Source organism: Musa acuminata, chromosome BXJ2-3 (genome assembly GCF_036884655.1).
Source record: "Musa acuminata AAA Group cultivar baxijiao chromosome BXJ2-3, Cavendish_Baxijiao_AAA, whole genome shotgun sequence".
NCBI classification, from domain to species: Eukaryota; Viridiplantae; Streptophyta; class Magnoliopsida; order Zingiberales; family Musaceae; genus Musa; species Musa acuminata.
In genome coordinates, this window is record NC_088340.1 from 34,263,500 (window position 1) to 34,534,571 (window position 271,072).

A 271,072-nucleotide genomic window follows, 5' to 3' on the forward strand; every position below is an offset into this window, starting at 1 on the left:
ATGATGAGATTTATCGATTGTCATTAGAAATCCGATTGGGTTCAGTCCAATCGTTCGATCGTGTTTAGTTTGAGTTGATTTCCAAGCCATGAGTAGTATACTACTCCGATTGAGTTCATGTCTTCTTTCGTCTCCTTTTTTTTTTTTTTTTTTGCTTCTATCAATTTTTTTCTTATTATAAACATAGTCACATAGGCTCTCACTTTCCTCGAAATAGGCTTATATACTCTCTTGTGATGATTTAATTTTTCTCTTCTATCGACTATAGGAGACTCGTCGATTGTCTCTTCTCTTATCAGTCGTTTGTATTTCTTTTTCAAATTATTCAATTGTATCACTGACAAATACTTGTCTCTCTATTTAATTTTTACTATATTTTTGTTCAATCTTTTTTTACGACCTTATATTTGTATAATTTTACATACTATTATTATCTCCTCATTTAATTCTTTTTACCCTAGTTTTGCGTAGCACTATCGTCTTTCAATTTAATTATAAATCTTAATTTGCATAACATTATTCATGAACTATTAAGCACTATAATTATCATAATATTGTTATTAACCTATTAAAGAGTATAATTGGTTTTGTTGAGATTACGACTCCATCCCGATGATTTACAATATTATCAAATATATTCTATAATTTTTTTTGTGTAGTGATCAAAATATTATATCAAGTTAATTTTTTTTATCACCAATTGATTGATGTTATTAGTAAACTATTATAAATACCTATTTTGATTCTGGTATGATATATCAAATGTTTTATACATTTTAATTTTATATGCCTCGGTATATTTTAATAACATTATAATATTTTATTGAGATATTAAAAATATTATAATGTTATTGAAAAATATTACGAGTGATACCAAATTTTTAAGTTTATAGTTAGTTTGCTTCATAAATAATATTTTCCAATATGTTTTATATTGTTTTATCATGTTGGCCAAAACACTAACTATTTTTAGAGTTATGATTGATTACATGTAATCAGAATTTAATTTGCATCTGTTCTTAACATTGGTTCCGTATGTTTGATGTTTTTATATTGGATGAGATAATCATTTTGATATTATTAGTGGGTGAGTAGTTAAACATGACATGAAACATGTCATTAAATTAATAATATCTCCATTTCTCCTCTACCTTTCCTATGCCTTGTTCCAAATATTATTGGATTAGGTAATCTTCATGTATAGAGATATCATCAACACTTATTATGTCATCCTAAAAGCTACTTATTCCAATGCAATATTTCTTTGCACTGTTATCATACATACTAGATTTTGGATCATCTCTTTTTGCTATATCTTATTCAATATATATATATATATATATATATATATATATATATATATATATATATATATATATATATATATATATATATATATATATATATATATATATATATATATATATATATATATATATGATTCTTCATCAAGTTTAACTAATTTGCATATCTTATAATAATACAAAAAATATTATCAACAAATAGGGATGTCGATTTTCAAGATATAGAGCCAAACAAATTTAAAAGGATCATAGATTTTATGTGTTTAGAAGTCATTGACACTTTATGGTGTTTGACTTCAAGAAATAAGTTTTTTATTTAAGATACTCTAAAAGTACAATGTGATATTCAATATGGCAATAAGTATCATGTAATTGTCAAGTTTATATTTTTTTTGTTTATACCATAATCTAAATTTATTGTTTTAGCAATAACAAAAAAAAACATTTCATTAATATGATTATGGATAAATTCATATTTGTAGCTTAATCCAAAACAATTTTAATGCTTCTCGATTATATAGCATCCATAATAAACTTTAGGAAAGATTTTTATATTCAAAAAATATCTATATTATGATCACTAATGATATCCACAGATTCAAGTATCCTAATACTGCTTCATAATTCAAATAGGAATCACTCCCAATAAATTCAAATTTTCAAATATAAAGTTGCAATGCAAATGTGAATGATTTTTTTACACCTTCAACTCTTGTAGCTATCGATAAAGCTATATAATACTTATCTAATAAGTGTGCTACTTCTAAATCAAAGACAAGTTTTATATTATTCCCAAAAATTCTAATACATCCATCAAAAACTCAAAAAATTCGTCAAAAGCAATTTTCAGATGTTGTCACAAATTGAATAGTTATGTTATAGTCTTAAAGCTTGAGTTCCATTAAAAATGAAATTAAATCTATAAATGACTCTACAAAATCACTTAGAACTTATTAAGTGTTATCTCACGAATTATATATGTCTTTTTACAAAAAAACACAATACCAAATCTTTTCTAGATATATATATTTAATAATCATTTTCAGCATGTAATCTTGATATAGTATGCATTGATCTTTGATATATATCAATCTCTACTAATATTCTAGACAAATTATACTAATATTCATTGCAAACTTTATTATTAAAAAACTTTCAATTCCCACTTGTGCATATCATCCATCTACACTTTAACTATACACCAAATATATATCTTATAACTACTTTTGATAATATATTTCGTATCAAAACCTCTTTAAATCATATATTCTTTTAGAGCTTGTTTAAATTTCTCCCCATCATTAAATGCCAATACTTAGGAATGCAAACATTAGTCTCCAATCAAATCTTGTTCCTCTGTACAATAACAATTAAGTTTATGAAAATATCATAAATATATTGTTTATGTAACGAATTAATATATATTATTGGTTAAAAATTCTTCATCCTCTAGAGAACAAAACCTTTTAATATCAAATAATCATCTCTCTTAAGACTAATATTCTCTCTTCATCGTTCTTGACTCTTCAACGTGGTTGTCATACATATCCTTACGTAGATAGACAACTTTACCAACAATATGATGGGCTTGAAAGCATAAAAATATGTAATATGTTATATTAAAAATACGTAAATAATCTTTATGTCAGGATTAAAATCAAATAATTAAAAATAAATAAAATAAAAATTGTTTGAAAAATAATTTTATCTAATTGAATTCTAAAGAATTTTGAAAAGTATTTTATACATGGCCATGATTTTTTAAAATAAGTTAATAAGTCCAATAAACATAATAATACTATATTAAGTCCAACTATCAATGCGAGTCATAGCGGTTGTATTTCATCAATGTCATACTCCCTTCTATATACCACAACATTGTTAGTCTTTCCTAATATAGTCCTGACTCCTGTAATTTGTCTTGTCAAGACAATCTTGTTATTACATTCAACCATAATATACATAAATATAAATGTTAATAGGATACCGGAAATAAATAACTTTAATTAAATAAGAATAATATCAATAATAGCATCCACATAAACATGCATCACCATATCTTTTATGACTTGCTCACAAGTCCCATATTTGAATATTTTACACTATAAGGCTTTTGTCAATGGATCAACAATCATCATAGTGGTGCTCAAGTTCTCAATTGACACTTGTTGTTTCTGGACTATTTCTCTAATCATCAAGTGCTTTATCTCAATGTGCTTGGAACCACTAGAGTACTTGTCATTCTTAGAGAAGAAAACTGTTACGATGTTATCACAAAATATCTTCAGCAGCCTGACAATTGAGTCGACCACATCAAGTCCCGAGATAAAATTTCGCAGCCATAAAGCTTGACTTGTGGCCTCAAAGCATGCCACAAATTCAACTTCCATTGTTAATGACGCAATAAGCGATTGCTTTGCACTTTTCCAAGAAATTGCCCTACTAGCTAATATAAATACAAATCCTGAAGTGAACTTCCTACTATCGAGGAAATTTACAAAATCAGCATCTGAATATCTTGCTATTTCAAGCCGATCTGATCTCCTATATGTAAGCATAAAATCTTTCATCCTTTATAGATATCTCATTATTTTCTTTGTAGCTTTCCAATGTTCCATTACTATGTTGCTTTGGTATTTTTCGAGTATTGCAATTGCAAAATTGATATATGGTCTTGTACAGGTTTGAACATATTATTAATAGACTTCCAACTATGCACCTATAAGGAATATTCTTCATTTGATTTTTTTCTAAGTCATTTCTTGGACACTAGTTTGATTAATTTTTTCACCTTTAGTAATAGGTATATCATTGGCCCGAGCAAAGCTGCATATTAAATCTCTCTAAGATACGATCAATATATCATTTTTGAGACAATCATAATAATCCTTGAGATCTATTTCTGAATATCTCAATGCAAATAACATAGGATGCCTCATTAATATCAACCATTTTAAAGTTCTTGTTAAGAAATATCTTGAATTCGTGTAATAAACTAAGATCACTACTGCCAAGTAAAATATCATCCATATATAAGAACAATATAATAAACTTGCTCCTACTTACCTTAAGATATATACACTGATCAACAGTGTTTTCCTTAAATCCAAATGAAGTAATGGTATTATGAAACTTTATGTACCATTGTCTAGAAGCTTATTTAAGGCCATAAATGAATTTCTTAAGTTTATAAGCCCAATCTTCTTTTTCTTTTTCTATGAATCCTTTAGATTGTTCTATATAGATTTTCTTATCCATATCCTCGTTCAGAAATATTATTTTCACATCCATCTGATGTAACTCAAGATCATAATAAGCTACTAATGTCATGACGATTCTCAATGAGTCATTTTTAGAAAATGAAGAAAAAGTCTCATTATAGTCGATGCCTTCTTTTTGAGAAAAACCTTTGGCCACAAGTCTAACTTTATATCATTCGATATTGTCCGTTGAGTCGCGTTTTGTGTTAAAGACCCATTTACAACCGACTCTTTTACAATTATTGGGCAATTAACGAGATCTCAAATACTATTCTGGATTATTGATTTTAACTCTTCTTTCATTGCATCATACTATTTTTCAGAATCGTTACTTTCTGTGGCTTGTGGAAACGATAATGAGTCTCTTTTTATTCCTATTTCATAATCTGATTCTCGTAGATATACCACATAATCATCAGAATGACATGTTTCCTTTTCCTTTGAGATCTTCTTAAATCTACCAATTGTGATTGTTCTGCAAGATCATCAATGACGACATCAACATCATTTGAGAGTTTTTCAATGTTATTTTGTTATTTACCCTCATCAATACTCTCATTGATTTGAGGAACAATAATCTCTCGAATAGGAGATGATATGAGAGAATTAACCAGAATCTCATCAATATCAAAATTAATCCTTCGAGATTTTTCACTCCCATTATTTTCATAATTTTCTAGGAATTTTACATTACCAAATTCTACTATCCTTGGTTATGACAATAAAATTTGTATCCCTTGGATTTTTCTGGATAACTAATAAAATATCCTAAAATAGTTCTTGGATCCAATTCTTTTCATGTGGATTGAATACTCTTATCTCTGTAGGATATCCCCAAATATGTAAATATCTCATATTGGCCTTTCTACTAGTCCATAACTGAAATGTAGTTGATGGAACTGACTTACTAGGAACCCTATTTAAGATATACATATCTGTCCTAGGAGCTTCACCCCACATCAACTCAAGTATAGAGGAATAACTTATCATGCTCCTAATGATATCCATAAGAGTATGATTTCTCCTTTTAGTAATATCGTTCTATTGCGGTACAGGTAATGCATATTGAGCACAAATACCCCATTGTTCTAGGAATCTAGCAAAAGGACCAATATTCTGACCAGATCCATTATATCTACCATAAAATTTACCACCCGTGTCAGATCTGATAATTTTAACTTTTATATCTAATTGTCTCTCGCCCTCATTTATGTATACAAGAGTATCAATGACTTGAGACTTTTCATGTATTAGATAGACATAGCCATATCTGGATAGATCATATATAAATGTGATAAAATATATTTCTCCATTAAAACAAGGAATATGGAGTGGTCCGCAAATCAGTATGAATAATCCCAATGAGTTCTTTACTTCTTGTGGCATTTTTCTTTATATGTTTAGTTTACTTTCCGTTAATGCAATCTATACAAACATCAAAATCAATGAAGTCTAAATGTTCTAAAATATTATCCTTCACTAATCTTTCAATTTTTTCCTTTGAGATATGCAACAATCGTATAGTTTCAATCCAACAATTGATTGAAGGGTCATTAATGTCTTTGTAAACTTCCAAATTAATTCTATACAAACCATCACATAGAATTCCAGAACTAACTTTTATTGAATAATAAAATATGTTGAGTTTGCTACTACCAAAAGAAAAATAATATCTTAACTTATCAATTCTAGAAAGAGAAACTAAATTTCTAGAAATTGTAGAAACATAGCATGTGTCAATAAGATTCATAAGGTGACCCGTCTCTAAGCATAGACGATAAGTTCCCACTGATATCACTTTCGCTTTAAGACGATTTCCCATAATGATGAATATTTCATATTCTTTTGGTTTCCGAATTGAAAGAAATCCCTACATGTTATTGGTAACATGAGTTGAAACACCAGAATCAATCCACCAAGTGTTAGAAGGAACTTCTATAATGTTTGATTCGAAACATACAAAGGTCGAGTTAATACCTTTCTTTTCGAACCAAATCTTACGTTTGATGCCGTCCTTCTTCACATATCTTTTTTTGCCACAAAAGAAGTACTTTACAGTCTTTTCATTACTCTGTTTAATATTTTCAAACCCGACAAATTTCTTTGATGGATAATGCTTTAATTTTCTTTTCTTATTATCAGCTTCTTGAGTAGTAGTCATGACATTATATAAACTTTTTTGCCTTAATCTTAATTCTTCCTGAACATATATACTAGTTAACTCATTCAAGTCTCACTTATCCTTATTTGTATTGTAGTGAATCTTGAATGGTCCAAACTGAGAAAGAAGAGAATTGATAATAAACTACATGAGGAAAGACTCATCAACATTCATGCCTAATGTTTTAAGTTTTACAGCTTTGTCCGCTATATTGAGGATGTGATCCTGAATTTCTCGAGTACCATAATACTGAACCATGGTCGGTTCTTTCATTAATATGTTAGCCAATGACTTATTAACAGATTTAAATCTGTCTTAAATAACCTTTAAATATTCTTATTTGCTAATTGTAATTGGTAATGAAGTCTTTATGTTATTTACAATTGTCATTCTTATGAACATTAAACTAAGCCTATTAGATCTTTCCCGAGCTTTCTTTTCATTAACTTGTTCTACAGTACTTTTATCAATCAACTCTGTAAGCTTTTCAACAAGCAATGCTAAATCAAGATCTAATACACCTAGTGTAAATTTCACATTCTCTAACCATTCTGAATAATTTGATCCAGAGATACTAGAAGCATAAGAATGTATGAGCGAAAGTACCACTAAAAAAATATAGAATAACATTAATACTTTGAGTTTGTCAAAAAATTGATGAACTATTGATATAATCTATACTACACCTTCGGGTGAAATATTGATATATCTAGTATTCACTCACGAATATTTATGGAGGACTGATACCATCCTTATGGAATAATGTTGTTACCTTTTGGTATACAATTATAAACTGCAAGGATATCCAAAACAGTATCATCTTACCCCATCACATAATTATTTGAATTAGATTCTCCTTTGCGATTATCTAAATATCCTAATTACCTGTGACATTGTGAATATTATTTTCTTAATATCATTTAGGACTAATTCTTTAATATTATGTTATAAATCATTAGTCTAGGTCACTTTGGTGACTACAAGATCAATACAATAATATAAAATAAAATTTAAAATATCTTATAAATGATAAAACTTTTATTGTAATTCATATCACAAAAGTCTATCATCCAAGACCACTTGACAACTACAGGTCAGATAAAACTTAGGGAGATGGATTACAAATAATATTCATCAAATTTCTTTAATTTATGATAAGCTGTTCAATAATAGAATAACAGCCATAATAATTATTAAACATTAATGCTATATAGTTCAATAATAAAATAATAACCATAATAATTATTGAATATTAATGCTAAATAATTCAATAATAAAATAATAACCATAATAATTATTAAACATTAATGCTAAGTAGTTCAATAATAGAATAATAATCATAATAATTATTGAACCTAAAAGAAAACTCATATAATAATTATGATAACATATAAATCATACGTTAATGTGAAAGGTAAATATTACTTCACAATTTTAAATATATACATGTGAATAAGTAAATAAAATTTCAAGAATAATAATTAGATTTTGATTTTATTTACCACATATATAATCAATAATTCATATGAGAAAACTATAAAACTAAACCATAATTTATATATATATATATATATATATATATATATAATATCAGAATTAAATCTAATTAAATGATAAAAAAATAATCATGATTAAATTGAATCATAATTATAATAAATCATATTTATCAATTTTATAATTGAGAACATAAACTAAATTTCTCAAATTCATAATGATAAAACTGTAAATATTTCGTAGGATATAAATCGAAAATATACGATTTATGAAGGGCAAAACTATAATTTGATAGAAATTACACATGAGGGTAAAACTATAAATATATTGACAGAACATAAACTGGAATTACGATATTTACAAGGGGCAGAACTATAATTTTGTAAAACCCTAGCCTCGAGGTTAAAATCATAATTATGCTAAAAAAATCCTAATTTGCCTTGTCGTCGTCATTTGCGCGTGCGGCCGCTGCGGTGGTTCCAACCTGCGCCGCAGCTGCGTGCGCGTGCGGCACTACTGCTGCTCGTGCGCGGTCGTTGTGGCCTTTCCTGCTTGCGCACGACTGTTGCCAGTGCGTGACCGCTATGACAGTACCTACTAGCGCGTGACCGCTACCGCCGCGAGGCTGCCTCTGCCCATGCGTGGCCACTGTCGCTGCGGTAGTTCCTGCTCGCGCGCGGTCACTGCCACTTGGGCGCGACACCTACCCACGCGAGGTTACCGCATGGGTGTGACCCACCAACGCACGGCTGCCGTTGGGGCTCTTTGCTTGCGTTCGGCCGCCACATGGACGGGTTCTACCCACATGCGATATAAAAAATGCGAAATAACATTTATGTCAGGTTTGAAATCAAATACTTAGATCTAGTTTAATGATGCGTACCTTTTGATGTCATATATTTAGAGATTTCTATTTGATCTGCAAGGCACTCCTCCTCTCTTCTTATCCTTTCACAGGACCAACTAAGATTGATGGTTTGGAGAGAGCATTGATATTAGGAGAGAGCAGAGGGTCTAAAATAAGATATTAGGAGATTTTCTCCCATCAAGATTATCTCATAAGGAATCTGTAAATGAACTTCTATTCTATTGGCTAAAATATTTCGATGGAACCCAATTAATTATATTATATATTTTATCCAATTATTTGATCAATATCTAATTCAACTTCATTTTCAAATGAATATGGACACAATTTTCTGTATTTTTTGCATTGATATACAAAAAAAAAATGATAAAGAGATCATGATATAAATTATTGGATTTTTTTTTCAATACATACAATGTCAACAAATGGATATAAACATAATTTGCATTGAAGTATTTGATACGAGTAATAAAAATCCAGTTACGGTATTTTGGAACCTCATTATAGTGTTTTAGTTCGTATACAGATAATAATCCAACAATGTTCAGAAATACTGAAATTGATTTTTTATGACTATAACAATGCTTTGTTCATATATAAAAGCAGTATCTGAACAGAAAAAACATTGTAAAAGTTTGTAATATAAATTCTTGTCATTATTTTCGTTACATATAATGTCAATAAATGAATATGAATATAATTTGTATCGAGGTGTTCGATACAAATCATAAAAAAAATAAGTTATAGTGTTTTCATTCATATATAGAAAACATTATATTTGAATAGAAAAATATTATAAAGGGATCATAAAATACTTATATTTCTTTTCATTGTGTATAATATCAATAAATGGATATGAACATAATTTACATTGATGTGTTCATACAAGTCATAAAAGTTAATTATTATATTTTGGAACGTCGTTATAGTATTTTCGTTCATAGGCAAAAAAAAAAAAAAAAAAACAAGATTATATTTGAACAAAAAACAAAAAAACACTGTAAATGGGTTATCAACCCATTTTTTTATTGTTTCCAATTCATACAATGTCAATGTCACTGAATTTTAGTTTAAAATAGGTGCAATGCATATATTAATATGTACTTTCATATACAAAACTTTGTTAGATGAAAAAATCATGATGAAAACATGGTAGAAGTTGGAATGCACTTATATGTTTTGTATGCTAAGTTTTATGTACGAGACAAGTCCTTAAATACACAATGAGGACTCTCTTAGGATGGGAGAGGAAAGGGGAATAACAAATAAGCAAAAAAATAAAAAAAAAACTATAAAGACCAATAAAAACACTATATTGATTATTAGCACAATTTATGAGTAGAGAGGGGAAGGGAGATTGTAACATGCTTAGATCATTGCGTACTTTGGATCGATCTATAAAGTGTGAGCGAAAATAATACTATTGGGGTTGGTGAGGGATATGATATTGTTTGAGAAAAACAAACATAGAAAATCTCTTTTGATAAAAAAACTTAAAAAAAATATTTTTTTAGAAAATCACCCTCAACACGTACCGTATCGTTCTCATGAAAATGAGATTTTTTTATTGACAATCACTTTTTGTTATTTATAATTATATTTATTTTTTTTAATATTCCTAAGATATGCCTTTATAAGATTAATATAAATACCTTAACTTATCACTTAATTCCAAGAAACTCATTTGACACAAAGTCTTTTTTTTTCCCTTTCTTATTCTTAGTATCTTTCATCGTTAATGAAATAAAATAAAAAAAAGATAATCAAATGGGATAAGTGAATCAAATGAGAAATAGTTTTTTATGCTTGTTATATCGATTTAATATTTTTATGGTTTAAGATGCCAAGTCATTGGTTCAAAAAATGATACTTCAAGCATTTTTATAATAGTCTAAAATATATTGGGTCACTTTGCACAAATCATAAGATGTCATATTTCAAATATATGATTGCTAATTGATGGGTTGTAGGAAATAATAATATAATTGAGAATTAGATCTGAAGATATAAGAGAAAGAGATGAAAAAATAATTTTTTACGTCTATTAAATTGGATAACATATTTGGAAAGATACTTAGGTTTTTCTATAATAGCTCCAAAAATATCATTTTGCATCAACCCACAAGATGCAATGTTCTGAGATGATAATTGAGGAATGTAAAAAAAAAAATATTAATAAAATATATTTAATAAAATAAAAATATTTTTATTTTTAAAGATGATTGTATGAGATAAAAGGGATTGTCCCAAAAATAGATTACCAATAATAATCTCCTTTAAAAAAATTATATTAACATTTCATAAATATTTAATATTGAGCTAATTATAAATTATCTATTATAGTTAACTACTTTTAACATCCCGATTGCATTAGCATTATGTTAACGGTTAAATATCATTTGCATCAATCCACAATGCAATGTTCTGAGATGATAATTGAGGGATGTCAAAAGATAATAATATGATTATTAATAAAAATATTTTTAATAAAATATTTTTTTATTTTTATATGATTGTATGAGATAAAAGGGATTATCTTTTGACATATTATTATCCCTTGTAATTAGCTAGGTTAAAAAGTTTATATTAATATTTTTAATTTTATAAATTATTTTTTAATTATATATAAAAAAATTAATATTTTATTTTTGTAAGTATAGAAATTTTAATATAATTTTCAAAAAAATAAAAATCGGAATAATAAAAATAGCTAATGAGGTAATACGTAAGAATCTGCATTCGTACCACAGCAGAGCGTCTACGAAAGCCACGAGAAGAACGTTCGGGGTAGAACTTTCTGGTAACCACGAAACGCTCGACTCAGCTTACCGACCCTGCAAACACAACTCGTGCTGCGTATGTGTAGGCTCTACGCGTACATTTAGCTGTATCACCAGAGACGAAGACGTCCGCTCTGTGGCCAACCGGCCGGTGGAGTGCCTCTGGTTCCGTTGCCATGGATTTCTTCAAATCCGTCTTCTCCGCCGATCCGACCTCCCCCCGGCAGAAGAATTCTCCGCCGGAATCCCCCCACCACTCACCGGACGGCGATGAACGAGGCAGCTTCGGCGAGACTGGCGGTTGGAGCTTTGGAGGGTTCGTGAAGACCTTCGCCACCAAGTCCGAATCGGTGATCCGGACCTACCGCCGGGACCTCGAGGAGTTCGGATCCGGCATCAAGAGGGAGACGGCGTTCCTCGGGGATGCCACCGCCCGCGCGGTCCTCGACCTCCCGGGCTCCCTCGATGCGGGTGCCTCCGTCGCTCAGGAGTCCCTGGAGTCCGTCGGCCGGATCGTCGACGACATCGGCGGTTCGGTGTGGCGGGGCACGGCCGAGATCATCTCCCGGGGTAAGGAAGCGATCATGTCGATGGAGGCCGAGGACAGTAGAACCGACCAGTACCCGTTCGATCAGGGGCCCCAGAATGGGTCTCCTTCTTCGAGAAGGTACAACCGGTTCGAGGCGCAGCTGCTTGCGATCCAGTTCGATGTGAATACGTTCTCGGAGGAGCCGGAGGATGCCCAGGATTTCAAAAATTGGAGATTAGGATTTGATTTGGCCGAGAAAGAGGATGAAATTGAGAGGCTGTGCTATGAGAATGGGTCGTTGGAGGGATTTCTTGAGAAGCTGGTGCCTCGATTGGTGGATTACGAGACATTCTGGTGCCGGTATTACTATCGTGTCCATAAGCTCAAGCAAGCGGAGGATGCAAGGGCAAAGCTAGTGAAAAGGGTGATTTCAGGGGAAGAAGAGGAGGATTTGAGTTGGGAGGTAGACGATGAGGAAGAGGATGAAGAAGTTGAGAAGGATGACAAGAAAGAAGAAATTTTGACAGAGAATAAAGAAGTACAGGAAGAAGGAAAAAAGGATGAGATTGCCAAGGTGGTGCAGAAGGAAGACATGAATTTTGAGTCTGTCATCATGGAGAAACATGCTGAGGTTTCTCAGGTCGAGAATTTGGAAACTTCGACAGCTAACATTGACGAGGGAGTGAGTACCGATCCAGGAAAGGCAGAAAATCCTGAAATTATTTGCAAGGAGGAGATGAACTCAAAGTCGGATGATGAAACAGATGGTAAGACAGTGCAAAAAGGGAAGACGGATGATGTAGGGTTGTGCAAGGATAGCAGCTCTTCAATTGTCTCAAGCCAGCATTCTGTGCAGGAGGAAGATGATCTCGAGTGGGATGAAATCGAGGATCTTGATGAACATGATGAGAAAAAATCTGGTGACAAGAGTGTAAACCCTCTTCGGGAGGATTTGCGCAAGAGACTCAGTGTCGTTGAGGATGACGAGGATCTTAGTTGGGATATTGAAGATGATGATGTGTCTACAAAATCTTGATCGAAAGGTATAACAATGTCAAACAAGTATCGTTTTTCTTCATTTATTTGTGAGCTGCTTGGCTGGTAATGGTTGCTCATGTCATGCTGTAAAATTAAATGTGATTGAACTTTTTGAATCTGTTAACATACTTATCTCTGCTGATCTTTTGCATATGCAAATTTGGAGCTGCTGGCCATGACATTGTTGGCCTTTTTTCTTTTATATTTTTGTCTATTTGTGTGTTTCAAAAGGCAAAAATACTGAATTACTTAATGTTGCCCTTCTCATGATATCTCTGGTTTCATATATGTTGGCTGCACTACTTTTTTTAATACAATAAAGTAGTAAGAATAAAGAAATTGAAATAGGGACGCATCAAAAGTTTCTTTTTGGGGGGTATTTACTACTTAATGAATAGTACCGTATATCTCTAAATTAAAGCAAAATTGCATCTGGGTGGAAAAAGTTGTCAGATTTCAAAAGTTTCTCGATGATCTTTATTTGAAATCAATTTGAAAGTAAGGAAACTGTAGGGAATTTCTTACATATATATTTCTAGAGGGAAAATGTGTCCTTGAGAGGAAAATGGCTTTTAAAATGTATGGGTTATGTAGACCATGAAGGTGCTGACTCTGTAGCTCCCTTATACTGACTTTTATTGCACCTGCCAAATTTAGTAGGTTAGTGCCAAACAGCTGCAAACTAAAAATCTTAGTAAATCTTGATTCAGTTCTTACCTTGGTTTTGAATTAATTTCAACTGTTCTCGTAAAAACTTAAAAACCATGTGTTAAAGTATTGTGTACCCAATTTGTGCTATTTATGAGCTAACATAGTATGATACTTTTGTAAACTATTACATGCTAGATGTGTCTGATCGGATGATTGAACAGGCATGTCTCAGTGCACTTATGCTTTGCTATGTTTGATAGACAAGGCATCGACCACGCAATCTTTGATTTGATATTTGTAGCCATGTTATGTGCTGGTTATTAAAAGAAAGAAATCTAATCTTGAACCCACTGATCAATTGCACATGAGATTTGTAGTCTAGCACCATTTTGGTTGGCATGTGTTTGACAATTCTTGGACATTGTTATCAGGTTGTCTACCGAGTAGTGAATTGGTGCTACAAACTGTATTTTCAACTATGCTATTGTTTCATCATATATCACTGATCAAGGATATGGAATTAAAGCAATGTTGTCGATCAGTGGTTACCCATGTTGCATGTCAGGTCTTGTAGGATCAGTATGTTGCTCTGATTGATTTATTGTGTCTATATGTTTGTTCTTACCCGAAACTTTTTTCTCCACAAAGAAGTATTTGTATTGACTTTTTCATTTTTCACAAACATTTAAAGCATATTTATATATTTTCATCATGATTAATGAAAAAGTCAACACCTTAGAAGCGCACCGTAAATGTGCCTTTACCTTGACAATGCATGATGCTGAGTAAAGGCTCTTGTTCCTCAGCAACCTCAGTTCCTGGAAAACAAGAACAATCTACATCAGGTTTTGGTATGTTGCTTTTCATCCTATTTTCTTCAAAGAGCTTGTGGATGCTCAGATTCTGACTATCGATAAATTGTATGTTTCACCATTTTCATCATATTTTGGCTGCTTAATAGTTAAAAATTAAAACCGTTTCTTTTTGGTGCCATCTTGCCTGATAAATTAATGCTTCACCATTTACAGCATCTTCTAGGAACATTACAATTTATCTGATCTGTATGCACTGTGAGGTGTCATCTAGGACCAACGAACTAAATCTCGCTCCAATGCAGGTCTTAGGAATCTAGAAACTGGTACAGTAACGGTATGTGATATATCAGACAGTATATACTGATTTTTTATTAAATAAATTAATAAATATAAAAATGAAGTATTGTGTAGATATCAAGCTACATAATTCAATACCAGTACTTAGTTGGATAGGTAAATACTAGTCTGTATCGACCGATCTAGTTACTTTTTTAAACCTTGTCTTAGACATAATAAAAATAAGATGGAATTAATACAGATTTATGGGTCTAAATTAGACATCAAAATTGCATATGTTTAGCAGATTGTATGTTAATGCTTACTTTGAACAAAGCTCTAGTTTTCTAGATTTTATGCTCTTGAATCCAAATGAAACCAAGCATGTCAGCTTGCATACCGTGTATATTCTGAGGTGTTACAATTTTTTAGTTATTAAAGAGTTCTGAATGCCATTTCCGAGTGCAATAGTTGAAGACACAACTTTGAGAAAGAAAACTGCAAATAGTGTTCATTCTTTTCTATAATAAGTTAATTAGGTAGTTAAGCCAAGTTATGTAGTACGGCAAAAACCTGTGATCTTACTAATCAAGTCTTGTTTTTTAGCTTCAGATGTGAAGTACAATGAAGCCTAGTAGATGGCCAGTTTCTGGGGAACCAAGTCCGAAGATAAGAACAGGAACTCCACTTCAAAACCAGAGAAGAAAAAGGACACTTCGCCTTTGTAGTTGCCAGTGAATGCTTTTTTGTGGTTTAGGTGGCAACGCATGTCACATATGTTTCTGTATCTATTTGTATCACTTGTCTGATGAGTAAGCTTAAGCTTATGACACAATTGTTAATTACCAACTGTTGTCCAAACGTTTCAACAGTATTATTTTTATTTAATGTTTAACTAATCTTTTATCAAAGATGAATAAAATACTGACTGTCTTTTAGGAACCCAATTTAATATAATTTAATGTTTCATCAGTCTCTCACTCAATTACTTGTTCCTCTGTATTATCTATTTTTTCTTTTATTTTTTGATGTTTTTTTATAAGATGTATTTAGAAATAGCTAACATTGTTGTTGGTCTAGAAAGCTTGTAGTGAAGCTTTAAATGAATTGAATTGTAAGCTTTAAATGAATTGAATCGTACGGTATAAATCAAGGTCTGTCGTACCGAAGCATACCGCTCGTACCGAATGGTACGTACCGATCCAACAGGTTATCGATACGTGGATCATCCGATATCGCTACAGTGCTACAGTACTATACTGTAGCATTGCTACAATATGAAAAAGTATAAAATTATTCGGTACACTAGGGTGTATCACTCGGTACGCTCTGATGTATCGCTTGAGACACTGGTACCGTACCATACCGAGCCCGGGTCGAAACGTCGATACAGTATGATACGATGAACTTTGGTATAAATGATATATGTCAAATTGCTAGTTGTGAATTATACATATATATATATATATATATATACATGTATATATATACATGTATATATATATTTTTATATATATACATGTATATATATACATGTATATATATATATATATATATATGTATATATATATACATGTATATAAGACGAGTAATTGGGTATCCAAATTTACTAAAATGTATGAATATAGTAAGTAGTAAGCATTGGAGAGAAACACGGCCTTCTTAGCTTTGATATGAACGGTTATGAAGTTTATAGTAAATATTTTTTTTAGTTAATGAAATAAACACCACGAAAAATATTTTAGGATATTTGAAAACTATAAAGATATATTGTGTACAGAAAAGCTTATTTTAAAAATATTTTGTATAATAAATAATTTTATTTGAAATTTTGCCATGAATCATATGCTTCAACAGGATTTGGTAGGAATTTATATATATACATATATGTATATATTCTGACAAAAAGATATTTTGGATATTCGAAAAAGATACGGATGCTTTAAAAGAAACACGCAAATGTAGGAATCGCCAATTTATATATTTTTATGTTTAATCAATGATTTTATTTTATTTTATTTTATTTTATTTTTATAAATTATTAATTTTGTGAACTGATCAGTTAGTCCTCTGTGGAGTGCTCAGACTTGACCGGACCGATCCGATTTCAATACGTACGCACGCAACAAGGTTGCGCCATGTTGGAGGCACGTGACAGAGGGTGCTCCGCACGTGCCGAGTGGGCTCGGTTTCCCTTTCGGCCTGTGGGGGTGGGTGGGGGCTCACCCCTGTGGCCTAGCCTTTTGACGCGGCATCGAGAGAAGCGCCAGGGAGACGCATCGAAGAAAGGCGAAGCCCTTCTTTCTCCTCCTCTCTCCTCTTCCCTTCCCTTTCCCCAGTTCTCTTTCCCTTTCTTCTCTTCTCGTGGTGGAGATCTGGAGGAGAAAGTTTACTCGCCTGATTCTTGTTCTCGATCGTGTGGGTTCGATAATGGAGCAGCTCGTCAATTTCATCATCCGCCCCCCAAGGTTCTGAGTCGATTCAATTAATTGTCCTTCTTTTTGGGTTTCTTTGTGCCTTTTGTACCTTTTGCATCGATATAATAGGCTTTTTTTTGGGTAATTTTTCGTCGAGGGCTTCGTGTCTTTCGGAATATAATTTGGTTTGATAACGTTGACATGGGAAGCGATATATCACGAGAGTCGCGCTGATGAGAATATTTCCTGCTGCAATAACGATTACGGTTCATCGAAATGCGCAGAATCGAGTTGCTGCCAATCTGTTCGTCGTCTAAATTGACCGAATCTTGGCCCGGGTTGACGGAAACGCGCATGACCCCTTTACGCTTCTTGGCCCAATTATTTCATTACATCGATCTCGGGGCGCGTGTTCTTGTTCTGCTGCAGTTGATCTTTGATGATGCGGTCATTGTCGAGTTGTTTCTCCACCGCGTTCTTCTTTGTTGCGCATTTTGTAATTATTGATCGAGATTGCAGCGGTATTCCGACAGCTTATTTTGACTTTTGTAAATATTGCTATTATTTCTATCATGAAAGAAGAATCATCCATAGACCCAATCATTTGGTTTCATACCTCCATATAGTTCCACGACTCCTAGGTCAGCTTCCTCATTAGAAATGATTGAGGAATTGTTTAGAGGTCCCATATAGAGATAAGTATCTATCTCAATGGATCTTGGTTTTGATGATAATTATAAGCCATACCGAGTTCTGCAGTTCATTTGACTGGATTTAAGGGCAGCTGATAGATTCTTGCAGCATAAATGTGACAAGCAGAGGAGTTAGCATAGAAGGTATGCTTAAGAAAAGATATTAGAAGAGATTCTGAGAGAGAGGAGAAAGAGGTGGTCTCATCCTTTCCCTTAATACTCCACACATCCATCTAGTTTAGCCAAGTGCACCTTTTTGTAGATACTAGATAGGTCGTCTACAGTTGTATTCCTAATCTGATTGGGGACACCTTGCATATGAAACTACAGAATCTAAAACGACCAGTATGGAGTTTCGATTATTAGACTAAATGTGGGCAAATGCAGATTGCTAAAAGGAACAAATCAGTAACTCAAAGTCCCTCTCGTGGTCTCGTGGATGCTGAATTGCAACCAGTTTGACTTTTTTTAATATATGAATATGATTGATTTGTAACTGAGCAATTGTAGTAAAAGATGTAGGTGATCTCATATGTTAAACCTCAATCCGACAGGTTCAAACCGGAATGAGGAGATTTGAGTGTGAAGTATTTGAAGACAATCTTGGGATATGTCTTTGTAAAAACATATGGAATGAAGGGCAAGTTGCACATATTGCCGGGTGTCTCATGGCTTAGGCTATCTTTTCACAGGATGAGCCTTGGCACCACAATGAGCCTTCTCATGTGTAATCTGGATGACTAGAGTTGTAGGTCACAGCAACATCTTTGCTATATTTATCAGCAAGGAATCAAATATCGTTATTACCTGGTACATACCACTTTTTATAGACCTGTCACCTGATGACCAGATAGGTTGTTACTAATTGGTATTTAGGTTTTTATTATTTTTGCTCGGACTAGCCAGTTATTCTGGTTCGCATAACAATGGTTGGTTGTACCTGGTTCAATTCAGTTTTTTGACAATTCCAATCAAGTAGCTGTACCAAAGTGGCCAAGGCTCTGATTGTTGGTTTTCTCAATTGGACTGGCCTATCTAACTTTGCTAACTATTCTCTATGCTTATAAAATTAAGATGCACACAATGTTCCTCTGAAATTTCGCATGGGCAGGAGTCATGTGAACTGGACCGTCATTGTAAATGAAGCTATACTTATAACTTACTTGGTCCTTGAACTGATAATGGTCTTTAGTTGGTCAGCATCACAAGCAACATGTCATAGGGTTACCAGCAATTTAGCTTATAAAATGTGAGACTTTTCTTGTTGTCTTATGCATATTCTGATATATAGCTACTTATTTATGCTTTTTTTTAAATTTAATCTCTCGCTCAAAGGTATGACATGTATGTTATACGTTTCAGAGCTGATTACAGTCCACAAGATGATTTGTTGGAGCAGGAGTTTATGCTGAAGGGACGATGGTTTCAGAGGAAGGACTTGGAGGTAACAATATTTGATGACTTTTCTGAGCTTTGTTACTGACGTACACCGCTAAGAACTTCTTTAGCATGTGACCTGTTTGCACCTGCGGCTGCTTGTTGGTTGAAACATCATGATGTCCATGAAGCTTCTCTTGTAGCTGCTCTCCACTATTGCATTATAAAAGCTATCCAATTATTCCTTATTTTTCCATGTTACATTGTGAGAAAAATACAGAGTGATGTTATATTCTTTAGAAAGAAAAGAACTGAACTTGGTTCTTACCAGTATGAAGAACTGGTCGGGGAAATAAACCTTTGTCTGACGATGATATGTACTCTTTAGCGGTCTTCTAAAATCTGCCACTATATGTATCTTGTTAGATACTTGGTCCATTATAAATATAAGTTGCCCAGGAGCAATGATAAAATAGCACGTAATGAACAGTAGTATTAGGAAGCATAAATATATCAAAAGCATCATGCAAGAAATAAAAACAAGTTTGAGTGCAGTTCTTATTGTTTGGTTTCAAATGACAAGTATTACCAAGAGGTTCTTAATCGAGGTTCAAGGTCTTCTATCGGAGCTGGTGCTTGGAGCAACTTGACTTTCTTTTTGTCTAGTTTTACAATTATCAGCATGGTTGGATGCTGCTCATTAAACTATCTTGAATTCTAAATTGTTCTGATATCTCTGAATTCAAAACTTTTCATAATTCATTTAATCCTTACAAGAAACCAATGAGCCATCTAAGCAGAAACCAACAGCAATGATGCTATTATATCTATTTTGCTCATCAATCCAAGTCTTCACTAATAAAAACAATGATATCATGAATACTGTGGAGATAAATGGTCAGGCTCAAAGTTTCAAACAGAGGCTGGACTAGTATGCACTAATCGGTATTCTCGATCCTGATCAGGGATCGACAGTGGATCATTTAGGTTGGTACATTGCCTTTTTCTTTGGTGAGGGCAGGTGCAGGCACATTTATTCTTGTTGGCTAAACAAATACCTAGTTTTAGTGGGTTTGTAATTTTTTTAATCTCAGTGGCAGGTTTGGTAAGTCAGTGTGTGCTTGCATTTGTTTGTTTTTTTACCTTGTTTATGTTAACATGGATATTAGAATATTTCATTTCAGGTCATAAATGGTCGAGGAAAGAAACTTCAGTGCAGTCACTATGTACCCCTTGTGATTCCAGAAGGAAAAGTTTTACCTTGTGTTATATACTGTCATGGAAATAGGTAACAAAGAAATTGCAGATTTGTTCTGGATATCTTGTCAGGGTGTCTGCACTACATTCATCTATTATCCTATTTGTGTAGCAACATGGTTAGAATTTAAATTGATTTATCCATTCTGCTATATTTTGTTATGCGGAATATATTTATTTTGGACAATTTCTTTAATGCAACTTATAGTTATATGAACCTTGAAAGCAGCAACATGAAATGTAGGTGCCATAATGACAAGCATTATTTAGCTTAATGGTGGTTCCTATGTGAACTTTTTAATCATTCAGTTTTTCTAAATTGCTTATTCTTCTCTATCACTAGTCATTGCATATAATCTCAAGCGACAAAATAGAAAAATATAAGATCTAGAAACTGCTTATGGCTAATGCTAATTTGTGATATTATTTTAAAATTGAAGTTTTACGTATGTAGCTTAGAGCAATGTTTGCCTCACCGGTTTGAACTGATGTATCAACTGGCCGACGTTATGGTATGTACCACTGTGTACTGGTGTATCATATGTCGACACAACAAAGTGTGTTGATGGCATAGGAAAATGACAAATAAAAATTTCTGAAAAATAAAAAAAATTAGATTGGGGTTTTTAAGTTGGAAATAAATATAAATTTAGTAAAAATAATTTAAATTAAGAAAGAATAGTGATACATATCTTTTATGAACTTTGAAGAGCAAATCATAGGTGTTAATCCTATTAGTTGTTCCTCTTAACTTTGTGGAGTTTAAGAGAATAATCTAAAGTTAAAGAGTCTTTCCTTTAACTTTGGTGTTAATCCTCTTTAATTAGCCTCCCAAGCATGATCTAATCTATAAATCACAGCCTTGTGGAGTTTAAAAGAGTGCAATTAAGAGAATGAGAGAAATATGTGGTGAGAAAGTGATTGGGAGAGTAGATGAGTTAGAGAGATTGAAAGGGGAGGGAATGAAGGGGTGGAAAGGGTTTAAAAACCTTTTCTATTGATTCAAACGATCAAATGAATCATTTGAATCAAATCAATCCTGGCCTTTGATTGTATCGATCGAAATTTGACCTTTCTGACCGGTACAGACCCTGTATTGGGTGATACGGGGTCATATAATACAGACCACCCGATACAAGGTGGTTCACATACCGATCCCCTATCGGATAGGTATGTACTGCCCGTACCAAGCGGTATATTGTGGCATGGTAGACCTTGGCTTAGCATACCTAGCCAAGAAGAATGGGCCAATTCGAAGTAGGTAAGAATAAGGAGACATAGGTAGTACCATAGACTGGTACAAACCCCGTATCGGGCGATACAGGGTCATATAATACAGACCACCTGATACAAGATGGTTCACATACTGGTCCCCTATCGGATACGTATATACCGCCCGTACCAAGCGGTATGCTGTGGCACAGTAGACCTTGGCTTAAGAGTACCTAGCCAAGAAGAATGGGCCAATTCGAAGTAGGTAAGAGTAAGGAGACATAGGTAGTACCATAGTAGTTGTACAGAATGCTACATAAGCCCTCAATTGATGGTGTCTATGGTTCTTCATAGAGGCAAATGGAGGAGGGATATGTGGTTTCTTAGTAGGAATCAGAGACATGGAATATATTGTTTGACTAGTGCCACTAGTCATAGTTTGATACTTTGATTTTATATGTTTTACATTATAACTGCTTGAAGGAGTTCTGGACTTATTTTGATGAAGTTTAAAATTACAACAGCCGAAGATTGCTCGATTATAAAAAAATGAATGAAAGAAAAAAAGTGGTGCTGATAGAATTTGTAATACTAGTTAGTATTCTAATATTATATTTGAAAACCAGTAATTAAAATCTTGTAATTTGACGAGAGATCCGAAGATATTTTTTATATAAATACTTCAAATATTTTGGTTGAATTTTTGGGAGATCAATCCTTTTTTTTAATTTTTTACAAAATTTGAGGGCTTCATCGTAAGTGATTAGACATCATAGAGTTATGTCCATTGTCTTAAGTTGTACCTGTATTGTGCTAGTATTCTAGCAGCTACATTGTAGCATATATTTGGCAAGGTGCTTATGCATAAATGAGAAACTAAGATGGTTACTGCATATATGTGCCTAAGAAGTATTATGCAGATCTCAATTACAAGTGCAACATCTCTTGCTCAGAGGCTGTTAAGTTTTCTGTAAGTAGTTAAAATAAAATTGCCTAGTTGTTTGGAGCTTTTGTGGACTATTCAAGGTTCCAAAGTTGGTTTGTATTAATACTGGGCCTTAGGTGGATCATTTTGGTACTTCTACCGTTGGGCGAGTGTTTACACCCTCATGTTGACTAGTACAAAGTGACCAGACCTAACAAAATTATAATTTTAATGGATTTTGATGTAAATAAAAAAACATATTTTGGACCAAATATATATTGAACAATGAATCGAAATATATTTTAATTTTTAAACATTCATTACAAATCGTATGTGAAGAAAAGATGTATAAATTTCAAAACATGATGCATTATGGATGTATTATTTGATAAGAAATTTCATATATTATGCCTACTGCCATCAAATTATCACCTTGAGACCATGAGAGGCAGTTCAAGGACCTTAGTGTGATTCTGTTATATATTAATATTTTAGTTTTAGGAGTGTGATTCAGTCATATATTATGCCTACTGCCATCAAATTTCATGTATTATTTGATAAGAAATTTCATATATTATGCCTACTGCTATCAAATTATCTCCTTGAGACCATGAGAGGCAGTTCAAGGACCTTAGTGTGATTCAGTTATATATTAATATTTTAGTTTTAGGAGTGTGCTTGCAACCGATTCAATGGAATCTGATATAGGTACAATGCGCTAATGTGTTTTTATTATGTTTCTTGTTACGGAATGTTAAATGTTAGTATTTTACTGTAGATACCACTATAATACAATTGCCAAAAAGTTTTTGGTAACTTATGAATTTCTAAAATGCTCTACTGACATGTTACAACTCTCATGTAACAGTGGTTGCAGGGCTGATGCTAGCGAAGCCGCTATTGTTTTGCTGCCCTCAAACATTACTGTGTTTACACTTGACTTTTCGGGGTCTGGACTCTCTGAAGGAGAACATGTCACTCTAGGATGGAATGAAGTAAGTGCTTACTTGATTAACTGAGAAAAAAAGTTTATTGTACAATAATATGTTGCTATTTACTAGGTTTTTGAGGCCTTCACCTTCTCCATTTTTAGTTGATTGGTTTTCCCCTTGAAACATAAGATAGCCACCTGATTTGGGTCTCTGATAGCTCAACAGGAATATTCTATTTACAAGACTATGATATAAATGGTTTTATAAGTCGGTTAAATGGTTTTATACAAATGTAAAAAAGCAATATCATTAGTTAGATTAAGAGCATGTAAATCTTTTTCTATAGTTTCTAATAATTTCTTCTTTTGTATGTCTCTACCTTTCGTCGCTTTCATTGTCTCACCTCTTTAAACTACAATATGTATAGGTTTTCTTAATATGTATTCATACCATTTTAAATTGATTATCCATCATTCTATCATCCGTGGAGCTACACATAATTGTTTATGAATGAGAGGATTTCTTTTTCTATATTTCCTAATAATTCTATACATCCACCTTAACATTCTCATCCCAGTGATAAAAACTTTGTATATTTGTTGCTTTTTAATTGGCTAGCACTCACATTCATGAAGCATTGTAACCTAAGCATTATCTTAAATTTTTGAATCTGATGATGGTTTATAAATCAGGTCAAAATAGAAAAGATTAAAAATGGAGAACAAGAAACAATGCGTTAAGCTATAAGAACAATCAAAATTTCATTACGTATTGGCTTGTAATTAGGTCAATAAGGCTTTAAGAGTGTTAACTCATGATCTGGTCCAAAATTATAATATTGTGTGTTTTTAGATCGGATGAATTCATTACTAGTAGATATCAATATTAATTATTAATAATCGTATGCATTGTTTCTTGGAGTTGAGAGATGTGATCATGGATGGTGTCTGTCACGGAAAGCAAAACTGAACGAAAGGGAGGGATTGTTCCTAAATGAATGTGGGAGGTCAAAGATTAGGTTCAACAATGGCTCTTATGAGCAGAGGGATCCTAAGTATGAGGCCAATCCAAACTGGTTTTTGGTTTGATTGCTCATTTAGAAATCAGTGGATAGTAAAGTTATGGTGGATTTTAGCTGATATTATTTTAAGCCAGTAGAACATTTTTGTGTCGGCTTCAGATAAAAGAATAGCACAATGCACGAGACTATTGCAAATCTGGGTCCACGGAGGGTCAATATAATTTTTTGCAGTTCCAATAACCAAAGTCAGGATATCTTGACTTTTTTTTTGTGGTATTTGCCAATTTTATATCAACTTTGTAAGTTGATTTGGCAAACTATGCATGATACAAGAGGCTGCTTGCCACTGTGTTTTCTGTGTTGCATTTCGTTTTAAGTGGGTTGATGTGCTTTTTTATCCATAAGATTGTTTTGTGCCAGAATCACAAATCTTGTTGCAGTTGCTCTGCAAAGGTTGCCTTTAGGCCTCTGTAATGGACATTCTTTAATGTTATGTATATTATAAAAGTATGCAGGAGCCGCCACCTCGAAGGAAGTGATGCAGATACCTTGAACATGAGCCTCAGTCTAGAAAAAGTTTCATATTACCTTTATCTCTTTTCAGCCATTTGATTAGGCTGTGATAGTCTCCTTGATTTTAATTGATGTGAGGTCACATGGGTGTGTTCATTAATCACACCTGATGATAATGTTGTTTGGTTATTCCAGAAAGATGATCTTACAGCCGTGGTTGATTATTTGAGGACCGATGGAAATGTCTCTTGCATTGGTTTATGGGGACGCTCAATGGGTGCTGTGACCAGGTATTCTTTCTGGGCTTTGGGGCATTATATTGAATTTAATCATTTATAGTTTTTGGTTATTGGGCACAACATACTGTTAATATGGAATACTTAATTAACTGCATTTTCATTTTTCAGGAAAGGATTTTGCAACTATTGACTTATCACATCTTTTTCTTTTTTGTTGTCAATATATAATTTTTTCCATAACCAGACACACAGATTGAATTTCTGGAAGCTTACATGTCATGCCACTAATTTCATGTGTGTGATATAGTTTTGAGTGTTTTTTTTCATAAACTTATCATCAATTATTGTGGGTTCCCAAAGCCCAACTTTTACTATTTGCAGCCAGTGACTGTTGTACCAACTACCAACAGAAATTTTTTATGCATATCCTGAATACTCTGAATTCTACCAACTTGTAAAATATTGGCTGGATACATTGGCTGTTTCCAGAAATTCGTGCTCGATGCATTACTTGTATGCCGAGTCTGATTTCTGAATTCTGTATTATCTTGAGTTTGGCCAGAAACATGCATTTGCAACTAATTTGCTTGCATTCATTGTTTGAGAACCAGTCAAATTCTTTTTACTTTTAAGTTTGGCTATATTTTTTGTTTTCTCTGCTCTTGGAGGGTGAGGGAGGTGAACAAAGAAGAGAGTAACTCTGAATTTTTCAAGCTGCTAGCAACAATGAATGACGTTTGCGAATAAGCTCTATTACTTCTTAAAGAATTGGCATGCAGATCAAAGTATTGATGCCTTTTGGTGTCTTTTTCATCCAGGAAACGAAAAGAAACCCAGTGACCTGTCACATAGTGTGTAACATAGTATTTATAGTTCCACACATTGTCATAGACTAATCTAAGGGCTTCAATTATAAAGCACAATAGTCCCGGAGATCTTCTTAAAGAGAAAGAGTGGTGTGCTCATGCACACCAATTTGGGAATGTAAGGACGTGCCAGATGGTCTTGGTTAAGGGTTCAAATTTTGTGTGGTCTAAGGAGTCTTTTGCCCCCTATTTTTTTCATGTTTAGGCTGATCTTTTTCCAGTGTAAGCTAGCACAGGGGACATGCAAGTAGTATCTTGCCAAGTGGTACTGTGCCTACAACGATATAGTAGCCCTCATGATGTCTGCATTTTAAACCTTGGTCTTGAATAATACTGTGGCTCTCATGGTAACTTTCTACACAAACAACTCAAATGCATCAGCATTTGGAATGTAAATTCTCATAATTAACCCATTATAAATTTTTTTATGCCAACCTGGACAGTCAACAATTTACATACCAACATCATTTATAGTGACTAATTAACAAATTGATGATTAGTAGTTATGCCAGTTAATTTTTGTGCTTCTACGTTATCATTGCATTTGATATCAATCATATCACATTTAGTTTAAGGAACTGTTATAGGTTTTTTGTCTTTTTGTTAATACTTACTGAAGATTAAATACTTGTTTCTACAGCTTGATGTATGGAGCTGAAGATCCATCCATTGCGGGAATGGTGCTTGATAGCCCATTTTCTAATTTGGTGGACCTAATGATGGAACTTGTTGATACATACAAGTATCCATTACCAAAATTTACTGTAAGTTTTGTTTACATGTGATCTTAATATTGTACATAAAGGATCTATTCTTCTAAAATTTGAATATGAAATTCTGTTTTTGAGATAAGGTTTGTTCCAAGGTATATAGTTTTGAATAATACTATCCGTACCAGGCGGTACATATCGGTCTGTCAGTTGATCGGTACACGGACCGTCCGTTACCGGACGGAATATATATATATATATATATATATATATATATATATATATATATATATATATATATATATATATATATATATATATAAGGTGACGTCGCGTCGCCTCGACGACGTCTCCCCACGTGGGAGATTGAAAAGGTGACGTCGCCTTTTATAAAAAAAAATATATATAAATAAATAAATAAATAAATATATATATATATATATATATAAAATCTTTTAATAATAAATATATATTTATTAATTTATATATATAAACGAGGCGATGTCATTGAGGAGAAGAGAGAGCCAACGTCGCCGAATTATATATATATATATATATATATACACCGAGCGGTATACCGCTCGGTATACAGTATCGTATCGTATCGATCGAATATCGAAACTCCAGTACGGTACGATTTTTCAATCCTTGATTTGTTCCATATATAAATTGATTGTACTTTTGGTTTCTTAAATGAATTTTATTTTAAATATTTTGTGTACATGGTTTATCAATCATACATGCGAAAATGTGTGCTACTAAATGTTAGATTATTTTGGTGGTATAGGATATAAGGAATTTGGTGAAGATCCATGTTTATGGTTAACAAATCATTATTTTTGCCAACAACTTTTTATAGTAATCCTTCCTTCCACAGGTTATTTATCCTTGTAATATTAACCTACAGAGCTATTTGTTTTATAGGGCTATTAGTGTAAAAGTTTAAAGTAAGAGGGACTTGCATGTCATTTTGATTAATCTACAAGGTTATATGCTATGGTTGCTCAAGTAGTATTGGATAAAATATTTTGATGAAAGGAATATCTAGTAGTTGGTTTTCTTGGTAACATGTATGGTTTGTAACTAATGGACAATATAGGGCATAAACTCCACATGTGACATATGTGCAGTTCGAGAAATAATGGAAATATAGGACAACACAACATTGACATGACAATTATTTGACTATTGTTTCCCTAGATATTGCTTTTATTTCTAGATGAAGCTAAATATGAAAGGTTGAATTTGTAGTGGCATCGGTAAGCTAAATAAAGGAAATACTGAAATAATATTGACAACCTTTCTTTAGTGCGGGACCTTTATGTAAGATGCTCATGCATTACCTTAATCAGTAAATATTGGTCAAGAACTTCATCTGTAATTTCTCTCAAAATTTCTTGTTATGCTTTGATGCTGAATTATTTTCTTCTGGGATACAACTTTTGGTAGATGCATACATGGCCTTATCTATGAAAGATGGAACTGCAGAACCTTTTTTATGCCTTTGCATTTATATTATTGCTTTGCATTCTCTTCTGTTGTTTGGTATGTATTTTTTGTTTATACCTGCATGCAATTCATTTGCTTGTGCAACACATCCCTGTAGGTAAAGCTTGCAATTCAGCATATGCGCAAGATTATCAAGAAGAAAGCGAACTTTGATATCATGGATCTTGATACCATTCAGGTAAATTTCACAGAGATGAAAAGCCACCTTGTAAGGTAGATAAATTGATCATATTGTCTTGGAAACTCGTGTTCTGAATAGTTATTTGCAGCCAAATTTGTGGTAACATATCAGAAAAGACCTTTCATATTCTTCACGAGCATATGATAATTGTTTCAGTTTTCTTTTATTCCATTTTATGATTAGTGATGTTCATGTAAGATAAGTTTCACAACAGTATTCCAGTTAGTGGTAGCACATAAGGTGTTTCAAAAGATAGTGGTACCAGGATGAATTTGAACATGGGCAGTAGCATGATATGTGTGAAGCAACACAAAACTGTCAGTTATTGTTGCTAGACTATCACATTGGCTATAAACAGCCTTAATACACATGGCCTGCATATGCAATCTGGTATTCCAATTCCCTGCATTTTGAGTTATGTAGGTTCTTGGTGTAGAATAGATAAATGGTGGTCCTGACAGACATATATGAATTAGTAACGGAGAGAAAGAGATCTAAAGAGGGAACAAGGATTCCTCTGGGGTCTTTTTGTGGTTCTGTTTTCTGTGGGCCAAGGCCCTGCACAATCTACAGTCAGACTTGTGCTCAAGTGGAATCAAACATTTGACGAGAGTCACGAGACGAAAGGGCAATTTTTCTTATCAACCAAACAACCAGGCAATGACTTTTCTAGGGTTATTAAGTTACTAATTCATGTATTTCTTTTCATTTATATCATAAGTTTGGGATTGAATAGGATAGGTGTTGCTCAATATGTAAATCCTGTCCCAAATCCTAGTCTGGGTTTTTATTTCTTAACCTTAATTTGATCTGTAATTTGTGATGCTCTAGTGCTGCGCAGAATTAGGTAGAACTCAAGTTAGTTTGCTTGGAATTTACTCATGGTTGGTCTTTTCTTGATTCGCTTATTTTCACTTTAACATATTGTTTTTCTATTCTCTGTTTATGTTTTATACTAGACCCAAAATGCAGGCCATTTGTGCATCCCTGCATTAGCAGAAGCCCTGTACTCTGGGCTGCCCTGTCTGAGAAGAATCTGCAGACTGCCAATGTTCTAGCCGAATGGGCAATAGGAAACCACTGGTTGCTTATGCAGTGTACATCTTGCTGAAAGACAGTATCATCTACTGGAACTACTTGTTAACAAGTTGACAAATGTATGAAAACTCAAAAAAGGTCCACTCTGTTGGGATATTCCTCAAAGACTAAGCCAAAATGAGGGGTATTCTTTCCATCAAAAGAACATCTCCAGTTCCTCCCTAACCAAGTGACAATCATAAGAGGCTGAATTAGCAAGATTCATTAATGAATGGCTGACCAAAAGAGAGAGCAATTTGAAACAACCTAGTACTAAACTTGCAATTTTAGCTCATAAAGAAAGACATTTAACTATCACAAGAGTCAAAAGTGATAGATTATATGTCCGGGCAAACCTCTCTTTGTCAATCAGGTCACCCGTTTCTGATTTCCCCTGGAGTCCGGGCTTACATTCATTTTACTTAAAAAAGAGGAAAAATGGGGCCTGGGTGGCTTATCAATTGATTATTGCTGAACTGAATAGTTAAAATAGCTTTCATCATCTCCAACTAAACATCTTAATTCGTTTACCGGTAACATATATTTTTGGAATTGCATTATGCTAGTTTCCTTTGTTTTCGTTATATTGGCTTATGCTCTATATGGAATCAATTATTCCTCTGATCTTATAGGTGGCGAAACGTTGTTTTGTGCCGGTCTTGCTGGGACATGCCATTGATGATGATTTTATACGTCCACACCATTCAGATGATATATATAGTTCCTATGTTGTAAGTCCCTTTCTTGCATTTTCTTCTTTCTCTGCTATTTTCACTCTTTTGTTTGTTTTTCTTCTTCCTGTGGCTGTTACTGGGATCCTTGGAGGCAATTGCACTTCAACATTCGTAATCATATTTTCCTTCTTATTTTGGTTGGAGTCAGCATGCTTGGCTTGCCAACATTGCTGATGATTAACTTGAAATCATTTAACTTAAACAATGACAGCATACTGGAGAATTTGTACGATCTATGTGAAGAAAGGGCCTTTTGTTTTTGCAAGATAGATAATTTAATGTAGCAATCTTCAAATGGTTGTCGTTTATGGTTTTTTTTTATGGTTAAGGTTCTACAGGATGAGTTTACATCAAGATACTATCTTTGATTTAGGTGTAAATTCATATTTGCCTTCTTGTTCGCATGGAATTTCACAAGAAACTGAAAAAAATTGCAAATATCACAGACTCCCTTTTAAAGTTTACATATACTTTAGTATTTTTCTACATGTACTTGTTGGGAAGGTACTAATGTGGAGTTCATGAAGATGGCTGCAAATGCTATTTTTTAGATGAGTTAACACGAATATATATCTGAAAACCTAAACTTCTTTTTCATTTCATCCTTTTCCTTCCTACTTTCATGCTTCAACTAATACTTCATAGAGATTCTTTATGAAGATACTCCTATCTTTATTGTTTCTTTTACTATTTTTGTTTACACAAGTGCAATTATATATCTGTTTTAGAGACGACTGTACCCCACAGATTTTTTTTAAGTGATGGATCTTGCCTCCTGTTATTCTTGACCGCACTATATTGGTTGACTAATAAATTTCTGAGGTAATTTCGCAAGTTCGTGGGTTCCACCGCATTGTCTGTGGGAGACCACTTCACCCAGTAAAGTTTCTGGGATGATTTAATAAACCAAAATAGCAATTTTCTGTTCTTCTAGGTTAGTTTAGCACAATATATTTGTGCATGAATATATGTGTGCCGCATATATTTTGTCTGTGGTTCTTTTTCCATTTTGATTTCAAGATGTAGTAATGAAGCATGGAAGTGCAGAAAACATTACTTTTTTGGTATATCTGAGAAGCTCTAGCTTGCTATCTCTTCTCCTTTTTTTTTTGTATATCTGATGAAAATAGACCACATTACTTTCTTATGTGGCTTCGTGTAATCTGAAACTTGCAGGGAGACAAAAACATCATCAAATTTGATGGAGATCACAATTCCCCACGCCCTCAATTTTACTTTGATTCAATAACTATATTCTTCCACAATGTATTAGACCCTCCAAAGTCTGTCTCTGATGAGCTTTATTTTCACAGAATGCATGACTTTTTTGGTCAGGTAAGTCATAGCTCAGAGTTACATTTTTGTAGTTTGGTATTCTTTATGGAGTTGGTTTGACCTCTGTGATGATTCCATCTCTAGGATAATTGGGATAACGTGCATGAATATGAGAATCAAAATTCTGTTGAACCACCTCAAGGCAAGTCTCATTAGCCTTATGAGCCATCAATGAGGAACATGTTTTCTAAAGTAATTACATATGTTTTTATGATTTTATTTGTTTGATACTATAGTGTTCATTTTGATCTTTTTGTTTATGCACTAGAACTTGCACCTAGCGGCACGGAAGATGCTATTGCTCAATTGCGTTCGCGGAGACCTATGAGTCGGACAGAGGTATGGTTTTAAACAGTTCCATGATATATTGTATTTTGCAAGCATCTTTAAGATGTGTGTAATATGCTTGTGAATATTATGCTTAACAAGAGTTAAATTATCCTCCTTCAGAATAGTCATAATATAGTCTGCTTTGTATGATTTTATGATTAATTGCATTTGCTGGGGAGAACAGCTATACTATTGCCTTTACCTTTTATTATCAGTTCTCATGGAAGCTTATTGAAAACCATATTAACTGAGAAACTTTTGATTAAGATTTTATTGCATTTTAAGATCAACTAGGGATGCTTATTGATAACTAGTTCTTAATAAAATGGTAATTTGGCAGGTTCCTTATTAATTTCCTAAATGATTTAATATTCATTTATCATATTTTAGATGCAATGAACATTTGCAGTGTGTGCCCAAGAAAAATTTAGTTTAAAATTTGTCCAAGTAGTTCAACAATAACATGGTTATTAACTCAATACTGCAACACAAGAGAGATGGGATTAGATACATATTTTTATGTTCTTCACATGTTAATTTCTAAATTTTCGCTCCAACATGAATTCAGAATCTACGCCAGCCAACAACTCCACAACAATGCTTTAGTTCCTCCCTAGCTCTTTTTTATAGTCAACTATGAGATGTTGTCATATTTCTCCAATGTGCTACTGTTTTTCTTAACATATTAGTTTGACCAGTTGTATCATAGCATCTAAATCTCATTGCCATCCTTCTCTTTTTCTTGCAAATAATTACTTGTGCCATGTAATACTCTCTTCATGTGACTGAGATCAAGTGCCACATCTTACTCCCTCATGGGCCTTTTCATTTTTTGTGCTTTCAGGTGCTTAACCAGTTTTGTACATTGCAAGCTTTTCTTGTTCATTTTAAGCTCATATATGCATCTGCGGATCCTTTTGCAGGTTCCTCGTGATATTTCCTCCCAAGAGAAACAACATGAAGATGAGGTATAAACTAGTTCATGCTTTTTCCAAGCTGTTTGTAGGATGATTTAAAATCCTGGGGGTCCATGGCCCAACCAGTGAGGGTCTGATTCGTACTGGCATACCAACACATGTAACCTAGTACATGCCGTGGTATCCAGGAGGAGGACAGGTGGAGAGGAGACAAAGTGGAGTAGGAGAAGAGTAGTAGTACTGAGAGGATGGGTGGATGGTGGCAGATGATGAGCATCACAAGGCACAAGAAAGATAGAGAGAGAGAGGGGGGAGAGGAAGAGATAAAGAGGCCAAGTGATTTAAGTTCAACTCTAAATTTTAAAAAAAGAACTGTACTGGACTGGACCACAAAGGGTTGGTTGGTCCTTGTCCCATTTCACCATCGGACCAGTACATATTGCCCAGTATGGGCTGGTCCTGGCAGTATTTTGAACCTTGGTTCATAATAGATTTCTACTCTGCCCATGACTATTTATGGTTATCAACTTTGGCTTAATATTTTCTTAAATTATTGCTTTTTTCCTATTTGCAGATTATCCATTTACATGTGATGGAATGTCATACTATTTTATGATTTCAGTATTTAATTTTCTAGTAAGCTGCACTAAAGTTATCTTATAGGGTAAATGTGGGCCAACATATCTTCTTGCATTCCACAAGTAAAATGGCCAGATTTAGTGGTTTTGCTCAAAGCGACCAGGAACATGTTAATACAGTTCAATATATGATTCTTCAAGGATCAGGAGAGAGATGGAAGTAGTTTTAGTGTTTGCCACTAGCATAACTATCAGTTGAGGATAGAAACAATCACAACCATTAGGACAATAAGCTTTGACAGTTGTCTTTGATTTTTTGTCAATTATAAGGTAGTCAGTTTTAAACTAAGTAGACAACTGCAAGTTCCAGTGATTTTGCTTGGCACATTGATTCTTCAACTTTGGAGGTTTTCAACTTTATAGAAGCATTCAACCTTTTCCTAGCTGGTGCTTAGTTAGTGTCAGTCTATGGTTAATATATACATTACAGATCTAGAATAGAAGTGAATACTAAGCAGGTTGAAGGGGGGAGTGAGTAATACGAGCAAATGTCTTTCCAATGGCCCAATTATTCTTGTTGGAGCTCAAATGTTGGTACCAAGCAAGTAGGAAGGTGGCAATTGCAGAAGAAGGACCTGATTTGTCTGATGATGCTTATCTCCTTCTGACTTGGTAAGCATCTCAGCAAGTATGAATTAAGTAACCATTACCGGTTGCTGTAGTATCTTTAAGAATGTCATTCTTCAAATATTTTGGTCCTACTTTTAATTTTCAGAAGAAATGTTCTTTGGGTTGTCGGTAGATAAAGAAATTCATTGAATTAGCAAAAAGAAGATAATCTAATGTGTGACAAGGGCTAAAGTTCATGAACTAACCTTCCATGGTGTTTATCTATTCTTTCTCGGTCCCATTTTCATTTTCTGGTGCAACTTCCCAATGGACTTTTTTTGTGTCTTATGATGCACTTTTTTATCGCAGAACTATTACATGATGTTATTAAACAAGTTAATTAACCAAAATATTGAGATAGCATGTTGTGTCGGTAGGGAAATCTTGGAGGGAACATCACATGCGCAGCGGAAGAACATAAAAACAAAATCCCTAAATTTCTCATCTATGTGTTCGTTGTCGTGCGAATATTGGTGCACAAAAATCACGAAACTTAAAGTTGCGTATATTAAAGATTGTATTACCTAGGGATTTCGTATATCCTTGAATCCCTGCAAATCTGTAGGAGAGGGTGAAGGAGGTCAAGCGTCCTCCTCTCTAGCGGTGATCTACACAGCAGGGCTACGACGATATTCCTCAAAACTCCAAGCCTGTTGTATAAGGAGGAGAAGGGGAGGAGAATAGGAGATGACAACTAAAGAGGCTCTAGCCCATGAATCATTGGTTCCCTCCTATTTATAGAGGTCCCCTGTCAACATAACCCTAAATCCTGCTCTATTGGGTATTGAATCTCCTTTCAACTACCTAAGTCTGTTAGATTAGTGGATCTCTATCCAATAATCTCTCATTGGCTTTTACCGGATCTCATCCATAGGATCTAATAATTCATGGGCTTATTAGATATCCAATAAGATAGGGGTTTCGGCGGATATCTCATATCCGAACCTCTACTCATCACAACGCCTACCATATATGTACCCTCTAGGCCTATTATCGAGCTGGCGCAATCCCCAGACGATACAGGAGAATCCAATCCATTGGACCTGTCTGTCCTCAGTTACTGTATACCTATAGTCTCTCATCCATCTAATATCCTAGAGACCGTATATCGGGCATGGTGCTGTTAGACCCATACAATTTCTACTCGAGTCTCGCTTTAATCGGATTTTCCTGAAGAACTCTTTCTCTCTCAATCCGAATGACTCTGGTTAGGGATTTGTCTAAGTAAGAACACATGAGATATTCCTCTTATAACACCGAGAGGGGATGATCCTCTATCGATACTCAATAGTCCTCATAAGGTTGGATATCACTTTCGATGATCGACTATGCTAAATCTGAAATCTCCAGACCTATAAGTCCGGTATCAAAGAGTGGAGTACTCATATAGGACATCCTTGGTATCTTAAGTCTAAGGACTAGATACACCACTAGGATTACGAAATCGTTGTCTGATAATAAAGCATCATTAACTATCCAACATTCCATAAGCGGATCAATTAGTGAACTCATTCTCTAATGAGCACTTGTACTATATCCCTAGTGTCTCCACACGAGCAGCTATGAGACCAGCTGCATCCATCACATGGACGGGTATACAACACATCAGTCTGTTTGGTTATCTCGATGTCCCTCTCGAGAAACCTATGACCGTGATTATTTAGGATCTGTGTTAAAAGCGAATCGATCTCATTATCGTGATCTCATCACGATTCGATTCTTATTGCACAGATCCATAGACATCACAATATATTCAAGCAAAGTGATAAAATGTCAAATAATAATAATAAGCAAAAAAACTGCGTGTCAAGTCACACGTGTCATCACTCATGTGATTGGCTTGCAGGGCACCTATGACTAGCAGTGTCATGAGTCAATACAACATTGTTGTCATGGCTGAAATACCTGTGATATGCATTCTGTGCCCCATTTTTGTATTGGACCAGCACAGCATGGCAAAACTGGCATGTGTTACGGCATGAGATTTGCAACCTTGCAACAGTGTCATAATTATCAACACTCAACAATCACTCAAAGGAGTGTTACATTTGATAACTCTTGTTAGCAGTAATGCATGGGGAATATATAGGTTTTTGTGTTGCATCAGTAGTTTAATTAGCCATTTTTATTAATAGAAAAGTGCAAAACAATATGTAAATGAGCTGTCCAAACTCCCTGGCTTCTGTAATTTTAGACAGTTTTACATCGAATAACTACGATAATAATTACGTAGATATAAGTGGTCAGATGTAGCTCAAGGGACCAGTCCTACCTAGAGAGAAGAAATAAAATTGCATTTCTTATTATATATAGTTTCATTGCCTAATAAGAAATGATACTGAAGGTTTCATTCCTTGAGGTAGGACCAGTCCTACCTCAAGGAAAGAGGGTCATCGTCTGCAAATAGATTTTCTTTACTGAAGGTTTGATTTTAAAAAAAATATCATTAGCATTTGCAAAATATCATTAGCATTATTAGGTTGTTGGTCCACTCATTATCATATCATGTGGTACTTTCTATGCCAGAAATATTTTGCCATGGCACAAAAGTGTCATGATACTATAAGTAGCATACCAGTGTTTGCTTGATACATGTCGCATTGTTGGTGCAGCACCGGTGTTTCCTGATACGTGTTGCATTGTCAGTTCATACTATCTCATGCCATTGTGTCTGATCCTGAAAGTTCAAAAGTTGAGTGCCCAAAGCAAGGTTTTTGAAATCTGAGCATACTAGCTTGTGGAGTTGGTTAACTTTACCTGGGTCTATATTTTTTTGGTTTCAGGTGTACTGTCTGTCAAAATTGCTGATATATGAGGAAAAATTGCAGTTTAGGCATTTTTACTGCATAAATTCAGAACCTAATGATTCTCTTTTGGTTTTATACTGCAGGAACATGGAAGCACATGTAATGTTGGTCCATCATCTACACTATATCCTGAAGATTTTTCTAGTGGTGACTCGTATGGTTGGCTTACCCCACAAACAAAAGAAAATTTTCTGGAGTTTCTTCCACTCGAAAGTCTACCAGATGTGCCATGCAGCATTGAAGATGAAGAAAGGGTATGTCTCGGATAGCATTAGCTGGGCAGCATCAGTTTCAAGTTATCTGCTGCATTACAAGTTACTTCTGATGCAACTATTGATAATATTTTTCTTGATAAGATTGGGTCAATTTTTTCTCTTTTTCCTATGTGCCTAACACTTGGCAGACAAAAATAAAATGCTTTTAGTCTCACTGACCACCTGCTGATGGACCATATTGAAAATACTGTATGGTCGGATAGGAATATAATATCCTTCAAATGAAATGTAATCAGCTGCTAATTGAGGATACATAAGTCATGCAACAATAGAACTCTGGTTATTTTAATTTGCCTGCTTTATTCATTCATAGTTGATATGTTTTCTTTTTTGTTATGCTTCGTTCTGGGTTTTATGGAAATAACCTCTTTAAATATTTAAAGGTAAGGCTGCATACATTGAGCCTCTCCAGACTCCTTATTGACGGGAGCCTCGTGCACTGGGTGCATCCTTTTTTTTTTTTCCGGTTTTGAGATTTCAATTTTGATTGAGTTTATAATTAAAGTGGCCATGGATTTTGGACCAAAATATTAAAATTGAGTAGCTGGCGGGAATGGATATTATTGTGAAATTCTTGGTGGCCATGACTTTAGACTGCACCAAGGATTCCAATCTGGGGAAGTTTCCAATGGTGGTGCCCAAGTGTGATAATTGTGCATCTTGTTCATATATATTTCTCTGGTAGGAAGACCATTGCTTATGCCAGGTTACTGTCCTGGTTTTTGGCGGATTGAAAATTCAAGTATCATCTAATTTACTCCTTTCTGAGTTTCTTCGGTTCATTTTTTTGGGTCCTTTTTCTGTGACTTGCTTATTGTAGATGTGCTGATGAATGGCAATGATCATTCAGATGGGAAGGTGGAAAAAAGAAGGGTTTTTCTTTTTGGTGGTGTTGGTGGGGTTTCATAAATGTATTGTCATTGGCACTATCCATACTGAGTTCTGCTGGACTACTTTTTCCGCTGGGATAATAACCTTGTTTTTTTTCCTTTTCTGATACAGATGATCATGGAAGCAATGATAGAATCACTCAAGGATCTGGAGATGAGGCACCAGCAAGATACTCACTCCGCTGTAGATAGTGCGACATCCAAATCAGCAGATGACTTGGAAGCTTTCACTGGAGAGTCCGGCGGTCCAAATGACACAGCTGAAAGATCGACATCATCGAGCACAAGTTGTAACTCAACTGTGGATCCAAACCTCAATCAGTCGCAAGATGTTGAAGCAGCTTGCAAGAATTCTGCCGGTTGTGTTACATTGGGTGATGATTGTGGTGAAGTCAACAGAAGCACCTCAGCACAGGATGCTGATGCTGATGCTTCAGCTGGCACACGAGCCACACTTGTTGTTCAGAAGAACCCGACGAGCCACATCATGGAGGGGTTATCACGGAGGTGGGGTCTGAACTTCTTTAAGAACAATCAATAGGGTCGGAAGGCAATGTTCCAAAAAATTTGATATGTATCTGATCGGTAGTTGTTTCTGTGATGTGATGTATACGACGTAAATATGTACCCTTCGCGACCAGGTGTCCTATTCTGATCCCCTCCACACATTAATTCATTGGTTGTAAAAAAGAATGGAATCTAACCAACAATAATTTTTCAGGAGAGCCGCTATTTAATGGCTGTGAATATGGACTACTAGGGCATGCATTGCAGCTTTCCATGTACTTGTGAAATTATGGTTGGTTTTTTTCCCAACAAGGTTGCCTCCATCATGTCTTTGATAGTTTGCATGCATTCTAACGTGATTTGCAAAAGGAAGGACTTTCTTTGCAAAGTTTTAGTTGTGCAATATTTGCAATGTTTTTTCTTCCAAGGTATTCATGATGAGTCATGTAACATTCTTGTCGGAGCAATCGATCGTGTTATTATTATTGCTCTATTAATTATTATTGCTCTATTAATTTTGATATGCGGGTTTGTCAAATTTTGATTGTGTTTGTGATTTCGACTCAGTTGCACGTTTTTATTTTTTATTTTAGCTTCTAACAAGTAATGTATTTTCTGAAACTAATTTCTTTTAGTCACGTTTAACTGTGTACGAGGTGTTCTTATATTGCCTCGATATTGAAACCTGACAACCATCAAAACGTTGGAATTATTCCGAGTTGCTTTCAGTATGGATGATCAACGACGTTATTGATCATACGGGTGGGTGGTTATAGACTGATACGACTAAACATGCCCGCACCCTATTTTCGATTGCCTCAAACATGTTTAAGTCTTCATATTAATGAAAATGTTGCAGATCACCAACTGCAGTTGCGTACAATGGTCTTCAGGGGCGAGCGAGTCTTATTTATGAACGAGTCCAAAAGTTCTATGGTGCCTTTTAATGCAAAATTACTTCCGTCGTTTAGATATCCAAAGACCGTAATGGTGCAGGAAGAAAACGGAATATGTTATCACACATGGATCACAAAAGGAGAGAAACAAAGGATCACGGCCACATCGATACATGTCGATTCCACCATTTCAGTTTCGATATAATACCTTGCGGAAGAAAACCTCGGCTCGGTTGTCCTGTGAAAAGGAGAAACAAAGGATCACGGCCACATTGACAAACGTCGATTCCACCATTTCAGTTTCGATATAATACATTGCGGAAGAAAACCTCGGCTCGGTTCTCCTGTGAACACAAAATCTGTCGATAGAAAATATCGCTGTCGCAAGTCATTGATCGTTAGTCAAAACCAAGGTTCGCAATATCGTACAGTACCGATATTTCGACCTGGGCTCGGTACCGGTACGGTACGGTATACCGAGCGATATACCTAGGTGTATCGAGTACTGTAGCACTGCTACAATGTTATATTGCACTCGGACCGGTAACAAACGGTCCGCGTACCGATATCCTGTCGGACCGGTACGTACCGTCCATACCGGGCGGTACGATTCGGTACGGCAGACTCGACTCAAAATAATATCTGAACAGAAAATATCATATCTGGGGCTTGACACGCCTTCCATTCGCATCACTGCCATCGAGGGCATCATTCGTGTCTGCACTCGAAACCGCTGAATTTTCTCCTTTCCCGGCAACATACTGTAACAGCTCTTTTAGAAGTGATGGACAACTGACCTTCAAGTATTTGAATCCTTCAGATTGCACCACCGCCGCAAAATTCATTAGAAAAAAAAAAAATCTGTTAAGAGGTAGAGCGACACGAGTTACCTTTAAAGCATTATCTGGGATTTGCTTTGTATGAGAAAAAGGACATCCAGTGCACGGATCTCTTGCCGATCATGGGCTCAAGGAAAGTTGAGACATGGAGTCTTATCCTTACAAACAAAGAGGTCATTTTCATGAACAACAATCATATCCTTACCATGACATGTGAAACACAAACCTTTGATATTTGTTTTAAATGGATGTTAATGCTATTGAATTTATGGCAATTCCTTTCATCGATAGACAACATTGATGAAGTGTCATATTCCACTTGATGTATTAGAAATATCAAGTAAATTGTGATCCCATCTATCTTACAGACTATACACAAGTTTATTTTTACACGAAAGAACTGGAAGGTCTGAAAGCTATAATTGCATAATGAGAACAAGATATCAGTCAAAGGACAATATGATAAGAATCAAATACATCCAGATTACCTAAAATATACATGAGAAATAACCCATCAACTTTGCTAGCAGGGTACCGCCCTGTGCTTTGGAAAGAGATAATTACATTAGATCTTGTCAAAATTGCTTGAACTAAAATTGATTGCAACAAAAGATCAGGTCAGTGACAAATGTTCCAAGACCGGCAAAGTAATAGACAGAAATGAATGTTTATTCACAAAGAATTCTGCGGATACAAGGGTTTCATTTCAACTACAAAGGAAGAGCACAATGGTCTGATTAAGTGCCACACCATATGTTAAGGCAAAAATCAGAATAACTCGGCATTCAAAGCCTATTTACGCAGTTCATTGCATTCCTTGCTGACAGAGAAACAGCACCATGAACAGGCAGCTGATAATTTTGTAAATTCTGTAACTATGTACTGAAGATGTAACTATGAATGCATTTAACAGTGAAATTACCTCTTGGGATAGAATACTAAGTGTACCTCTCAAGTTCTGCGGTAATGCAACAAATTTGAGACAAACAGATTCAAGATGAAAACAATGGTGCTGCTCAGCCAATGCTAGAATGGTGGCCACTGTATTTATAGCAACATCCTCACACAGCTTGACTTCACAAAGTACTTCAAGCCTGTCCAACGCATAGCGGTCAGTAGCAGCAAGCAAATGTTGAGCCATTAGAGTTGAAGCGCACTTTGCATCCCAACCAGTAATCCTTTCCATGTCACATACGGAATCCCAGTATATAAAATGGAGTAGAGCCTGAAAATAAGAACAAGCAAGTTTTGTTTATGTTGTTGGAAAGAGTCCATTTATATGACTAGAAGATGATAAAATGTGCAAGTACCATTGTGCTAAAAAACATAGAATATGGTATAAAGAAGTAATAGATTCCACATACTCCTTTATATATATAATAGTGATAGGACTCAAACATATACCATTGACTATTAACCACTATTTTTATGTCTTACAAAATTGAATTACATGTAGCAAAACCTCAGGCATGCACAAGGGAAAAAAAAAATTAAAACAAACCCTATCATGAAATGATGAGGCCCAAGATTGCAAGCAATTTCATAATATAAAAACATGTACAACCTCCATTCTTCATCATCATTGCCTAATATAAGATTTCAGTGTTATTGATTCAAATACACTGCAGATGAAATATAGGAAACACCAATGGTCTATAACAATAATTATGTCATTGTCAGAGGTAATCATGCTAAGTTGATTAAATTTCAGTCACTGATTGAACTGAACATAGCTTGTGACCAATATTTCTGTTGTTCTTTAAGTCACAAGTGTTCTATCCAGCCAATATCAGCCTAAAGAAACAATTAACTTCAGAGAAACTATGTAACATATAGGGTGTTAATTTCATTTTACACTTGCTTTTGGGAAGATATGTTATCAAAAGTAAGCTCCACAAACCCCATCCAGAAGCACCTGGGCACTAGAAATTCTTAATTCACAAATCATCTAAAGGAATCTTTTTGTGTTCAGTTTTCCATATTAATGAGAATGTGTTGAAGGGTAGTTATAATATAGCACAATGTCAACTTTAATTAAACCTCATTAAATGAATATAAACAGAAACGAAACTGCAGAGTCCATAGTGATAGTGGTACAGAAGAAAATATCAAAATCAGTAGATAAAATACGATCCTACCCATGGTATGCAGTACCGAATGGTACCGCCCGGTATGGGCGGTATGTACCGGTCCGACGGCATATCGATACGTGGACCGCCTAGTACCACTACAGTATTACAGTATTATATTATAGTAGTACTATAGTGATGCAGCGACGTACTGTAGCAGTAATAAAAAATATATAAAATTGTTCGGTATACCGGTATCGTACCGAACCAATCTCGAAACACCGGTACGGTACGGTATTGCATACCTTGATCCTACCATATCCTGCATTAATCTTTTGAAAAAACATGTTACGAAGAGAGGCACAATACACCACTGAGAGGACTCAACCATGTGATATGGATATATAGTTTATTATATTTGACAAATTAAATCATCAAGCTCTCAGTTATTGCATTAATTGGTCATAATTTTTTATCTTGGGCAAAGTGAAGTCTATCTGTGCATCCTCAAAATGTTAATCTACATGTCAAGACAAATTAATTCATGCCTTATCAGAGAGTGACCCATCATTTTTTATGTAGCAACTATAGATCAAATTTAACCCCGGACATCAAGTTCTGATGCCACTAGCATATAATAATTCTATCAAAAATTAAACATCCTATGAGCAAACAAAATTTGGCAACGACCTCGGAAATCAGAAGTTATACCCTTGTCGCTCAAGGTAACTTTTGAAGAAAGGGGCTTGCCACAAAAGCCCAAGAGACAACTGGCATGTCTGCAATGAAGTAAACTGGCATTACCGTGTATGAAGGTTAAAGACATGCAACAATATAGCATATACTACACCATTAACTCAAGGACTAGAAAGAGCTTAGAGTTAAAAATCAGGAAAGAAACAATATTGACATCTTAAACAAAGAGAAAAGGAAAACCATTTGGCAAAAAGTCAGACTAGCCTTTAACATACAAATTAATTGGTGAAAGAGGGAATCCAAACCACTAACTGAGAGACCATGAAAACAAATAATGAATATGAACTAGAAAGACTAGATTACCTTGAAAACTGAAGGTTCCATATCTTCAACCTTTATGCAATGCATGTTTACATCTTTCATTGGACCAAAAAGTTGAGCCCTGAACACAGGTGATCGAGCTGCAAGTACCAATTTATGAGCATTGAAAACCTCACCATCAACTTCAAAACTTATATCCGTCCCCTTTTCACTCTTTAGAAGCTGCCCAAAATGCTGAGCTATGTCAGAGGGTGGCACTGCTATGGTGCAAATGTTGGGTCCTTCTGTGTATGATCTAACAACACCAACACTACAATTAACCAAGAGACAATCATCTTTAAGATAATCTGATGTCTCTAAAGCTGTTCTTCTGTAAAAACGCTTCTACCCCCTGCATCATTTGCAACAAATGTAATATCCTTGTCAATGGTCATTCATAGTATGCATTACTTGCAACATCTTTTAATGTATAAAAAACACATAATATTAGGTTCCATAACAAGCACTTAATAATGCATCATTAGTTATATGAAACAACAAAGAGGAACAGACAATAAAACCAACGCTATTCATGCTTTACATTAGTTTTATTATTCAAACTATTAGTAAAATTATTATTATTTATTTTATGTTGCTACATTACTGCAACAATAATTTGCATTTTGATGACATCCAGCCTCTGAAACATAATGCATAACCACAGTAATCACTGATGACTCGTAAAAAGACTAATCAAAAGAACACTCCTTGGTGCAAACCGATCATGTCGTTTTTCTTAAAAGATGTCACTGAGATCCGAAATAAAGCTCAAAAACAACCAAATGGAAAGAAAAGATCATCAAATTGAAAGCATCGGATGCAACTAAACAGGGGATCCAACAAGAAAACAGTTATCTAAATTCTAAAGCAACTCACCAAATGCTGCCGCGGTGCTTAACATTGTAAGGGCCGCTCCCGAGCATCCTACCAAAGTGGCTGTGAACCTTGTGCTGCTCTGTCCCGCTCTGATCCAGCAGCGTCAACTCGAAAAGCGCCCTCACGTCGGCCCCCTCGCTCGCGAGGGCGATGAACAGCGACACGTACGCCGCGCCGTCCTCCGCGCTCTTCCCATCGGGATAGAAGTAGATGGCCCAGTCGTACCCCCTCACTGTGAACGTGTCCGACACAGTGTACTTTCCGACACCCATCCCCTTGAGCAACGAGTACCCCGAGATCCTGAAGTGGTGGGAGCCGTTCACCGTCTCGGTGACGGACGTCGACGCCGTCTCCGTCGGCGGATGAGGAGGGGCCGAGGGGTGCGAAGACGACGAGAAGTAGGTCGGCCGCGCGGACGTGCCTCCTCTGCCAACCCTACCGCTACCCATCTCGCCAGGCTTAGATCGACACAATCGGCGTCGGATCGACGACGAAGAAGGAAACGCCTGAGGTCTAACGACTTGGGTTTTTCCGTGATAAATCGATCGATTGCGAAACAGCAGCAGAGTTCGATCAGGTCGACAAGAACGGAACGCAGAGCGATTCTTATCTGCCCCGAACACTGCACTCGTCGAATCTACCCTCGCAGTGATTGCATATAAAACATGGGCCCACATGAGACTCTTTGCGGGCCACAGCTGCTGTTTGCGGCAAGTTTGTCGGGTTATCAGAAACCAAGTAGGAAAGATACATGTTGGGGGTTCGGTAAGGAGGGTAAATGACAGCGGTCCGGTTTTCTTTCGGGCTAAGTGAGGGACCGGTTTATCCGAGCCAAATTTGTTTTCCATTAAGATTAAGCATATTCCAATAATCACACTATCAATCTTTTTAGTGTCTGATGCTACCAAATTTGTTTAAGTTACTTATATTCAGGAAATAATTTATCCCAAAAAAAAACTCATAATCACTTTTCACTACAAAATACCTTTATATTAAAAATTACCCAATGAGGTCTTTGTTCTATGAATGGATAGGTTGCACATAGTTTTTCTTTTTTTTGGTTAAATTGAACCGGTCCGGTTCGAATAAATATACTTAGTATATATATATATATATATATATATATATATATATATATATATATATATATATAAGCTTCCACCAAGAGATATCGAATTTTTACGAATTATAATTCAGTTTATTTTTTAGTGTAATGCTCAACTTTTAGTAAAATAGTTCAAATTATTATAATTCATTTTACCATAACATGATTGAAACCGGGATTTTTGTATATGTTTTGAACTTTTATAATTATAGTAGAACATTATTGTAATAAGGATTATATGATTTTTTTTGTTTTTATGATGAATTTAAAAATAATTAATTATAAAAAATAATATATTTTGTATTAAGAAATACATTCATTAATAGGTTAACTTCCAATGCCAACTTAAATTTTCACAACTCCATTCAAAAAGGTTCTAACAATGATTTTAATATATTTTTATGATCTTAAGATGATTAATTATTAAATTTGATATATATTTTTAATATGTTTCATTAATGAATGTATTTAGATTTATTTTTAAGTGTAACTTTTTCTTTTGAGAAATAATAAGTAATGAAGATGGGATTTAAATTCAAAATATTATAATAAATTATCAAGATCTTTATCAGTTAACTAAAATTTTAAATTCTCAATCTTTTGTAAGATTCCTAATATTTCATCACCAGAGATTAACTTTAATCAAACAAATTAAAATATTCTAATCAAACAAATTTAACATGAGTTTTTTTGTTTTAGAGTGTAACATGGTTTCCTTAGGTAAATTCTAAAAATAAGTTGAATGTACTGAATTCTTTTATTTTCTGATAAATTTAAATATTTTTCTATCAAAATTGATATATTTTTTATATGATGGTGGGAACATAGTGTTTTTCAACTTATTTTTAAGTGTAATATGAGTTTCCTTGAGTAAATGGATGATTAACCCAAATCGGTGTATCGACTTGAACGATTAAAAGAAGATAAAAAAAAATTATTCAGATTAGAGATAAAAATAAAAGTCTCTAAAAAATAACATCATCCAATAAATTTTCAATAGAAGAGTGTTTTCCAAGTATAAAAAAATATGAAGGTTTTTCATTAAATTATCTTTATTCTAATGAATATTATTTGGATCATTAGTGAGCACTTAGTTGTTTTCGCCATTTTAATACCCAAAAAAGAAAAACCAAATCCTCTATATTTGGAAGTAATAGCAGAATCCTTATTTTTGATTAAATTTATATCTATTGAGATTTAAGAATCATTATATTTGCTCTACAATAGAATTAAATTTATTTTCTATTCAAACGTGATGTTATAATTTATAATATAATTGAATCTCAATAATATATTAAAAGGTATGAATAATGGTTTACAATATCATACTAACCTGATAAAAGACCCGTAAAAGTGATACGTCTATACACCTTTGTGTCAATATGTACAGTATCCAATTGATCGATATATCGATATAATATATTATTCAGAACTTTAGTATGAATAACTAAGTATGACAATAACTTATAGTTTAAATTTAATCACCTACTAGAGTGAAAAAAGATAAAAATTAATATTAATGTATTTATATTTATAAGATGATGACGGAGTGATATTAATTCATTGAGACTATAAGCAAATGTTAGATTTCGATGATTGGATTGATAGTAATATTCGAGGATTAATTTTTTTTTGAAGGATAAAATACTTATGATCTGAAGTTATGACAGATACTTTACTAATGTAATATCAATCTCATGAATGATTTTTCTAAAATATATATATTTTAAATTTTAGTTTTTTAAATAATATTTTTAATTTTAAAATACATAAAGTATCTCTCAAAAGCATTTTAGTCAAGTTTTCTCATCCTTTTTTTATCCGTCTTCAACTATTATAATTTGGCTCATTTACAGTATTTTATTAAGGTATGGAAACATCATAAATGTGATATTATGTTATATTTCATTTATTATCATTGTTTATATATCATTATAATATCATATTTTTAGGTTTATAGTTAGTTTGATTAAGATTAAAAATTTATTTAATTTTTATAATGTTTTTGAGTGGATATTTTTATTGTGATAATCAAAACATTATAATACGTCAAAAATACTATAATTGATGATAAATTTTTTAAGGTAAATATTAAATATTTTTGAAATTAAATATACTGTTAAAAAACAAAAAATAGGAATAGGGATTAAAAACATCCAGAATATAAATATATTTTTAAATTCACACCGATAATATTATTAATTTTAATGCTTATTAATTGAAGGAGTTTTCACTAACAATCGAATGTGAGAGAGATCACATAATAAATTTAATAAGCCAAAAATATTATAATAGACGAGAAAATTTTTGAAGGAAAGTTTGAGTATTTTTAAAATTAAATATATTGTTAAAAAATAAAAAAAGGAATACCGATTAAAAATATCTAAAATATAAATATTATTAAAAAAGTAATCCCAATAATATTATTAATTTTAACGTGTATTAATTAAAGAAGTTTTCACTAACAATCGAATAGGAGAGAGATTACATAATAAATTTAATACACAATGTTAGAGAATTAAATAATTATTTTCAAAAACATGGAATCACATTTCACCTTAACGCGTTTGGGTGGTTTTGCGTCTCAAACACCCAATTCGTTGCTTCAACCGAACACAATCGGCGAGGAAGGCTCACCGGTGGAACGGCTATATAAACCAACAGCGTTACATTTCCCTTTGTGAGGCATTTCTATCATTGGCCGAAGAAGAAGCATCAAATAAAAAAAGAGGGAAAAAAAATCACCGAGGAGGTGGGGAATCGCGGCGTCTTTTTCTACCAGTAGTGTGATCCACCGACTAAAAAAAGGGCAAGGGGGGAAAGAGGAAGGGGGGATGGAATTGGTCGGTTAGACGCCGAAGAAGAAGGGGGAGGCGAGCGAGGGGGCAGTAGATCTGGCAAACGTTGGGGGGTTGAGGGCGCGGAAGGCCGGGAGCTCGATGGAGGGCGAGGACGCCGAGGAGTGCCGGCCGTGGCGCCGGCGGCTGTCGTCGATGGCCGTCTCCTGGTCCGCCCTCTTCCGGGTCTCCTTCCTCTTCCTCCTCGCCGCTGCCATCGTCACCGCCTTCATCACTCTTCCCGTCGAAAAGGTAAATCGAGGGGTTTCGCGTTGTCTAATCGTCACAATCTGCGATGTCTTAGGCGGCATCACATTGTCGTGGTTTGTTAGCGTGTGATGATGGTTCCGTTCGTGGAATGCGATGAGGATACGAAGCATGATCTGGTTAAACGATTACATGTGGCGAAGTTGTTCCTAGATCCATCTGTCACTGTTCTTTCTTCCTCGCGGAAAATTTATTTGGGTTATCTGTGTTTTTAATGATCAGTATTAGAAATAATAAGGATGGGTTTCTTCTCCTACATTAGTTGTTAAAGCTTATGTCCGTACCCAATCTTCCCAAAAAGACTTGTCTCGATGGATTGATCAGCATTTAGTACACATGCTTGCATAATGTATCTGTAGCTAGATCGGCCGGTGATTTATATGCTTGTCGATGTAACCAGATTTTACAAGATAAACTGGGGTATAGGGTCAGCAGAGTCTGATTTTGAGGCCCTGAATGACCCATGACAGCATAAATAAACAGAAATGTAAATCTTAGCATGATTGTCACACTACCTAAACCTGACTCAGCTAGACCACCCAATTGCTCCAAGGTTTTATCATTTCACTTCTTCGATGTGATAATTTCTGATCTTAATTGATGAGCTGAATTAGACATCAAATATTTTAATCAAACTGTGGAACCTTAAGGTTTTATGATGAATAACTACGTAAGGTTCTCTCAATTAAAAATTTGTATGATTGTCCATTTCCTCCTTCTATTGCTAACTAGAGAAAGTCTTCCAAATCAATAATGACAATCTTTTTGCTCTACAAATCTCTGACTATGTTGTTGATGTTTCAGTTTTCAGTTGTACTGTGCATACCACCATTGCCATCTTTATCTGGATCTTCCAGTACTCCATCCATTTGAGAAAGTTTCTACCTAGACAAAGTTACATGTGCTTGTATTTGGGTTTGTCTAGCTCATCTGCTATTTAATCAGCCATGACCTGCATTGCAATTCTTCAAACACCTTTACATTATTTTTTTGCCAAGTAAGAATCTGGTCCTGTTTCGCATTTTAGCCTGTATGCTATGAACATGTGGCTACTTTTTTGTTTCATCAATTTAACTCTCAGGAAACTCAAAATACTTGATTAACTTCCTCAAAACAGGAAAAAGTGTAATCTTCCCACTAACTTTCACGCAAACTGGATATTTTGTTGGTTTGAGGATTTAATGCATTCGTGAGCAATATTGCTGTAAAGGTTAATTGATGTTTATATTAACTTCCTCAAAACAGGAAAAAGTTTAATCTTCCCACTAATTTTCACTCAAACTGGATATTTTGTTGGCTTAAGGATTTAATGCATTCATGAGCAATATTGCTGTAAAGGTTGATTGATGTTTAGAACTTTTAGTGACAGTGGTACGAATGCCTTGTGTTTATAGCTTTTAGTGACAGTGGTGTAAATGCCTTGTGTGCTTGAATCCACTTATAAGATACACTGTCGATTAAAGGTTATTTACTTTTGTGAAATGCTTATACCACTTCTGTTGTCAAAGGCCTCGTTGATTGATGATCATCACTTTTGGTGATAATGGTGTTGATGCCTTTTATGCTACCGTAGTGATAGGTACCTTACACTCTTGATTGAGGACTACTCATTTCCTCCCAAATACTTAGATTTTTTAAACCCTATACTTATTTTTACTCTTGAGATTGCTGAACTGTTTGTTATAACTGACTTCTATGAAATGTACAGTTTGATGCACTTGCTTATGCTATTTTCGCAGAAGAAAAGACCATTGAGTTATCATATTTCCGCTGCTATTATAATATACTACATTCATTGGGTTTTACTACCCTCCAGATATAAAAGGAGATTGTTATCTAACCTGTGATTCAAATTTTCTTAGTTATTTTTTTTCAAAAAAATTGTTGATTATATGGCCGGTTGACTGTTTCTTATATTAATATATACAAATGTTAAACTGCAAACTGATTATGTTATTTAGAAATCTATCTTCACAAGAAATGTGGTTGATAATGATGGTTGTGTTCACACTTCAATGACAATACCTTATGAACAAGTACTTGATTTATTTTCCTTTGTCTTCTGTTTTGCATTAATGTCAGTGTTCTGGTCTGTGTAACTGTTAAAATGGTTAAGTTTTCTGTTTACATCAGCTTTTGAACTTTTGATGACTGAGCCTTGTGAAATATGCTTGCTGACAGATTCTGAAGGATTTTTTAGTCTGGGTCAAGCAGAATCTTGGTCCATGGGGTCCTCTAGTGCTGTAAGTGACAATAGGTGTCTATTAATAGATCTCTGCTAGCCTTCTTTTTCTCTGTATGCTGTTATGGTACTCTTTACTAGATATTTTTTAATGTTCACTACAACAAGTTCTTGTGCAATTATAATTTGTGATGACGTGTTCTTTCTCTGTCAATTTTATTGTTTAGTTCATTGTTGAGCAATTTTATTATTGTAGTACCACCAATTTTCTTTTTTTTCCTTTTATTTTTTTAATTTGGGATCAATATTTTAGTGTGCAACGGTGTTGTTGCCTAGTAACACTAATTTGCTTAGAGTTCATCTCTCATGAAGTTAGTTTCAGTCTGTATAAAACAAATAACTTTTAACTACTTGCTGTTGCTAGTAAAATTCTTTTAGATGGTAGCTTGATGTCATCATGGAACATTTCTATTCCTCTTGGTTTGGTAGATGGATTTTAATGTTTTGATGAAATGTAATATGCTATATCTCCTGTTGTTTGTTCCCCTCATTTGTGTGTTTTTTAAGTTTGAAATAGGCTAAGCATTTGATAAAAGTTAAGCTCTTATGGCCTAGGTTTAAGAGTACATATTGATATCTTATATGAAACATCGAAGAAAAGATAATTGTTTGAACAGTTTAAACAATATGTGATTACCATTTATCTAACTTAAGAGAAACACACGTATACTTTTCATAATAACAATCATTTCTAAATATACTTCACATTCATACAAAAAAGTAAGCAATTTGTTGACGTTCATGATTAGTGGAAGCAAGGTTTGTCGTACCGGACTGTACCGCCCGGTACGGGCGGTACGTACCGGTCTGACAGGTCAGCGGTACGCGGACCGCTCCGTACAGTAACACTGTAGCAGTGTACAGTGATCGGTACACGTGAGTGTACCGCTCGGTACACCTGGGTGTACCGAGCGGTATACCGTACCGTACCGGTACCGAGCCCGGGTCGAAACGCCGGTACGGTACGGTACGGCGAACCTTGAGTGGAAGAAGTATCTGTGTACACATGTTTCGTACATTAATATAAATTAATGCAGATGATACATGTGTGTAACATAAGTTTCCAAGAATTTGACAACATAAGTTTCCATGAAGTTTTCATTTGATGTTAAACAATATCTGACACGGATGTGGCACAACAAACATTTTATAGTGTTATATCTCCTCTCTCTAACTTGTTCTTTCTAAAGGCAGACTTACCCTCCTAGTTTAGTTCACCATCCATCTTTGTTATTGGTTTCCATGTTGCACTAATTTTTGCCCCTCCAACATGTGGACATTCGTATTACTGTTGACCTCTCTACTGATAATCATTGCAGCCAATTTATTATTCTGGTCACTGAGAATGTCACGTCTCATATTTCCATGGAAGTAGCTTTCCAGATTGTGCATTGATAGCTAGAAATTTAGTGCTGGCGAACTTTATGCATCAGGCTCTCGACATTGTGGTGTCTAGGAAGGGTCAAAGTTGCCTTTACTCTACAAGTAGGTAGCACTACTGTCCCAAATATTTATAGGCCTGCAAGCCTGCTGCACCCTGCGGATGCTAGCAGCTGTCTGTTGCATTTCTGGCTGGCTGGATAGCGATTATTGTCAATAAAGGATCCCGTGTCTTCTATGCTTAAAAATTAAAATGAATATAAGCATGCATGTGTACAAGGTAAAAAGTTTGCAATTAGTCAGAAAAGAATGATGGCCTTTTTCTTTTCTAGTGTATTGCCCTTCACATGATGCAGATCGATGAATTAAGCTTGTTGATTCTAAGGTTGCCTTTCTCGAGTATTACATCTTGATAAATACTGTCAGTCCTGAGTATTATTTTTTCCCATATTCCTTATCTGCTTGATGTTAATCTTGTTTCTTTCTTTAATTAGGGCTGTTGCTTATATTCCTTTGACAGTGTTAGCTGTTCCAGCATCAGTACTTACGGTAAGTATGGAATACTCCTTATCTTGATAAAATGTTTAACTAGTGTCATTACATATTTCCAATTTTTTCATCCATATTCACAATATATGTTTCTCATCAATTAACTGTCTTTGCTAAAGATGATTTATCTTTCTTGAGTGGCTTCTATCTCTCTCCTCTCTGTCCTATTTCTACATGATATAGCTGATTTATTACATTTCTAGTTTCCTTTGAGGTCAAATTTACATGTTTTCATTTGACAAAGATTCAAAAGGATAGGGTTCATAGATTGCAACTCTCTCACAAATTCATAATACATTTCGTTTCCAGTCGTTATGCTTTGGCAATGGTTAACTAGTAAATGAGCAATTTTCATTGTTTATATTTCTCATGTCTTCTTGTTGTCTAATCGCCTACTTGGATCATTGATGTAATTTAAAAGATCATCTATACTCTTTCGGCATCGTTGTATGATATATTAAGTGATGATGATAAATGAACACTTTTAAGTTCTGCCATGAGTCTTGAGTTGATTTGGTTTGGATACCTAGTGTTATATTATGGTTCGAACATATGAAAGTTAAATGTGTGTTATGCTTGTCTCTCTTTCTTCTTTTGGTTCAGCAGTTAATACAATTTTGCTTTGCCAGCTTGGTGGTGGATATCTTTTTGGGTTGCCCATAGGGTTTGTGGCTGACTCTATTGGAGCAACAATTGGTGCAACAGCTGCATTTCTTCTTGGTAGAACGGTAAAAATAAATAAATTTAGACCTTATCAGTGACAGTTGCCTGTTTATTCTTTATTCCATCTATTAAGTGCATCGTTATTTCACTCAAGTTGTTGTATTCTAATAAAGTGATGGTTTAAATTTGATAATAAAAAAGGCCGACAAATACTTTCCTCTTCAACTTCCCTACAAACTTTGAGTTGCAGAATCTTGTTTAACATGTAATGCAATAAGAAAGATTTAAATGAGCTGATGCTCTTATGAGTGAGGATTTAATTACGACAGTGTGTTCCCAAGATAGCAAATATCAAGTTGGTTTGTGTCTGTGCCCTTGAAAAATTGGATGTTACATGATGATCTAAAGGCTATTTAAGTATCTTACTAGTTGTTGTTTACTTGTTTATGATCATGCAACTAGAGGACAAACATCTAAATTTACTGTAGACATAAAAAATAATCTAGAAGACATGGTGACTAAATGAAAAGTCTACTTAAAACTTAAAAGTTCTTCCATCAGCATTTTTTAACTATTTGAGCTGCATGAGTGAAATAATAACCCAACATTGTACCTATATTCTTTCTCATTCTACCTTTGTTCTTGATCATACTAAATAGAGTGAGCTTAATAGGGTACCTAAATCTATGACACCTAGGACATCGTTGTGTATGATATGTTGATTTCATCATCCTTCTCAGTTGTTCCTATTCCCATTGTTTATTTCTGACAATTATCTATAGGTAGAGCTTAACATCTTATGGGCTTCTACATTATTGTACTTTATAATTCTATTTCATGGTTTTGTCGGTAACTTTGCAACTATGCTTATAATATACTGATTTTACTTATCTGATTATACCTTGGAGGCTTGGAACATGTTGGAATCGAAAATTTATTGTGATGCTGTGTCTCTACAAATTTATGACTATACAGCATAAATATATCCTTTTATTTTGTTCTCTTGCAGATAGGGAGGCCTTATGTTATTTCCAAGTTGAAGGATTATCCTAAGTTTCAGGCAGTTGCTATTGCAATTCAGAGATCTGGTTTTAAGGTCCAAAGCTTTTTTCTCTGAGCAATCATATTTCTACTTAACTTTGAGTGAAGCATGTGATTGAAAATCTTTAACTAAGATGGAAGGCACAAAAAGAACTCCATAGTTTGTTTATTTTTGCCATAAAATGTTACTATTGAATCTATGGTTGCTTCACCAATGATTGTAAATGATTCGTTCGTACTTCTTCTGATATGCGTAGATTATCTAGGTTTGCACTTTTGTCTATATTTATCCAGATAACAAAATTTTAGTCTACAAAGTATCAAAGAATTGCTTATTAATCTACTTGTACATATTTGCGGCCTACTAGCAATTTGTCCAGCTTCTGATATGTTATGGCCGTAGGGAAATGATGTGTCACTGCATATGCAGCTATATGCATGTGTGCCAATTCATCCCATACATAGTGGATTTTCATGGTCTCTATATGCATAAAGCCCACATGTGCATTGGATGCTACTTATAATCATTATCACAATGGTAAAAAAAGAGGTGTTAATGAGTGAAGTGGTGGAGGTGGGACGTATAGGCAGGAGACACTTTGTTGATTCATCAGCAAGGTGCTATAAAGAAGGTGATCTCCAGTTCGTCTCTATGACTCACCTTTACCTTCTCTGTTCTTTCTCTCATCTTGTCTTTGATGCTCTTTGTTGACCAACACTTTGCATTTCTTTTCCTGTCTCTTCTATTCGGTTATAGACTAAATCTTCATCTTCAGAATATTTTGTTTTCAACTTTATTATAGTTTTTGACAATCATCTTTCTGTGTCTCTTTTTTCCTTTATATTGCCTAAATCAGGGTTTGTCTTTTTGTAGCATGAAATCAGCCAATTTCTTCTGATTGGCACTACAATCCTCGATCTAATGTTGGTTTACACCTATAATTCTCTACTTTGGTGTATGATGTTCTTTATTTACATATCCATAGAAACATGATTATGGCCAGAAGTTGTCCTGAGTTTTGTTTGGTCATATTTGGATCTCCAATCAATAAAGCAAATAGATGTACTCTTCTAAAAAAGGATTAGTTTATTAGTTGGGCTCAGGACATGCTTTAAAGTTTAAATCTGGACTGGGTTTGCACACCTGCTATCAATATCTATCTGAATATGAATTTTGACTAGAGTGATTCACAATGGTGAATGTGTGATGGGACTTATGGTGGTATTCTTGAATTAGATAACCTTAGATATATACTGGTCTTAATTGTGAATTTATTTTTAATATCTGCAATAGTTTTGGATCAAATGTCTTCATATAAATATTTCAGATTCAGAAATGCCAACTTTTACTTGATGATTTTATAATTTCCAAGGGCTAAGATGGGTTAAGTACTTCTAAGCAGGGTCTCCCGTACCGAACCATACCGCCCGGTACGGGCGGTATGTACCGGTCCGACAGATTGTCGGTACGCGGACCGCCTGTTATGCGGTCCTAATGCACTGTAGCAGTGGTACAGTATGCGGCACACCTGGATGTACCATTCGGTATACCGTACCGTACCGGTATCGAGCTCAGGTTAAAATACCGGTACGGTACGGTATTGCAAACCTTGCTTCTAAGTGTCTAAGGTCTTGTTTTCTTGAGACGATTATGTTGTCTGCTATTGGTAGAATCTGCTTGCAAAATACTTTGTCAGTTTGTTCTATCATGCTGCCATAAGTTGACATTGTTGAGTGCAACATTGGTGGAAAAATATTTCAGAGAACAGAAAAGGTAAACTTTGATTGTTTGATGGAATCAGTAACTGACATGTTTCTTGTAGTACATGTAGAAACTGCTGTATCAGATTTTCTGGGAATAACTTTTCTGTAGATTGAGTTTACTCATCCAAGAGTTGACATTAGTTTTTTGTTGTCTTTCTGCAGATTGTATTGCTGCTAAGGCTTGTACCTTTACTTCCATTTAACATGCTAAACTACCTCTTATCTGTTACTCCTGTTAGCATTGGAGAATATATGATTGCATCATGGCTTGGGATGATGGTATGCTTCCTAGGGACTTCTCTTCCTGGTTTTAGCTTTGTACTCTTTCAAGCTTTTTAAACATCAATTATTGGTATTAAACAGGAAACCCCAGGTCATATGCATTGTTTATGAGATTCTTAACCATGTATATTCTCTTACATGTTTATCTCTCTTTTTTTTTTCCTTTAGGAAGAGTGGTTATACAAGTTCCTTGGTACAATGATTTTCCTATCTAATAGAAGTTTGTGGATTTATCATGTGCTATGATGTTCTGCAATAAGCAACAAGTTTAGTTGTCATTCCTGAGCTCCACTTGAATGATGTAGAAGCATCCGAGTCTTCAAAGTTTTGGTTGTGTTTATATGCCTTATATCATCATTAACAACCTGGTTCTTCAAATCTATATGCTATTTCGTCATTTTCATAACTGGCTTTATTGTTTCCCACTGTGATATTATGATGCATAGGCAAGAGGTCTTCGAAATCCATGAAACTGACTGAACATTCTGAGTTTTCTTAAATATGTTCAATACAATGAACCTTCAATTTGTACAACCATCATTGATTTGGCACTACTGACTCCCAAGAAGAGTGTGAACTTACAAATATGATTTGCTTCTTTCATTTGGTCCTATATTAAGTTTTCTTTAAACATCTTTAAATTGCATATTTGGATTAGTGACTTAAAGTTAGTGGCACTTATCATTTTTTTGGCTCATCTTCATCATTATGCAATACCATGCCACACATGCTAAAAATACTGTGGCCGCATCTCTTTGTTCCTTCTTTTCTCTTTTGATTCACACATTTTTTTTCCATTTAAATGAGGTATATCTTTAAATTGGTCTTATTGTGTTTATTAGAAGATCCTGAAGGTTGTTCAGGCAATCAAAGGAAGTTAGGTTCAATATTTACATGTGTTTTCTGTTTGGTTCTCAGAAGCACTGTCAAAGTGTCAATGGCTCAGAAAAAAAATAATCATTACTAAGTTCTTGAACATGTAGTAACATGGAATGGTGATCTAAAATCTAAGTGGTTTTCCTTTGCAGCCGATAACTTTTGCACTGGTATATGTTGGAACAACCTTGAAAGATCTTTCTGATGTGACACATGGATGGAGTGAGGTTTCAACTACTCGTTGGGTAAGCATTAACTGCTTTATAGTGCCATCATATCTGTTGTCCATCTCTTTCTGTTGATCAGCATGGACAAAAATATTCTTATCGGTAATATAGTTCATTTGTTTGGTTAGAGTCATAAAAACTAAGACAAAAGTATTCTTATTGGTAATATAGTTCATTTGTTAGGTTAGAGTCATAAAAAGTAACCATTGACTTGTTTTATTCCTCAATTTCTGACCTCATGTAATTTTTACATGTTTGTGTGCCTTATTAAAAGCGACAATGTCTAGTTGGGTTGTTGTTTACCAAAAGCATCACTGCTAGACCCTGTGTCTTTTGCTCCACTGTTCTCGTGTGGAGAGGACCAAGGGAAAAAGCCATGAAAAGTGGTCCAACAATTCTCTTTATCAGTAGAGTCCCACTTATATCTTTAGCTAGTTGACCTTAATTAGGTTGGGTCAGTGAATTAAGAATATAGCTCATTCAGAGATGTTTAAACTTCAAAGATCGAAGCCTCTTTCAAGGTCTGATAAAGGATGCTGTTCTGAAGTCTGAACATATTGTTTATAGTATCTTTTCTTTATTTTCCTTGTTTTCTTCTCTCAATGATCACCGCAGAAGACCTCTCACCTAAATCAAATCTGTTGAGTAGAACTGGAAAGTATTTTGCTTGGTGAAAGTAATCATACTGAAGGTACCTTAATCCAGTAATGGATTTTACTTTTCAAGACTTCTTTGGGTCTATTATTAAGAGATGATATTTATTCTTTCCTTTATTCACTGTAGATTATGTTAAGCTGTTATTTTATGATGAATATGTGAAATAATATTTCATCTACCATGAAGAAGACCAATACGGGTAATTGCAGGTGCCAAATGCCTATATGAATGGTACTTATTGCTATAATAGGGTGACAGTTTATGCAACCTTACTCTAGGTCCAGACAGATTCTAGTTAAGCCTTTAGGAAAGATCATCCAATCAAATTTAATCTTTCTTAAAAATAATAATCTTTCTTTAATGTCTTTTTCACTCTATCTGATGATGAATTTGATTATAAAATCCTAATAAAATTGTGAAAAATACCTATTACAAACTTGTCTTGATCAAGCTAATGTAAGCTGAGCAAATATCTTGAAGTGATCAAACATGTACAATACACCTGAGCATTGGTATACACATTAGTGGCACACTACACAATGTGCAGGGGTTGGCATGATATATGCCTTTGACATTTGTTGTGCCAACTTTATTTACAATATAGGTTAGCTAGTCGCTTCTTTCAAGAAACAAAGCTGAGTGATATAGGACTATGGAGTTGGTGTCTGGTTTGTGGTCTTCTCAGCTAATTCTTTCAAGTGATCACTCGATTGACATGACATTTGAGCAATTGCGTTGTGTTCTACTTAGGCCTCCAAGAAACTCCAAATTTGTCAATAATTTTCTAAATCCTTTCCCATCAAACCCTTGGCTTTCCTTCCTCTCAGCTGCTACTCGACTTTCTTGTCCCTGTATCAACATACCAACTTTGTTAACAACTTAATTGATTCTTTAAATTCACCAAGGGCATTAGGTCTGTATCTTTCTTGGATATGACTAGGCCCCTTCCCTTCCTCTATGGCCTTCCAAATTTCCTCCAGAATCTGTTATAGCTGACTATATCCTCTTCCATAATTCATACTGATGTTTGAACTGGGACCCATTTAACACTTTTGATCAACTATGTTGATTTTGTAAATCCACCAGTAGCATGCCATCAGATATGCAACCAATAAAGCATGGACGTGGATGACATGGAATCTTTGAACAGCAGGAGACAACATTGCCTGGACATTGTAAAAAAATATGTATCTTCTATATATTGTAGTATTTTATATGCAAAAGTATATTATGCAGAATTTAGATAATTTATGATCGTTGTTAATGCATTACCCATCCACAGAACCACATACATAATTTTAAAGATATTATTCACATTGTAGGGAGATTATTCACATCATAACAAGGATTCTTGTGACATATACGCTGTTAGGAAGGTAAGGGCATATATGCCACACTGAGCAGCATGGTGGCATTGATACATGGCTAGGCCAAAATTTAACTTATTAGCAATGAACACTGGCCACACCATCCGTGATACTCATTTGTGCCTGCCCACAGAGTGGCACGTTGACTGGCATTCAACATAGAACTCAATAATTAATTATATTAATTTCACAGCATGCCCCATGTATTTAACATGGTACCACATATTTAAGATTTCATTCTTCCTTTCTTAGTAAGAACATGCTTGTGATCTTTGTCTATAATGAAGATTCTATTGCTGTTGTAAATGGACTTTTATGCCTTCACCTATTATTCTGAGTTGACAAATACCATTCAGTGTTTCAAGACATTTATTGAGGCTTTTGTTGGCATTGTATATTCACCTTTTCCGTATTTTAAATGGATGCAGGTACTAATTATATCTGGATTTGCGGTATCTGGTAAGAAGTCTATCATGTGTACTGGTTCTTCCCTCCTGCATTTGTCTTTGTTAGTTCTAGGTTAACTGCCTGTCATAGTAAAAAGGGAAAAAAATATACACAAGAATATGGTGCCTGCAACATATCAAAAGAGGTGGTCTGATGCCAGAAAGAAAAAGTTCCTTCACTATTTTATGTTGTAATGTCTTGAAATATTTTTGGACTAAGAATGACACTTGCAAGTTGTGACATTAACTCAGTCAATCAGGAATAAGAACCTCATGGGGTGACCCTATAGAATTTCCTGGAAATTAATTAAAGTGCCTGACTAGTTATTACTGGATCTAAACTCGTATATTGCGTTGTTAGCTTTAGACTAACATTCAGTTAACGAACTGGACCATTCAGGGATCTGATTTTTTATTATTTGGTCGGACCAGCTAGTCCAGTCCTGGTTTAATTACTATGTTAAAGGCCTTTCTTATCGAACCAAATCTATATTGATTATTCTAGCTTTTGGTTGACTGGAAGTTTTTGAAGAAATTCCTGTGCAAAGTACTGGAGACATCATAAACATCTTGCAAATCTTAATGATCTTCTTGATAATTTTTTTTTCATATTTATAGAGATAAGAGTTGGCCATTGATCAATCTTCTATTGTACCTCTGCATAATGATATTGTTGTGCAGGAGATTCTAGATAAATAGAATTTTGCCTTACGAAGAATTATGATCAAGTTGCATGAGAATAGAACTTGGAAGAGAGAATAGAAAGGAACCAATGGCACAAATCTAATTTTGTAATTTTAAAGCATATCATAATTTGTTGAATTCATGTATTCAAATCTTAAGATATGGCATCAGTATACCTTTGTTTCTATTATTTTTATGCAGCTATGCTGATGGTGTGCGTTACAAGAGTGGCAAAGGCATCTTTAGACAAGGCGTTGGCTGAGAATACTGAGGTGGAGAACATCCTAGTGACACCACCATTACCAGTTCTGTTCGGTCCTCCCTCTGACCTACACCAACCTCTTGTAATCAAGATTGACCCTTCGAGCGACCATCACGAGAAGTAGACTTTTTTGTTTCCTCCCATGTAAATTCTTTTTGCCTGCCAATTTCTTCAGTAATCGTCTTGGAAAAAGCTTGTCTCGAAAACAAAAAAACATTTGGATAAAGCAGCATTTACCTAAATACGTGGAAGTTGACAAATAGATACAAAAAAATTAGTTGAAATGTTGATTCTTAGTGGAAGTTCATATTGTCCCCAAACTTTTCCTACTAAAAACAGAATTTGATCAATATTGGTTGATATTTATATTCTTGTGATGCACTTTTAGCTGATGAAACGATGACAGAGTGCTGCGAAGTTCTACGAGACTATTACCAACTCAAGGTTGATGGCTTAGTAGTAGCTGATATCAAGAAGCTCACGCCTGCACAAAAGAGGCAAGGCACATCTGTTAACTAAGCAGAGGTATGGCACAAAAATGGTGGTTCTTTTACCGGCTAAATTGGATATTTTCATTTGCTTTGAAATGTATCATCTTGTTGACTGACAAGATTCAAAGAAACACAATATTTTTCTTCTGTTTTGTGGGTGTATTAAAAATTAAAAGAGGAGGCGGAGGGTTTCATCTTATCAAAATCCACCCATTGCAGAAGGAATTGATGAGTTTGACTTGGGATGCTCTGTGATGAATTTATCTTGGATTTATTTTTTTTCAGTAAATTGCCTTAAATCTGTGCCTATTAGAAAAACCACATAAAGAAAAGCTGAGGGGAGGGTAAAGCGTCACATCCCGCGGATGTTGGAGTGTTGTCGCTGCCTTGGATAAGAGCTTCTCGAGCATTCCTCCAACTTCCAGTATTAAACATAAAAAGGAAGTGGATTTACATATGTACCCTTTGGAAATAACAATTTAATACATAAATTTAGACTTAAGTGTTAAATATTTCAAATATACCACAATGCCCCCAGTAGCATCATCTAGTCATTAAAGTTAATTAGAATAATGTTTCATCGGAATATGAATATTAAGCTTAAATTTACAGAGAGAAAAGTGAAACTACTAGCTTTGGAAGAATATATGTAATATATACATATATAATGTCAATAAAAATATATAAAATTGCATTTATTAGCCTTTCATATATGACATTGTGATTAATCTTATTTACTTAATTACCACTTTGATTTTAATTAAAATTATAAATGATAATAATTATTTTTAAAATATTAAATAACAAAAATATATTAGATTTATTTGAACTTTAAATTATATATAGTCAATTCTATAGCATATGTAATGTGCAAAAGATGTTTATTTTTAGACTTTATTCCGTAAACGTATGCAATCCGACTGAATCAGCCGTAGAGTTTCAGGAGTGACCGGTCTCTATACACGTAGCCGATTGTGGGCCCCAGGCTTTTGGGTCCATCGCAGGTGACATCACCCGAGAAAATCTCGAACGGTTGATTCGGCCATGGGCGAGGTTCACTGTGTGTTACAACCGATATCCACTGAAATCGATAAACCCGAATTTTCCACCCGTCTCGTGATTGGTTTTGTCTGTGGAGCCCTTTAGATGTGGGGCCTTCGCTTGTGGGCGATACAGCTGAATCACACGCCACGGATGTTTCTCTCTCCGGGACTCGTTTCGGATGCATTTGTGAACAGGGAAGGCCAGGAGCAGTCAAGTTAAAAGGCCAAAGGGTGAGCGGTTGATGGCGACGGCCTACGGCGGCTCCTAGCGGCACGCGTGAGATGGATGGATGGATGGATAGATAGATGGATAGCTAGGAAGAATCGATGACGACGACAACGATTGGGAAGTGGGCGAGGACGGGGAGGAGGAGAATAAGAGCAGGCGACGCCGGCGGCGGAGGAGGAGTAGGAGACGATGATGATGTCGTCGTCGCAGCGACACGCGTACAGCTACGGGGACGCCCTTTACTGGGACGCCCGCTACCTGGCCGACGGCAGCGCCTCCTTCGACTGGTACCAGCGCTATTCCGCCCTCCGCCCCTTCGTCAGGAAGTACGTCCCCGTCTCCGCCCGCGTCCTCATGGTCGGCTGCGGCAACGCTGGTCCCTTCCTCTTCCCTCCTCCTTTCCCCTTTTCCCCTGTCCTATAACCCATTCATTCGTCACCTCAAGAAATCAAGAACATGTAGCCAAAGAACCACGTCTCGCTCAAGATCATAATTTTGTGGGCCTCTTTTAGCGTTTTCCTCATAGGTTCGGACTTTTGGTTGCTTTGAGATAGGATTCTTGATGTTTCTTCTTATTGACTTGCATGCCTTGGGATCGATGTTGAACAGTTAGTGCTGAGCTATGAATTCCTGTTGGGATTGATGGAATATTCGTGAACTTATTTGTCCTTGGTCTTACATGAACTTTTTTGCTTGTAGGTGGCAATTTCCAGCATGACATGTAAACTTGATCTCATTTCTTGTTTTTTTTTCCTTCCAAAAAAGTGATATTTTAGTTACACCCCTTAGTACTCTTGGCTGGTATAAAGTGTTTGATCAATAGGTTTTTTTAGTTAGGAGGACTTCAAACTTATGGGAAAGGAAATAAGAAGATATCTTTTTAAAGCTTAGTATGTTATTTAGATTCGAGCTGCTATATTGCTTATTCATGATGGTTGAACTAATTGCTGCCAAATAACCATGAGGCTCTTTTTGGCAGCCAAATCAAAGCTAAAAACCTTAGCTTCTCAAAATCTCTTCTGGATCCATCATGTTTCCTATATACTCAAGAAATCTATAGTCCAACTTTGATTTCTGGAATATAATTCTTTTCACCTGAATGGAACAATTAGAATGCAAGGAGACATGGATTGAATACATACATATATATGTATGGTCACTGGGTCCCTAATTTAGTTCTTGTTGGAACTTAGAAACTTTGTTGCTACCCTATTTTAAGCAAATTAGTCAACCTATATATGTATATTTGGTGCATATGATGAGGTTTCATTTATTCATGACGTAGATTGGATATGCATCCAAATCTAACAAGGTTTCATAGTTATCGAGTGGTTGAAAGTAGGGTACAATGGTGAAATTTAGGAGCTTAGAATTGAATGGTATTTGACATTTAAAGTGGATGAGAAAGGGTAGATTGTCAATTGTTTCAGATGTCTTTTTCTTACAAAGCAAAGTACAAATATCTTAACCGCTGCATATAATTATGAAAATTCTCATGTGAAAATCACCACTACTAGATGTAGCATTCTATACATTTGGAGAGACAAACTTTGCATGTGATCCACCATGTTTGCATCCTTGTTGTTGCTTAGATCTACCTGCTTTCTATGTTTATTCAATGAATAATTTCTTTATGTCTCACTTGACAAATTAAGATAATTTCATTGCTTGTTTATCTTTGATACTTACTATGGATTACTATTGCTGTCAAGTTGATTTGGTTTATCGAACTGATCTCACAGTTTTGTCGGAGGATATGGTGAAGGATGGTTACATAGACATCATGAACATTGACATTTCATCAATTGTGATAGACATGATGAGAACAAAATATGCGCATATTCCACAACTACGATGTATCCTAATTGTAGTAATTAATATTCATTATTTTGAGTATGGCAGCAACTAATTTTAAATAAGCAGTGGGAACTACTTTTGACATCCTTATGATCAATAGACATGCAAATGGATGTAAGGGACATGAGCTTTTTTGATGATGAATCATTTGACTGTGTTTTTGATAAAGGTACTGAACTACCTTTTAAATCATATATAATTGCAAGTTAGATTTAAATAAATTACACAAATTTTCTTTTTAATGGTTGTTGTTTCAGTCACTCATCGCAATATTGATTTTGTTTAGGGACTTTGGATTCTTTAATGGTAAGTGCTCTATAGTAATTTTGTTTATCAAAACATCAAGGAGCAGTTATGCTTTAGCTTAACTGTAATTTTGTTTGGATCTTAGTGTGGCATGGATGCTCAACTCAGTGCTTCTCAGATGCTAGAAGAAGTGAACAGGTTTTGGTCTCTAGCAGTTGTCTCCTTTTTCTGCAGTCATCTAAAATGTCAAGTATATGTTCAAGGTTATGCTTGTATATTTATATTCTTTGACATTTCTTATTTCCTTGAAGTTAGGCTTCTCAGACCTGGAGGGATCTATATGTTGGTAAATACCTGTTCTTGAGTAAATCTTGCGATGTTAGTCCAATGAATGTTGTGTGATTCCATCATATCACATGTCTGAAAGAATTTTCTAATCTTGGCAGATAACTTATGGTGATCCATCTGTTCGCATTCCTCATTTGAACCAACCAGGATGCAATTGGAAGATTATTCTGTATATTATACGTAAGTGTGGATGTCTTCTTCTGATGTTTTGTGTTTGCATTATTCTTTCTGCTTTTTCAATTATACCATCAGACAAGTGATCAGTCATGTCTGGCTTCTGGTTATGCATGTAGTTTGGTTTGTTAATAGGGCTATGAAATGGAATAATTCACTAGTTCTTCCCTCGGGATTGGGATAATTGAATGATCAAATTTTCATTTAAGGATATCTTTTGATCCTTGTTGTGTTATTACGTGGAGAATTTTTAAAGAATCTTGTGAGCTACAGAACATTTGACATTGAATTTCAGAAATTTTAATGTTTCATATGAACTTTCTCTAGTCTTAGAATTTTTAAATATATGGCTTCTGTCTGAGGATGTGGAACATTCATTTTTTTTATTTATTTAGAGCAGAAAATGTTTTAGTTAAATTTGAAAGTTTTGGTTTTTTTAATAAAAAATTTATTATTAGCTTTATAGATTGATTATAATGGAAATATATAGTAAATATCCTAAACCACTTTGCTTAGACCTAGTTAATATGAAAATCAAGGTTTGTCATATCGCGGCGTCCCATTCGGTACGGGCGGTATGTATCGGTCTGACAGGGGATTGATATAGGTAATGCATTGATATGTCCTCATATACTATGTGTCGATATGGCTCAGTACAACTTGGTATATATCATACCGAAAGTTGGTCGGTACATCGGTATGGACCGGTAAGATGAACCATGATGAAAATTATGTTATCTTTGAATATATGACTCTAGTAAATTCATATGTGCCAAGGTCCTCACATACCAAATGCATCATGTTTAATAACTTTAATATATATATTTTTGATCTATTTTTTCCAGCAAAAATTGTTCATTTTACTATTTGAATTTTATAATTAAATTGTGTTAAGAAATACCTACACGTAGTAGTTTGAGGTGGAATATAGATTGTATCCATTCACCTGCATTTCCATAAGTGATGTCTATCAGATAGTATATGGACATGTACTAATTACTTTGTGTGTTGATAGTTAATTTTGTAGAGAACACCAGACTCTTTTAGCTTCACCTTAGTAGCAGCACTCATGAGCTCAGTACTTTTTTTCGTTGTGGTGCAGTTTCACTTTCACCTTATATACATGAAATTTACCTCCGGTATCAGAGTGAGTTTTTTGTTGTAGGAAGTGAGATGCCCATGCCTACATATTTTTGGTTATTGAAATTGCTTGCATGGCTATCTGAATGGCTAATGTATGGTCTGTGTTTTATATATTTGTAGAGTTCTTAACTGCTTCAAGTATCCTGCACTTCACCATATGATCTTTAGTGATGCATACATTTGTTTTCGGATTTCAACATATTCCATATTGTAATTGCACTTCATGTTTTAAGTTGTTTCTACTCTGATGAACGTTGAAAAGTGAAAACATGTTGAACTGTGAGAACTCATTTTACTTAATGAAACAGCACACGGGTAAAGAACTTCTTTTGCTCATATACTAAGATTTGTCATATGCATCAGCATAGACTAACTACCCAAATTCAAGATTCAGGTGCTTTTAGTTGACATTTTTCTGAACATTAGGTAGCGAAAATTGCATGCAAGGATTTGTGCCAAAACTTCATCATTATTGCTTATGCCGTCACTGCCCTTTTTCAGCCAGGCCAGGATTCCAAAGCCCCAGAGGGGATAGTCGACCAAGGTCAATCATGGAACCTGTCCCACTTACTGAGAGCGGCCAGCTTCCGGCTGGTTTTGTTCTCGAAGATCCAGACTCGCACTACATATATGTGTGTAAGAAGATGCATTAAAGAGTTGATGCCTCACTACTGCCTTGATATTGTTTTGAGATGCTCAACTTTACTTGTAGCTAGCTATATTCCCAAACTGCTGCTGTTGAGAAAAACAAGGCAACAATCTCGGTGATAGTGATCTCTGCCTCTGCAGTGTTGCTCTTCTTACTTCTTAGAAAGGAAAGGTAGGCCTTGTTTATGTTGCCACTTGTATCAAAAGCTTTGCAAGGACTACAGGCCAAAATGTAAAGGCTAGGCAAGTGAGATGCATCTGTCATTTTGCCACCATCATATTGATAGAACACTGTCATGCATGTTCTTTTACCATTTGGTAAGAAGGCTTGATTGGTTTTATTTGGCAAGTGAAAATGAGGTTGAATCTCAATCTTATATTGGTCTGGCTAATGTATCGGATTGGTATGATACTGATATATGGGTATAATTCGATATTTACCCGATAAAATAATAAGATAATGTCAGATTATATGGTCTAATATGATCGGTAAATACTACGTGGTAGATCGATATTCTGTTTTCATGGCTTCAAAGTTTAGTATCATTATGCTTCCATTTTCCATGATGATTACCAAACTGGTGTCCCCATTAACTTAAAATTTCGTGTGAAAATTTGATTCATCTCAGTGTTCGAGTCATAGAAATGAGTGATCAGAGATCAAAGTTATTCCTCTCTTGCTTTTGAGATGATGAGAGAGAATTGAGATCACTTTGGTGAACAGTTATTCCTCTCTAAATATGTGGCTGAATTCAGTAAATGAATTATTTGCAGTTATCGCAAGCTTTACTCCGCGCTTATATATATATATATATCTTTCGGGGGTAGAAAAGGAAAATAATATAATAATATATACGGAAAATAAAAAAGAAGCAGGTCATTAATTGCGTCCTATTCGTTGATTGATCAGCCGGCAAAAGGGCGAAAGGCCCCAATCAGCAGCCCTCGGATCTCCCCAGCAGGCTCTCATCCTCCCCCTTCCGCTCGCTCCTAGCCCTCCCCCACCCCCTTCTTCCTCCTCCGCAGCCGTCGGATCCCCTCCCCTTCCCTCCCACCATCCCTTTCTCGAACACAATTAGGACGTGTTCGTTGGTACGGCCTTCCCTCGTACTTGTTCCTCTTTTTCGTCCTCCTCCCCCGCCGCCGCCACCGCCGTCGCTGCCCGATCCTCTCAACGATGATGAGCAGTGGCGAGCTGCAGATCAAGGTGGCCCAGGCGGTGCACGTGCTCAACCACGATTGCGAGTCCTGCAACCGGGTGGCCGCCAACCAGTGGCTAGTACAGTTCCAGCAGTCCGACGCCGCCTGGGAGGTCGCCACCGCGCTCCTGACCTCCTCCGACTACCGTCTTCGCATCGTCCCCCTCGACTTCGAGGTCGAGTTTTTCGCCGCCCAGATCCTCCGGCGCAAGGTAACCGCATCGTCTGAACCGCGCCTTTTCCTCCGACCGAGAATGCGCTCCTGATGTCGGTGTCTTTGTGGCTCAGATCCAGAACGAAGGGTACTATCTGCAGCTGGCGGCGAAGGACGCTTTGCTCAATGCCCTTCTCCGCGCTGCGCAACGCTTCTGCTTAGGCCCCCCACAGGTACAATATCTATATGGTGCAGTCTGCTGTCTCTTATTCGTCCATAGAGAACAAGACCTGCGTTCCACTGCTTAATCTGTCTTCTTGCACCTCAACCCTCGCAGAAAGGCCATCTTTTTCGGTGTATCTAACTGTTTGTTAATTAGCTTCTGAGTTAGGGCTTTGGCTTCGGACATGCAAATCTGAATGACCGGATATTGAAGTTTTATGGATCCATAATATGGTCTTTAGCTCGAAATATGTATACATATATATATATACATATATATATATATACATATATATATATATATACATATATACATATACTCATACGTTCTTGTGCCGTGGTATTGACTAAGCTTTTGTTCTGTCTGCTCTTGATGATTGCAGCTCCTAACCCAGATATGTCTTGCACTCTCTGCACTCATCCTACGAGCTGTCGAGCACAGGAAGCCCATCGAGCAGCTCTTCTCCAGCTTGCACCAACTGCAGAGCCAAGAGAATGGGAACCTTGCGGTGCTGGAGATGCTAACTGTCCTACCTGAAGAAGTGGCAGAGGACCAAAACAGGGACCACAACATCGATGCAGCAAGAAGAAGCCAGTTCACACGAGAGGTTTGATGAGTTCTGTCAGTAAGTTGGAGGTTGCAGCAATTTACATCATGGCTTCATGTTGTCGATGTGGTCTCGCTTGTGGTGCAGCTCCTTTCTCATACTCCCACCGTTCTTCAGTTCCTTCTGCTTCAATCGGAACAAAGACTTGATGATGAAATTAAGCATCGTGAGACAAATAGGAGGATCTTGAGATGCTTGCTAAGCTGGGTAAGTGTGCATGCTTTTTCGTGGTTCTTTTTTTGTTGCAACGAAGGTTCTTGTGGAATGACCGTGAATGAAGTTAAAATTGGGGCAATCACTGGTTTAAGCTACTAGAGACCTTAGTAAACCCTAGTTTTAAATATTGTAATCAGAACTCTACTCAGCTTCACATTGAAAATAGCAGATTTGGAAGAGTTATTTAAGATGGAAGCCCTTAAGATGGCTGAGTATGGACATACAAAAGGATATATTCTGATTTGCTCTTGTGCTATAGCTTCTCATTTTGTCACGAAGCCACTTAATCGCAGTATGAATTTGCTTTTATGATTTGAGCTGCTTGTGTTTTACGGTTGAGGTCATTATTTTTTTGTGCTCTTCCTTATTTGAATCCATATATTCATCAATGTGTGCCTCATCTGGTCTGTTCATTCATTCAAGACCTGATTTGTCTTTGTATATTTTCTTGTCAAAGAGGCAACCTAAGCTTCTTCATGTTGTTATCTTGCAAATTGTTGCTCTAACAAGGATTTTATCGACAGGTGCGCGTGGGATGCTTTTCAGAGATTCCACCTCCTTCCCTACCTACACACCCGCTTCTTAGCTTTGTCTTTAACTCGTTGCAGGTAAAATTACTTAATTACTTGTTTCTGTATTATACTAGTATCGTACTTATTCACTCAATTCTTTATTTGTATGTTTGGACAAAGGTTTCATCCTCATTTGATGTGGCTGTTGAAGTTCTCATTGAGCTTGTTAGTCGGTATGAGGTATGTTTTTCGACATTTTATGATTCCATTATTAAATAATATTTTTTTTTCTTAATTGTAGATTATATACATTTACTAGTAGTAGTTCTAATGTTATTTCTTAATGTATTTGTTATGTCATAGACCAATTCATATATATACTTCTGCTCTATGAATTTAATGATAAAACATTATCATCGGGAAGGAAGTCCATAAATGGCATTGTCAGTGTAGCATAGTAAATTATTTTATAATCAAATTAGACTGACAAATTAATGATATTATGTTATTTTAGATTGTAAGCATGTTTGTACACCATGCCATCCTATAAGAAATTTCATCAGGATCATTTTTTAATAATTTAAACAAAATTTCATGCAAATATAGAACAACAATGCATACCTTGTTTGCAGTAAATAGTATTTACTGGTGAACTTGTGATTTGGCAAAAGCTCTGGATATCCTTGTATTCAAGAGAATATATAATACAGACATGATATCAATTCATTTTTGGTTCTTATTCTCATTTGTTTTCATTGTTATTTGTACAACAATACAATTTGAACTGTCCCGATAGTACTCAAGAACTGTCCACCTTGTGAATGTTTACTAGAGGGGAAATTGCTGGGATTGTTGGTATCATGTAGGATACACATGGCTAGCTTTTACAGTAGGAACTTCACACGTGACTTGTGATCTCATTTCCAAATTGGTAATTTTATGTGCTCCTTTATCTGAGTGTTAGTGTCTGACCTGACTTAACTTTTTACAACTTGTGTTCACTGTCACAGGGTTTACCACAGGTTCTATTAACTAAAATACAGTATCTGAAAGAAGTACTTCTCATACCAGCTCTGGTTAACAAAGATGAAAAAATAATTGGTGGCCTTGCATGCTTGATGTCAGAAATCGGACAAGCTGTAAGTCTTCTCTTTGTAAATTGTAATGGTATGTCAAATATTGTTATTATGTCACTACACCCTCAAGGTTTGTTTGATTGGGAGTAATGGTAGTATCTGAACTTGGATTTTGCCAGGACTGGCGACAGAGAATTGTGGATTGGCCTTATTATTATTTTCTTCTTGAAATAGAAAATTGACCATAAAAAATGAAAATGGATTGGAATAAATTACAACCAGTTGGACATTGGCCAGGTCTTGTCAATTGGCTGAATCGAACTGGAAATTTGTTAGAATGAAGAAGACTTGATTGGAACTGACAATAATCAGCTGGAACCATCCTATTCTTGCTGGAGCCAGCTACAATAACCAGATCAGCTGGTAATTGCCATGAAACATTGGAACCATTTGGATTTATAAGATCTAGCTAAGGCTTAGTTGGAATCATTGGTTTCTAAATTCAACCAATATATAAAAAAGGTGGGTTTTGGAACAGAACATGCTAGTTTGTCGTGCATGGGAATTGGATGATCTGACAAACATGGTTGACATTATTTACTTTCTCATTGGTCCATAAGGAGTTATAATTAATTCTATTGTATCAGCCACCATACATATGTTTGGTGATATTTGTTTTATGTATCAGGCACCAGCTCTGATTGCACAAGCAAGCACTGAAGCATTGGCTCTTGCAGATGCTCTTTTGAGGTGACATCATAATCTATTACTCAGCTGTTTGCAATGTTATCTCTGTACTCCTTATATGAAATTGGCTTGCCTGCCCGAGATCTTGAATGTGTCTCTTAACTGCAGGTGCTATACTTTGTTTCCTTTGACCAGCAATCCTCCATGCTAATACTTTCTTATTTGCAACAGTTGTGTCAGTTTTCCTAGTGATGATTGGGAGATTGCAGATTCGACCTTGCAATTCTGGTAATTACATAACATTAATCTCTGTGTTATCTGCACAAGATGTGCATTACAGCAATTCTATTCCTAGTTCTATTAGCTTTGATCGATAATGATTTATGGTTCTGTCATTCTGTACTGTTCTGTTATTATAAAGCATCCATGTCAATAAAAGAAATTCTGAGTACAATAATCTGAATTAACCCACAACTCAAGAGATTTTATGTTATGTAAATAGGCGGAAGAAAAGAACAGAGGTGAGAGCTAGTGAGAGGGAGGGGAGAATGGGAGGGAGAGCGGTGGATTTGTTTTGTGTGTCTCCTTGTGTACTCTTTGTTATTTTTTTCCAGATCAATACAGAGAATGGTGCTATATGCACCTAAAGGAACAAAGTGGTAACTGACATGCCTTGGATTCGTCATGCAGGTTCAAGAATTAGCATGGGTATGGCATATGTTGCTTTAATCCTTGTCATTGACCTTTTTTTGGGATGGTCATACCCTTATATGTAGACCTTGAAAAGCTAACCTAATTGAAACTAGTTCATTTTTTTTCCTTTAATATGCTTGACAAGATTGTCTTTTCAGTGTACCTCAAATCATATATGATTTGGTCAAATAAGTTCCAACTCTGAAGTCAAATATATCATAAGTTTTAACTAAAGTTGTACCTCAAACATATAAAATATTGATGTACTTTATTTTTTGAAAAATAAAATTGGTCAAGTTGAACAAATTTAAACACTTATAAGGCATGGATCTTGTCCCAAAGACCCAATTCCTGATCAACAATATAGTGTTTTTTAATATTATGGTAATGAGAACACTTAAGAATTCATTACTGGGTTTAATTTTATTGATTTCAGTTAGAAAGCACTCAATGGACTATCTAGTAGTTCAATTCAAGGATTTTAATTTTGAATAATATCGCATGTACCGGGTGATACATACCGGTCCATTAGCAGACTGGTACGCGGAACGCCTGCTATCAGGCGGTACCGTCGATTGGGGCTTCTTCTACCCCGTTACCACTCTAAATTGGCTGGAGACGGTTGATTTCGACCGTCGTCGCCCGCTACCAGGTGGTATTAGCCGAGGGAGAGCCGAGGGAGAAGAAAGAAGAGGGGGAAGAAGAGGGAGAAGAGAAGGGAGAACCTGGAGATCCAACGTCGCTCTCCCGTGATGATCCCGATCCGTTGTCGCTCTCCCTTGTCGGACGTTGTAGATGAGATGTCGCATTCTCCTCATCTGAGGCAACGTGGCCTCGGCATCGTCGATGACTTCTCATTCGCACGGGGAGAAGAAGCCTTGGTGACGTAGCGAGGAGAAGAAACGTCGCCTCGACGAGGCGACGTTTCTTCTCCCCGTGCGGGTAGAAGAAACGAGGCGGCAACGTCACCTCCTCGCCCTTTTTTGCGCGGGGAGAAGGAAAACTCAGTTTCTTCTCCCCATGCGGGCAGAAAAAGGCGACGCCGCCGCCTTTATATATATATATATATATATATATATATATATATATATAACACCCCGGTGTACTGCTTGGTACTTTGTACCATACCGTATGGAGCTACGCTCGAAACTCCGGTACGGTATGAAATTACGATCCTTTGTTCAATCTTCTCCTTGATCAGTATTTTGGTTCCCAAACTTGCTAAAGTGTGCTTTGCTTTGTTTTTGATAATTGAATTCCCAGCTGCATTCAATTCTTGTGATCATGTGACAAAGACACTAGCTTAAACACCTAGGCAGTCACCAAGGTGATAAAATTTATACAAAAGGTTTAAAGAGGATCCTTTTCTGTTTTATTTTGATTTACATTTAAGGATTTGTAGGAAGATAAAAATGAAGTCCTCTTAGCTCAAACAATAGAGCAAACATCTTTTGCATGGTCATAAATATGAGTTAAAATTTTGAGGCTGCAAATGTAGATATCTTCAAATTCGTCAGAATCCAGATGTACAGGGTTCATCATAAAGATTAGTTTTAAAGGTGAATATTTTGTAGGATTAAGTGAAATATTGTCAAAGTAATTGTCTCATCACCAATACATTTACAAGGTACAAGCTAATTATTACTTACAAGCTGCTATTAGAATAAAAAGAAGATGGCTTATTGCTCAGCAACTTTTTTCTTGGGAATTTAACTTCTGTGAAACATTTACAAAAAGAAGAAAATATTATTCCTCGGATTTTGGAGAACTGATCATTGAGGGAGGGTTTGTTGGTATAAGTCAATGTTGTATAGTTACGACTTCTGTCATTTTCTAATTATCTTTGCTTATCAAATATACTTGAAAGAACAGAGGTCCATGCTTAGATTATACAGGTCTTAAAGGTATTTACAATAAACTAGTAGATGTATCAGCTTTATGAGGTTCATGCAGACTCCCTTTTGCTGAAAGGGATGGTCTGTAGACCTTGGGTTTGAGATGGTCTGTAGACTTTAATGTATCATCTCGTCATACCTTTATCCTGTAGTGGGACCACCATCCTTATGGATATGGCTTGTTGGTAGGATGCATTATAATGAATTTTGCAGTACAAGATAATTATTGACTGATAAGGTTCAGCGATCATTTGTCTCTTTTTATTCCAGGTGCAGTTTAGCAAATTATCTTATGGGTCTGGATTTTCAAAACACAAATAGGAAAATTGTGGGAGAATTGTTTGTCCCTGTATTCTCAGCATTACTGGATGCCCTTTTACTGCGTGTTCAGGTGGTAGCCTGTTTTCTTGTCCTGCTTTTTCTATACTCCTGCACATATTGAAATATAGTTCTGGTCAACTTTTACATTCCCTTGTATTTCTTTTTTACTTATTTGTTTTTTTTGGAATGGTATTGTTGCCTATGCTTTATGGTGCTCTGAATAATAATGAGATAAAAATAGCATTACGCTTTGCCAATGTTCTTGTACCACATAATGCATGTTATTTTTGTCTTTGAATTTTCCCTGGTATTGAAACTATATAGATATATTAGCATAGGATGCAACCATAGACTGTAGTGCCATGTAATTTTTTTTGTCCGTCATGATCGATAATGGATTGGTGGCCTTCATTGTACTTGGGTAGCTTGACTGAAATGAATATCTTCTAGCAACATGGTATTAGTGGTGATTAAAGTAAGTGAGCTCCCATATTAACTCCTTATGAGATATATAATGCTGAAATCATTGACTGATGATATGTATTATGTACATATTGAAAGAAACATTTGAATTTGCAGATGTTGTTGTCAATATTGGACCAATATTTAACTTATGTGACAATGATACAATTCGCACAAAAACACAAGAAGAAATTCTTGGCCTGGTACATGTCTCAGTAATCTACTAGATTGGTATGGTACTGTCAAGGTTCCAAATAACGATCCAAATCCCTGGCCAGACCATTATATGTCCAGGTATGCAGGCATGTTGAAACATGGTACACCTCATACTGATTGTTATGGACCAAAGAGAAAGAGGGGGAGAAGAAGGGATGAGGAGGAAGAAGAAGAGGAGGAAGATATGGCAGTGTGTATAGGCAGGAGGAGGGGGCGGCACGCTGGGGGGAGGAGATGGCGGGCAATGCGTTGGTGATCATGCAGTTTTGGCATGGGCGTGGAGGTAGAGGGAAAGAGAAGGAGAAAGGGAGAAAGACAAAGGAAGACAGAGATAGAAGAGAATAAAAGTAGATAAGACAGCTGCACAACTATCATAAATTAAATAAGAAGATATTGATACTGGTTGGTACCCTCTGGTATTGGTCTCTTTAATTCCCAGTAAGCTTGGTATGGTGTGCTTACCGGGTGGTACAACTTATACTGGGGATGGGGTAACCGAGTGATTTTGCATGGTCCATGTCCTAATCCCTCATCGAACAGGCAAAACCTAGATCATATTGGGTGTATGTCTAGTTTTTTTAAACTTTGTTGCCAGTACACTGAACGCTATAGACGTTTTACCACCCATTGAAAAGAAAAATAATATGAAGATGAATGGTACTGTATTGGTATCAAGTTATATGTTTCAGTGCCAGTACTTGATCAGATCGAAAATGCAGTTCCATACTAGTTTATTCAATATTTGAAACCTTATGTGGTAATGCTTCATCTTTGTATGTTGTGTTATTGATTTATTGTCGTCATTGAACCAATGAGTTGAATAGTCCCTCTCACACAGCTTGTAAATTGTAATTTCTTCCTTTCCTATATTCTGCCCAGGATTAGGAGAATTCTAGTAGTTCCTAACTGCATGAGTTCAAGCAAGTCTCTTGCTTGGTTCCTCTAGCAGGAAACTTCGCACGAGCTCAGAGGATTACTGTCAAGTTGAATTGTCTGAAGCAAGGTTTCGCTAAGTCTTTCAGAGTGTGAACTTTTGAGCAACCTGATATCCAGAGGAAACTTAAATAATGGGTGGTAGTGTGTTTCATCTCACAATATTAGTGGTGATGCTATACATAGACTAGAATTTAGGGCAACTATGAAATATGTCAAGGAGTTGGATGATTGAATCATGCCTTGATTTACCATTGTGAAAATGCAAGTAGCATAAGAATCTACATACATCTGAAAACTGCAATTGAGATATGAAGTTGGATGATCTCACTTGGAGGCAGCGTTTGCTGTACTGCCTGAAGCAGTATGGTACGGGCAGCACATACCGGTCCGGGCGTGGGCCGATACACGGACCACCCCGTTTTGGGTGGTCGAGTTATATAAATAAAAAATTCAAAGAAATGGTGGGGCCCTGTCCAAATCAGCATTAAAAAAAAGAAAAAAGAACAGATTAGGGCTTGTGAACATGAGCCCTCTTCTCACGTAAGATGCCGCTGCCTTGTCGTTGCTGCTTTGACGCTTCCTCGCCGCTACCACTGCTGTCGCTGCTCTTTTCCTCTTCTTTCTTCTTCTTCCTCCGCTTCTTCCTCTTCTTCCTTCCTTCCTTCCTCCTTATTCCTCCACCGCCCCTTCCGCCGAAATGGGTTTGGTACCCGAAAAGGCAAACCTTGCTTGGAGGTACCTCAAGTAAAATGCCTATAAGAGTTTCAGTTATAGTTATTGATGTTTGCAACTTATAAAGGCTGGTTAACCATCCTTACATTTTTACATTCCTTTTCAACTGTCTTCCAAAAAGCAGGACAAAAATTGCATCATGCAAGTTATTTGTACTTGCACTTTGTAGATGTTTCCTCCAAGTTAGCATCATGTAGACATATGTTTTCTTAATGATCTACCGTTACTTGAATGAGATTTTTTTTCTGATAATGTGCAACTGAACAAGAAAAACAGTTTAATGTGGTAAACTGAACGTCCCCATCAAAAGTTAAAAACATTTAATTATTCATGACAATCTCTTTACTTGCCGTTGGACTTTGCTAATTTTTATGTATGATAATTTGATAATTTAAATTGATAATTACTTTGAATACGTTAGCATTTCCTGGGTAGGTGCATGACCTTCAAGCCAAGGTAAATGGTTTAGACACACTTGGAAGTCTGAACAATTCTATTCATATTAGTTTAACAATGCTGCAGTACAATATTGAGTATTTAGTTTTAGCTGCAGTAAAGAAACTGATGAGGTAGTTTAACAATTTTCTTTTGAATGTTGTTGATTGTGAATTTGTTACCTTTTCACAAGGTTGTTGATGCCGGATCCGATGGCAGTGAAGGACTTGACATACCAGATGGATTGACACACTTTAGATCGAACCTAGAGGAGCTTTTTGTTGATATCTGTCAACTTCTGGGGTCTGGTGCATTTGTTCAGAAGGTACTATTTATTTATTACCTTAGACTGTTTGATTGGTTACATGCGTTCTAGTCATAGTGGTTACTTTTTCATGTAATGTTATTATGCAATTATGTTTTTTTTGTGAGACCAATTGGAATTGCTAGATAATTTGGCTACGACTTTCTTAATTTTGATTTTTTTCCTTACATTTCATTATGATTTAGAACACTACAGAAGGTAATGATTGTAATTTCATAGGGAGGCAGGCACGGGGTAGGCGTGATGGGTGTCAAGGGCTTGCTACTCAATTAGGACAACTATAAGTTTTTCTTTTATATGGACTTGACCAGACTGCCTGAAATGCATTGGATCCATGTCTTAGTTCATGCCTGGACTAGTAAATACGGTCGGCACACGTTGGATCCGTGTATTGGTTCATGCCTGGACTAGTAAATATGGTCGGCACAGGATGGACCGGGTGAAGAAGGTATCAGATAATTAATGTACTACAAATGGTTAACTAAAAATCTGAGTTTATTAAATTTAATAAAGTTAACAACACAAACAAAGTATGTTTCACTACACATTGTCTGAACCAAGGTTCTCGATTTTGCTCGGACTGGTACATAGATCGCTGGTGGTCCAGTCCAACCCATTAGAACAATAGAAAGACTTAAATCTTCAATTACGACTTGTGAGCTTGAGTCACTTTTCTCTCGGGGAGCATGACCAGCCGCTACCATCCATTGTTGTTTGCCGCCATCTACCTCCTCAGTACACTTCCTCATCCTCTTATCCTTTTTCTCCTCTTCCTCCACCACTCATCTTCTTCCTTCTTCCTTGCTCTTCCTCCACCACCTCCTCTTCTTCCTTCCTCTTCCTCAGTGATTTAAAAAGGCGCTCGGGCGCTCACCTAGGCGCTCGGGCGAGGTGAGGCGAGGCCCGAGCGCCTCGCTTCACTTCCAGGCGGCGCGCTTCAAAGAGGCGCCGCTTGGGCGCTCGCTCGAGCCCAGGCGCTGGGCGCTTTGGGCGAGCGCCTGGGTTAAACCAGGCGATCGAACCAGGATTTTAGGTCTGGTTCGATCTCCGGTGGTTAGTTGGTTCAATCGAACCAACTAAAATTGATATCAGCTGTCGTTGCCCAACCCTAACCCTGCTCGTTGTCGCTGCCGCTCCCGCTCCCGCTGCTCGCCGTTGTCGCTGCTTGCAACCGCTGTCGCTCCTGTTGCTCGCCGATCCTGCTCCCGCTGCCCACTGCTCGCTGTTGCTGCTGTCGCTACTAGCCGCTGCTGCTGCCGCTCCTGCTCCCGCTGTCGCTGCCTTCTTACACTCCCACTGCAGCTGCCTCCTTACACTCCCGCTGCCGCTGCCTCCTTACACTCCCACTGCCGCTACCTCCTTACACTCCCGCTGTCGCTGCCTCCTTACACTCTCGCTGCCGTTGCCGCTTCCTCTTTTCTCAGTCAGCACTCCCTTACACTCTTCCTTCTTCTCCTTCTGTATACTGTTAATATTGTTAGGTTTATTTGAAATTATTAATTTTCAATACTGTTAATAGATTAATAATATATTATTCTTAATTTAATAGTATATTTTTATTTAAAATTTTAAATAATTATATTTATTAATTATATTATATATTTTTATATTTTAGTGCCTCGCTTCGCTCGGGCGAGCGCCTAGCGCCTTGGGCGTTTTAGGACCTTAGCGCCTTTTGACGCCTAGCGCTTTTTAAATCTCTGCTCTTCCTCTACCTCCTCGTCATCTTCCTTACTCCTCCACTGCCTTCTCGTTTCTTCCTCATCCTTCCCCCTCCCTTTTCTTAATCCTTCCTCCTCTTCCTTCACTGCGCCTTCGTCTTCTCCTCCTCCTCCGTCTTGGAAACTGGTCCTGCCAAGGGCCCATACGGATCTGGTATGTGATGCAACATTCCTTCTTTGAAACATAAATGAGTTTCACCAGAGCTGACTTCATTATTTCTAAAATGAACCATGCCATTTCCACTAGCCTCTCCATTTAAATCCCCCCAACTTCAGCTTTGAATTTGTGCCCATCTGATCCACTTATATAATCTTCGAATTTTTGCAGCTGCTACGAAGGAGATCTGAGCAGCTCTGATACGCACTGACAAATGAAGCTCTTCTCTCCTTTTTTTGTTCTTTTCATGATTTACTCTGTCAGCATGCTGAAATCATGGTTTGCTCGTTTCAACATTGCTTACTAAATTCTCTGACCAGCCAGTGTAGTTTATAAATATTGAGATTTAATTCCTTGAAGGTAGTCATGTGTATTTATTATATTAGTTCAGCTTATTCCTGTATCTAAAATATCACTTTTTTGTGCCTTTTGGGGTCCTATTTTTGATGTTTGAGTCCACAATTTATTTTGTTGTAGCTTTTATCTGTTGGATGGAATTCTGCGGATTCATTTGTCCCTTGGGTAGAGTTGGAAGCTAGAATGTTCGCCCTAAATATGGTATGCAATCTTTTTTAATCAAATGGTTTCACTCAATGATCAACAAATATGATGTCGGTTTTTTGACTTTTTGTTATGTATATTGAATAGATATACCTTGCTTGCTGCCTCTATCCATGGCCTTTATTCTAGCAACAGCTTTCTATGTCGTTCAAGTTAAAATTGATTTGAACAGTAGAGCAGAACTGCAAACTTTGCAATAACAGTTTTTAAAAATCTATCTTCTCACTAGCTTAAGTGATTATGATAATTTGCTAACTAATTTTTTAGGGTGTTCATGTGTGACCTTGAAGTATGTGCTATCATGAGTCACATGAAAGTGATTCTTCAGGAATTCAACGGGCCACAAAACAATTTTCATACCTCTACAATCCTGAGGCATGTATCATGTGATATTAGTTTTATACAAAGATGGCTTGTTCTTGATGACTATGATGGTCATGTTGCAAATATGCTGGCTCTATAAGTGAATGGACCACTTATATGGACCTCTTTTGCCTTTCTGACCGGTGACTATTGTCATGATATGTAACATGTTGTAAATGTTTGATATGAATCCTTTGTCATAAACAGTTCCATCATAAGTGGTACTCATATTAGACCTTGTTTACCAACTTTCTCTATAGTAGAAAGAATAAACGACACAATTAAGTTCATTGTATTTATTCAAACAATTTTAGGTGAACAATGGAATATGCTTAAGTAGGCGATCTTAGATAAACAATTCTCTTGGGGATGCCTTTAATTTGATTTGTCTGATTTAAATGATGAGAAGTAGATATATTTAATTCTTAACCACTATTTAAATTATGTAACAGTGTGTGTCATTGTCATTTGGAAGCCATGTTAGAAAAATTTCACCATCATGTGTCAGGTTGCAGAAACAGTTATGCAATGTTCATATCCATTTGACTTCTCGGTGGTTATGCGGCTGGTGACAGCTCTATCGACTAGATCACCTGATGAGTGCAGTGGCTTCTTGGTCTTTGTAAGATCAATCTTGCGATGCTTCTCTAAAATTCTGCTTTGAATCTTTGCCACAGTCCCTGTATTCTCATGTATTCAGTGAATAACAAATGCTCAATATTTGAGACGACAACTGACATATCTGGTACCTAGGTAGGTGTACAAATCTGTAGCCGAGGTGGTTGGCTCGTATTCCAAGTGGATATGTTCTCCCCCAAGTAATATTAGACCATTGTTGTGAGTATCTTGCACAATAACCATTTGGGAATAAAACCATGTGAGATTGGAGATTTTCTTCTAGTTTCTTTTGAATCACATGATTACATTCATCTTCTGTGCTAATAATTCTTTTCAGTTTATTTTGTGCCACGGGGATCACAGAATCAATATCTTCAAATGCTTGCTCCTCAGCATTGCGTAAACTTTGTGAAGATGCTTTAGCAATAATTCATGACCCACAGAATCTAGAAATCCTGATCTGGATAGGAGAGGTAATAGTCCTGCTTATCCCACTGAAATCATTACTGCATAAGGCATGGTGGGTATTGTGAAACCTGCATAGACCAATTGAGTGTTTTAAATTGGAGCAAATGGTTATGGTGTTGCTTTTTCTTATATGTTCTCAGGTAACTATAGATATATACTTCTGTCCACATAACTAGTTATGTGCAACGAGATTTTGCAAAGCATTGATTTTGAAAATTTTGTGTAGATAGTAATGTAATGCTTCTTGTTCTTCACCTTATTGTGCAAAAGTGAAAAATGAAAAGTTTTTACTGAGGTATTATTCAATTCTAAGCGCTTCTAAATACCTTCTGCAATTCTCTATCCACATAAGGAAACACATTAGGTTAAGAATACCTTACCCTACTGTAGAACTCGCCCATTAGGCTGATATGGTGGATCCAACTAGTTGATGGTATCTCATGAACTTGTAATAAGAATTCACGAGGCAAATGGGATCATTGAATTGGAAAGGTATGCTTTGTTTAGGATTTTCTAATTCTATCATTTCTCTTCTTGTCGTTTTTCTACTTTTCAAATTTAATGAACAGAACTGATGCTGATCTTCCAGAACTTGAATTCAATGTTCACAATTGACTTCAGTTTGAAATCCTTAGTAGTGAAGGATTTGCTGATTTGAAGAAGTCTTTATTTGATGAAAAGATCAATGTGTTACGTCCAAATTATAAGAACCTGTGAGTGGATCCAAAATGTTCATTGTTTATTTGGATTTTTGCGAACATTTTCATTTAGAGTTAGAACTTAACAATCTATAATGAAAGAAGCAAACAAAGAATCAGACCATTGAGAGAAATTCATCTTCAGATTTGTCTAAAGAAGCATATATTAAAATTTTTGAAATTGACTGATTATGATCTCTGCTGACCAATTTAAATATTTAATTTGATTAAAATCTACACAAGCCGAAATCAATGAGCTTGATTTTTGGACAAGTGATCTGGAGACCAGATCAAGTTGAATCAGATGGCCCAATCAGTTCTGGGCAATCCTGACCCTTTTTCTTTTGGTGCCTAAGTTGTATGCACAGGCTGTTGAGAAGTAAGAGCTGACGCATGAATGCACGAGTACCCTCAGACTTGTTTTCTTAGTTCCAAACCTACTGCTGACAGAGCCCATTCAACAATGTGCTCTATTTGACGCTGGTGATGACTCCAAAATATGTTATCGCTAATTCTGCTGTTTGTTTTACTTCATTACCATTTTGACTTTTTTGGACAAATAAAACTCTGTTCATGAAAAAAAAGGACAAATATTGACCTCGTTATGCCAATCGAAAATGACTTATAGTGCAAAAACCCTTTGGAATACCAAGCATCATATTACCTTTGCATTTTGGAAAAATTGCACATATAATCATATATCTTTTTGGAACAGCTATAATTAATTCTTTAGTTTACAATTTATTGACTTTTTTTAAAAATATTATATTAAATGACATACAAGATACTCACACATGGACTTGAATCTGAAGCCCATTACTTGTGCAACAATGCACTAACCAATCGGATGTGAGAATTATTATTACCAATTGGTGCAAAAGACTAACTTGATGGGTTATTAAGTTCGTTACAGCTACCTTAGCGGACCATGAAGATTTTGTTTTCTTTTCTTGTTTCTATGTTACGTATGTCTCTTGTCAAAATCATGTCAGATGAACATTTGATAATGCAAATATGGTAGTTATAATTTATGCATATTGAATCTTGGGAAAGCAACAAATGCTTACCAGATGATTAGTTTAATCTAATCACTTGTGAACTTGGCCAAGATCTAGCACTGCTATAATTAATTTACATGCATCTTCTCATGTGAGAGGAAAGCATACTCAGTTCTTGGTTGGTTAACCTTTATATCCAACCACCTAACTACTTGTGAAATAATAAAAGAAGAGGTTGAAAGTGATTAAGAGAATGGGAAGTCAATTGACTCCTTGTTTGCCTGATCTGATGATGCATGATATTCTCTGTTACTTTTTTTTGCCTTTACAAGTATCATCATGCTGCAATACATTGCTGATATTGAACTGGATTAAAGCTAAAAATCAATCTCAGGATTTTCTGTAACCTATTTTCTTCACCAGAAAAAGGAAATTAGATCTTACATTTTGGTATAATTCTGTTGGTTGTGTAGAGGTGGAATAATTTGATGACCATTACACAAAGAAACTATTTTCAGATTGTGCACTTAATATATAAGGTGGAATTTTGGTGCATAGCAGTTCAGCTATTATACATAGCTTATCTGAATGATAAATTAAATATTTAAGGCAGTTTCATGTTTAAAATAGCAGAAATCAGTAAAATTAGATTTTGTTCATGCAATGAGTTGAAATATAAAGTGTATCTTTTTAGACTCATAATTATGCCCTTAGGAAGGGTCCTTTTGATGGTAGTTTTGAAAGGACATACTGGACATTTCAACTTTTGCAGTACAAATTTAATATTTTCAATGTTTGCTGAAACACAAATCTAATTAATATTATAGAAATTAAGAAAATGAGAGCAAGTAATTTTACCTGACATAATTGACTAAGGAAATTTGTCGCCATCATCTGAACATTTTTCATGGAGATAAGTTCAGCTATATAGTAAATCCATGGAGGAGTATGATTTCACCACTTGCTCTGAACCGAGTCTTAACCTAAAGACTGATGCCACAATCTTGACATATTTTAGCAAATTTTTTAATCGGCAACAAAATCTAGAACGCCAGTGCAGTGGTGGAACAATCATCCAAGTGCACCTGTAAATATTTAGCGGTGTGAATGTGAGTGTATTGGTTGGGGTGGGGAAGGATTCGGTCTTTTTAAAGTGTTGCCATTATAGTTCAATGAGAGTTTAGTATGCTTATGAACATTTATATTTCTCTATTATTTTTTCAATTGTAATGTACTCCATTTTTCTATAGGGCTTGGAGAAATGGAATCTTACATTAGAAGAAGAGGAGGAAGTTGTTACTGCAATAACTCTTACTCTTAATTCAATTCCCAACAAGGAGCTGAAGAAGAATTCGTTATCGAGGTTGCTCTCCCCTAGCTATGGAGCCATTGAGAAACTGGTATGTTTGCCCTTGCTTAAAGAATGACTTACTCGTTCCAGGCATTTCTCCACCCTTTATTTTGTTAAAAGTTTTACATCCATAATTAGGTTCCAAATATTCATTTGTTGTATTTTAGATTAACTTGTTTGTGATGCTACTTTGGTGCAGTATTTCAATTTATCAGAACTTGGTTTACAAGTACGTATAATTTTTATAGTTGTGTGCAATCACATGTTTACTTTTTTTTGGAAATTGTTCATCTTCATTTTGATTTGGTTTGACTTGAGTGAAGATTGATACTTCCAATCTTGAAAAAAAAAACAATAGAGCTAGTGCTAAAAGACTGCTATAATACAAAGTCTACTTGAATATAGGAATATTAAAACATGTTGTCTGCAAAAACTTTTTCAATTTGACTGGTAAACATGTATCTAGTAGTTTTTCTAAAAATATTTGCTGAGAAATGAAAATTTTCCACTAGCAAAGATGACTTGTATGTTCATAAATAAGAATGAGCTATATAGAGGTTTTAGTTTGTATAAGTTCTAAGATACTCATTGGACAAGTGCTAATATAGAACAGTGAGTATTCCTTTTATATGTGCATATGAATATATGCATGATATATTCAATTATATCATGCATGATCACATTGCACCACTACATGTGGTATCAGATAAGTAAATTTCCACTTTCTTACATAAACCTAAATCAAGATATATGAAAGAAACATCCATAGGACACTTGGCCAATCAATGTCTCAAATGGAATATCTAAAGACTTATGCTAAGAGAAAGAAGGGTCTCAAGTGTAGTGTTGACATGGGGCACTTAGGTACTCGCCTAGGCACTAGGGCAAGGTGAGGCCCGAAAATGTTTTGGGTGAGGTGTTTTGATTGGGCACTGCCTAAGTGCATGCTTGGGATCAGACACTCACTAGGCCCAAAAATGCCACTTGGGCTTGAGTTGAAACCATGGTCTGCAGTACCGGACTGTACCGCCCGGTACGGGCGGTACGTACCGGTCCGACAAGCGTCAGGTACGCGGACCGCCTGTTACCGGTCCGACACTGGAGCAGAACTGTAGCAGTGCTGTAGCTGCTCGGTATACCGTACCGTACCGGTACCGAGCCCAGGTCGAAACTCCGGTACGGTATGGTATTGCGGACCTTGGTTGAAACTAAACTAATTGGTTCAGTTCAACCAAGCCAAATACCAGGTGCCCTCGTGAGCCCTAATCCCACCATCAACAGCATCGCCTCTCGTGGATGCAACCCCGTACACCCTTCCTGCTGGCGATGCCTCCCCATCCCGTCACATGCAAAGACTCCCCTCCCCCCAAACACCCCATTGTGTGTGATAGCACCCCTCGGTGCCACATCCTATTCATGATAGGATCTTCTCTCTGCCTTTGGACTCAACCAGACTCCATTGCTCTTCTCCACTACTGCACCTCTCCTCTCAGTCACCTCTACACATTGCTGGTATACCTTGCTCTTTATCTTGTTCTTGTCATTAATTCTTATTAATAATAGTTGAGTCTTATTAATAATAGGTAACCTTGGTAATATAGTAATGTTAACTTTTGTCAGTAATAATTTATAAATTGTGTTGATTAGTAGGCTTTCATTGCAATTTTAGGATCTTGAATCATGACAATCATAGTTAATGCCAAGGTATGCAATACCGTACCATACCGGTGTTTCGAGGTTGGCTCGGTACGGTACGGTACCGGCATATCGAGCCGTACACTAAGGCTTATCGAACGATTTTAAATATTTTTTTCTCTTACTGTAGCACAGTCCATCCGGTAGCGGGCGGTCCGCGTATCGGTATGCCGTCGGACCGGTACATACCGCTCGTACCGGGATGTACTATTCGAAATTACATATCATGGTTAATGCCTCCCATTTTATTTTATTTTAATGATTGCTTTTATCATTATTTTTTAATGCTTTTATTAGTTATATATATTTTTTATAATATTATATTCGCAAGCGCCTTACTTTGCGTAGCTTCAAGCGCTTTGGAACCTTAGCGCTTAGTGACTTTGATGACACCAGTCAAGTGAAATCTGGTGTCTAGCAGATCTTCCAGGAAAGCCACACTATATATGACAAAAAAAATGAAGCAAGGCTCCCACATACCTGGTAACAATCACCAGATTGTTCTTTCTATGCACCATTATGCCCCACTGGGGATGAAAAGAGACTTGATATAGACTAAATATTAGAAAATTCATATCCATATCCACTTTTCATCAATGTACGTGAATCTAAATATTAGAAAATTGATATAGACTAAATATTAGAAAATTCAGCATTCATATTTCTTGAAAAAGAAGACAGATACAATATGTAATTTTCACAATTTTGTGTATTGGGACTGTACCGGTCAGGAGTGGTCCATACAGATGTACCGAGTGTTGGTGTGTCGATACGTATCGAGTTTCAAAAAAATAGAAATACTAAAAGAACAAAAAAAAACTGCTTGGTGCATAACTTGTACCATCATATACCACATGGTATTATTCCTGTATTGACTGATATTGGCCCTATGCTGGGTGTACTAAGTGTACCGCCCACTTTACCTTGTTCCATATATTGGTAAATGTCATCCGTACTGAACCTTGCATATACGATATACTACAGACGTCATTTTGGATATAAGATGGATTTTAATGTAACTATAACATGAATCAAGTATATTATCATCAATGTTTAAGATATTAACTCAAATCTTTATAATTGTTTTTCTTTGTATAAAAGCATCAAAGCTAATATGAAAGTTTTGTAGAAAAAAGGTAATAACTCTCTTACTTAAGTTAATATGGATAGATCTTACACTTTGAGATGTACTCAGATATCCAATTACTGATAGAAATCAACCCATCTTAGATAGTAAAATTTGGATGCAAATACAAAATTTGATGGACAATAGTTATAGAACATTATCCAGCTCCACTTGAATTGGATGGATGAGCTGATCCAAATTTAACCTTGATGCACATCATCATCTTTAATTTCATGTTTTAATTATTTTGCTTTTGCAATCACAATGACCTTAGAAAGCTAGCTTACCTTTATGATAGATGGGTTGACCATTGAGAATGTTTTCTTGCTTATGAGACTTGTGCTGTATTTTATTGAAATAAATAAACCTATGCATGAGCTCATTTGAGAATTAATGTAATAAAAGCTCATTTGAGACTTCATATGGAATCTCTTTCTTGAACAGTTTGTGGAGTCAATTAGTTTTGCATATGCCATATGAGGGTTGAACCTACATTTAAACAAATACTGATTGAAATGTTTGGTTTAAGTATTCACTGACAAGTTACTAGATGAATAAATGTAGGATAATCATGCTAAGTTGGGATGGCAAAAAATATTAGATTCTTAATCATCATTTCTAACAAGTTTTAATTTGCAGTTGTCCACTAATAAGCCTTTTCATATTTGTAATCCTGCATAAACTTCTCAATCTTGGCCTCATTCGTTTGAACCATAGAAGCAACCTCTCCAAATGCAGGTGGTAAGGCTTTGTATATTCGCATGTAGGGCAGGTCCTTGTGCATCTACCTTCCCCAGGCCCTGCTTCACGTGGTGGGTTGCCACATAGTCGATTCTGGACTGCAGACAATGACTTGTTGTTGCTATGGATTTGTTTTAGAGCAAAATTGTCAAGGTCTAGCAAGGTTCTTTTGAAGAAGCCAGTGGACTTTGTATGTTGCTTTCCCTTATAAAAGGTTGAGGAGAGTTGCAGAAAGCTAGGATGGTTCATCTTGCTTTTAAATTCATTAAACAAATCCTTGAATCTATCTAGTCTTGTTTTTATCTGAGTTTGACAACCCCTACTCATTTGAGCACCTGCAGCTTTGACAAGTTTGTTATATTTCTTTATCAGATAGATGCAGATCGTGAAGAACCTCTGAAGCGAAACCCTTCTGCTTACACACAGACTTTAAGCTCTGCTGTCAGGGGGTTATACAGGTTGGTTTCAATAAAGTTGTTATACTGTATGTTGCCTACATAGAGATATCCAAGCTATTTGCTGTTTCTTAAAGGCAAGGATATCCTACAAATTTAGGTGTATTATTGACACAGACATGCTTAGAAGTCGTTGCCTCAAGACATTATCATATTCTTTGCCATATGAGATGCCAGCTAAAATTTGGTCTGATCACCAAGTTTATCATGGGGGCAACATCAATTTGACTAAGAACAATTAAGCTTTTACAGTTTACTAATAAGTTCTCAAGTCATTACCTTCTGATTTTACTTGTTGCAAACTTCTTATGCTCTTTCATTTCTTTCTCTGCTAATACTGTTGCTACACAATTTGACTTCACGGTTGGCAAATACTTAGTTCTGTTATCTGCATACTTTTTGTAAAATTGTTTATTGGACTCATTTGGTATTGGTGTGTAGAAAAGCCTACGAAGCTTAATCTTACATTTTGTGCTTTGTTTATAATGTTTTCAGCATCCACTTAGACAAAACTAAGTCCATCTAACTCTTTTCAGGATTGGGTCTGTACTTCGCCATCTACTGGCTCCTCCCGCTGTCCATCTAGTGATTCCTCGCGCTGTTAATCATGTTGAGGATGACACAGTTTTGGTCCTTGAATTCTTTTGGCCACTTCTTGAGAAACTTTTTAGGTCATCTCACATGGAAAATGCTAGTCTATCTGCGGCAGCATGTCGGTCGCTTTCTGTAGCTGTGCATTCTTCAGGTACTTGTGTTGATTTCTCAAAAATGTTTAAGCAGAAGACTTTCAGATTGTCATGATATCCTGATAACATTTGCAGGAGAACATTTTCTGATATTGCTGCCTAAGGTTCTAGACTGCTTGTCTACGAATTTTTTATTATTCCAAAGTCATGAATGCTACATAAGAACAGGTGTGCATATATTTTCAACTTTTTTCCATTATTGAAAAAAAGCAAGAAATTTCAAATTCTTTTGGAGTATATCCATCCACAAGAGTTCTTTTGTAGTGAGAGTAACAAAAATCAACCACGTTCTGGTTGCAGGAGTTTGGTTCCTTCTTATATAATGAATATTTTAATTGTTATTTGATGTATGCATAATTTGCTTTTATGTTGTTAAAGTGGTAATTACTTTACCTTTTAAAACTTAGTGAAAGGTGGTCCTCAGTATTCATTGTATACTCTGTTTTGCATGAGACAATATTACCTTTTTCAGATGTGATGCGTTACCTGACATCTTCTAACTTTTGCTATGGAAAACTTTTCTTCTTTATTAAAATTAATATTTAAAAGCATATTTTTTTGCTTCTTTCCATCAAGGAATTAATGGAACAGCTTCTGTTCCGTAATACTCACTGATTGCCTTGTTGATTCTTCCTCTGAAACTGGAATTGTAGGAGGCCATAGTCTGTCCTCCATTTTCCAATTCTCTGATTCCTTGTTAAGTTCTTGTGGTTCTTTGGATGAGTGCCTTTTCTATCGTCTCAAAGTCAAGCTTGTCCCCACCTCTCCAGAAAAATGTATGGATGAGATAATTTATAATAGATCAAGACTGGTGACATAGGTGTACAAATGGAAATACTGTAAGGTGCAATGAACACCAAAGGTGTTTGATTTCATTAATTTCCATTTTGCCCCATACAGATCTGGTCTAGTGTTAAGATCTACAAAAGGACTCCTGAATATCTATTTGACTTTTTAACAAAAGTTAGATATATATAGTGATGCTTATGAATGTCTTTTTTTCCATGTGATTACCTTAACCAATTTCATATGTCCTGGTCTAGTTCACGCTTAAATGTCTGTTTTTTCCCAAATTGTAAAAATATTTAAAATGATATATCCCTTAAGTGTAACATTTCATATCTGTCTCTATGGTGCTAGTCGATTGATTCTTTATCTCTAACTTCCATTTCTCTGTTTTTCCATTAAAAACTTTATCAGCGGCTGTTGTTGTTGAAGAATTTGGCCACATCGAAGAATATGGAACTTTATGCATTAGCACATTTAATAGATTTGCCTCAGCAGCATCAATAACTGCTCTTAATTCTTCTTACATATGTGACCAAGAACCTGATTTGGTGGAAGCCTACAATAATTTCACATCAACATTCGTACGCTGCTGTCCCAAGGTCTTTATTCTCTCACTTACTTTCTAGCTTATTATAGCTTATGCACCTTTTGGTATCTCAAAATGTTAAAGAGCAAAAGGCAACTAAATAATTATGTTTTATGCATTCCATCAGGATGTTCTTGCTGCATCTAGTTCACTTCTTGAATTGTCATTCCAAAAAGCTGCAATTTGTTGTACTGCAATGCATCGTGGAGCTGCACTTGCAGCAATGTCATATATGTCCTGTAAGTATTTATCTCTTACATGCAAATTATAAGTGTCATATCTTTTGCCTGTCCCATTCAAACACTAGCATGGTAAGCATTTTGTAGAGGGTGTGTCAATGCATGGTACAATCTGACATTCTGCAAGCATGAACGTGTCATGCTGTCATCTATGGCTTGTAGTTCTCTTCATGCTAGCTCAACTTAAGGTTATAGCAATTTTTACGTGCATATTCAGACCCCCACTTTGTAATGAAACATGCATCTCAGTTTGTCTTTTTGTTTTGATGCAGCTTCCTAAAATATTACATGGTTGCAGGTTTCCTAGAGGTCAGCCTAGTCTCCGTGTTGGAATCTTTGGCTTGTATAACTGAAGGATCATTAAGTGCGGTGGTAATTCGTATTTTAGCACAAAATGGTGAAGGACTGGTGTCTAGTGTTGTTTATGCTCTTCTTGGTGTGTCAGCAATGTCAAGGGTAAATGTGCAGATCTCCTTCTAGTTTCACAAGGGCATAAGCTGTCTGTTGGATTAGTTATTGCAATTATTTTTCTAGTAATTTTTTGTATAGTTCGCTTTATCGGTATGTACTAGTGCACCGACCAGCCATCGGTAGGGTACATACCAAACTATATCGACGCACCAACACATGGTACGGTGGGGCATACCGACAAACCAGTATGTACCGCCCGAACTGATCTCCTATCAGATTGGTATGTACCACCCATACTGAGCGGCATGCCACAGTACAGCAAACTTTGATTTTCTGATAATCTACATATTTTCTTAGAAACACATGTGAAATTATGAGGATGTGTTATAGATGCTTCATATCCTGTTTGGGTTCTGACAAAATTGTATTGTTTTTGTTCGAGATTTAAGAAAGAGTGTCAGTGTCGTAAATGAATAACTCTAGTCACTAATATTGCTCTTGAAAATTTATAAATATCTTTATCATACTGGTTCCTCAAACATCAGCAGTTCTTGTAAATGCACTCTATTATGGAAGTCAATTTGCAATTTAACCCTGCCTGTTGAAGGCACATACAAAATAACTTTGGTGGAGATTACATATTCTTTAAAATTCAGCAAGCAAAGTAGCAGATGAAGATAAAATTGGATCAAACTTTCTTCTGCCTATTTGTAGTGAAACATGCTCAGAAATGTCATCCCAGACAACCATTATCTTTTATGGTCCTAGATCTTGTGATTGTTGCTTCCTGTTTTCTCATGGGAAATACATTTTTGCTGCATATCTGTTTGCACTAAAAAACAGTTGGCTATGTTTTTGAATTATGATAATATTTGTATCTCAATGGAAATTATATTTTGTACACTTCTTTCGAGTATGACTAAAAATTTCTTGTGCTATTACTAATTTGAGCAATCAGTTAATATCTTTCACACTTTTTCAGGTACACAAGTCTGCAACAATCTTGCAACAATTAGCAGCATTGTGCAGCCTTTGTGGAAGGACTGCATGGCAATCGGTTCTTTGTTGGGCTTCCCTATGTAGATGGTTGCAGTCAACGGTAATCCTCTCACTCATTTTATTGTGTATTTTTGAAGGGAGGTTGGGGGATTGCCATTTTGACAGATTTTCCCGATGGTTTTAGTAAAGCAACAAAAGTGCGACCATAATTATGGGCAGTGATTTAAAAAGCGCTAGGCGCCAAAAGGCGCCAAGGTCCAAAAACGCCCGAGGCGCTAGGCGCTCGCCCGAGCGAAGCGAGGCGCTAAAATATAAAAATATATAATATAATTAATAAATATAATTATTTAAATTTTTAAATAAAAATATGCTATTAAATTAAGAAAATCTAAGATACAAAATCACAATGTCACATTAACAAAAAGTTTCAAAATTCAAAACATTAAAATTTTACATCAAAGTCATTCATCATAATCAATATTATCGTCATTTTCACATAAATCATCTTCATTGATTTCGTCTTCTTCCTCTTGTTCTTCGATTCCTTCCTCTTCGTCAAGATATGTTTCATTCTCTGTGTCTTCAACAATAGCAGGAGCCGAGCTTGATGCTTTTGCACTCATTTTTCTCTTTGACATCTGTCTTGTATATGTTTGTAATTCTCCAACACCTGAAGCTCTTGCCACATCTCCCCACGTCAATCTATCATCTTCAAATACAAGCTCGTCTTCAGCATCTTGCAAGTTAGCACCCATTTCTTCTACTAACCACTCATTTGAATCATCAATATCTTGCAATGAGATTGAATCAAATCTATTTTTCAAATCATGACGAGTCTTCAAAACTTGATTATACTTTATGTAAACAAGATCGTGCAATCGTTGATGTTCTAACCGATTTCTTCTCTTCGAGTGAATCTGTCATGTCATATAATTTAAAAATATATTAATACATATATCTAAATAAATAAATAAATTAAAATAAAAATATTTAGTAATACTTACATGCTCAAAGACACTCCAGTTTCGCTCACAACCCGAAGCACTACATGTCAAACTAAGTACTTTGATAGCAAATTTCTGTAAGTTCGGGGTGGAATTTCCAAATAGACTCCACCATTTAGCTGCAAAATTTATGTTATTATTAGCAATAACATAGTAACATAATATATATGAAATTAATTATATCAAATTATTAATACCTGGAGAGGTAGTTGTCCTGGATCGAACGGCAATTGGAATTCCAAAAAGACCTTCAGCATTTTTATATAAAGATAATTCATGAATAATCTTATCTTGAACCTCAATGCTGGGAACTAATCTTACAACACATTGATATAACCCACCCAAAACTTCTGTATCAAATCCAACAGATTTAATCTTATAAAAGAATTCAGGGTTCAAATAATATCCTGCTGCATGTAAGGGACGATGAAGTTGACAATTCCATCTTTCGTCAATGATTGTAAAAATTTTCTCATATTTTTCTTCATTTTCATTAAAAGATTTTTTAATCGTCTCCTTTGCTCTATCCATAGCCTCATAAATATATCCCATTGCAGGCTTATTTTCATTATCCATCAACCGAAGGACTCGAACAAGAGGGCCCATTACCTTTAATATATAAACTACATGATTCCAAAAGGATGGCATTAAGATGATATCAGCAGCCCTCTTGCCTTTTGCTTCTTTTGCCCATTTACTTGTTACCCATTTCTCAGAGGTAAACATATTTCTCAGAGTATGTTTTTGACGATGCACGCTCTGTAATGTCAAGAATGAAGTAGCAAATCGGGTAACACCATGTCTCACTAATTCTTTATTCCCTGTAAATTCTCTCATCATATTCAAAGCCCCAATGTGATTATAAAGAAATCCAACAACAAAAATTGCCCTTTCTAAGGTTTTCTTGATTTCTAAGATCTTTCCAATATCTTCCAACATTAAATCAATACAATGTGCTGCACATGGAGTCCAATACAAGTGTTGTCTTTTTTATTCAAGCAATTTACCTGAGACAAAGAATAACAAAAATGATAAGACTTAAGAGTTTAACACACTTAATTGAAGATAAAATAATTAACAAAATCAAAAGATGAATATTACCAGTTAAAACATAGTTGTTTCCATTGTCGGTTATGATTTGAACGATATTTTGTTCTCCAATTTCTTCCACGAATTTGTCAAGTAAATCATATATCTTGTCTCCAGATTTTACAAAAGATGAAGCATCTATTGACTTTACAAACATAGTCCCTAAAGAACAATTAACCATAAAATTAATTATACTCCTGCGTCTCCTGTCAGTCCAAACATCTGACATAATAGAGCAACCATGAGTTGCCCATGATTCTTTATGACCCTTTAGTAAGTCATTTGTATAATTCAACTCTTTTTGCAGCAATGGAACTCGCATCTCATAATAACTTGGAGGTTTTAATCCTGCACCATATCTTCCAATAGCTTCAATCATATCCTTAAAACTGTCTAAACGAGTTGTACTAAGGGGAAGACCAGCTTGATAGAAGAAGCGAGCAATGTGCTGAATTGTTCTTCCTCTTATTTCTTTATCGCAAGCATCACTTATATTTGTTTGTCTCAATTTTGAGCCTCCTGCTTGCCCTTGTTGTTTCTGGGATCCTTGAAGCATATATAGATCCATCGGTCCTTTTCTACCTTTCTTAGTACTCATAACTTCTTTTCCCTTTTTGTCGTATACTCTTTTTTCACTTGGGTTAATACTCGCAGAATAATCTTCTTCTTCTTCCCTGAGATGTTCAACATTGTCTTCTGGTAAATTCCCATAAGATTCAGCAACTCTTCTTTTACCTCGGGTGGACATTTTTTGCAAGCTGCTGCATTCTTGAAATTTCCTACTATATGTTGTTTTGCACGAAAAATACCACCTCTGGTAGTCTTATCGCAGAATATGCAAGTCACTGCATTAGGATCTTTCGGATCCTTCAAATAATTATACTTCCATGCAGGATCTTTTTTTGATACTATTGGAGACTCTATTGAGTTGCTCTCTACACTTGCCATTTTTGTTGGAACCTAACAATAATTTCAAATAAATAAAAATTAATAACATTAAAATCAAAATAATATATTATTAATCTATTAACAAAAAATTAATCATTTCAAAATTCAATATTAAGAGTATACTGAGTTGGAGAAACGAGGAAGCAGCTCGAGCGGCAGCGTCGGCGAGCGGCGGCAGCAGTAGGCAGCAGCAGCGGCGAGCGGCGGCAGCGGGAAAGAGAAAGGGAGCTGAAGGCGCGAGCAGGGGGAGGCCTCGAGGGAGGCGCGAGCAGCGGGAAGGCTCGCAGGAGGCGAGAGGGCTCGCGGGAGGCGCGAGCAGCGACAGCGGCAGCGAGCGACGAGATCGCGATCAGGATCGAGAGCGGCAGCGGCAGCAGGTTAGTGTTGGGTTAGGGTTAGGGTTAGGGTTGGGGTTATATCGGTTTAGTTGGTTCGATTGAACCAACTAACAACCGAACTAGGATCGAACCAGACCTAAAATTCTGGTTCGGTCGCCTTGGTTTACCCAGGCGCTCGCCCGAAGCGCCCAGCGCCTGGGCTCGGGCGAGCGCCCAGGCGGCGCCTGTTTGAAGCGCGCCGCCTGGGACATTAGCGAGGCGCTCGGGCCTCGCCTCGCCTCGCCCGAGCGCCTTTTGCAATCACTGATTATGGGTTAAAAGAGCAAGGAACACTATTTTGGAAATATCCTATTTTGTTGGAAACAGAAGTCTCCGACCATGTGGTAGATTCCTTTAGCTTCTGACTGTGTAGTTATGAATTTAGCCTGCCTCGTGGATACCTGTTGGTTTTCTTGAATTATAGTGTTCAATATATCCTCTACTTATTTTGTATGCTACATCAAGAAGAACATAGAATAAGAAATTGTCGTGTCCCAATCATTTGTGGTTAATTATTTGGATCTTTTCTTGTCATTTAGTTTTCCTGAATCCATACAAGTTAAGCTAAGAGCAATTAAATCATTTCTTCTGATCTGTAATATAGTTTTCTAGATTTTCCCCTTATTCCTTACAGCACCGATGATAATAAAGTCACCGCATCTAGTAAGTCTGTCTCCTTACAGCTTCGATGATAATAAATTACCCATATTCAGAGCCATAAATCCTAGTTTGGCTTACAATAGTCATATAAAATTTTCTTTTAATCTAAGAGACACAACGGTCACATATAATTCTTGATGCCTTTTTTCCTTGCTTTGGTTCCATCATCAATTTCTTTCTAATTCTTCCTCTTCCATTGAATGACAGATGTAAAATTTTTACTTGTAAGAACTTTTTGTTCATGAAGACCTAGAACCTTTCCTTCCAAGAACGTTCAGGAATTTTAACTATATTATTGGTTGGTTGTAGGGTGTCGATTTTTTGAACTTGTTTGCAATGCACCTTATGCTTTCATATTACTCTAGTACATCACAAGTGAAAAAAAAATCTAGTTACATTTTAAGTTTTTAAATATATTGTTATTGCTAGGTTGATCTGTCTAATTACATTTTCAATTATTGTTGTTCTCTTGAGGAACAATTAATCTAGTTACTTCTAAGACAGCTTTTTACACACATTGTATATCTGAATAGGTATTCACATGTATATTAATGTGTATCAATGAATACATACCCTAAGTGAATGATATCCATACTTAGCTCCATATATGTTTAGCAAAACATATATGGAGCTAAATCTCAACATGTGGATGCCCTATGTAATGACTTGTGGAGGAAAGTTTAATACAATTTGAAATTTTATCATCACAGTGTGGGCCTTGAATTCTGGGCAACAGTTGTTGCAGTTGACCCCAGTACTGATAGCTTTGGTAATAAAGGGAAAGTACATAGCCATGCTTCCCTTTCTTTCACAGGCTTGTGGATTGTTGCTCTGCACATACAAACCATACACAAATTGTTTAGCAAAACAGTAATATTGCTTTGTTTGAGAAAGGGATCCTCTAGGAAAATTGTTATCATTTCTTATTTTATCAAATATTTTGTTGTTTATGGTGATTATTGTATCTGGTGCCAATCTTGTATTCTACTTGTGTAGGGTTGTGTGTATTTCATTACATGCTTTGATATTGCTGAACAGCTTTTTCAATGTTACTAGGTGCAATCTCTGCCGTTGGAGTATCTGAAGCAAGGGGAACCAGAAACTATAATTCCTTTGTGGCTGAAGGCCCTAGCTAGTGCAGCTTCAGATTATGTAGAGAGCAAAACTTGTGACACTGGTAGAGGTGATAACGGGCACATGCTGGGTAAAGGGGGAAGAACCCTCAAGCGCATCATTAGAGATTTTGCTGATACACATCGCAATTTTCCAAATCCCACATGATTCACTATTTGATAATACTCTTCTAATGCTCTTTCTTCCCCTTTCCGACTGATGAAATGGGAACTGTAAATTGGAGGGTCAGAACCAGGCCAGTTTTGATATTTGGCAGCTGAGTTCATTGGGCTTTGTTTAATCAGATTGTGTAGACAGAACTAGAGCACCCAAAATTTTGTTGTGGCAGCTCATGTTGCCAGAAGGGAAGTCTGAACAATTGTGAATCTGAGTGCAATTATGCCATCTGGGATTTTATAATTGTGCAGTATTGCGCCAGAGTTGGCTATCCGAGCCTGATTGTGGAATAACGATGAAGAATAGGAGAGTTGATACTGTGGTGTTCTGAAACTGGCAATTGTGCAATAATCTTTAGGATAATTCATTTGATTTGTCAACATACTATGAAGTAGGATGTCATCTTACAGAGTATGCTTATATCTCCTCTAGTTCTTTGGACTGCTCATCTTACAGTTGCTTTGAGGAGAAACACCCCGCAAATAGGAAATAGATTTGGCTAGCAAAGAGTAAATTGGGTGAGGTGCCCTCTAATTGTTTGTGCAATGTATCGATATTTTCCTCAAATAATTGTCAATTTGCCGAAATTTCTTGATCATTTGGCCCCCTTGTTCATCTTCAACATAAGGTTGCTTGCAATTTTTTCCATTCAAATACACCATGGATTATTACTACCATCATGAGAAGAATTTGGATGTCGTCATACATCACAGGACCTGATGGTTAGCATGCTTATCTTCTTTAAGAACATAATGCTGGTGTTTTGCATTGTTTTGATACCGACATCTGATTTATTTTTTTACTGAGATGTGTAACGTGATTCATGCAGGTTCTTTGGACGGCCGGAAAGTGACTAGAAATCATTCTGCAGAGCACAAAAACGTCAATGTCTGTGTTGAATTACTAGAAGATATGCTTGATTTAAAGGGACTGTTAATTATTCTCAATAATCAGGTAAGAGATGTCGTTGTGCCTCACCTGAGCTTTTGACTCAGAGATAGCAAGTGGATCAGCAACTTGTTCTTCCAATACAAATCTGAATAATTTCAGTGGAAATTGGCACGGAATGGATAAATGATTTGCGAACGGTGCATTCGTAAATTGACTGAGAACAAAGCAAATTATGTTCTACGTAATTTTTTGAGAAACACGTGTATATAGATTTATATATATACACACATGTATGTATGTGTGTACTGTGGATGTATAATCATATCTCACCTCGCCATTCTAATGAGTTGCGCGCATAGTATAATAGCATTGTGTGGGTTTTCATGCGTCAGATCTGATTTTTTTACAGTATAATAATGGCCACAAAGAGACCAAAAGAAGGGAAAGCATCTGCTGCTTTCAACTGTATGCTTCTCTCTTATTGGCCACCTACACGTACTCCTCTCTCTCTCTCTCTCTTACTCGGTTGGTGATGCGAACTGCGATGCGTTGCTGCACATGCCGCCCGCTCACCTTTAAAGCTGCTCATCATGCCTGCTTTTTCCTGCATATAAAATAGTAGCTTGATTCTTTTCCCCCCCTCGGTCCCTCGCTAGGAGAGAGAGCGAGAGAGATGGGGACGTACGAGCTCATCAGGGGCGACGACAAGGCGGCGGCGGCTGCGGAGGAGGAGCAAAACGAGCACGTCCTCGCCGTCGACCACGCGCTGCCGTACCCAAAGGACCTCGAAATCGGCGGAAAGAGGGCCTCCGCTCCCCGGAGCGGGGACCGGCACCGCCTCGTCTCTCTCGACGTCTTCCGGGGACTCACCGTCGCGGTACGCCCATTCCGCATTGCTTGCTTACGTCGTCGCCGGTTCACTTTCCCCTTCCGTTTCTATGCCCTAATAATCGCTCGATTCCCCACTTCTTCTGTTAGGATATTTGTGTCTCCGATCATGCCACGGATTGCAGCGATTGCATTCTTTCTTTCTCAATACTTCTGAAACCATCCATGGCGTCGATATCCATCTTGGCATCGAAGATACCCATTCGATCCCTTAGATGTGTTCTCCTGCTGCCTCTCGCGTGCCGCTCAGTGCTTCTGGTCGGCGCAGAGTCTGTGGCGAACGCACCAAACAGCGATTGCATTCATTCTTTCTCAACACTTCTGAAAACATCCATGGCTTCGATATCCATCTTGGCATCGAAGATACCCATTCGATCCCTTAGCTGTGTTCTCCTTCTGCCTCTCGCTTGCCGCTCAGTGCTTCTGGTCGGCGCAGAGTCTGGCGAACACGCCAAGCAACGAGTCCCTCTCTCTCTCTCTCTCTCTCTCCTCTCTCCCCCTGTGCCGAAGCTTCATGTAGCAAACAGGAGGGGGAGAAGAGAGCGGATGTCAGAGGCGTTCCTGCATCGAATTGTGCGACTATTTTGTTTGCATTTCACTGTAGGCGATCCGCCGACACACAGCTAGCTCATCTTGTGGATCTTGTCCAACTATCCTTGTAGCTGCGACCATCCAATCCCTACACATCAGACATTGCTCACACTAGTCTTAGAATATGTCCGGCACAGTCGGACGCGCTGCGGCCCCGCCATGGCTGAAGGGGATCCCGCAAGGCCGTCCTCCCGCAGCAGAGCACGTGAAAAGGCGGACCCACCGGTTGAACAATGGTCGGCTTAGGTCAAAGTTGCAGCCTTTACGATTACCCACTCTATTCTCGTAGTAGCCCCTCGAGTTTAGTGCTGCGAGCACTGCGTTTAATCTGTATGTGTTACAGTAGTGTTGCTAATTGTTGCCTGCACTGCTTCTACCTTTTAGCATTTGAAGGCCTTTGTGCGTATGGGACATTAGGTTGAGGTTGGTGCTCTCCTACCCAACGCTTTTTCTTAGGGCACATGGTTCTGCCGTAGAGTTTGGGTAGGGTAGGTGTCCGTGGACCTCTGCTCCACTGGGGCAAGTGCCTTTGTCTCTGCAGAGCTGACAAAGGTTGTGGACCTGATCTTAATCCATTTCTCTTTCTAAGTGGAAGCATTTTGTCAACAGCATCCAGTGGAAATGCCTCGACTGGTTGGGGGTAGCACCATTGAGCCTTGAATGAAGCGACCCAACGTACTCCTTCACCCTTTTATCTGGAGTTGGGACCGGACGGTGTTACCACCAGAAGCAGGATTTTTCTTGGAGGCTGACGTACCTTCCATCTCTGTGCTTCGTGTCGCATAATCCAAAAGCCCACGGAATTGCCTCCGGTGAAGGCAATTGGGAATGGTTAGGGTTTCGACTTGTGGCAGTGATCTCTGGTCTTACAACAATCTAGTTTTGACACCTCGGTTTGGTGGATTCAGATTCATTTCTGATTTTTTTCATGTCCTCCTACGATAAAATAATCAGAAAAGAGTAATAGGAAGAAGTAATCTTAGAACATAAATTAAAATTGTTTGATTTAATTAAGGATATTGTTTTGTACAGGGATCGATGTAGCCGATCCTAGCACATTATAATTTGTTGTTGTGTAAGTCATGTTGTCAATTAAATCTAGAGTCTGTCTTGCCCCTCTCAAGAATTTGTTTCGGGCAAGCAAAAAGATGATGGACATGAAACGTTTTTCTGGATCAGGAACAAAGAAAGAGAAAAAGTATCAGTCAATTTAAATTTTGCTTCTTATCTGCAAGAAACTGAGCCTTTGATCTTTGTTCAGTTGGAGTTTAGGGAAACCAATGCAGGCTCATGGACAATGCTCCTGGAATTTGTTTCAAACAAGATTTATTTATAGGGGAAGAAAGTATTTGATGAACTAAGATGATTGAGGTTATTTGCAGGATGTCTCGCATTGAATGATCATGTTTCAATTTTAACAATTGATTAAGGCTGCTAAAAAACACATGCACAGAGTGGTTTTATCTTCCAAGCGAAGGCAGTAAGAGTCAAAATGGATGAGAAAGACAATTTGTAGAATGCACTTCTTTTTTATGCTTGGAATTGTTAATTTCCAACAATATGATCTCATCAATCAATTCAATAGTAGCAGTAACACTGGAAAGCTCAGAAAGCAATATTTCCATATTGTTGAACGTGTTCTTGTGCTCTTGAACATCATATAAGATATTATTCTGTGTTTTCACATCCCATGATATGATTCCTTCTTCTTTGAACTCGTGGTATGATTAGTGGTCAAATGTGGGTTCTTGACTCCAGAAAATTTTATGAATGTCACTTGTTGCAGCTCATGATCTTCGTAGACGACGCCGGAACATATCTTCCTGCTATCAACCATTCTCCTTGGGATGGTGTCAACCTTGCTGATTTTGTTATGCCATTTTTCTTGTTTATAGTTGGAGTTGCGCTTGCACTTACGTATAAGGTGAGTGTACTGTCTTGACAATACATCTTCTCTTGACGTTGGAATTTCTCATTTTTATTGAACATAAAAGTATCTTAAGGATCGTAGCATACATCGATTAATTACATTAAAGATGCTAATAACACCTTGCTTTGCTACCAGAGAGTCTCAAACAAAGCAATGGCAACCAAGAAAGCAGTCCTTCGAGCAGCGAAGCTCTTCGTTGTAGGCCTTGTTATTCAAGGTATGCAACCCTGTTTTATACTAAATGTATTGATTAATTGCAAATATTAAAGGAATTTTGGCTACTTTATCCTCAGAATTATATTTCTATTACAGGTGGTTATTTCCATGGCCTTCACAATTTAACTTATGGAGTTGATATTTTGAGTATAAGATGGACCGGCATACTACAGGTAAAGTTTTATTGTTTACCAATCCTCCAAATATATATATAGGATAAGCAATCCTACCTGCATGGTGAAGAAATATAGGTTACCAATCCCCCAGATAAAGCAATAAAACTACCAGCCACCAATCTGAAATAATACTTACCAGCTAAGAAGACTAGAAATTTAATCCACAAGATGGCAAAAAATCAAAAATACTTTTTTATCTTATAAATGTTTGGTATTCTTTCTGAGTTACTATGTCTTTCTAATGGTAATTTAATCAATTAAACTTTTATTTTCCTTTCAGAGAATTGCAATTGCCTACTTGTTGGCTGCAATATGTGAAATCTGGCTTAAAAGTGATGATGATGTTGATTCTGGTCACTCCTTGGCCAGGCGATACCGATCTCAATTGTAAGTATGACTGCAAACTTTTTGGCAATTATCAAGAATTGTTTGATCAATCCCTCTTGGATACCTCTCCAGTCATTGAATCACGGTGACTATATCGGCATTGGTGCTTTACAAAAGTTAAATGCTCAAGTAAAAATTTGAAAATGAAAGGAGCTGACCAATAAACATGGAGATGTACAAATGCATTAAAGAAATATAGATAGCTAAAAGAAATTTTTGTTACCAGCAACCTCTAACTGCTTTCTTTGACGCAAATTGCTTGCTTTTGTATAGGTTGGTGGCTTTGATCCTTACAACCATTTACATGATTCTTCTATATGGTCTATATGTTCCTGACTGGGAATACCAGATACCAGTGGCAGGATCCGGGCCCAAGTCCTTTTCAGTGAGTCCATTGCCTTTCATCACACTCCACTTGGTTAATACTTGGAACTTCTTAACATTTACTACATCGATATCAAATATTAGGTCGAATGTGGAGTGAGGGGTGACACAGGACCTGCCTGCAATGCTGTGGGAATGATCGATCGCCGAATCTTTGGCGTCCGACATCTTCATAGACGTCCTGTCTATGAGAGGACAAAGGTTTCACATCTATCGTTTCTGTTTCGTCAATACCCTCTTTTTCCCTCTATAACTATTTCTAGTTCCTTGCTATTACTTCAGCAATGCAGCATAGATTCACCAGCTAGTGGCCCACTTCCACCTGATGCTCCCTCATGGTGTCAAGCTCCTTTTGATCCTGAAGGACTACTTAGGTAAGCCATCGTTATCCTTCTCTGTATCATTCTCCAGTCCTCCATTTCATGGTACTAAAATAAACTATAAGTTCATGCTGCATGCAGTTCTGTAATGGCAATTGTGACTTGCTTGATCGGGTTGCAGTTCGGGCACGTTATAGTGCACTTTAAGGTACCGGTATTCCCTTAATTGCCCTACATCGAGTACATGTTTAATTCTTGAATCAACTGCAGGATCACAAGGATCGAATCGTGCAGTGGATGATACCTTCCTTCTGTCTTTTAGCATTGGCCTTTTCATTAGACTGCTTTGGTATCCACCAAACTGCCTTTCTTTGTTCAAGTCACTTTGATTAGACTTGTTCCTTAAACTTCCATCTCGGTTGGACCCTTTCGTTCTTTCAGGAGTGCATATGAACAAGGCTTTGTACACCTTAAGTTATACTTGCGCCACTGCTGGGACTGCTGGGATGCTCTTCACTGGAGTATATGTGCTGGTTAGCTATCTAAAACTCTTCTCTAAATGAACAAAATAAATGGTAGTGCCCCAACTATTTAGGATCGATTCATGATGATGCTTGATATCTGCAGGTTGATGTCTATGGCTATAGGAGGCCAACACTGGCAATGGAATGGTTGGGTATGCATGCTCTTATGATCTACGTTCTAATAGGCTGCAACGTATTTCCAGTATTCATCCAAGGATTCTACTGGAGGGAGCCTCAGAACAATCTTGTGAGTAAACCTAGCCTAGCAAAATCTTCCCTGAGTGTTAAACTTATGATTCAATCTGATTTCTTGGTGCCGTGGGCTATGAGCAGCTGAGGGTCATTGGAATTGGTTCTTGAACCAGAACCTGAGCAATAATATAGCAGGAGATCAGATGGCTGCCAGAGTCTGAGGTGGAGGGGATCATGGTATGTCGCATGTAGTCCTCTTCACCAAAATAAAGCTCTTCAGTTTATTGCCATTTACCAGTTCCTAATGCTTGGAGAGAGGATCTCTGCTGTGCTGGTGAGACCAAAATATTCTTTCTTGAGCCTGTGAAATGGTGCTTCAAAGGTTAAATTGCAGATCACAAGTTACACCATTTTTGGCTCCTATTAGTTTCTACCTAAAGCAGGCTCCTGCAATGGGCTTCTATTTTCAGTTGCCTGTAAAGTACTCTATATAATGCTTGTAAATCAAACTACTTATGAAACTTCCACTGCTTCCATTTCACCACTCCCTCCTACCCCATTCCCTAATGATAGCAAGAACAAAGCAATTCCAACAATTGCAGAGGTTTTCAGAAGTTTCATGTGCATGTTTGGAGTTAATGTCATGATCGATCATCAGACTAATTGATTGGATTTATATATATGTGATATGGAGTTGCCAACAAGATAATGGTTTCCACCCATATTCCAAATGCAACAGAGAGATCAAAGCCCTTTCTTAACAGTCTTCCAATATATATATATATATATATATATATATATATATATATATATATATATAAGCACAATCTTTTGACCTCATGACTCAGACAAGCAGTCAAGTATTATGTCAGTTGAGCTCAGAACACAAATCTAAATGCAACAGAGAGATCAAAGCAGGGTAAACATTATCCTTTCTTAACATTCTTCCTATATACACACACATATATATAGGACTCAGACAAGCATTCAAGTATTATGTCAGTTGAGCTCAGAACACACAAATCTAAATGCAACAGAGAGATCAGAGCAAGGTAAACATTATCCTTTCTTAACATTCTCCCTATATACACACACATATATATATAGGACTCAGACAAGCATTCAAGTATTATGTCAGTTGAGCTCAGAACACAAAATTCTAAACCAGTGTGCCAAATCTTTCTATTTAAGATCATGTTTGTTGATTCTACTGTTTTAGTAAGCTTTTGACCTTATGACTGTGTAATGACATGAGCCTTCCACCCTAGATAGTAAGCTTTTGACCTTATGACTCAAGGTTAGCAGCAGCCTTGAGCAGTTTAACAACTGATACCCTGTTTCTAGGACTATTTGTGCTAAGTTTCAGTAAAGAGTATTTATCAAAACAAAATCTAACACAAAAGAGAGCAACGATCAATTTCAATCTGATGTACCTCTTCATGCAACTTAATGAAGACACGCAATGGCCCAAAAGGAGGGAGGAAGTCTGTATCAGCTACCAGATGCAGCATATGCAAGGCTTTTGATGTTAGGGTGCAATAAGTGCCTTACAAGTTCACAAATGCTGTTGCAAGTCAACACCATAAATTCAATTCTCATTAGAAGTTGTAAACTACTAGGGAAGGAATAATCTCAAAATGAGAAGGCCTAAGATATGCATGTAGCTCCACGACTGATGTCACATGCCAAAATTAGGTCACATGCTCAGCAAAACAACCAAGCCAGCAATGATGTTCTATCACTAGCTTCATGAACGAAGTTTGAGTAAGGATTTGGGTAGCACCTGTGGTACTGCCACAAGCTTCTGCAGTTGCAAGACAACACAGGCAGCTCACTTGCTACACTTTGACATGGCAATTCCATCTTCATCTTCATCTTCATCTTCATCTTCATCTTCATTGTGGTAGCACGTCTGATACCTATGATAGGATTGACTTGTCTAGATGTGTATCAGACATCAATTGGAAGGTAAGTAAATTTCAAGAACATATGCACTAGCACTAAGATAGTGGAACTGCATAAACAAGTATAAACTAAGATTTGTCTTTCACAAAAAATAAAATTAAATTAAACTTTTTGGCTACTAACTGATCAGGTGTTTCAGTAAACTCAGCTTTTCATGCCGATTAGAACTACTCACATCAGAATCCATGAAACCCAAAATTCAGTAACTAACAAGAAAATCCATCTGGCTATGGAAGCAGGTGGATTTTCTTGTGAGTTACTAAATTTTGTTAAAACCATCAATTGTTTCAAGAACTTGCTCGACAATAAGCCAATTCTCGCGACAGTCCTATTAACTTGTAGGACAGGCAGAAGAGTATGCCTGTAAATAATTCATGAACTAGATCAGGTGGATATAACACAATTTTGAAACTAAGCAGTAATCTGAGACATTCTATTAAGAGAAAGAGCAAAATATTTGCTTCTCTACTGCTTCATATAACATAAATGAATTCATCTGCTTCCCATCTTGAGATGCCAAAACTGGAAACGACTACATGAAAAGTCTGAGAAGTTTTCTGAAAAGTATATTTCTCTATGAAGCTTGATTTCGAAACTAATCAGTAATCTGAGACATTCTATTGAGAGACAGAACAAAATATTTGCTTCTCTACTGCTTCATATAACATAAATGAATTCATCTGCTTCCCGTCTTGAGAAACCAAAACTGCAAATGACGACATGAAAAGTCTGAGAAGTTATCTGAAAAGCATATTTCTCTATGAAGCTTGGCTTTCATCTGCAGCTGCTTCAAATGTTTCTCCAGGGACCAGGACAGGGACATCATCATCATCATTGTCCTGTTTAGCAGCAGTAGCTGTGCTGGGTGACTGTTTCTGTAAGTGTTCCGCAAGTCTCTTCAAGTTCTCCAAATTATCAGGCCCTGATATAGAAAGGTAATGTATATCATCATAAAATCATATATTATGAAAAAATCAGAGAAAGACAATATTTAAAAATCAAAGAGGAGGCTTTCTATAGGCTATTCACCAGTACCATATAAACAAATAGAAACAAAGTTAAAAGGTAAGAATTTAAGGAAACCTACACATCATTAGCGTTCAAAATTCGGAAAGCACTGGCAAGTCAACATGAAATAAAATGACAAAGTGAGATAAAACATGAAAGCTGTTTCAGCATGACCATTACTTATGAAAGTTATCAACTTCAAAATGGCAAGGTGTAATTAAGAACTTTAGTAATGATACATAGGTAGTAATGGAAACAAAACATGATATCCCTACTGTAAGAACATTTCACAACCAAAAGGCTAGTTAGATTAGTCGTAAAAATACCTAGTTGGTTAATGATGCCAGGTAGCATATCTTCAAATTCTGTCACCAAATAATCACGTGTGAGTTGTATTAACTGGTGAAAATATTCAGAAGAGACAAAAATTCCATAAAATAAAATAAAAAAGTACCATCTCCATGATATCAATCAAAATCAGAATACTGTGTGGATAGTCATTTAGTTACTTACTCTTTGTCTGAGGAGACCCGCTAACAACCCATGTATTGGCTGCAATAGAAGCTTGCACTGAGAGAAAGAAGCGGAGAAATCAGTAGGCCATTTAGCAATAATTCAGATTTTTTTTAATGCATACAACATGCATTTACCCTTAGGATTAACAAACTGAATAACAAGATCATCCTTGAAAATGTTGACTTCTTCTATGGCAGGTATGACATTGACGCCTATTCTTTTCAATGTGCTTTGAAGCCTCTTGTCATCTGTTGTTGTAGTTTTGTGAACTGCCTTCTTCTTCCTGACCAATATACACAAAAGAATCGGCATTTTAGCCTCTATTACTAACTCTGCACAACCAACTAGTCAAGGTAATATTATTCCAAGTCAGGTGACAAAACAATGCACCTGCGCATGCTGCCCTTTCCACCGGTGCGAACAGCACCAGCCATCTTCATGAGCTTATCTACATTCATCTGCACAAGAAAGGAACATCATGTGACTATGGAATTAGAAGGTGCCTTTGTCAACAATAACTAAAGTTTATTCTGATTAAGTTTTTCAGTTCTCAAAACCAGTAAATAAAAAAGAATTACTCAAAGCAATTCAAAGTTTGAACCACAAACAAAGTTGTAAGAATTCAACAATACAAAGGTAAAACATGCAATCACAACCATCAACTCCTGTCTGGACAAAGATTAAACTGGAGCAAATATTGGGTTTCAACCTACATTTTCGAAGGATAGACCAATCCATCCATGTACTAACCAAGATGTCATTTGAGCTCTTCAGTTTGAAGTTTTAACATTTTATATAGTTTATAAAATATGTTCCAAAACTTTTTTGCAAGGGACTAGAGTTTTCAAAGCTTTCAATGACTACGAAAATGGAGCAACTGATAAAAAGTTCAGGCAAGGTCCAGAGTTAAGTCCATCCGCAAAGTCCAGAACCTACAAAACAGAATCTACATCCACATTGGAGAAGACAGCATATCGGCAATAATGCAGTTGACATCTGCAAACTTTCTACTAATCACATTTCACCAATTGCAGATGAGGTCCACAAGTGCCACACCAGGACAGATCTTAATCAGGAAGGCTGAAAATTTCAAGTGACTAACTCTAGAAACCCTCTGCGCCAAGGGCTAGAGCATAATGTTCAGCCATAGAAGGATAAAAAAATAGAGATATTGCCAACTAGGATCATCCAAGGGTGTCAATACGCAGACTTCGTGTGAACTTTTTTTATTACAAAAGCATCCATACCATCTCCATTCGCTTCAACTTTGTTACAGAAGATAAAGATAGAGAAAGATGCTGATGACTCTGTTATTCTTGATATACTATGAGCACTTGGAAGTTGAGCATTTGCATATCTACCACAAGAACATAACTTTGACAGCCCATCGATGCACCAATCCACCTGAAGTTGAAAGGCATCTTTTTCATGCTAACATTTTCACGGTGGGACAGTAATCCACTGTGCAATGGTCGTTAAATCATGAATTCGCTGAATGCATGCTTGAACATGCAAACTTGTGCCAGCACGCAAAATCATCTCTAATATTATGCTTCATAAGCAACGAATCACTAGAGATTAAACAAAACAAACAGCTACAGGTATAGATTATTTCGAGCTCAATGATGATCCACGAAAATAGTATAGCCACTATTATACAAGATCAAAAAGATCATTAAATCGGCCTAAACCATCAAAGATTCGGCATCTCGAGTAAAACGCAAGCTCAGATGCAGGGCATAACTGAGAATCAAACATGGACATACAAAAATCAAAATGGATCTCCAGTCTTAAAGGATATGTAACCTTAAAAGAAAGAAAACATCCAAAACCAGATTTCCCGAATGGAAATAGACACATACCCTAAAACCTAGTCGATGAAGGTTTTATTAAACCCTACGGAGCAGAGATCAAATTAGCGAGATTAAGCGACGATGAGAAAAGACAGGCATTACCGTTTGCAACGGAGTGACGCGATTACCCGCAGAAAGACGATGATGATGATGATGAGGAGAAGGAGGAGGAGGAGGGAGGAGGGAGGTCGCCGTCACGGAGCAGATATTTATTGGGGGAATGATGGATGTAAAGAGGTTTAAGAATGACGCCGGTGATCGATTGCCTTTCCTTTGCGTTGGGAGGGTTATTTTAGGGTTTTCGGAGATCTGCTCTTGCCAAATTATGGAATGGCGTGTTTGCCCTTAAACACAGTTGTTGATTTTTGCATATACGTCCCTCCAATATGCACTAAAAAATTAAGATGCACCACTTTTAATTTTGTTTAAATCAGCTATTTTGAGTTAGAAGTCTTTATAATTAATATTTTAAATTATTCCAAAGGTTCTCATCATTAATTATAAAAAAGTTTTTAGAGGATATTGATATTGTTTAGAGTTTTAACTAGCAATTATATGTAGAAAATTAACCAAAAACATATATGCAAGTTTTAGGTTTTATAGGAACATATTCATGTATATATACATATATATATAATAAATTAAATTTATAAGGAGAAATTAGAAAGAAAAAAAAACACTAAATATGAAAGGATGGATATAAAGTTGTCTTCTATTTTGGCCCATTAGATAGATTTGGTCTTTGAAGCATTAAATTTCAATTTGAACTCAGATTTAGCTAAGTTTGAGGGGGCATATTTTAGTTGACTCAAATATGTAATTCTTAATGGTACAATGAATTATTAACTATGAAAACATTATTATTATTTTGGAAGATAAACACTGTTTTGAGTTAATTCATATATTGGTTTAGACCTTCTTGTACATTCTTTTTCTCACATATCTTGAAAGTTCCCCTTTCAATCTGTTCAATGTTAAAAATGAAAAAACAAGCATAGATCACACACTTTATATGCTGAAAAATATGTAGTAATTTATAAAGTGTTGAATTCTTAATTTTCAAGAAATTATAATCAATCTTTTCTTTTGGACAAATCAGATATGAGTTAGTACTTAATTTTACAATTACATAAATCTTGATTCAACACCAAATCCTGTTGATTTTTAATGAATTTGCAGAATACTGAAACCAGAAATAGGTAATAGGTATATATTTCCAAGTAATCAAAAAACTTGTTGATCATCATATGACAAGCACATATTTCACACAAATCTAACACATTTGGTGCACAGAGTAGCTCAGTCTAAATCACTACAATGTTGTAAAGGTTTCAAGATTGGTCATTATAGGCCATTCCCCAACCTGTCACACACAACAGGAAACATTGACCAGCAATCCAGAACTACAAGCTCTGAATAGGAGATTAACAATATACTGTTTAATTTGATAAGACAGCAAGTTAGGTAATATATAAGAACATTTACTTACAACTTTGGTAGATCATTTTCTGAGACAAATCTCAGAAACTACACCTTACACCCTTCTGAGACAAATCTCTGATACTAGACCTTACACCAGACACATTATACACAAAACTCAGGCATTTACAGGGTTCGAGACTATCCTAGAGACATAATAAGAAAGAGACACATTTATCAAGGGTGGAGATTTACAATGGGATAGCGGGGTCGGATTATAGTTGCGCGAAGGTCAAGCAAAAGCAGGGACGATGCATTGTGATTCGGAGTTGCTACAAGCAAAGCCTTCAATTCTTACTTTAGGTGAAGAACCACAGGTCGGAGATCCTCTTTCCACTCTGCCTGCCTGCTTCATGCTGGGGGAGATTCCTTTGGGAGAATCTAGGAACGGGCTTTGTTTGCCAAATTCTGAATCATGGACTACTGGATTGTTAGTGCGAGCCGGTGGTGACCCGCAGAAAAAGCCCACCTGGCTGCTGGAGTCTGAATCACCTTCGGAGGCATCCTGACATACAAGGAACTTGTGACTATGACCACACGAGAGGATTAACGAAGAACCAATTTTATATGAGTGTCTATTCATATAGCAAATATAGACATTACCTTACTCAGGAGAAGGTCAAGAATTTCAGAGGCACAATCCACTCTATGAATCGGCAGAAGGCTGATAGAAAATGATAATTAAAATAAGTCACAGAATAATGCAAATAATTATGAGTATAAAGAATCAGCTAGCAGGAGATAATAACTGCAAAAGAAAGGCTCACAGTACAAGGGACAGTACATGGGAAACTGCTCCTGGCATCAATCACACTGTGGATCTTATAATTATTTTCATAAAAAAATAAACATTCTTAGGTATATGAAACTCATCTCTGACACAAGAAAGAAGCAAATGCAAGAGCCATCAACATGAGTAGGGCTTGCAATAAGTCTTACAGAAATAGCTTTAACTATTTTTAAAAAATATATTAAAGCTAATATAATATGTTGAACTCCAGAGGGGTAAGACAATAAACTCAAAGAGACAACTAACAGAAAGCATACAACTCAAAAGGAAATCACTTTTTGGATGTCAATAGCAAACTGAAATGTCCCTTGGGGCAAAAGCAAACGAGAAATTTGACAAACTTGATAATAAAAGCAACTCATCTAAAAAATTAAAAGAACTCACCCCTTTGGCTTGCCATTGATTCTATTTAGACTGTGCATGAAATAAGGAATCCTGGTAGCTCTACGAGGTTGAGGACAAATGACTTCAGCTCTTGGACATGGCTGGTCATCAACTTGCCAAAATATTGATTTCCTATCATACATAGAATCTTGATATATTTGATCTGTAGAATTAAGTCTCACATGGAAGTTCTCCGTTTTGGCAGGCTCCTGGATTATCAAAAGAAAAAGAAAAAAAAGCTTCTTCTGTTAGCGGAACCATTACAATATGCTGCAAAGGATAAATAAATTAAGCAAAATGATAGGGATCCAGCGACCAATGTTACTTTCAAAGAAATTTTCAGAGTCTATCATCAATGGAGTATATGTTCTTCTCAATGTGAAAAAGAAAAAAAAGTGTTTTCCTAGGTACATCTTACTTGGAAACCCTCCATTTGACAAAAGAATTCACATAACGTGAACGACATGATGCACGACTGTGATACCAATTACAATTAAGTGAAGGGGATGAAGGAGATTGAAGACCGCGGTAGAAGATAGAGCTTAGAAGCTGGATGAATCTTTTGAGTAAATGGACAAAGACAAGCGATAGAGAGAGTAAATGACAAGGGATTAAAAGACTTTGGTATAAAAGGCCAAGGCTAGAAGTAAATGAGACAGTAAAGATGGAAAAGAGGAATAACCAAAGCCACACAACCTTAAAAAACACTATTTTAAGTAGTGGAAAAATCAACATTTCATGTTACAAGACTCATGATTGAACCATTGTTTAAAATGTACTTTACTTGAGACCTAAGATAACTAAAAAAAAAGTTACGAATCTAAACTACTAAAAAAAGAATAAACTAAAATGTCATCAAGAAATTCTTCTTTAAACAATACCTAAAAATCTGTCAAAAAATATTTAAATATAAAATATACATTTGGAGCCTTAACTTTGAAATCTAGCCAAACTACGATCAACCTCAAAGTCATGAATGATTAATCACTTTTGTTGCACATCCAATTGATGAACGATCTCCAGATCGGATAAATGGTTTTCATAGTAGCTTGATCTGATGAAATTAATATTGCAAGATGGCCAATTATCGTAGACATCCGAGGCATCCTGCTCTGAGCCTCTGATACCAAACAAATGCGAGTGCACAGCTCTGATACCAACTAAAATAGGCATGATAGAACAAATATCTAAAACGAAGATTTTCACAGAATCATTTACTTATAAATCCCCTTAGTCGAATCACGAGGTAAAAAGCATACGTATCAGAACCATCGCAAGATTGCAGCTTGCAATAAAATTCAGGACACTTGTCATCTTTGTTTGGAAGGAGATAGGGTAAAAATCTTTTCACAAAAAAATGTTAACCTGCAACCAAATGTAACAAAACCTTTCGCATAAGCTTCTGCAAGAAAAGCCGGGAAGGAATTCTTTATATTCAAACTTCTTACTCATCCAAACTTAAAAGACAAAATATATTTTTGCCGACTAAATCCGGCAATTTTTTTCAGTTCGAATCAAGCATTTGGAACAACAATCTTTTGCGGATTTAGATTTGTGCTACAGAAAAAATTAAACCAGTCGAAACATGAAAAACAAACGAGGAATACCTTTTTCTCTTCTATAATGAGAGGCAAAAATGCACTTGCGACCCGAAATTAAAGAAGAGAGCAGATGATGCGAGAAATTAGCAAGCCAATGTTCGAAACTTTTCGCAATACTGACGTTTACAGCGCAATCCGACCCCATAATTCCAACAAAACTGTCTCAAAAACTAAGGAATAACACCACACCAAGCCAAGTCCCACAAACACGGAAGAAAGAAACGATTATGAAGCGAAACCGCGACGCAACCCATCCAAACCAAAGAGAAATCTAAAACCCGCCCTCTCAAAAAAAGGAACAGAAATCGGCGATTCACCATACCATCTCGAAATGAAGGGATCCGACCGGGCAGCTCGAGATCACGTCCGAGTCGCCAGATGTAGCTTCGTTAACACGACCGGTGAGTTCCCCTCACGATCGGAGCGACGGAGGCAGGGGAGCACCAGATCCCGCCGCTATATACTGCCGCGGAAGAGGAGGATCACGGCGACAAAGGCGTGAACAGAGAGAGAGAGAGAGAGAGAGAGAGAGATCCTTAAAGCCTTCCCTCTCTCCCTCTGCCTCTCTCCCTCTCTTCCGCGGCCTTTTAAGGCGGAGCGGAAGAGAAGGGGGGCGGTGTTGAAGTGAAGCCGAGTCACCGCGGTAAATCCACCACCCCTGCCACATCCGGGGGTTGCGCATGTCCGTGAACCTTCATCCCACTAATTTTTATCCTTTTCTCTATACAATAATATATATATAAACTATTAAATCAGCAATTTTATTTTTTATCCCTTAAAATTTGAATATATATATATATATATATATATAATCCCCACAAACCAATGAATTTACATTTACACCTTTATATTTGATATTTCAAACTCTCTATAATTTTAGCATATTGTGAAAATAGATTAAAACGTGCATAATTTGAGAGATATTTTAGGTATTTGGTATTTTTATATACGTAAAAGTTCAACTTCAAATAGCTATTGTTAACCATAGCTAAAAGTTATTAACTTGAAAATTTTAGGATAGATGTTCATGAGAGAGATGCAAATGAAGGTTTTTAATATTTCAAGAGGCGCATATGCAACGTTAAAATTTGTAATGAGGTTCTTTATAAACTTGAGGGTAGATACGTAAAGAACTATTATTACAATTATTACCCTAATGGATCTTGGATTCATTGTAATGTCGTGATAAGCCTTGTGTCTAAACCTTGGATTTCGCTTAATACTAACAATAAACAAAAAAAAAAAAGATCACAGATATCTTTTTTTTTATTTATGGTTATATTTTCACACACAATGAAATTGATCTATTCTAATTAAGGTGAAATATATAAAAAGAAAAAAGTAGCTGACAATAAATGCACCTATGGATCTTACCTATGATTAGGTTATCAATGCAAAGGACATTCCAAATAAATTCATATATATATATATATATATATAGTAAACAAGTGTAGTAAATTCAAACCCAAATTGCTGCCAAACTAATGATGGCATGAAACAAATATGAAATTAGAGATAGATGATAATGACTAAGAGCTCTAGATACAGCAAAATTATCTAATAGGCTCTTATTTAGATTAATTATAAATTATCTCTATAATTAATTTTGTTTAGTATTTCAATATTTATAATTTCAAAAATTATAAAGATATTTTTATATAATTAAAAATAAAAATATTAAAACAATCAAATAAATATTATAAGGATGTGAATATAATCTTTTTAAATATAAAGATCGAAATACTAAACATAATTAATTACAAAATATAATCTATAATTAAAATATTACCAATATGCATAAACTATCATGAGCATATAAGCATAGGTAAAATGAGACAATTCGTACAAATCGTCAACGGAAAAAGAAATACTATTTTACCATTGACATCATGAATTGAGATCGAAGTCATCTAACAGATACAATGAAATTTCTTTCCCTTCAATCATTCTACAGGAATTTATTTGGTTGATCGAGTGAACTATTCCACACTAAATGGACAAATAAAAACCAATACCTAAAACTCTACACTAAATGGAAGATCAAAACTGTCAAGCAAACAAAAAAATTACCATAGCATCTCGATTGAACCAGTAGAAAAGGAGCAGAATTTAGCATCCTTAATAGTAATCCACTCGTGAGAGGAAAAACTTGAGATACAGATTCAAATTACTAAGTGAGAAAAGGTGTCTGCATCACAAGCGTTGTATATTGGCCTTACTAATCGCTAAAATTAAGACTCGCACGACATCCCTCTGATTTCAAGCTTCTCCGAATCTGCCAAAGGAAAGGAAGAAGAGCATATACCGAGCTCAGTCACCCTTCCGCCGGAAAGAGCAGCCTTCGGTGAGCTTTGCGCGCCCGCCGGTCGGCTGGCACAACACGGTCTGGCAGTTTCCACAAACCACGACAGTCTGGGAGTGGCTAAACACCGTAGTACTGCAACATCAATCCCGGCAACGACATATTCAACAACCAGTCAGATATAGAAACGCATTACGGATACGAGATCAAAGCTGAACGCACGGCAAAACTTACATGTTGAAGCATCCTTGGCACTTGACATCCTTCAATAAAAGGAATTCAAATCAGAAACCCCTATTAGAATCAAGAAATTGAACGAGGTGGGGGAGGAACTGAAGTCCACAAGAAACGAATTAGGGATCACCATGAAGAAGGAGTTGGGAGATTGAACGAGACGCTTGAGCTTGTGCCTCCTTTTCTCGAGCTCCGCGGGGGGGTTGAGGAGGTCGACATCGTTTGGCAAAACCTAATCATGAACGAAGGAACAAACAGATCAACACTGATGCAGGCGTTTAAGCCACTAAAGTAGGCGAAGAACAAAGCAAATCCACCGATTTTCCGGAGATCAGCATCGAGGAGGCGAAGCCGACATCGGCCAACTTACCATCTTGTCGAAGCCTTGGGCGGCGGCGGCGACGTAAACACCAGGAACCCTAGACGCGACTACGGACTCGGAGCTCGCGAGGACCAAAACGACGGTTCAAAGCGACCTTTTATAGCGACGATGATCAAGCGTCAGCCGTCGGATCGAGGTACGTTTGATCTGAAGCGTCAATTGGGCTTTACTAAGGGAAAGGAGAAGGAAATGGGCCGAGCCCAAATGTGCGGAATGTGGCCCATTGGTCTCTGACACGTGCGACATGGGTCGTTGCACACGCGTGAGGTAAAAGAGCTCGCAAGATTGTAAGCCTACGAGACTTTCGACTATAAGTTTAGAATTAGAACATCTTTAGAGAAGTCGGTTTTATAATATTCGTTATATAATTATTGATTATAAAAGTTTAAGTATTTTAACAAAAGAATATTTTGTTTAAATGTTCAGTTGACGTATTGGTGTATCCGAATTGATCGAGTCTTGTCTGCGGAATCTCGATTGTCTAAAAATAAGAGGCATGTCCTGGAAATATCATGTCGAAAGAATTATTTTATCCAACAAAACATATTTAACATTTTATCCAAGGTGGACACATTAAACATCGGATATTTTTAATATCCATCGTAAAATGCTATTGTGGAGTGGAATTTGGAGCACTGTACATTATTAACCAAATCTAAATCCACATGGAGTAAAATTCCAACCAAATCCAAGTAATCTTTCCACAGTCCATGTCCGATAATTTTGATATCCTCAAAGCTGGCTGGAAAACCAAATACCCTCCTCGTTTTGATGACGAAGCTGGTGAAGCTGCCATGCATTCCTGGATCTTCCTTGATCTGGTGTTGGTTTCACGCCCAAGCACAAAGTCAAAAGAGCATGAATACCAACAGTTGTTGACTCACCAAATCAAGACTTTATTGCTACTGCGCAAGGGAACTCATGCCCTATGACAACAAATATGCCCTTCAACAATGGGGAAAGGCAAAACTGAACCAAAGATTACATACCAAACAAAACATGTGTATCTGATCTCGGTGTTCTTAGATCCACTCACTTCCCACATATATGTACAGTATAGACCATATTTACAGATTAATAGATTTCAATTGTGCCACTCAGAGTAGGTCGGCCATCTATGTGAGGATATAAATAAACTGGCCTGTCAGCAGTATCTACATTCTACAGATGAGCTTCCTTTGCAAGTTAAAATGATCAGTAGGTGATGGCATAGTCTTGTGTCAAGGTGGGGTAATATAGGTGTCAGGGTCTTGGAAATGGCCTTCCACCAGGATTATGAAGGCCAAGACTGTGATGTGGAGTATTAATCCATGATCCCCTCCTCAATGAGGAGGCACCGACTGCCTCATGACCACCTGAGTTGTGAAGCTGAGTTTGTGCATAGGCACGAGTATCTTCAGCACTGGCCATTTCCACACCATCAAAATTCCTTGTTTGAATATACTGTTCCGAGTTCAGCACTTCCAATGGAGAGCACACTGATCTGTTGGAGAAAACACTGAAGAGGTTTCCATCAGCATTTTTGCCAACAGCAACACTGTGACTACTGCTGGATGTTGCAACTCCAGACCAATTGTGGTAAGCCTCTTGATTCTCATCAGGAAACCAATTGTAACCTATAGAACCACTATTGCCCGAAGAATACATGGCAGAAAAACCATGTTGGTCAGCTGGTGGAAACTGCCTTTTGCTAGCATATCTGCCAGCAGTGTATGCACTTTCGTTCACAGTCTGATGCATGTGAGGTCCTTTCTCCCAAACTTCTCTCTGCTGCTGTATCTGTGCTGGCCCTACGAAAAGGCTAGCAAACTGACCAGAATCTGTAAGACGATCATTGGGCATCAGAAAATGCAATGCAGGTTGCCTCACACTATTCATGTGTTGATGTGTATAAGATGATAGCATTCCTGATCCCTCTGGACATGTGGGAGGTACACCGGTACAATCTTGGTTTGCAGGTGAATAAAAGATTGATTCTCTGATAAAAGCTGATGCAACAGTCTTTCCAGCTTCCAGTTGGGGAACATCTCTCTTCAGATCAATAATGTGAGCCGCATGTTCTTCATTGACTTGTTTATGTCTCACAGGTATCATCTGATCAGCAGACAAGTATCCATGAACTTGTGAAGTGTTGCAGTAATAGTCAGCAAGGCTTCTTGGCTGCCACATACTTTTCACAGATGCAAGAGAACCCTCCAGTTTAATATTTTCACTCTGGCAATATAAAGATTCAGAAAGAGGTAAAACACAATCTTCTTGTTTTAGTGTATCTTCACCTACTGCTTCATCATTGGCAACCATAAAACAAGTCTTCTGATTAGGGTCAATGGAAGGAATATTTTCCAGCTGATGGTCATTAATGGCCTCATATCTGGGGTCAACATCTTCATTTTTTTCACCTTCACCATCTGGAGCATGCTCATGCTCATGAAGATCTCCACTGTATGAAGATTCTTGATTCGAGCTCTCCAAATTTTCTGTCTTCTCATCCTGACCAATTAAGCAATCATATAACAGTTACATGCAACTACAAGTACTTTCTGTTACATGTGCAAGAACATGCACAGGCAGAAAGAAGCATCTGGCTTTAAACTGATGCATACATGTGTCTCAATAATATCTTTATAGCATAAAAACTACATATGGATCATAAAATGACACCCATGAGCAAAATTAAGTCCTCCCCACATCAGCTTCTCTACAAGGTATCAGCTTCTCTACAAGGTCCAGCAAGAGTCTAAAGTCCTACTACTAATAAAAGTGAATTAATGTCTGCATAAATATTTATGTCCTTTCTACTAGCAGAATATAAACCAAACAGTGATGTCCGTTCTACAGCATGGCACACTGTCTTACATACTGCTACATCCAAGTCCATCAGCAGGATGCACCAGTGGACATATTATAGAATGGGCCCCAGCTGACTGCTAAAGAAAATCATATTGTTACGTTACCCAGGAGAGAGAGGTTGCAAGTTTGATATCTCAATATGATAATATGATAGGTACAGCTTTAAGAACATTGGGGATTTTGTTACTGTAAGGGGTTAAACTGTAACTGACATTTGATATCCAAAGAAAATGATTTGCTATGAGCTGTATTATCTCAGAGAAAAAATTATTTCAAATTCTAAAGAAACCTTGGGCATACCTTATGCAGTATCAGCTTCCTCTTCATTGCAAGTTCCTGTTCCAAAAATTTCCAACATTGCTCTCTATGCAACTTCCTTCCCTTGTGTACCCCAAAAGCTGCAGGGAGATCCTTCCTTGCAATTTGCAACCTGTTTGTGCAAGGGTTAGGTTTGGAAATTTCAACTTCTCAGAAAAAAGTTGACTGCTAATTGGTCCAGGTAAAACTAACCATTGTTCATGCAATCTCTTCTTTTCTTCCTCCTCATATGTTACATAAGAATGTGCATGAAAGCTATTTATGTCACCAAGCACATGACTAAGAGACTTGGATTGGATACCATCACCAGAATGCTTTAAATTCTTAACCAGCTGGAACTGAGACCTAGTTATCTGAAATATTCAGTGAGAGAAAGTCATCACATAGTGTAGCAATTTTACAAAACTGCTTCACTTACAAATATAAAGAAGGCAATTTCCTTATAGTTCCATATCAAAAACTGTCGTTTGCTACAAATCCTTAATTTTAGTAGAATACAACAAAATATTAACTAACAAAATCATAAGTTGTAAGATAGAAATAGTGTGGATAAGTAATGGCTTCCGAAAACTCTACCCAAGTCAGTGTCAGGCACAAAAGGAGCATTTCCACTTTGTTTTAGATGTAGATCAGCACTTATGAGTAGCCTTTGTGAAGAGGCCTGGTCATGTACATAATCAGACAAATGAACAAATGTTTGTCTCGTTGGAGAGCATTGTCAACAACTTCTTGGCCTATGTGCCCTGTGCACACTTTCTTACATCAACCAATGCCAAAACAACTCACTGAATAACTGCCATTCCACTCTATGGAATTATACCAATTTTTAATAAATAGTTTGTAACACTAAAAGCTATCAAAGTCCATTCTGTGTAGATTGGTAGCTTCAGGTCAACAGAAACTCTGCTTCAGGTAAAAGGGACAACAATTGGAACATCAAGAGATTTGCTCATGCATCACTGATTTCATCTCTACTGAGCTAACACTCGAAAACACAGTTCTGGCAGGAAATGAGATCAAACATAGTCAATTAACTTTCTACTGAACTTCCACTCAATAAGACATTCGAGTTAACATACCTTTATACATGACATAAATTTAATTGTATCACTGTTGTGGACGCTGTTATTATTTGACATTTCCCCCTTTGAACAATTAGGAACCTTAGCCCTTTCTGCACAAATTGCTAAGTTTTCTTGCTTGTTCTTGGTAAATTCTTCACTGCAAATAGAAAGCCGCTCATCATAAATGTGTAAAAGGATAAGTAATGAAATGCCAAAACAATCTTAACTATACATAGTTTGATACAATCTGAATCACTAATCAACTGGCAAAGGTAAGTAAAAAATTATTTTGATACAATCTGAAACACTAAACCAACATTTCAAATGGTAATTTTCAAGCTTAGAACTTCATTCAATCATCAAACTACCAGATTCAACCTTTAAATTAAACAGTGCAATTTATGAGGCTAAAAGCATAAAACTGCATTCTCAGAATCTCAGCTACACAGATATTGTCAAAACTGCAGGCAAATCCCCTGGTATGTATTCTTAATATTCTTAACGAGAACAGAATATTTTGAAAGTATCAAATTCTAAGTCACTGCTAAGGCAAACAAGTGTTGCACTGAAAATATCTCAGATAAGAACAATTAGCTTATTATTATAACAGGTCTCCAAGAATCAGAATTTTCTTTATTCCCATCAATCATATTCAATAACCAAAATTTTCTCGCAAAGAATGGAAATATATGTACATTTAGAGCAGTGATTTCAATAGGCGCTCGGGCGAGGCGAGTCGAGGCCCGAGCGCCTCGCTTCACTTCCAGGCGGCGCGCTTCAAAGAGGCTAGCGCCCAAGGCACCGGGCGTCGGGCGCTTCGAGCAAGCGCCTGGGTTAAACCAGGCGATCGAACCAACGTTTTAGGTCTGGTTCGATCTCCGGTGCTTTAGTTGGTTCGATCGAACCAACTAAAGCACTGATATCAGCTGCTGCTGCCCAACCCTAACCCTGCTCGCGTTCACGCTACCGCTACTGCTGCTCGCTGTCGTCGTTCCCACTGCCGCTGCTCGCCGCTCCCGCTCCCGCTGTCACCGCTCGTGCTACCGCTCCCGCTGTCGTTGCCACTGTCACCGCTCGCCGCTCTCGCTGCTCACTTTTACCGTTGTCGCTGCACCCTCGGTCTTCCCTTACACTCATCTTCCTTCTCTTTCGAAAGTATACTGTTAACAATATACTAGTAACCAAGGTTCGCCGTACCGTACCGTACCGGCGTTTCGACCCGGGCTCGGTACCGGTACGGTACGGTATACCGCTCGGTACACCCAGGTGTACCGACCGGTACACTCACGTGTACCGAGCACTGTACACTGCTACAGTGCTACTGTACACTGCTACAGTGTCGGTACAGTACGGAGTGGTCCGCGTACCGCTGGCCTATCGGACCGGTATGTACCGCCCGTACCGGGCGGTACAGTCCGGTACAGCAAACCTTGCTAGTAACAGTAATGTATTTGTATTTATTAGATTAATAATATATTATTTTGATTTTAATATTATTAAATAATTATATTTATTAATTATATTATATATTTTAATATTTTAGCGCCTCGTTTCGTTCGGGTGAGTGCCTATCGCTTTTTAAATCACTGATTTAGAGTGTGTTTTGTTGCTTGTGGTTCCTTTTACCTGCATCCCATGATCAAGCTTGCATCACATATGCACGTGTACTTATTTGTAAATACTAGTATTGTTTCATTGCCTATAAATTCTGGCCACGTTACATTTGCAAATGCAGTATTTACAATTTAAATCCAACTAAACGGTACTAGATTTTCTGAAGATGGTTTTTCAGATTCTGATTACTGGTTGGAATAATAGATTTAGGTGCAGTTACAGGCATCCCAACAAATGTATTTCACCAGCTGCCAATAATAAGATGCCTGCAGCACCAGTTAGAGACAACCAAACATGATGTGATCAAAATGGAAAAAGCAACCCCATTCTCCCTGCAAATTGATGACTTTGGTTATCACATTTCCAGCACTCGAAGAACTATGAACGGAGTAGTTTTCTACAAACTATCTTCTGAAATAAGTCTGAATATCTCCTATACTAAACTCCTGCAACTGGCCACACAAAAAGCCCTATCCAGACCCCCATGGCCACATTTTTCTATTAGAACAGCAAGCTTCTTGGCATATATGAATTAAGCATATAATAATATCCCTACCATCGATGAATGAGACTCCCTGGTATCTTAAATCTGTTCTCACAGATATCAGGTATTTTGTTTATCTTGTTAAGATTGATTACTTACCAAGAGCATCTAAACAGGATGCCCAGAAGCTTGCAAATTTTGTAGATCTAACTGTAACCCCTCTTTCTGAGAGGCAGCTGGTTTTGCAGCTGCTCAGTTTGTTTTTTAATACTAATTGAATGAAGTTATTAATTTGTCATTTCAAAAATTATATATCCCTACCATCAGTTACACTCATACTTCAGAGTTCTAAAACCTTAGAACAAAGCTGGAAAGCTAGAAAGTATCATCCTTCCAAGCTGAACCTCAAGTCAAATGCTATTTACAACATCAGACCTCCGATAATTATAACATTAACAACTTGAAACAAGACTATATGCAAAAACTATCATTCAAAGGTAGAGGTGCATTATCATGAATCTTAACAATGACACCATAGAAAGCCTATTGGCTCGTGACCAAAGGCCCACATATAACACGTATAACTACACAACATCAGAACTTTCAATATGACCTAAAAGACAAAACAGCAGGCAGTAATGAAGCACAAATAGAGAAATAACTTGTGATTTCGATCAAGTGGTAGCAGGTACCTCCAAAGATTTTCTGGATCCTTGCAGCTCAACCATCTCTCTCTCCAATTTTTCAAAACCTCAAGCATGCTGCCAACAAAAACTTATCATTCGGCAGTCTGACTACTAAAAAGCAGCAGTAGTTGGAATGTGAAAGAATAACATTTTCAGAGGCTCTTTATGCTGGACATACCCACTATGGTACTTATTTATCTCATGATAATATGCTCTCTTATTGAACTTAAATTGCTTCTCCAGATGTAGAACGTTATCTGGATGAAGATTACCAGCACAAAGTGAAGAAGACCTGCATAAGTGCAACATGTAGATTTCATAAGATCATTATATTGGAATTTTTACTGACACGTAGTGAATATCTCCTGGCTACATGGGGAAAATATGTCAGTGATAGAAGAAATATATAACAAAAAAAAAACAGGAACATGTTTCTGTGCACAAACAAAAGAGAATTAAACCAGAACATATTATTCACATCCTACAAGTCCTTGCCCGACATCTCTTGACCTGCTTTCGTTGTCAATTAATATCATTGTCAAGTAGAAACATCTCCCAAACTAGAGCCTTCAAATTCCAGCCTCCATAGAACTGTTAACACGCACATTCCTCTTTCCAAATCTTATTTAAATGTAAATCTTCCCACAATATGCAACTAATACTACTACAAAATGAGTGAGACTGACTTCTGGGTTAGTTTAATGTTCCTTTTTTCATAAAGGTATCAAAATTGTCTTCTCAATCTTCCGCATCAGTGAATTGCAACTGAAAGCAATCTAAGGCTTTCACTCTCTTAAACCCAAAAAGCTTTAGCAATCCGAAGACATATCCTTGCAATGCTATACCTTCATGCCTTGGGGAAAAAGAGACAAATTCATCCACTTATCCAAAAAAGATATCATGTTTCTCAAGGCACACACATAAAGCATTCAATTTAATTTCAACTTAGTACAGTTAACATAATTGTGATCACTCAAAAACTCATCTCACAAACCTTAAGATTTGGATTTCCAGACCATTGGTGTTTCTATTTTAGTTTTTGTTCTAGATGTGTAAGCCATTAAAAAACTTGCTTGGTGATCAGAAGGGACAAAGCACTCAGAGATATAAATGTTATATTGCACTATATATGCAAGCCCTGTACGGCCATTGCATAAAAGAAAACAAAGCACAACCTCCAGCAACAACCTATGTAAATATGTAACTACAATTTAAAACGACACTTGTTCATGGGTCACAAATGTGTAATTCCAACATAACATTCAATTCACATCCTGACTAACTGAGATCATAATAAAATTGTGTGTATCCTTAAGCGTACTTTCTTCCTTCACAGAGACATGCTAGGATGTAAAAGGAAGACATATGGTACTACAACAAAAAAATCATCATAAACTGATAAGCCACGGTGACACAACTTAGCAATATCTGGTGCTCTTTTCATTCTTACAGAACTAGATACCTACATAACAAGCAGAATCTCCACGTGAAAATGAAACCAAACTTACTAAACTTATCAAAATAAAATATATGAAAACCACTTAGTCATCTGTGACATCATTTCAAAAAAATCAAAGAACATGAAGATCAAATGATAGATGTAATATCATTGTTTATATATCATAACCACTGACCACAATTAGAATACATCAGCAAAAAAATTACACCTTTTTGTAATACAAAATTTTTGGCACTGTGCAGTCCTATTTATTTGCTCCAGTTTCACTCTAGTACAATGTCTAAGCTTGTAGATCACCACAAATTATTAACTAAAATTCCAAACAGTAGATACACACATGCACAAGCACATAGACAAAAGATAAATAGATAAACCTAGGCAGCCAAAAGCTGGTTATTCAGCTACATAAAAGATTTATCACATGCCAAGTTTGAATTTTCCCATAAGCAGATAAAGTTAGTCAAACTAGAAATCCAATTTAATAACCATAAAATACTTGAGTTATAGATTGACCCAAACGAACTAAAGATGAATATTGACCGACTACAAAAACTTACCATTTTAAGTAAGGATTTCCAAAATGATGGTTTTCTCCCTTAAGCAATGAATGAACAACATGTTCAGTGTCTGTCTCACTAGGAAGAAACTGTGAGAGAAGCTTTCTCTCTGGTTCTGAAAGACATGTTGCCCAAACCTGACAAGACATTGGAGGAGAACAATTATCGACAGGCATATACAATCAAAATGTCACAATACCTGCTGAATGGACTAGTAAATGGATATATACAATGACAACAACAAGCATACCTCATAAGTAAGCACCTCAGACAAATTGTCCAAGTCAAAAATCTCATAAGGAACAGAGACAACATCAGCTATGCCAGAATGTGATCGAGTAAAGGAATCAACAAAAGGAGCCATATAGTTCCATGTTAATCCAACTTGTGCCTTCTTTGCTACAACTCTCTTTTGACGAACATCCCATTCCAGATCTACTTGGGATCTCAAACATAAATCATATGGGCCCAGCTTTCTTTTCTTTTTTCCACTGTATTGTTTATGAGAGTTAGAATTTGTTTGCTGCTTCCTTCTTTGACCAGCTGCCATTCTGCAGGTCATCTGCACAAGATCATACGAGTGCCTCTTTCAATTTGAAATTATTCTTGAGCACCAGTCAAATCTATTTTCTCAATCCATGTGGATAAGTACCTTGATTAGAAAGCATGGGAAAATAATTTCATGGTTGCTTGAATCATTAAAAACAAACAAGAGCTTGCAATTATCAATAAAAAGACTCACCTACTTATTCAAAGCAATCATGACTGGAATTGTGACATTCACTCCTGCTTGTCAAGAACAAGAGAAAGTAAATGAAGACTCCATAGATTTTCATAACAGATATTAGTTTGATTTATGTCTATAAGCCTTCATGCAAAACCATTTTTCACTCATTTCCATGGTTATTCCCTCCTACAAGGTTAGCACAATTAGCAGCAAATTAAACAAGAATTCCATCCAACCATAACAAGAGGGGGAACATGACTAATTGTTTTCAATTAACATAGCAACTAATGATGATTGGTCTCTATTTCAAATTACCATCGATTGAGCGTTAAATGGAAATCATATAAGACCTAGAGAAGAGAATATGTGTTGAAACTTAGGACTGTCTCTTGAAAAGGAGGGGGGGAAGTGAAGCATCACAAAGAAGCTAGGATAGCACTTCTTTTATTGAAGTGACGGCCCACCAAATCATTAAAAAAATTGCAGCCACAAAGAAGTGATCACATTTCCTGGCCAGCTACAACTAAAAGGACCAATATGGAGAGAGTAATCAGAAAGCACAGTATCTCCTGCCAGTATATATATATGATTCTCAGTATCTACCTTTTCTTTTTAGCATATATGTACCATAGGATGTGGTTCTCTTGAACTAATTATCAAATAAAAAATTCAGCACCCTCCATCTTTCAATTGGTAGGTATTTCAAGTTAAAGATCCAAAGTTGACGTTATACACAGTATGCCAACCTAGGCGCGGCCACACCATGAAAGCACATTGTCGAAACAATCAATAGATATCGAGTCCAAGCTTTAGAAATCAATTATAGCATCCTTTCTTCGTGATATATCGCAAGAAAAGATCGAGCTTTCTATTCCAGCAACTAGCAGTCACCACCAGAGCCGCTGACCTTCCATTACTCGGTTAATAATCATCAAAGTTTTTTCTTGTCTTGTTGACCCAACTAAACCTACAACTAACCACCACGCCAAGACACGAAAGCCAGATCAAAACAACAGACCGAAGTGCTAATTTCGACAAACAAGAAACAAACCAAAGCCACGGGTGAGACCAATACCAAGAAGCGGTACGGAAGGGCGGATTCCAAGAACAAAGACACCCAAGAAAGCAAAGAATAAAGCCCTAGGATCGGTCAGAAGAGAGGGAGAGGCGGAGGCGAACAAGAATCGAGAGGTACCGATCCGCATCGCCGAGGGGTAGAACCGCCGATAGGGTTTGCTCGAGAGGGAATTAGGGAGGTGGGAAGGGGGCATTTATAGAGGGCGAAGGAGGAAGGCGATGGTCACCGTGGTTTCTCGGGCCTCGGAGGCGTTGGTTCGTAAAGCCCGGGTGCGGGGCCCGACGGGGCTGTGGGACCATGTCGCGGGGCCCACCGCTCTCGCGCGCTCACACCTGTGGACAAAGGAAATTACGCGGGCGTCGAATCCTCCGTCCGCGCCTCGGCGCAAAGCGATCTCGTCCGTTCGTCATGGGCGGCGCGAGTCGGGGGCCACAGGTGACCGCATGCGGGTCTATGCGCAACGCAGTGGGGATTACGAGGCGAGGATTGGGGTTGTTATCGTACGGACGATGAGTTGGAATCTGATGACGACCGCGCATGATTCGGGTGGATCTGAGCCGTCCGATCGGATCGTTGATGGTGTTATTATTATTATTGTTACTTGTCCGTACTGTGTCTCAGGTTGGGGTTGTAGCTTGCGCTTCTCAATTATTTATTATAATATTTGTGCGGATATGGGATGAGTATTATTCATTAAATAAAACCTCACATGTGGATCTTAGTCAGCCAAATATCAATAAATAAAATAATAAGATTTATCACGTCAATATGAAATCAAAATAATAAATACTTTTTAAAAAAATAAATCTTCATATTAGGATAATTTTATATAATTTTTTTTTTTAATAGTATTTTTTTATTTATAGTACGTAGAACATTCTTTATTTACTAAAAAGATATTATCCTTAACATTTGTTGTATTGGTCACAGTTTTATTGTCTCCTCCCTTCATCATTGCTCGTCGCTTCCACCTATTGTGATAGTCCCACAAAACTATGTTGCAGCTACACCTTTGTCACTGTGAGGCTCTCGTCCTCGTCTTCGTTGCCTCCACCTCATAGTGAGTCTTCATCACCTCCATATGCCCCCTTTGCCCTTTTGCATGGCTATCATCTTTGTCCACAAAGGTCTTTCCCATGTAAGGCTCTAGTACCACCCTCATGAAGCCTTCGTCCTCAATGTCACCTATGTCACCCCTCCATCGAGTTTGAATAGACTCATGAATATAGTATCGAACCATTACAACTCTAAATCAATGCACTGTTGATTGAGGCTACCCACGACATGAGTCAAGGACCCAAGGGTGTCACTTATCTTAGGAGAGCCATGACATTGAGAAACTTATCATTGTCGGAAAGGAACTTGCAAACACCTTCGAGGCAAAAAACCATCAATATGAAGCAAGACAACCATGATATGATTGGCTAGTAGATATATATGATAAGGTGGAATGACAACTCACAACAAGCGAGATCGATGCGACAATCGACATAGTAATGATAGATGGGACGAAGACCACCCGTTAAAAAATAACAAGCACTCTGTCTCCGTAAGATTAAACTAAAAAGAATGCACCAAGTAAAATAAAGATGAAAAGTTGAAGCATTTATTTTAGGAATTTACTTTATTATAAAGAGTCATACAGTTTCTCATATATTAAATTTTATTAGGCATATTCCTATGTAAATCTTGTAAGAAACATCCAAGGCGGAATTCCAAATAAAAACTCCATACCACCACTCAAGAAACCTCATCAAACACACCCCTGCAAACATCCGACTTAAAGATTCTAATCGGAAAACCACGCCAATGCTAAAGTTATGAGAACCCTATGCAGACCCCTCGAATCAAACTATCCGAGAGGTTGACTCGACAGTCTTCACACCAAAGAACCACAGCGACAACCCGAGGTTGGGAGCACAGGTCGAGTCAATTTCATCACACCCAGTTTAATTTACATCAGAATTCTCTAAGTTCCAAAGCATTGTACGAAAAACATAACAAGTAGAACCATTGAGATGTATTCTGAAAGAAGAAAGGCCATTCAGATTGCATTTCCTGAAAGTAAAAGGATCCAAATCAATTGTCTCTTGCTACGTAAAGACACTGCATTTCCACCAGATTTCTTAGGCAAGTCGTTCACATCTGACATAAGTTTACAAAAAGAATGAGATCACCAATCAAGGTACCAAACGGATCAACAAAATTATAATATTCCAACAGCTTGATCAGATGAAAAGTTCTACTCCATTGCTTACAAGTTACAACATATATTATGTATCAAGTATGTCATGCTACAAGAGAGGATAATGCCACAGCTTGGTGACACAACAGAAGTTTACACATTTGAGCAACTATGAGCAACAAAGTTGAAGCATCGGTAGATTGAAGAAGCTCATAACCACGAACAGAAGCTGCTTCTACCAAGGCTTCAGATCACCTACTGGACCAGCAGTCCAGTTCAGAATTTTCTGACCTGGTTTCAAGTAAACATTCTTGTCGTGTGGCAACTTGCGAGCCAACCCATTCAATATCTGATGGAAAGCATCGCCAGGCTGGGCCGGTTGAGGGAACAGCATCGCCTGCTTCATTGAAGGGTTTGCGAGTAATCTCTGTTTTCTTAAGATTACCTCTATCGGTATTGATGTGAGGATTGTGTCCAACTTTGGCACATCCTCCTCAGCCACAAATACACCGATCTCCTCCCATGGTATTGCATCTGCAAATGGAAGCACTATATCATCTGCTATGACAACAGGGATGCAGCCAAACACCACCGCTTCTACCAATCTAGGACTCCATGGAGCCCAACCCAAGGGGCACAGGCAGAAAACTGCCCGCTGCATATCTTCATAATAAGTAGTAGGGTGGTCGGTAGAGATGTCAAAAAGAGGGTTGTTCTTAAAATTCTCCCACACCGATGCCCTTGCACCTCTGCATATCAGAAATCATCAAGACTCATTAAATTTCAGCCGTCTGAAAATTTTGTTCAGTCAACATTCAGATTGAATCGCACTGGAGATTTCTGAGTACAAGAAATCTAAGCTTCCTGATATTATGGAATCTTACCTTGCATAGTATCCACCCTCTGGATCGTTCCCTACATCATAAAATAAACCACGGAAATAAACAAAAATAGAGCGAGGAGTATCTGGAGGAATCAAATGAGTCTGCATTTTCTGGGGGGGTGCATATGGAGGAATGGTGATGGAACCGTCCTTCAAGCAAACATGATTTCTCTGCCCAAAGGTTTGAACCAGCGTGGCACGCTTAAGCATGTGCAGGATTCCACGTTCAATTGCTTTTTCTTCCTATGGCATCATAAAATAGTCATTACAAGAGGAAACAAAGAAAGTAGGTAAAAACAGAAGAAACAAATACATCACAAAAAGGAGGCAGAAATTGCTTGACCATTAATGAATGCTCACCTGATAGTGAAAGCATGCTCCAAAATCATGTGGGACAACAAAGAAGTGATCAGCTCCTTCGGTTCTGTTCCAATAGGGCCAATTTGTGGATATCAACTCTATTGCGCTTCTCATCATCCGTGGTGATTTGAAGGGTAAGGGAAGCCCACTGGGAGTCAGGTCACAGGTGGTATACACAGGTGTATAGAACCAATCAGCTTCTTCAGGATTAAAAGTTCGAACAGGACTTGAGAGCAAGAACCAATGCATGTATATCTCTGCAGCAAACATGTGATTGAGGCATCTGGGATCCTTTTGGAGGATCTTTTTGTTGTATTTGCTAGGCAGCTCATACACAAACACCTTCAACCTTCCAACAGGGTCATCTTCCAGAACATCACCAGCACTCCCTATCATAAAAGTCTCATTGAACAGATGTCAAAGATCTTTTCAGAAACTTCAAAGAAAGATGATGGCCAAAATGAGACAAGTGATAAAAGGAATTGAATACAAGGTGCTAAAATACGTGTATGGCCCATGAAATGTATCCATTAAGAAACAATAGTAGTTCTTGTGCGGGGCCTAGTACTCCAGTGGTTGGACGAGTTCTGAGCACTGCTGACCAAGTAACAGATTATACAGGTTCAAAAACATGTTACAAGCTGATATCCTTGACATGTAATTTGGTAAGCGAGTCATCCTCCAATTGGAACATTGACACTCCAGCATAATCCAAAATATAAGCACACATTATCTTGGCAAAGATTTCATGTTTATAATAGTAGAGGACATCAATCAACATAGACACAACATTTTTAGCCTTCTCATGGTGAACAAATTAGGTTTTCATCTCAAGGCCCATCATGATATCAGCCCGCTAGTTTTATTTTCATCCTCAACTTTTAACATGATAGCTGAAATGTTGCCCAACTGCCTGAGATATCAAGGATTGCTAGACCAACCATATCGAGGTGAATCTACTAGTACATGGCGCCAAATAGGCAACCAGTGTGGTTCTCATACCATGCCAAAGGTGTGCTAACACACCCTTGGCGACTTGATAGGCATGCATAGGCAGCATGACACCTGTGGGATGCTATGCTGTCCAATATATACTGACCCATTCAAAACTAGTACCATACACGAGACAACAATCATTGATCAAGATAGTTGAAGATCTAAAATATCCATCAGCCTTCCTGGGAGAAAATGATAGTACAAAATTTGAACTTTTTTTTTTCAGACTTGACAATTTTGGGCAAACCAAGTATACATTATTTTCGATGGAACACTCAAATGTATAGTGTCCTGACACCACTTCTAGATTGTCCTAAGACACTGCAAAACTACCAAAATAGTAACATTTCAGAGGGGTAATCTCACTGCTAATTTTTCAAAATCTTTAAACCACATTCAGATGAAATAGAAACAGAACACATCAATGGGACATTGCTGTCGAGAACAATAACAGAAACCAGTTATAATAACTAAGATCCTTTCCCAGAACTACAAACTATATATCAAGGCAAATCTTAAATAATCTGTAAGTTCAGTTATTTGAAGTCCCAATGTACACATTTATGTCCCCGGTTGACAGGTTTGGACATTTGATTCAGTCAGCAATGAGTACTGAAGACTACAAGCTTTCTTTTTTCACTCAAAAAGTGATAGATAAGAGTCAATTTACCGTTTGATGATACAACCTTGCAGATATTAATACTGAAAAACTATTCCAAAAGAGAAAAACATGGTGAACCTCAACCGGATGCTTGTTTAGTGCACATATGTTAAATGTAAGCAAACAGAAAGAAAGCAAAATGATTCTCTAACCTCCAATCTACACAATCAATAAATTCTCGATTGCAACATTCTCAACCTTCATTCCATTAATTTTTTTCAGTATATGATGTGAAGCCCGTAACATGAACCTAAACTAAGAAAATTCACATTGACAAAGCAGACCATAAAAACCTAAGAAAAAATCGACCTAAAATCTTCATAAAACTGAAGACTGTCTCACTTTTTGCCAAACATGTAGCAAGCTTCCTGTACCTAGACATCATCAACAATAACGAGAAAACTCCATGATCTAACAAATTTGAAGCGTGAAATAGCTCCAAAACGCCATTCTAAAACTGCAGATCAAGCAAAAGTAGTCATATTCGTTCCAATATTTCTATTTCCAGACCCAAAGCCAAACATCACCATGAATCGATCATGTGACAGGCAAAGGAATCAACTTTCTTGACAATCAGCATAGGCAAAGCCGATCCAGATTCCAAAGAAGGAATCTAGCCACGACCTTCAGCCCAATCGATCAACGACCGATCCAGATCCGGTTCCAAATAAGAGCAAAGGAAAAGCGAATACCACAAAAATAACCCTAAAGAATTCCAAAACCTACGAAAAAGAAGAAACTTGTCAACACAACTCACCAGAAATCCTCTCCGTCCGATGATTCAGTTCCTGCGCCTGGCCAGCGATCCCCCCGAAGACAGAGTGGAGGATCAGAAGCGTGAGAACCCAAATCCGACTCCCCATGGCCTGCCACAATCCCCCTCAATTCTCTCCAACCACAGAAAAGGTCGAAGAAATCAAAGAAAAGGTGCGACCTTTATGCGTGATGAGGGGAAGATTCCCCTATCGAAGGTGGTGGGAAGGGTCCCAAAGGGCCAGTCTCGGGGAGGAGAAAGGGAGACTGACCGAAGGTGAGTCGTGAGTAAAAGACAGCGAGAGAGCGAGAGAGAGAGAGAGAGAGAGAGAGAGATGATGAGTTGGGTGGGTTCCAAAGTGGACTTTTGCTTGAAGAGAGGGGGAAGTTTGACTTGGTTTGGTTGCCTGACGGTGGCTTGGTTTGGTTGCCTGACGGTGACTTGGGTTTGCTTGGCATCTTCGAGAGAGAGTGTTTGTGTGTGTTTTATTTGCTTTTATATTTAAATAAATAAAAATAAATAAATATCATTATCTAATTTTTTTGATTTGGATTAAAGATTAAAATAATAATAATCGAAATCCACCAAAGATACAGAGTTGTAAGAAAGAATAAGAGCTTTGTATTTAAATCACTCTATAGGTCTTTAAGGTTTACAATAAATCTAATAAATTATTTAAGATATAAAGATACTCCTACGTAAGACGTTATAGAAATAATTTGGATGATAAAAAAAGGATGATTATAGAAATAATTTTTCTATTGTGCAAATAAGAATGGTTTCTTGGGCTCATGTGCTAGAGGAGGATTAGAAGAGAAGCCTTTTGTTTCGCTTGGCTTGTGAAACAGGTAATGTGGAGAACACTTCTAAGGCTTGTGTTTGATGGGAAGTCAACCTCCAAACTCACTTGGTTCATGCCAACCAAGTATAGGATTTTATCAAGAAGTATCAATTGTTTGTTCTAATTATTGATTCTTGAATCGTTCACATTTAGTATATTAAGATCTATGGATGTTAGGGGTGTTAGGAACGAGTAGATCTATGGATGTTAGGGGTGTTAGGAATGAGTCGGTGTTAAGAGGAGAGGGGGGGAGGATGAATTAGAACAACGGATAAAAATATCGATTTTAAAAATATTTAATACGATAAAAATCAATCTCGGACAGAAGCTCGTATATTAACTTTGAAAGCATATTCGTAAGCGTAATGGAAGTAAAGCAAGTAACATTATGTAGTGAAGGTAAATAGCAAAACAGAAATGTAAATCGTTTTATAGTGATTCGATCGTCGTGACCTACGTATACTCTACCGATTCCTCTTCCGTCAAGGCAACCGACATCCACTAACGATCTTCTTTCAATTGGGTGAAGATCAACTATCATTTTACACCTCCTTTTTATAGGTTTAGGAGACAACCTTTACACCCATCTTTTATAAAGTTTTCCTCACACATCTCCCTTAAAACTCTCTCTAAGCTTTAGGAGGAGGAAACTCAACTTTCTAGTAGGGTTTACAATTTTATGAACCGAAGCTTTCTACCGACACGTTGACCGATCATTCGGCCTAACGTCCAATCTTCTGACATATTTGTTCCGGCCTAACATCTAATTCCTTCTGCTTTAATCGATTTATCTTTTCTGATCGAAGCTAGTCCTGCGTCACTTAAATGCACATTACATCATAAACACTATCAATTGGTTTCATCATCAAAATCCGAGATTTAACAATCTCTCCCTTTTTAACGATCACAACCAATTGATGACGGAGTTCACCTTAACTCCCCTTATCAATATGTCATATTGATAGAACTCTTGGATTCAAAAAGCCAAATAACATGTCATCATAAAATCATGCATAATATCATCATAAAATCAATAAAAATGAGAAGTGCAACTTTCAAGATTTAGAGATATAAGCCTAGGAGTTTAATAAATTTCCCATCACTTTAGAAGTGTAATTTTTACTTCCTTTTATAACGTTCAAGTTAGCAATTCTAGCAAGTTTTACGTAATGCAAACTAGCAAATTTTACTTTTTTTTTGCGCACGCTAGCAAAATTTTCTCTTTTGGGATGTGCATATTGCAATTCTTTCTCCCCCTTTGTCATTGGCAAAAAGATGAGAACAACAATACAATGGTGCAATTTAGTTTCCTTTACATTAATTTTTAAATCATCACAAGGATAAATAACACATGAATGTCAAAAGACCATATATCATTTTTGATATGTTTCTTCTATTGTAAATAAAAAACACATGATAGGAAATAATCTTGATTCAAAAAGAATGCTCGAAGTCATAAAAACCAATAAGTCAAGATCATGATCCGAAAAATGTATAAGTAGAATTTATGCATTTGGGAGATTTAACATGTCTAAGTTTACCATTTAAGCTAGCAAATTTGGTTCTCTAAAGATGCTATCTATTTTCTTCCCCTCTTTTGTCATTGTAAACAAGAAGGAAGAAGAGAAGCCATATCGGTGTAAATGTTCAAGTCATCACAAAAAAAAGATTAATTTGGTGATGAGATATACAATTTATGAATACAAAGGAATATCATTAATAAATCATGACATAAAAAATATTAATATGAAAGATCAATTCATGAGTGATTCATCTTGACAAATCTCCTTTTTAGTAAATAACGAATAGAATCATAGGAGATCAAATAAGATATCTTGATTCAAATAAATATTAAATTATTAATGTCAAGAATCAAGATTCATTTCAATAAATCTTTTCTTAGACAAGTAAATCATACGTGAATAAAAAAAAATATTTTATATAAAATACATCTCAAGTCACAAACATCGATAAATGATTCGATTGGATATATCATCATCAAAATCACTTTTCAAAAAATTTAATGAAAACAACGTAGATAGATTCTTATAAGATTAAAGATAGCTCAAGTTCTTTTAGTTCCAAATTTTGTGATTGATTTCATGTTGAAGTCTTTGGCCATACATCATTATTTATAATAAAAAATCAATATGAAAATCATAAAAATCATCAAGCTCAATAAATTATAAATGACCTAAAAATCATCGGTACTTCAAATCACTATACATAATTATAAAATTATCAAGCATGATACCATTAAACATGAAACATTTTTAATCAATATCATTTTGTTTGTTGTAATAATATATTTTTCTTTTTAAGTAAATCTAACTTTTCATGCTTAGCGCTAGGAATTACATACAATTTTCACGTTTAAATTTTATTTTTTTTCAAAATCACTTAGAAAGAGAAGCATGATATTTTTTTATTTTTTATAACTAATTTAAAAACAACTCTTGAAAAAGGATCAAGTAATTTCAAAATTAAGTAAAGGAGTTTCGTTGAGTTGTTTACCTCAGAGTCACCAAAGCGAAGTTCATCACTTCGTCTTCATCGGTTTGCTCCTCGTTTTCAGATGTACTCGATTCATCCTTTGACAACTTCTTCAGTTTTATGTACTCATCTTTGGAGTGACCCGGCTTCTTGCGCAAGTAGTTGTGTTCTTTTTAAGTTTGTTTTTATTTTTTGATTTTTGTTTCATGAACTTTTTAAGTTTTATTATGAGAAGTTTAAGTTCATCATTACTTGAGCTTTTGTTTGAGTGATCTTCTATTATTCGAAGTGTCAAATCCTTTCTATTCTTTGGAAGACAATTTGCATATTTATTATGTACCATACATCTCATTTCGTAGGTCATCAACGACCCAATAAGTTCTTCAATCGGAAAATAGTTCAAATCCTTAGCCTCTTGAATGAATGTTAGGGTCTCAACTCATTGGAAGGAATCTCAATATTTTATTAATGAGTTTAAAATTAAAAAAATATTTGTCAAGTACTTTTAGACTATTGACGGCATCTGTAAAACGGGTGTACATGTCTCCAATAGTCTCACTTGGTTTCATTCGAAACAACTCAAAATCATGCATCAAAATATTTATTTTAGAGTCTTTAACTCTACTAGTACCTTCGTATGTGATTTCGAGTGTGTGCTAAATGTCAAAAGTCGTTTCGCAAGTAGAAACCTGATTGAATTTAGTTTTATCCAAAGCGCAAAATAGAGCGTTCATAACTATAGCATTTAAAGAAAATATTTTCTTCTCCAAATCATTCAATTCTTTCATTAGAGTAGAAGACTTTTTAAAACCATTTTAAAAAATATTTCATAAATTCAAATCGATAGAAAGCAAGAAAACTGTCATTCGAGTTTTCCTAAGTGTAGTCCATCCCATTGAACATAAGAGGACGAACGATAGAAAAGTCATATTGAAAGCCAAAAATAGCCATTTCTCTTAGGTATTAAACCAAATGAGAAATAACTTAGCTTTGATACCAACTGTTAGGAAAAAGTTAGCCCTAGGGGGGGGGGGAAGGGGCTTATTAATCCAGAGGATAAAAACGTCGATTTTGAAAATATTTCATACGATAAAAACCGATCTCGAACAAATGCCCATATAGAAAATACTTAACTTTGAAAGCGTATTCGTAAGCATAGTGGAAGTAAAGCAACTAAGCAGTTTGCAGTGAAGGTAAATAGAAAAATAGAAATGCAAACTGTTTTATAGTGGTTCGGTCATCGTGACCTATATCCACTCCACCGATTCTTCTTCCGTCGAGGTTACCGGCATCCACTAATGATTTTGTTTCAATCAGGTGAAGATCAACTACTCTTTTATACATTTTCTTTTTCATAGGTTTAGGATACAACCTTTACACCCCTCTTTTACAAAGTTTCCCATCACACACCTCCCTTAGAACTCTCTCTAAGCTTTAGGAGGAAGGAACTCAATTTTTTAGTAGGGTTTACAATTTTAGCATTATAGAGTTTTGCTCAATTTACTTACTACTCCATGCAGAAATAGTTGGGTATTTATAGACCCCAAATGACTTCAAAACTTGGATTTAAAATTCAAATCCCTGAGATTTTGGGGTACGGGCGGTAACACCGCCTATATTAGGTGGTACCATCGCCTGTAGTCTGACACTAGATGGTATCACCGCCCAATTTGATAATACTACCTCTTGACAAGGGTGGTACTACTGCCTGATAGTCTCTCGGAGACTGTGTTTGGGCGATACCACCGCTCAACAGTCTCGGAGACTATGCCATAACGGTTCCACCTATGGGGTCACTGTTTGGGTCCAATTGACCCAACACAACCCAAAGTTGGTCTAATTATATTCTAAACTGACTCAATTAGACTCTAAACTAACTCGATCCAGACATAATCGATTACAAGTGAATCCTATATTGTCCGGTATGTCGTTGGTTCTTCCGGCGCTTCGTTTGAATTTTCGACGTATTGCCCAATCAACATGTTGTCTTCTTATAACATCTAATTTTCTTGACGCAATGTCCGATCTTCTTGGCCTGATGCTCGAATTCACAGACCGAAGCCTTCTGCCGACACGTTGACTGATCATTCGGTCTGACGTCCAATCTTCTGACGTGTTTGTTCTGGCCCAACGTTCGATTCTTTCTGCTTTAATCAATTTATCTTTTCTGGTCGAAGTTAGTTCTGCATCACTTAAACACACATTAAATCATAAACACTATCAATTAGTTTCATCGTCAAAATCTAAGATTTAAACTTTTTTTATATGTCTCTTTTCTTGTAATTTCATGGATATGCCATTGTGAATAAGACTATTAAAATTCCATGAGAAATATTTGGATTCCTTCCCAGGATTTGGCATCCTGCATGATGTACTTACTACTCCCCACAATCTTCTCACTATATTGATGCATTGATGAAACACTCAATGATCTTCACAAAATTTTGAAGTATAATTTAAACAATCAAACGTGTAAGTTTAGTTGTTTTAGATAAGGTTCTGTCCAGTATGATATTATATGAATGGGACAATACTTATTAGTTCGAAGTTTACCTGATATTTTCCTCATAAAAGAAATACATCTTATACTAGATAGTTTTTTAATTATTAATTTTAGATTTTTTTTTCGTATGTACCAATGTAGCAACATTTTATACACCTACTAGTTTGAGTTGTACAGTACATATATACAAAATTATGAATCTTAATTTCAGAAAAAAGATATTTGTATGAGAAATCAATTTATGAAATACTTGAATGTCATAAGCAACATATATCATAGTGTTGAGTTATCTTGTGATACATGAATGTACCCTCTTATAATCTATTTATGAATATTAATATATCTTTCATCTTAAGCATATTTTCATCTCACTCGTGCACATTTTTCTTTTGATGATCCAAAGGGTTGTAACAGAAACTGATTTATTCAGATTAAATAATACTAAAACAGATTTATAACATCACAGGGCATTTGGTCTAGTGGTATGATTCTCGCTTAGGGTGCGAGAGGTCCCGAGTTCAATTCTCGGAATGCCCCAAAAGTGTTCTTTTTTTTTTATTTTCCCAATCGAATCCAACTTTGGAATTAGAGTCAAATCAAATAGTTAAAACTCATCGAAAAGGAAACAATAATTTTTCGGGTTATAAACAGGATGGACTCTCAAGTTTCAGATGACACAGGAATTTACATTAAGTGTGTTTCTCGGCTCCATATTGCTAATAAGACAATGTGTTTAACTCAGTTCCGTTCATTTTAAGCGACTGATGTCTACGTAGGCATCGCCATCTCTGCCACTGTAACCATCAACTGGGTACTGATGTCTCACCCTTTTCGGAGGATTTCTTCCTTTTCCTTTCGGTCTTGGGTTCTTTGTCTCTCAATTCTTGAGAAAATGACCTCAGCAAGCTTGTCAAATGGTCATTCCTATGTGCTGAACATGTGAGATTCGATTAGAGTAGTTGCGGAGAGCAAAATTGATGCGATTAACATTACAAAGTCAATAAATATTTATGCAGTTCAGCTGGTCATTTTTTGTTAAACAGCATTGCATAAACAACATGAAGAATTTATTAGAAAGGAATTCCAGAAAAGGTACAGCCGATTGCTATGAGAAATCCAGATCATGTACTCCACAAGAACTCCTAAAATTTCTTGGAAGAAAAGGTCTCAAATATGATGTTAAAAGAATTACCTGATAGTGTAACATCTTTCACATTCACAGATTTGCGACCAGCATGATATGCAAACAGCTCTACATCTTTTGCCAACTGTTCTGTATTTACAGAAATAAACAAGTAATCATATTAATTAATTTGTTGCAACCAATTTTTTTCTACAATAATATGCAATGCCTCCATAACTTATGCACCTTCATGAAGATTACTTGATTGATTCTGTTGTTTATTTCCTACTTAATTGGATATAATCCGGTAGTTTGCAGGTGCAAATTACTCCAAAAAAGAGAGATATGTCACATCTGATTTGTAAAAACTAGGAACAGAGATAGAATGGCTTGACATTTAACTCCTATAGTTAACTATCTGAAGAAGAGAAGGAAAAATTCTGTAATAGGGGAGACACCCCACGGCTCATGATTTGAATGCATGACTAAGCCAATTAACTTTCATTTGGCTAAGCCCAACTCGATGCTTCATCAAAGATCCAAAGTGTATTTGTAGTACAGCAGGCCCTACTGTCTAAGAACCATGAACATATTGGCACAACAATCAAGTCAGATTTTGTCATGCACTAAAGAAGTTGAAAAATAAATCCTCATGACCATACTATTAGTATTCTATGCTATGACTTTTTGCTGTTAATCATTTTATTTAATATTTTTTTTGTGAAGGCAGAACTGTAAATGCGCATTTGACTGTACACAAGATTTGTAACGAGGTATTATAAAAATGATTATATATGCAACTTGATATATGGAGTTGTGTTTTTGGCATTTTTATTTCTTGTTTGAAAATAACAGATTCATCTGAAAATTTATGGAAGCCAGATGCCCATTTCTGGAACAATTTTTATCATTTTAAGGGGTAAACCAAAACTACCTAGTTGTCAGGGATGTTTATGAACTTTGTCATGAGGTATTATAAGAATGATTATATATGCAAACTTGATATATGGAGTTGTGTTTTTGGCATTTTTATTTCTTGTTTGAGAATAACAGAGTTATCTGAAAATTTATGAAAGCCAGATGCCCATTTCTGGAGCAATTTTTATCATTTTAAGGGGTAAACCAAAACTACCTACTTTTTGGGGATGTTTATGAACTTTTTTCTTTGCTATAGCACTTAATCATCATATGTAAAAAAGCCCAAATTCTTCAGATCAAACTCCCAGCTACTGTGATTTTCTTTTGCTGACATAATTCACTTGGATATAAGAAATGTACCACTGTGAAGTCAATATAAATAATCCCTCTTAACAGTAAACTATGCTAGATTTACCAACTTTTCAAAGGAAAACTTGGATATAAGAACCCCTAAAACAGGATTGAAGATAGAACAAAAGGACTCATCACAGACGATACAGTTGTTGGAAAAACAAACTGAAATCATTGTTTTTTTCTGCTCAACAGAACTTTTTGAGATCAATCGTACCCCATGAACTCAAATTACCGAAATGGTAAAACCTAGTGAGTTACCACAGGATTTGATATTGCAAAACCAAAAATGGACGAACTATGCTTTAGTCTGATACTAACTCGGAATACATCTACGAGATTATGGATTTGTATCCTATTTGAATCCAATTCAGAGAAACATTGTGAAATAAATCGAATTCAAAAAGGTAATTACGACACAGAGTAATATTTCGCTTATGATAGATAAGGGATCAAGTTAGGGTTTTAGCGTCCACCCGTAAATTTGAAAGCTAGGTCAGCGATGCACGCAACCACCGGTTCCGCGACCTGCATTCCGAGCTTCTTAGCTGCGCAATCATGACGAGTAATGAGATAGGTAGACGGAGACCGATGAGAAGAGAACAGAAGAAAATGCAGCGGAGAAAGGGACAAACCCTCGGCGTCGGCAATAGAGATAACGGAGAGGCGGAATCGATCCCTCAAAAGCTCGGTCCTCTCCTCTTCCGTCTCCATCTTCTCAAAGCAGCCGTCGCCAGCGCCGCCGACGCCACCCGCGTCCATCGCCACCGACGTGCGAAGGCGTCCGATGACGGCCTTCGTTTGGCGCGGGAGATCGCGACGATTAGAACTTAGTGGTAGATTTTAATTATATATATATATATATTCGACGGTGTAGATTGAATCGGAGAGGCAGCACGAATCATTGATGCTAATGGCCAGTGAACGGGATTGAACCAGGTTCGGATTGGGTCAGGTTGGAGTCGGTTTGAGCGTAGCAAGACTACATTGGATTGGCTCAACTCGAGAATTTTATTTTTTCAAAAAATAAAATTAAATTACTCTAAAAGTACTAATACAAGTCTTAGCTCATCCCTTTAGTTTTAGAATCTTTTTGCCATAGAATTTTTTTATTAATTTCTCAATCATCTGAGTATGTAATGGGTAGCAAAACACATTGATTTTATAAGAGTAATTCTACCAGGAAAATTATTTCTTCAAAGCATATTCTATAACAAATTTATAGTATTTGTTATCTGACTATTTTAGATATCTTATATTTATGTGTGCTTCTTCCATCCAAATGAATTAATGCTAAATTGTGTGATAATATTTTGTATGTCATTTAATATAGTAAATGAAGATTAATATTTTTATATAGAAAACACGTACTCATAGGACGAAAACGTGAAACACATGCAATTTAAGGCGTCTTCCTCGATCTCTAAAACGTGGAAAATGTGCCGGTTTTTCAACCTAACCAGCCAACCCACCGCCTGTGACTATTTTCCTTTTGTTCCACATGCATGTCAGAAGGATATATATATATATATATATATGTTTCACGTTTTCGTCCTATATATATATATATATATATATATATATATATATATATATATATATATGCGAACGGACTTCCTGCCGTTAGATTTTGGTAGTACACGAAGCTTGATGAAACTGACCTCATATCGGACGGCTCCAGAACTCGGACGCGATTGATCTCAAAAGCCGCGACGCGTCCCAACGTCGTCCATGTCGCTCTTTAAGATGCGTTTCCTTGTTACTGGTCATAAGAAGATGCGTATAGGAATTTTCAACCGTTAGATTCAACAACCACACGATTCTTGATGCAACCGGCGGGGCGCCCGAGGGGATAGTATCGTTCTTGGAACTATATGCATGTTTAGAGACACCCTCAAGTCTACCCGCATGATGATTGGATATGCTGACGTGAGAGCTCACTACAGAGGCCATTTGTTGCGTTCGGTTCCCATCAGGTAGAAACTTGAGTAACGTTTAAACAGGTAGAAAGCCATTGCTCCGAAGCGATATGGATAGATCTTTCTTCCTTCCCACGCCGCCCTCGTTTCCCATTTCATCTCTTCTTGCGGAAGAGAGCTCCGCTCCCCCTCCTCTCTCTGTTAGATCGTCGCTCCTTGTCAGCTCCAAATCGGAGGTATTTTTCTTCCACCGGCTTGTCTCTTGTAGGCTTCATCTGGATGTTTTGGCTGAAACATTTGCAGCCCTAGGTGACGGATCCTTCTTCTCATCGAGGGTTGTTGGATTGTTGTTTTGCGATTCCACCTCTTTGTATTCCTGATTTGGCTGTTCTTGGAGATCTAGATTTTCATTTGATTGTGGTCCTTTAACTACTATTAACGCATGAGACGATAATATGGAGCTGAAATCGTTGCCGTGCACATCATTGCTGCGAAAATCTTCCTTTTGGATGGTGTATTTTATTTAGTAAGTTGAAATCTCTGGTTGGACTGCGAGTTTGGAGGTTTAGGTGCGGTGTGCTAACGCAATATCAAGATCAATCAGAAATCAGTGAAGTGGATACCATTTTTGGTCTTTTGTTTGGGTTAAATTGCAGCCTTTCAGTGACAACATCCTTCTAGGACAGCTGAACGGATTTCTCTAGACTTTCGATAAAGAAATTATAATTTTTAAGATGTCTGGAAGAAAAGAATCGCCCCTTTCTAATTCCGGACCTTAATTTATCTTAGAAATAGACGGCTAACAGTGTTCCTGGTTCGTATTTGTTATAAATCAAATGATGTAATATCTTACAAGCTTTTCATCGACGACTGTGAAAACTGATTTATTCATTTTATCTTAATCCGTTACTGCTTTTCTGGAAAGTTTGCCTTTAGAAGTGCTTTATGATATCTATATGACCCTAAGTAAAATATCAAGATACTATTTCAATACTCCTAGGTATCTTTGTGGATGAGAAGACTGGAATGTTAATCGAGTCTCATTTTTGTATACATCCATCGGTCTTTAACTTGCTAGCGGGTGTGATCTATTCTAGACTCAAGATTATTTTTCCTATTGGCATGTTACCACAGATACACTGGTTCAAGGTTGTCAAGTGTTTTTTGTTTTATTCTAAAGCTTTTCATTGTTGATTCTTAACCTTGACTTCTCTTGTAGCACTTTAGCAACTATGCCGTCATTTATCTTATTTGCTGAGACAGGGGTACAACAATATTTATGCCTGACAATTTGTTGCTGCCTGCAGGTGTTGCAAGTGTCTAAGTGTGGTTGTCTTTTGTTATAAGAAGAGATGGCTGATTCTTTGGTCCATTCGGCAATTCTTCCTTCTGCTGTCATGACCAGGAGCCAAAGTCAGCTTCGAGGCTCTGGAAAGGCTAAAAGGGGTGCGAAAATGGTCCGATCGATGCGGATGCATCCCTTAAGACTGCAAAGCTTTGCAGGCTTGCGAGCAGCAGACAATTTGGATTTCTCATCAAGATGCCAGCAGGATTTCCATTCAGTGGTTTCAAGATATATATCCAATCCACGAGGGAAAGCCACTAGAGGAGTCCCTAAAGCTATGTTCGAGCGCTTCACAGAGAAGGCAATTAAAGTTATCATGCTTGCTCAAGAAGAGGCAAGGCGTCTAGGCCACAACTTTGTTGGGACAGAACAGATTTTGTTGGGCCTTATTGGCGAAGGGACTGGTATTGCTGCAAAAGTTTTGAAATCAATGGGAATCAATCTCAAAGATGCTAGGGTGGAAGTGGAAAAGATTATTGGAAGGGGAAGTGGATTTGTTGCTGTTGAGATACCCTTTACACCACGTGCAAAGCGTGTTTTAGAACTCTCTTTAGAGGAAGCCCGTCAGCTTGGTACTTCACTAAGACCTTCCTCCATTGAGTTTTGTTCTAAACCTAACTTTTTTAGGTCTTTCTTCTTTTAAATTGAAACTTTCTTTTGTTGTAAGAGTTATGCTAATGATCATCTACTTGGTATTTTGCTAACATCTATTCTATACATTCTAATTGTTTCTGTTTTCCCATCACGTGGATATCATAGTCATGTGTTGACCAGCATTTTGGAGCCCTTCTGTTGTCACATACTTTGAACATGTTGTAACTTCAAAAAGTAGAATATTTGCTGCAAAATATTATTGATTTAAAAAAATGTAGCTTAAAATGCCAACAAGACAACATAAATTGAGAGGCTGTTGTCGCATGAACTCCTCTTTCCCCTCCCATCCGAACTCACAATTAAAATAAAAAAAAAGGGGCTTAACTTTTTGGGCTACTCTATAGGAACTGAGACAATGGAATTCCAAACAGCCAACTGAAGCTAAGCACTTAGATTGGACCAAACAGGACTTTTGATGTGATTCAATTCCACTTTTTGATATTATGCTAGTGAGATTTCCTAAATGTCACTATTGAGCTCACTTGCACTGGCTATCATAGTTACACTAGTGATTGGGAGATTGGTGAGTTGAGTCTGTATTTAAACACCAAACAGTGTCCTCAACATTATGAACTTTTAGTGATGTAGCAGATTTTGTCTTGTGTACTTATCCGTATTTGTGTAAAGATGCTGAGAATCTCGATATTCCAACATTTACAAGGACAGCATGACCTGTCCCATTGTTATGCTTGCTAAAAGCTATTGAAGTATTGTGATCTGTAGATTTAGCAGCCCTGAAGTCTGGTTACACACGATTCAACATCCCCTTACTGGTCACTTTTGGTCTCGTGAAGATTGATGGCTCTCATGCCTTCCGAATCTTGTCAGTGTTACTTGACTACAAAGTGCACATGACTGATGGATGGACAATCAACAAGCATGAGTTACATGATTGCATGTCTTCCTATTTTCCTTCTTGTGTTAAGTTTGATCAGCGATAATTTTTTCCAAATTTTCAGGTCATAACTATATAGGATCTGAGCACTTGCTTCTTGGGCTTCTACGTGAGGGTGAAGGTGTAGCTGCTCGTGTGCTTGAGAGTCTTGGAGCTGATCCAAGCAACATACGCACTCAGGCAAATATTTTTATAGACTTTGTTATGTATTGCAGTGAATTTTAGCAATGATGTGACTTTTGAGCTTCATTATGGAGTAGGTTATTCGAATGGTTGGTGAAAGCACTGAAGCTGTTGGTGCTGGGGTAGGGGGAGGAAGCAGTGGAAACAAAATGCCCACACTTGAGGAGTATGGAACTAATCTGACAAAGTTGGCAGAGGAGGTAATATATTCCTATCTTTCACTCTGGAGCACACTGTTTAGTTCCTATAAACAACTCATATCTGAGAAATATAATTACTACACAGGGGAAGCTAGATCCTGTAGTTGGCAGGCAGCCGCAGATTGAACGTGTTACACAAATTTTGGGAAGGCGTACAAAGAACAATCCCTGCCTTATTGGGGAACCTGGTGTTGGTAAGACAGCCATCGCCGAAGGACTTGCTCAACGTATCGCCAATGGGGATGTTCCAGAAACAATTGAAGGAAAGAAGGTTTGATGAGCTTTCTTCATCACATTTGTTATTTGAATTCACCTGTGCATCTAGTTTATATCAGCAGGTTATATGTTGTCTCTCTTTGCATGCCTTTTATAAGCACTGTCATGATTTTTCTTTTTGTTCTGTTTATCAACTTGTCAATTTTTTTTTCTGCTCTCCAGTCTAACATTTTCTTTGTTTTTTTTTATAATAATTGTTAGTGAAGAAGCTATGCAGCGCCTGCCTCTATAATTTAGAACAACATGGATCTTCTCCCACTATTGAGCCTTTTTCTCCATGATTCTGTCTTCTGTAAATTTAAGGCTATATAACTCACATGTTGCTACCTAGGTGATTACCCTTGATATGGGGCTTCTTGTTGCTGGTACTAAATACCGTGGAGAGTTTGAAGAAAGGTTAAAGAAGCTGATGGAGGAAATTAAACAAAGTGATGAAATAATACTCTTCATTGATGAAGTGCACACATTAATTGGAGCAGGAGCAGCAGAGGGTGCAATAGATGCTGCCAATATCTTAAAACCAGCTCTTGCAAGAGGTGAATTGCAGGTATTTAGTTTATGAATTTATTTTGGTTTATCTTTGTTCATCAATCACGATCTAATCTCCATGTGTTGTGAATTGGTTGTGTTTGCTACAAATCGTCTTGTGTTATCTTGAAAACTCGAAATAGTTGTAATTTGTGGTGGTAACTTCCTATGCATGCAATTTGTTTCAGTGTATTGGAGCAACAACACTTGATGAGTACAGAAAACACATCGAGAAGGATCCTGCTTTGGAAAGACGTTTTCAACCCGTAAGAGTCCCAGAACCAACAGTGGATGAAACAATACAGATTCTTAGAGGGCTTCGTGAAAGATATGAGATTCACCACAAACTCCGTTACACCGATGAGGCTTTAGTTGCTGCTGCTCAGTTGTCCTATCAGTACATTAGGTCTGCGATCTAATTCTTTTACTTACCAAAACTAACATGCATTCTCTACTTGTTATAACCAAAAGTATATTCTATAATTTATTCTCTTATTATTCTTCTTTCTTCTCCCTTTCTTTCTCGAAATAAGACCTAGGGTACAGTTACCTGTGCTCTACTTTTGTCTTTTCTTCAGTTTTACTCCAGTAGTTTTGTCATATTCCTTTATTTTATTTTTTTGCTAAATCTTCTTGGTCTTATATTGGTGGAAGTTCTAATTGGGAGTATTGAAGATTAAAATCCAATAAGCATAAGATTTTGAAAAGAAAAAAAATGAAAAAATGACAGGAATTCAAAATTATGTAAAAAATGTCTTGCCTTTATATCTTGACGAATGCAAGATATTTATTAGAGCATCAGCATTACATGTTTCCATTGTTTGCTCAAGTCATCATGCTCTATCATTTTTCATGTGGTACAGCATTCAAGGTTGATCTGGCGTAAACTAAGTTTGTGCTGTTTCAATATTTGTTTTCTTCAGTTGTGAGGTTCATCTGGTTCCTATGGAGTGCTTGTTATGCTACGATTGGCATGTAGTTTACTAGTGTAAAGTTGTACAGTGAAGATCAGGAACATTGTCTCTGTTGAGACATCATGGTTGGTTAGTCTATTGTTGCACAAAGTGATAGGTCTCAGGGTCGAGTCCACATATTGGCATTATGCATGCCATTTAATGTAATGAAAATGTATTTCAATTTGAAGAAAAAACATAAGGAACATTTGATGAAGGATTGCAACAGTTGAATATGAGTGTCCAAATAGTAATAGGTCTTAGATTGATTTAAAAGCAAGCAGGGGCATGGTTGAAAATCTATGTATGAATTATAATGGTACAATAGCACCGCACCCAAGTGATGGATGACAGTTCTGAATGAGTGCTGAAAAAACGAAGTCTGCTAGTATTGTTCTTTTTTCCCCTTGTGTTGGAGGACTAAGATTCCATGATGGACAATGTGGAGAAGCATCTTCTCTTCTAAAAAGTTGTTTCTTTTCTAGTGGTCAGAGGGCAGCTTTGGGGTTGATTGAATTGACTCTCTGATTTGTTGATTTACATCAAACCATTTCCATAAGTTTTTGTGAAATTGATTGCAGAAACAATGAAGACAACAATTTGTCACATTTGGAAATGCTCCTGAAATACATAACATCTTCTGATAACTGAAATGCAAGAATACCAGGGAAGATCATAGGTGACATGGAAAGAAACATGCTTTTACATCGAAGAACATTTTGATAACATAACTGAAATTTAGTGGATGATGGGTTCTAAAGAGTAAAGAGATGAATTATGTACTGTAGTGAAGAATGTATTTGTGAAACATAAGCTCCAATTTTAGCTTACTGAAAAATGCTCAGTTGCAATGATTTCAATATGCATCAATGTCGGTTGTAGTTGAGCTGGGTTGGGGCTTACCCTGCACGGTGCCATCTATGAAGAGTCTGCCGGTGATTATGCATGGGAAGGGAGCAACCTTGTCTTTTTAGAGTGAGCTATGCTGGTATTTCACTAGTCTATCACTAATCTATGAGATAAATATGATATGATCTCTGAGAGACAATGTTATCTTTCATCTTGTCAATATGAGTACTTGCATGGTTAATCAATTTGTTAGTATAGTTATGCATGGGAAAAGATACAAGCATATCTTTTTCCCGGGTCAACATCCTACCAAGGTTATTATACTTTAAAATATCATACCCAAGGAATTTTGTACGAGAATGGGGAAGACTATCTAAAGCTTCTTTCTTGTTAAGAGAATTCTAGTGGGTAGTTTCACCTATGAGATTAATATGATGTGATCTCTGAGGCAATATTATCTTTCATCTTGTCAATATGAGTACTTCCATGGTTAATCAATTTGTTAGTATAGTTATGCATGGGAAAAGATAAAAGCTTATCTTTTTCCTGGGTAAACTTCCTACCAGGGTTGTTATACTTCAAAATGATCATCCTCGAGGAATTTTATACGAAGATTGGGAGGACTATATTCTATCTTCTTGTTAAGAGAATTCTAGTGGGTAGTTTCACCAATCAGAGCTTCAGCAGTAATGACATTTAATGCCATGGCTTGCCAAGACCATCAAATAAGGACTGTATCGGTGAAACATCATCGTCATGACACAGCATTGCCATCAAGTTTTGAGCCTCTGCCATGTTGTTCATCAAAGTTGCCGCTGGAACAATGCCAGTGGCTGTCATCGTTGTCATGCCTTTCTCTTTACTACTCTGATATTTATTCTTGATGCTTACTTTGCCTATGCTGAGTTTTTTAATATGTAAAATATATTCATCTTCATTTAATGAGAAAGAGACTCTTCTAGAAGATCAAAACCCCTCTGCTTTCTGGGGCTTCATATGCTACCAACAATGCAACAGTTAAAAGTTATTCTTGTACACATTTCTTATACATTCTGTTCTTTTGTAGTGACCGTTTCCTGCCTGATAAGGCAATTGACTTGATCGATGAAGCTGGTTCTCGTGTTAGGCTTCGCCATGCACAGGTAAGGTCTTGTATTGTCTGACACTGTGTTTTGTGATACGTGTTTAACTAAAACGTGTCTTGACAGCTTCCTGAGGAAGCCAGAGAACTTGACAAAGAACTCAGGCAGATTACAAAAGAGAAAAACGAGGCAGTCCGCGGCCAAGATTTTGAAAAGGTATTCATATATATTAACTGACTCTCAAGTATCTTGATTTGGCTGTGCTACGAATTACTACTTGTAAATTGAAGTGTAATTGTTCAATGACCTTCTAAATGATGTTATATTTTACACTTCTGTTGTTTTGGGATGGTGTCTTAGGAGCTTGATTGATAACCAAAACGTAATGTTGTTTTTCCGATCTTTTTTGTACATCCTCTGGCTTTTCCTAGATTTGTGAGACTAAAATGGCTATTTAATTGAACTTTTTTTTAAAACAGGCAGGGGAGCTGCGTGATCGGGAAATGGAGCTTAAGGCTCAGATTTCAGCCCTAATTGACAAGGGCAAAGAGAGGAGCAAAGCAGAGAGCGAGGCTGGTGATGCAGGCCCTGTTGTAAACGAAGCAGACATACAACACATTGTATCTTCATGGACTGGAATACCTGTAGAAAAAGTCTCAAGTGATGAGTCTGATCGACTCCTCAAGATGGAAGAAACTCTCCACAAGCGTGTTATTGGCCAGGATGAGGCTGTCAAAGCAATAAGTCGTGCCATTCGTCGAGCTCGTGTTGGTCTCAAGAATCCCAACCGCCCAATTGCCAGCTTCATATTTTCTGGTCCAACCGGTGTTGGAAAATCAGAATTGGCAAAGGCACTCGCTTCGTATTATTTTGGCTCCGAGGAAGCCATGATCCGACTTGACATGAGTGAGTTTATGGAGAGGCACACTGTTTCCAAACTCATCGGTTCACCACCTGGTTATGTTGGTTACACCGAGGGCGGCCAGCTTACTGAAGCAGTTCGTCGTCGCCCTTATACTGTTGTCCTCTTTGATGAGATAGAGAAAGCACACCCTGATGTTTTCAACATGATGCTCCAGATTTTGGAAGATGGGAGATTGACAGACAGCAAGGGGCGAACAGTAGACTTTAAGAACACCCTCCTGATCATGACCTCCAACGTTGGAAGCAGTGTGATCGAGAAGGGAGGTCGTAGGATTGGTTTTGATCTCGACTATGATGAGAAGGATAGCAGCTATAACAGAATCAAGAGCCTTGTCACAGAGGAGCTGAAGCAGTACTTCCGGCCAGAGTTCCTGAATAGGTTGGATGAGATGATCGTCTTCCGACAGCTGACAAAGCTGGAGGTCAAGGAGATTGCTGATATAATGCTTAAAGAGGTATTTGACAGGCTAAAAGTGAAGGATATAGAACTTCAAGTGACAGAGAGGTTTAAGGATAGGGTGGTGGACGAAGGTTACAACCCAAGTTACGGAGCTAGGCCCCTTAGAAGGGCCATAATGAGGCTGTTGGAGGACAGCTTGGCCGAGAAAATGCTGGCCGGGGAGATTAAGGAGGGTGACTCGGCCATTGTAGATGTCGACACCGAAGGGAATGTTACCGTTCTCAATGGTGGGAGCGGTGTGCCTGAATCAATACCCCCAGCTATTCCTGTATAGAAGCCATATCCTTTGTGTTTGCTGTGATGTAATGGTGAATCGTAGGGGCCGGCGAAGAGCATCTGTGGCTTGCAGCCCCATTCATATCGTAGGGCATTAGCAGGAGAAATTTGTTGCGGGAACACCAGATTGGTTGTCTTAAGCAGATGAAGAACAAGGAGTGAAGTGAAACTGAATATTTTCCTGGTGAAAACTGCTGGTAACACTTATGATCCATGCATGTTGTCATTTATGTTGGATTTGGTGACATTCTCTGGAGATGAGACATGCCGATTTGCTATATGAATTACCATTGACTAATTGCGATTCCCTGGTGGTTCAATTTCTAGTTAAACTAGCTTGTGTACCGTATCATGAAACTTTGAGCACGTGGCTGTTGCTGCTACACGCACATGGAGTCTGAATCATTTTCCTTTTCGAAAGTGTATTAAACATCATACTACTGCTTCATAAAGTAACATAACCGTTAATCTCTCACAGCTGCATGATGACATCTTTTGAAGGCATCTGTGAATCACACGGAAATAATCTCTCTACTTTTAAAGGTAATATTCCATCAATGTTTCAGATCTCTCTCTCTCTCTCTCTCTCTCTCTCTCTCTTTTATCCATCCGTCTTTTGATTCCCCTAAATAATATGGTTTTATCAAATTAAATTGTAAGCAATTCATTATAAGCATGAGTGACATGATAATCGTGTGTGTTAGTGGTCGAGGGTGGGACAGAGACAATGATGAAAAATGGTGATATGATAATCATGTGTTAGTGGTCGAGGGTGGGACAAAGACGATGATGGAAAAAGATGACATTACAATCGTGTGTCAGTGGGAGTCGGACAAAGACGATGATGAAAAATGGTGATATGATAATCGTGTGTCAGTAGTCAGGGGTTATTGGAGGACGGAATAGTAGCAATGATGTTGGAAGCCATGGGTGGTCGGAGGTGGGACAAAGACGATGAGGAAAAAAGATGACATGAGAATTGTGTGTCAGTGATCGGGGAGGGGATAGAGACGATGATGAAAAAGGGTGACATGATAATCGTGTGTCAATAGTTAGGGGTCGTTGGAGGATGGGATAGTAGTAATGATGTTGGAAGCTATGAGGAAATAGGAAGTTACGAATGAGGTAACTATGTTACGAGCGATGGTGTATCATTGGTCAAGGCCGGGTGGTGGCGAAGGGATAATTTCGTCAAAGTGATACAAACGGAACACATTAGGGGGGCATCATCTCTTAAAAGTCCAATAGCAAGGGTTTTTAGGTAAAATATCCTTAGAAAATAGGATCAAAATAGTAGATAGAATATGATGTATTGAGATGGTTATTATGACTTATACTAATAAAATACTACCATGGCATCATTGAGCAACACTTGTATCCGCTTTGGATGGAGAAGAATTCATATCGCCAGGAAAGAGAACCACCACTCAGCATCGCAAGTGGCCTTCATGACATATATGCTGCTGCCTCATGAAATCATTGTCTGAACACATCTCGTGCCTCCTTTTCACCCTTCTTCAAGCTTTCCCTGTCCTACTTTTCCGAGTAGAGAAAGAGATTGGGAGTCCACAGCATGGGATATGGAAGCAGCCAAGCCACGGCGATGTCAAGCTCCTTTAATGGCGACGATGAGAGGGGGAAAGAGGTCTCGTTGGCTTGCGGTTGTCTCTTCCGGTGCCATCGGCTGTCGCCTTGCAATCACATGCAAGCACTGATAGATGACTCGGTGGGGCCAGAGGTGCTTCCATTGCCTCCTCCTCAGCCCTGTGTGCGTTTGTCCATTGTCTGAGCGTGGGATTGATGAGGACGATGATGATAGCGCCATGACGCCATGGTTAGTAAGGCTTTGTCCAATTATCTTGAACTCAGGACCTTATAAAGATTTGATGAAATGTTTTACTAATTAAGTAGATTAATATCTTAGGTAACGTTTCCGACCCTAAGTAAGTACACTAATATTTAAATATTATATTTATCGGATGAACACAAAACAAAAATAGATTTTGATCTTCTGATGATATAACAAAATTATTGGTTTTGTAGGATGAGATTTTGAATCTCCAAAGATGAGTCAAGTGTAATATTTCAAGTGATGTTTCGAACCCTAGATAAATATCAGACTAATATCCTAAGGTTTCAAACTCTCAAAGATAATTTACATACATAAACACTTAGGTTGAGGTTATTAAGATACATACATCATCGTGCGACTAATATTTCATATATAAAAAAATAAATAGGATGAAATATTGAAGGCTCGGCCAAAGAATCGAATTATAAGCACACTTTCAAAAGTTACATTGAGATCCCTATATTTACGAAAATGAAACATTTAGATCCCGATTAAAAAATAATAATTTTATATGATTAAAAATCAAGAAAGAGAGAGATATTTTGTTGGAGCAACGAGGTTAAATATTTTACTTTCGTAAGTCACTTAAGGATCTCAACGTAACTTTTGAATCGAACTACTAAAAATAACTAATTATATAAGATAATATGTAATTAACCCAATAACAACTAATAAAAGTTAAAGCGAAGAAGATAGATGTCCAGCAGAGCGACTTTGCTCATTCGATGTCCCATCCCATGAATGGTGTCCTCCCATAAGCTCCTTTGGAAGAAGAACAACTGCTGCATGCGTTCATCGTACGGCTTAGAGAGACAGACGCCAACAAGAGAAGCAGATTTAATTGCTCCGAGGGCGAAGTCACAGCAGATGTGGCTCTCCACCTGAACAGCGAAAAGCCTCGAACACTTACCTACGTAATGATGAAGACGACGACGACGACGACGACGTAGTAGCAGAAGTACGTGATGTTGCGGAATTAGTAAAGACTAAGCCCTTAGTGAGCTCTGATCCTAACGAGAGGTTGATGTGCAGATGTATGTATGAAGTTCGAGTCCAGTGATTTCAACTGAACTTATTTTCATTTGTGTTGAGGTTGGAAGACTGGGAAAACTTTAAAGATAAATAATAGATACAAACTCTAAAACACCCATATAAGATTTATATATTGAATAATTAAAGTTTACATATTTTCTTTCGATCGAATTCAATTAGTTATATTATATATCTTATTCAATCATAAAGAGTCATAAAAATCTAACACTTTGAGCAATAATAAAAAGAAAAGTTGATTAGTACGGATTGAGATTATTCCAAATACCACAAAAAGATCTAAATGTTAGTTTTTTAAGGAGTTATTAACCCTTTTGGATTTTTAATGGCCCAAACATCTACACATGAATCCTGCTACAAAGGAAATGCCAAACAAAAACAATTAAATGATCCAAAACGATCAGAAATAAAGTCTTAAAACCAAAATGAAAGAAGAAAAAAAAAACAAAATGAAAGAAATATGGGAAGAAAGAAAAATAGTGAGGAAAGTTATTGGAGTTTGCCTCTCTCTCTCTCTAGGCTTGGCAATGTTTATAGCCTGAGAACATGCATGTTGGGCACCAAAGAACGAATTGGTTTTGTCTCCACTTGATCTCAACATCAGCCCCATCCCCATCATAGGCTCAATGCGTTAAACAGAGAAAATTCATTTTCTTCTACTTTTTCTCTCTTCTCTTTATTTGTTTTTCTTTATTGAGAAAGAGATGAGGAAAATATTATACTATGTGGCCTTTTTAATTGAATAAGATATAGTTAGATTATGTGATCTATTTAATTAGATAAGATATCTTATAATATTAATTAAATTCTAATTATGATTATCAATCAATAAACATTAAATTTATTCATGATAAAATTTCTTACGAGATGACGTTTACATCTCTCACATATAAATAGATATGATCTCATAGGGACTATATACGATACGACACGATTGAGATTATATATTTATTATCATCTTTATTTAATTTTTATTCGATTGTTTATAGTAATCCTATGAATGATACTAAGAGATAAGAAAGACTGAGTCTACTTCTTTTTGGAAATTGATGTTACTGCATTCTACGGATCGAAATGCAAAGTGTATTCTAAAAATCAAATAAAAGCAGCGACGCTATTGCCATGGGCAATGATAGGACCAACAACATTGCTGGGCTGTTGTTGGTGGTGTAGCAAGCGAAGGAGTCGCTGGACGTCACAAGGTTGATGTGGATATGGGTGGCAACGACGACAGATGATGCAAGCGGGTAGCAACCCATTTAGGCATCGCTATGGTAGCCGCACCCGATGGTCACGCATGTTTGGGCGTTGGATAGCGATGCCGATAACTGTCGATGCAACGAGGCACCCCAATGGTATGGTATGCTATTATTGTCGACCATGAAATGGTGGCTGCAAGCATCGTAACATAGAAGAAGAAGTAAGGGGTCACGGGGGATGGGCTGTATGCGATTTTGACCTAATTGGTCAAAATCAAAATGTTGACCAGATGTAGTCAACTTAGTCAAAACCTACCCAATCTACCTTATTTTAAAACCTGTTGCACTTAGTTATTGATCCGATTCAAATATTGACCTTTTTAGTCAAACTTTGATTTTGATTGAGCCCCAGTTTTGTTAGATCCTTTAATGTTTATCTAACTTGATTTTGAATGCATTTTGATTGTTAGACTAGATTTAGATTCGGTATTTAGATTGAATTTGGAAAAAGTAAAAAATTGATAGTCAAATTTTTATCAATTTTTTACTTTGATCAATTTTAATTTTAACTAATTTAATTGGACTGATGTTTAGCCCAAATCTATTAGCCTATTTTAGATAGCTTAATTAAATAAGATTGGTTGGTCTAATTTAGTGTTTCATATAAAAATTTAAAAATAAAGAATATAAATTATTAATTTTATTTTATGTTTTTCTCCTATAAAACATTAGTAATTTTTTATTATTTGTGATATTTAAATTTAAATTATTATTTTTTGATATTTGGTTAGTTATTCACATGTATATATTTAAAAATTATGAAATAATAATTATTTGTTAATAATTTATTATCATCTTTTAATAAAATTATAATTTATATTCTATTATGATTATGATTATCATATGAACTTTTTATACTAATTAATGACCAATAATTACTATAATTATTATTTTATTATGATTAAATTATTTTTTTATATATAAATTAGATTAATAAAAAATTAGTGAATATTATTCGTAACTTATATAACTAAGTTTTATTTAACTAGTTGTTGCCATAGTCGCATAAGACGGTAGACTTATGAAATGTAAGTTACAATAAATATTTTATTATTTATAAGATAATTTAAATTATATTTTATATTATTGTATTGATCTTATAGTCATCAAAGTGACTTGGACTAATAACTTATAAATAATATTTATAATAGCACATATGAGATTTAGATAATCTTAAAAAAAATCTACTTCAAATAATTATGTGATGGGATATGATATACTATTTTGAATATCCTTGTAGTATAGGATTGTATACCTAAATGTGACAATATTATTCCATAAGTATGATATTGATTCTCCATAAATAATTTTAAGTGAATATTAGATATATTAATATTTCACCCAAAAGGTGAAATACGGGTAATATAGTTTTCGATTTTTGTCTTGCGGTAGACCACTTTGCATGCATTCTTATGCTTCTAATTTTCTTATACTCTGGGTCAAACTATTCATAATATTTAGAGTATATATTAGTCACACTAGGTATATTAGATCTTCTCCTAGTTTGTTAAAAGGCTCACAATCTTAATTGATAAAAGTATTATGGAATAGATTAATAAAATGAATACTTCTAAAAAATCCAACATACTTAGTTTGGTGTTTATATGAATGACAATTGCAAATAGCATTAAGATTTTATTACAATATTCAATTAGTGCACATGAATATTTGAGGGCTATTAAAAACTTATTTAAATCTACTAACAAGTCATCGATTGATATATTAATGAAAAAAATGACTATGACTTAATATGATAACACTCGAGGTATTCAAAATCATATCGTTAACATGGTTGAAAAGATTATGAAATTTAAAATATTAGGTATGAATATGGATGAGTCTTTTCCCATTCAGTTCATTCTTAATTCTGTTCTCTCTTAGTTTGGCCCATTCAAAATTTACTATAATATAAATAAGAATAAATAAGACTTAAATAACCTGACTAATACGTATATTCAAGAAAAATTAATATTAATGTAGGAAAGATCTCATAATGTTTTTATTTTTACTAATGAGCTAGTAACAAGAAAATAAGATTAAGGCATCGTACATGCTATGTTTCTACTATCTCTAAAAATTTAGTTTCTTTATCTAAAATTTATGAGTTAAGATATTATCCTTCTCTTAGTGATGGTGAATATAATATATTTTATGATTCAATAAAAGTTGATTTAAGACTTTTATGTGATAGTTTATATAAAATTAATTTTAATCCTAAGTTTGCAAAGATATTGATGACCCTACAATAATGTAAAATGCAATATCTTGTGGCATAAGTGTTTAGGATATATCTCCAAAGAAAAAATTAAAAGATTAGTAAAGAATAATATTTTGAAATATTTAAGTTTCATTGATGTTGATGTTTGCATAGATTATATTAAAGGAAAATAAACTAAGCACATAGAAAAAAATATCATAAAAAATAAAAGAACTCTTTGATATTATTCGTACCAACATATGTGAACTATTTTATTTTTCTTATTTCGAGAGATATTTCATTACAATTATAGATGACCTATCAACTATGTGAATCTAATATATGAAAAATCTTATGTTAGTTAACACTCTTGATATGTACATTGTTGAATCTCAGATTTTGATAATGAAATCAATTGATGAACGATCTAATTAGCATTTGAGTGATGTATGACTAACTCGATCATAGAAAGACAATTCGATTAAAGTTGGAAGATTCAGACATTGAGTCAAAGTGGATCATGTCAGAAGATTGGACGTCGGGCTAGAGGACTGGTTGACGTGCTGGAAGGACTTCGTGCAATGAGTTTGGGCATCGGGTCAGAAAGATCATACATTGCGCCAAGAAGATCGGATGTTGTGGGAGGTCAACATATCGATGGATTAGGCAATACATCGAAGGAGAGGATGATGCACTGAAGAATTGAACGAAACGTCAAATGAACCAATTGCTAGTCATAAGTGTCATACAAGCTAATCACGTGAGTAATGACACGTGTGACATGATACATATTCTCTTTGCTTATTATATTTTGATATATTTATCACTTTATATTGCTTATTGCATATATGCATATATTTTGTGATGTTCGTGGATTTGTACAACGAGAATCGGATCGTGATGAGATCATGATAATGAAACTGATTCACCTTTAAACACAGACATCGAGATAACCAGATAGAGTAGTATGATGTATACCCATCCATATGATAGAGGATGCTGGTCTCATAGCTGCTCGTGTGAGGACACTAAGGATACAATGCAGATTCTTATTGGAGAATGAGTTCAATGATTGATCTGCTCATGGAATATTGGATGGTTGATGATGCCTTATTATCATACAATAATTTTGTAGTCATAGTAGTATATCTGGTCATTATACTTGAGACACCAAAGATGTCCTGTATAAGTACTCTACTATTTGATATCAAACTTATAAATTTGGAAGTTCCAAATCTAGTACAACCAGTTATTGGGAGAGACAACCAACCTTACGAGGGCTATTGAGTGTTGATAGAGGATCATCCACTCTCGATATCATGAGAGAAATATCCCATGTATTCTTGCTCAAACAAATCCTTAGCCAAGGTCATTCGGATTGAGAGAGAAAGAGTTCTCTAGGAAAATCCGATTAGAGCGAGACTCGAGGAGAAATCATATGAGCCTGAAAACACCATACCCGCTATATGGTCTCTATGATATTAGATGAATGAGAGGCTATAGGTACATAGTAATTGAGGACAGATATGTCCAAATAATTGAATTCCCTGTATCGTATGGGGACTACGGCGTAGTGGCCTAGTACGTTCGTAATCGATGAGTCGAATGAATTTTTATGGAGATAATAATTTATTGAGCCAAAAAGAATTTTGATATGTATGACTCACGACCAGCCAAAAAGAGTTCAGATATGAAATATCCGCTAGAGCCCCTATCTTATTGGATATCCAATAAGCCCCTAAATTATTAGATCTCATGGATGAGATCCAATAAGATATAATAAAAGATTATTGGGTAGAGACCTACTAATCTAAGATGCTTGGGTAATTGGATGGAGATCTAGTACCCAATAGAGCAAGATCCATTAGGGTTAACTATGTACCTCTATAAATAGGAGAGAACTAAAGGCCCATTAGCTGGGGCTTCTTAGTAGTAACCATATCCTATTCTCCTCTCTCCTTCGCCTCCTCAGATAGTAGGCTTGAAGATTTGAGGAGCATCGTCGCAGCCCTGTTGTGTGGATCACCGCTAGAGAGGAGGACGCTTGACCTCCTTCATCAACTCCTATTGATACGCAGGGATTCAGGGATATATGATCTCCTTAGATAACATAACTATCTCACGCGTGATTTTCAGTTTCACGGATTTTACACACCAATCTTCGCATAACGATAAACACCTTTTGGGAAATTTAATATTTTTATTTTTTGTTCTTTCACTACACATGTGATATCGCCCATAGATTTCCCAACACCAATGACATGCAAGACAATATAGTATTCGAGTTTGTAATTAATTGTGTCTAGATCAAAGTAGTTTAGGTCTTAATTATCATAGTTATGTCATAGATTGAGTTAGTTTTAGGTGTAACCCTATTAACTCAATTGAGTCTGATTTGGGGCTGAGTTTGGCCCATTGAGATGCTCATTCAATGACTCAAAAGTTAGGTTAGGCAGTGGCATCGCCAGAACAAGCGGTAGAACTATTAAGTTGGAAAAGTATGAAATATACTTATTCCGGAAGACCCGACGATGGTATTATAAGTGTTAGGTGGTGGTATCACCCAATGTCAATCTAGCAGGCAATAGTACCACCAATACCCTTGAAATTGGGGATGAGATATTTTTTTCTCTATTTTTAAAATCATTCAGGGCCTATAAATGTCACATTATTTCCTACTTGTGAAAATAAGAAAAGAGAATGAAAACTTGTGGGTCAGAGCATAAAAACTCTATTAGAAAGTTGAGTGCTTCCTTCATGAGCTTAGAGGTTGAGGGTTATATAGGTTCTCTCCTGAGCCTGTGAAAAGGAGAAAGAGTTGTAAGAGGGTAGTTGATCTTTACTTGTTGAAAGAAGATCGGTAGTGAACACCGATGCCCTTACGGAAGAGGAATCGAGAGTGGACGTAGGTCGTGATGATCGAACCACTGTAAACTTGGTTTGCATTTTTGTTTATGCTTTTTATTCTCATTGCTTATTGATTTACTTGCTCACTACTTTTATGCACGTTGTAAGTTAAACATCTTTCCGATACGGGTTTGATCAAACAAAATTTTTCAAACTGATATTTTTACAAAAGCACTAATTCACCCACCCCCTCCTCTTAGTATCGAAATGATCGTAACATACATAAGTGACATTGATGGACAATTAGATAGAAATATTAAAATTATCAGATCTAACAAAGATGATATATTTTATAGTAGATATGATAAGTCAGGTGGGAATCCTGATCCTCTTGCGATATACTTAGAAAAGTGGGATATTTATGCTATGTCTTACAATAGAATGACATTCCTAAAATGTAAAATTATACTCTTATGGGTATGATAAGTTATTCTTGTGTACTTCAGTTGATGTTGGATGAATTTCTTACGATAGTTATCTGTATCTTAAGTAGAATTCTTATTAAATTAGTTTTATTAATTATATTTGAGTTATAGATTAGTAGAAAATTCGTTTTGAGATATATAAATATTGAGGTTGTTTTGCAAAGATAAGTCTTTAATCTACATGAAAAAAATTAGATTCAAAAATTATTTTTATTATTTTATTAATGATCCAAAAAATTCGAGGGATATAAATTTTATTACCCTAATTATAGTCTGAGAATAGTATAATTTAGTAATATAGGATTCTTAGACTTGGTAAAATTAATGGAAGTGAAAAATCTTGAAAAATTAATTTTGGTATAAATGAGGTATATAAGTCGATGGTCCTTTATCATTTCATATTTGAGAGGTCGTTATTCTTCAAATCACTGAACAATGAAATCCCATGCGAGGTCACTAATATTGATTTTATAGAATGAACACAAACGATAATTTTATAAACCTAGTGAAGAGCTTTGACGCAGCTGCCGTATGTATAAAGCAAAGATGCCATCTCCCTTCCTTCGTGGATCTGCATAATTTTCCAAAGTTACTTGTTTATACTATTTGGTGTGTACAATGTGCAAATCTAAAGTGCATATGACAACTTGCCTCAAAAGATGTGCATCTGACAACATAAAAATAGGAACAAAATTCCAAAGTATTGTTATTATTCTATAAGACTTAGTTATTTGTAATGATTACGTAATATATCTATAAGAATAAGATTGTCATATAGATTAAAAAAAATATTTTATCATTTTCACAAATCAATGATCGTAAAAGATGGTATAATATAATGAAAGAAGAGTCAAAATGGATAAAATAGAATGATACTTCGGAACTCATTGAATTACCCAATAATTATAAAAGAGTCAATTGTAAATAAATTTTTAAGATAAAATATGACTTAAAGGCTAATATCAAATGATATATAAAAAAATTTATGATAAAATATTTTTTTCAAAAAAAGATATCGATTATAATAAAACATTTTCTTCAATTTTTAGGACTCGTTGAGAAATGTCATAACATTAATAGTTTATTATGATCTTGAGTTATATTAAATGGATATAAAAATAATATTTATGAATAAAGATCTAAATAAAATATATATATATATAATAATATAAAAGATTCGTAGAGAAGAAAAAGAAAAATTGAACCAATAGACTTAGAATATCCATTTATGATCTTAAACAAGCATTCAAACAATAATATATAAGGTTTTACAATATCATTACTTCATTCAAATTTAAAAAAATATATTATTGATTAGTATATAAATACAAAGGTCAATGAGAACAAGTTTATCATATTGATCGTATATTTAGATGTTATTTTGCTTACTAGTAGTGATATTGATTTATTGCATAAAAATAAGATATTTCTCATTAAAAAATTTAAAATGATTGATATGAATGAGTAACTTATATTATTTGCTTTAAGATATTCAAGGATAACTCTTAAGGATTGCTTAGATTATCTAAAAAAAATATATTAACTGAGTGGATGAAGTGACTTATATTATTGGAATTAAGATATTTAAGAATAATTCTCAAAGATTACTAGGACTCTCTTAGAAATTATACATTGATCGAGTCTTAAAGATATTTAATATATATCTTTATTCAACTAATGATACATCTATTATCAAAGATGAAAATTTTAATGAAAGTTAATATATTAAGAATGACAGAAAAAAATCAGATAAATTTTTTTTTATGCATACGTAGTTGGAAGTCTATTATATGTTCAAACATGTATAACATCATATATTAGTTTTGTAATTAGAATATTTGGTAAATAATAAAATAACCCAAAAATGAAATATTGAAAAGTTAAAAAATAGTAATGAGATATCTATAAGGGACTAAAGACCATAAAATGACAACATAGTCTGTAAATTATCTTGATGGTATCAAGTCTACTTTAAAAAAGTACAAAGTTATTATTTTTTACATCATGAACATGATTATAAAATTTTATCTCATAACTTGGTATGGTTAACTTAATTATCATAAAAGATATTTTATGATAATACTAAGTAATTCTTTTTTCTAAAAATAAAAAGTATATAATGGTTCCAAATATACTGAGATAAAATACTTGGTGGTCAAAGAAAGAATTTAGAAACAATAAATATTAAGTGAGAACCTAAGCACCACTTTGATAATTATTGATATATTTATTAAAATTTTATAGTATAAAATATTTAAAAATGTATGTTCTCAAAATAGGGCTTATGATCAACTAATAAAAAAAATATGATGATGTATATTTAAGTAAATATTATAATTAATATTTACTATAATTTAAATAAATATATTTATTTTTGTTATCCTATTTAAGTTTATGTATATACATATTATAGTTGCATATAATAATAGAATTATATTGAAAAGATAAATTATATTAGTCATTATGGACTATATTAAAAATAATTATAATATTATGGTCTATAAAAGAGAATATGATATTGATAATATACGGTTACTATTACTCATATTAGTAGTCAGAATTAATAAAGTATTATTATATTTTTTAGACTTATTAACTTGTTTTAAAATTCATCATCAAGCGTAAAATGGTTTTCAAATTTTTTAGAATCTAATTTGGTAAAATTATTTTTAAATAAAATTTTTTATTTTATTTTATTTGTTTTAAATTTAATTTTAATTTTTTCTATCTTACGTGAATGAGAATATTAAATTATATGGTTCTATTATTTAATTGGTTGAAATATACTATGGCTATGATTGAATTCTAATTATAGTTATTAGTTAATAGAAAGGAAGTCTAATGATTCCTGAAAACATGATCTTAATGGAAGGGACTCCCTTATTCTAGACCCTTTGATTTGACTATAAATAAATAGGATCTCTCGATGGCTCTATATGATACAACATAATACGATTGAAAATATATATTTATTCTCGTCTTCTTTTAATCTATATTATATCACTGTTAATGATGAAAAGAGAAAAAAAAAGTTAGAATCTAGTTTTCTATCAATATTGTTACGTTATTTAGATACATTTTATGTATGAAATAAAGATATTCTAAATAATATATATATATATATATTAATTTTGATATATTATTATTTAATTTTAGATTTTAATATTAAAATTATTTTGTATAAATAATATAATTATGATTTTATGCTGCAAGAAAAGACATGCAGCATGGACCCTAAAAAAAAATAAATTGCATAGTGAAGAAAACCGTCTCCATCGCACGTTTTCCTCGCGTCTTCCTCATGGGTGAAAGCCCCACACCACCACTTGGAAGTCATGTAACATGTGTCACATCGGCTTTCCCTTCTTTCACTACTTGAATTATTTGTGTTTTAGGAAAGCCCACCACACCACTATCTTGCTTGACTTAATCTCATCAATAAAAAAATTCAAGATTTTATTATGACTTTAGGGGAAAAAAATCATAGAGGTAATACATAGAGATATTCTTTTATATGAAATATCTCGGTAATAGAAGTCTTTTTTTTATTTTTAAAATAAAACAAAATCATATTTATTATAAATAATTATATTCATCAGCATATAAGATTACTTTTTTCACAACTTAGATGAAAATAATTCTCTTTAAATCCTCCTATTAGTTTAGTAAGACTAAACCACTAATTCGAATTAATAGACTCATTTGACTCCTTCACATGCCATGCTCAATTTGAATCAATTGATTAATTATACTATACATAGTTTGATTCTTTTCGATTCTTAACTATGTGGGATTAACATTAGCGAGTCTTTGAATTTTTATCTCACACACTATTTATGTTTTCCACACACTAATTCTTTTAACCATATAAAAACCCGTTTATTGACCTCCAAAAAGATTTCGTGGGAAGTGAGGAATAAGCTATTTATTACGACCTCACACTCGGCGCACCAATTTGCATTCTCATCATCCATTGAGCATCCACGTGCACCGGCACGTGTATGGTGAGAGGATGAAATCGATTTGAAAAACTAATTATATATATATATATATATAATTAGTTTTTAATTTTAATTATATTTATCAAGTGGTTCTACAAATTCGACTAATTATTCTCCTATTCTACAAATTCGGAATCGCATATGAAATGGGCCACACAACCCACAATTAATCACACCTTTTCCTCGTGCTCCATCCAATTTCTTCCACGTTGTTCATGTTTTTTTTTTCTTTTTCTATTCAAGCATTAAGGTGGAGAATATATATATTTCGATCTCAAAATTATAATTATCTGATAAACTCGTTACCAAATAAGAGTATTAATATTTTTAAATTGTATTATATTAATATTAACATATTTAAGTATCAAAAAAAAAATCTAACCTATTGTGATTCCAACATAACTTTTTAAGAACTAAATTGAATTAGTTTTAATGTTGATATAATTGTGATATTTATTTCACAGTATAATTAATTATACATGTTCAATAAAAAATTGTGAAGATGCAAAAAAAAAAAAAAAAGTATCTTAAAAAATACTATAATTAAGATAAATAGACTCAAAACCCAATAAAAATCAACTCATATAAAAAAATTAAATGTATATATGTATTAGTTTAGAAACAAAAATAAATAAAGAGACTTTCAACTGAGGAATTGAACTCGAGTATTTCGAGAATTATAACAAAAAAAGTAATAATCCCCATTGGAAAAATATGAAAAAGATTATACCTCCCGAAAAAGCCAAAAAAAAAAGATAGGGTTTCTCAATAATTCACCTTTTTTCATTAAATGATATTTAGTGTGTGTGTATATATATATATATATATATATATATATATATATATATATATATATATATATAATAATAATAATAATAATAATAATAATAATAATAATTTTGCATGCATTTTATTGTGATTGATGTCGTGAGCAAGGCGGGTGAAAAAAACATGCACATTGTACAAGATATTATGGAGATCAGAAAATAGTCCTATCATTGTCCAACAAGAGACAATAATCATGATGAAAAAATATATATACATATATATATTATTATTTTTCCTTTATAAATATTAGTAGACGACTCCGAGAAAATGATTATGGAAAATAGGAATAAACATAATATACTAAACCCAACCATGGGAGTGTGTATAGAGCTTATAAATGAGGGGATACGAGTCTCGGTCATCTTTTGCCACAAGCTTCGAACTAAGCCGGTAAGCTCACCGCCCGGTCTAAACCTTCTCCTCCGCCATGAACCCCCCCTCCTCCTCCTCCTCCTCCTTCCCTTCTTCTTCTTCTGCCTGCCCGCTTTGTCCTACTGCTTCCACTTGGATTTAGATCGGTCGATCGATTAGATTGGATAGAGATAAGGAGAGGGAAGATGCTATGGTCCGAGCTGGAGATCTCCTCCGGCAACACGAGGAGTTCTCCGGTGTCTTGGTCGCAGTCTCTGCCTGCTTCGATAATACCAGGAGTTCTCCTCCATCAAAGTTGAGTTCCATGGCTGAAGAGCCGTCTGGAGCCATGGCCCCGGAAGCGGAGGAGGAGGAGGAGGAGGGGAGGGACGAGGGAGATGTCCCCGGTAGCTCCTCGAGGGAGTGGCTCCAATTAGGCCTCGGCAACCCGCCGCCGCCGCCCCACGTCCGAAGGCAGCGGGTTCCGAAGGAGCTGGAGTTGTTCAGGGACAGGCCTTCGTCTTCGTCACCGTCGGTCGCGGCGACACAGCATACGACGACGATGACGACCATGCCGGAGGCTGGCACTGGCATAAGGGTGGTTGTTCCGGCGAGACAAGCCGGGGTTTGGCTCGCACTCGAGGCTGCTGCAGACCAGTGAGTGAACCAAGGACAGTAGCAATTTTTCTTCCTGCTGTTTTCATCAGGCCAACATCTAACTCATCTCTTGGCACATAACATTCATGCAGAGGAGGAGGAGGAGGAGGAGAGGCTTTGTTGCCTCAGATTCCAAGGAACTACCTGAGGATAAAGTACTCGTAGCTACTATTTTGAGCCATCTCTATTGGATCTTCTTGATACCTCATTGGCTTTACACTCCCTCTAATTGCTGCTTACAGGGATGGGAGTTTGACAATTAGATTGCTAATGAAGTACTTGATGAACAAGCTGGGCTTGGAGGATGAATCAGAGGTAGGTAAAACTATAAACTCACCTTCATCTTGTTTCTATGTTTATTTGGATAGATCCTTAAGCTCCTTCTCCTGTGGCTTTCCATGGCTGGTGCTGTGATATTGGTGAAAGAAACATGGGAACTAAAAGGGACACTTGAGAATGTGGGCTTCCAACTTGCATAATAACTTGAATTTAGGTGAGATGTTAGTGTCTGAGTGGCACATCATCTCTCACCATGATTAGGGCTTCCTGAGAGAATTCGACTGTGGTACTGCTGCCTGAGTATGGTGGGTGGTGAAGTGGTGGGTGCATGATGGGCCTTTCAGGGAGGAGATGAACACACAAACATACACATACATATGCTTCAACCTTTGTTGTGGTAGGTTAATGCTATTGGAAAGATTACAAGCCAAGAAAGAGAGTCTGATAGGTTTACATGGAGTAAGACAACCACATGAGACTTGGCATGTTAGGCTTCTTGTGTGCATGGAAGAATGACTCCTCAAAACCATGGATTTTGTTTTAAGACACTGATGGAGAAGTGTGTGAGAGAGAAACCACCCGACATACCAATGTAGTCATTGGCCACCTAACTTTGGTGACAGCTATGCATTTCCAGCCACCGATACCATGCAACTCTCTTTTCGTGATGAGCTTCAGATCTTGTTTTATCTTCAATTCACCAGCCATTGCAGAATATTTTATGTTTTATCCATGCGCATATATGTGTGTATGTATGTATATATATACATATATGTATGTATATATATGTATGTATATATACATGTATATATATAATGTATATATATGTATGTATATACAAGAAGAGTTGTTTATATTCATTTCTTTTCATAAAAGGAATTGCCAGCTTACTACCTTACCAAGGATTTGGATAAAAAAAGATCTTTCAACTTGAACAAGAGAAAATAAATAATAAAGTTAGATATATCATATATATTTTTTTTATAAATTATTATAAGTAATTTATCACAATTGATTCTAAGACCAGCAGAATTTGTGGAAGCAGATATATATCTGCCATTGTAATCCAATATCCTTAATTTCTCTCTCAATCTTTCATTTTTAAATGCTGATTTTTTCTGATTCGATCCATATATTTAATTTTAGTGTTTAGATTATTTTCCAGAAAATAAATTGTACTCATTTCAAATAGTATTGATGGAGAAATATAGTGAGGACAGGGGATTGTGTCTCATAGATGTTGTGGAAACTTGCAGATATGTGGTGAAACTAGTGATGCATGGAGAGGTAATGTGAGGACTAAGAAAATTGTGTTCAAAATAGTTGACAGATATATGTTTATCTTAATTTTACTAAGAATATTATCTTAAATAACAATTAACATTAGGTCTCATCAGAATGCACCATAGTCTAATGTAATATAAATAATAAAATAAATACATTTGAATTATGATCAAATGATGATAAATACATTTAAACTATTTGTGTTAATATTCATACTTGAAACATAATGAGCTTATATTCAATGCCTCATGAGAAATGAAATTTGCCATATTGTTTCTGTGTAGGGCTTTCTTTCATATGCAAGGAAATTTTCTCATGCAAATAAAATAAATCTTATCTTGTACTATCTACATATAATTCCCTTAAAACTCCTCTATATATAACTATGCATACAACATGAGAAATGATGTCTTCACCAAATCTCAACATTCAGCTTATTGGAGTCTAAAATCATCATTTAATTTGATTGATGAAAAATAAGTGCAAACTGCATATTCCTTCTTCCTAAATAAGATCATGACATGAACTGTCTTGTGTTTAAGAAGTCATTGCCAAGCCAATTAAGTCACTATGTTTTCTGCTGTTAAGAGCTGTGCGCAATCAAAGCTGTATTATATGTACTGTTTCATGCGTCATCTAAGGACATGAATGCAGTGATGTATTGTGGTAGGGGATTCAATGAAACAGTAGTGGGAATGGCTCATTCAGAGACATTGCCATGATCGACGTCCCTCTACTGCAATCCAACATGACCCTACCTTACAGTTTCAGGGTTAGAAATGGTGTTGGAAGAAGCTTCAATAGCTCAAGTGATGCACTTTGTGACAGTTTGTAGAGACCCACACGATCACTAGTCATTCACAACACTCCAAAAACATGCAACTCATAGGGTTATGAGACATGATTGGGACAAGATTTTTCATCATGAGACTTGACACAGATGGTACAGTTCTATTGTACAATCTATCATCAGCATAAAGGGAAATAGAAAATATTCTAGTAATTAAGAATGATTTGAAGAATATTTCTCTAATCTCAAATCATTATGCTATTGATGCTCTATTCATAGAGTTGCAAACAGATTCTGTAGCTCTCTTCAATTGGACACACATATCAAACATTGATGCTAAAACTTGAACCAGGTGGAGATCACATGCAGAGATCAAGTGATGCTTCCCTTGTGGACATTGGAGTATGTTAGAGATAACATATGGTTCTCCGGCGACGTAGCTCCGATGATACTCCCTGACACGCCGAGCATCAACCATCTCATGACATTGCACTACAGGAGAGGAAAAAAGGATGGCCAAGTGCATGAACCTCCATGCCGATGAACCTCATCCCATTGACTCGAGGTCTGATCTTCCAGGTCGCAGAGGAGAAATCCTAGTGCATCGACTTCTATTCTTTCTCATTCTAATCCATTCAGGAACAGCCAAAAACAGATGACATCAAGAAGTATAATTAATTCCTTTTCTTTCTCCTTTGCTGAATTGCTGCTATCTGACAAATTCCAGTTCCTGCTGCAATATTTCTTCATCAGCAGTGTCGCATCAATTCTTTCCACTGACTTGAACTTTACTTTCTTCATTTAAACCTGGAACAAAGAAATACAGCAAGAATTGACATGTAAATGTAATCTGGTTGTAATTGTTTGAATGGGTGATGAGAGCTACTAAATACAAACTCCTTTTTGCTGCACTCTGATATGGAAGAACGCAATGCATAACAAATAGTCGGAATGAGAGACAGCCATTGCTGGTGCCAGGAATATAAAGTGTGAAACTTGTGGACTGAGAGCTGAAACAAGCACAAAAGCAAGTATCACAAACATAAGGTTGATCAGTAACCTGTAGACACAGAAAGAATGGACAGATAAAGAGAACCACTTCAGTAGCACAGAGCAATGTTATTAAAGAAAAATATGGTTGAGGAAAATGCAAATAGAAAATAGGAAAAAATAAGTATAATTATGCTACAAATGTAGCAGCAAATATGTCTCAGCTAAACAAGAATCAATTGGTCTCTTCATAAAAATTGCAAAGAGAAGTATAATAATGGTCCAAAATTGCCTTCAAGATTTTTTGCTGCCCATAAAAGGGGATCCAATAATAGCATAGTTCATGAAGACAACCAGCAACCGTAAGCACTTCCATCAATATACACACATGATCTTTACATAATTTTAGTTTAACAAAAAGCTGGAAGATCAGTATAATTATGCTACAAATGTATAATGTTATGCTACAAATGTATGTAGCACAGAGCAATGTTATTAAAGAAAAATATGGTTGAGGAAAATGCAAATAGAAAATAGGAAAAAAGAAGTATAATTTTGCTACAAATGTAGCAGCAGATATGTCTCAGCTAAACAAGAATCAATTGGTCTCTTCATAAAAATTGCAAAGAGAAGTATAATAACGGTACAAAATTGACTTCAAGATTTTTTGCTGCCCATAAAAGGGGATCCAACAATAGCATAGTTCATGAAGACAACCAGCAACCGTAAGCATTTCCATCAATATACACACATGATCTTTACATAATTTCAGTTTAACAAAAAGCTGGAAGATCAGTTTTCTTTACTAATCCATTCTTATCTGAAATCAATATATCAAAAAAGATTCAGAAACAGCACATCGGTAGACAACTGAGCATTTGTGATACCATAGCTGATGACAGTAGAAGTCTCGTGTATTTTCAGAAGAAACAATAGAGTTCTCATTAAAAGAAAATGACATCAAAGAATTACGTATTCCAGATAAAAATCTATGCCATAAATTTCAGATTCCAGAGCAAATCAATAACAAATGCGTGTAACAATACGGGCCTATTTAAAATTTGGGTCCCATCTTGTGTTTCAATAAGCAGTAGTAGTTCCCAGATTACAATAGGGATCCCATAAGCATGGGCCATCCAATTCAATTTTCACATCTTACTGGAAGCTCGCCACAGTATACATTGTTCATCCTCTATTTCGTGCCAACTATGCCACAACATCCCATACCCATGCACATCATTTGCTAAAAATCTGTATACACAATGCCCAAAGCCAGTTCCTCGCCAACCATGTTGTGATGGAGCCATATGAGCAATACATTCCAACCACGTAGACTAAAATTGAAACGTCAAGGTGTCACAGAGATCCAACCAGGCACCGATCAACCAAAATTGAAAATTTCCTAGTATTGCGTTCAGTTGCCATTCATAATATTTTATGCTCAGACCTGTGCAAGCAACCATTGCGACATTCACGCGGTTAGAAAATGAGTAAATGCGACTTCTAATGAATTTATTAGCAAAAGATTCAAATGCCATATCTTCCCACTAAGTCATTTCCATATATATGCATACATGCAGGACAAGCATTAATTGTTTCCAAATTTCTTTTTTATTAATTGAAGAGTTCATCATATCTTTTCTATCAATAATTTGTAAATTTGTATCACCTCTGACCTCGTATAGCACCTCAGTTTGAGCGATTTACATCTTTCTCATTGGACATTTGCTGGAACACTTAAGCAAACATCCCATCATATTCTCAAGCTATAGTACTTCCAGCCCACAACAGATGCATTCATATCTTATTTCATCTTTCTAATACTATACCTCAATCATCTTAAGACCACCATAAAACTAATCCACAGTTTCAAACATGGCCAATCCTACTGCAGGTAAGTTGCGTATATGTAACTTCTTGGACCCCAAAGTGATAGGAGCCTCATGCATTGCTTTCGTCCTTTTCCTAAAGAGAAGTTCCCTGCTTTAGCTACCTAATATCTTGCCTCCCGAGAATTATGTTGTTTCATACTCATGTCAAAATATGCCACCAAGGCAAAACTCAACGAGTGGAGTTATAGCGCACATAAATGTTCATTCTATGTAGTGGTATGCATGGTATGTAGTGGCATATTGTTGTGTAATAGCACAAAAGGGAAGGAAATATGCAAACCTGAATCGTGTCAGTGCTTTGTCAGACCATTGCTGGAATCATGTTAGCTCACCATATTGTTATCAAACTCTGTTAGGAAAGACCATTTCACTTCTTAGTAGCACAGTGTACTCGCAAATATTTCCATTGTTTTGTTAAATAAAGCTAAAATGCCTAGTTCTCAAAAGAAGCAAGACTCAAAGCTAAAATGCCTAGTTCTCAAAAGAAGCAAGACTAAAGCCCTTATCAGTTAAGCATGTCGGTAAGTGTCACAATGATCAAAATGAGGGGAACATAATAAAGGACAACTAAAAAAGTAAAATAACAACTTATTTAAGGGTAAAGAGAAAAGTTGAACATTCAAATTCTATATTTGAAGGCCATAACAACTTATATTTTCCTTAACAGCATGAAGAAGCGGATGCATGTGCAGATGCTTCACATTTTTGGTGGGATCAAAACTTAATCGTAGCAAAATATAACAACATGCAGGACTTTTTCAATACATCGAACATGTCTCACCTCAATGTACACTAGGGAACTCAAGTGCGAGATAATGGTCACCGACACAAAGCATGAGAAGTGGAAATATGTTGAGTGATTTAAACAAGCTTATGGAGACAAAAGTGTGAGAAACATAAAAAAATCATCCCATTGTGTTCAATGAGTTGAATAAAGAACATTTTAAATTTGAAGATGCACCAGAGAATGAGTAACATAAAACCAAGCATCTATTTATCATACTTAATCATCTCTGTCTCAAAAAGAGCATGAGAAGTGGAAATATGTTGAGTGATTTAAACAAGCTTATGGCGACAAAAGTGTAAGAAACATTAAAAAAATCATCCCATTGTGTTCAATGAGTTGAATAAAGAACATTTTAAATTTGAAGATGCACCAGAGAATGAGTAACATAAAACCAAGCATCTATTTATCATACTTAATCATCTCTATGTCTCGAAGAAATTTAGAAGTATAAACTACCATCCACACCATTAATCCTAAAAACATAACAAAATATAAAAGATGAGTGCTGTAAACAATGATCAATACATGCAACCAATATGACGTGGATCAAATCGAATTCCAAACAGGTCTGGTTAACCTCAGACTACAATTTTCAAAACCGTAGTTTCACATTTATATCTGGATTTTGACAACACTTTCATGAATTTCCATCTAAAGTGCTACTGATCACAACTACTGACAAGTTCACCAAAGTTAAGCTGGATCACAAGACTGTATAAAGGGAAAACAGATACCAAAATCTACAACATCTGGGAGAATTACATCTAACAAAAAAAAGGGGAAAAAGCATAACGATACTGTGTGTATACCAAATTAACTTGAGACTAATCCCTATAGAGAACAGAGGCAGCCCAACCAACCATTTCAGGCAAGTAATTCCATCCTTCCCAGCAAAAAGCCACAACTTTGTTTGTAGTTAACCACACTCTTCATGCAAGGACTCTTGCGGCAATCCCTTCTTGAGCTTTTGAATGGCACAGTACATCTTCCTCCTCGACCCAATGGCGTTGATCCCCATGTCCTTCAAATCTTCCATCGTGAGCAAAGGAAGCACCTCATCGTCCACTTCATGGATCTCAAACAATGGAGCGTAGCGATCCAACCCCAGCCGGCTCAGCCACGTTCGAACTCCTCCATCCTCGAGCAATCCACACCGTCCATTCTGATCGTTCCAATCCCCACCGTCGTTCTCTGATGGCGCATCTCCTTCCGGGGCGTCTCCATCATGTCCCATATCCTCGGTCTCCGGAACCCTAACCCTAAATGCCGCCGCCGCCTCTCTTCTATCGGATGGACTCTCGGAATCCTCCGCCCGGAGATCATCAAACTCCCTGCAACCTCCCTCTCCGGCGTCCTCCCCGCCGCTCGATTTCAAGTCGGCAGCGGTGGCGTCGATTCCCTCATCGACCTTGGAGGAGGTCCAGCTCGACCTCGCCCGCCTGCCCGCGGCCCCGCCGGCGCCGCTCCTCCGGGCCTTCGCGTCGCGGTACCGCCTTACCCCGACGGAAAGAGGCTCGAGGTTCTCGTCGACGGGGAGGAGCACCCCGTTGCCCGCGGCGGAAGACGGCGGTGCCTGGTAAAAGCCCGGAGACTCCCTGGAGCCGTCGGGGACGGGAGTGATGACGGGACGTGCCTTGGAGACATGAGGGTGGCGGGGATGATCTCTCCCAGCAGCGGCGGAGTGCTTCCAGTGCTTGCTCCGGCGGACGAATGGTTCGTGCGGAATGGCCGCCGGCTGTTCACCGATGTCACCGAGGCGGACGCTGGGGCGGCGCTGCCGCTTAGAACCCGAGCCGGGGAGGGTAGCTTCCACGGCGGGGGCAGCGGGGCCGTCGTTGGCCGGCGCTTGCTGCAGGGCGGGTTCAGCCATGGGACCCGGGAGCCGCACCGCTCGTTGGGAATCGGAAGGGGAAACGAGAGAGTGCACAGGAAATCAAGTCGTACCGGTAAGTCGTGGAAATATTATATATATACATATATATATATATATACATATATATATATATATATACATATATAATCCCACTATTATATTTGCTCTATTAACACTAACCGATCATTTCCTGTTCCTCATCTTCGTTGCCAACGCCTAAAAACAGAGGTGATGTGCGAGAAGAGGTGCATGAAAATTTTGCTCCTAAAGGCTTATGTAATTGAGTAGGATGGGTAAAAAATATATCACATAGAGATGATAAAACTTTACGATGATGAATAAGAGTAGTGATTACGAGGACAAACAAGATAGAAAGACAATGAAACCTATGGAAAAAAGATGATGTACGTGACAAATGAAGAATGATATTGTATAAAGACGATAGAACCTCGTAGTGAGAATAAGGAATGAAAATAATAAATACAACAAATATAAAAGGACGAAGATAAAAAAAATGAACGATACTAACGAGGCGAAGGCAATCAAGACGATGGATTAACAAAAAAATGATATTCATAATATTATAAAAAATTCAAGGCAGAAAAGCGAAAAAAAGATTATTATTCACAACCCCTTATTATTATTAATATATATATATATATATATTTTTTTTTTTTAATTTTGAAAAATATTTGTATAAATATAATCATAAATACTCTATCAATCTTCTTATTCCTCCTCCTCTTCTTCGTCCAAGACCAACAGAAGGACCCACTCATCTGCTTCGGGGCCTCACCAGCAACATCTCCAAGCCATCTTTCTCCTAGATTTAATGGTTCTTCTCCTGCTAAGCTATTATGTGTGGGAGAAAGCTTCGTCGGTAAGCCCTATTCGGTCTGGAGCTCTCGGTTATTGACTGTATTGGTGGACAGAGAGAGCAAAGATGAGACGTTAATGCCTTGCTGTACTTGGAACGAGAGAGCTACGCTTCGTCTTTCAAAAGACAGAGGGGGCTGACGCACTTGATTTGATTTCCTCTTTCCCCATGAAGAAGAACGCTTCCTCTTTTCTTTTCATTCTTCATACTCATCCTTTTATTCTTCTTCTTCCTCAGTAGACTTCGAGCAGTATCGGACGACTTGGAGTAGCGTCGACAGCAAACGATATCTTGACGTCAGCGAGTAGATAGAGAATAATGCGAAGGAAATTAGGGGTTGTGAGAAAAATAAAAATAAAAAGATAAAAAAATGATAAATAGTAATAATATATTATTATTATTATTTAAAAAGAATTATTAATAGTAAGAAATTATAAATGGTAAAAGAAAAAATGTCATCAAAACAGGAGCATCTTATATAGGAAATCGCTCATTTAAATAATAGACGCCCCTAAATCGACAATATATATAGGAAAATTGACCCGCTTCATCCCTGATTGCGGGTTAATGTTGAGTTCGAGCTGTGGACTTTGATCGACCCTGTTCGAGTCGGCCCCGGCCCGTTTCAGCTTCCCAGTTGGGGGTGGGGGGGCGTGGGGAGGCGAGCGGCTGCTTCCCACGGAGGAGATATTGCTCGCTAGGGTTGCAGAATCGAAGAAATGGCGCTCGCCAAGGCCAAGGAATTCGTCTCCTCCGCTCCCGTCGTCGTATTCAGGTGCCTTTCTTTCTCGCATCTTTCACCCTTTCCCGTCGATCCGATCGTTTTCTTCATCGCTGGATCCCTAGGGCCCAATCTCTAGTTCGTGTCGGTTCGATTTTGTAGGCTTTTTCCTTGTTCGATACGATCAATTACCTCGGGATGCGCTGATCGTGATCGGTTAGGGTCTCCTGAACCGACTAACGAATACAAAGGTCGGGGGTTCTCGAACGCTAAATGAGAGAGGATACGGGGATTGTTTAGAGGACAGAGTTCTTGCCCGTTTAATCGAGTTAGATTATAGTATGCGTTAGGTTGTTTCTTCAGTTATCTGGGAGTTCTGTTTTCTTTGTTTATTGTATGGAGAAGGAGAATGGGTTTTGAGTTTGTTTGTGGAAGTGAAGAACTCATGTTATTGACTGATGCTTCGATTGGAATCCATTTCGTCATCGAAATAGATGAAGCATTGTTTGGTGGCTCATATGTGCTCCGATGTATTGAGAGCACTTACATTGGACAAGTTGATATATCGTTTGCCTCAATGGTAGATAAGTTTCTAGAATAAGCTGAACAAGATCTAGACAACAAAACTGTGTACGTTTGGTTTTGACATGATGCAACAGTTTGAAGAATGAAACAAACACATCAATGGTTATTGCGGAAGCTACAAGAATTTAGGTTCATTAATGTGTGGCACAAGAAAGCCAATCTGAATTCATGACGCAACATGTGCTAGGATTTCATTCATTTCCTTTTCTTTAGGCACAACATCTTATGAATGGTTAGTTGCATGCAGGAAAAACTCATGTTAAGATACTGATAAGTTCCCCCCCACCGGCAGCCCCCCCCCCTCCTTTTCTTTCTTATTAATACGGGAGCTACCATTTTTGTTAGTTAACACATGCCATGTTGTGTACCATGCACGCGCAGGTGGTAGTTTCCTCGAGTTGGTCTCATGTAGAAACCCCTAGGGAGAGTTATCTTGAATTGGTCTAATATCAGAACCACTGAGATGGATTCTGAGTTGTGTACTATCATGATGAGGATGTTAGGCTTATTTGTAGAGGACATTGTGACACATTAATGGTCCTTACATTAGCAGATAAGAAAGTACGAAATTAGTATCTGCAAATTTGGAGATTGTCGTTTGATAACTTTGGTATAATCAATTTGGGCCATGTTAAGGGCAGCTTCTACAACTTATTAGGCTACTGGGCGGCTCAGATAATCAATGTTTATGAAGGGTTTTTCTAAAATGATATAGATATACTCAAATGAGACTTTTGGATGCTGTAGTTAGACAAGGTGAGTCTATTAAAATTAGTGTTATCAGGGAGAGAGAGAGGGAGATATAAGAAGGTTTTACTAGAAACTATAAAATAGTTTTGAATGGTCTTTAATTTAACTAGAGATAGTTCCTTGTACAAAGCTCAATAATGAGAAAAGATCCATGTGGTCAAATGGTTGGGACAGTATGGCTTGTTATTGTTGTTCTTGGTACAATGGTTCAAGGTTTTTCTTGTTTTCTCACTGTTTTCTTTATCTATATTAATGATGTTTTCCTTACCACTGCTTTTCAAGTTTCAAGTGGTTATTTTAGTACGATGCCTTACTGATGTTTCTTATTCCATTTAAGTTGTGGAGCTCTTTGTATAGTTCATTCCTGTTTTTCATTGCTCATATGATAACATAAATCAGAAAGTTTCTCCTTTTTGTTTTCTGGTATTTATGATATTTTTTTATTTGGAGGCTCTATAGTACATGAATGAAGGATTTATATTATCTTTGCAAATATTTGATTATTTCCTCTGCTTCTGTCAATCTTTTAATTTTCTCTTGCTTGACTTTACTTATTGCTTTTGGCTGCTGCAGCAAGACAAACTGCGCACACTGTGAGTGGGTAAAGGTGTTGCTCACACAATTAGGAGTTGGTTTTAAAGTGATTGAGTTGGATCTTGAAAGTGAGTGCACTTCTTGGGTCATTTTTAATATGAGTATATTCAGATTACAAGTAATTATTTACTACAAATAGTAGTCTGTCTTATTTTATACTGATTTTATGCTGTTTTTACATTTCAAGAATGACTGTTTTATCCATGGATCTTAGTCTTAGCATCTGAATCTACTGTCTAGTACAAATAATATTCTTTCATTTATTAGTCTTCAATGTGAATGATGAGTTAATATCTTATTTCTGACTTTGATCTCTTATATGAAGGTGATGGATCTGATTTACAATCTGCACTAGCAGAATGGACTGCTCAAAGGAAATTGCCGATTGTTTTTATTGGTGGAAATCACATTGGTGGTTGTGAACGTATGTTCATTGCTTTTACATGTTTTTCAATTACTTACATTGGAAATTAGTTTCATCTTTGGGCATTTGTGATTCAATTCAAGTCATTTGATGTTTCTGCGGCAAACTTCATTCTCATTTGTAGTGAACAAATTGACTCATTTGATAAATTTGCATTGTCTAAAATTACAAAATAGGATCCATCGTGATCATGGTGTCATGGGGAGGTTGTCACTCCTTAAATAAATAGCTAAATGTAATATGCACTTCAGTAAATTATATGTTGAGAGAGGCACACTATTTAAATTCAATACTCATAAAAATATATAAGATGGTTCGAGGACAGCTATACTGATGAGTTGCAGTTTTAGATAGTAATATTTCTAAAAGTTAGCGTGCTAAAGTTAAAGATGTTTAATATTACTGGGTAACTGGAATGCACAACACAGTAGCAGCAAGTGAGAAGGAACATAGAGACCAAAGCCTCAGATCATGAAAACGTTATGGACACAAATAGCTCAAGTTTGGAAAAACCTCATTGTCCATAGCATGCCGTGAACACCCTATGAACCAAAAAGTAAAAAGAAAACCAAGCCAACCAGGTTAGAGGTACCTTTTTGGTGTATCCTTTAGTTTTATAGTTCATTGTGTAGTGACTATTGAGTATTGAATACCCTTACAGACCATGTGATTAACTCCTCTAGAATTAGTTTAAGGTTTGTCCTCTGAGTTTCAATCATCAATCTTCAAGTAACCCTCTAAACAAATGCAAGTATAAGTTCAAGCCTTCATGAGCCTAGTTGGATATTCCTCCCACATTAAGTTGGATGTAGCATTCAAAATATTAGCTAAATACATTAAATATATAAATTCTAATTGCACTCAGAATGTATCACTATTTGTCCCTCTTGAGAGTTTAGTATGTATTCTTTTTTCCATTTAAACATGGATCTCCATACATCTAAATGTTGCAAGTGAATTTCATGTCATTCAAACGAACAATTTGGACCTTCATGTCCCTGTACTGGAGAAGCGAAGTCTTGCTGAGTATGCCAGACATAACAAACCTACATTTTTAAAAAAAATTAGATAAATGACTCCAAAGTTGTAAAACCATGGAATTTCACAACTCTATAATTGGTAAATTGGATATCAAAGTTCTAAAACTGGATAGATGAATTTTAAAGTCTTGAATGTGATAAAATGGAAGCTTAGGTGCATATTTGGGAAAACTGATTTCTGAATCCTAGGTAAAATTGATCCAGATACTGTGGAAGTGGACAAAATGGACATGTCAGTGTTAAACATGACATAATCAACTTCAATGCCCTTGATTGGGTAGATGAGTTCCTTTATGTTGATTGAACTAGGTTAATCTCTAATTCCTTTACCCTGACAAAACAAACTACGACATCCAAGCTTTAGAAATCATCTCTAAGATCTAATATTAGCCCAGAGAAACCTTACAATTTATCTCAGCAAGGAAAATTCGATCTGAAGTCTTAAAAGTTTATTTTAGCTTTTTTCCCTAGTTGATACTAAATCGATAGCGATGACATCCTAGTCGTTCATGTCCTAATTGTTAGTTTCATCACAAGGTCCTTGATGATTAAATATCATGTACATTAATCTGCATTTGTGAGTCCCTGCTTAGTCTTCTAGTGTATCCATGTTCATAGGTACAAAAGCCTTCTTCATGAGAATGCTACATGCCCTCGAAGATGCTTCAATGGTGAAGATTGGTGAGCACCTTCATATTATTGAGAAGTTAAAGCTGTCTTCGCCTCCTGCTGTCGATACTGTACAACTGAGAAGTCAGTTGCCTACTGATAAAAGCCACTCAGTGTCTGTCACACCAGTTATTGATTCTGAAGACCAAGAAGTTAGTGATGATGATGATCGCAACCATAAACATCGTAGGAGGGAGGCTCAAGCCAATACTTTTGGCAATGATGTTCAAGAACCATCTATGCGGCAGATTAATAGAAAAAGAAATAGACCTCTTGAGAGTAGGAAAATGTTCCATGATAGTGATAACAACAGCAATATTGAGAGAGATGTCTCTTCCAGTTTTGAGAAGCGGCGGCCAATCTTCACGCCAGGTATACGGGGTCCTTCATATTTGGGTTCACGGGAGAATAAATCAACGATTTTACTTTGACACTGGTTCCTGTTTTGGTAACTTGACAGCCACAGGACGTCCTCCAGTAGGAAAAGGAAGAGGTAGAGGAAGAGGAAGGAGTATTGTATCCTGGAGCCAACAAGATTGCAGATTTAACCCTATCGACACGCTTGATTTTGCATCACAGGTAGTTTCACAAGGGCTGCCTACACACCCTGGCCTTTTTGTTGGAACAGGTATACCAAATGCTGCAACTACACAAAATGCATCTTGGGGTGCATATGGGTTTGTTCCTGGGATGAGCAACAGAATTTTGGATCCACTCCAGCCACTTGGTTTGCAAGGGACCCTTCAGTCTACGATTGCTCCATTATTCAATATGGGAATGCCTCGGCAGCGTTGCAGAGACTTTGACGAGCAGGGATTTTGCTTGAGAGGGGATATGTGTCCAATGGAGCATGGTGTAAATCGGATTGTTGTCGAAGATGTGCAGGTAAGTTACGTCTGATAATATCTCGAGCACATGATCTGCCACCCTAAATTGTTACTAATGCTTATTAGAAGTGGCTGCCATATTAGTAATTTTTATTATCGGATTGGTCCGTCTGAACCTAGCTGCTTGTTTTAGTTTGCAAGATTCTGAGAATTTCTTCTGAGACCATTCGCTAATAATATTTTTTTTAGCTTTCAGACGTAATGATATCTTTAATAATTTGCAGAGCCTTTCCCAGTTCAATCTTCCAGTCTCAGATCCAAATTCAAATGCCCTGGGAATTCAATCCGGTTCAGGATCATTGCCTTCTATTAGGGCATCTCCAGGCTTATTCACCGGCAGCAAATTTGTACCAGCAAAAGATGGGAAACCCATCTTGTCTGATGATGCATTAAAACTGAGTGGAGTTTCATCTGCGTCTGTTGTTGCTGAAGCTGATGTATATGATCCTGATCAGCCTTTATGGAACAACAAGTGTTCAGAAACATCTGGCACTGGGTTAATGCTTCCTTTACTGAACAATGATGAACCTCTGTGGACTTTGGATTCTTCTCAGCAGAGTCTTGTGCCATCTAATGGCTTTCAGAATGAACAGGGAAGTAGACCTTTTCGAGAAAATATAGGTACACAGAATACTAATTCATCTGTTTGGGGCCGAATTCGCCAAAATAATAGGTCAGAAATGGGTATAAAGACTAATAACAATTCAGTTTCTACAAGTCATATTTCAGATGAAATGAAGGAAGATAATGAGAAATCTACAGTGAAAACTTCTTCCATTCCAGAAAAACAAAATACTGCCGAGATGAATCAAAAAGCAATAGTGAGGCAGTCCCTCCCTAGATTATATGCAGACTCTAGTCGTCACAATGGTAGAATGTCCCAAAAAGCTTCACGTACTCTCTATGTACATGGTATACCTGAAAAGAACAACACGAAGGATGCCCTGTTTTCACATTTCCAGAAGTTTGGTGAGGTTGTTGATATTTATATTCCACTGAATAGTGAAAAAGCTTTTGTCCAATTTTCTACAAGGGAGGAGGCTGAAGCTGCCCTTGAAGCACCTGATGCGGTAATGGGTAACCGTTTTATAAAACTATGGTGGGCCAACCGTGATAGAATTCATGATGCTGGGAAAAGTAGTCATCATAGTAAGTTGCCGCTGTCATCTTCTATGGGGGTGTCCGGTCTTTCATCTTATTTATCTGGAACTGACAAAGAAGAAGGAAATCTGAAATCCACAGTTCCAACGGGAAGCAAAACACCTTCTGAATTGTCGGTGACCGTCGCGGGTCCAAAAGGTTTATCTGCAAATGCTCCAAAAATAGCCTCTCCGATGCCAAAAAAATTGGATGGCTTGGAGCTTTTGAAAGAGGAACTTCGAAAAAAGCAGGAGATTTTGGCCCAAAAGCGTGATGAATTCCGCCGCCAATTAGACAAATTTGAGAAACAAGTAATCTTTTGTTAGCTCTGTATCAATATATCTCTTGGTAGTTTTGGCAATTTTTTTGGATATGTACTTACTGTTCTCCTTGCAGTAGGACCTTGTAACATTAGGAAATCATGAATATCTTCTATTTTGTTTTGCGAGAGAACTGCCTTCTCCTGTGATGAGAAATATTTCCTTTTGCTTTTTTTTTTTATTGGGGGAAGGGTATGGGTTAAATTACAAAAATGTAGAGGTGCTTCCAGTATGTGGATTACCCATCTGGAAAATAATAAAAAGACCCTCAAATGGTTATATCCTTTGTTCAGATTCTTTTTTCATACAAAATCTGTTCTGCTAGAACTTGATGAGGTGACTACCCTGCTTGTCTAGTACTCATTGTGATTATAATTTTTTATATAGGAGATATAACATCTTTATAATTTTTGTGCAGTCTATTTCAGTCAGAAGGGGTGAAGTAGTCTCTGAGCAGGCAGCCAGAAAACTTAAAGTGGATATGGGCAATGAAACTGCAAAATCTCGAACAGCCATTGCACCAATTACTACAGCAATTACTACAGCAGGCACACTGCAAGAAGTTGAGAAAACAAGAAAATCTGAGGTGGTTCTTGTTTCACCTACTTCAATAGCAAATTCAACAATCTTGCAAAATTGCAACACAGAACAGACAAGTCATCCCTCCATGCCGAAGTCTGATATGTGTAGACTGGATAATCAGTCTACTTCATTCAGGATTCTTCCTCTGCCAGCTGATCTCGCAGATGTATTTTTCTCATCTCATACATATGAATGTTCACTATTCACACCCACAATTAAATCTGTTTATACAGATTAGTATCTCAAACTTGTTTATATAGACATGTGTATCTCTGCACAGTCACACAAACAACAGTTATATCTTACATCAGAAGTACTATTTCAGTAATAGATAATTATTTTGGTGTTTCATTTGATGATGTAACCTCATCTGTCTTCTTGATAAGTTCAAATACCATACTGTGAAATGTGAATTATGAGGATAAGTCATGAGATTTTTCTTGTTTGAAAGGAGCAATGAATATTAAAGCAATTACAAGATTTAGATCATTCTGAAGTAGCTCAGACACTGTTGATGACATGAACCACTAATTTCTATTATGACTGTTTGCATTTTTTATTTCTTGTGCTGTCAGAATTGATAAGCAACATATATGATGTCACTTATGAGCACAGTTTGTGTATGTAGATATTACTCAATTTGAGTGGCCAATCTGCATAAGAATGACAATTCTTGACCACTAATTTGGCGTGACGAGGGCAATAACCACCAAATTTATATATATTAGAGAGACTATCCGTAAAGGTACCTGTTTCAGTACCTTTTAGGTTTCTAACAGGATCTAAAATTAAGGAAAATGCCAAATAAATTCCTCAAAAGTAGATAAGACATGACCTAGTTTTGATAAATTCAATATGACAACCTAAACATCAATAAACTCAATCTAACCTTTTATTGACCCTCACTGAACCTATTTCAAGACTAGACCACACCAGAAATTTATAGAAAAGCTTTGATGTGAAAGTCATTTCATACCTTTCTCTTGTTACATATGCAGATGCCAATTGTAACTTCCCTGTCTGAATTTGACCTTTTTTTTTTTTGTCTCTGTAGGTTGCTATTCTGCAGGATCATTTTTCATCATTTGGTGATCTTGCCTCCATAGTACTGGAAGAGCACGGAGAAAGAAGTGATAATGACGGCATGAAGACACCTGAAAATTTTTGTGCTCATATAACTTTCACCTCATGTGACTCCGCAGAGAGAGCTTATGTTGGTGGTCAGTGTTGGCAAGGCCATAGTTTGCACTTTATGTGGCTGAGTGAATCTGATAACTCTAACAAAGTCTGTGACAGCCAAGAAACTTTAGGCCCACCTGGATCTTCAAGTGCTGACATCCAAGATGGACCAGTGAAATCTGTGATGTCTTCACCAACTGAAGGAACTTCGTTAGACGGTGTCATCTGCAAGGTAACTGTTGTGGAAGTTGAGTCTAATAGCGGTGTGGAGGATGTACATTGTTATCACAGTGATATGCTCAACACAACAGCATCCCGTTCTAATGTTTCAGTTGCTGAAGATAAAATGAGCATTGATCTTGCGAAGTGAGGTATGTTAATTATTCTTGTAGTAATTAGATATGCCTTTTGTTGTTGTCTTTTATGAAGAGTTTTATTTGTGAATTGCAATTTATTGTTTTAGTTGGCTAGATATTATTTGTTAGGCCTTTCATATGGACTCTTAACTATTATGAAAAAAAATTTCAAGGGATTGACTAAATTGAAAACTTCTTGAACATATGGAAATTGAAGCTGACAAATGATTTATAGGGCATTTGGAAGGAATCCTAATTTTCAGGCCTTATTGTATCCTAATTTCCCAACTCAATGGAGGCTGCAGTTTGACTTAAACAATGTGATTTTGAATTTAACATTTTCATCCTTTTTTAAGCATAGGCTCATTAACTGTTGGTAGGAATCATTATTTGTCATATATTACACAATTATATCTGGTATTCTTGCTTCTCTTAAAATTTTATTGGTTGTCCGGTAAACATCATAAATGCTTTAGCAGCCACTTAACCTGCTTCACTGCTTTAGTGATTACATAGCATTTATTTGAGAAATTTGCATGTGTTCCTCCTGATGGTTTTGGTAGAGTATCTGTCACACCCCAAATGTCGCACGCGCAGGGCTCAATGCAACCAATATTTTCCTGTGGAGTTTTAACTTTATTAATAATCAAGGCTTCACATATTAAGAAATTCTTAGCAACCACTAGTAAAATGTTAAAAATGGCTTTTATAGGTGCCAGCACATTAAAGCAATATATTTTATTGAATATGTAGTGATTACTCTTATCCTTCATAAATTTAAGTTCGCATCTATTGGCTTACACAGTCAGCATCTGCTTGGACTAACTAGTAATTATTTCTTGCACAGCCTAGATGCTGTGACTAGATGCAGATCAGCATAAACAGGTATAAGGACAGGAATTTATCATTATATAAATTTCCAGCAGGGGAATTTTCATCACATCGGATTGCTATTTATCTAGTTCTGACATGTATTGTCTAGATCCTGACAGAAAAGCGTAGAGGAAGAGATAGGGAAGCTCACTGTAATTTTCTCCTCCATCTGTCAGATTTGCAATTTACTTTTGTGATGCTGACCCTGAAATGGAGAAAGGGACAGAGATTAGGCTATTGCACCATCCCTTTTATTCTTGCTGCGAAATGGAGCGTGGGAAGGTAGATGAGAAGAAGGAAGAAGGGAAAATTAAACGAGACTTGCTATGATGCTATCACCAGACATCCAATGATTTTAATATACACATGTTAATATTTTATACATTTGAAGTAATGTAAGTAAGATCATGAGCGGTTCTGATTATTACTAGATCGGATAGTGGCTGTTCCATATCAAACCCAGTTGGCAGTCAGGTATCTGGATTTGATCAAAATTTGTGTTGCTGGTTTAAGAATTTGATCCACACGTTGGCCATTTAAGTGAAATTCAGACCAATTTGTTTCAAGATTTGGTCCATTGATATAGTTTGACCCTACTTTTCCCTTTGTTATTGATTCTATAGTAAAAGGCATGCCACTTGTAGAAAGAATGAAAAGCTAAATGAGGAGCATGGCATCTACTTTTTGTATTTTGAGAAATGGTTGATGCAACAATTTATTTTTTAAATCTGTCATGTGCTTCTCAAAGTTCCATTGCTTGAATTATGTCCTTGTAAGTCTATTTGGCTCACTGTGAACTTCATCCCTGAAGGAAAAAGGCCTCTATAATGAAGCAGAATCTACTTTGGCTTGCAGCTTACAGTTTCCTACCTTAATGAATCCAAGGATCATGATGCACAATATCAGCTATTAGCTGTTGTACATCATGCATCCTTGGTATGGAACTGCACAAGAAGTATAAATGATAGTTTCTTTTGGATTATTGGAAGCATTGATTTTACCTTCACTGGTTTGGTTTTTCACTCTGTTTGAAACTGTACAACATTATGTTACTAATATTTTTTTTCATTGTGAGCAGGTACTTGTCTGTATTTTAGTTTCCAATTAAGGCCTCTGCATATGATGTTTGGAGCTAACTCATGTTCCTCTGATCCCCAGTGGAGAAAAAAAGAAGATTGAACTGAAGGAGCAGATGTTGTAAGTTGTTAAGAGCATGTTTAGTTACAGAATCCCTTATTGAGAAGAAAAAGAAAAGAAGGCATGCTTGACCTTGTGGCCGCCTGTATTGCTTTCTAAATTTCTTTCGCAAAGCTGATTTTTTGTTTTTAATTACTTGAATGCTTTCATGTAGCAACTGTGATTATTGTTAATACGAATATTACCTCGATTTTGATCCGACCATTAAATGTATAGCTGTATCAGGATGCCTATTGAGCTGATGTTAAGGTTGACTTTACTACTAGTAAGCTAATCTTTTGATATCATCAGAGTGATCACTTTTTCCTTTCGTTCTCCGTGGCGTGAGTTGGCTACGAATCGTGGATCCTATGACTGAATGCCATCTAGTGAGCTTCACTGATAAGTTTTTGATGCTGCATCTTCTTGGGTTTTGTTCCATTTGATTGTGATTGCATTTAGAATATGAAAATTGAAGGGAAAGAGTTTAGATGTCGTAGTGTAAAGTTGATACTTTCTGTATGGTGCTACAAAGAAAAAAATGAAGAATGCAAGAAGAAAAAGGGAGATGCAAAACACACATTGGAGGAATAAATGTAAGATGGATGGAAAAAAGAACAGGCAGATTTGTTGGATGGAAGAAAAAAAAAAAGTAAAGATGAGAAAAAAAAAGATAACAAAAACAAATAAAATAGTAAAAAAAGGAAAAGAATGAAGTTCTGTTATCGATATATTTGCATGCATTTGCGTGTTTGTTACGCGCTCTGTGTCGAGTAAGGCATTTTAATTTTGATAGTTCTTTTCTCCATTAGTTTGATGCTTCAGAGATGGGAGAGTTGGTTTTCTATAATTGAAAGGATTTTATTTAATTCTTAATTTTGGAGTTCACCATTTCTGTGTTGTGCACATTTATCCATGCTTCTGTGGTGTTTGGATCTCTCTCAAATTAACCCAATCGATTCCTAGAATAATGTTCTTTTTGCTAATTATTCTTCAGCTTGTCTCTGTTGTTTTCTAAGCTAGAATTTTAATTGCAGGATCTCCAGCTATCTAATTAGTATTTAGTAGTGCTTGTTATTTTCTGGTGCTGTTATCTTTCTTGTTTTGGTCTAAACCATACAGTGCTTTGATGTTGAGTTCCATATGCACTTTTTGTTGTTGGTAATCCATCCAAAATCTTGACATTGGTGTGGCGGTGAGTTCAGAATTCACCTTCCAAGTCATAGCCAATGTGAAGTCTCAAAACCAAACTATTCTCATTGCTCGAGCCTCGACTGTCTCGATCATAAGATAAACAATACCCATCACATAAAATATAAAACCCTAGTGTGAGACTGGTGATCAAAGAAGATAAATTTGTGCATGGGGGTGCCTTTGGATTGGAGTAATTTTTCTGACACTATAGCAAAGAGGAAGACACCTCTGTTTGGGTCACAATATATAATTATCTGAAACCAGAATAGGAAAAACGAAAAAGAACAAGAAGCCAAATTCCTAGAATATTGTGGCAGTTGGGTTACATTACACAATGATTTAACTGTAGCATCCACGAGAGAAGAGTTGGACAAATATACCAATTACAGTCTGAAAAGAAAGCAGAACAAATAAATCCACCATGTTTTACCAATAATAATGTATTGGGAGAACCCTGTGTTTTCAGTTACACAGCATATAGTGATTGCTTTACTATTCAATAACTAGTAAAATGAAAATAGGGCAACTTCAACAGTTTGTGAATATCATCACGTGATTCATTGGTCTGGAAGAGACCTGCAAACATACTCACTCGAAATGATGAACAAGCAGCCGATCAAAATTGTTGTTTTAGGTGGAAAATTATTTTAGTAACAAAAAGAAGAGGACTGAAGTGCCATCCCTGTTGAACGTGTGGTGCGGTGCCCTCTTACAAGTCGAGAAGAAGCCGACGAGGGTCTTCGACCACATCTTTGATACGGCGCAAGAAGAATACTGCCTCTCTGCCGTCGATCAGTCTATGATCGTATGTCAGAGCGATGTACATCATCGGCCTTGGGACGATGTTACCATCAACCACCATCGGACGGGACACTATGGAGTGCATGCCTAAGATGGCAGACTGCAGAGAAAAAGATGTGCACACATTAGGTTAACCTAAGAAAACATAAGATGGACAATCCTCTGTGCAAATTAGGTTAATTACCTGCGGGGGGTTGATTATAGGTGTACTCAGAAGAGACCCATATACTCCACCGTTAGAAATTGTAAATGTGCCTCCTGCCATCTCGTCAATTGATATTGTTCCATTGTTTGCCTTCTTTGCAAGCGTATTAATCTCCTTCTCTATCTCCGCAAAATTCAACCCATTAGCGTTCCGGATAACTGGAACCACAAGACCCTGAAAAAACTCAAAGAATTAAACACGGACTCATACGACCGAGTCTTGATGGCTTACTTTGTGGGGAAATCAACAAAGCAAAAGTCACAAATTTTGCACAATTTATTTAGCAACTGAGGTATTGAGGCTTGAATGAACCTTTGGTGTGCCAACAGCTATACTGATATCAATATAGTCTCTATATATAATGTCATCCCCATCAATGACTGCATTGATGATTGGCTGGTTTTGAAGTCCAGAAACAGCAGCCTGACAACATAAAGAGATGATTAAATATAAAAAATCAGAGCAAGGCGTCTTTATTGCTTATTACATCATTTACCTTAACAAAACCTGACATGAGACCCATCTTCACACCATGCTTTTCTGCAAACGCATCTTTATATTCAGACCGGAGCTTCATCAGATTTGTCCTACAATGTAATGATTTATGACATCAAAATATAAAGACATATATATCGACTAGAAAAACATATGAAGCAGAACCATGAGAAATCTAAATGCTATAACAGATGAAATCTTCTTTTTGTTCTTGTTCTTCTCTTGAGTTTCCAACATCGCTATGATGTGGTAAAAAAAAACAGCAGCATGAAACGATTAAATTAGTTATCACAAAGAACAATGATATAATCAGAATGCCAAGATAAACTTGAGCACAAAGCAAAGCCTAATGTCTAAGACCCTCGCCATTGCTGCAAAACAGCTAAACCAGGAAAGTGAACCAATTTGTTGAATTCAGTCTGATTTAGTTTGCAAATCAGACTTTTTGTTGGATTTAATAACTCTCAGTTGATTCTACTTGCAAAAGAAAAATCCCTAACAGAACCAAACTGTATATTATATAATCATGTATAATATGTAGACAAATATAGCAAGAATATATTTCATCCACAAATATATATTATGTATACTTATTCCATCATAATTAATATATGATAAACATAATATTTTTATTCTCAGATATGATTTGGTATATGCACATAAATGTAATATTGTCATCCTTATAAAGCTATAAATATTACATAATGTATGGGGTGATATCCCTAGAAAATACTCATATTTTGGATATTATTCAATCAGTACCTCCCCTTTTATTTTTTTCCAAACAATACCTCTAATTTGAAAAATACTTTACAGTGTTTTCATTGTACTCATTTACAGTATTTTTGTTACAGTGGTCAAAACACTATAACAAGCCAAAAACCCTATAACAGACCAAAAACACTATAGCAGGCCAAAACACTGTAATAGACCAAAAAAAAATTTGAAAGAAAGTTTGGCTATTTTTTAAATTAGGGGCACTATTTGGGAAAAAGCAAAATGGGGAGTACCGATTGGGAAATACACAAAATGTGGGTATTTTCTAGGGAAATTGTCCTAATTTATATAATATACTCTTTTAAAATAAAGTATATCTTGTAAGAAAAAATAATTTAGGTTCAATTTCAGTTCACTTTTGTCTATGTGTCAGTTCTATTGGATTCAGTTTCACAAACTATGTTCAATTCCATTTAAAATTTCATTAAATCAGAACTCTGCACAACCCTAGGCAAATTTCCTTGGACTTTATCCCACGAAAAGATCTGTTTCCACAATTTGAACCCATGATACTAGGATTATAATGGAGCAATCTTATGAGTATCCTAAGGCCTGCAGTGACACAATAGATATGAATGAGGACAAAAAAACTAATTGGAAGCAGAAAAACCTACATATCAACTTCATTGAATGTAGTTAGCATTGCAAATGTGTTCTGAGAATCCTTTAGACGCGTAGCAACCCTCTTCCTGAGCCTTGGCATAGGAACCTGGAAGGAATGAAATTTAAAAGACTGAAGAAGTACAAGAACAACAACCCTAAGTTCTCCAAGGATTTAAGTGAACTTAAAATGTGCAGTGGTGCCATACTAATAACAGCGATAGACAAAATTACGAGGCTTACTCGTCTTTCCCTTTCCTTGGGAGGTAGCTGGGGTTCTAAAGGTGAGGTTTTCGCAGGTAAAGATGAGGATGCTTTAGGTTTTTCTTTGGCAGGAATTTCTCCCTTAGGCATTTGTCTGTCAATTTTCTCTACTGCAGTAGTAGGTGGTGGAGTCTGTGTAGGAGGAGATGGTGGTTGAGCATCCTTCACCACTTTATCATCTGATGGGGCAACATGTGTATCGCCGGAAGAAGACTTGGATATCACAGCAACTTTGGTTCCTGGTGTCACAGTGTCACCTTCCTTGGCTATAAACTGTCAATGGAAAAAATCAGCACTTGTGCATCAATTATGAACTCCATAAAAGGAAGGTCTAGATGTTAGAAACCAAAATATGATGGTCACTAACCTCTTGGATAATGCCAGCTTCAGGACTATTTACATCGATCGTCACCTAAAACAAAACATTCAGAGGACCTGAGAACAGTTCTGAGAAACTAACAACTTGATGAGCACTAGTACCTTATCAGTCTCAACTTGGGCAATTGGTTCATCAACATTAACCCTGTCACCAGGTTCTGTGCCAGATTTCATGGCCATAAGACAAAATTAGCACACTTAAAGGCAAAAACAAACACATCATACAAATTTGTGATATCTTGTCCCTAAAGGTTTTTGACAGGACTACAGCCACATCTCACAAAACTAACCCACGGTTTTAAATACTGATTCTTTTCGGACTAGTAAATAATGAACAGCATAGTACAACACACCTTGCTACACCAATAATAAAAATACTAAACACGTGTTGCTATGGTCGGTTGGATAGGTTCAATATGTTTGCTATACCATGGTATATGAAACCATGCCTTGACCTGAACTTAACCAGTCTTTCAGGACAGCATGGGTGCTTAATGACATTTATATATGCATGCACAACACCTGCATAAGAATTCACCAATATGGTTATAGAGCAAAGGACCCGTAATGATCGTTGCTATAATAATTCAAGAACAGGCCCTATTTCTGTCTTGTACAAGACTGATGTGATCACTGGTTGGCCAATCACATTAAGCTTAATCAGTCAATTTTTTGTGGAGGTCTAACTGGCCTCCTTCTTTGTCCTCCTTTTTGAGCTCGGATGAGCAGAGCTTAGGCTGTAACAGTTGTTTTTCTTAATATATTATCTTGTTTCGGAAATAAACAGTAATAGACCAAAGGACATACTTTTTAAGAAGGTTGCCAAGGTCCCATCAGTAATAGATTCACCCATATATGGAACTACGGCGGCAACCAAGTCACCTGTAGAGAAAATTTTCAAATCAAAAACATAAATTCGAAATAAGTCACATGAGATGTTTGTCCAATGCTGTGTAAGAGGAAGGAAGCCAATAAAGATTAGGGCATCCACAAATGCATACCATTCTCAGAAGAAAATGACCTACTCCATATTTGGTAAAGAGAGGCCCTGGGGATGAACCTCACAAATTCCCTGCCATAATCACTTGAAATCATGTTAAGGAGCAGTAAGAAGCAACAATTCAGAACATTAGAGCTTCTGTCACCAAGCTACTTGTATTCATCACAGAGAAACAAGAATTGCAACAATGCAAATAGAACCATGATTAGTAGGTGTTGCTAATTAGATATGGAAGTACTCTCAGGAAAATTAAAAGATCCCAATCAAAAGCTTACCTTGCAGGCTCCGAGCATACTGAACCACCTGAAATCATACCTGATGTAAGATCGATTCCACCGTTAACGACGAGATGAAACTGTAATATATAGAAAATTACCTGGAAGAAGAATTTGATGGCCGAAGCGCTTCACATGTCTACAACTTCTTGCAACAAGTAGAGCCTGCAAGGACAAACGAAGGGTCACTTCAAACGAATTCTTACATCGATTTCTAGAAAGGCGCACCGTATACAAGAATCACAAAGACGAGAGTGACTCGATAGATGCATATCTGCAACTCGTCCCACTCAATCTTCCAATCTTCGCCCATTCAAGATCGATATTTCAGATAGAAATCAGTCAAAGAGAGCAAAAATATCTTCTTCTTTTTTCTAGATTGCATCAATCGTCGTCGGAAGGAGCTCGGATCATCAACTTGCGGAGAAAAGACCGAAACAAAAGCGTCGAATTGGGTAAAAAAGCGATCGAGGAACCGAGGATCGAATCCGATCCGGGAGCTTACCGCGGCGGGCCGGCGGAGTAGGCGGGTAAGAGCGGAAGCCATTCGGAGATCGAGCAACGGAAGGGAATCGGAGAAGAAGGAAAAAGAGGTGGAAACGATCGAGGGATTTCGGAGGGTTTTACTATTTCCCTCTTCCGGCGGCGCCTTCCCCTTCTTCGATCTCCCTTTTCTTCACCGGGTCAAGTGCACGTGAGATCCACGTGGAACAGGACGTGCGATCCCCTCTTTTCGCAGCGATTGCTGTTCGTTCCCGTTTGCGGCTTCCTCGTAGCACCAACCTGCCTTGTGATTGGAGGAACATCTGGGCCCCGTCTACGTAGCCATTCACGGGACAGGTGCGTTTAATGACTGTCTCGTTCTTTCAGCATAATCTGTCGTTGGATGCAGCCAAGGGGTCCATCGTGGAGCCCACTTACCCGGCCACGATGTCGCCCAATAAGAGAGGAGGTAGATCGTTTTCTCGGTGGCAGTAACACCTTTTAGTCTTTCGTGTCAATTAGCAATTTGCAATCCTACTTTTTAGTCTTTTTTTAATTTTTTAAATATTTTTATTTTTTTTAAATAGACATAAATATATTTTTTTCATTCTCCTCTCCTCTTCTTCATCATTTTTTTTCTTCTCTTTCTCATAACATCAAGTAATATTTATAGCAAACAAAGAACATCGAAGGGTCCACGAGTGACATCTAAGTGAGCAACAAGGATAAAATAATAAATTATGAAGAAAAAATAAAAATCAATGATATTAGGATTATAAATAGTAAAATAATATTTTATATTTTTTAGAGTTACCAATAGCAAGAGGATTGTTAATAGTAAAAAGGGAGCTATGAATAGTAACCTTCACAAAGAAACTTATTAGTGAGATTTTTTTTCGGGATGAATTTTCAAAAAAAAATCTCTTTTTAAGTGTTTTCCAAGAAACATTTTATTATTTGGAATTCACTACTTTTTTATATAATACTTGAAGTACATATTTTTTTCTGAATCGATCACATCATAATATTTTTTATATCATGTTATAATGTTTTCCTAGTGTTCTTCAAAACACTAGAACATAATATTTTTACTAGATTAATTCATCATATGGATTGTCCATAGGAAAAAGAGGACAGAAGGAGTAGATGGTTGTCAAGTCAATAGTATTCTACATATTAGGAAAAAAAAAACACTTTATTAGGGATTTTGAAAATAAGGATACTTTCAAGGAATATATATATATATATATATATATATATATATATATATATATATATATATATATAAAGTTTTTCTTTTCGAAAAATTGTCCATTTTTTTAATGTAATTCGTTTATAGAAGAATAAGAACCAATCAGTGCCCTCTTTAGGTAAATTGTCAAAAAAAATTATGATTTTTATTTTTTAGTTTTTCTCTCTCAATGCAACCAAACACATACTACATGCTTAGGAAAAGATCCATGCTCAGTTCAATTGGGCTTACTGATAAGGGGTTGGGCTTACTGTTCTTGAGGTGGCACTTGTTCCTCTTGCTTAAGGGGTCCCCTGACCTGAAACAAGATATATCAAAGGTACTAATTTAAAGTTGAAAGGTGTGTTGAATGACATACTGCAAATGTTAATCATGCCTAGAGTTTACTTATGCGTGAGACAAAGATTAAAATAGGGTCAAGAATAGTTTTCATATTGCCAGAATTAAAATAGTTCTAATGGCACATGCTAAGTTCGATTCAGAACTTAATATTTCAGCTTTTAAGTTATATAGGCCTTCTCTGGTACCTGAGTTCTAATATAAATTACAAGCAGTTCATTCAATTGTTATAATGGGAGTTTGATACATAAACAAGAAATTTATGCATTGTTGATGTACAGAAAAGACAGAAACTTGTAAATGGATGAACCAAATTTGTGCAGAAGATACAGAGAAGTCTTGCTAATTGCCTCTGGGTAACCATCAATTTGTGCAGAAGGAAACAAAAAGAATTCATGAACATGAGTCACTTGCTTGAGTTGCAAACTTGATGTCTGAATGGAAGGAAGAGTTCAGACTTGGCAATTAATTACTCTAGAGGATGTCAGCATTAATCTTGTCCTCATTCAGCAAATTTGTGATTTGGTGTTCATTTTATTTTTCTCTCTTTCTTGTAATCCCTTGTCTTATTTCTTGGATTGCATGAGAAGGCCTCATCTTCACTTGTGTGTTCACAGGCTGGGTTGACCACACAATTCCAACCCCCCAAATTCTCCACTGCCCTTTCAATGGTCAAACTGCTACCATTCATTCAACTCTCAACTAGATCATAAATGCATGGACTATGATGTCTGTCTTGCTTGTTCTGCTCAAATTCTCCTACCAGGTGGTGGTTAGTCAATCAAAACTCCAATGCTGCACTCTTGTCTGATGTTTGATGGTTTGATAGGACTTCAAAATTGTCCTCTTATTTTAAATTTGAAAATGAGTTTTCTTGACACACACACACACACACACTGACTTTGTGCTTTCCTCAGCTTAGTATAATTCAACTATATAAGTTGTTGAATTTATTCTTTGTTTTAGTATATGCTAGTCCTGAATAATATAAAATTCCTGCATCTCTATGTCTGCATGTGTTCATGTGATTATGGTACCACCAGATTTCCCAAAACAAGACAACAAAAGTGAGAATTCCCAATTCATTTTTGATGAGGACCTGCTTTAGAGAACTTAAATCATGCCAAATTGAGCACCAAAATTTTCTTTGTTCCATACAGGAATGGGTCGGAGAAGTACAGGGAACAAGAGAGCTTCTAATTGAATTGTGGTTGGCAAAAAAGAAACATAGGTTGTGCCGTGAACAAACTCCCAAAGCTTTAGTTGGATGTTGATCACAAAGCCAGACTCACAAGTTATTAATTGTGTGATTGTGTCATATAATTTATAGTGGTTTTGAGATCCCCAGATGCATTTCAAGCTGACCCATTCATTAGGCTAACTATTGCTTGCTTGCTTGCTTGCCTCTCTTTTCTTGTCTGTGCCATGTTCATGTAAAATATATGTAACATGCATCATATGATTTCAATATACTGATATAATCCTAAAGAAAAGGTGATATAGGCTTGTAAGGCATCTACTGTCCATGTAACCTAACATGAAAGTTGCAACATCATCCATAATTATAATAAAGGTTTAAGTTAGGATCTCATGTCATTAAAGTCTCAGGTCAGCTTTGGTCATGTTTACTCTTCATTATGTTAAGAGACAAAGCCAATGGGACCTTCTATGAGTTTGCTAAGTCAGGTCATGGCACTCCACTCATTTCAGGTTTCTTCTTTAGAATGATCAAGTTGCCAAGGATAATAAGATCAGCAGGAGTCTTAGCCCTAAAAGTTTTGAGTGCCAAATTGATCATTTGTAGACTTGGTTCTACCACATTATAGAATGATCAAGTTGCCATTGATTAAAATGCTAACATGGAGTCTGAGCCTTAAAAAGTTGCAGAGAATCAAATTGATCATATGCATATTTTGGCCTCTCTCCACTAAATTCAATATTAGTTTCCCATGTGCTTCCACCATCTGCAAGCTTGGAATCTTTGTAACATATTCCTGAATGCCCCAACAACTTCATTGTGTTGTAAATTACTGAACCTATCAAATGTTCATGAATACCTCACTATTTATATCATATGTTTCACAAGAAAATGGTCTGCTTCTAAATTTGTGGAGTTGGTGATGCAAAATTTTCCTTTGACTGCAAGCTGTATTAGCTTTCACAATGAAGTTGAGAACACATTCTACTTCAGAATTCAAAAGTGCAGTAACAATACATCTTCCACCAGTCATTTTGCTTGAAGTGTTGACTATGGTTATGATAGTCTTTTATGAGACTTAGTTTCATGGAGGAATAACTGAGTGCTCATAGTCATAGAGATTTATGACTGACAATGAAGAAGCCAACTCCAAAACATTTTCACTATCAGTTAAAGAAGGTGAAAGAGTGTAATGTGATTGTGAAGTCATTTGTGAACTAAATGTAATGTTGTCATTCAGAGTCATCCTTTACATGGATGATAAATTCCAACCACTGAAACTAGCAGTTCCACACAGTGTTGGCAAATCATCCCATGTCCTGATCCAGATTATATCACAAGTTTTTAGATCAATATGAAGGCTGGAGCAGAAAGGGTTATCAGTAGTGGTCCATTGAGTAGTGAGAGAGTAACCCAAATGTATAACCAGACAACACACAAACATCATTATGTGGTGTGCAGCAAAGTTTTTCCCAAATTACATCTCCTTGTTCAGCTTGCTTTGCAGCAATATTATGAAGCCTTGTCTTACAAACTTCTGACACAAATGTTGTGTTGTCCTTTTTCCAAATTTAGCCACACAGGTGAACAAGAACTCCTAGAAAGTTCTTGATTGTTTCACAATTGACCCCTTTTCAGAAAGACTAAGAGTTCATGTGACACTTCAACATGAGTTTAAGACACATGGTTTAGTTGAACACAAGCAGCTGAACAGGAGCAATACATATCAGTCATGGGTCTCAATCTGATGTGATCTCCACTTCCCTCATATCAAATCAAGATCTTGAGCCAAATATTCTTGGCCAAGGAGGGACCCAGGTGCCTTTAAATTGGCCTCTTAGCTCATGCCCCTGATTCCTCCATCAGGTCCCAGTGGCTGAAGGCATCACTGTCACACCAAATGGATTTATGCAATCCTCTTTCTTGCTCAGCTTTTCTTCCTATCTTTATGCAGCATTGGATCCTCTTTTGGTGCATACAAAACCATGGTTCTTTTGATAACACAAGCCATCATCCAACTCAAAAAGTAGAATGCTTTCAGCCCCTTCATAGTTCACAAAGCTTGCTTGGAAAAGGAAAAGTTGGAGCATTGAAGCCATAGGAACATGTGATTTTGTTAATTAGAACATGATTCGACATTAACCATCAGTTCATCAGCTTCACAAAGCTCTCTTGCATCAAGTTGTTAAAGAAAACACAAAAGAAGAGACTAGAAATCCTAGAACACTTTTCCAACGTCCACATATACTATCCCAGGTTATTTGGACTTGACTTTGGCTTCCAACCAAAAAGGAGGTTCTAATTTTGGTACACTGATACAGATAATTTCCAGGCCTCTCTTCCTTATGGAAGTGAAAGTTAGCTGCCAGAACTGGTTTCCTCTCCATTGCTGGATCCATCAGAGGTGTCGGTTATGCAGCTTGAGTCGGATAAAGAGGATGCAGAATGACCTTGATCTCTATATTTCTGCCCCATGAAGTCAATGAAGCCAATGCCGCTCTCTGTAACTGGCGCTTCTTCCCCTTCCTCGGTCTCGACATCCATCTTGGTAGCTCTTTTCTTCTTAAAAATGCGACAGAGCACCCAATCTCTGCTCGGGATGATACAATTCTACATGAGCAGAAGCATTCTAGAGTTTAGCAAAGATTACCCATGGAAGTGCAAAGGATTAGGAGAGGAGAGCTACATAATAAGCTACCGATGAGGTCATGTCATTCTAAAGTTTTTTCTGGCTTCAAGGTATTGTTTTTCCATTGACAAGAAAACAGGATTTTACAAAATCAATCCTAGAACCAAATCTTCAGGATGTGATGCAATTGCAGATTAACACTAACAAGGATCAACAGGGCATTCTAATCTGACATGGTAGTTGTTGCATGTTAATTGGCAGATGTTGGAGGTATAAATCTGAGCTGGTCACGAGAACATCCATAAAATCCTAAATTTTGGGCCTGTTTCAGATTCGAGAAGGGCAAGAACAGCTCACATGAGTTGAGTTCTTCCTCTGGGGGAAGATGCAGGCGGTGGACTCGGGGCCGGCGAGCCGGTACTCGTGCATGACCCAGTCAGTCTTGCTCCCGGTGGGATGCTTCCCTCCGTAGAAGACCAAGACCTTCTTCATCCCCACCACCTGGCCGCACCTTGGCGACGTGATCCGCTTGTCCCTCCCCGAGGCCTTCCAGTACCCGGACCTCGCCACCCGGTTCGATCGGCTCCTGCTGGGGCTCTTGGCCTCCCTTAGACTGAAGCAGTATCTCTCCTCCTCGCCCCCACCTGAGCATTACAACAAACAGCTTGAAGCATGAGAACACGCACAACGCTCAAGAACCAAAAGGAGATTGTTCGTACGGACCTGGCAAGTCCCATGGATCGAATCTTGCAAGGTCGATGTCAGGGATGAAGGAGGCGGGCAAGGGGCAGGAGAAGACCTTCCGCTTGAGGTACTGAACCACGAGCTCTTCGTCGGTTGGGTGGAACCTGAAGCCAGGGGGGAGCCTCGTGAGGCGTGGCTTGTTGTCCATGCGTATGAACCAGGAGACGAGGAGGAGGTTTCGGTGTCTTCCTGGAGCTCAAGATCACACCACCCCAGCTGGGTGCCGGTGGGCTGCGTTACACGAGCCCATCTTCCATGTCCTCTGGAAAGCTCAGAAAGCCACCACCGAGAAGAATGAGGGCGGAGAGTGGGTGGGTGGGTGTGATGAGGCGAGGGGGTTAAGACCGCCTTTATAGCAGAGGTTGCGGGCACGAGGCGATGACTCCCTGTGGCGTAAACCAGACTCAATAATAATAATAATAATAATAATAATAATAATAATAATAATAATAACAATAACAATAATAATAATAATAATTATTATTATTATTATTATTGTTATTATTATTATTATTCATAAATTCCACCATATATTTTAAAATAATTTTAAAATATTAAATTGCATGTATATCAAACTGTATAGATAAAAGCCTCTTTTTTGGATTTTTTTAGAATTATATATATATATATATATATATATATATATATATATATATAAAATTCCGAGTATACTCTTAATTTGATAATCAGTTACCTATCTTTTTTTTTACCTCACTTTTTTTATTTTAATTATAATATTTTTCTATTGTATTACTGTGTTTTCTTAGTATCACAAAAACACTATGACTAAGTAAAAAAACACTATGACCCATTGTTTAATTAAAAAATTATAAATATTTTTTTTGATAAGGATACATAAGAAAGGTTTATAAGTGATTTTTAATTTTTTTTAGTCAATTTTTCTCTGTAGAGTTACAATGTTTTTGAAAATGTACCAAAAACACTATAACTCATATAGAAGTTAAATTATTTGAATGTTTATTTTTTTAAATATATAATTAATTCTAAGAAAACATCCATTTGAAAATATTGTAACACATTATAATATAATATTTTTATACTATGATATAGTATTTTAATAATACTATTGTAAATATATTATAATAATATTATTTTGATATTACTGAAAATACTGTAACACAATACAAAAACATTGTAGGAAAAAAAGATAAATGGTATTTCAGATATTAGGTAAAGAAGAGTTATTAGGAAATTCTGAAAATGAGATATGCTTTCAGATAAAAACTAAAAAAGAGAGAATTTTGTCCAAAGATAGACAAAAATGAAGAAAAATAATAATTCATTCAACTGTATAATAATATGCTTTATAACTGAAAAAGAGACACTCAGTACTACAAAAACTCTTAATAATTGTATCAACCTATATAAAAAATCTTAATATATAAATATAGATAGTTAGAGAGAGACTATTGGACAAAATTTGAAAGACATGAGGCAAACATTTTAAATATGGACTGGGATTCTATTCAGGAAGGGGATTATTAGTAAATTATTGGGTTTTAGATGATTAATGAAGCTAGTTTATTATTAGTAATTAATCAATTAAGGATTCGAGAGAATTTGAGATGTACTCTATATATATCAAGTTAATTATTGCTTTTCAATCTCATAATAAAAATGATTTATACCAAGGGAATGTAAGTGTTTTTTATTTTTTAACTTTTACTTTTGAAAAGTTTTTCTCTTTTCGTAAATAAAATATTTCATGACGACGACAACGATGATACGATGATGATGGTAATATCATAATTAATGAGATTAATGTTAAGTTTAAACACGAGCAATCAAAACTAATGCTATAAAATAAAGTTTTTAGAGTAAATAAGGTAATTAACAAATATACGAGAGATATAACCTTAGTGATAACAAAAAAAAAGAAATGAATTATATGATGATTACATGAAATAATTTCTAAAAAATTTAAATATCGTATATCTATTATTCAATAAGAAAGATAGATATAATAATCAAAACGAAGAGGGATATACATATGATCCCAAAATAAATAATGCTTCATTTTGGAAAATTATGGTGTTTACAAAAAAAGAATTGTGCTCTTGAGACAAGTATTTTGGGCTAATGTATAGTTGATAGATGATAAAATGTAGCTCTAAAAAAAATAAGATGATAAAAAAAATGTAATTTTAATATTATATAAGCACCTTCAAATAAGATATAAATATCCCAAATTAAATAAGATGGGCTGATTAAGATTAGTAACAAACATTAATGAAGATTAAAAAGAGATTAACTTTTTTTTATATATATTTGGATTAGTGATATTGCTTCAAATAGAACTCACTAACTTCAACATCCCAAGTGATTGAAAATATATTTTTAAGTATATCAAATTGATAATAACATCTTCCAATCTTGTCTTTATCATCTTTATCTTTATTAACTTGATAGATGATTAATATAGATAATATTTATGTGGCTCAAACTTATCATAAAGGAGTCACACTGTAACAAAGCTTTGGGTTTAAAGGAGAGCTTTGCATGATTAATCCTCTCTAAGCATGGAGGAGAAGAGGAGAGGTAAGAAAATGTCACAGCAGGCGTGTAAATATGGAGGAACACGAAGCATGAACATTGGATGGCTTTTGCTGCCGTGGGGAGAAGGCAAAGGTTCTCATTTGCCGAGGAGGAGAGAGGGGGAGAGGAGTGAGATGAGACGGTGAAAAGAAAGAACAGATGCCAAATCCCACTTGTAGTTGTGGGAACAGACAAAGAGAATCGTGTGCGACATGTGCTTTCTTGAGCCAAAATGCGGCTGTTTTCTACTCCTCTCTCTCTCTCTCGAGTGTTCCTTTCCATCCTTAAAAATATGTGTTTTTAGTGTTCTTATACAAGTGTACAAATGGTCGAATGGGTTTGCGTGTGGGGATTGAAGAGGTGTTGGAGGAGGCAAAGAGAGGGAGTCAAAAAGGTACAATTATTGTGCTTGGAATTGGCTTCCCCTCTTATGAGTTCTCCTTGCTGTTCTACTTGGCCTTGCCTTGTTTGTTTCCTATGCTACTCGCTTACCAATGGATGATGGAGTGGAGGAAGCAGCAAGGAGAGAAGCTCATAAGTGTTGATTACCTCAGAATGGGGGAATTGGGTGGCTGGTTGCATGAGGGACGAGGACCACACAACTGCACTAACCTAGGGCATGGGGTGTCTCTAGGGTCTCATTAGACTTCATGGATTTGAACCTTGTGCTCCAAAAGAAAGAAAAATCTCTTCTTGTTCTTGTTTCTTCTACTTGACAACAAGCAAGTACCAAATGGTCCAAGCTTATCTTGTTGTTTTGTTGAATCATATGAAAAGCAAATTAGTGTAACTTGACAATGGAGGATTAAGCCTAACTTATCTACTCATAGGAATAGGTTGGGGAAGCTAAACCTGAGGTGGTGTACTAAATGCATAGCATGGCCTTCTCTTATTTTGAGTAGAGCTCTGTTGGGTTCAAAAGGATCACTGTTTTTGTAATAGTATTTGTGCTGAAATTTCTTCATAGTTTCAATTTCATGCAAATAAACACAAAGATTAACTCTTTTTGTGTTACGCAGTTTATCTCTTTGCAAGGGTAAGGCTACTATGCATGCTTCAGATTCCACATTAGCAGGTGGATTGTCCTCTTATGCTTCAATCTAAAAATATTCAGAGTTCATGGATACATGAATTTGGTGGATCCATAAATTGAGAGATATGGTAGTACAATTTAGCCTCTGCAACCTCACATGGCATCATGCACAGGTCATCTGTGGTTGGTTGGGTCGGCAAGCATTTAGTTGAATCAACCAAATGATGTGGGCACTAATTGAGTCAGCCAAGCAACCTGAGATTGCAGATCTTGGACTGTCGGAAGAGAATGGTACTCCTGGATGGATGAGAGACTCTCATGGCACCTAAAGTCTTAGTCATTCTGTGCTTTGAATCTGACCTTTAATGGCTCTCACCTTCTTGGGTACTCCCATGGGGAAGCATCTAATGTATGTGACAGTCCCACTTGAGGTTATCAAGACTGGGATTCTGATTTCTGTGGCTGAAACATACTTGATGTTGGGTGTTGGAGACATCCTCAAGTCTCTACCTTGTGAGAACACAATTTGAGATATTTTTCTTCCAGGAAAAAAGACAGAGACAAGGTCTGAAATACTGAAGGAAGATAGAATTTTATGATGGTGATTGGTCGTGCAAGTTACAGGACACTGTTCTCATGTCTCCCACCCTGCAAATTTTGACTACTGGCAATCATAATTTGTCTGAGATGCATGATTCTGTAGGGATGAGTTCCACTGAAAACAATTGGCAGTCATTCTCGGAATGCATGCGCCTGCAGGGTTGTATGAAGTTTAATTGAGATTTACTCTTGTGCTGCTTGTGTTGTTCGGTCTTCTGTGTTTACCAACCTCAGCATCAGGCACTTGTGTCTTGGCTCATAAAGGAAAGAAATAGCAACACAACAACAAAGGTGATCACAACTGAGATCAAAGCTATGTTGAAACTAAAGGGCTAATTAGGCACAATTTGAGGAGTTGGTAATTCTTTTTTAGTGTGGTTGTATTAGACATCCCAACTTTGATTTCTTCACTAACTATATCATGGATCAGCATCATCAGAAATTCTGGATTCATCTTCTTCGAGCAAACAGTAAGAAAATTCTTATTATAGATTTAGCAACAGTTTCTCAGTCAAAGTTGATATTTTTTTTGTTTTTGGCACTTATTTCTGCTTCTTGCGGACGATATAGATTAAAGAGTTGTCGTATTAGTGCCTTGGAAATGTTGTGTTATTACTGTGCCATCGTAAGTTGTCCATAATATAGAGCTGAAAGTAAGGAAGGAAATGTTTGAGTTGAATTCTGATGATTCAACATATTAACTGTTGACAACAGGAAAAGTATTAAATCTGTAAATTATTTTCTTCTCTTCCTGCTAAATATCATGATGATTCAAAAAAAAATATTATTGTTAGATGTAGTTAAAGGTAATAATTTCCATGACTAGTTTCTTTTTCCTTCCATTTTACAGTGGCCATCAGTTGAGAAGTTTGAAGTTCTCATGACAATCCTACCACCACTGATTTCATTTTGCAGGTCTGGCATGTTTTCCTTCAACCCTCTTCCTAATTATTCCCTTTTTGACCCATGGTGTCATCATCATCTTGTCAAAAGCTTCATATCACATGTGAATCCAAAAATAGCAGCCTCCAAAAAAGTATGAGGATGACATATTTATCCCACTAAGATGAACTTAGTCTTCAAAAGCTTCCAGTGCTTGCTTGTTTGGCAAAAGAAGTCATTTCTTTTCACTGAATAAAGCTCACAAGGCGGCTTTGTCAATGCTTCTGGATTTCTTACCACCTTGCCCCAAAGACCTAAGCAAACACAAGGTCACAAGATCAATCAGCATCCATATCTTTCATCTGAAGCTATCAATTAGTTCTTGTTCTGCTGTGAATACCAAGAGCTGATGAACCTGATTCTTCATTGCAGATGAAGAGGAGCTGCTTGGTGTATGAATGCAGGAGGCAATCTTAATGACAGGAGTTGTACTTTATGGACCAGAATTCTGGCAGGTCAAAGAAAAGAAGAGCCTATGAACTGAATTGAAGACATCTACACACAGACATAAACTTTGGTCAGGAAGCTTGAGCCTTAATCTTGGACAGTAAAAGCTCTGCAACTCCTAAGTTGAGATGAAGGCAACATCCACTTGATCCAAATGTGTACACACCTGCATCAACTTTAATCAGTTGGTTTGGACCTGAAACTTGGCAGGTAGAAGCCATGAATTCTATTCCACCATGTGAAATGGTGGCAAACTTGTTGGTTGACTCCTCTGCTTTTGCCATTGCTTGAAGCATGTAGAACAGAAAGGATGTGATGGAGAGATGCATATTAAGTGTGATGAACACAAATCTTTCTTGTGACAAGCCGAATTGAATAAAAATATACAGATGTTGCCCTTTGTTTTATGTTTCATGGGCCAGTAAGTGAGGCCCATTTAGGGTTTCAGGCCCAGCCCAAATCAAATCGACTCGACGACAGCCCAAATCAAATTGCTCCAAAATTATCGATCCTAATATTTATGCCATTGATTTTTTGTTTAGCATATTTACTAGAAAAACTCAGTATTTGTAAATTTGCTAGTAACTAAATAAATGATGGTTTGACAAATTAGCAAATTTATTCATCACCAATACAACAAAATCATCATAAGATAAATAATTGATTTATCCTTGATGTTCATCATATAAAGCAAAATACATTTATCTTGTACTTGTCATCTACTGGTTGAGATAAGCTCTAACATTAGATCAAAGACAAAAATAGTATACAACAATTGCTTCCAAATGTCAACACTTTTGTCACACAATAGAATGTACACAAAAGCCTACATCATATTATGTTAGGCCTTAAAGCGTCCTTCACTTCAGCTGCATGGGATGAGGTCTGAGAGCCTCAGTGATCTCCTTCACCAAGTCTACGATTACGCCATTAACCCCCATCAGCTGCTGCATGTACACTGTTTTTGGCACGTTGCTGCAAGGGAAGAGCAATCTTTGTGTCAGCGCCTACGATTCGATGCTGTGCCGGAAACGTAGTAGTAACTTCAAGTAATGGATTACTTTAGCTGTCCGTATGTTAAGAGTGCGAGATTGGATTCCTTGATCCTTGCTACAGCTGCTGGATTCCTGAAGAAGGCTCTCACTTCGGATACTATTCCTTGTAAGCCGCTTGCCATGCACAGTTTGATTGCCTCGTCCAAGGAGTTCCTCCTTGCATCTCTGTAGATCTCCGTTCCTCCATTGGTGAGGAAGAACACCTGCGTCGGTACCTGAGAAATCAGATTGCATGCCCTGAAACCACGATGAGATGGAACTCTGCTTACGGGGTAGACGTTCTGGAGTCCACGCATTAGCCGTGCGGCGTCGGGCTGGAAGCTGGAGAAGACGATCGGCCTTTCCTCGGCGAACTCGAACACAACCTGCAGAACAGAGGAGGAATGTTCTCAAAGACCCAACACGAGGAATCGACGCTGTGTGACGGCGCGTCGTACTCGCAAGACGACTCGAAGAGCATGAGCAAGCTGTTCTTCTTTGTAGATGACATGGTCATCGAACTTCAACTCGATGTTGAAGCCCAGATGGGAATCAACGCCTTGGAATGCATCCTGCAGCGTGCAGAACGGGTCGTCTGCTTCGACGTCCCAAGTCAGAATCCTCCCATCTTTGGTCTTCCGAAGCAATGGCTTCCCCACCTGTCGTCCAATGGAGCAAGAAAGATCAGCATCAGTCCATCCAAGTGCAGTTCGAACAAGAACAGAACCACCTTCGCAGGATCTCTTTGCGGTCCATAGGAAAGGAACTCTCCCAAGCACAGATCAGTGACATGCTTCTCGGACAGATTTCCCTGTGATCAAGAGGTTCGAATGAGCTGCTGCCGAAGTGGGGCATGCAGTGACTGATGAAATCAACAGAAAGATGGAGATGGAAGAATCTTACATGTTCTTCGGTGAGTATGAGATTGTCATGAAAGATGATGGGGCAGTCATCCTTGGTCACCTGCAAGAATTGCATCGATGGTATTCTCGTGAGGATTCTACGAGGAGGAAGACTGTCCAACCAAAGCAGCCAAGATGGAGATATTTCCACATGCAGTAAATAATTTATATTTCCAATCAATATATTCGATTAATATCTTTTGTAATTAATGCTTGGAGTGCCTAATTAATTCATATTTAGCAGTTCCTAATTGATACTATCAATGTTAAAGCCAATGGGGTACATGATATACTAATGAGATCAAACGGTTGCTCTGTCGCCACAAGTCACCTTAAGACAAATCCTGTCCGATCGAGCATCCTCGTCACAATTCACGTGCGGATTCCTCGCTCGTGGCGTCGTCGCGCGCCGCGTCCTCGCCCTTCTTCAAAGCCGATCGCCGCGATCCAAACGGCGGAACACGAGAGAGAGAGAGAGAGAGAGAGAGGGGGGGAGAGGACGGAGAAGGCGATAATGACGGCATTACGCGAAGGTATATACCTGGACGTCGAACTCGACGAAGTCGATGTTGAAGCGGGCGGCCTCGTTGAAGGAGCGGAGCGAGTTCTCCTTGACCTCCTTCAGCCGCCGGTCCGGCGACGCCAGCGCGTTCATCCCCTTCCCCCGATGCCCGATCACCACCAGCCTCTCCGCCGCTCCTGCTCCACAGGTACGTAAATCCCCCATTGTCGCAACCGCATTCCACATTCCACATACAGAGAGAGAGAGAGAGAGAAGGAGCTGTGATACCTTTGAAAAGGCGCGTTAGGGAGGAGGAGAGGGCGACGGTGGGGGCCGCCGGGACCTGATCGAGAGTGGGGACGTCGGAGACGTGCACGGCCTTGAGCGCCATGGGAAGCGGGTGGGATCGAAAAGCTAGGGTTCCGGAATTGGGATCGGATATCGGAGAAATATGTTGGAAGCAGCAAACGAATGGGAACATTCGCGATACTCCGTTTACATCGGGAAATGCTGCAATATTCTCTCTTTTTTTGCTTTTTTTATTAGCGTGGAGAGGTCAACCGAAAAGAACGGTGGGCGGAAGAAAACCCCTGCCGTTCAAAACCTAAGATAGAATTAAAAAATAAATAGAAAAATAAATGAGTTATTTATAAAAAAAAATCTTAGATTTTGGGCTTTTTATACGCGAAGATGTCACTCTTTCGAGAATTTAGGAACAGCTTTTATTAAATATCATTTTTACTGAGGAGGTGGGATGTCGAGGGGGAGGGGGAGGGGGAGGGGGAGAGGAAAGGGCTTGAGCTGAGGAAGAAAGGGCGGAGGGAGACCACGAGTGGGGTCAACGACTGACAAGAGCAAGAGACAAGCATGGCAAAAGATGAAGAGAGTGGCGAGGGTACTGAGTAGGTCTCTTTGCTATGCTTCTTTACCTAGAAAAAAAAGGGGATAAAAGTTCAAAAGCAGATGCACCAAGTAAATAAATAAATCATCCAGAATAAATTGAAGAATAGTATCATTAATATTATGAAATAAGGTATAAATTCTATGATCTATTCCATCTTACTCACCACTGGAATTTATTGGAGAGGTGACAGTATGAGACAAGAAATTAAAGAATAGAATTGCATCATTTTATGATTGATTTTTGTATTGATGCCTAATTTCTTAGCCTGAATTATCTCTTTAAAATATTTATTATATACTTTAAAATTGTATTTAGTACAAATAATTAGTGACAAATAATTAAATTGGAATAATTTGTTTTATCGAGTCTATATATCGGGAGTGGGGAGAATTCAAAGACAATAGCATACCTATGGTCGGGCTGAGAAGGGTAAGTTTCTTGCTTTGCTTGCGCCAGCACCAGCAATCTCATGCCCCAACACCTTATACCGCAAGTGCTTTTGACAACACTGATTGAACTAGTGGGAGTTGGTCGAGTTGCATTGTTAATGCAAGCACCTATTACCATCCTTCAGACACCATATTGGAGCAGAAGTTTCATATATTTCATAAAGTTATTAATGCCTTCTATATTATGTTCAGAGTGCATCCTCTTTTAAGAGCTCAAATATCATTCATGGTGGTGGTTGCTAAACTTTTGTATGCTATAGTCCTATAGCCTCGTGATGTCAACTAAATGCATCGAGAGAAGAGAAAACATTTTCTTTTCTGAATCTAAGGATTGACACCTATTTTGGTGTTAGGAAAACCAAGATCCGTTGGGTCATAAATGTTGGTTGCCATCCTCATGCCTTGGTGTTATATTCTGCACTTTGTCAGATCATCTGCTGAAATGGTACGCTTTACAAAGATGCATATATGTATGCATGTATATATGTTGTTTATGAAAACATCATCTTGCTTGCAAGGATAAGGCTGGAGTCTCATGCATTGAGCTGCCCTTTCTATACATTTATGTTGCTTGTTCATTTGTTGAAGAGATTTTTCATGTTTAGTTGAAAATGTTAACGGGTGTAGAATCTAATGTGTTAGTCATCTTATACAATGGTCTCATTTTAGGGGAAAAAGAAGACAATGGTCTCGTTTTATGGAAAAAAGGTGGTTCTTGGCTTTCTTAAATTGGTAGTTTGACAAAATCAATGGATGCCGATCCAAAAGTTGGCTTAGATGGTCTTGAGTTTGACTTCTGCCATCAAAACTACCTTATGCACCATTTAGCTCAAAAGTTGGTTTCTTTGCCTCTGCTTTGACAGTCGGTGTATGGTTGAATGGCAAAGATTGATATCAGGAAATCTATTAGCTGATCAATCATCTTATTGGAGGAACTAGTGGCATGACATTCGCCCTAGTTTCTCTCAGGTTCAGGAACTGGATACTGTAAAAGGACTTTGACATCCCTTGATCTTCAGAATTGATATTAGTTGTGGTTTTGTGGACTCTCCATATGTAACTAACAAAATTGACTTTGGATCTAGTCATAAAACCTTTTGCTGCTTATCAGCTGAAGATCCAAATCCAAACCTAAGTCTTATGAGGCTAGTATTCAAGTGAAGGATCGGAATGGAGTTGAGAAATGAAACCCATTTTAGGAGTAGCCTGTGTTAGGCAAGATTAAGGAAAAGTGATCTTGTGTAATCCACTGCAGTCACCATGCATGAACCAAAACCAGGAACATCAGTAAATGATAGATTGAGACAACGAATGTGGACTACATATTCTACTTGCAAGGGAAGGGCATGTCTACTTGAGATGCTCCAAGGAATCTGTTTTTGTCACTAGAACATTACATTGCATTCATGGAACTCTGAGTCCTTCATGATAGTTTTTTGTGACATTACATATGCGTCAAGTTTATATTATGTTGATTACAATAAGAGATGATTTTGACATGAATATGCTTCTGGTTCTCCAATTCTAGACATTCTTATTCATTTTATTTTTATGGTATGCTATTACTCATTTTCGTTAAGCTATTGCTTATCACTGTCTTGTTATACACCAAGGTAAAATTTCCTTCCATATATTGAGGCTGGCCAGATTTTTTTCAACATTATATGAAATTGAAATGCTTAAACAAATTGTTAATTTATGGTGCGTTGTGTTCTATTATCATGCTAAAGAAATGGAATGATATCTTCATGCTTGTCCTCCGACAGACTGAAGGCCAGATGCCAGCAAAGCCTTACTAGTGATGTTTAGCTGTATTATGAAGAATGATTGTTGGGCTCTTTTTGAATCCATCATGCAAGAGTTGAATGATCCACTGGAAGGGTTGGCAGCAGCCAACCTTTAAAGTTGCAGATAGGATGTGACCATTTCAAATAGTGTTGAGGTATTGAACTGGAATTTTCATGGTATGAAGTTTTCCTCAGCAGTTTAAACGTTTGTAACATTTCCTCACAAAAGGTTGCAGATTTAGATGCAAAGCAATGCCACAAGCTGAGATCACAATGCACTCAAGAGCAGTCCCTAAAAAGAGACCAGCTTTCCTTTACCAAAGCCAAACTTCTTGTGCCATGAGAGGGGCCTCGGCAAGCCTAGCCATTAAATCATTGCTTAATGCTGTGACCGCATGATCAACTCAATTTATAATCACTTCCATCAGCATGAATCACCAGATTAAATATCTGCACAAAGGAGAAGGTACAATGATTGCTGGAACAGAGCTCCCATTATTACGGTTGCTCACATTTGTGGATGCTTCTCAAAAGTGTTTGTGGTATGGCATCTTGGCTGGGTTCTGTTCATGCAGATGATTGAGAAGAAGCTATCCACAGTAGAGAGAGAGAGAGAGAGAGAGAGAGATAAGAACAAGATGAAGATAGAGATCAAAAGCATTGGTGTGGTGGTGGCCACATTCCATTGGTGGGTCAATTGGTGATTGGCCTGATGACTCTATAATCAAGTTTTCATGTTATTTATTAAGCAGTGATAAGATCCACAACCAATGGTAGCCAGACATGGTACCATCACCAGGAGCATGATAATTCTATCATAGCAAATTATTGGGATCAGCATTGATCCAAACAGGAAGGAGAAAAGCTAATGAACCTGGCAAATTGAATAAAGCTAGCTACTGAGACAAAGGGATGGATGGATGGCTGGCTGGCTGCTCCTCTTGGTGTGATGAGGTCACCCATATAATTCCACCACCAATTATCATCAGGATTTGTGGGTCATCTCCATTCTCACACTTGATGTCACACAAGATAAACTAGCCATGATCTTCATGCATGCAATTGCCAATGTCAGCATCAGCACACACTTTGGAATATTTGTTACCTTCTTCTTTCATATTTCTTTTTCTGCAAATCCACTACTTTGGTTGTTGGCATGTCCATGTAAATTTGACCACGCTGAATGATTCTCCAGTTAATGTATTATTCTAATAATTCAAAGAGATAGAAGATCGATCGATCTTTTTCTCCGATGTTATACACTGGATTAGTTTATGATATCTCTACCTCTCTATAAAGCCTATGTAATCAGATCAATTTTGTCTTAGTTCTTTATAGTTGTTGTCTTTAAGATCTATATTTCCAGCTAACTAACTTATGGAAATCGAAGCAGTGATTTAGCACTCGTTTGATCTCTTATCGAAGAAATAATTTCTTTATATTTAAAGATAATAATAACAATCAATCAATTAAATTAATAGCCTCAGAGAGGAGAGGAAAGATCAATAGAGGGTCAAAGTTTGCTCTCCATGACATGACCAAAGCATACCAAATGGACGATAACGAGAGAGTATGAGAGAGATACGGAATTCTCCTTGGACCAAACATGGAATCTCCACCACCCACTCCTCGTAAGGGTGATCATAAAAGACATGGATGATCTTAGTCCACGTGGCCTTTGGAACACGACGAGACGTCCACTTTCCAAAAGCCAACTCGATCGACCGTCAAATTTGTCCTTCAAAGATAATTAATTACATGACAATTATCTAAGAAACATGATTTTTTAGGGTTTTATTTCACACGATACGTATCCAAAAGAGAAAAAGATCAAAGGCGGTGGTGAAGTGCAAACGAGCTCAGCATGTTCACGAACGCCGTTTCGTCGATTGGAAGAGAGCAAAACGGGGGGAGGCAGGAAGCTACCATGGCGTGTGCATGGAACAGGAAAAGGCAATGGTGGTGGTGATGATGATGACGAAGGGGTAACTGCAGAGTGCATGTGTGCGTGCGCGAGCCACAGATAAGAATCACATGAAATGACGCACCCTCTCATCCCTTATGTAACGTAACCACGAGTAGTCCCATCACCATTCCATGAAGTCACACATACGTATCCTGCATGATCGCGATATGCTCGACTGCTTCCTCTCCTCTCTTCCCCTATAAAATGGGGGCTCACCGAGTTGTTGATCCGAAGAAGAAGAAGGTGTTAGGAGGTGAGAGCGCCAGTGAAAGAGAGAGAGAGAGAGAAAGATATGGCAGGGTTATCCTTGGACCACCCTTGGGCATTCACCTTTGGCATCCTAGGTATATCTTGCATGGATCTCTCCCTAATCTAATTCAGAAGCTCTCTGAGGATTCAGGATGACACTGCACTTTTAATGCATTGTTCTTGTTCTGCATCTTTCATATCCTAACGCAGCGTCTCATCTTGTTCGATAGGTAACATCATCTCCTTCATGGTGTATCTCGCACCACTGTAAGGATAATTCCCTCCCACCGCTTCTTCTCTCTCTCCCTGTCGAGATTTTGTTGCACTGATCTTACCATGGATGATTGATTCGAGAGTGCAGGCCGACGTTCTACAGAGTGTGCAGGAGGAAATCCACCGAAGGGTTTCATTCGGTGCCGTACGTGGTTGCTCTCTTCAGTGCCACCCTGTGGATCTTCTACGCCTTCCTCAAGACCAACGCTGGCCTTCTCATCACCATTAACGCGGTCGGCTGCGTCATCGAGACCGCATACGTGGTCGTGTACTTCACCTACGCGCCAAAGGCCGCAAAGGTACATCATACACGCTCGCTCAACCATTTCATGTAGGCGACCGACTGTGAGTCGTCTGATCTGAAGAAGAGTGTCTTCGGATTGCAGATGTTTACCGCAAAGCTGGTGCTGCTCGTGAACGTGGGGATGTTCGGGTTGATCCTTGTGCTGACTCTTCTGTTCGCGAGGGGTGCCAAACGAGTCGAGGTTCTCGGGTGGATCTGTATGAGCTTCTCCGTGAGCGTTTTCGTGGCTCCTCTAAGCATCATCGTGAGTAGGAATCCTTGTGCAAATGCGGTAATCAGAGGATTAACCATACTGACGCCTTGTGTGATTGCTCAGAGGCTTGTGATCCGAACGAAGAGCGTGGAATTCATGCCATTCTCGCTGTCCTTCTTCCTCACATGGAGCGCCGTCGTCTGGTTCGGATATGGATTGCTAACCAAGGACTTATACGTCGCGGTATCTACCCACATCTAATCTCTTCATCTCGATCTTGTCGTGGCTTAACATCGCTCATCTCACTCACATTTCAACTTCCTGCTGGATTAGCTGCCCAATGTGTTGGGGTTCATCTTCGGGGTCCTGCAAATGGTGCTCTACGTAGCTTACAGGAACCAAGACAAGGCCATGGTGGAGCAGAAGCTGCCGGAGCACATCGCGTCGAAGCTTGGCACGGCGGAGAAGGTGTTGGAGATCTACGCGATCGGGGTGGAAGAGAAGGTGCCGAATAGAGCGCAGGAGGAGCAGGATGAGGACAAACAAGGCGTGGCAGCTGCTCCCATGGAGAAGAAGATGAAGCCTGCTGAAGTCTGATATCACTGTTGTCTTAATTCAGCATTCTCAAGTACTGAGATTAGTGTGTAATGTTGTCTTAGTACTAAGTTGATGGCAGCTATGTGTGTGGCACAAGCGAAGATTTGTTAGCTATGTATGCAGACATAACAATAAATATTTCTTTCTCATCTCTGTCATCTTCTTTGGTTGACTGACATATTGTAAAGTGAGAAGGAGCACTTCTTGTCTTCCATATGTTTATGTCTTTTAGTGTCTCAAAGGGATAATGATTATTATAACACATAAAAGTAATGATGTCATTATGGTTTAAAGCTTCTAATTCATATCTGTATGTCCTTTAGGCTTTTTTAGATAAATGTTCTTTTCCTAGATCATGTTCTTACTATAGTGGACAATGATGATGATGATGATGATATACATATGCTTGCAATCATACAAAAGGAGGAATTCTAATATTCTTACTAAATAAATAATCTTTTATTTTTTTATAAGATTATATATTTATTTACCTTTAAATTGGATTCTTTCTTTGTTAAATAATTAAAGCATTTCCTCACACATTTTCCTTTTTTTTTTTGTCTCTATCCTGATATACTAAAAAACACCAGATAACAAATTAATATATTGATAGATTGATCTAATATGGTACTCATCACACTTTAATGTCTGCCTAAGAGCAATTCTAAGGCTGATAAAAGAACACATCAAAAGGCTAGCAAACTAACCATATAATAAAGTCAGAAGTATAGTACTTAATAAATAGTTGACTCAACATCAATGACATAATTGGTATGTTTGATTCTCACCTATGGCCCAATGGTCAAATCTTATGTTGCTTTTTGACTTGTAGGCCACCTTAGGAGAAGATTCCTTGTCATCTCTTGCAACAGGAAAAGTCTTCATAGGAGAAGGCAAAATGTGCACTTTTTATGATTATAAGGTTTGTTCATTGGTGTTGCAACATTTGTGTCAACTTTGATGATTATGAAAGATTTAAGAAGTTATTTACTAACCAACCCCATGGCCATGTTCAATTTTGGTCAATGCATTTGACTCTTTTGTCTTTCATCTTGTCCTTTGATAAATGAATGGGAATTGCATGCATGAGTTTGTCCTACTAATTGAATGCAACTATTTTTGGCTTGAAAACACAAAGGGATGCCATGATTGAGTAAAACAAGTATTAGTAGTCCAAACATTGCAATAATCCACTTTGCAATTGAGTCAAAATTTTCTAATTATTTGTTATTTCTCCATGGTAGAATAATTAGGTATTAAATTAAGTTCTCCATATTATTATTATTATTATTATTATTATTATTATTATTATTATTATTATTATCTTTTCCTACTAATTGAATGCAACTATTTTTGGCTTGAAAATACAAAGGGATGCCATGAGTGAGTAAAACAAGTATTAGTACTCCAAACATTGCAATAATCCACTTTGCAATTGACTCAAAATTTTCTAATTATTTGTTATTTCTCCATGGTAGAATAATTAGGTATTAAATTAGGTTCTCCATATTATTATTATTATTATTATTATTATTATTATTATTGTTATTATTATTATTATTATCTTTTCCTACTAATTGAATGCAACTATTTTTGGCTTGAAAATACAAAGGGATGCCATTAGTGAGTAAAACAAGTATCAGTAGTCCAAACATTGCAATAATCCACTTTGCAATTGAGTCAAAAATTTCTAATTATTTGTTATTTCTCCATGGTAGAATAATTAGGTATTAAATTAAGTTCACCATATTATTATTATTATTATTATTATCTTTTCCTACTAATTGAATGCAACTATTTTTGGCTTGAAAATACAAAGGGATGCCATTAGTGAGTAAAACAAGTATCAGTAGTCCAAACATTGTAATAATCCACTTTGCAATTGAGTCAAAATTTTCTAATTATTTGTTATTTCTCCATGGTAGAATAAATAGGTATTAAATTAAGTTCTCCATATTATTATTATTATTATTATCTTTTTCTACATATACACATTTTAAAAACTACATATTTATACTTATTGGACTAAAAAATAGATGAAAAAATTGTCAAATGTAAGGCATCACTATTATTTTGTTGTATTTCCTATTAAATAATTGCATCAGGTTCATAAAAAAAACATCATATAAATAATCAATTATGTGTCTATTTTTATTAAGTCATCGCTCAAATCTAAAATCAAAATTGTATAGACCCATAATTAAACTTGTATATTATACATTCATTTAAATTAATATTTTTAAAATTATCCTTCCAAAAATATATTCAAAAAATGAGGAGATGAATAACCAACAAAAGTAATGAGAGGCATTTTAGGTATTTCCAAACTCATATGTGAGTCACAGTTAGTAGCAAATAACCTCAATTTACTAAACACATACTAATATATATACAGTATCAAACTATTTAGAGGGATATATAAATATATGTCAAATTATAATTTTGGAGGGACACATATGTTATTTCCAAAGTTTGAAAGGATAGATGTGTAAAATTCGTTGTGCCACACACTTCTCGCGGAGATTCGTGCTCATGGATCGCGCCTGCGGGACGCGCGGTGGCGTGCCATTGGCCGATCTCCCAAACTAACTTAACGTACCCCGCTGTGTACGGACGAGGGAGTTGGCATGTTGGCGGTTAATGACGTTATTTGTCACCCACAGCTCTCTCTTCTTCTTCATCATCTCCTTCGGCTTGTCTGTGCATTGACAGATTGTGTAGGGGTTATAAGATGTACTAACACTAATCTTTTGGCCATGCAAGTGCAGGAAGAGGAAGCGAACATTATGATGAGTTCAAATGATTCATCTAGGAGAAGAGCATGATTGATGACAACAAGTACTGCACTTGGAAGAACTCCTAAGAAAAACCAAACCAGCAATCTTCTCTCGGCTTTCTGGCTTAGCCTTTAAGATCTTTCTGTACATGTAATCTTCCATCCTCAACCAAAGTTGCACTCCTTTCTTCGTCACCACCATGCATCCCATTAAGAACTGCACCAAAATGGAGGACCCCAAAAACCAACCTCTCTCTCTCTCTCTCATATTAGATACGGTGGGTTTGCCATGCGCATGCTTCAGAGCCAGAGAGCGCCGGCTTGTTTGAGGAGGGGGACGAGGGCGCCGCTTATGTGGGCGGCCATGACCCGGTCCATGGCCCCAACCAGCTTCCCGCCGATGAATACCACGGGTACGGCGGGGCCGCCGGCTGCACCACCGCCGAGGAGGCGGGCGAGGGCGCGCTCCATCTCCCGCCCGCGCGGGTCCTCGTCCAGCTCCACCACCGACGGGCTCACCCCCATGCCACAGAAGAGCCGCTTCAGGGCGTGGCACATGCAGCAGGTGCTCACGCTGAAGATCACCACCGCGCTCTCCGCCGCCAGCCGCTCCACCCGCTCCAGCGCGTCCATCGTCGTCGTCGGCCCCATCCCAGCCACGTAACCCCACGCCTCCGCTGCCGCCGCCGCCTGGTAGTACATCCTTGAGCACACTCGTTCTCTACGAAGACTTAAAATGACAGGAGCTCAGAGGATAGACGTAGTCGTGGAGAGTTGGGGAAGAGGAGCAGAGTATTTATAGGAGGCAGAGGCTGCCAGGGTCAGAATGGGAACTACCGCTTCTATTTTCATGCAAGAGAAATCCAAGTTTTTAAGGTATTTTTTTTGCTTCTGTCATTTCAAATCTCGTGTACTTTAGGAGAACAAACATAAAGAACAGAGAGGTGGAGAAGGAGCAGAGCTGCAGGCTTTAACACAGGGGGGATACGGTCGTGCCGGGCAAATGCGGCTGTCACCGTCCTTGTTGTCGGCCGAGATCGATCCGCAGTCGCCGGTACGGTGACCCGACCCGACCCCACCTATTCCTGCATCACTTTGGAGAGCAAAACCGGGCGGAGAGACGCCCGCATGATCTGTTCTCGTGCAGTCTCCCCCTGTTACTTCTGCCAGTACCACTCGATGTGCTTTACCCAATTGGTCTCACCAACAACACGTCTTCTTCTTGATACTTGGCGTTCACAATCTTTGGCATCAGCCAGGCAAGGTCAACGGTCAACGGTCAAGGAAGACCGCCATGCGCTCGTCTCTGCAGAACAAAAAGGACAAGCCAAGGGTGGCCGAGTGCGTCAGCACGTGGGAGGCATGCAATGAATGGTGTCGGCGAGGAATGTGGCAGGCCGCCGCGCCAATTTTAAAGCCAGTGGACGTATAGAGTTTGTAGAGAGAGAGGAAAACAAAGCACAACAAGGAGTTCCCGGTGGTGCAGTGATGGGGGGGAGGTGATGCAGAAAAGCTTGACTTGGGTATGGAAGTACACAATGACCATGAAAAGAAGAACAAAAAGAGCTGCCTACGCACGAGAATAAAGCAAACAGATGGAAGCTCATGTACCTCTCGCAGCTTAATGTGAGGGAACCAACAATCGATTGCATGAACAGTAGCAGTCTGGAAAGCTGTTCCAAGAGATATAGAAGAAGACCATACATATATATAAGCTCTTCTGTGGCAGCTTCTTGAGGTGATAATGGAGACAAAGCAGCGAGCCCTAACGCACCGTATCTTCTCCATCAGTCTGCGCGAGTCCGTTGCCGGACACAGCTTTTGATGAGCACTGAGAGGTCAAGACAAGTGAGTACAAGTTTCGGTGAATCTGAATGAGGGGAATAACAAAGTTGGGAGTCCGTCAGAACCCCCTGTCGCTTGGTCTCCTGAGGCGAGGTGGTGGCATGCACACAAGCCAAAGCCTCCCTTTCTTCTCCACAAGCTTGGCAGTGTGATCATTAACGATCCCACATGTCTCTCCATGACGAAAGAGGAAGGCAGAGCCGACATGACGGCATCTGCTTCGAGGCTTACGTGATGCTGGTTATTAGCTGCTGCTGCTGACCTCCACTGCCCCTCCTCCCTCCTCCCTCCTCCTTGCTCTCCTCTCGAAGCCTCGTGTGCTGTTTGCTAGCTATACGCATAGCTTCCATGCCGCTACCGCTGCATGCTCATCCAAGCTTTGTCGGGGAAGCCATTCAAAATCATGTACAGCGCAATCGAAGCTTCCCAAACATGCAAAGGATACTTCCAACTCTCAGTTTGATTTACATAAGGAGATGAAGCAATAATAAAATTATAAACATATTAACGATCAATTTCATCTATTAAATATTAAAGGTTCCAAACCTCATTCAACACGGAAGATATTAGTATGATAATAGCAGACAAAAAAGACAAGAGATTTGAGATAGAATAATTTCTCTTTATCACTGTGAAGTGGTCCTCAAGAAGGAATGCTTATTAAATCTAAAGAGAGACACTTATAAATTACAGAATGAGTTCCAAGCTTCATATGTGGATAAGGAATCAACTTTCTCTTTCTATTCATCTCAATCCAAATGGCCCTCCAAATACCCAATCTTTGGCAAAAAGAAGATATGGTGGACCATGGTTAGGGTTTTCTACAACCAATTGTGTTCCATTGATACACATTTGCAGATCACAGGAGACTACATTTCATCAATGCAAAATTGGTGAGTTTTCTCTCTCTAAATGTATGTTAAGGTTATATATCCATATGGAATTGTTTAAAAAATACATAGAGAGAATTCTTTTTCATTAGTTGACTATTAGCATAATGATGTTGAAATGCAAACTAACATTAATGCCTATCAGATTGGATATTTCCTCTATAAAGTCTAACATTTTTGGGTGATCATAATTCTTGTTCCTAAGTCTCACATTTTCATAGTAATATTTATATATTTTTTCTAAAATTAAAAAAATGTAATAAAAAGGGAAGAAGGAAAGAAAGAAAAACATATAATTGTTTGGTGGAAGGGAGGTTAGCATTTCACCTTCCAACTCTCTTCTTTCTCTTTCCTCCATGAAAGAGGAATTTCTCCAAACTCATTTATTTATTTTCTTCATCTAAATTCTCTCTTGTCCATATTAATTAATGCTATTAGTGAAGGATAACAAGACACAAATAATATGTAAGAGAAATCATTTATTTATGCATATATATTTTTAAGAACATATATGCACAAAAAGAAATAAAAAAGATTTGATGAAGTTTGAGATTATAATTTAATAATAGAAGATATTTTAGCAAAGTTAATTTTGGTTGACTTTTCTCTTGTACATATTATTCATGTTGTATTTGCTATATCTATACTTATCAATGCCTATTCCATTTTATACATTATTATGTTATTCTATATTTTTTCTTCCTTGTTATTTAATTAATGGTTTAAATTATTGAGGCAAATATTACCCTACTTAAATTATTTTCAATTATTTGCCTAGAAAATTTTTATTTTTGCTCCTTTTTATCATAGAGATTTTTTAAGAAAATAAAATATAAATGAACCATTTAAAAAAAATCTCCTTTTTGAGCTTTGCTTGAGAAGCACCCCACATTTTTAATATTTTCAAATAGCACCCTTTTTTTAATACCTAAAATATCTTTAAAAATAATATAGTAAAAAAATTATGTTACAATATTTTTATACTACATTATAGTATTTTCTTAGTATTATTAAAAATACAATATTATATTATAATATTTTTATATTATGTTATAATTTTTTAGTATTATTGAAAATATTGTAATGGACCAATTGACATTATGCATCTGTCAATAATGAAAAAAATATTATATAAGTATTGAGAAAAAAAAGGCTTTTTCAGGAATTAGTCTAATACGAATTTTTGTATAAAAAAATAAAAAAAACTCCTATATGTAAATTATCCAATTATTTTATATTAAAAAATAAAAGGCAAAAAAAAAAAGGAAAAGAAAAGAATAACTTTTTATCTTTGCCACGCTTTCACGATGCCGTCTTCTTTGGTCAAAGAGAAGCAGCCACCAAAAGCAGAAGCTCTTCCTTCTCCGTCTCCCTCCTCGTCTCCACCCCCGAGCATCCCTCGCTCTCGAACTCCTAACCGCAACTCTTATCGTTTAACCTTTGCGAATCCGTCGCTGGATCTTGCGATCGCGTCCCCTTCCCCGGTCCGATACGTCTCCGGTCTCCGTCTCCGCTTGAATTTCGCATAAAGGCGAGGCCTTTTCCCCCTCCTCTGTTTTCCTCTCGGCAGATTTGAGTCGCTTTGCGTTTGCCTGCTGGAATTCTTAGCTGGACGGAGAGAGGGTTTAGGGCACTGATGGGTCTTCTTTGCGGTTGGTGGCAGGGAGCAGATGCCAGAGGAGGATCTGGTGGAGCTGAGATTTCGGCTCTATGATGGATCCGACATCGGTCCCATCTGCTACTCTTCGTCTTCCACGGTTGCTATGCTCAAAGAGAGGATAATATCTGAATGGCCAAGAGGTGCTTTTGATTTATTCAAGATAATTTAAATCTTCACTTTGCTGTGATGCGTTTTACAGTGATATATTCTTTAGCTTTAAATACAAGCATGATATATATGTGAGAAGCTGGCGGTTTGCTGTTAAAGTTGGATAGATAATTAATAATGATTTGCTAGTTAAACTCAGACAAAGTTTAAACAAATCTATTATCATTGTTAAAGTCGGATGAACGTTAATTAGCGATTTTCTTGTTAAATTCAGACAAATTTATTATCATGATTTGCTCACATAAAATTCTTTTCCCTGTAAAAGACTGATTGTTTTGATTTGGTGTATGCTTTAGCATGGGTAACAATGTTGGTATTTGGTCATGCTTATGCGAAAATATGGAGGATACTTTGTTTTAGAATTCAATTTTGTGTTAGTATACTTCCTAACTGGATCTTTAAGAACTGTGATGGCTATCTGTGTAAGATGTGGTCACACCTGATCCAAATTGGTGGTAAGAATGTTGTTGATGCAAAGAAATGTAACTGTGCGGAACTAACCCTGCAAACTACCACTTGATTACTGGTTTATAGCATGTTCTCGAAGAACAAGTTGAAAATATTTCCACAATGAAATTTCTTCTAAGAATTTTGCTGAAGAGGCATGAGGTATGTGTAGCTCGTTGTGTGTGCTTCTAACAGTGTAAGAATGTTGAGATAGATTTTCTACGTACAAGAGGTTTTGTTCACAATTTTTTAGAAGAATGTTAAAACCATGGGATGGGAATGGTTTCTGCTACCTAATGTGATGTTTATGAAGGCCATATGTATTCATTTTATTTTTTATTTGTTTTGTTTACCTTTCTTTCCTTTTATATCTTTGTTTTTCTCTCTCTCTTTCAGATTTGGTTTGTGTAGGGAGAGTGTAGGTGGAAGAGGGAGTAAGGTAAGGCTATGGTAACTCATGGGTCCATCAATGAGCTTTGGAAACTTTGGAGTAATAATTGTCTTAGGTAGTCCAAATGATTGGGATTAAGTGTTGGTTACTTACCTAGATTTTTTTTTTTTTTCATATTAATTACCCATGTGAGTCTTGAAGAGTGAGTAAACTTCTTAACATTGAATCTTGATATTTTTTAAGGTTGGCATCCTCATAGACTCTTAATATTGTTCATGTTATTGATCACTTGTCACGAGAAGATACACCACTTATTATTGTTGAGATTTTTAAATGTTGAGATCTCTCTCTCTCTTACTTTTGATATGTTAACCTGTTGGTGGTATTCATTCTTTGCTGGCCCATTTTCTGTTTAGCCATTGGTGATTCGTATTCAAATACTGTCCTGGCTGCAGATAAGAAGATTATCCCAAAATTGGCTAATGACGTCAAACTGATAAGTGCGGGAAAAATATTGGATAACAGCAAAACAATCTCTCAGTGCAGACCAAGTTTTGGTGAACTCCCTGGAGGGGTTATCACTATGCATGTTGTTGTGCAGCCGTCGTCTGCTAAATCTAAAACAGGTAAGCAGAATCTTGTTTACATTTTATTATTCTTGTTGATGTCACTTTGGAGCTAGATGCTTTTAAAAGGTACATGAGATTCATGTCTTGTGGCATTTAGTAGTTTTTTTGTCAGAAGTTTTTCCAGATCAAATTTGAGACTGAATTAAGTAAATCTTAATTTGAGATCGACTCATATAACATTTGCTTAAGACATCTTATCTAGTCTAGTATATTGAAAAATGTTGCATCTCCACTTTAAGCTAATATGATTTGCAATTATATTAGGTATTCTAATTAGCTGACTTGCACTAAGGGGATGCCGTATGTGTGTCCATGAACCAGTGAAGTTATTTATGAGTTTGGAGTTACATAATTGCCAATTTGGTTACTCTGTATATAGAAGGTTTCTGATATGACTGAATTATGTGCACTAACATGTGCTGGTACCTGTGTGTGTTTTACACAAGACTACAAGAACTGTAGAAAACAATTATGCCATTTGGATTATTAAAGAAAAAAAAAATTAAGCAGAGCCTTAGAGAAGCTTTCTTGAAATCGACAAATTTCTGGATATATTTGGCTTACATGTGTCATGTCCTGTACATCTTTTTGCTTATTGCAAATAAGCTACTCAAGGAGGGCACATAAGGATCTATTTCCTGAAGGTGATATAGCAAACATGGATTACATGAGAATGCGGTTGGGCAATAATTGAAACCTGGCAAAAGCTTGATTGCTTAAATGATTCGACATTTTAGATCTGAAGGAGTTGCAAAAGTTTGCTTTGAGATGTTAAATTTGGATTGCCAGTGTAAGTCTAATCAGTGTCATTTAAGTCAGTCTAGGATAAATATAGTGGTGACTATCTTCATATCGATGCCTTGATCCAAGTAGATGAGGTGGCTCAAGAAGATAAACATGTATGACAACTTGTATGCAGGTTGTCATCATGGGACCATCCATAGTACCTTGTCTTACTATCTCTCAAGAAATTTGCTGATGTTTAGTAACTGCATAAGAACATTCATAGAGATTCGGAGCCGGTGGAAAAATTTTCAGTCTTTGCCTTCTCAAGATTTAAATTTGATCGTCTTTCTTTATGCATACCAATGTTGTTTAAACTTGAAACGAATTGCGTCTTCATGTTTTTGACTAGAATGTGGATACTTTTGGAATTAGCTTACTGTACAGTGGAACTGAGAAACACTTCAATTTTTTGAATGCTTAGTTTTCATGTTCCTCTAGTTAGAAGTCATTTTCATCAAAAGTTAATATAAGCTTACTACTATTTTTTTTTTTGACAGAGAAGAACGTCGACGAGTTGCCAAAGAAAGCCTGTTCCTGTTCCATATTGTAGAGCAATTAGCTTCATCTATTAGTTAGTCAGCTACAATAGTATTATATCCACCTGGGAGGAACAGGAAGATGGAAGAACACTCATGGCACAAGTTCTTTTCCTGGATGAAGATACCGATGCTTCCCTCATTCCATCTCTGCTGTCGCAGGTTGGTGAGATGGGAAAAGAGAGGTATATATCAAGTAGATTCTCTAAGTTCATCCTGTTGAGATTACAAAAGCATTCTTTATATTGATCATACTCACTGCATACAGACTCGAGTGTCCTGTTCTTCACATTGTTCTTGAACTCCAATTTGCTAATGCAGAGCACTGCTCATCTATTGCTTTCCATTTTCTGCCTTCGCTATTCCCTTCAATGCAATCTCCAGTAATCTTCAACTTGTGAGATCCAGTGGCATACTTTCCCTGCCATCTTGCTTTCACTACCTTCCACACTGATCACTGATCACTGATCTTTAGTGATCAACTTTTTAAACGGGTACGGGTACGGGTACGGACCCGTCGATTATTAGATTCAGATCCGTATTTGAGTTTTCTGGTGTCACTCTTTTCCGCATCCTCGGAACTGGGCAGCTTTTTAAACGGGTACGGATTCATTAATTATTAGATTCAGATCCGCGTTTGAGTTGGTTGTTTATCGGATTCGGATTTGGATCCTGCTGTTCGAATCCAAGTCGTAAGCATCTCTGTGCAGTCTCCTTCTCCAAGTCCGAACCTTCTCGTACTCTTCCCGAGTTCACTCACCACATGTATTTATCGACCTTAAACCCCATTCGCGTAACAGAAAGTTCACGAGGCTTTCGACTCCGGAGATACAGAGAGTGATGGAGAACTCCTTCTCGGCCGATCCATGGAACGCCGCCGGGCATTGACGGGACAAGCCCGATCGAGACTCAGCGGTGCCGGCGGCGAAGCCTCGAGTGGTACCCATTCTCGTCCAGTTTGTCGGATCCGACGGGACGCCCGCGGAGGCGGCAAGGTCGGTTGCGGCTGCGACGATCCTGAGGGTCCTCCGAGGCCACCTGATGCGGAAGAACGTGAGGGTAGTCTCCCGGATCGATGCGGCGGTGGGGGAGATCGAGCGGTGGATCCGGGAGGAAGAAGAGCAGTTGTAGGCGGACCCGATGGAGCGGCTGTGGATGGGTGAGAGATGCTCATGGCGTTGCTCCTCCGCCTGGACTCGGTGCGCGGGGTGAGGGAGTACCGCGGAAGAAGGTGATCCGGAGAGTGATCTCGCTGCAAGAGTTCCTGGATTCGTTCCCGGTCCAACTCCAAACCCTAGATTCATCAGAGATCCGTGATTCTGGTGCCGACGCCAAAGACAACGCGGTTCTTGAACGCCATGATCCGGGCTCTACTGCCGACGGATAAGTTGTCTTCCACGAGAACCAAGATCCGATGTTAGCCGTGAAATGCCAAAGCCCACGAAAGAGGACCGGTCTCCGTTGCTTCTGATGACAAGTTCGAAACCCTGGACTTCGCGGGGGAAGAAGGCTTCGTGTTGATCAGCATGGACGAAGCCATGGGTACGTCTCCCACGGGAGCAGTCTCTGAAGCAAAATACGATGAGGTTAGCTTGGAGAAATCTGCTGTATCTGGCGAAGAGAGCAGGGACGAATCAGGACCGCACATGGCAAAGGATCCAACACAAGAATGGGCCGAACAAGGAGATGGTCCGAAGGATGGATCTAGGATGGCACAGGTGCTGAAAAAGATGATGGCAGAGAAGGAAAGGCTGCAGGATCTGGTGGCAACACAATGTGAAGAGAGCGCACAAATAAGCAGCGCGATGACATGGCTGGTCGAGAGGGTCGAGCGCTTGGAGCAGGGGGTATAGAGCATGAAAAAGGAGAGTAAGAAAAGGCATGCTAACTGCGCTCGTGCCTCCCCAATCAATAAGAAAGGTTGTCTAACAAGTAATTCTGCAGTCATATCCATTCTCTTTTATATCAGTTCTGTTAGAACTCGCAAGTTTACGTTGATTCTGTAAGCTACGAAAAAGTAAATGATTCTTGTGCAGTTCTGCTCTAGCAATTTTTTCTCCTTTTAGCTTGTTCTTGGCCTTTGTTATGTTTCTTTGGTCAAGGATATAGTCTCTTTCACATGTTTGATAGGAAGTCTGACAGTAAATGAAATTAGTTCTCCCAAGGTCTGTGTTTAGATTCCCAATTCTCAATTGTTCTGATGAATATAATTCTAGAGATACTTCTGCCAATTCTAGTCTTATACCTATGGATATTTTAGAGATTAGAATGCTAAAATTTTTAATTACATATAATCAAGGAGGATTTTGAGCAAGTTTAGCCTTATTTTCTCTAATTGGGATAGGAGAAGAGTAAGTCTGGCTGGTATGAAAGGTAAGAGTCCTAGTTAAATTTAGAATTAGATTGCTTGATTGAGATTTTAGACCCAAATCACCTCTCTCCTGCAATCTCTCTCCTCTCAGATCATTAAGGTTAGAAATAATAGGGAGCCAGTGGTGGAAGAAGGTGAAGCATTGCCCGGAGATTGGCACGGATAATTTTACTTTTTAATAATAATTTCATAATATCTGATGATTCTTTTGTTTTTAATACATATGAACTTGATTCTGTATTTGATTTGTGAAGTTATGTAAAGCATATAATTCTATTTTAAAGTATAAAAGATCTGTTCTGTTTTACTCTTATCAAATTATTAGATTTATATCTATGTTGTTCTGTATCTTGTTATATTAAAAAAAAAGGAGTTGATTGAGAAAATATGGGCTTTGATTCTTTTATTCATTTAGATCAACGGAGGTGTCGCAACAATTATTTGATAGGTAAGTGTGATGCATGATATATAGTGTATGTGCAACACAATAGTATTGGCACATTTGATGATATATCCTATTATGGATAGAAAGACCAATGTTGATAGGCGATTTTCTAAAGGGATTAATTGGTTGCGAGTGTGGCAATAAACAAATTCCCACAATTGTAACACAAGCATAAATCATTACAGCTCCACTCTAGTCATACATTACCGTTCTAGTTATAGGTCAGAGTTCGACATGAAATAACATCTCGTATTTGTAAGAGGGGTAGTTTCATCTGGGCCCATATATAGTCAGTCAGGTTATCTGATGGATGGATCGCTTGATGATATTAATCTTATGTTTCTTGTTATGCATAAACTATCAAAACAGTATTCATGTTCATATTTGGTTCTGATTAATAATTTTATATTATTTCCCTTCATTATTATATATGTTGTGAGATATTTCAAATTTTCAATGAGACATGATTTGTCTTTCTAGTCCTTATTGAGCTTAACGTGCTCACTTTAAATTATTATATTTTTCAGGTGACCCACAGATATAGCAGCTACAGATGGAGTGAAGTCCTCGTACCTTAGAAGGTGGAGATTGCTAGCTAGCTTATTTGTCATTGAACATTGTAGTTGAACATTCATCTTAGTTTAATGGTCATGATGAGGCTTAAACATGCTGATTTAAAAATAAATATTTTGTGAATTTAAGTTTCTTTTTGTTAATGTATGTGTTGACAGGAGATTTCTCCTTTAGTCGCAAAAACAGGTGTCCTCTGAACTGACCTGAGGTGCCGAATTCAGATTTTTGTGTTTTGCGTCTACTTTTTTAAACCAATTTCAATTTGATGGACTATCCTATCTAATGTGTCGCTCCATTGGGAAGATTCTCCTCTATGTATTCATCAACTGTAACCAAAACTTTGCCAGGATGATTTTGATGCCTTGATTGAGAGTTTGTTGATGATGTTAAATCTGACGTTAAAGCTCTGATCTAATGTCTTTCAGCATGATACATTCTTGGCATGTTGTTGCAAACAGCAACCAAAGTGCAGTTTGCATCCTTCAAGGAATTTGCATCGACTCTTATTCTCCTTACAGGTCAACTTCAATGATAAACCTGTTGAGATCAGACACAGATGAGGTGGGGATCATTAGGTCCAAATTGCATGCAAAAACAAGGCCAGACAAGATTTAGTAGCAAAGAAAGCTGCTGAAATTGGTGAGCTAGAAACTTATTTGTCACTTGCATAACCTAAAAATTCTTGGATTTTTTTGCTCTATCATATAGCTTCTGGAACTGATGATTTGTTATGATATATGCTATGCAAATTCTCCATTGTTAACACTTGCAGTTGCATGAATGCAGTGTTTGTGATGCTTGGTCTGCAGCTTTAAGATATTAGAGGAGCAAAGATCAATGTGCAGATTGCCTGCTTCATGTTCTTTGGTGACCCATGGTAGTACCACATCTTGGAGACAGTTTTCTTATGAGTTTACAATGTTTTGTGTGTGTGTGTGTGTGTATATATATATATATATATATATATATATATATATATAGTGGTAGGTAGCTTAGGGTTTAACACAGTGAATATATATTATGTATTGAACTCATTATTATGTTGCCTTTAGTTGTTATTACTGAATTCTTTTTCAAGTCACAAAATTGACTTTGACTATTGATAGAGAAAAGTACAAAAGATCTTACTTTAGAGATATTTCTTTAGTGTGTCGTTTTCTTTTTTTATTACTTATTTCATGGTAATAAAGTAATCTAAATCCTGAGTAATTTATTAAGTACTTGAATCCAAATCCAAACATAGATCTAGTTGTTAGAAAAAAATCTTGGCATGCAAGGAACCTATGATTACAATGACTTACAAATTTGTTCTTAATCAATGAAGCAAATCCCAAATGATCATATCATAATTCTATATTCAATTATTTCCAAGGTTAGGGATTTATTTCAGTCGTACTCACCATATCTAATGCAATAATAGATGCGCCACCTTTCTATCCCTATTAATTCCAATCAAATTTCACCCGTTCGATCCCAAACTTCATCATCCCAGCCGTTACTTCTCCCACGACAATTTCCCAATCCCTTCTCTATATATATGTTCCCCCTCGTTAGCACTCGAGCGGGAAAGGAGAAGCAAGAAAGATGGCGGAGGCCAACAACAGTGACCGCAGTTCGATGGAGCAGCAACGGCAACGGCAACGGCAACAGCGTCAACAGCGACTCTTCTTTCAGCAGCACTGGCGACAGCTCTTGTTCATGCGGCAGCAGCTCCAACAGCAGCAGCAACCGCAGGCGTCGATCCACCATCAGCCGTCTTATAATCTCCGCCAACCTCTGCAGTGCACCATCCCCCGCTTCCTGTCTTATAATCTCGGCGCCACCGGCGTCCGACACTTCCAGGTCCCTCCGCCGCACCAGCCGCCCCCTTCGTCCTCCTCCTCCCATCCGCCGCCGGTCCCCTGCCTCCGCCCCCACCACGTCCCTCCACAGTCCCAGCCGGCGAGGCCTTCGGCTTCGGGAGTCGAGGTCGGCGCCGGAAGCAAGAGGCCCGTGAACCCCGTGGAGATAGAGATGGCTCACCAGGACGCGTTGATGGTCTGCAACCCCGACTTGAAGAGCCCCTTCGCCTCTGTGGAGGACGCTGTGCAAAGGTATGGATCCGTAGTTCAGTTGCGCTCTTAGGGTTTTGTTGCCTCTTTGCTTTTTCTTGGAAAAAAGACGATCTTTAGTGCTGTTTGATGAGACCATTTATGTATGGCTTATGGCTAAGTGTTCAAAGGGTTGGGAAGATTGAGACTCGTTAAAACGATAGAAAAGAGGGGGAAAGAAGCGGGAAATCTGTGACGCCTGTTCTTGCAGGACAGAGATCTCTCGATTCTTGGTTTGATGGTATTGACGGTTCTTCACTGTGGATTTTGGTTCAATTGCATCCTTGAAGATGAATGTTCAATCTGGGAGTCGTACGGAGGCGAATCTAAATGGTTTATTGCATCAACCTGGGGTTTGATTCCGATACCTAATGATGCTTCGTACTTGTTCGTGAATTGCATCTATCACATTTTCCTGGTTTTCTCTTTTCATTAATTATCTTGATTAGCTGCTTTTGATGTAATTTATGTCATGCAGGGGAAGGGATTCATTTCACAGTTTGCCTTTGAAATTTTCAGGCTGCTGCCTTATCATGTGGTGTCTGACTATAATGCTGAAGAAGATGATCGGGTTCTTGAGAGTGATACTACAGGAGATAGCAAGTCACGCTCCCAGCAGTGGGACAACGACGTCCTTGACGCAGTCACAAAGGTCAACGCTACGTTTGAGAAGCAAGTTCGTAACTTCAACATGATGTTACGGAAGAGAGCACAAGGAGAGTTCAGATCAGAGGAGAGGCTTATGCTAGAGCATGCTTTATTGCAAGAAGAGAAGGAAGCTTTGTTGAAGACAAAAGTAGAAATCGAATCCAGAGAGAAGGCTGATAAGGAAGCAGCAGAAGCCCAAATGCGGATGGCCATGGCCCAGGGAGAACAAACTCAAGCAGAGCGCCGGTCTCATGCAAATGTTCACGCTGCATCCCGTCGTAACGAGGGGTCCGGCGACCAGGGAGGTAACATGGATGGACTTCATGGGTGGAATTACTCAAAGAAAGATGAAGAGCCATCAAAGGATTCTTCTGAATGATGAAAATGAACCTGAATGGAAACATTGGAGGCAAGGTGAGTGGAAAGAAGTGTGGCTGCTGAACTTGAATTTTTGGCAATAGTAGGTTGAATTTGGCTGCTATTATCTTGAGGGAACCCAAAATTTCTTCCCATGCTGCTCACAAATTGTCATTTCACATGATCCATCATATTTTTTGGAGATCTGAAATTGCATGAAAGAGTGCTTAGCTTGAAGCAAGAAAGCATTAACTCTATTATTTGATCTGATGCAGTGAATATCAGGTCGCAGTTGCAGGGCAGCTAAGTCAAAAGCTTGTTATCATGTCAACCAGCTATTTTTAGCTTGAAGATTTTGAGTTTGGCTGCCTAGAAAGTTAACAAGGATATACCTTTCATGTGTGTTTGTGCTTCAACTGAGACATACTTTTTGATACTGCCATGGGAAGTACTTGAAGAACATCATTATAAAGTTTAGTGTTGACTGGTTGTCTTTTACCAACACCATGATTGAAACTCATCTGAGTCACATATTTCTGCTTGATGAGTTGATGTTGAATTAGAGGTTTCTTGGTTTTCTTGAAGGTGGAGTGGCAGTCACAGTGGTTTCTTATAAATCAAAACATCCTTCTGCATGAAGTCTGCATGAACAGTTGCCAAGTTGCAATATTTGTCAACAGAAGTACATAAAGTGCAACATCATGCAGTGCATTTAAGCATACCATCAATCAGCTACTCTGCAATGTGAAGGTACGCACCTCATCACTTAACCACTGGCCTGTAAAACCCTGAGCTCCAAGGACATGAATGATCTGACAAAGAAGATATGTGAGAATTCTGCAGTTATGTGGCCACTTTGGGAGGAGAGAAATGCCTAGGGTTTCTATCAGAGAGAGAAAAATCCTAAAGTGTAAAATATTATGAGAAAGATTGGTAGGTGCCCTTCTTTACACTTGTTAAATCATAGATGATCCTTGAAATCACAAATATCATAAGCATCCTTTAAAAATTCAATAAAAAATCATAAATATCTTTTGGAAAGTCTGCTAACTTCAGGGAAGTAATCATAACATTTTCAACTTTACAGACAGGGAGATAAGCAAGTTTCCTATAACATCTAGTGTTGGAAACCAGAACTTGAGATATGAAGCAAAAAGAAATTTTAATTTATATAAGAGGTAAAGATTGACAAATTATTTTTCTTGATGTTGGAAGTTGAAAGCCATTATGTAGAAATTTTCAACAGACCTGACTTAAGAAGAAATTTTAGATTTTCTCCAGAATTAATATGAAATCATGTCCATAAATTCTGGATGGTATGCAATCATCCATCTTAAGAATTAATGACAAAGCCTTTTAGTTTCAGAACTTGGTGTTGTTTCATGCACTTTAAAATGGAAATCTCTCAGATCACTAGTGATTTTGCCTAACAACCATCTACACAACATCTTTCTGTCTCTAAAATTTCATAGTTGAATGGTGAAAATGGAACTGTTGTCACATCCACTCTATTAAATTCCCAATCAAAGATTGAAAATAAACTAAGGGGGAATGTCATATGGCTATTTGGTCAGAATTGGTAGGATGGCATCAGAAATATAATTTGATCAATATGGATTGGAACAGCAGCAGCTCATGATGTCTTCTATGCTGCTGTCATATCAGCTGGAAAGGAAGGAGACTGTCATTTGGATAGACACATGATGCTCAAACATGACCCTCAAAGCACTACATCTTTACCTACTCTCAGCAAGCAGAAACAGGAAATGAAAGATGTAAAGATTGTCTCATTAACAACATGGAGAAGTGTGGAACAGCATGGCATGTTGAGTGAAGGCATCAAGGAAGCATGGACAGTGTTCAGGCACATGGAATCAGTGACTTTTTTCCTTGATTTCTTTGTGACCTTGTGGCCATACCATCCTTGTCCTCACACAGAAAAAAAAGAGAGGCATATTAATCCTGATTTATCTTTTCACAATTTTTTTTTTTACCTCAGCTCACAATGGAGATATTGTTTTTTGGTCTTGGCCTCATTTATAGTACATTTTGCATGAATGAGATATATTTATATTCAAGTTTTTGATTTAGGCATCATATTCCACCAATCTCCATAGGCTTGAAACTTTCAGTGATGGCCATCCATGTTATGGTTGGGTTAACTTGTATTTCAATTGCTTTTAAGCAGATTATTTGTAGCCCTAATCTAAGGCATCTGTAGAGATGTTATGTTTTGTTCCTAGGCCAGTCTCTGGAGAGCTCTTAGCACTGGAGTGTCACAGCTACTGGATTAAAGTTATAATCTGTTCTTGGAACTTTGTGAGTATCATGTGTAGTGGACCAGATGTTGTCGATGTCCTTGTTTGGAGGATAACTAAATTAAAAGTGTATACATGAGTAGCAGAGCTTTTCTTGTTGATTTGTCAGGCATCTCATGAGTCACATGATATGTGGGGAAGATCTGCCATTCTTGTCTTGGATTCTAATAGTCTTCAGATTCAGACTCTTGGGATACATGTGATCTTGAGACAGATCCTGCGAGTGAAAGAGTCAGAAATTGCTACCACACCTTCTGACAGTATCCTTTTTCTTTCTTTTATGCTTTTGAGGAAGGAAAAAAAGAGGGGGTGGGTGGGGGAGGAGAACTGCAAAATGCATATGCCTTCAATCTGCTTGTCACCATTAATTTCTCTTTCTGCAGGTTAACAAATGGTACATGGAATTAGCACTTCTTACTTTCCATGTGATTTCTTGTGATCTTTTCTTTTATGAGTTTCTAAATCCAAAATAGGTTGTAAGGATTTGCAGTATCATTCCTAAGCTTGGCATTCTTATGCTCTTTGATGGCCTTTCACAGCAAAGTCTGTTCATGGAAAGAGAAGAAAGTGCAAGCACAAGAGATAGCATTCTGTAGGAGAACTTTCCACTAGCACTAAAGAGAAGAACAAGGCTTCATCCTTCGAAAGAAGAAGAGGAGGAGGAGGAGGACATCAAGTATAAGAAGTCTGTAAGCTTCCCTTCAGCTTCACTGGCAGTGGATCTGAGTGCTGATGACAGGAAAGTCCTGGGGAGTCATCCAGGCGTACTTGAACCTGATCGGAGCGCCCCTCGTTAACGGTCGGCCACCGCCGACGATGCACCGCTCCTCGTCCACCGGCCTGATGGCGCGGCGGTTGACCGGCTCGACGCTGCTGAGGCCGTAGCACCGCAGGAGCACCCGCGACTGCGAGCACTCGCAGGTGTTGGTCACCAACACCTCGTACTCCGGCTTCCCTTCCACGGTGCCTCCTGTCCTCGTCTGACGCACGGCGATGTCAGATGAACTGCATGGCTCTGCGAGACCTGCGTGAAGAGCATTAACTCTGCGATGAGTTCGAAGCAGATCACTCTGAATGTGGCAATAGACAGTAGCAGAAAACTTGCCCCCACTGCTGGTGCAAAGAAGAAGTGCCAAGAAGAGGTTGAGAAGTCTTGCCATCCTCCACTCCTTGTGTTCTTGCAAGTCAAGTGCAGGTTATTTATAGAGAGAGAGAGAGAGAGAGAGAGAGAGAGAGAGAGAGAGAGAGAGAGAGAGATGTCTGCAATGATTCAGTTGGTCTAAGCTGCAATCGTGGGATCATCCATGTTCTTCCGAACTAGCTCGGCCTACACGTTTTCACCAGGTAAAGGACATGCCTAACAAAACCATGCATTCAGATTCACTCAGATCCAACAGCTAACATGATTAGATCCTCAAGGGCGGTCAATCCAAAAAAATGAAATCTGGGCTTGTGAGAACCGAGCGTGTTTGCCAACCGAATTCACTGAATCACAGATCTGAAAGTATGAGGCTCAACCAATTTGTCTTTTTAGGTTTGTCACTGCCCGAGCTGGATCATAACCAAGGTTGAATTCAGACAAATGCTCCGACAGGATCTGATCCTGTATCTTGGAGCTTCCTCTCATGCTTTTGTTCTCTACTGCCTGATGAACTGTTGTCCTCTTCCTGCAGATAGGAAATTCCCAGATGCTCACATGAATGAAGATAACCCTGTTTGTCTTGCTTTATTTGCTGTTTCTTTCTTGTTGTGTCTCTTTCAGAATCCAAGTGGGAGAGCAGCAATCGGTGGAGGGGAATGGTGCGAGGAAGCTACTAATTCCTATATTCTTCAAACCACCTTCATCAGAGACTAACTTACATTATTATAACCAGAGTTAGAGTTGATCAGGCACATAGCTATAGATTAATCATTCCTCCAAACTACACAGCAGAGTTTATCCTAAGATTTCCTTTCAATGAGACACTGTTCCTTTTAATGACTTGTTGACTTTGCTTTACTTGGTGGTCAAGTTGCCATCTCTTGTTCAACTGCAAGTGTGTCCAACTCCTCATTGTGGCAGGCATAAGGTATTAAGAACATGCTGAAAGCAGTGCAGATAAAAGAGTCAATGCATGCATCATGTTCTTCCGTGACAAGAATGTTCTCAGATGCAGCTTGAATCGCATGGCGTGCTATGTTCTTTTGTATTGGCTAAACTTTGCAGGACAAAATGCAAAATGCAAGTAGACATGTTCTTAGCTTTGACGGTGGAATCGGTCCTCCTCGATTGTCGAGGCTAACATAGACCGATTCCTCAGCCTTCAGCAACACATGGTAGATGAACAGAGCAGGACCGGTGAGATCTGGCTACAGGTTCTGCGGCTAAGCTCACCTACGGTTCTCTCCGTTTTCTGGTGATCTAAGAGGTATGACACAGTTTTGATTTCTTGTAGCTGTTGTTCTTTTCTAGCCTAACTCAAAAGAGTTACTGACAACGATGGCTGAAGGGGTTGACTTTTGAGGCAGAGGTTGAATGCATGGTTTCATCGAGTCAGAGATAATAAAAGCTGCTTGGTAAAGAAGATCGTCTGTGTCTGCATGTCTAATTTGCATACTGTATCGTACTGATGTACTTCACTGTGGTATTGACATGATCGAACATATTGTCGATCTGTCCTGTGAGTCAACCATGCTTTGATTCTGAACTCACTGACTTTTGTGTGGCTGACTTGTTTGATCCTAGATTTCATAAGTCAACGTCATCTTGTAGCCCTTTGGCTGTCATCTTTGATGTTTGATGTTGATCTCATGGTGAGTGCAGAGTGGTCGAAGGTCGAAGATGGTGAAGATCTGCTGCGTCGGAGCGGGTTACGTCGGCGGCCCCACCATGGCAGTCATCGCCCTGAAGTGCCCGGCCGTCGAGGTGGTGGTCGTCGACATCTCCGTCGCCCGCATCACCGCGTGGAACAGCGAGCAGCTCCCTATCTACGAGCCCGGCCTCGACGACGTGGTGAAGCAGTGCCGGGGGCGGAACCTGTTCTTCAGTACCGACATCGAGAAGCACATCGCCCGGGCGGACATCATCTTCGTCTCCGTCAACACGCCGACGAAGACCCGCGGCCTCGGCGCCGGCAAGGCCGCCGACCTCACCTACTGGGAGAACGCTGCCCGCATGATCGCCGATGTCGCCAAGGCCGACAAGATCGTGGTCGAGAAGTCCACCGTCCCCGTCAAGACCGCTGAGGCGATCGAGAAGATCTTGATCCACAACAGCCGGGGCGTCAACTTCCAGATCCTGTCTAACCCGGAGTTCCTCGCGGAGGGCACGGCCATCAAGGACCTGTTCAACCCCGACCGGGTGCTCATCGGCGGCCGGGAGACCCCCGAGGGGAAGAAGGCGGTGCAGGCGCTGAAGCAGGTCTACGCCAACTGGGTTCCCGAGGACAGGATCATCACCACCAACCTGTGGTCCGCGGAGCTCTCCAAGCTCGCCGCCAACGCGTTCCTGGCGCAGAGGATCTCGTCGGTGAACGCGATCTCGGCGCTCTGCGAGGCCACCGGGGCGGACGTGGCCGAGGTGGCCTACGCCATCGGGAAGGACACCAGGGTCGGGCCCAGGTTCTTGAGCGCCAGCGTCGGGTTCGGCGGCTCCTGCTTCCAGAAGGACATCCTCAACCTGGTGTACATCTGCGAGTGTCATGGCCTCCCGGAGGTGGCCAACTACTGGAAGGACGTGATCAAGATCAACGACTACCAGAAGAGCCGCTTCGTCAACCGGGTCGTCTCCTCCATGTTCAACACCGTGTCGGAGAAGAAGATCGCGGTGCTGGGGTTCGCCTTCAAGAAGGACACGGGCGACACCAGGGAGACGCCCGCCATCGACGTCTGCAAGGGGCTGCTGGGCGACAAGGCCAAGGTCTGCATCTACGACCCTCAGGTGACGGAGGAGCAGATCCAGCGCGACCTGGCGCTCAACAAGTTCGACTGGGACCACCCCATCCACCTCCAGCCGATGAGCGCCACGGAGGTGAAGCCGGTGGCGGTCACCAGGGACGCGTACGAGGCCACCAAGGGGGCGCACGGCGTCTGCATCCTCACCGAGTGGGACGAGTTCAAGAAGCTGGACTACGTCAGGATCTACGAGAGCATGCAGAAGCCGGCGTTCATGTTCGACGGACGCAACGTGGTGGATCCACAGAAGATGAGGGAGATCGGCTTCATCGTCTACTCCATCGGCAAGCCGCTGGATTCATGGCTCGTTGACAGACCTGCCGTAGTCTAATTCTGAGCTTTTCCCACAGCAGTATTCCACCCTTCCTTCCATCCATCCATCCATCTCATCTATTTACTTCGTCCACTTACCAATTATTGTCACCTCAATCTTCTTGCAAAGACCAAATTCCATCGCTAGTTTTTTACTACTCAATATCAACTTTTGGTTGACTATAATACGATAGATTTTAAATTGGGCGAACATTAATCCCAAAACCTTAAAACTATTAAGAAATGATATAAATATATTGATCCGTTACATGAGAATCGACTTAATTCCATTTATACCCAACACATTTTATCTAAAGGCAAGTCATACAGCAGTATAATTTTGGCTTTATGAACATGGTAAGGGGTAATTGAGTACTTTCACGTATGCTAAACCCCAAATCACCGAATATGGGAACAAAAACAAAGAAAAATAGGAAGCGTGGCGAGCTATTTATTTGCGCACCCATTTGGCCGCCAAATTCTACGATTTCGATCGAATCCTGCCTCGGTTCGTCCTCTGGATCTGCGAACCGACGCCGGAATCTGCTCTCACGATCGGTACAGTTACTGCGCATTTTCTTGCCGACGTTGGGTTCTAGGGTTAGGGTTTGCTCGTCTCCTGCTAGCCTTGGCTCCTTGCCGGCTCTCTGGTACATGTTTTGACGCGCCTTTGGTCGTTCCCCATTGTGATTTATCTCGTAGGATGTTAAGATCGTTTCTAGGGTTGTGATTTGTACGGATTCTTGATTCGAACATTGTTCATTAGCCTCTTCTCCGTTTGCAACGCTTTGCTATCTCTTGTCGTTGCTTTGCGGCGTCGCGATCGGGCAAATGAACAATGTTCGTGAGGTCCTTCCGAAGTGGGATCTGGCAGCTTTCTTGTTCGTGTTCTTCTGTAATGGAACCTTTAATGAGTCCTGTGAGTATGCACAGGGAAGGAGTAAATGATATTGATTGCCTTGTCTGCAGTAGTTGAGATGGCCTTTTAGAGCAAAAGAGGATCTTTATTGCTTTTCACAATAGTGTTTTGCTAAAGTGGTGGTGCTTATTCCAGTAAATTTTTCTTGATGGCTGTTAAAAAATTGGAAATATGGAATGGAGTTGTATGTGCCAGATGAATGTATCCATTAGTAACTATTCGACTCTAAAGTGTTCGATCGAAAACATTTGTGATTAGTCTTCCTCCTCATCTTGAGTGCTTGTGTAGAATTAGCTCCTCTGCATCGAATTGTAAACTATTTTAGTTATCTAGAGAGACTGGCCGAGTCAGACCATTGTTTTGGTTCTTTTCTTATTGTAAAGGTTAAAATCACTTAGAAGAAGCACCCAAATTGCCCAGATTAATCTGGAGGTGGTCAGAACTGGTTGAGGTACAATTGGAAGTGGCCTTTGGCCAACTTTGATCAAATTACAACCCAGCTTCCCAAAACCCTTGGACTTCAGAATTTGACCTGGCTGGTCCTAATGTAAATCTGCCGGTCATGCAGTATTGTGGTGAGAAACCAATCGAGAAGGTTATGTACTGCAAAATCATGATCATATTGTGTGGGTTGGCTATGTAGTGGAATAGTTGAATTCATCTTGCAAAGTGCTACAAATTTTGATGGTGGGAGAGGGAGAGTGAAGGGAAGGGAAAGGTACAGTTCGTTATTATTCAATTGGAATTTTAAGCTGGCAAAGCATATTATCCATTATCAGATTAGGAGAATGAAATTTGCTACTTGATTAGTATGTAACTCTAAATTTAACGTATAGGTTATAGCTGGTATCAATTGCCTCAAACAAGATTATTTTTTGGTATCTTGATTGAACAAGATCTGCTGTCAAGGTGGATCTTAAGCATGGAGTTGTTCTGTCATCTACATTTTTTTTTCCGTGGCTCCTACATTGCTACTATGAAGAGTGGAATTATGAGTGTAAATCATTTTTGTCCGTTCCTCTCGATTCATCCAACATCCGTCCCTCCCTTGCTGTCACAAGCTCACTCTTGCTTCCTCCAAACATCTGTTGTTTGTGCAGTGATTAGTTTTTACCAGAGCAACGATGAAACAAAACATGATCTGAAAAGCTATGTTTTTATTGTTATCAAGAAATGTTTGACTTTTTAGTGTTTTATGCATTATCTCCTAAAATTATTTTATTTATTATACTTTTCTGGCTTGTTAGAATTTCAGGTCATACATATTTCTCAAGCATAACAAGCAGCCTTTGGTTGATGTTAGGACCAGCCAACATGTTATTGAGCAAGTCAGACAACTGGAGTGTGATAGTCACCTGGCATCAGTTGCTAAGGTTCTTCCATCTAAGGGTATGTTCGGAATCTTCGTCTTTAGGTCTTCCATGTTAGACTGCGATAGTCACCTGGCATCTTTAGGTCTGATTGTGACAATCATACACTTCTACTTGAATGTGAGGGTAATTTTCTTGACATAGGTGGCTTAACTTGTTTTGATTTACAGATGGACTGCTGAAAATCTTGAACAGCAACAGAGATATAAAAATTGTGAGCACTCTTGCTATGGATACTAAGTTACTTAGTGTACATGGTAGGACTTCTTTATTACCTGGGATGGGCAACATCTCTGAAGGGATTTTTCCAGGGCAAAGCAAACGGTGTTTTTGTGATGATGAAGCTTACTTATTTACATGCCAGCATCCAGAGCAAGTGGACCAGAATGTGCATTTGAATCCATACGCAGAAACTGAGTTTACAGCCTCTCTGCCACCAGCTTCAGCTAGTTTCATTACATCTGTGACTTCATCTTTTGATCTTGTAACATTTTAAGATTTTGATGGGAGAGAGTGAAGGCTTATAAGTGATTCGATGACTTAGCCTTAGTTGTTGCCAATCACGATTTGAAGAAAACTGAGGCTGCTGTTCATGTGGATGTTTCTGACAAGGTACTGGTAGCAGCCAGCTTACATATGATTGTAGTGATGAAGAAACTGTTTTGGAATCACCTGATGGGGTTGATTTTGTTTCTAGTTATTTGAAAATTGCCGTCAAGCAGATAAGTTTTTATCACCTTCTTTTGATTACTTTCCTCGAAAACCTTTTGTTATTGTAGTGAATCATCGAGCTGATGTTCTGGAGTCATGTTCACATAGTTGCAAGAAAATTGAGGAATCTAGTCATTATGCTTCTCCAGTGGTAAATTCAAGCGGTTGCCATTTAGTGAATAAAGATGACAGAGAACAGTAGATAGGGTCTTGTGTCATTCCAATGCCTGATTCTTGTTTGTTGGAATCAGAAAATACAGTTGTACTTACACAAAACTGACTGTAGCTGCTTGGATGAGGGTTCAGTTAGATGCATAAGACAGCATATGAAGGTTGCACGAAAAAAGCTTGAGAAATTTTGGGGACAGGATAAAATTGATATAGGGGTTTATGTGACATGGGAGAGGATGTAGCCCATAAGTGGACCACAGAGGAGCATTTGTTCCTAGAAGTTGTCCTATCAAATCCTGCATCATTGGGTAAGAACTTATGGGTTGTATTGCCTTTATTTTTCCTGCTCAAAGTAAAAACGAGTTAGTCAGTTACTGCTTCAATGTATTCATGCTACGGAAGAGAGCTGAACAGAACTGGTTAGATCCACTGAATGCTGATAGTGATGATGACAAATGGAAAGGAAGTGATGATAATGAGTTTGCAGCCGAAGAGGAAATTGAATAAGATTCTGTTGTAGAGACACTTCCAGATGAAGATGCTGTTACTTTTAACAAAGTTGAGCATGAGGATGATGAGATGAATGAAGATGATGAGGATGGAGAGGAGCATGACGACTATGCCGCCATTGCTGGGGAGAATGATGCAGGTTTCTCTGTTGGTACTAAAGGCTACAATATTGATAGGCCAAACTTTCTGCTTCCCATGGAACACATAGACGAGCATTTGCAGACTTCTATGGTGGAGCTAGATGTTCAAGATGAATCATGCACATCCTATGAGCGCCTGCATGGTGCAGGTTCCTGTGGTCTTGCTAACATTGTGGTTGCCAGCACGGTCTGACCAAGGGACTCTATGAGATCTTGCCTAGGGAGCACAAAAATGATGGTTCAAGTGATTCGTTGAATCGGGTGCTCTCCGATGACCAATGGCGCATGAGATCATGGGAAATCAGTTTTACATGTGGAGCAGGAAAAGATGATGGATATCGTGTCGCGTATCACCAATAATCAGGACTTTGGCGTGGAGGTTCATCAGAATGACAAAATCGACAGTCATGATTTTGACATGCCCTTGTAGTTGCATCTAGCAAGGTTTTCCCTTGTCGCATTCATTGCACCCTCAACTAGATATCTTGAATTATCTGAAGCTGTGCTCTGTTAAATCATGCTGGTGGGTATTAGTCTTTCCAATTTTCCCTTTGTGCATTATCGAAGGTCAGCAGCTTTGCTTCTTGTAAAGTTAGAATTTGGAAGTGAGGTTGCTCATGGTTCCATGGGGTACTAAAAGCGGCTCACATGGACTGCTTCCACTACAAGTTGTACAATCCTTGTAGCTTGGCCCTCTCCTTCAGAACTGTTATCGAGGGAAACATGTATTGGTAGATCCAACAAAATAAAGCACTTGATATGATATGACATCTATCTTTTGTCGAGGTCTGTTCTCTATCCTTGTTTCATCTCATTATGAAATCTCTGGCTTTCTATTCATGCATGTTTGTTAGCTATACTATTCACAGGATTTTAGAGGAAAAATATTTTGTTGGAGAATATTACCTATTGCTTCCCAATTGTGCTTATGTTGTAGAAGAATATCATCAAAACAATTTTCTTTTTTTTTTCTCTTTCTTTTTTGACACATCATTAGGCCCTTTTCTTGCTATTTAATTCCTGAGAGCAGAAGGCCAGGAATGAATGGGCTTGACATATAGCCTACCTGTTCTTCCATCAAACAAGAGGAGGAGCCAACTGATCATATTCTCACTACAAAATTTGAAGTTGGAATGATCATATTTCCCAATGTTGACCCGAACAATGGTGGAGATAAAGGTCAAACTAAAGAGCTGCAAAGACAATCGAAACCTAAAAGCACCCTCCAAAATCTGGAGAATTTTATATGAAGGCAATTGTTGATTCTTCTCTGTTCATTAGTCTTCAAGCTCCCAGATTCCACATTAGTTCATAGAAATCTGAAATCATAGTGCATATTGGTCCCACTGGTTACTAGTGAGATCCTCAAGACATTTATAGAGGTGAAGTGAGTTCTACACCCTCTATTCTGCTTCTTTAGCCTTACGCTCATTGCATATGGCTTTTCTAATTTCAAATTGGCAAAGGTCTCTAAGATTGTAGCCCTCTAAATCCTTGATTTCACATCCAATAATCACCTTTAGTGCCCTTGAGAGAATCAAATCATTTTTTTTTCTTTCAATTGTCACCTTGTTTTCGGAATTAAAAATTCTCTTCGAGTTGCTTGATCATTTGAAGGATTATTTAATAATGAATGGTATCACTATCTAAATCAACAATGTAGCGATAGGATTGTTTTTGATATCATGCATGTTTTAAATGGGTGAAACACATGGCCTTTAAGTTGTGTGGTAAACTAAATTTACTGCAATATCCAAAGTTCCAAGTACTGCTTGACAGATACTCAAATTGGTGATCTTTTTCTATCTGTAAGTTGCAGAGAATATACAGTGTTAGCTACAGAATGCACACACCAAAATGGTCTGTAGGGTTTCTCATTTTAACAGGGATGGCATAAGTTCTTATCTCTTGCCTTACATCAAAAAGGATGAACTACTTTTACCATGTTTCCTGTCATGTTTTCATCAAAGATACACCAAGTTTTTCATACAACTGCTAAGTTAATACTGCAAGTATAGATGGTGGTCCATCTGTGCATTTTTGCAAAAGGCCTTTTGTCACAGGTATCATCTGTTCTTCTTGACCGTGTCTCCAGTTGCAGGAAGCTGGTGTAATAGCCTTTTCTACACCTAGCCCCAGGTTTTCCAAACAATAAGGTTGCTGGCCATGTTGATCCTGTGGTCTACACCAACAGTGAGCCCACGCCCAGCTACCTCCACTGTCATTCTATTAAGACCATTCAATGGTGTTCAATACTAGTGGTGGTGTGTCATTGTAATGAGGCTTAGCTGAAACCAGCTTTTCTACCGCTTCACAGGTCTCTTGCCTTGGATTTTAAAAGCCTACAGGGTGGGTCTCCTTCCCTCCACCTTCTAACTCGGAGTTGTTCCCCCCTGAGCTCTTTAGAAACGAGCCATGGAGAGTCATCCTTCTTTCAGCATTGCCGCCGCTGCCACCCCAACGCCTCGGCCTGTCCTCATCGCGGTTCTCGTCCTGGCGACGTTCCAGATTGCAATTGCCATGGTGCACGAAGCTGAATTGGCACGATTCTGCAGCCATTACCGGCACCAGCATGAAGAGAGCTCCACCTCCTCGCCACACCACATGCCTTCCTGGTGCTCCCAGATCTTGCAAAGTCTGCTTCCGCCGCCACCGCCCGATGAAGTTGATCCAAGGTACGGGGTGGAGAAGCGGCTCGTGCCGACGGGGCCCAACCCTCTGCACAACTGAACTGATTAGTGTTTCATCATCATCAGAAGTATGTGGTCTCCCAGCCTGTGTTCTGGTCATCTCAATCTCTCCTATATATTGTATTGTTTGGCTACAACTTACTCCTCTTCTCTACCTTCTTCTCATTTCCCTGAAGCTTTTTTTGAGGGGAACTTGAGGCTGTATTGAGTGAGGCTTGGTGTGAGCTCTCTTGTTCAGAGAAGAGCTGTTTAATGATATGTTTAATGGAGTTTTGAGACTTACAGTGGAGGATATGTTGGAATCCTAATGTTCTACTTTGCTATGTGATAACTCAGTTTCTCTGTAGTCCTTATGAGACTTTCTCGGTAGGCTCAAGAGAAGGTGATGAGTTCATTTATTGCAGGAATTGAAAGCACCCCACCTTTTTCGGTGGAGCAGTAGCTACCACCATATCACCACCACAATTTAAAATGTTCATGTGATGGTTTTAGTACAGGATGACTCAATTATTGTTTGCCATTCTCGAGTCCTGTGGTTCCGTTGCTTGCAGGGTGAGTTGGTAGCTCCATCTTTGTTTGCCCCAAGTATATTCCTTTGCCTGTTCAGTAACTTTGTATCTGATGTAGCGGAGCCTTCTAAGTAGATGTGTGTGTATATATATATATATATATGCCTTACTTAGAGCATTAAAATTGACCAAAAATACAGCAGAAAAAAAGAAAGAGTAAACGCTACAAATTGAGGAAAACTGAAAAATTTTCCTCTCCGTCCAATGTTTTTTTGCACGAGGCATTTATTTTTGTTGAGTGTTATTTAGATTCAATTAGATATTTAGTCGTTTTGATCGTTTCTTGAACTTGTTAACTAATTTTATTTCTAGTGGCTTTTGTGTTTATTGTCTTATTTAGTTTGATGATTTGTGTTAATCAATTTCTTTAACATAATAGCTGAATAATTGTACAACCTGAGTTTTTAGAAGTATAAATGCTCAATAAAAGAGAGAGAGAGAGATCTAAAGTAAAATCTCATTCCCTTCTTGTGAAATTAGTTTTTTATTTGATCATTGATTTATATAATCGATTTTCATTCTCAAATTCTGTGAGCTTTGCTATTTAAGTATGACAAAATTTCATCTTAAATAGGTGATTATAAGCTTATGATTTCTATTGCAAACCTTTTGCTTTAACAGCGAACCAACCATTGCACAAATTCAAGGTTTTGGATATTTCCATTCATGTACATGCCTGAAAAATTAAAAAAGATTGAAGGGTTTGGGGAAGAATCAATGTCTGCAATCTAAATATAGATATGAAGATATAAAGAGATTATTACCGAGACTTGAAAAGATTGCAGAATAATCATATACTTTGAGAGATAAAATGTCAAGCCTGAATTAACACAAATAAGAATCTAGCACGCATCTATGACAAATCTAACCAAAACCATGGCTGAAATGAAACATAGTCATTATGCATTTGCTGAATTCTGAAACAGGAAGCAAATAATATAGTAACTCAATCAGATGAATATATCTGGAGGAGCACCAAAGTGTAATATAGAATTACCAGTAATGCCCAATACCTGAAAGAGCAATGTTATGATCTAAGTTTCATTGTAGTTAAACCTTCTCTTTCAATAATGCTCAACGACCCATAAAACATTATATTCCCCAGGAACTTAAAGAACGACACTTTAGAATTTGAGGTTACCTGAAATTATCAGCATCAGAAAAACAACAGGAGGTATCATCAGACACTACCTGCCAAGCTCACATTCATGTCGTCGATGGCATCTTTATTTGCTTCTAAAGTGTAGTTTACTTTTTTTAGCCCAAAATTAACTACATCAAGAATATGTGCAACAAAATAAACTTGCAAATCAAAATTGGAATGTGGATTACTTGTATACTTGCAGTGAAGAGGATCAATCTTGCGAAGACTGAGGACTTCCTCCTTTGTAGTTGGAACCATGTCTTTGATCATATAGTCCACTTACAATCCCACCATTTGTCTTAGGTGCTCCTCCATTGCCACTTGATTGACGCACAGGCCTAAATGAGCCAAACTTGAGTGGCTCAGCATGTGAACCATAACCAACTCCTTGATCATATGAATGTCCCAGAGGAATTGTTGGGTCAGATGCATTGACACCCTCGGAACTAGATGCAGTTTGTGGATGCATGCCAGGTGCACTTTCTGAAATATAGGATGAATTTGTAGATGCAAAAGACCTGCCTTGGCGTCGGTTTGAGGCAACAGGCTCACTCCTCCATGATTCCCATTTTTTCTCTTGGTTTTTTGATGCAGCCAGCTGGTCAGGCGGCAATCTTGGTCTCTCAGCCCGGTTGCGCCCATGGCCATGACCAAAAGCTCTTGGTTTTGACCTGACCCAACTTCTTTCCACAGGATCATCCTTGTCATAGTTACAGTTCCCTTCATGGTTTCTTGAACCTGATTGCCGATGATCTCCAAAAGAAACCTTCTAGTGGAAGGGAAAAAGGAAGAGAATAAGTTTGTTTTATCAATGCTTGACAATGTCAAATGATATATGCATCTATGACAGCTTTAATCATAAAAGAATTTCCTCATCACAAATTTCAAATAAATTTCACAGAAATCACACATTTTTTTCCTGTTTGCAGAAGCCACACAATCCATTTCAGACTCAGTCAACCGAGAATTAAAGAAAATCACCTAACTGAAGAGTCATCACTTTCAATCAGAATCATACTTAAAAAGCATCAACAAGGTGAAAGCATATTTTCTTGCAACCGAATTGGGTACTTCTTAAAAATAAAGGTGAGACTCGGTTCATAGTATTGGTCAATTCAGCTAAATTGATTTGGATTTTGGCTAGGTTCTTGACCTTATAGCCAGAAATAGGTAGGAATCATCCAGAATCAATTCAACTCCACAGAGTTTGCCAATTTTAGACAATTCTAGCCAATTTAACAGCTAGGAAGTACATATTAACTATTTTCTACTGCTAATGAATTATGTAAATGCAATTTAAAAGATTTTATAGATTAATGATATCCATTAATAACAAAAACTACATTAGATTGATCTACAAATCTTAATGTGTATAAATATCATTAGCACCAAGCATGAGCAAACTTTCCTTTTAAGTTCCACCTTGTAAGGATCCTATTAGGGGCTAACAATCAAATGAAAAATCACAACTGGAAAGAACAAATACTGGTCAAGTCAGCTTGGCGGTAGGAAAATGAAAACATGATTGAAAGAATGTTCAAGCCTTTCATTTTAATTAAAGGAATAACCAGAAAACTTCATGTTTTTAACATGGGAAGGGCTCATAAGCACAGCTCACATTGAAATCAATAAAGCACCTAAAAGAAAAGAAGCACTCGAGTATTTACAAAAGTGCCTTCAAGGAGATATTCATAATTCCAGATACTGATAATAGCCATTTAAAAAGGAAGTCCTACACATTGAATATAATAATTTTAAAATTTTAGAAACCAAAGTATTAAAAATATGATATAACAAATAAAAAAGGTGTTTATTGAGTTTGTTCAATGGTCTATTATTCTATTGAACCATCCTCCATACTTTATCAAGTAAAAGAGTAACTGGAATTGACAAGGACATGTGACATGAGTCCTTGTCAAGTCCGACATGACTCTTCTGTTATTATTCATAGTGCAAACTCGAGAAAGTTTCCAATAGCATTCTCCATCTGTTTCATTGGAGCATAGCTGGGTGAGCCACAAACTTCCATTCTTCTCCAAATTCCTCGGGCCCTCTTCCTCTTCCTTTCTACTCGTGTTCCTCTCTTACTCAAAGAGATCAATTCAAGTCGGTCGATAGAGTAATCCCTATCGTTGTTGTTGTTGTAGCTCAATTCAAGTTGGGACTCCTAGAGTAATCCCCATTTCACAACTATTTTGGCTTAGCTATGGACCATCCAATTTGGACAGACCGATCTAATTTTTTAAACATTGAACTTTTGGCTAATTAGATAAAAGGCACCATTCCATCAGTATTAGAATTTTCTTATGATTTTAAAAATTTGTGAGAATCTTACAGAATTGGGCAGGTACGTTCCAGTGCCACCACGATATGTTGGTGCTTCATCTGCATAATCCTGGAAGACACCTGAGGCCCGATCAGAACCAGGTTGGAAAGGCATAATAGGCACCAACAGAGGATTGTGCCCAGTCATCTGTGTATAGTGCAAATCAGATGACAAAAGTTTGCCAGGACCATCCCATGGATAATGGCTGGGAAGATAAATTGGTGGTTTTGCAACAGGGGAAGTGTACATGAAAGGTCCAGGATAGGAGTTTTGGCAGGACCTTCCATATACCAGATTTTGCCAATGGCTCACTGAATCAATTTTGAAAATGTCAGAACTGGGCTCCTCAGATGATTCAGGTGCAGGAATTCTTGAAACTTTTGGACTTGCGAGAGCCTCAGACTGGTCAAGGCTCTCCACCAAAACAATATTTTGACCAGAAGAACTTTCTTGAAACTTAGCTGGTTCTTCCTCTCTATCAATTTGCTTTGCATATCCATCAGGATTTCCACTGTTAGATGTGAAGTCACCAAATGGAAGCATCAAGAATGGAACTGGTGGACCTGTAGCAACAAATGTCCCGGGAAGAACCTTGGAACAATTCACACCCCTCTGCCAGGAAGTGCCAACTAGCACTGGTGCAATGGGGATCAGTGGATCTGATTGTTTTAGTTCTGATTCATATTCAGAAAAATGCTTGCTTCTCACATGTGAGGTAGCCAAAGTTGCAGATTCTATGATTCTTTCAGACATGTCATTTTCCATGGTTGACAGAGGTATGCAACCAGAGGTGTCATCATCTATTTTTGAAGAAATATGATTAGATGAACCCTCAAATTGTAACGTGTTGTTTTCTTTTCCAAAAGCTGGTTTGCTTCCGCACTTGTTCCTTGCTAACCTCGGGAATTTTGCAGCTGACTGATGCCTAAGATATTCTGATGCAGGTTTGCTTCTGGAAGAACTAGCCCACGATAAAGTGGAGAACCTTGTGTTTGAACTCCTGAAGTTTGATTGAAGATCACTTCCTCTACTTGGTTTAGCTTGAAAAGGATCATTATAATTTTCTTTGGTCAATCTTCTGCCTTCTCTACCCAACTTATTATTCTGTTCCTGAGGTAAATAACCAGAACTATTGTCTCTTATCACAGGACTAGGACTCAATCCACCATCCAATTTCTGTTGCTTACCATCAAGATGAATCTGAGGACCACCGTCACCAAAATTAGATCCTTCTGAAAGACCAACATCATCTTCATTCGGGTTGCCATGACCATTATTCTCTGAGTTCAGCTCTGTCACAGCAGAATCATCATTAAAACTCTCCAAATTATCTACATTTGACCTATATGTGGCAGCACGAAAATAATTGGGAACAGGGAAAGAAAAAAGATTTTGACCAAACTGCATATTTGGTCCCCAAGGAGGTCCAATCAATGATAGATTAGAGGGTATATCTCCAGCCAAATTTCCTTTGACATAACCTGTTGAAGTTGAAAGAGGAGAAAATGTTGAAGGCAGAGGAAGAGGAGCTAGATGCATTGGCAATTGAACTTGTCCGTTAAACCAATGAATGTCAGACGACCCCATCATATTCACCAAATCCTGTTCTCGTTGCTGCATCTCTAATTTCTCTGAAACAGAAGCAAGTTCCTCCTCCATTGCAGTGAAGCCAACATCACCATGATAGCTTTTCAAAACAACGTTTGCATCAGAAGCAACTTCAAGGTTCTTTCGACATAAAGTCTGCCTCACTGATATATAAGCATCAAGAGAAGACTTTGAACTTTGATTGTCTGTAAATTCAGATCTCAAGTTTTTTCGTCTGTTATCAGAGTCAATATTGGCAGGAAATTGGATTTTTTCTGTTTCTATAACTCTTTGATGCCTTCCCTGAGATGAATCTATGGAGACCTCTGTCAGCTCAGGACTATATCTCGTCCGTGCAAACCGAAATCTACTCAATTCTTCCTGGTCATTGACAGAACAATTAGAATTTAACAGTTTTTGGCTTTTGTCACTTTGAACAGATCCACTAGGGCTATTGCTTGTTTCATGCCGATCAGTAAGTCTTGAGTTAATTTGCTTTCTGTAATATATCTGGCTCTGAGCACAAGAAACTACAGATGGATTGTTTATCCTGAATATGTTTGGATTATTGGCAAGGACTTCAGAGGTGGCATTATGTAAACCATCATCAGTCTCAGCCAGATGCTCTTCCCCAATCTGCAACACAATATTTTCAATCTTCTTGTTGACACTTGTAGTGCTTTTTAAGTTGTTTGATTCTTCCACTGGAACAGTTTTCAGTGGTTGTAAGTGCCATAAATCTAAGCTAACATCAGGGCGATCACCACTCATATGCCTTTTCCATGTGTTCATAAAGAACTGATTCACTTCGGCAATTATGTCATCTTTTGGACATTCGATTAACCTGGCCAATCTTTTGGCCCCAAATGCAAAAGCACTACGTATCCTGAAGAAATTGCCTGACAAAAAGAAGTTATGCATAATTTTATTTAGAAGGCATAAAAAAACACCAACACACTCTCTGCCACATAAACAAAAAAAAAGAAACAAATGGCTAACAATAAATGCAGATGTAACTGATCCAATGCACAAAGATGTGCAACCTTACATGCACAAAGTTGTATCTTATGCATGCACAGGATGGACTGATGGAAGATGGGCTATTGATGTTTTCAAATTTCTAAAATGAAACACAAATGTTCCACATAAAATATAGCAGACAACACTGAGCAATATGTTGTCTAATAGACAGCTAAATCAAGCTTTAAGAAAAATATATATGTATATATATACATCTGTAGGTTCTTTTGTGATGCTGAGTCCAGAAAAAAAAAAGGTATTGGTACAACATCAAGTGTCCAATGAATTGATACAAACTAATGCACAGTCCCACTTTATGTGGGAACGCTCAGATGCTATTACCACTAAAAGCTTTCCACTCAAGCAACAACAAACATGTTGCATGCATACCAGATTCTTGTAAAACCAAATTCTAAAGCGATTACCATTGATCAGGTAGAAAGCATAACTTCTAGAAATCTCATAGAAAAAAATCCAAAACTCAAGCATAAGAACATCCAACGAAACAAATCCAAATATTCCAAATTCAACACATCAAAAATAAAATACAACTAGAAACCAAAATATTCTGTTGTCCTTTACAACTAGTTTCAAATTTTGTCAAGCAAAAAACAGAAAAACCTTCCTGCGTTGAGGTTAACTATTTGAGCCAACATTAGGGCAATGATCTCCAAATCTTGAAACAATTACATGTAATAATATTAAAGAATAATCAAATTAACTTAATTAATTAGGCAGATTAAACATGACCATAACATCAGTGAGAATATGTTAGCAGATAGCATGGCTCCTGCCAACTGGAATTTAATGTTCAAGAGTCAAACCTTTGCTCACACTGCGTCCAAGATTGTTGTTTGTGCGTAGAGGATCAACAACATTGAAATGCTTTGGAACAAAGGGTTGACTGTGGGTTTCTTTACCACCTGGAGTGACAGAAAATACTGAATTGCAACTGTCAAGAAATCTTTTACTAAACAACAACTTGCTGTTATCCTTTCGAGGAGGTTCCGCTGCATAAAATTCATCAGGCACAATCATAGAAACATAAGACATTTTAGCTCCAATATGCTGCAAAAAAAAAAAAACATAAACTTACCGGTCATATCTGGAAGTGAACTGATAGGAACTGGTCCCCAAAGACTAACACAATAGTTACCCCAATCAAAGTTGCCAAAGAATTCTAGAAAACGATATAAGACCTGTGGAGGCAAAATTTGGGACTAAAACTATGTATAAATTAAGTGGTGAGCAAAATAGAAATGTTTAATGCAACTAAATTTAGGTCACCTCAAGTGGGCCAGCAAATGAACTATTGAAGACATGAAATATGTAAAGAACCAAAGTCTCCAGGGCATATGTAGATATAAGTCCATGATGAGCACCAAGAATTCGACTTTCATAGTAACACCAAGCTTTAATTAATATAATACTCCGCTTGAATAGATGATTTTGATTTATAACATTGTCCATCTACGAAAAAGCAGAAGGTCAGTGAATCATAATCATGCATGAGCTAAACTGCTTCCAAGAGATGTGACAAAGAAGTTCAAAAGCACCACATAGGCGCACATACTAACCTCTTCAAGGAAACAAAGTGTGCATAGGCCACCGACTTGATTGAAAGAGATGTCCATGACAATATTTTCAACAAGACACTTTACAAGTTTGACCTGTAGTGGGATGGAAATTATACCAAAATGAACATTGAAATGTAACCAAATCTAACATCAAAATCTGAATCCGAATGAGTGGCAAGAGCAAGGCAAATGATTGACAAACAAAATGACCAAAAACAAGTTTTGCTTCAAATTTCAAACATATTTAAGTCCCATGTTTTGCCAGTAAGTTCTGGGGAGGAGATTCAGATTCTAATTATAATGACACTTGATAAAAGGAAAATGTGAATATGTTGAGTAAAAATAATCCATACAGTGAATATGTTTGGATACATGAAGATTGACAATATTTCAGACATAAAAAGACTCTCCAAGTGAAGCAAACACAAGCTTATTGTTTCCTTTTGTTGTACCAGTCTCAACAGATTTTTTAGCCAAATGTTTCTTTTGGAAGTCGTTACTTCTTCCCCAAGTCTCTGATGTAACGAAGCTACATGCCTTCGAGACGAAAACGTTTTCCCCATAAGACCCTAAGAATTATCATAGCTTGACATCCCTTTCAACTAATATGGACTCTGATCTAATCAAATCACTGTCTTTGATATATAACTAAAAATCTGAATGAGCATCCTTGAAGGAAAAAAACAGATTGACCTAATTGACGTTACCCAAAACAGATTACACATTAACCTATACTAGATTCAATCAAACACCTCAAAATAAATTGCAACAGTTCATCCAATCATGTGAATCTTGTCCACAAAATTATGTGTCACACTAGCCTTTTGGCCTGATCTTCAAGTTTGTCTCTGCTACATGATCAACATAAATTTGGTTGTAGATTACTCCCCTAACTGCAATCTCTCGCATTATATACACTTTCAGCATATAGCACACATCAAGGAGATAATTTAAAGGCAGAAGAAATTGATACAAAAGAAAATTCTATAACCCAACGATTACAAAACCAGCTCTGATACCAAAGTTAAATTTACTATTAGGGTCAATTGTATTATTTCACTTGAGATGCATCTAGGAGAATTTTATCCTAAAAAGACCTAAAAATTAATGCAATTTTACACCCTGTCCAAATTGAGGTAGATTACAAATCAATCAAGTGACTCTCCCCAACATATAACTAAAGATTTGAACAAAGACCTTATAAAATGAGAAAAAAAGAAATCATGACCTCCAATCCAAACATATTACAGGTTCAGTATAGAATTGACTCAACTCTAACTTAAAACAAGCTTAAACCCTTTGCATCAGATTGCATCGTGCAAACATTAGGCTGATCTACATAAGAATAAGTTAGACATACACCTAAAATATTAGTTGGTGGTGATGTCCAAGATCCACTCACCAAAGGTTCAGGTTCAAGACCTCATCCAACAAATTTTTACACCTAAAATATTGGTATGACACGGTTTTAAACTTCTTCCAATAAATTTTACACCTATTATGTTAGTGTGGTGGTATATCAAACATACTTGCCACAGAGTTCGAAAATTCATCCAATAAATTTAACACCTAGAATATTGATATGGTGATATTTTACAAGGTCCACTTACCACATGTTGTGGGTTAGAAGTTTCATCTATCGAGAACTTAAAACCTATTTCAAAAAATTTCATACTTAAAAAATTGATCTGAGATTCTCATGTACCAAACTCACCTACCAAAGGTTGAGGGGTTCAACTTAATACCAAAATTATATCAATAACAGTTAAGCCTATGAGAAAAATTATAAGCCAAATAACACAATTAGAAACATATAGGATTGACAGTAGTGTAGCTGTGTCCAGCAGCAGCAGCATGTTAGCATCAATTGAATAGGACTGAAAGAATAAAAACAGGTTAAATCCTGTCACACCTCTGCTTGGATGTATTTAACTTCTTTTACACAAAATTCAGCATTCTCACTCTTTTCTTCATTCTCCAATACACCACAAACCGCAGTAGCCCATGCATCCTTCAAATTTTCGTTATCACTGAATGCAGTCAGGTCAATGTCTCCATCAGGTAAATAGGTCTTGAGAGGTACTGATCCAAATGTGGAAACCTAAAAACCAGCATGAAAGTTAAAATTTGAGATAGCACACACGTTAGCAAGATTAACAAAAAACAAAAACCCATCTACAAGGAGGCATATCTACAGCAGTATGTAAAGCATATTTACATTATCAGTCTTAAGAAGATCCAACTTTTAGATGGCTGCTTACTTTGCAGAAACACTAAAAGAGCCAAAAAGCATCGTCCTCAAGTATTACCAATCAGTATTTTTGTCAGTAAGTGTAATGGTGAAATTAACAGTCAAGATGTGTGCTTAATTTTCTGTTTTACAATAACTGATAATATATTAAAGAAGTGCAAGTTTATTACTTAAACAACTATTATCTGGCTGTAGCACATGAGAAAATACTCACCCGGCAGGAGAAGCACTTCAGGATGAGCCGCTGGACATAGTTGGCTACAGCATTTCTGCGCTCCTCAGATGATTGATTGGGCTGAATACGTGCAATCAGCTCTGCCGTTTGTCCCTCTGCCTTAAGCCATCTGTCTGCATCAAGCACTCGGGTCAACTTGGCTGTTTCCTCAGACAGAAGGCCATTGGGCAATGAGCCACTAAGCTGCGCGCAGCCTCCATGATCGCCCATGTGAGGCTACCGTGATGTAACTATCCAGTGCCCTCGCAAGTACCTCCTTTCCTCCCCGATTCCAGTGGTGAAAAGTTGAAAAGCCAACTCTATTTGCTAGAAATGCTGCATAGTTGCACAAAGTAGCTGCTAAAAAATGTATCGGAACAGCGAAATTGATAAGCCTAGTCTCAGATCCTCAGCCATAGTGAGAAGTGGAAGTAGAAACACCAAGTCTTTTGGTCCCAACACGAAGAAGTCAGCATGCCAGATAGTAATCAAACAAACTATCCTCCACCAGCGGTAACAGATGAGCAAATTTACCCCAGTTGAAGAGTAGACGAAACTTAATCTACAACAGAACAGACAAATTTCCGTACCAAATCGCTGTATCCAACTAAAGCCCAATCAATCGAGGCCCTAAACTCGAGCGATCGAACCAACCAACGGAGGAGAGCGCCACGCGGCGAGATTCCCCCGGTGCCGTGAAACTCGAGCGACCGACGACGGGGCGACGAAACCGAGGTTCCATCAACTGCCGCAAAACCTAGAACGGAGGGGAAACGAGAAGGAAACCTAAAAAGCAAATGCAGCGAGATAGGAACCCGAGAATTGAGGCGGCGACGGCGTAAAGCGCACCTCCAGACGACGGCTCGAGCGTAGGCTACAAAGATCTCGCAGCGGGGATCGAGGAAGCGAGCAAGCTTGCGAGGAGGAGAGGAAGAAAAGGAGGAAACATGGCTGTAAAGAGAGGGATCAGCATCAGCGTACAAACGTTTTATAACGGACGCTTCTTCTCGTTATATAGGTGGAAGTTGTCGGTTTGCCTCTCGGCCATTTGAGTCTTACGGTTTTACATATCTATCCCTCCAAAGTTTGGGAAAAACATATTCACCATTATAAATTTTAATATCACATATATATTCTTAAAAAATGTTAGGCTTTGCATATACATAAATATATATATATATATATATATATATATATATATATATATATATATATATATATATATATATATATCATATGCTTGAAAAACTTAAGCTAACAACTACTAATTATGATTATCACTAAATTATTTTTAAAAAAATTATAAATATCTAAAATGTATTTTATTACTTTCATCAATTATTTAACCTCACATTTAAATTTCAAAGTATACATGCTTTAAATGGGCAAATACAAAAAGCACTAACTAAGGAGGAATATTCGATTATTTTATCCTAAATTGTAAATTCATCCTAGAGTTCAATGTACAATAAAGTAATGTCCTAACAATTTGGAATTGATTATATGAAACTTTTGTCATTATAAAATGTATTAAAAATTATATATGTAGTAAAATTAAGAGTATTTGATTTTTTTTATTTATAAATTTTATTAAAAAATTATTAAATTTTCTATATCTTCTCACATCATTAAAAAGAATCATTTTATATCTTCTAACTATAGATATATGAAGTATATGTTTAAATGATCCTATCCATTAATAAAACAAAATTATTATACAATTTATATAATAGTGCTTATATAGGAGCTAACAATATATTTTAGGTGATGAACTTTCTAGATTGATCCAATATAAAGTTGTTGGTGAACCTTTATGTCGTGACCAAGGTGTCAGCATAGTTCGGTCCAATCCTAGATGTACAAGGTTGCCCATGTGGATGCTCGAGTGATGGTGGTGAGCATCAGGTGTTGAGTTTTAGCCTCGTCTCCCGAGTGCAGTTTTCTCTCTTGACAAGTGGCTTGCTTATTCGTCGTCAAGCTCTTACACTCAACTTAAGTTTGTTTTGAGTGAAATAAGAGTAATTTGAGTTTGCAAAGTCCCCTCTCATGGGTAAGAGAGTTGGCTTTTATACTTGGAGCAATCAATCATACATGGTCTTTTAATGACCACCGACTCCTCGAGAGGATAACTTGTACCCTGCAGTCGAGGCCGACCAACCCGTACGGGTTGATGCCGTGCAAAGCCATCCCAAGTTTTACGTAACGACCTCGGGGTGTCCGACGCTATTCGGGTCGGCATCATTCGACACTGTCCTGTATTTTGTGGAGCAGCTTTGGGGTGTTTGGTGCCAACTTGTACGACACCGAACAATGTGAAGGTCGCTTGATCTCCTTGTTCAGGTCCGAGGTGTTGTTCTTTCTCAGTCCGAAAGTTCTTTGTCTGCTGCTATGTGGATGGCATCAAAATGAGCGGTATCAGAAGTAAATTCTCAGCTTTCGGTTTGTGAGACAAATAAATTTTATTATCATCTGCTTTATATATCCTTTTAACAATCAAAAAGACTCTTTCTCTCATCACATTAAGGCAAGCGAAGAGGTTTTTCTTAATCTATTTTCATTCTAGAATGTACACCAATGTTTCCTCTCGCATAAAGGAATATAGTCTCATGCTTAATTGCAATTGACGAATACTGGGAACCCATACTTTCATCTCTTCCAAAGTGGAGAGCACCTTATTCTTCAACAGAGCATGAACAAGCCAATGATCCTTGCATCATTATTCCAGTCCCAGCTCAATTACTTGCATCCTGTCTTATGTTCATGAACATCTAAGGTTAAATATGAAATTTGCAAAACTACAATGGAGAGAAACATGATTGCAATATAACATACTAATATGCTACTCATATAACAAGTATCTTCATGAATTGATCAGTCTCCAGCGTTAGTACAGTTTTGCAAATATTAACAGGTTCCAGAGACATGGGCAGGCAGAAAGTAAAATCCTTTAGTATACATTCACATGTAAGCATAAGAGACGTTCATATGCAAAGCCATGAAATAAATCCATCAACTCTTTACACTACTACATGCACACGCAGTCAACATAAGAGTTCCTGATATTTACAAAGCTTCAGCATTCAAAGGGGCACAATGGTTACATAAGCGACAACAGCAACAGGCAACGGGGACATGTTGCTTCTTCCTTGAAACGTGAACGAACTTCTTATATATTTGAATGCATAATTTTCTCTTTCTTTAGTTCTCATCTGGTAGGAAGAAATCAAACGTGACATCAACGGTGCCTGATGTTTCTCCAGTGTCTTTATACTCGGTGCTTGATATTTTCCCTCTGTAATCTTCTTCAGAATCTTGGTGCTCCGGCAGCACACGCTGGACGGGAACGGTTACCGAATAAACAGTACCAAGGTCTGTGTCAGTGGACATATTAAGTTGAACTTTGTCCTGTGAGTCAATCTCCACAAATTTGGATAAGGCTTCGATTATATTGCCCACAATCTTTTCCTTCGCTTCATCACTGATTGAACATCTATCAGAGAATAATATCATTTTAAGCCTCTGCTTTGCGATTCTTGCATTTGTATTCCTTCTTGCTTTCGTTGTGGGAAATAATAATTTCCATGCCAAACCAAGACGATCAAAGAAGCTCATATTGACAACATTTAAAAGGATACCGTCAGCATCTTGGTTTATCGTTGGCGACAAATTATTTCTTCCAATCCCAAGGCAAACTTGGCTGTGGTTTGCTGTATTAGTAGCTAATGATTCCATATGCAGCCATTTCTGTGCAATTTTGAGATCACTAGCTCCATTAAGGAGATGACCAAAGTGTACCTGGGTTGTAGGAGAGCATAAAATGCTTCTCAATTATAGAGGACTGAGGACAGAGAAGATCCAAAGATATAATCATAATAAAACAGTAATGAGAACACAGCAGTTAGAACTTCTTATAACTCAAAATATTACATGCAAAAATAACTTTAGCATAGAAGTAAACAAATGAACCCCTAATTCCATTCAAGTGCATGGTATATTTTCTTTTTTCTTTTATTTTGCATTTATGACAATTCACAAGTGGAGTAACAGTTGCCAGTGTTTTTTTTGTTGCAGACAATAAGTTAGAAGCTACTAAGTATGGTTAGAAATGTTATTCAACAGAGATTTGCATGTCATTCATTTCCTGTTAAGTCTACAAAGTGCTATTTCGTCTAATATCTATAATCCCAAATTACTGCTAGTTTGTTGCTGTTGTTGTGATATTCATAATCCTTAAGCAACTAAACATGCATAAATATGCACGAGTAGGTTGTATGAGCCTATATAGCTCTGAAGAACGAAGGGTAGAATGGCCTATCTGCAGACCCTGTTTAAAGTAAGCCATTAGCTAACGGCAACTAGACCAAAGTGAACTATGACCATTTGCGTCATGATTATTATTATACAACACTATAGGAGGTTTATATTGCTTCAAGACTCTGTGCTTTGGATAAATGTTTAGATGTTGCACTAAGGGCATGAAGAAAAACATTAACAGGAATCTCAGTTACCTTTTCAAAAGCATAATAGAATATACTCTATGTAATTAGGAGTAATATCTAAATCATGCTAACAAGAAAGTGAATCTCCTCCCAACCATAGGTGGGATGACTATGCAAATCTTTTCCCGCTACCGAGCTTTGTTAAAGGTAATGCTCTAATTAAACTAAGACCCATCAAATCCATTTTATTTGCTTCAAAAAAAAAAGTCTTCTTAGGTTTTTTTCTCTTACATCACTAATCTACAAATTATCTTTTGATATATACATACCACTTTCTTTATAAGGTTTTCCATCAATCTGTCCACTATCTGAACAACCCTTGATTATTCACAAGTGTAACGTTAGATGTTCCACTTAGATCGCGATGTCTGATCACTTACTAAGACATGTTTACTAGAAAAACAAAAAAAGAATTGCTTCCATGCGGCGTCGGCCATGGCTTTTTACCCTCAAATTATGCAGCGCAGTTGTGCATCATTAAGAAGACAGAACGAGGGTTTAATATTCACAATTAGTGTTCCGCAACAGCTCCTCCCATCTATTGTCCTCCATTACTCAAAATTAGGACTTCTGCTTTTCAGATTCTACAAACGACAAGTCTCGGGAAAACGGGGATTTTTTTTATGCAATGAGCATCATCCTCATCTACTCTTTTAAGAACATAATCCTGTCAATAATTCAAGAAAAGAGACTCAGCACACAAATAAGAAAAAGGAAAAAGTAATGCGAAACCGATCTCAAGCAAGAGGAGTCTCCGCAACTCACTCTAACTCACACATGGGACAACTCCTACATCTCCAGAAAGCAAAATCCATCGAACCTTTACTACTTCCATAGGGCTTAAATTATATAGATAGATAGATAGAGAGAGAGAGAGAGAGAGAGAGAGAGAGAGAGAGAGAGAGAGAGAGAGAGACAAAGAGAGCGCGACCTTAGAGGAAGGAAGAATGGAGTTGAGAGGGCGGTAATTGGGATGCGGAGTGCAGGCCCCGACGAACACCTTGAGATTCCCGGAGATCGCCATTAGCTACTGCCTCACTCACATACCGCTCGCAGAAGAAAGAGTTGGAGATTAATGTGCCCTACGCCGTTTAATTTTGCCTAATTTTGTTTTTTTAAGTATATCCAAAATACTTTTTCAAAATGTTTTGAATATCCAAATATCCTAACAGTTATTTTTTCCATTCGTTATAGTATTTTTGATCTGTTATAATATTTTTTTTAATCATCATAATACTATAAATCTAAAAATAATACAATTCGACTCATACCTTTAATAAGATTAACTCATGTATAAAAATTTAATATCATAATGATCAATGAGCAATGAAAACTAGAAGGACACAATAAATATATATTTTTTTTATAATTTTATAATATTTTTAATACTTAAATAAAAATTTTATAATGTTATTAAAAAATATTGTGTGTGAGACAAATAGAACCAAAACACACTAGAAACCATTTGATATAATATTTAAATAGATATTTATAATAGTTTAAGAATGACATCATTGAATTAACAAAAGCTTGTTATAATATTTTTTATCAAAATAAAAATACAGTAAAACCTGTTTGAAAACACCATAAATGATATTGAAATGAACATCTAACTTTAACTAAACTAATTATAAGTATAAAAATATGATATTATAATAATCTACGAGAAAAATATTATGTTACTTATAATATTTTTCAATAGTTTTATTGTGCTTTTAACACACCAATAAAAATACTATAAATATTATTAAAAAATCCTATAAATAAGTCAAATGAAAACACTGTAATAATTTAAAATTGATGAAAAATTGAGGATTATTTTAGGTATTATTTAAATTAAGAGGTATCATTTGGGAAAAAAATAGAGAGTCCCATTTGAAAAAAAAAAAATTTTTAAAAAAAATCACCTTATATATATATATATATTATTATTATTAGTCGTAATAGTAACAGAGAAAAAGCTCACTGTGACGATACGATGCACATAAATCCTTTCTTCAAATAACTTCAATCAAAAATCAGAAACTCCTCCCTAAATTAGCTTTAACTCAAATGCTCACTCTAACAATACATTTATCAATGCATAATGGTAAAGGTTGTATCTTCCCAAAGCTAATTATATATTGTCTTTTATAATTAGCTATCTATAGTATCTCTATTTTTAAAAATTATATTGGGATATCAATATTTTCAGACACGACGACATAAGAAGAAATGAGATTGAATATTTCACTTTATAATATAACTTTTAAAATTATAAAAATCAAGATACTAAAATTAATTAATTATAATTTATCAAACAATAATATGTAATTAGTCCACCCACCAATCGAATTATAATTTGCTGCTCCTAGAAAGTCTTCAAACATTGGCAGCTTCAACATTTGCTGCTTGTTTGTTGAAGCTGTCAATTGACAATCTGTAGCTCTGCATACCCTATGTACCAAGATAAAATATTTTAGAGTCAAAGCTGTTTGCAAAGTATAAGCAATTAATATGTGGCATGATGCTGGTTTTTGTCAGAGTCTTACTTGGCAGGCTGGTTCCCACTTGATCTGATTCCAAGGATTTGGATGCTTGAAAGCGAAGAAACAGGGAAGATAGATTGAGGAACAAGTACCGGTCTTCTCTTCCATCAATCATAGTAGCTGGGACATGTCGAAAGAGGAAGTGAGATTCCTTCCTTGTTTCTTCCTCGGCATCTACTTGATTCTTATCACAGGTATTCCTTGCACACACCATTAATCTTCTTTTTCAGATGTTTGATGCACAATTTCTTTTAGTATGCCCTGTCAGATCCTGTAGAAGCATTCTTCTCAAAACACTTGTTTTTGCTCGGTCCTCGACAACAGGTCACGCAATCTCTGCCGCGACAGACAGAGAAGTCCTGCTCCAGCTGAAGGGCTCCCTTGAAGCCAACAATCCGATACGCCGAGGGGCCTATGCTCGGTGGAACGCGTCCGATTCTTCCCCTTGTAATTGGCCCGGCATCACCTGCAACGATGCCGACCGCGTCACCGGCATCAACCTCGCAGAATCCAACATAAACGGAGAAATCTTCCCCAACTTTCACCTCCTTACTGAACTCACCCGGCTCGACCTTTCATCGAACACCATCGGGGGATCCGTCCCTGCCGACCTCAACAAGTGCAGCGCCCTCGAGCATCTGAACCTCTCCGGCAACGTCATCAGCGGAGAGCTGAACTTGGCGGGCCTAACCAATCTGGTGATGCTCGACCTCACAAACAACCGCTTCAATGGCAGTATCCGCTCCAACTTCCCTGCAATATGTGCCAATCTCGTTAGCCTCAACATCTCGAACAACATCTTCTCCGGCGACATCACGGGGTGCTTCGATCGGTGCCCGAAACTCGAGTATCTCGATCTGAGCTCCAACCAATTCAATGGATATATATGGCAAGGCCAAAACCTCCGAGAACTCTTGGTCTCCGAGAACCTCCTTAATGGAGAACTTTCGTCGAGCACATTCACGTCCAATTGCGCCCTCGAAATCTTAGACCTGTCGATGAACAACTTCTCTGGGACGTTCCCCGGCTCGATCGCCAATTGCTCGAAGCTGACAAGCCTGGACCTGCGGGACAATGCATTCGATGGAGAAGTTCCGTCGGGCATTGGCTCCCTCTCGGAGCTCAACTCGCTCAGACTGGGGAATAATGCGTTCGACCGAACCATCCCAGAGGAGCTGCTGAATTGCTCCAAGTTGGTGTTTCTTGATTTCAGTAATAACGATTTCGGCGGTGACATCCCCGAAATCTTCGGCCGGTTCGTGACACTGGATCACCTGATTCTTTATGGGAATCAGTACACCGGAGGGATCGAGTCCTCCGGAATTCTCAAGCTTCCGGACCTCACGACATTGAACTTGAGCAAGAACAGGTTTTCCGGCAATCTCCCGGTCGAGATCACCACGATGCCAAAGATCAAGATCTTGATTCTCGCCGACAATGGTTTCTCCGGCAGCATTCCGCCTGAGGTCGACGGCATGGCCAGGCTTCAGTTACTGGACCTTTCGTACAACAACCTCACCGGCTCGATCCCTCTGGCGATCGGAAATTTGACATCCCTCCTGTGGCTGACTCTCGCAGGCAACAATCTCACCGGCAACATTCCGCCAGAGATCGGCAACTGCAGCAGCTTGTTGTGGTTGAACCTCGCCAATAACCGGCTCTCCGGCAGGATACCGCCGGAGATATCGGCGATTGGGAGGGATCCAAACCCAACGTTCGAGGCCAATCGCCGTGAGATCCGCCATGTCACCCCCATCTCCGGCGATTGCCTCACCATGAACCGGTGGCTACCGGCGAGCTACCCGCCATTCAACTTCGTCTACACGCTGTTGACGAAATGGACATGCCGGACTACTTGGAATCGGCTCCTGCAGGGTTACGCGGTCTTCCCAATCTGCTCCAACTCCTTATCGCGAGTTCTAACCAGAGGGATATCCGGCTACCTCCAGCTCTCCGGTAACCGATTCTCGGGTGGGATACCGCCGGAGATCGGCCGGATGAGGAATTTCAGTATGATCCAACTTGACGGCAACCGGCTCTCCGGCCGTCTCCCACAGGAGATAGGCCAGCTGCCGCTCGTCATACTCAACGTCTCCAGCAACCGGCTGTCCGGCGAAATCCCGCATGAGATCGGCGGCCTGCGGTGCCTCATGATCCTGGACCTCTCCCAGAACAACTTCTCCGGCGAATTGCCATCGAGCCTGAACGGCCTGTTCGAGCTGAACAAGTTCAACGTGTCCTACAACCCCTGGCTCTCCGGGATGGTGCCGATGACAGGCCAGATCGCCACATTCGACCGCGACAGCTTCCTCGGGGACCCCCTCATCAACTTCAGCTCCTGGTCGAACGGCGGAGCGAGCTTCGGCTCCCCGCCGCCGCCGCCCCCGCCCCTCGCCAGGAACAGCAGCGCCGCGAGCGGGGGCGGGCGATGGAAGTCGGTGCTATTGGGGGTCTTCATCGCGCTCACCTTGGCCTTCGTCGGTACGCTGACGCGTACAGCTGTGAGGTGCTGGCGACGGCGGGAGCTGCTGGCGCGGGCGGAGGAGGAGGGGCGGCGGCGCGGGACACGACGGAGGTGCTGACCGTTCAAACGAAGTTACAAAACCGTACGTCATTTCCTCATAGAGAATTGACAATTGGTTTTTGGTCATAACGGATATGGAAACGACGGAGGCGCTGACGAATATGCAAATATGGAGTAGAGAAGAGTAATTAAGTATTTAAATTAACTGAAGAGAATCGGATTTGACCACAAAATTGGAGAGGTCGTCGAGAAGTGCCATCCTTTTACTTGGAGCGGATTGCTTGTTAAATGGAAGCCGTTACTATTGACAATGGATACTCTCTTCGAGTTCAAAGAGATCTGCACTGTTAGAATCCATTCGATTCGATAACAGGGGGAGAAGAGTTGAAAAGAGGATTACTTATTTTTCTCACTCAAAAATTATACATAAGATTTTTATCTCATAAGAAGCCTTAAGTATAAAAGAAAAAAAATAAGATATAAATAGCTACATCACTTCCGAGAGAATTTAAAGATAATTTGGATCCGACTAAACTGTGGACATGAGATTGATATTGATTGGGTCGAAGTCATTCGTGTTTTTCATGCCTCATTTTGTTGGTGATTGCTATGGTTGGTGGCTTTTAGGACTTCTTAGTAGATGAAAAAACTATCACAAAAAGATCAAATATAAATTTTTTTTAAAATAAAATTTATTACTTGTAAAGCTAAAGTACTAATTATAAGATTTAAAATAACAGAATTAAAAGTGTCATAGAAAGTTTATAGATAATTTATATAAGAACATTGGTTGCCTTTGGATAATATTTGGGTGCTATCGATAATTTACATATATACTCCTCTTTCACAGTTGGAATCCCCTCCTAAAGTTTGGACAAGAGATAGTAGGTTTTAAGGACTTCTTCTAGCAGATGAAGTTTTGATATAGAGTTTTGATTGCTAAAACTTAAGAATATTATGATGGGAAGAATACGCTGCCCCATATAGAATTCTATTCTTTGTTCTTCTCTTTTCACTTCTTTATTCCAAGACTAGAATAGCTAGGGCTAGTTAGGCTCTTGCTTAGGACTTCTTTAGTTTTCCTTTAAATGAGACATATCCCTTGTCTTATAAGGAGAGGGGTGTCATAATCTTTAGGGTTTAAGAATTTTTTTTGTAGGTATGCACAGTTAAGATTTTTCTTGTAGGTCTATTGTACCTCCATTGCTTAATGTATACTTAAATCCGGGTGTTCTTACAAAATATCTTTGGATAACACATGGGTACTCTCGGCAGTTTAGATAGGAGGTACTAGCTTTAGAGATTTCTTGCAGCAGTTGGATGAAACTTTGATGCGAAGCCTTGGCTGTTGGAACTCGAGGAAGAAGATTACGGCGGGAAGGATGAGTTGCTCTAGATAGAATTCTTCCATTCTCTTTTCTCTCTCTTATCTTCTTTATTCTAAAGTTTGTATAGCTAGGGCCAACTGGGCCCTTGTTGGAGACTTCTTTTATGTTTCTTTAAATGGAGACACACCCCTTATTTTATAAAGAGAAGAATACCTTAAGTCTTTAGGGCTTAAGGAGTTTGTAGGACACGTATAACTAGGATTTTTCTTGTAAGGTTGTCGCTCTCTCCTTTCTTGGTGGCTGCTCCTATTTGGGTGAGGGTTGCCGTGATCTAAATCCTATTAGGACTTGGATCAAGGTTAGCAAGTTGCTAGAATTTGAGTTTCGCTTAGCCAAATAGTGCTGAATGGTGCTGAGATTATCTTTGATCACGACTCTCCTAATTAGGCGATTCATATCTCATTCAAATTGGGAAAATCTGACTTTAATAACTTCTTCGAAGAACTATCTTGCTACACTTGGTTTCTGCCCTTTGTATCCAATTCAAAAGAAAATTTTGATGCCTCGTCGGGTTGTAGTGGACTTCTTCTCAATGATAATGTCTTCTTCAAGAGGCTTCTTTTGGTCGATCACTAAGTATTCGATAGATGATAACATCTTATTTGGCTTGTCGTCTAGCATCGAAGGCTCGAATGACTTCAAGTTCTAGACGTTCACAATTGAATACATATCCATATAGAGTGGCAACTCGAGTTATCATGTATTATCTTCAGTCTACTTTAAGACTTTGAACGGTCCATATCATATATGTTTTAACTTCTTTCATTCTTCTTCGAGTCATTCTTTTCTAAGGTATAGCTATATAATATCTTTTTTATATAATCATTCTTCAATATTGTGTCAATTGTATCGTTCTTTGTATTTCTGTTGACTTCATTGAAATTGTTTCTCAATCTCTTCATGCACCTTGTGAATGTTCTCCAAAATTCTTTTTGGCTTATTGTATTGTATTGCTTTTGTCAAAGATAGTGATTCCGAATTTAGCATAAACTACAAATCAAAATGACTTTTAGGTAAATAACCCAAGCATATTTCAAATAGTAATTTGTTGGTAGAATTGTGTACCACTCGATTAAAAGTAAACTAAATGTATGGTAGACATTCGTCCAATGTCTATCATGGTCTATCATAAACTAAATGTATTGTGATTCCAAATTTAGCATAAACTACAAATCAAAATGACTTTTAGGTAAATAACCCAAGCATATTTCAAATACTATGCTTTTCTTCAATTTGGTGTCTATCATGGTCAAGAGTCACTTTAAAAATTGCTCGAGAAACATCGATAATGGGTCGGACACTATGAAACTTGGAAGGCCTAAGTGTATTTACAATTGTTGAAAGAATAGTCAGGCTACTCATTCTTTAGTGATTGTTTTCTTGTAAGGCATGAGCACCACAATCTTTGATAACTTGTTGATCGCCATAAATAGATATTTGTATCCTCATCTCATCATAGGAAGACCACCTAAGGACAATGAAGTATATAACCCTAATTTTCATTAGTTGATTTTGAAGTGCTACAAAGGATACATCCTCGCAAGAAATTGAGCCATATCTTATTATATCTAGGGCCAGTAAATATGTTATTATAGGTTTATTAAAGTCTTGTTTATGCCTAAGTGTCCTACGACTTTCGATGAGTATGCTTCTTACATCCAATTCGTATGATATATTTCTCTTAGTCGATCACTAAGTCTTCGATAGATGATAGCATCTTGTTTGGCTTGTCGTCTAGCATCGAAGGCTCAAATGGCATCAAGTTCTCGACGTTCACAACTGAATACATATCCATATAGGGCGGCAACTCGAGTTGTCATGTATTATCTTCAATCTGCTTTAAGACTTTGGACGATCTATATCATATATGCTTTAACTTCTTTCATTCTTCTTCGAGTCATTCTTTTCTAAGGTATAGCTATACAATATCTTTTTCGTATAATCATTCTTCAACATGGTGTTAATTATATCGTTCTTTGTATTTCTGTCGACTTCGTTGAAATTGCTTCTCAATCTCTTCATACACCTTGTGAATGTTCTCCATTTTTTTTTTTGACTTATTGTATTGCATTGCTTTTGTCAAAGATAGTGATTCCGAATTTAGCATAAACTATAAATCAAAAAGACTTTGAGATAAATAACCTAAGCATATTTCAAATAGTGATTTGCTGGTAGAATTGTATATTACTCAATTGAAAGTAAACTAAATGTATGATAGATATTTGTCCAATGTCTTCGAAGGGAGTTGTATCCTCGAAGGTGATGAATCATGATCTAGTTCACTATTTCAATTTGGCTATCAGCTTGTGAATGAAAGACTATGCTTTTCTTCAATTTGGTGTCTATCATGGTCAAGAGTGCACTTCAAAAATTGCTCGAGAAACATTAGTCATGGGTCGGACACTATGAAACTTGGAAGACCTAAATGTGTCCACACTTGTTGAAAGAATAATCAGGCTACACATTCTTTAGTGATTGTCTTCTTGTAAGGCATGAGCACCACTATCTTTGATAACTTATCGATTTTCATAAATAGATATTTGTATCATTATCTCGTCATAGGTAGACCACATAAGAAGGCCATAGATATGTTTTCCCATGATAAGATGAAATAAACAATGAAATATACAACCCTAATTTTTAGTTAGTCGATTTTGAAGTGCTACAAAGGATGCATCCTCGCATAAATTGAGCCATATCTTGTTATATCTGGGGCTAGTAAACATATTATTATAGGTTTATTAAAGTCTCGTTTATGCCTAAGTGTCCTATGACTTTCGATGAGTATGCTTCTTGTATCCAATTCGTGTGATCTGCTTTCTTCAGTACACAAGTTTGAGCACCTTTGTAGAGCAATCCTCCTTATAGCATGAATTCTATATCGATTCTTATTTTGACTTTCTCCACGATACCTTTAAATTTTGGGTCTTCCATATACATGTTTGCATAATCCTTATGAAAACAATGTATAAGTTCTTAGCTAACTTGTTTTATACTCTATTTTTATACTTGATCATCAGGTTAAATTTTTGTAGATATGACATCCACTTTATTTATCATCCTTATTGCAATTTGGATTGTATTTGAATATATTAAAGTAGTCGGTCGATATAGATAATCATCTTCTTCCTTAGAAAATATATGTCTACTTTTTTGTCATAAATGCGATAATTCTTTTGAGATCCTTAACATCTTGGAGTAGTATGTCACAGGTCGATCATCTTGTATCAAAATAGCTCCCATCGTATATAACAATGCATTACCTACAACTCGAACAATTGTTGCAAATTAAAAAAGGCTAGCATGGGCACCTCAATAATTTTTCTCTTCAATAAGTGAAACATATCATCATGCTTTTTCATTCACTTAAATCTTTGGCCTACTTTGGTGAGGGAATATAAAGGAGTCGTAAGGACAAAAAAAGTTTTGGATGAACTTACGTAGGTATTGTCATTCGCTTAGAAAGCTCTAAACTTCTATGACTATCCTTGGTTTCAACTACTTTTGGATCACATTGACCTTCACTAATGACGAAGTCAAAGTAGATAAAATCTAGATTCTTCCTCCACTAATGAAGATCTAGATTGTCTTATGATCCATATGGGATTTGGGTTTGATAATCCATTGACTCGATACCACCTTTCAGATAAAAGTTTTGGTGGATGATAAAACTATCGTAGAAGGACTAAGTATAAAACTGAAAAAAAAATAATCTCTATTATTTATAAAGCTAAAATATTAATTATAAAACTTTAAATAATGAAATTAAAATCACACGTTATTTTTGGGCAGTACTTTAGTGCTCTTGATAGTTTGCATATTGCTACTGGTTTCGATCTCC

At 37.2% G+C, this 271,072-nt stretch overlaps 27 protein-coding genes, 2 long non-coding RNA genes, 1 other non-coding gene and 2 pseudogenes across 61 annotated transcripts; 17 read left to right on the top strand and 15 right to left on the bottom strand.

Moving 5' to 3' along the window:
- Positions 1–11,895: 11,895 nt before the first annotated feature.
- Positions 11,896–16,123, top strand: LOC103979460 (BSD domain-containing protein C22A12.14c). Of its 4 annotated transcripts, none has more exons than XR_001977305.2 (3): positions 11,896–13,439; positions 14,892–14,936; positions 15,783–16,123. XR_001977305.2 is itself a non-coding variant. In XM_009395619.3 (2 exons), the coding sequence occupies exon 1, from the start codon at positions 12,044–12,046 to the stop codon at positions 13,430–13,432; it is 1,389 nt and encodes a 462-aa protein (XP_009393894.2). In that variant the 5' UTR covers positions 11,896–12,043; the 3' UTR covers positions 13,433–13,439; positions 15,783–16,123. The 4 variants fall into 4 exon arrangements, 2 of the variants coding, with proteins under 2 accessions (XP_009393894.2, XP_009393895.2); XR_001977306.2 differs by having other exon boundaries at positions 15,789–16,123; XM_009395619.3 differs by lacking the exon at positions 14,892–14,936.
- A 1,285-nt stretch (positions 16,124–17,408) lies between these two features.
- On the top strand, positions 17,409–39,359 carry LOC103979459 (uncharacterized). Its single transcript, XM_009395618.3, has 14 exons — positions 17,409–17,644; positions 19,648–19,729; positions 20,847–20,950; positions 23,925–24,051; positions 25,718–25,812; positions 27,268–27,391; positions 28,944–29,024; positions 30,737–30,835; positions 32,015–32,173; positions 32,258–32,315; positions 32,442–32,512; positions 33,427–33,471; positions 37,558–37,728; positions 38,752–39,359. Exons 1-14 carry the CDS (start codon positions 17,607–17,609, stop codon positions 39,178–39,180), a joined length of 1,683 nt encoding a protein of 560 aa, XP_009393893.2. The 5' UTR covers positions 17,409–17,606; the 3' UTR covers positions 39,181–39,359.
- Positions 39,360–40,364: 1,005 nt separating this feature from the next.
- On the bottom strand, positions 40,365–45,456 carry LOC135607849 (BTB/POZ and MATH domain-containing protein 1-like; annotated as a pseudogene).
- A 3,209-nt stretch (positions 45,457–48,665) lies between these two features.
- LOC103979458 (uncharacterized) lies at positions 48,666–61,881 on the top strand. Its single transcript, XM_009395617.3, has 9 exons — positions 48,666–49,076; positions 51,273–51,334; positions 53,208–53,262; positions 53,892–53,990; positions 54,935–55,021; positions 56,893–57,009; positions 58,041–58,133; positions 60,568–60,598; positions 61,471–61,881. The coding sequence occupies exons 1-9, from the start codon at positions 48,927–48,929 to the stop codon at positions 61,653–61,655; spliced, it is 879 nt and encodes a 292-aa protein (XP_009393892.2). The 5' UTR covers positions 48,666–48,926; the 3' UTR covers positions 61,656–61,881.
- A 1,433-nt stretch (positions 61,882–63,314) lies between these two features.
- LOC135584230 (uncharacterized) lies at positions 63,315–68,051 on the top strand. 7 transcript variants are annotated; one of them, XM_065099991.1, is made up of 9 exons: positions 63,365–63,670; positions 65,037–65,150; positions 65,252–65,320; positions 65,438–65,457; positions 65,543–65,595; positions 65,713–65,743; positions 65,844–65,925; positions 67,564–67,698; positions 67,775–68,051. In XM_065099991.1, exons 1-9 carry the CDS (start codon positions 63,484–63,486, stop codon positions 67,828–67,830), a joined length of 747 nt encoding a protein of 248 aa, XP_064956063.1. In that variant the 5' UTR covers positions 63,365–63,483; the 3' UTR covers positions 67,831–68,051. The 7 variants fall into 7 exon arrangements, with proteins under 7 accessions (XP_064956067.1, XP_064956068.1, XP_064956069.1 ...); XM_065099993.1 differs by having other exon boundaries at positions 67,564–67,694; XM_065099990.1 differs by having other exon boundaries at positions 63,362–63,670; positions 65,543–65,743.
- Positions 68,052–68,627: 576 nt separating this feature from the next.
- LOC135584232 (transportin MOS14-like) lies at positions 68,628–99,744 on the top strand. Of its 2 annotated transcripts, XM_065099998.1 has the most exons (26): positions 68,637–69,121; positions 69,198–69,296; positions 69,669–69,893; positions 69,981–70,100; positions 70,634–70,717; positions 70,802–70,861; positions 71,632–71,760; positions 72,386–72,447; positions 72,616–72,672; positions 75,243–75,363; positions 78,268–78,399; positions 80,755–80,835; positions 81,710–81,823; positions 81,959–82,038; positions 82,157–82,292; positions 85,234–85,383; positions 89,269–89,354; positions 89,888–90,096; positions 90,173–90,265; positions 91,298–91,485; positions 91,600–91,711; positions 92,010–92,167; positions 93,105–93,221; positions 96,279–96,539; positions 98,256–99,211; positions 99,319–99,744. In XM_065099998.1, exons 1-25 carry the CDS (start codon positions 68,888–68,890, stop codon positions 98,478–98,480), a joined length of 3,333 nt encoding a protein of 1,110 aa, XP_064956070.1. In that variant the 5' UTR covers positions 68,637–68,887; the 3' UTR covers positions 98,481–99,211; positions 99,319–99,744. The 2 variants fall into 2 exon arrangements, with proteins under 2 accessions (XP_064956071.1, XP_064956070.1); XM_065099999.1 differs by lacking the exon at positions 96,279–96,539 and having other exon boundaries at positions 68,628–69,121.
- A 135-nt stretch (positions 99,745–99,879) lies between these two features.
- LOC135584234 (uncharacterized) lies at positions 99,880–105,632 on the top strand. 3 transcript variants are annotated; one of them, XM_065100003.1, is made up of 15 exons: positions 100,119–100,257; positions 100,359–101,282; positions 101,469–101,690; positions 102,646–102,783; positions 102,925–103,006; positions 103,102–103,178; positions 103,462–103,568; positions 103,842–103,953; positions 104,037–104,153; positions 104,235–104,326; positions 104,414–104,480; positions 104,543–104,621; positions 104,714–104,805; positions 104,900–105,043; positions 105,130–105,632. In XM_065100003.1, the coding sequence occupies exons 3-15, from the start codon at positions 101,688–101,690 to the stop codon at positions 105,154–105,156; spliced, it is 1,137 nt and encodes a 378-aa protein (XP_064956075.1). In that variant the 5' UTR covers positions 100,119–100,257; positions 100,359–101,282; positions 101,469–101,687; the 3' UTR covers positions 105,157–105,632. The 3 variants fall into 3 exon arrangements, with proteins under 3 accessions (XP_064956072.1, XP_064956075.1, XP_064956073.1); XM_065100001.1 differs by having other exon boundaries at positions 100,359–101,690; XM_065100000.1 differs by lacking the exons at positions 100,359–101,282; positions 101,469–101,690 and having other exon boundaries at positions 99,880–100,257.
- An 819-nt stretch (positions 105,633–106,451) lies between these two features.
- LOC135607851 (nascent polypeptide-associated complex subunit beta-like) lies at positions 106,452–110,590 on the bottom strand. 3 transcript variants are annotated; one of them, XR_010485271.1, is made up of 7 exons: positions 110,433–110,590; positions 108,868–108,935; positions 108,612–108,760; positions 108,475–108,531; positions 108,288–108,326; positions 106,772–107,875; positions 106,452–106,552 (listed from the first exon to the last, which is right to left on the bottom strand). XR_010485271.1 is itself a non-coding variant. In XM_065100004.1 (6 exons), exons 2-6 carry the CDS (start codon positions 108,933–108,935, stop codon positions 107,712–107,714), a joined length of 477 nt encoding a protein of 158 aa, XP_064956076.1. In that variant the 5' UTR covers positions 110,433–110,590; the 3' UTR covers positions 106,452–107,711. The 3 variants fall into 3 exon arrangements, 2 of the variants coding, with proteins under 2 accessions (XP_064956076.1, XP_064956077.1); XM_065100004.1 differs by having other exon boundaries at positions 106,452–107,875; XM_065100005.1 differs by lacking the exon at positions 110,433–110,590 and adding an exon at positions 110,340–110,410 and having other exon boundaries at positions 106,452–107,875.
- A 1,200-nt stretch (positions 110,591–111,790) lies between these two features.
- Positions 111,791–115,144, bottom strand: LOC135607852 (uncharacterized). The gene is made up of 4 exons (XM_065100006.1): positions 114,907–115,144; positions 112,984–113,192; positions 112,413–112,473; positions 111,791–112,314 (listed from the first exon to the last, which is right to left on the bottom strand). Exons 1-4 carry the CDS (start codon positions 114,907–114,909, stop codon positions 112,042–112,044), a joined length of 546 nt encoding a protein of 181 aa, XP_064956078.1. The 5' UTR covers positions 114,910–115,144; the 3' UTR covers positions 111,791–112,041.
- Positions 115,145–116,631: 1,487 nt separating this feature from the next.
- Positions 116,632–117,577, bottom strand: LOC103979451 (small ribosomal subunit protein eS27y). The gene is made up of 4 exons (XM_009395606.3): positions 117,491–117,577; positions 117,251–117,352; positions 117,121–117,149; positions 116,632–117,021 (listed from the first exon to the last, which is right to left on the bottom strand). The coding sequence occupies exons 1-4, from the start codon at positions 117,491–117,493 to the stop codon at positions 116,895–116,897; spliced, it is 261 nt and encodes an 86-aa protein (XP_009393881.1). The 5' UTR covers positions 117,494–117,577; the 3' UTR covers positions 116,632–116,894.
- A 797-nt stretch (positions 117,578–118,374) lies between these two features.
- Positions 118,375–128,592, bottom strand: LOC103979450 (uncharacterized). 7 transcript variants are annotated; one of them, XM_018822920.2, is made up of 10 exons: positions 128,457–128,550; positions 127,277–127,320; positions 126,785–127,096; positions 126,535–126,671; positions 124,697–124,810; positions 124,525–124,593; positions 121,750–121,891; positions 120,863–121,023; positions 120,653–120,782; positions 118,591–119,992 (listed from the first exon to the last, which is right to left on the bottom strand). In XM_018822920.2, the coding sequence occupies exons 3-10, from the start codon at positions 127,094–127,096 to the stop codon at positions 118,745–118,747; spliced, it is 2,313 nt and encodes a 770-aa protein (XP_018678465.2). In that variant the 5' UTR covers positions 127,277–127,320; positions 128,457–128,550; the 3' UTR covers positions 118,591–118,744. The 7 variants fall into 7 exon arrangements, with proteins under 7 accessions (XP_009393878.2, XP_064956082.1, XP_018678465.2 ...); XM_065100009.1 differs by having other exon boundaries at positions 126,785–127,186; positions 128,457–128,493; XM_065100008.1 differs by lacking the exon at positions 128,457–128,550 and adding an exon at positions 128,337–128,440.
- A 1,978-nt stretch (positions 128,593–130,570) lies between these two features.
- On the bottom strand, positions 130,571–134,578 carry LOC103979449 (probable glucuronosyltransferase Os01g0926700). Its single transcript, XM_009395600.3, has 4 exons — positions 134,182–134,578; positions 131,768–132,156; positions 131,409–131,650; positions 130,571–131,273 (listed from the first exon to the last, which is right to left on the bottom strand). Exons 1-4 carry the CDS (start codon positions 134,285–134,287, stop codon positions 130,760–130,762), a joined length of 1,251 nt encoding a protein of 416 aa, XP_009393875.2. The 5' UTR covers positions 134,288–134,578; the 3' UTR covers positions 130,571–130,759.
- Positions 134,579–140,480: 5,902 nt separating this feature from the next.
- On the top strand, positions 140,481–140,552 carry TRNAP-AGG (transfer RNA proline (anticodon AGG)). The gene has a single exon. It is a non-coding gene; the product is annotated as a tRNA-Pro (tRNA).
- Positions 140,553–140,685: 133 nt separating this feature from the next.
- LOC135606527 (protein MHF1 homolog) lies at positions 140,686–143,211 on the bottom strand. The gene is made up of 4 exons (XM_065097558.1): positions 143,043–143,211; positions 142,884–142,955; positions 141,208–141,288; positions 140,686–140,946 (listed from the first exon to the last, which is right to left on the bottom strand). Exons 1-4 carry the CDS (start codon positions 143,167–143,169, stop codon positions 140,819–140,821), a joined length of 408 nt encoding a protein of 135 aa, XP_064953630.1. The 5' UTR covers positions 143,170–143,211; the 3' UTR covers positions 140,686–140,818.
- Positions 143,212–144,407: 1,196 nt separating this feature from the next.
- On the top strand, positions 144,408–153,249 carry LOC135607853 (chaperone protein ClpC1, chloroplastic-like). The gene is made up of 10 exons (XM_065100011.1): positions 144,408–144,562; positions 145,634–146,243; positions 147,285–147,400; positions 147,481–147,603; positions 147,689–147,874; positions 148,211–148,426; positions 148,596–148,813; positions 151,276–151,351; positions 151,418–151,507; positions 151,771–153,249. Exons 2-10 carry the CDS (start codon positions 145,679–145,681, stop codon positions 152,947–152,949), a joined length of 2,769 nt encoding a protein of 922 aa, XP_064956083.1. The 5' UTR covers positions 144,408–144,562; positions 145,634–145,678; the 3' UTR covers positions 152,950–153,249.
- A 14,580-nt stretch (positions 153,250–167,829) lies between these two features.
- Positions 167,830–171,375, top strand: LOC103979445 (E3 ubiquitin protein ligase DRIP2-like). Its single transcript, XM_065099520.1, has 4 exons — positions 167,830–168,478; positions 168,571–168,633; positions 168,721–168,793; positions 171,184–171,375. The coding sequence occupies exons 1-4, from the start codon at positions 168,033–168,035 to the stop codon at positions 171,373–171,375; spliced, it is 774 nt and encodes a 257-aa protein (XP_064955592.1). The 5' UTR covers positions 167,830–168,032.
- On the bottom strand, positions 171,335–176,458 carry LOC135607854 (uncharacterized). Of its 4 annotated transcripts, none has more exons than XM_065100015.1 (3): positions 175,361–176,458; positions 171,729–171,841; positions 171,335–171,638 (listed from the first exon to the last, which is right to left on the bottom strand). In XM_065100015.1, the coding sequence occupies exon 1, from the start codon at positions 176,368–176,370 to the stop codon at positions 175,417–175,419; it is 954 nt and encodes a 317-aa protein (XP_064956087.1). In that variant the 5' UTR covers positions 176,371–176,458; the 3' UTR covers positions 171,335–171,638; positions 171,729–171,841; positions 175,361–175,416. The 4 variants fall into 4 exon arrangements, with proteins under 4 accessions (XP_064956087.1, XP_064956084.1, XP_064956086.1 ...); XM_065100014.1 differs by lacking the exons at positions 171,335–171,638; positions 171,729–171,841 and adding exons at positions 172,830–173,268; positions 173,994–174,062; XM_065100012.1 differs by having other exon boundaries at positions 171,335–171,841.
- Positions 176,459–177,804: 1,346 nt separating this feature from the next.
- LOC135607855 (zinc finger CCCH domain-containing protein 27-like) lies at positions 177,805–188,768 on the top strand. Its single transcript, XM_065100016.1, has 9 exons — positions 177,805–178,025; positions 179,880–179,968; positions 180,226–180,324; positions 181,983–182,405; positions 182,494–182,918; positions 183,145–184,371; positions 184,799–185,128; positions 186,017–186,512; positions 188,449–188,768. Exons 1-8 carry the CDS (start codon positions 177,970–177,972, stop codon positions 186,509–186,511), a joined length of 3,144 nt encoding a protein of 1,047 aa, XP_064956088.1. The 5' UTR covers positions 177,805–177,969; the 3' UTR covers position 186,512; positions 188,449–188,768.
- Positions 188,769–190,131: 1,363 nt separating this feature from the next.
- LOC103979443 (dihydrolipoyllysine-residue succinyltransferase component of 2-oxoglutarate dehydrogenase complex 2, mitochondrial) lies at positions 190,132–195,197 on the bottom strand. The gene is made up of 13 exons (XM_009395592.3): positions 195,041–195,197; positions 194,637–194,700; positions 194,536–194,563; positions 194,262–194,332; positions 194,068–194,142; positions 193,363–193,418; positions 193,250–193,294; positions 192,862–193,155; positions 192,633–192,727; positions 191,243–191,333; positions 191,059–191,169; positions 190,726–190,920; positions 190,132–190,641 (listed from the first exon to the last, which is right to left on the bottom strand). The coding sequence occupies exons 1-13, from the start codon at positions 195,080–195,082 to the stop codon at positions 190,450–190,452; spliced, it is 1,359 nt and encodes a 452-aa protein (XP_009393867.2). The 5' UTR covers positions 195,083–195,197; the 3' UTR covers positions 190,132–190,449.
- Positions 195,198–199,896: 4,699 nt separating this feature from the next.
- On the bottom strand, positions 199,897–201,501 carry LOC135607857 (NAC domain-containing protein 83-like). The gene is made up of 3 exons (XM_065100017.1): positions 201,160–201,501; positions 200,794–201,080; positions 199,897–200,417 (listed from the first exon to the last, which is right to left on the bottom strand). Exons 1-3 carry the CDS (start codon positions 201,326–201,328, stop codon positions 200,166–200,168), a joined length of 708 nt encoding a protein of 235 aa, XP_064956089.1. The 5' UTR covers positions 201,329–201,501; the 3' UTR covers positions 199,897–200,165.
- Positions 201,502–207,815: 6,314 nt separating this feature from the next.
- LOC103979644 (glycerophosphodiester phosphodiesterase GDPD2-like) lies at positions 207,816–209,903 on the bottom strand. Its single transcript, XM_018823310.2, has 7 exons — positions 209,485–209,903; positions 209,236–209,393; positions 208,696–208,755; positions 208,523–208,603; positions 208,251–208,451; positions 208,083–208,178; positions 207,816–208,016 (listed from the first exon to the last, which is right to left on the bottom strand). Exons 1-7 carry the CDS (start codon positions 209,675–209,677, stop codon positions 207,816–207,818), a joined length of 990 nt encoding a protein of 329 aa, XP_018678855.2. The 5' UTR covers positions 209,678–209,903.
- Positions 209,904–214,532: 4,629 nt separating this feature from the next.
- LOC135606528 (bidirectional sugar transporter SWEET14-like) lies at positions 214,533–216,067 on the top strand. The gene is made up of 6 exons (XM_065097559.1): positions 214,533–214,646; positions 214,782–214,818; positions 214,913–215,123; positions 215,211–215,372; positions 215,445–215,564; positions 215,655–216,067. Exons 1-6 carry the CDS (start codon positions 214,595–214,597, stop codon positions 215,916–215,918), a joined length of 846 nt encoding a protein of 281 aa, XP_064953631.1. The 5' UTR covers positions 214,533–214,594; the 3' UTR covers positions 215,919–216,067.
- A 2,689-nt stretch (positions 216,068–218,756) lies between these two features.
- LOC135606529 (glutaredoxin-C1-like) lies at positions 218,757–219,832 on the bottom strand. The gene has a single exon (XM_065097560.1). The coding sequence runs from the start codon at positions 219,394–219,396 to the stop codon at positions 218,995–218,997; it is 402 nt and encodes a 133-aa protein (XP_064953632.1). The 5' UTR covers positions 219,397–219,832; the 3' UTR covers positions 218,757–218,994.
- Positions 219,833–222,734: 2,902 nt separating this feature from the next.
- On the top strand, positions 222,735–229,816 carry LOC135607858 (membrane-anchored ubiquitin-fold protein 3-like). Of its 4 annotated transcripts, XR_010485272.1 has the most exons (6): positions 222,735–222,960; positions 223,093–223,229; positions 224,551–224,721; positions 226,008–226,231; positions 226,847–227,966; positions 229,390–229,816. XR_010485272.1 is itself a non-coding variant. In XM_065100018.1 (4 exons), the coding sequence occupies exons 2-4, from the start codon at positions 223,100–223,102 to the stop codon at positions 226,058–226,060; spliced, it is 354 nt and encodes a 117-aa protein (XP_064956090.1). In that variant the 5' UTR covers positions 222,735–222,960; positions 223,093–223,099; the 3' UTR covers positions 226,061–226,392. The 4 variants fall into 4 exon arrangements, 2 of the variants coding, with proteins under 2 accessions (XP_064956090.1, XP_064956091.1); XR_010485273.1 differs by lacking the exon at positions 226,847–227,966; XM_065100018.1 differs by lacking the exons at positions 226,847–227,966; positions 229,390–229,816 and having other exon boundaries at positions 226,008–226,392.
- A 1,160-nt stretch (positions 229,817–230,976) lies between these two features.
- On the top strand, positions 230,977–231,594 carry LOC135606530 (uncharacterized). The gene has a single exon (XM_065097561.1). It carries the CDS (start codon positions 231,020–231,022, stop codon positions 231,557–231,559), a length of 540 nt encoding a protein of 179 aa, XP_064953633.1. The 5' UTR covers positions 230,977–231,019; the 3' UTR covers positions 231,560–231,594.
- A 169-nt stretch (positions 231,595–231,763) lies between these two features.
- LOC135607572 (uncharacterized) lies at positions 231,764–233,128 on the top strand (annotated as a pseudogene).
- Positions 233,129–235,416: 2,288 nt separating this feature from the next.
- Positions 235,417–236,092, bottom strand: LOC135607861 (uncharacterized). The gene is made up of 2 exons (XR_010485279.1): positions 235,954–236,092; positions 235,417–235,872 (listed from the first exon to the last, which is right to left on the bottom strand). It is a non-coding gene; the product is annotated as an uncharacterized LOC135607861 (long non-coding RNA).
- Positions 236,093–236,477: 385 nt separating this feature from the next.
- Positions 236,478–239,240, top strand: LOC135584270 (UDP-glucose 6-dehydrogenase 4-like). Its single transcript, XM_065100024.1, has 2 exons — positions 236,478–237,256; positions 237,652–239,240. The coding sequence occupies exon 2, from the start codon at positions 237,670–237,672 to the stop codon at positions 239,110–239,112; it is 1,443 nt and encodes a 480-aa protein (XP_064956096.1). The 5' UTR covers positions 236,478–237,256; positions 237,652–237,669; the 3' UTR covers positions 239,113–239,240.
- Positions 239,241–239,522: 282 nt separating this feature from the next.
- LOC135607860 (uncharacterized) lies at positions 239,523–245,927 on the top strand. Of its 3 annotated transcripts, XR_010485278.1 has the most exons (5): positions 239,543–239,743; positions 241,260–241,401; positions 241,553–241,994; positions 242,162–245,107; positions 245,232–245,927. It is a non-coding gene; the product is annotated as an uncharacterized LOC135607860 (long non-coding RNA). The 3 variants fall into 3 exon arrangements; XR_010485277.1 differs by having other exon boundaries at positions 239,523–239,651; positions 241,553–245,107; XR_010485276.1 differs by having other exon boundaries at positions 241,553–245,107.
- Positions 245,928–247,378: 1,451 nt separating this feature from the next.
- On the bottom strand, positions 247,379–257,263 carry LOC135607859 (uncharacterized). 4 transcript variants are annotated; one of them, XM_065100021.1, is made up of 9 exons: positions 256,293–257,257; positions 255,740–255,928; positions 253,828–253,920; positions 253,538–253,720; positions 253,347–253,449; positions 253,075–253,260; positions 249,653–252,129; positions 247,506–248,086; positions 247,379–247,409 (listed from the first exon to the last, which is right to left on the bottom strand). In XM_065100021.1, exons 1-8 carry the CDS (start codon positions 256,521–256,523, stop codon positions 247,529–247,531), a joined length of 4,020 nt encoding a protein of 1,339 aa, XP_064956093.1. In that variant the 5' UTR covers positions 256,524–257,257; the 3' UTR covers positions 247,379–247,409; positions 247,506–247,528. The 4 variants fall into 4 exon arrangements, with proteins under 4 accessions (XP_064956093.1, XP_064956092.1, XP_064956094.1 ...); XM_065100020.1 differs by having other exon boundaries at positions 247,385–248,086; positions 256,293–257,049; positions 257,142–257,263; XM_065100022.1 differs by having other exon boundaries at positions 247,385–248,086; positions 256,293–256,628; positions 256,883–257,257.
- Positions 257,264–259,221: 1,958 nt separating this feature from the next.
- On the bottom strand, positions 259,222–261,873 carry LOC135606532 (cell division topological specificity factor homolog, chloroplastic-like). Its single transcript, XM_065097562.1, has 2 exons — positions 261,723–261,873; positions 259,222–260,087 (listed from the first exon to the last, which is right to left on the bottom strand). Exons 1-2 carry the CDS (start codon positions 261,813–261,815, stop codon positions 259,491–259,493), a joined length of 690 nt encoding a protein of 229 aa, XP_064953634.1. The 5' UTR covers positions 261,816–261,873; the 3' UTR covers positions 259,222–259,490.
- A 1,408-nt stretch (positions 261,874–263,281) lies between these two features.
- On the top strand, positions 263,282–266,179 carry LOC135607862 (probable LRR receptor-like serine/threonine-protein kinase At1g74360). The gene is made up of 2 exons (XM_065100025.1): positions 263,282–263,513; positions 263,644–266,179. Exons 1-2 carry the CDS (start codon positions 263,447–263,449, stop codon positions 265,899–265,901), a joined length of 2,325 nt encoding a protein of 774 aa, XP_064956097.1. The 5' UTR covers positions 263,282–263,446; the 3' UTR covers positions 265,902–266,179.
- Positions 266,180–271,072: the final 4,893 nt, after the last annotated feature.

Bases quoted from the DNA above. Each gene is read 5' to 3' on its own strand.
- LOC103979460 (XM_009395619.3), top strand. From the start codon at position 12,044: ATGGATTTCTTCAAATCCGTCTTCTCCGCCGATCCGACCTCCCCCCGG.
- LOC103979459 (XM_009395618.3), top strand. From the start codon at position 17,607: ATGGAGCAGCTCGTCAATTTCATCATCCGCCCCCCAAG. The intron at 24,052-25,717 runs GTAAGTGCTTAC...TGGTTATTCCAG, and splicing joins TCACTCTAGGATGGAATGAA to AAAGATGATCTTACAGCCGT. The intron at 25,813-27,267 runs GTATTCTTTCTG...TTGTTTCTACAG, and splicing joins TCAATGGGTGCTGTGACCAG to CTTGATGTATGGAGCTGAAG.
- LOC103979458 (XM_009395617.3), top strand. From the start codon at position 48,927: ATGGAGGGCGAGGACGCCGAGGAGTGCCGGCCGTGGCGCCGGCGGCTG. The intron at 57,010-58,040 runs GTATGCTTCCTA...TTTCCTTTGCAG, and splicing joins CATCATGGCTTGGGATGATG to CCGATAACTTTTGCACTGGT. The intron at 60,599-61,470 runs GTAAGAAGTCTA...ATTTTTATGCAG, and splicing joins ATCTGGATTTGCGGTATCTG to CTATGCTGATGGTGTGCGTT.
- LOC135584230 (XM_065099990.1), top strand. From the start codon at position 63,484: ATGATGATGTCGTCGTCGCAGCGACACGCGTACAGCTACGGGGACGCC. The intron at 65,458-65,542 runs GTAAGTGCTCTA...TTTGGATCTTAG, and splicing joins GGACTTTGGATTCTTTAATG to TGTGGCATGGATGCTCAACT. The intron at 65,744-65,843 runs GTAAATACCTGT...TAATCTTGGCAG, and splicing joins CTGGAGGGATCTATATGTTG to ATAACTTATGGTGATCCATC.
- LOC135584232 (XM_065099998.1), top strand. From the start codon at position 68,888: ATGATGAGCAGTGGCGAGCTGCAGATCAAGGTGGCCCAGGCGGTGCAC. The intron at 69,122-69,197 runs GTAACCGCATCG...TTTGTGGCTCAG, and splicing joins CCCAGATCCTCCGGCGCAAG to ATCCAGAACGAAGGGTACTA. The intron at 70,101-70,633 runs GTAAGTGTGCAT...TTTTATCGACAG, and splicing joins TGAGATGCTTGCTAAGCTGG to GTGCGCGTGGGATGCTTTTC.
- LOC135584234 (XM_065100000.1), top strand. From the start codon at position 100,054: ATGGGGACGTACGAGCTCATCAGGGGCGACGACAAGGCGGCGGCGGCT. The intron at 102,784-102,924 runs GTGAGTGTACTG...CTTTGCTACCAG, and splicing joins CGCTTGCACTTACGTATAAG to AGAGTCTCAAACAAAGCAAT. The intron at 104,622-104,713 runs GTATCCACCAAA...TCGTTCTTTCAG, and splicing joins CTTTTCATTAGACTGCTTTG to GAGTGCATATGAACAAGGCT.
- LOC135607851 (XM_065100004.1), bottom strand. From the start codon at position 108,935: ATGAATGTAGATAAGCTCATGAAGATGGCTGGTGCTGTTCGCACCGGT. The intron at 108,532-108,611 runs GTAAATGCATGT...TCTTTCTCTCAG, and splicing joins TCAGTTTGTTAATCCTAAGG to TGCAAGCTTCTATTGCAGCC. The intron at 107,876-108,287 runs GTATTTTTACGA...TTTCTATATCAG, and splicing joins TGGCATCATTAACCAACTAG to GGCCTGATAATTTGGAGAAC.
- LOC135607852 (XM_065100006.1), bottom strand. The intron at 112,474-112,983 runs GTGAGTTCTTTT...ATTTTCTATCAG, and splicing joins ATCAATGGCAAGCCAAAGGG to CCTTCTGCCGATTCATAGAG. The intron at 112,315-112,412 runs GTAATGTCTATA...CTTGTATGTCAG, and splicing joins TTGACCTTCTCCTGAGTAAG to GATGCCTCCGAAGGTGATTC.
- LOC103979451 (XM_009395606.3), bottom strand. The intron at 117,150-117,250 runs GTGATCCCTAAT...CTTTTATTGAAG, and splicing joins CTCCCAACTCCTTCTTCATG to GATGTCAAGTGCCAAGGATG. The intron at 117,022-117,120 runs GTAAGTTTTGCC...TTGATGTTGCAG, and splicing joins TGCCAAGGATGCTTCAACAT to TACTACGGTGTTTAGCCACT.
- LOC103979450 (XM_009395603.3), bottom strand. From the start codon at position 127,096: ATGACCTGCAGAATGGCAGCTGGTCAAAGAAGGAAGCAGCAAACAAAT. The intron at 124,811-126,534 runs GTAAGTTTTTGT...GCACTTATGCAG, and splicing joins GGAAATCCTTACTTAAAATG to GTCTTCTTCACTTTGTGCTG. The intron at 119,993-120,652 runs GTATGCCCAAGG...TTAATTGGTCAG, and splicing joins GGAAGCTGATACTGCATAAG to GATGAGAAGACAGAAAATTT.
- LOC103979449 (XM_009395600.3), bottom strand. From the start codon at position 134,287: ATGGGGAGTCGGATTTGGGTTCTCACGCTTCTGATCCTCCACTCTGTC. The intron at 132,157-134,181 runs GTGAGTTGTGTT...CTTTTATGATAG, and splicing joins TCGGACGGAGAGGATTTCTG to GGAGTGCTGGTGATGTTCTG. The intron at 131,274-131,408 runs GTAAGATTCCAT...TCTGATATGCAG, and splicing joins GAGGGTGGATACTATGCAAG to AGGTGCAAGGGCATCGGTGT.
- LOC135606527 (XM_065097558.1), bottom strand. From the start codon at position 143,169: ATGGACGCGGGTGGCGTCGGCGGCGCTGGCGACGGCTGCTTTGAGAAG. The intron at 142,956-143,042 runs GTTTGTCCCTTT...ATGATTGCGCAG, and splicing joins CTCTATTGCCGACGCCGAGG to CTAAGAAGCTCGGAATGCAG. The intron at 141,289-142,883 runs GTGGACGCTAAA...CTGTAAATACAG, and splicing joins CCTAGCTTTCAAATTTACGG to AACAGTTGGCAAAAGATGTA.
- LOC135607853 (XM_065100011.1), top strand. From the start codon at position 145,679: ATGGCTGATTCTTTGGTCCATTCGGCAATTCTTCCTTCTGCTGTCATG. The intron at 148,814-151,275 runs GTCTGCGATCTA...GTTCTTTTGTAG, and splicing joins TTGTCCTATCAGTACATTAG to TGACCGTTTCCTGCCTGATA. The intron at 151,352-151,417 runs GTAAGGTCTTGT...GTGTCTTGACAG, and splicing joins TTAGGCTTCGCCATGCACAG to CTTCCTGAGGAAGCCAGAGA.
- LOC103979445 (XM_065099520.1), top strand. From the start codon at position 168,033: ATGGTCCGAGCTGGAGATCTCCTCCGGCAACACGAGGAGTTCTCCGGT. The intron at 168,479-168,570 runs GTGAGTGAACCA...ACATTCATGCAG, and splicing joins CTCGAGGCTGCTGCAGACCA to AGGAGGAGGAGGAGGAGGAG. The intron at 168,634-168,720 runs GTACTCGTAGCT...TGCTGCTTACAG, and splicing joins AGGAACTACCTGAGGATAAA to GGATGGGAGTTTGACAATTA.
- LOC135607854 (XM_065100015.1), bottom strand. From the start codon at position 176,370: ATGGCTGAACCCGCCCTGCAGCAAGCGCCGGCCAACGACGGCCCCGCT.
- LOC135607855 (XM_065100016.1), top strand. From the start codon at position 177,970: ATGGCGCTCGCCAAGGCCAAGGAATTCGTCTCCTCCGCTCCCGTCGTC. The intron at 179,969-180,225 runs GTGAGTGCACTT...TCTTATATGAAG, and splicing joins GATTGAGTTGGATCTTGAAA to GTGATGGATCTGATTTACAA. The intron at 182,406-182,493 runs GTATACGGGGTC...GTAACTTGACAG, and splicing joins GCGGCCAATCTTCACGCCAG to CCACAGGACGTCCTCCAGTA.
- LOC103979443 (XM_009395592.3), bottom strand. From the start codon at position 195,082: ATGGCTTCCGCTCTTACCCGCCTACTCCGCCGGCCCGCCGCG. The intron at 194,143-194,261 runs GTATGCATTTGT...TTTTCTCTACAG, and splicing joins GTCATTTTCTTCTGAGAATG to GTGACTTGGTTGCCGCCGTA. The intron at 190,921-191,058 runs GTTCATTCAAGC...GAGTTTTTTCAG, and splicing joins TAGCTGTTGGCACACCAAAG to GGTCTTGTGGTTCCAGTTAT.
- LOC135607857 (XM_065100017.1), bottom strand. From the start codon at position 201,328: ATGGACAACAAGCCACGCCTCACGAGGCTCCCCCCTGGCTTCAGGTTC. The intron at 201,081-201,159 runs GTCCGTACGAAC...TGTAATGCTCAG, and splicing joins CGATCCATGGGACTTGCCAG to GTGGGGGCGAGGAGGAGAGA. The intron at 200,418-200,793 runs GTGAGCTGTTCT...CTGCTCATGTAG, and splicing joins AGAGGAAGAACTCAACTCAT to AATTGTATCATCCCGAGCAG.
- LOC103979644 (XM_018823310.2), bottom strand. From the start codon at position 209,677: ATGTTCCCATTCGTTTGCTGCTTCCAACATATTTCTCCGATATCCGAT. The intron at 208,756-209,235 runs GTATATACCTTC...CAATTCTTGCAG, and splicing joins TCGTCGAGTTCGACGTCCAG to GTGACCAAGGATGACTGCCC. The intron at 208,604-208,695 runs GTAAGATTCTTC...TCTTGATCACAG, and splicing joins TCATACTCACCGAAGAACAT to GGAAATCTGTCCGAGAAGCA.
- LOC135606528 (XM_065097559.1), top strand. From the start codon at position 214,595: ATGGCAGGGTTATCCTTGGACCACCCTTGGGCATTCACCTTTGGCATC. The intron at 214,819-214,912 runs GTAAGGATAATT...TCGAGAGTGCAG, and splicing joins ATGGTGTATCTCGCACCACT to GCCGACGTTCTACAGAGTGT. The intron at 215,565-215,654 runs GTATCTACCCAC...CTGCTGGATTAG, and splicing joins CCAAGGACTTATACGTCGCG to CTGCCCAATGTGTTGGGGTT.
- LOC135606529 (XM_065097560.1), bottom strand. From the start codon at position 219,396: ATGTACTACCAGGCGGCGGCGGCAGCGGAGGCGTGGGGTTACGTGGCT.
- LOC135607858 (XM_065100018.1), top strand. From the start codon at position 223,100: ATGCCAGAGGAGGATCTGGTGGAGCTGAGATTTCGGCTCTATGATGGA. The intron at 223,230-224,550 runs GTGCTTTTGATT...TCCTGGCTGCAG, and splicing joins AATATCTGAATGGCCAAGAG to ATAAGAAGATTATCCCAAAA. The intron at 224,722-226,007 runs GTAAGCAGAATC...TTTTTTTGACAG, and splicing joins GTCTGCTAAATCTAAAACAG to AGAAGAACGTCGACGAGTTG.
- LOC135606530 (XM_065097561.1), top strand. From the start codon at position 231,020: ATGGCGGAGGCCAACAACAGTGACCGCAGTTCGATGGAGCAGCAACGG.
- LOC135584270 (XM_065100024.1), top strand. From the start codon at position 237,670: ATGGTGAAGATCTGCTGCGTCGGAGCGGGTTACGTCGGCGGCCCCACC.
- LOC135607859 (XM_065100021.1), bottom strand. From the start codon at position 256,523: ATGGGCGATCATGGAGGCTGCGCGCAGCTTAGTGGCTCATTGCCCAAT. The intron at 253,261-253,346 runs GTAAGTTTATGT...AATTTTATGCAG, and splicing joins TTCACTTCCAGATATGACCG to CGGAACCTCCTCGAAAGGAT. The intron at 248,087-249,652 runs GTAAGATTCTCA...CCCTTCCACTAG, and splicing joins GAACGTACCTGCCCAATTCT to AAGGTTTCTTTTGGAGATCA.
- LOC135606532 (XM_065097562.1), bottom strand. From the start codon at position 261,815: ATGGCGATCTCCGGGAATCTCAAGGTGTTCGTCGGGGCCTGCACTCCG. The intron at 260,088-261,722 runs GTCGCGCTCTCT...CCTACAACCCAG, and splicing joins CCATTCTTCCTTCCTCTAAG to GTACACTTTGGTCATCTCCT.
- LOC135607862 (XM_065100025.1), top strand. From the start codon at position 263,447: ATGTCGAAAGAGGAAGTGAGATTCCTTCCTTGTTTCTTCCTCGGCATC. The intron at 263,514-263,643 runs GTATTCCTTGCA...CCTCGACAACAG, and splicing joins CTACTTGATTCTTATCACAG to GTCACGCAATCTCTGCCGCG.